The sequence below is a fragment of the Hirundo rustica genome, chromosome 9 (genome assembly GCF_015227805.2).
Source record: "Hirundo rustica isolate bHirRus1 chromosome 9, bHirRus1.pri.v3, whole genome shotgun sequence".
Classification (NCBI taxonomy): domain Eukaryota; kingdom Metazoa; phylum Chordata; class Aves; order Passeriformes; family Hirundinidae; genus Hirundo; species Hirundo rustica.
Window position 1 is genome coordinate 22,255,793 of NC_053458.1, and position 243,793 is coordinate 22,499,585.

The following is a 243,793-nucleotide window of genomic DNA, read 5'->3' on the forward strand; positions in this document are numbered from 1 at the left end:
TTGTTTTCAATTTTGCTTTGTTGTTGGCATTGCAATGTAAATATGCACCCTATTTTTCTCTGCATACTCCTCATTATATTAATTTTAAAGTCTTCTCTATGCAGTATCTTCTTCCCAGCACCAGAGCATACAGGAATATATTGTCTCTATTCTGACTTTGGCAACAAAAACATTCTTAGTGGTTTAACTATACAAGAGCAGAAATTGTGATGGCGGGCAACAACATCTGAAATTCATTAGCAAACATCTGAGATGACTTCCTAAGTGGGCCACAATGGAGTGTGGGATTAGCAAATGATCAGCAGGGGTGGCAGAGGGGAAGAATTCCCATGTATGATAAAGGCAAAGAAAAAAATGCACATTTTTTCATACAAATCTTTTCTTCACCCTGATACTTGTTTCTTCCATGGAAGCCTCCTTTCCCCCTTACTTAATATGAGAATTAAGAAATCCAGGATCCCTTTAGCAACAACCTATTGCTCCATCTCACTCAGCTATAAATTTCAACAGTTTCAGTACCATGATACGTGCTTCCAGGAAACTCTTCCTTCCTTTTTCTTTAATTCTCGCTTAATTCACCCACTCAGCACTAACCTGTGGCATCCTATTTGAAATCCAAAGATGAATTCATGATTACTACATGGTGGCTGCCAGAAGCAGAAACCAGAAGGGTGCTCTGTAAGAAAGGAAACTGATATTATGTTATGGTTTTATGCCATGTTTTTTCTAAATCATGCTCTTTAGACTGCAACATTTTTCAATAGCTGTTATGTTACCATAGCAACTACAAGCCCTTGCTGTGGCTAACTGTGCGAGGGTCTGTACAGAACAGAAATGGTCCTCGTTGTTAATTAAAAAAAAGTTCTAAGAGAGGCACACAGAAGCTTGGGAGAAAAAATACAGATTTTTGATACACAAGGTAGTATGTCATATCACTATATGAGCAGCCCCAAAACTAATCGATTTATTGTAGATATCACAGTGAAGGAGAAGTTTAATGAAGGATGGAGCCTAATGCTCAAAAATTTTGTGTTATGCCTGTTAAAATTCATCAACAGTTGAAGGTTTCTACAATTCTGCAAAACTTTGTATCACTATGACCAAAAAAATAAAGATCAAAGAATTATTCTACCATACATTCTATAATTTGTACATTAGACATTACATTGACTTTAGGTGTTGAAGTGAGGAGTGTTATTTTTGTACTAGAGCACTTGTCATTGCTTTCCTGAATTTAAATTTGAGTATAAAATATCTGTCATTAAATTTTTAAACATGTTTATATTATTAAATTTCAAAACAAAGCAAGAACTGAATTAACTGCTAAAAAAAAAAAAAAGCATTAATTCAATCTGTCAGTTCAGAATTGTCAAATGCATCACTCTAATCAGCAGTGGTTTTGCCATTTTCCTGTTTGTCTTTAATAGCTTCTTTGAATAATGCCCAACTATATTTTTGTTTTGTTTTATTTTATTTTCTAGGAGAGACAAACTCATCTTTCATCTTGAATTTATGGGTGCAAATCAAACAAATCTGATTGCTCAGGCACGACATAGGCAGAGAGGGGTTTTCAGCATCCCACTGCTGAATTCAGCAAATGAAAATATGTTGCATGTCTCAAACTGAATTATTATTCTTATATATGTTTCTGTATTTCCTGGGCCAATTCTACTGCTATGTAGAGAGTAATCACACATCCATTTTTCTGAAGGCTGTATTAGAATAATCACATCCACTTCCTATGAAAATCAATGCTATTTTTAGTATCTGTGTTCTTGAAGGTAAATGAGATTTGCATTGGAGATAAGATCTGTTTTCCAACAAATTTCTTGAGATGCTCTCATCCCTAAAGAAGCTGTTTTAATTTTTTTTGTTTGTTTGAAGATTGGTTTAATTTTTTTTTTTTTTTTTTTTTTTTTTTTGGTTTAAAGATTAGGGGAGCTAATCACTTCCTGCTAACAGGTAGGTAATTTTTATTTACAAAGTCATTGGTTACACACAGAATGTATTGGGATTTTATGTTGTTGAGTTGGGTGGAGTTTTTTCCAAATATACACAATTCGAGAATTGAAAACACAAAGTTTTATCTGGATTCTGACTGTTGTCATATTTGAGCAACTGTTCAGATGTGCCAGTCAGGCTTTTGGAGGAAAACTGGCCACGTTCTCCCACAGTTGTCATGTATCTGTCACACTGACACCAGCTAGAAAAATCAAATTGGAACCAATTCTGTTATGAGCTGTGAACATGCTTTGCAGCAGTGTCATTTGCATCAGAATGGCTGCTATTGTTTTCAAATGTCAATATTAATTTTAAGTGGAATGAGAAAGGCAAAGCAGTCTTTTCTTGAGAGTTAGCCCAGCCATGAGTGCAGTGAGGTAAACACAGATGGAGACACAAAGCTCAGATGGGATTTAGATCCTTCAAGGTCTTCCATGTACCATCCACCAAGACGCTGTGAGTAGATACAGCTCCTACAAACTGCCTTACACTCTTTCAAAACATTGGCTAGCCAAAAGGCATAAATAGACTTCTATGATGAAGAATTACAATCCAGGAACATTTCTGTAGTCGCTAATTTAATTTTTAAAGTACAAGGCAAGTACAGTGTGCTGGCTTGAAGGCAAAACCAGCAAGAGACTCCAAGTCAGAAAAAACAATTTAATAGGAGAGAAAAAAAAAGGTAAAATAAAATAAAATAAAACACATGCAATAGTACAAAAGATCACTGACAGAGTCAGAATACAACCTGACACCATGGTGGTGGCAGTCCAGATGAAGTGGTCTTGTTGAAGCAGTGATCCCATAGAAAGGTCGGGTAGCTCTTGTTCTCTAGGAATCCAGTGGGTAAGGCTGCCTGTGCTGTCCCAAATCCCAGATTATATCCAGGTGGGAATGCTTGGCTCCTCCCCCTGGGCGGAGCATCTCACAATGGGCTGATATCATTCTATGAGTCTTGCAATGGGTCCTTGATTGCCCATTAAACAGAGACAGCTCCTGGAGGGAGTTACCTATGAGTCATGCAGCAGGGCACTGATGGGCCATTAACAGAAGATAGTCTGGAGGCAGGGGACAAGGGAAACACTGCTCAACCTGGTTTCAACATCTCATGTAGATGGTGATAGAATACATATTTTGGGCACATCTTACATGGTAACCTAGGACATACAGCTAAAATTCTTTCTGATGCTGGTCCTTTCAAATGCTCATCCTCCCAATCTATGTGTTTAGAAAACATAAATTTGTAAGCTATTCATTCTTCCAGCACTTAAGGAAGAGATTTTTCTCCTGATAAGAAAAAGGACATGTTTTTTAAAAAATCAAATGGATAACTTGACACACAGGAAAGAGATAAAAAGTAATTCTCTCAAACCAGAGGATACACTGAATCATTTAAGAATTCTGCAGCAAAATTTGCTTCTTGGCAAACTGCTTAGGCATATTTCTATGACAGTGATTTGTCTGTATTCTTTCCACTGGCGTTCCAAGATACGGATGGTATATTTCTATCAGGTTTTAGTGTCTGGTTGTTGTGCTTCTTTATCATCACAATATAGACATACTAAGAAGTGTGAAATACTTGTGTGTACCATTTTCCTTCCATTTCTTAAATTCAACAGCTTTTCACTACAAGATATTCTAATAATATGTTCTCACACCTATTTTTTTTTTATGCCTTGTATTCTAAACATTATTTACCCATCCTGTTTAAAGTCCTACACTGCAGCAAAGCACCGAGGTTCCCTAACACATGACTCTGAATAATAGAGGTGTATGTATATTATTTATATGCAATATCTGGTTGTATTTGACCAAGAGAAATTGCTTTCATGATCTCATTTGAAACTTGGAACTGCCTGAAGATTGACTAACGGTGGAACTTGAAAGTTATGGAAGTAGGCTGCGCATGGTGAGAGGAGAAAATGAAGTTAGGTGGACTTAAAGAATTGAGTCATGTGAACAAAATGAGAATGAAAAACATTTAACAGCATATTGAGTGGACATAAACATGAAACAACTGAAAAGGATATTGACACAATTGAATATTTTAATAATATGTTCTAGTTGTGTGAATAAATCAAAAAAGAAATTAGCTCAATTACAATTAGTTACAGAAAACCCTGCAAGATTCGACTATCACCTAAATCTGCAGATCACGAAGAGATGATGATAAAACAATTACTGCATAAATGACAAAGTTTAATTTTGTTCACAGTTATTAAAAAAGAGGAAATGAACAACATAATGAAAACACTAAGGGGTTTAGTCATCTTACTAAACTAAAACATGAACTAAATCCAAACAACCATAAGATCAAGTCAGAATAGCTAAAGCCGTGGTTTGCATGGAGGGAAGTGGGTGTGAAGATGAAAGAGTGAGAAGATGGATCTGCATGTCATCTGCACAACAGCAATTGTAAAAAGACAGATTCCCTGGTTTATGAAAAGGGCTTAGACAGCACAAAATCAAGGAGTCAGAGAGGAAAAGATTTAAAGGAAGGACACCTGCCGCTTTCAGAAGGCTAATACCACCTGTTGTGGGATTTTGCTTGGATGGAGTAAAGACTTTGGCAAAGGTTTTTTCAATTATGGTTAAGGCATGAAGCATACTGGAGAAGAACTAGGACGAAATGGATGTGTTGTTCTTGTCTTTTCTAAAAGGAACAAGCACTTCTGGGTATCTTTGTGCACAAAAACCTAATCATTCTCACTGTATGTCTCTCAGGTTCCCTAATCCCACAGCATTATATTGGAAGTTTGAGAGTCCAAGACTGATTTTTATCCAATCACATGATTTTGGAGTTCATTTATGATGAAAACCAAAGTCTGACTCTGATCTTGGCATTATTCCCAATGGGATCTGTGTATAGATGTGACAAAGTATACTCAAAGACTTTTACTGCAAATTTTAATTTCTAATACCATTCATGTGCTCATTTGCAGGTCTAGACCTATAATGCTTAGTTAGCTTGAACAGCTGTGTTTTTATGGTTGGAATAGGTTTGAATGAAATTTTAAAATCTTGTGTGTACTTATTGTATGTCCAATTAATCTTCACTCTGCAAAATTGAGGTTTTCCCTTCTTTTCTTGCTGCATCGCAGTTCTTATGCTTGCTTTGGACTGCTATCCTGGCTCACACTTTGAGTTAACAAGGCTTTGGTACTGCCTCATAATCCCTAACATGTTTAAACAGCTGTTTATAGCTGCTGGTGTACCTAAGCTCTTGTTTTAATTCGTGAGGTTGCTTGTTAAACCTGAGTATGACACAAGGTTTCTGGCGATAAAGTGGGATTTTTGCTATATCTGATGGATGATATATGAATGCCAACACCTGAAGCATCTCAGACTTCAAAATAAATGACAAGTACAGAGGTACGGGGTTTAAATCTCATAGCAACACAGCAGAATAATTTTATCTCAAACTGCGAGAAAACATCTAAAGGAACATAATCTGACTGAGATTGCCACCATGTAACAAGATATTTTGTGATAAATTTTGAAGAAGGCATATTTAAAAATCCAGTTCTGGATTTATAAAATCCACATGAACTGACTTATTCCAAAGGGGCCAACAGAAGTTTTGTAACTCCTCATTTAATTCATCAGATTGCTCTGCAGATGGCGGTAAAATTTATTTTCTATTTAAAGAGCGTCTCGCCTCATCATAATCAAGGAAATATAGTTTCCAACTTAACCAAAAACTTGGCAAAGTTCTGCACTGGCACCAAGTAATCCCATACAAAAAGCCTGTCTCCCATCTTACTTGTTTTGCCGTGCCAGAAATATTTTTAAAAGACCACAAATTAGACCTTTCATATTCTACTGTAAAATACTCACACTCACTTTAAACACACTCACGCTCTCAAGATCCCAGCAATTGGCTCAGCCTGGCTTGCACCACATGAAATAGGTGTTTCCCTTCCCCACAAACTGGTCTGTGGAAAGCCAGAGCATCTCCAGGCTGTCAGGACTGGGGCAGAGAAACACAGCTGGATAATTGCCTGCTCACACCTTCTGGTGTGCATGGGAAACGTCCTGAGAGGAAACCAAGGTCTTCCAGAGCAAATCCACACAACTTCCCCATACAGCTGTTGAGTCATTTTTCCATGAAGGAGAGAAAGAAAAAGGCTTTCCCAGGAGACTGGAAAATCAGAGCTATCAGTATAGGTGTCAGAGAATCCGAGGCAAAGGATGGGAAGGGGAGGAAGACTACAGTTAGCTCCAAGATGAGCATAGAGCCACTAGGAAAAAGCATCCCATTTCCAATAGCAAGTGACGGTGGACAGCAAACCTGAAACATTTCCATGGAGCACTGGGGCAGGAATAGGCTGCAGACAGGATAAAATCTGCATAAATGGCATTATCAGAAAGGTAAGTTCTGTATCTTACTGCACTTCCATACTAATACTCAGCTGCCTTTTCCTGGAAATTCCTCTGGAGAAAGTGGCCACAAGGAGTTCTGCAGGTGACACTCAGGCTTGGAGAGTTTGCTTCTTAGCTGTGTTATCAGTGCCAAGTGGTTTGAAAAAGTGTACTTTTCCTTACTTGCACTTACAAGCTATTCCTGTGACTCTGAATCCAGGACATTTATCATTCAAATACTTGAGTAAAGCTGCAGCTCTACTTGTCATCACTTGGAGTGAGCTACCACCACTCTTATTTGTGCAGCTCTCACTCTGCAAAACAGTTTCACAGTAAAAGTTAATGACAACTTCACATGCCTTCTTGAGATTGAAAATTAGGTAGCTGAGCTAAGAATCAAGATCTTGGAAGACTCTGTAGTATTTCTGGTGACTCTCCAAAAGAATAGTTAACTGTGTTAATTCATCTGCTCAGCAGTTCAGCTACGAATTTCCCTAATCAGGTGGTTCTTGGCTTTAAATGGATAAAAACTTCCTCATTAAATAATAGAAAAGATCCCAGAAATAATTTGTCAAGTTATTCAGAAAATACAGCTATAGATAAGATAAATATTTCCTCACCTCCAAATTTGTTTCAAAGGTATATTTACAACATAGACAGCAGGAAAATCTTTATCATATAAAGTTTTCTAGCTCCAAACCTGCTGCTTGGAGTGAAACTCGAGATAGAATCAAGGCAGATCTCTGGGGAGGTAATGATAGGAGTAGATACTGATCTGCTGGGAGCATGAATATGCATAGCTCAGTAAGGGCAAATGACAATGGCCTATTGTATGCCACTAAAACAGGTGTATATGTTCTTTCCTCAAAAGAAAACTGAATTCACAAAAAAAAAAAAAAAAAAAAAAAAAAAAAAAAAAAAAAAAACTAAGTATTTACAGCCCTTTATTAAAATATGTTTCATCTTGAACTTTAGCATTGAGTGTATTTAGATTTGAGGAATCTTGTCAGGTTCCATTACTGCAATATGGTAGCTTCTCCTATATTAATGACTGGGGGATAGTTACAAACAGAACATAAATATACATTTTAAATTACATTTACTAAGCTTTATCATGTAAGAGGAAGGAGGGAAGGAAGCTGAGGTTAACACCACAGATCATAAGCTACTCTGAAATTTAATTGCTAAATAGTTTTATGACACAGAAAATGTTTACTTGACTTGAACGCAGAGTAATTATTTGCCAGTACCTGGCACTTATTGGCATGACTTCTCTTACTCAGTTGCTAAACAAAATGCAAAATGATAACCCTTAAGACAAAACCAGGATTACAGATGAAACTACTCTTTTGTTCAAAGTCTGTATAATTTTAATTCTACTTGGTTTAAAACTTGTGAGATATAGATGCTGATGCCTGAGGCAGCAAAGAATCACAAACCTTGCTGTAAAGGTACTGCTGCAATGCACCAGCCAGGCTTCAGTGAGACTGTTTATCATCAAATATACATGAATGACCAGGACCCCTACTTGACTAGACATAACAATTTAACTTTGCCTCTTCCACTGCAGTGACATGATCATAAACATATTATCAAGTCCTGCGGTGTGATCAACAACAGAGGTAAAATTAAGAGTTGACAAGTTTTAGCAGGTAGCTGAGACTCATATATTTTCTGACTAATTTTAATTTCCAAAAATCTTCCAGGAAACTCTTTTTTAAAGACCCCAGAAACCATTCTTATTTTTCTCTTCTATTCTTGCAGTTAGTACCCATGTTCTGAAAAATACAATTCAGTTGTGGTTTCTTTCAGGACAATTTGCCTTTCCTTTTTTTTTTTTTTTTAAACACAGAAAATAATTCCAGGAAACAGGTTGCCTATATTTTTATTCACAACTTGAATGACAGCAAGCCTTGCTGCGGCAAGGTAAGTGAACAGGATGCTGGATTGCATCAACAAGGGCAGCACCAGCAGAGATAAAGAAGGCATGATCCCACTCTACTCTGTGCTTGCCAGGCCACAGCTGGCATGCTGTGTTCATCTTTCTTCCCCACTATAAAAATAGATGGGGATAGGCTGGGCAGGGTCCTGAGAAGGAGACAACAAAGATGATCCAAAGACTAGGAAGCTTCCCATAAGGAAAGGCTGAGATGCCAGTGTTTATTCAGCCTTGGAAAGGTTTAGGAGAGACCATTTCCGGTATTTAAAGGACTACAAGACTTGCCTACAAGAAGTTGGAGACTCCCTTTTTACAAGGAGTCACATGGAAAAGAGGAGGGGTAATAAGTACAAGTCACTCCTGGGTCAATTCCTATTGGACACAAAGGAATATTTTTCACAATGAGAGCAATCAGCCATTGGAATAACCTCCCCAGGGATGTAGCAGATTCCCTAACAAAGATTTTGGCTGGGTCATCTTGTCTTGGTTTTTGCCAAAAATGTCTGGACCAGACAACACTTCAGGTCCCTTCCAGCTGTGTCTTCCATGGTTCTATGATAATAAATTACCAAGAAGCCATGGCAGGTAATGCACCTGTTCCTTGAGAGTTAACTCCCTCAGCTTTGTGAAGCATAATGTACCAATGAATGTGTCCTTTCCCTTTGGGTGCAATTATATTTCAAAAGCCTGGAGTTGCTGGTATGGCTTCTCTTTGGTGGAAAGTTTCTCTGTCTTCCATAGATTACACTCATATTTTTCTGGAACAGCATACTGTGATTGGCAAGCGCTGACGTGAGGATTTACTTGTGCTGTGTCAGGTTCAAAGCTTAGTGCTCCATTTGATATGGCTTAACCATCAGAGCACTGTATTGAAACATGAACACCAACCCTCTAAACCAAGCTTTAGTCCAAAGATTAAGCATCATTCATTCTACACAGCAAAAACTTGGAAACAGACGTTTCTGATCACTAATTCTTCTCCTGGGAGTTCACAGTTAAGCCCATGCTAATAGAGTAGGAGCAATGGTGGTATATCAATCATTTCCATGAGATTTATTTAAGGTCTTAAATCTATTCAGTGCCACTGTAAACTGTCTTTTTTTTTTCAGGTTTAAAAAAAAAAAGGCCGAATCAGAAGACAGTCATCTGTAGCATGGGGAAAATAAAGGAAAAGGCCAAGGAGAAGGCTTACTGCCAAATGTTGGGAGCATTTCACCAAAAACATTATTAAGACCTAAAACTCAACAGAAAAGTGAAAGATGAACAACTATATTCCTGGATCATTCAAGTTAAAATGAATATTTACTTTAACAAATAAACTGTGGTTGCTGAGAAATAGGATCTTTAAATGTAATCACAGTTGCCTCTCCGTTAGTTTGTTTGGGCTTCTTAACTGTGATTCTTCATGTAAATGTTCCCTATCCTTGAGACTTCTATTTGCATCATTGTATAAACTCCCCTGGCATATTTAAAGAAGTAATTTTTAAATTTGAAAATACCTTGTGTGAACTACAGTTAACAGAGTGTTTGTGAGTTGGACCATAAATAGAGTTTAATGAATGCTTATGCCATTTAAATTTAATATTTTCAGGAGTTTCAAAACAAAATTTTTTCATAAGGAAAAATAATTACTATTGTGTTATAAAGTACAGGTACTTAAGTACTAAAGCAGATCAAAAGGTTATGAAATCAACCATTATAAAAAGGTAGTGATAACTACAGGCAGCTAGGAGAGAATATTGGAATGAAAAGGTGATAATCCAGTTTTAAAAGCTTGGAACAAAAACTGAGAATTGCTATTAATGAATAAAACAGAATTGAGGGAAAGGGGGAAGGGATAGCCATAAAAATCACATTAAATGAGTTTGTCATTTCCTCTAGTGAGTGATGGGGACTCAGACAAAAAATGTTAGGCTTGATCTGTCTTGCTATACTTTTTCTTCTGAAAAACAAAAACAGAAATCCTGCTGACAGATTCAGGGCACGTTTTGCAGCACTTAAAAGTGGTGATTGCTCTACTAATATTCCTTCCCATTTTGTTCTATTTAGCTATGACTTCTATGACCTCTGTCTGCACCTTCCAAAAAAGGATTCCAGGACACCTAACACAGAAAAAGAGTCCTAACCAAACCCTTTATATACAGTTATTAAATAGCAGAACCACTGAAACTACCTCAAGATTACTTTTCTTGTTTTTTATACATTGTTGTGCTGTATCAGTTTGCTCCTTCTTACTTCTTTTTCCTAAATTAACTGTTCCTATCTATCACTTGTTCGTTTTATGCTTCCTTCACTTCTAAAATCTGGCATGATACCTCAATCATTCACTTTGACATCAGTAGTCCACAGTGGAAAGCTGCCAGCAATACTCTTATTATTTTGAGGTTTTCACTTCTTATATCCGAAATTAAATATTTTGGGCTTCTTCATTAATTTGAAACATTTGATACAAGGGAAGTCTACCAACACCTTCATGATACTTTTCTTTCTCTAACCAGAGGCCTGAAAGTCCCTTCTCCCCCATGCCCCAAAACAGAAATCTTATCTTCGTTTCTATGAAACGATTTTGAAAAAAAACCCCTTTAATTTTTCCACCTTTATTTGCCAGATGTTGACTGCTTCAAAACTTTCAGTATTACTTTAATGACAAAATTGTCTCAGTTCACATTTCCCCCAAAAGACAGAACTCAAATATGGCCATACCAAATTGAATGAATCATAGATGAAAATGAAGTTACTATTTTATCCTTTTTATGTTTAGGTTTTCCCAGTTGTTAGTAGTTATGGAAAATATTATACTGATGCCAGACCTCATGATCTGCCGTGAGTATTTATTTGTAATTCTCAAGCTCTGTGCAGCAAAAAGAAAGAGCACATGTTGTAGCTCATGTGCACATCAGGAGTTCTGTAAGCTGAGTCAGGTTTGTGCAGAATCATCTCTCAAGGAGCTTGAATGGAACAGGAATGAAGGCTGACAGAACACTGCTGTCCATGGCACAACAAACAGCATTAGTGAACAGCAACATTTCAGCCACAGGAGGAGGTACAATCTGTTTACAGTAGCAACTCAAAAACACTCAGATAATGTGGTTATACTTTATAAAACCCACTCAGTTCCAAATAATACAGTAGGGCATACCATATTTAATATTGCATTTCAATTAATTATATTCGTATTTTCCTGCTGCATACAATTATGAACTTCAGAGCCTTAGTGCAGATACCTTAGAATTCTGTATATTCTATAACAACAGGCCTCAGACCCTAACATACATGATGTGTCAAAACCAGTATGATTCATTCTTTTAGCCTGTGTTGTAGAAATACTTTTCCTACCTGTTCTACAACATCTAACAACATCATGAAGAAATTAGGGTTTTGTCCCCCACCCAAACTGAGCAAAAATACAGAAATAAAACTTGACAGCCCTCAATGGATGCATTTTCAAGTTTGAGTTTGTCTTAAACAAGAGACAGCTCTCCAAGGTGCTGTGCAGTATAAAACCAGCTCCTTACATGTACCTGCGTGCTTGAAAAAACTTTACTAAGATATTGTGGCTTTGTGTACAATACAAAGGAGGTGTATTTTAAGAGTATTTTTTCTAGAAATGTCAGACAATAGTTTGATGTAGTCTTTTTAATTTAAAATAATGCCTTCTACACAAAAGTAGATAAATATGTCAGATTCACAGTAGGAGGGTTTTTCTCCAAGTTTTCCTTCTGCTAAACTATCTTTTTAAAGTCTTTCTTCTGCCTGGAGCTGGATGTGGCTGGGAAAAGAAAAAAAAATAAATGGAACAAGAACAAAAAAAAATTGTTTATTGGGTTTTAGTGTTGTACCACAAAAAAAAAAAAAAAAAAAAAAAAAAAAAAAAAAAAAAAAAAAAAAAAAAGGTAAAGCTATATTTTAAAATTCCAGTTCATCATATACAAACATCTTCAGAATTTGATCCATTGTTTTACCATCTATTTCCTCCTGGCACTTCCATAAGTCAAAGCCCGACTAAAGGTTTCAGATTAAGTTTATATGACAGGCATGATCTTTGTGATGTTACAACATGATCCAAAAATAGAAAGTTAGATCTAAGGTTTTGGAATTTCCCCCATTGTGTCTGTTTGGACTGTTTGTCTTCTGCTGTCCCAGTCATTATCTTTTCCTTACTGAGATTTCTCTCTCTCCTCTGATTCCTTAGAAATTTCATAGCTGCTGGTTAGATTATGAACATGCTATTACCATGTGACGTGTTCAGCCTTTAAAATAAATAATTTACTGTGAAAGTTCAAAACTGTTAGAATGATGAATTTGAATGTTTATCACTGAATTCTTCAGGCCTAAAACTATTGTCAAACTCTAAAACAAACAAATATAATAAAATTACCCCTCTTTTCAAGGTCTCAGAAGGTGGATGGTAGGGGTTTTCTGGCTCTTTGCTTAGTGCTGTGTAGCCTGTCTGGGGGTGCTGTTTCCAAAACAGTATTTTCAGCTTTTAACTGACAGCCAGCCACATTTGAAATTAGCAGCAGATAAGCACTGTGCCATTCCCACTCATGTTTCTGTGGGAAGGAACATCAGCTAAAGCTGGGGGCCAAGACATGCACAGAGAAGAGAAGGAGCTCAGACAGGGCAAGAGAAGTTCCCCAAATCCCAGAGCACTGAAGTGGCACCAAAGCAACAAGCTTGCTGTTGCAAGAGAGCCTGAGGAACTGCTCTGCACAGTAGAGGACATGGAATGAAAGAAAAAATGGTGCTTAAGTGGTTGTTTTCTGTCTTAGCCAGCCAGCAAAAGCACTACAAGAAAACATAAACCCAGCTTTAACTGAGTTACTAATCTGAAGGAAACTGCAAAAAAATGCAGAAGCTCCTGGTTCCTCCAACCACCCCACAATGCAAAGGTGAGTTTTCAGAGGCAGGCCTGGGCTTGGGGAGCTCACACCTTCTACCACAGCCTGACTGAGCCTCCATGGCCTGCCTGAGATGTTTCTAGTAGTTTTATCATTGTTCATCTATTATCAAGTTAACCAGGACCAACCCTCCCCCAAAACCATTTTTAAGTGTCATGTAGATGTGGTTTTCCTAGCCTCTAGCATTTAGATTTGAGAGAAAGATAGCAGCAATGCCTTAGAAACTAAGACAGGGACCAGGCTTTTTACCTCAAGCTTTTTTCTTAAAATCAAATCATGGCTCAAGGGAAAGAGCCTTTCTGCTAACTGTATTTTGACGCTGGTTGAGAGTGTGGTTAAATCTAATAAGTTTAGTAATTTAATTTGGTGTCAGGTCTGGCTCTAAGCCTTAGAAACTAGTAGGTAACTAAGATCTAGTGGCGTTTCTGTAATGGAGGGAGATAAAAGCTGGACAGATCTCCAGTTTTCTCAACCACAAAAACTATGTTCTGTTGTCCAGAAAAAAAAAATGGTTTGTGTTGAATTAATGAAAACTGCTTGGATAGCTGCAAATCCTGTAGAAATCATCAAGCAGAAAGATACTGAAGACAACACAGAATAAGGAACTGTGCTAAAGATGCTAGTGTTGTAATAAAAAAATTACTGTGCTTTCAGCACTTCAATCTTTCCATTCAGAATAGCAAAACTGATTGTTCTGTGCATTTTCATTTATGCTTCCCAGGAAAGCTTTTGGGTAGGCTTGAAGGTTAAAATAATTTGATAGAGTTCAAAATATCTTCTTCTGAAATGAAGAAAGCAACCATTGCCTCCAACTGTAAACGCTCTATTACTTCTATGGTATTTAGGACACTCAAAGAAAAGAGCCCATAGAAAGGGGCCAGGGATTTTTAATGTCAGCACAAGGGAATGTCATAGTTTGTTTCCTTTCAGTTAAAATTAAAACAAAACAAAACAACAACAACAACAACAACCAAACAGCAAGCATTCATTGCTCTAATAACACCTTATTTAGAAAAAGGGAAAATCACTCCACAGCTTCCCTGAAGTTATGTGAATATTACACAAGAATCTAAAGTAAACCAGCATTAATAGCAGAATTAAGGTAATGTTAAATAGAAACCAGTGTGTTCCTAAACCCTGTTTATTTCAACAAGGTTCAGTAAGGACTTGTTCTATGCTTTAAATAAGCAGACAGAAAAATCCGGGTATGCAGCTAAGCCTGTGCATGAAGAGTTTTCAGGCCAGAGAATATAAAATCCTGCATGTAACTTCAAATGTCACTTTTCCTCAAATTAAAATTATGTTGATAAATACAAAAAGCTTTCAACAGAATTCTGATCACTCTATAGCAGTGAACAGGAAACTGTAATTCCCTAAACAAAGATTACTGCTGCTCTTTCCTAACTAGAGTAGACTCTCAAAATTTTGCTCTAATTCTTGCCACAATTGTCTTTCACAGAAATTGAACATGTTACTAAAATCTCTCAGGCAATAGTATAGAACTGTTTATGATAGTTAATGTTTTCTTCTCTTTTTCCTCATCTTCTACTACCAGCTAGTGACTCATAGTGTTGTTTCTTCTGACCCTATACATGCCCTTTAGTATTTTTACAAACTCAATATCAAAGTCTTTCTTCAGGAAAAAAAAGAAGGATGAATTTGGATCTTCAGACTGCTGAAGGAACAACAGAGTAACAAGGCAGCAAGCATTGTCAAAACATATTTAATGACAGAATTCTTCAGAAAACTTTTCAAGATCAAAAAAGAAAAAAAATTACTTGATGTTACAGTTCCCTGTGGGACTTGATCTTTGTTTTAAATTGGGAAATATTGTTCCTGAAGAAACCATGTATTGATTTGTTAAATCCCTGTTTTAAGAGTAGCTTTTTAAAATTGAAATGTAAATGGCATCTTTTCTTTGTGACTTAAAGAAGTCTTCAGAAAAAAAAAATCTTCTAAGAGACTGCAAGCATCAAAGCATGACTTATTTGTAAAATATTTAGTTAAGAAACATTGGACACGTTAGTAGGAATTAGTGCTTTTTGCCAAGACTAGGTGCAGAGCCATACTAAACTACACAAACCGATGTATCTGCATTTCTGAAAGGTACACCAAGGCAACTGCATCAGACTGTCTTGTAGTAAAAAGAAAAATACTAGGAAAGCCAAAGAGCTGCGGAAAGCAAATAAAATCTTCATTATAGATAGTATAGATCAAAAGCAGGCATGCAGCTAGACCTTTTTATAGTTTTTGTACTAAAAGGAAGTAATTTTAAGCCAAAAATAGTTCTTTGTTGAAGCAGAACAGTTTGATTTGGTACTTGTATGAAGATCAGAACCTATTTTTATAACTACGCCTCCCCAAGGCCCAAAAATCTATTGTTTAGATAGTGAGTTTTGTTCCACTGTTGTTAATTATCACAAACTCTTCCCATATTTCTTCACAGCTCTGGATTTAAGTATAAGAGTGTGTGCTGTGTCCATGGTGTGCTCCCTTCTCTCCTCAGTATGAATAATCAAGGTCCTCTCTGCACGTTAACTTTCTGTATTTATACCTTCTGCAGGAAAGACTAAGGCTTGTGTTTGGTTTGTAGTTGTCTCACCCTCTAGTGGCAGAGAGGCTCTAGTTCTCAGGGATGAAGAAATGGGAGAAATGGAGTTTTTTTCTTCTGGTCAACTGTGCTGCGCTGCCTATTTACAGCAGGCTGATAAAGAACTGAAATTGGTTTATTTGTTTTTAAAGTCTCAGATCATTGTGGCGTTATTTTAAATTAATACGTGCTCATCACCTCTAAGGGAGCAATGCACAATACATTGACCTACAGGCACTGAAATAATTAAAAAGGTGCTAATAAAGGGTAGTTGTATGCTCAGATGTACTCCTTCAGTTATGTGAAATGACTGCTATAAAAGCCTTCCTGTGCCACCACAATTAGTAGCAGTATAATGCTGCTGCCTGAAGACTAACGGGGATAGAACCTCTATTTTCCTCTAAATTCAAATTCCCTATTAAATCTGAATTTAAAAGCAGAAGACAGACACCAGATTATTTTTGTTCCCAGAAAGACTTAAAATCACAATGCACAGCTTTTATAAAAAAATATGCTGACCAGATATTAGCTGACAAATTAGTAGATTTCCTATCCTGTGCTGGGGAAAAAGAAACAAACAAACGAACAAAAAAAGAGATAAAAAGAGTACTGAGTAATGTTGTCTTTTGCTGAAAATTATCTGCTACTTTACAAGATTAGATCCTTGGAAACAGAATTAATTCAAACCTGGATCATTTAAGTTTTGTTATTGCTATTGCTACAGTTGGACCAAAACAGAATAGAGAAAAACATATGAGGCATTGCCAGCACTTACTCAGAGATAGCCCGAAAGTGAATGGAGAACTCTGGAGATACTAATCTAATCAGTTGTAAGGAAAAGACTTTGGCCATATTTTAGAGGAGGATGTAGAAAGTATAAAACCACGGGCAGCTTAGCAGCAGCTTAGCTGCGAGTGTGCCAGCACATTTGTTAAAACAATTTTACCATTCTTAAAAAGCTTTTAAAGGCATAATTCTAACTTGCAAATACGTTGTTGCTAATAATCAGGTAAAGTTCTAATGTCAGCTGTAGCTGTGATTGTTTAATTAACAAGTACAGATTATGATGCATCATCCTAACTGCCTACATTCTCCACTATGATATTTCTTTTGCTCTGGTCTCCTGCAATTCAGCCAATCTTTACCCAGTTGGATTTATTTTTCACATGGCAATACAAGACAGATGCTTCTGAAAATTAGGCTACAGAAAGCTGCAGTATTTTTGCTACATCCAAAAATCCTACTAGCATTAAAAATGAGAATTCCTCCTAATAGAGCACAGAAAATTTTGCATCTACCTATATTTACAGGACTCTGAAACACTCATAAGAGCACAAAATGCCCTTATGGTTGCTCCAAACACCAGCATTGTCAAGCAATTGCATAGGAATGCAAGCAACAGTAGATTTGCTATATCCAAAAAGCCCAAATTATAGAATTATGATGAAGATAAGTCTAACAATCCAAGCAAAATCCCATGCCAACACTACTGTTTTAATGCTAGGCATGAAGTAGCATTTTTCCAAGGATACTGGCCCACCATGTTTGCTCAGCCATGTTGTAGATACAGTGATCAACAGTGTCCCCAGAAAGACTTGGAGAGGGAGCAACCCTTCAGAGAGAATAACTGCCAGTGACAAGGTGCAATGTTTAGGCTCCAGAGTGAATCTGTCTTCTTTGGTTATAAAACCCGAGTTTAACCTATTACCATGGAGCTGGCTGCAGTCATTGCTGGAAAAATCTTGAAATTGTGTAGTGCCATTGTCTCACCATCTGAGATAGGGTGCAAATACTGCCTTGGGTACAGCAAGCTCACTTAACCTACTGCCCCACGTGCTCAGCGCTTTCTCAATTTTCTTATGTACTTTAAAAGTGTCTAATAAAAATGTTTTACTTAATGTTCCCTCATATATAGGTCTCAAAGCATGGATAATGGGGAACAGATGATGTGAGCACATACAAGCAAGCTCATTTTGTATATATACAAAATAGTTTTCAGAAAAGAGATTGAATTCTTGTGAGAAGGATTGGTTTAATTACGCCACAGACTTTGATCCTGTTCACAATTCCAGTGTGAAACTGGGCAAAACTTCACTGAAATGGTACAATTACAGACAGAAATAAAATAAGAAAAGGTGTTTCAGGGATCAGGGCTGCAGTAGAACATCTCTGAGCAAAGAAGGTGCTATTAGACAGGGTGCACAGGTCATACCTGTGTACCAGCCTACCAGCCTTATTTACTGCAAAGTCTACGTAATGCATATTCTGGTCACATAAACAAGTCCCTTAGAAAACAAGAGTGCAAGATTATTTCACAAGGAACAGAACATATAATAGTGTAATAATAATGTGTTGCATTTGTCACCATAAGAAGCATTTTTAAGGAATTTTGACTTGCTTTTTCCCGTACTTTACCCTGGATTTCATTTTCACTAGTAGGACTATATTAATGATAATAAATGCATTGCAGCAGTAGCACAGCAATGCCCACATCCCCCAGCCACTGCTCCTTGCTGTTAAGGGCATCAGACAAACACCAGGTTAATGACTGCTGCACTCCCTTCGACAGGCTGCTGAACTTGAGGGTAGCTACAAATGGCCTGGATGAATTCTGATCACATGCTGCGTGTGTGTAACGGCAAATTCTCACCTATGATCCTATTTGCCTTCCAAACAAGGTGCACTGCAAAATCAGAGCGCATGAATGAGGATCACAGAGGCTGCAGTTTGGAGCCTACAGGTCTGCTCATCTTGAAAGTTTCTCAAGTGTAAAAACTTCCTAGCTGAAGATAGGTACGTGCCAGGTCACAGTGAGTCGATGTTCACCACTGAAGAATTCACACACTGAACAACACTGTCTTTTAAGGAGCTGAGCCATGAACCTTTCAGTTCATCGCATGCTGTTGTTTGCATTTAAATACACAGCATATAGCGCTTCCCTCTGTGGAACGCACAGACATTCAGCCCGCTACTGCTATTCCCCGTTTTGAACTTTAATAAAAGGGGATCAAAGTTCAGCCTGGATTCAGGACAGACTTAAGTCTGTAGAGGACTCAAACCACACGTTCTGAATTCCATCTGTGCACACCACAGTGCAAGCAGAACTTTACAGAAGGATGCTGTATACACCCATAGCAGTATGCTGCCTTCTGGCACGGGTAACCAGTCAATTATCCACACGGAGCTCCTCAGGAGGGAGAAGAACAGCTTTCTGGAGGCTGTGCAAAGAACACCAGAACACCAAAACTTCTCTGAACAGGAGTGCCATCAGCACTGCAGGTGAAGCCGCAGCCTAGGACAGTCGCTATTAGCCAGGGAGGGGCCGGCGGCCCGGGCCGTGGCGCACGGCAGCAGCAGCAGCAGGACCGGCCTGTGTTCCAGCAGCGCCTCCGCGCCCCGCGCCGAGGCAGGGAGCGCGGCCGCAGCCGGCGTTTCTGCCCCGGACAGCTGATATCCTGCCCAGCCGGCCGTGCGGGAGAGCCTGCCGGCGGGATGGAGCCGGGTGTCACACAGCGCGGCCGGGGAGGCATCGGTGGAGAATGCAGGCGGCTAGAACGATGCACCATAATCTGTACTTGTTAATTAGACAGCACAGCTAAAGGGGAAATTAGAGCTTTACCTGGTTATCAGCAACAACGTGTTTATAAGTAAGAATTCACCTGTGAGCAAGGAAATCAGGATTGAAAAAAAAAAACCTAGAAATGCTGAGTTTGAAACAGTGTTTTTTTTCTACAGCTTTTTAAAAGCTGGTTCTTGTTCATCCTCTTCATTTTTCAAACACAAACTAAAAACCCTTGTGCTTCGTATTTATACACTGGCAGGAAACCCCAAAATATGGGCATGCTTTATTGCTATCTCTGCCTCTCATATAGCTACTTTAAAGTTGTGCTGAATATTAAGTATCGTAATTTGGAGGCACAGAAGAAATAACATCTGTTGTAACCTGAAATACCAAAAGTAGGCCTTTTCATTCCATGCCAGTCAGGAAACTAACAACATATGTGCAGAATGCATTTCATATATGGCAGTGACATATTTGCAAAACAGTCGAATTATAGGTTCTTCCTTTGATCGTTTGTATTCTTGAAGATTAATCCGACTGCTTCCATTCCTTCTAATGCTAATTCCTAAGCAAATATAAGCAATTAACCATAAACAAGGCAAAACTCAGAAGTTGTAGGGATATTTCACTGGTATTCTACTAACATAGCTGAAAATCTTTTAAATCTTTAAGAAAGAAATGGCGTTGGTATAAATTATACATTAAACTCTGATTTCATACCTCTAGTTAAGTCCAGTACTGCAAATAATCCCATTTAAATTCATTTCAGTGGTATCACACAGGACAAGGATATCGAAGACAAGCATAAATGTTTTCATTACCAGGATCATAGCATATGGATGCAAGTCAGAATTAGAAAGAAGAGCTTAAATTAGTCAGGGCTGTGCTGCCCACTCGCGTTACGGTGAGTTGCATGGGATGTGTGCACGAAGGCCAGGCCGGACAGGCTTTGAACAGCCCGGCCCAGTGGAAGGTGTCCCTGCCCATGGCTGGGCGAGAGCAAGGGGATTTCAAGCCCCTTCCAATCCAGACTATTCCAAGATTCAAAAAGGAGTCTCTGACCAAATCATGAGGTATTCCTTTCTTACCAAAAGCCACCTGAGGGCCGGTGGGCAGCCTGGGATAGAGGCAGGGCGTTCAGAATTCCCCCTGGGAGCAGGCCGGGCGGCAGGCCGAGCCCAGCAGGCCTGGAGGCTGAGGGTGTGTGTCCTCAGGCCAGCAGGGCTCCTGGCACACACACCCTGAAGCCAAGCATTAATAAAAGGGATGAAAGTTGCTTGAGAAGAGCAGCTGGGTGTGCTCATCCCCAGGACTCATACCCAGTGCAGGATCTCATCCCTAGCACAGGCAGTGCTGATTAAGCTGCCAGAGAATCCTGCATGGACTGACTTCACACGGGCAGAAATGGGACAGAGGAGGCGCAGGTGCTCAAAAGCACTGAAGGAAAAAAAAAAGAGTAAAATAATTTGGAGGGTTCAAAAGATTCAGCTTACTCGAAGTAAGAGATTTTTGTAACAAAGTGTTATTTAATTTAATGGCAAAGTTCTTCAGAGAAGTTCGAGAGAAAGGCCTTTGGAAACTAGTTTATTGGAGGGCCTAACCCCAAAAAATGGGTATCCTTGTTACATTTCTTGGGAAATAAAGAAAGAAAGCCCACACATTTTAAAACTCTTGGTTCTGTAAAATTGTTTCTTTACTGATGCTATTCATTTTTCCAAAGACCAGAAAGTACAATAGGCTATTATAAAACTGAGGGGTTTTTTCAGCAGATCCAAATAAAGAAATCAAGAGAATTTAATCAAAAAGCTATAGATTTCACCAGAATTCAGCAGTCCATGTTGGAAATGTGATTAATTTAGACAGTATGAATAGGTTCAAGAACACAAATATGCTTTTAAGCTCACCAGTTTTAATTATTGGTATTGTAATACGAGGGGATAAAAAAATCTCAGAATCTGGATATTATTTAAAAATGTCTGAGCACTACAAGTCATATAGTCTTTGGTAAGTCTAATGGTACTATTTCAGAGGTAAACTGTGACTTGAAGAGGGTCTCAATTTTGAGCCACACACATCAACAGAAGTTGTTAAAATTAATGTTTTGAACCACTGACTACTATGTAGTTGCTGTCATGTTAGCGCTCTGTTACAGGTTAAAAAGAGAAGAAATGTATTCATTCCAGTAATTTTAAGATTACTGTATGTGCAGAACAATTCTGGACAGATAAACCATTTCTAATATATCACAATGAACTAACTTCTTAATTTATTCTAGCCAGATTTAAAAAAAAAAAATCCCATATCCATCCAAGGGTTTGATTATTAAGAAATGTTTTGACAAAATGGGGTAGGTAATTAATTCAGCTAATGTAGTTACAGCTTGTCTATGTAACTTTATATATTCTATATAACTTCAAGAAACAAGGCATCCTCAAATTATAAAGCAGAAAGAAAGCAATAATATCAGTCTGTAAGACTGATAGAGCCTCAAAGCCACAGCATTTTATAGCAAACAGGCGAGCAGGGACATAAAACGCACACAATCCCATTCATGTACTTTTCAGTGGCCATTTAACTTTCTTTTCTTAACCCACTCTTTCTTATAAGTTAAAAAATATTCTGCTGGACAGCCAGAAAAGAAAATGAGAGGCATTGTCTAACACGTGTGGCTGCAGCCTGAGCAGTAACAGTGCAAGTTTCTTGGCACATAAAAATACTCACATCCAAGGTGCCAGGTTGGTTACTTTCTAAACTACTGATATCACATGCCCGGCTCCTTGTGATGGGATATATATTTGTTTGGAAAAGGTAATTATCATCTAGGAACTAAACAGAAATCACAAGCCTGCATCTCTCTCTATCTAAGACAGAGTAGTAATCAGTGCTTCCAGCTTTCCTGAGACTGCATTTGATTTTACTGATTTTAGGACATTGGGCAACTTTTTTTTTTTTTTTTTTTTTTTTGCTAGCTAATAATTTCTGAAAAAAATTCTTGTTACATGTTGTTCTCTATTGCATCTCAGTTCTGGGATTAAGGTGCATGTAGCAAAGCGAGCTCTGTGGAAGGTCATTTACTCTGTGGAAGGTCCAAATTCCTCGAAGAAAATGGTGAAATAAGAATTTGTAGGATGTTAAATAAAAAAACTATGACATCTCTCCCGGTGACTGCTTGTATTGCAACTTGATAATCATTTCTTAGTTTGTTCTTTCCCTTATTATTTACTTGCTACAGGCAGCATTCTCAAAGATTCAAAATGCTATGTATCCGTTCTGCCTCAAAAATCCATTCTGAAGTGTGCAACTGAGATGCAAAAGGGAAGCATATACAACTTTTATTATCTTGCAGTTAAATAATTAACAGTATTTTTATTCTCTGTTAAAGCGTAATTTGAAAAGCGAGCAAACTGGAAAATAACACTGGTTTTTGTTCAGCTAGACATGACCTTCAGTCAAGCCCTCTGTTCCTAGCAGTAGCAAATACCAGAAATTTCAAAGGATGCTTTTTTTGCAATCTCATTTCCAAAAACAGAGACATTCCTGAGACAGAAAAGAGTACAGGTAAAAAACCCTATCATTTCTAATATTAATCATATTAGTCAAAATTAGAATTGTCTGTATTTTATATCATTTGTTGTGATAAAATCGATCTGCGGAAGGGAACACCTTACAGTAACATGCAAGCCAGGAATTCAGTGATTGCCATGGATTTGTTTTTCTACATATTGCAAGAAAAGCTGGCAAAATACACTTAGATGCATCAAGCACTACAATTGGATTTTTTTTTTTTTGTCCAAAGCCGTGAAAAGAAAAAAAATAGACCATACAAATGTACAAACTTCTGACATAAAACCTACTCCAGAAAAATATTTTATGGTAAAGGAGCATCAGAACAAAAATTATGACAACTGCCTTTGCTAGAACGTGGAAGCACGGAGAGTTGCTTCCTGTAGGTTTGAATGACTTAAATAAATATGAAAGTACTGGTTATCTGAAGGCAAGACAAGGATATGTGCATAGGTATGTGTCGAGATAAGTTTGCGTCAAGTGAGAAGCGCAAAGGAATTGTTCAACATTGCAGAATAACTGAATAAAGTCTCTGACACTGTAGTAGCTTCTGGAAATTCCAATAGTATAATTTGTGTCCTGCATTTGGCTGAAGGAGGAAGAAATATTTTGAAGTCAATTTAATGCATGTGCCAGGTGCTTGGATTAGCAGCTCTGAAGGATGAAGTCCAAAGCACAGAGCAGCATTGCTGTCCCATATATTCTGTCACATTCTGAAGGTTATGCTTTCTTTAGAGACAAGAGTGTAATTTAATCTCCACGTTCAATCAGCTCCTGGCTCAAAGCCCACAGAATCGGAGAGAGAATATTTCACCAATTGCGGTGGGCTGCGATGTCATCCTTCTGTCACTTGACCCGGTCCTGCGAGCCAGTTCTCTGGTGAATAATTCTGAGGGAGATGTTCTAGGACTGCGCAATTTGACTTCTTTTTCAAAACCAGAACAGCAAAGAAGTGCTGTGTCTAGACATGGTTATGTATCCACTAGAAAGACCCCCAAAATATTTCTCACTCATGACATGCCGAAAACCTACCTTTGTCCTGCATTCTCTCACGCCTTGTCTGAAAGGCTTCCTTTTCTTCATTCTCAGATAATGCTGCCTTTCAACATGTTTGCTTTCTTAATGCAGGAGACAGTTCTGTATCTTTGAAAAGATTTGGATTGTCTGATGCCACCTGACGGGTCAGTCAGAGCACTGTGCGCGGGACTGCCTCCAAACAAAGCTAAGTGTTGTTAAGAAAAACAAAACCTTAATGTCTCTAATCAGACACAGAGGAATAAAATTGTCCTGGTTTTATTTTAGATTTTGCCAATATTTCACCAGGATTATTTAATTAATTTATTTCTCTAATTTAAATGAAGCAAAAAATGCAGCACATGGACAAGACAAGAAATATCTCTGTTAAGTATTCAATCAGGAGGAGAAGAAATCCAACTTATTGAAGAATGCAGTGATTTACAAAAGAAAAATTATAGTGCATAGGTTTTTTCCTTGGTCCTAAGCATCACCAAGTTCTTTACTGATTGGAATAATTAATGGTGGTAATATTTTCCTAAGGACAATGGGAGGAAACCACATTGTGGCTGTGACACAAATAATTGCTTTCCTACATTTACTTACTTTCTGCAGTAATAAATACACATAAGGCTCAGCTTAAGAATTTCACAATATACTTAAATTTCTGATCAAGCTGATTTGAATTAAGTCCGCCACGCTAACTTTTTCAATAGAACTTTACAACATACTATAAAAGTGTTGTTTAAACAATCCTTCCCATAATTACCACCAATAAATGATACCTTTTTATTGCCATTAGAACACTCTTAGTTACCGGTTTCCAGAGATTGCTGCAGTAACGTGTACATAACTTCGTGCTATGCTCTTAATAGTTGTATGGTTTTCTTTTTAGAATTCTGAAACTGGAAAGGTTTAAGAAAACATGCAAAATGCTGAGGATACACGTAAGTGAAATATTTAATGTCCATCATTCATAAAAGTTACATTGTTTACATAGGGTTCATTAGTATATAATAAAAATGTCATCTTAATGAAAGATTTTCTGGCAAGTCTTTATATGTTAATTTGTTTAACATATGCTTTGGCTATACAGCTAAGTAGGAATATATTTTAAAAAATCTTTCTGCAAATAGTTGCTTAACAGTTACAAAACCTCATTACTAAGAATTGGTTATTGTTACGCTTGCTTGTTTTCTTGTAAAAATCATCTGTGATTTAGACTGGGAATCTTAGGACCAACTTTATGTAGCAAACTTGCTCATTGCATAGTGACCATGTAAACAGCTCAGGGACCCACAAATTATATCCTTGTACTTTAAAGTCACTGTGTAAAGTACACACTGTACTGCTGATGTTTTCTTATGTTGATGAAGGATTTGGGGATTGTTTCATTGTTGATGCTGATGGGAATTTCTTTTTAACACAAGTCAGTTTTATACAAGAAGCTAGAAATTTAAAAAAATTAACACCAAAGGAAATAATTTCACACTGTGCAATAGTATTGCTACCTCATTCTTTTAGATTTTAGAAATATATATATAGCATATTGGAACTGCACTGTACTGATCCTTTTCAAAAGAAAAGTTTAAATTAGTTGGAACAATTAGCTATGTGTTTACATAGAGTTAACTATGTTTGCAACAAATAAAATGTTTATTAATGAAAGGTATTATACAAGAAACATCAAAGAGAAATTCATCATACAGAAATGTACACTATATGTGACAGATGGAAAAGTGCATGCAGAGTTGTCTCATTTAAAAATATTAATTCGGAAACAATAGTACTAAAGTTACTGGGTTTTGATTCCTATGATTTTGGATGAGTGAAAATTTCGCCTTGAATTTACAAAAATCCATTTAACAGATATGACTAGTACACATTAGCAAGCAAGTGGAATGAATGCACTCAGATTTTATTTTACAGGTACTTGTGCTTGACAAATGTGATTTTTTTTTTTTAAGAAAAGGTTTCTTTGAATATGGGCTGGGTAGATTGCTGCCAGGTTGCTCTGGTTTTATACATAGATTCTCTAAATTTGTTTTTGATACCACACAATTTGTTGAAGCCTTCAGTTCTGTTAATTAGACACCATAAAATAACATATGTTTTGTTAACATTCAGGAAATGACATCGAGTCTTTTCTTTTTATTTTTTGGCTCAATAGATTTTAAAATGTATGATTATCATAACCTAATATTGTCTTTGTCTTCACTGCAGTGGATTTCCGATCAAACTTTTCCCCTTCTTTTAATACTTTAGGGAATTTTCAAACGTCGGGATGTTTGGCTGTAATGCCCCATGATTTGTTCTCCCTGAAAGAAATCATAGTGACAATTTATTAAACTACAGAGCAACCTGGCTTTTTGGGGTCTGCAATTCTATTTTGTGCTCAATATACCTAGCATTAAATCTTGATTCATTTCATCATACTATTTAGGTTATACTTGTCATGCAATTACTTTAGCTCCTAGTTTTCTGGCTCTTTTAGACGGCTAAGACAGGGTTTCAGTATCAAATCAGTGGGGCATTACTTTGCATGTTCAAAAAAGGAGGTTAAAAGGCTAAAATCTAAATTGCACCAGCAGTAGTATATACATTGAATATGAAGAAATTGAAAACCTAAGAAGGAACTGTACTTTAAAATATTTAAAAGGCCGTGTTTCTGTGTTTAATACCAATTGCTCATAGGTACCACAAAAGCAAAGAGACACACGGGTACACGTCGACCTTAAATTTTTAAAAAGAAACAAAAAACCCCCACCCAAACAAAAAACAACAACAAAAAATAAACTGATGGGAAATAAAACTCCTTAGATTCAAAATTGTTTATTCACACAAATTTAATAGGATATATCACAATTGTTTGGTCCATAAATATTTAGGGGAAATAGTTTCTATACAATGCATTTATCAATAAACAAAGAAACATGGACAATTTTGCTAGACCACTTACTGTACTATAAACACGAAGCTCAATATATAAGATTATTGGATTTATCAACTATATCTGAAAGAGTGCACAACTGCTTTCTATGACATGTTTGTCCCCTCTAACAGGATACACCATAAAAAGAGTTTCAGAAATAAGAGGTAAAACAGTACAAAACTAGTGAGGTGTCAAAAGGACTTAAAACAGTTAATTTAACAAACAACACATATATCCTGATTTTTCACAAACTTACTTCCAAGGTATATCATAAGGCACATAGTAGAACTGAGTTTTAATTAGTCTACTTAATAAAGTAGATCTCTAGTACCATATATTGTTCTGTCAAAGAACAAAATTTATAAGTATCAATATTTTTACCTGTAAAAGTGTATTAATAAAGATCTCAGCCTTACCAAGGTCTTTTGGTCTGGTTAGTGGTAAATGCCCATAAGGTAATAGAAATAGGAAAAGTCAAGATTCAATATCCGTAGAAGATGATAACCATACTTGCTAAATATATAATGGCAAACACACCTTTCTTCTATTACAGTGTTAACATCTCTTCCATCATCTTTTTTAAAAATAAGCTACTTTTCTGTGCTAATTTTCTAAAAACCCTGAGCAAAAATTACAATAATGCACTTTAATGTGGGCAGTGAACTGTCAATATGTAACCACACATTTATACAGCCAAAAAGGACACCTTTAAAATATATTAAATAGCCACTTTGACCACCAAAAAGAGATTTGATGGTTTCTAAAAAGTGGGGTATATGTGCAAAGTTATTCTTAACAATCCACTAAAAGCAAGACATAGATCTTGACTGGTTTTTGTTTGTTTTTGTTTCTGAGACTCTCCACAATCTAATTGGTGTTCAACTACAATAAAAGGATACAAATGAACATTCACCACTGCCCAGACCATTCAGACTTTTAGCTTAAATAAAACTAAAAAAAGAAAGATCACTATTGTAAACTAAGAAATGTATTCATATCAGCATCCACAAGGCTTCTGAGTTTATCAGCTTTGAAATTATTCACTGCCAATTTGTGGTTTTGTATGATTTTGCTAACTTTTCTTTTATACAAAGTTTGAAAAGTTAAAGTATATGTTAGAGGTATTAATGAACTAAAGATTTTAAGTTCTTGTGTTAAACAAAGTGTCTGATACAATCTCAGGAAACATCTAAAGAAAATTCAAATAGGAATTAATAAATTGTACTGAAATCTTTTTCCTTAAACATCTTAATAAATTATATTTTGCTTATTTCCATTTTCCCTGAAAGAAAAAAAAAAAAAAAGAAAAAGGAAAAAAAAAAGGATTTATCAAAAGATAATTTGAATAGTATACATGCATACACCTTCTTGAAAATTATTTTTGTGCTCACTAAAGTAACTGGGCAACCTCCTGTTTGCTTTGAACGTACAGCATAGAAGCCATGTAGCCAGCTGCAATTTTTATCTTTTTTAATTCCAAAAATTCAGAGCTGCTTGACGGAGAAAAATTAAAATCCCTCCCTAGGCAAAGTCTCAGATCGGTAGGACTCTCCACTTTCATTGTTACTCTGCTGTTGTTACTTTAATGACATCCTTACAGGAGTGAGCTCACTCTGGAGGGCTTTTTCTAGATCTTGCCTCCTTAATAGGGGGCACAAATTTGGAGACCAACAGCCTGGTCCTGCCATCCTCACCCACACGTGCTCTCATCACTGGGTCTCTCTCCAAGTCCTCCATCCAGGCATGGCTTTCAGTGGTGGCCAAGGACATCCCAGCTGGGTGCAGAACTGGCAGAGGAGTGTTTAGCTATCCCAGTGAGACTCCCCAGGGCTCAGGGAGGAGCAGGCTTGCGACTACTGCATTAGGAAAGAGCACTGGTGCTTCCAATCTGACTGTTTCCATGATTAATTTGATTAATTTTGTATTTATTTTTCAACATTTAAAAAAATAAATAGAACAAAATTTTTGGATGCATTATGAAATTTAATTTGGGGTTCTTAAATGCTGTAAGTGAACATACAATCCTGAAGCAGCATTCTTTTGCCTATAATTAAAATGGTTTTTATCTGGTTATCAGGGAGGAATAGAATCCTCTTTTTTTGGAGGGGTAGGGTGTAACAATCAATTTTTTTCAAGGTTCTGGAAATAAGTAACATACAATTTTAAGAGGCACTTATTAGAATGATTGATCACCTTCTCTTCAGTCATTTGATAAAATTAAAGAATTTGAGTACAATTTCCAACAATAAATGTTCATTTATTATAGCAACATATTACTTCAAACTCATTTGCCAGGTGGCTGCAGATGCTACACATCAAGCTGTTTATTTTCCCAAATATTTTGTGGGTTTGTTTGTTTGTTTTTTAAAATGCTTGAAAATAATAATAATTAATAATAATAATAATAATTAATAATAATATAATAATGAAGAGTAAGTATTAAAAAAAGAAAATGAACTGTTAGAAAAGGTTCGTTAAGGTAGTTTGTGAGGGGCTCCCGGATTCGTGGCTGTCCAAGTTAGAGGTCACTGATGTCACTACAGTGATAGTGGGATTGGTCAGGTCTGTTAAAGTGGTCGCAGTGCCGGGTGGAGTGAGTGCGCCGCTGTCTGCTGAGGGCGGTGCCGGGAGCGAGGTGCCGTCAGCTTTATCGACACCCCCATTCTCCTGCCGCAAAAGGTTCCTTCTGAATTTGGCTCTTGCGTTTTGAAACCAAACCTGCAAACCAATCCCAACGGATTTCTTTACCGATGCTTGTTTTGCTTTGCTTATTTTTGTCTTTGTTCTTGCTTTTTAAATTCATTTGTGATGTTTGATTTTGTGTGGCACATCACCTAAGCCATTCCACAGCTTTTCTTGCTACTGGTGGTACTGACCCTCTGTGTACAGGCCCAGTGCTACACGTGCTTACAGCCCTCAGAGAGCAACCTCGAGAAAAATCTGCTCGCTCACTTACCCAAAGAAAGCAACTCTTGATGGCCATGTAGTGTTTCTTGGGTTGGGGAGCTTTGGGGTCAAGACACATAAAGATTGAGGCAAAGGGTGAGTGAGCAGATTTTTGCCAAGGCTGAAAGCTTGCCTTGATTAGTTGAAAAGGCTGAAGAGGAAGGAGGGGTAATTACAGCATCCCTGTCTTACAGACTGTTGATATGGGTCATCTAGTCTTTCTGTTCTGTAAGGTTCACTGGCAGTGTTTGAGGTGACATGTAACACAGACAAGGAATTGCCGCTAATAGATTCTCCTTCTACCTCACTCGCTGCCCTTCTTTGGCACTCTGCATGTAATACACACCTCGTTTTAACTTCACTGAGCTATCACAGACCATATAGGGATTTTTAACATCATTTGCTAGGCTGTCCTTCACAGGGAAGTGCCTTTTGACTATGCAGGTTCTTAAGGAAAACAGTAGTCTAACAAGCATTGAGAGGGGGAGCTAGCTGGTCCTGGAGGATCATTTTGGTCAAAGCTTGCTTGAAATGCATCGGGGATCTGCTTACTGAGGGGCCACATTAACTCCTTCAGGGGAGCCTGAAGGATTCACCCATAAAATCAGTAGATTTGCCACCTCTATCCTTAGTGCAGTCACCACAGACAGACCACCAACCCCAGGATCCCTATTGAGTGGGTGAACTCCGAAGACATTTTCCTCAGAGGATGCAGATAATCATAAATCACAGTTTGGTGTTTAGCTGCCTTAGGGCAGTAAGGCACATATTGGGCACTTCTGCCACGTAATACCGTACCCCTCTGCACGCCCACTAGGGACACACCCAGCAAAAATATTTCTATGTATATTGCTATAGTTACACATAAGGGAAAGGCTGTTGACTAACAGGGCAAAATTCTGTCAAGCCTGTGATGTGGCTTCTTACCTGCAGAACTCTCTTGGTCAGGCCTGTTTTCTGGGCAAGCTGCTTGAGGTCCTTGGCATCTGGATTGTGGTTGATAGCAAAGTAGGACTTCATGGTACGAAGCTGGTGGTGTTTAAAGGAGGTACGCATGCGCTTTGTTTTCTGGGATGGGGGATAAGGCTGCTGGTCTCTGTCCAGGTGATCTGCCTCATTCTCATTACAACCTGTTGAATAAACAAAGTGGAATGAGGAGTTAATGGCCATGCATCACGTAAGATAAATGCATCAAGGCAAAAATCCTGAGTAACAGGAAGGAAGGAAGAAAGGAAGGAAGGAAGGAACTAAGATGGTACAAGGATAAGTACAGATATGAAAATTAACGAGACCAAAAGAGATCCAGAATATTATCATTTCCTATCCTTGTAACATGCTATGTGCCCCAGGCCTGTACCTACTAAGGGCAGACTTGGAAAGTTTTCTCTCCTTTGGCATTTATTTCAAACAAGTCTTTCCCCTGTGGTGATGGTTTTGCTTTGGGCGCTCAAAGAGTCATTTGAAATCTCATTCAGATTTTGAAATCTTACTCATTGAAACATTCTTAGCTTGAGAGAAGAGTAAAGGTCAAACCACATTTTGAATGTTCCTGAGCTTTTCCCCCAAATCACAAGCACCTATAAAGAGATGTACAGCAGGAAAGTTTGTTATGACAGTTCATCAAGAAAGCTGAGTTTTTTGCAGATAAAATAAATGCTTTTGAACTCCGCCTGGGAGTTTATATGAACTGCTCGAAGCCCTTCATCTGTAAAACCTATCCAGGAAGCAGTTGCATCAAGACCTGATCCAGTCTCCCAGGTCAAATCAGCAGTAGATCTTAGCACTGGTTTAGGACATTTCTACAGACAAGCAGCTAGGGCCTGAAAACTTGAAGAGTTTCTCTGCTTTCCCTGATTTGGTATTTTCAAAGTGTCTATGAAAGATAAGTTTGTTTCAGATAAGTTTGTTTCGGATTACACTTTTAGGGGTGTGAATTGTACACAAGAGTTGTAACTCTTTGAGGATGGTGACACCATTACTTCATATTGGAGAAAGAAATTACAGTATTAGCAAAAAAATAAAGTAAGAAATGCATCTGTGCTTTTCTTTTCAGCTTAAACAAAAGGGTTAGCAATGTCTAGGATCTCATTTTATAAAGATGGTTCAGTCACACAGGAAGAGATTAATGGTGTCATCATAGCAGGAAATATTAATTAAAGAAGAGCTAATTAAAAATACTTCAGAATGTCTGTAAATTAGACTGAGTTTCACTAGTTGCTCTTTTTGATTTTTGAACTGCTTTCCAATAGTCACTGGATTATTTACAAGGCCTAGCTGATTCCCATTCCTAAATGAGAGAGAGAAAGAAGAAAAAGAGGGAAAGCACAAAATACAGAGAGACTGATGTCGACAGTGCTGAAAACAGAGGCAAAGCAACTTGAAACCACAAGAAAAAAAGCTTCTTGAAGGTGTTTTCTCTTTTGAATTATAAAACAAGTCAACATGAACAGATGCTGATAAGACAAGTCTTTGACAGAAAATCAGGTGAATATTTAATTATAGCTAGCTTTGCTCCTAGTCTTGGTAAGAGGTGTATATCTGTACTTTCAAACAAAATAAGCTGACACTTCTGAAAAGACCAGGAGTTGAAAGTTGCCTTAAAAACAATTTCAGACCAGATTTGGATTGTATTTACTATTTGTTTTCACAAGCAATCACACTGCCTTCAGTCAAACTGCGTGGGCTGTAACTTATGAGCTGACATAAATCAGAGCACCATAATTCAGTCCTCAGGTTTTACTTCAGAGTTGCAAGCTGCTTGATTGTGTTGTTTTCCTTGGGCCGCTCAGGCTTACAGCAGCAGCACAAACTTCCTCAGGCTCCTCTGTCCTGCTTACTGCCTTTGTTTCTGTGCTCTATTCTTTTTTTCTTCTTTTTCTTTGTCAGTGGTCTACTTTATTTTGGTTTTTATTTTCAAGAGAAAATGAGGAGAGGGCTCCAAGTATCTTCAGACAATCCTGGTTTATACAATGACTACAGCTCTCTCTCTGTTTTACACAGTGTTCTGTGGTTTGACCACATCATAGAGCAGAGTCTAACACTATCTCTTGGAGAACTAAGGGAAAGCACAAAGTCAGACAAGACACTGCTCATTTCTTTGCAGCGGGATTGGAGGGTTGTTTAATTTTTGCTTTCAAAAGAGCTAGAACAGTTTGCTTCTTATTGCCAAGAATTCTTCAAGTAAACTTTTCATAGTTTTTCACACACACACACACACGCAGAGATAATAAAATAAAGTAAACAGCTCTTTGAGGAACAGATGTGTAAGATATTTTCCTAGGGAAATCTTCTTCATTGTCTCATTTCTATATCCTCTAAACTGTAAGTCAACAGAGTTTCCCTCAAAATACATGTTAATTATATTATATAAGATGTAATATAGAGAAAGCCTTGAATGTTTTAAGTACTTTTGAATAGTTTCTTCCAATTTTCACATTAATTCCAGACAGCCCGCAAGTATGAATGTCTTCTACCTCATAACATTTTGAGTTATTTATTGTTGTGTTTCCACTATACAGCTGAGGAGCTGCGAAAAAGAAATTAAACTAACAAACAAAATACAGAACAGAAAAGCTGTTGTAGATTCTGCAGCAGAGTCCGATTTTCCATTCTGGACCAGGGCTCAGCTCCCCTGAAACATAACGTGCACGCAAATCTAAGCCAGGGCCTGCTGGATGGCTGTGAAAACGCACATGCTCATGCTCAGCTGGGAGAAGCTCTTGGCTCTATCGGAGTTTCGTTTCTAAAGCTCGGGGTTGTTTTCCATAATGGCTCGGCACACGGTAGGGGCACCGCGGCTGGGACTGCTCGGGAAGGCGCTCGGTTTACCGTGGAGTCACAGCCGCCGTGCGCCCAGACCCGAAGTGCTGGGAGAGCCCCGGCCGCGAGTGAGGAGCTGCGGGCGCGGCTGCGGAGCGCGGCGGTGCCCGGCTCGGTGCGCTCTGGCGCAGGGGCGATGTGCGGGGCAGGGCCGGGGCTCCGCGGGGCGACAGGGCCGCACACCCGCCACACTGCCCCGACACCGCCCGCCAGCCGCGGCCGGGAGCTGCGGGGCCCCGCTGCTCCCTCGGAAGGCGGCAGCCGTGCATCCGACATTTAATTTCTGCCGACTGCTTGCCCTTTGTAAATGATTACGTGCAAAAGCAGTTACTGAGTCACGGGGCAGAGAACGAAAACTGTGTGTAGGGAAGTGGCTGCCAATTAGTTAGAGTCTTTTTTTCTCTCTCTCTCAAGAGGCGATTTCATCGCAACTCGTTTCGTAGCTGTTTCAGATTCGTTTTCCTCCCCCTGGATCTGGAGCGCAGTGGGTCAATGGGCTGGAGCCGTTTGCACCGGATGCACGGTTTGGCTGCAAACTTTCTCCAGACCATGTGTCAGCCCTGGACATAGCTAGATAATGCTTATAAAAAAAAATTAAATCACGGCCCTAACAGAAGAGATTTCTCAGCCATCTAGCCCGAGTCTAAAGCATCAGAGTGTTTGTTGACTTGTTTTAGATTGTTATTTTTTTTCTCTCAGTTTCCCGGAGGATTCTGTGAGTTCTCAATGCAGTGAGCTGTATTTTCATAATGGGTGGTGCTTTTTAATCTGATTTGGAGCCAGTGGTACATCTTATTTGGCCCGTTGTTGTAAATAAGGGGAGTTTTAAGAATAGCGCACAAAAATTATGTCAGCGTTCGCAAATAATGTCTCTCCTGAGCCCTGATCTGAAGTTTAAGGGGAGCTTTATCATATCCACAACTCTTCATCCTATAACTTCTGATTCTAATTTTAACGCTAAATTGTCCCTAGAATTATTTCCCTTTAGGAATCTGGGGATTAGGGTGATGCTGTGTGGACCAGGGATAGAAACCAGAGCAGAGCGCGGGCGCACGGGAAATCTACCATTGGAAGCTGGGGCTGAATGAATCCTGGCTGCGCTACAGGTTCCCTATTCTTTAGCAGCCTTCAGGATTGATTGGAAGCCGCTCCGTAGCCAGGAATTCCAATGTCATCTTCAATTAACAAGGAACAATTAGCGCAGTGATTACCCTGGCTCCAAGGTCTACGCATCAGAGGAGATGAAATCGCCTTGCACAGCTCCCTGGTTCCCAGCTAAAGCCCGTTTCACGAGCGGCCCCAGAGGAGGTGCCAGGGGAGGGGTGGGGAGGGCAGGGGGGCGGTGGAAGATTCCTTACGGATCTCAGTGGCAGCGGGTTGAACTTGGTGCAGGGGAGAGAGCCCCGGGCCGAGAGCCGTGCACTGTTACCGACCCGCGATTGTTGGAAGGGGAGGCCCTGACCCCTCTCCCGGCTCCCCGGCAGGGCCAGCGGTCCGCAGCGCTGGGGCCGGAGCCCCTGGCTCCCTGCCCCAGCCGGCACTGCTCCACGCTACACGGGGAAGCACCCTCCTGCTTCCCACAGCTTTCTTTTCCCTGTTACCTTCCATGGGAAGCTTTAGTTTCGTTCAAACAATTTTGGAGTAGGGAGTTCGCTAATTCCTATTTCCCCTTACTGCTTTCGTCTTTCATCTAATGAAACTCTGCCTCAACTGCTTGGTGATACTTGAAACTCCTTAACTTCTGGCCGCTAGCACTCTTTATACACAGTTTGGGTACTCAAGTGATTGGATTTAGAGAGGATATTTAATATAGGACATCACTTGTTCCTTTCCTACTGTTGAGAGAACAGAAATCATTCTCCTTAATTATATTTGTTTGGGTTTAGTTACAGGGAACAACATTTATTCGTTGACCTCTTGTACAGTTTGAGCATTTATGTGTCAGTAGAACAGAGTTATTCAGCCTGAAGAATTAATCACCACGAATTTAATATATAAATCGAGTTATATGCATACTACATTGGCATTGTAGGAACCATATACTATAACTTTTATACTATTTTTTCTGATTCCTTTGGTTAATCCTAACTTGAGGTTTAAGTGGTGAAATACTTTTAGCTAATCAAATATAAATAATGATAACTGTATCTCTGAGATTCTGACAGAGAAAGAGCTATGTGGTTTTGGGGTTTGGTTGGTTTGGGGTCTTTTTTGGTTGTTTGTTTTGGGTTTTTTTTTTGTTTTTTTGTTTTTTTGGGGTTTTTTTTCTTTCTTTCTTTCTCTCTTTTTGTCTTTACCCTGGGAAGTGGCTACGTTTGGGTGTTTGACATTAATAGGCAAAGACAGCTTTTGAGGAGGGCTGCTGTTAGCTTTCCTGAAAACGCTCCAACCCTCAGAGGGCTGTTTGTTTGATTTTCCAATGGTTAAGCAAGATTTGGCCTGGCTGAGTTACTCACGCACTGCCTGGCTGAGGGGAAGCCCGAGAACGCTCTGTTCGGGGGAGCGGGAGGCAGACTCGGCGTGTGTTTCCCACCTGAGTTGTAGCTGACGATGTCCACTCCCAAGGCAGGGCTCTTTCGCTTCCTGGGCCTCCCCTTCTGGACCGTGCCGGTGCCGTTGAAGTAAGGCAGGGCCAGCCCTCCGCTCTTGGCAGCCAGCTCGGTGTAGCTCAGCTGAGGGGGGTATTCTCCTTGCAAAAGGGACTCGAAGTGGGCCCTGCAGTAAACCAGGTTGTCCTTCATGCCAAAGTGATCACCCGTGGTCAGAGTCTTGTTGCAGGTGGTGCAGGTGAAGCAGCTCAGGTGATAAACCGATTCCCTGGCTCTCATGACCATTTCAGAGGCTGAGATCCCAAGGTGGCAGCGGGCACATCTCTGCACGGAGAACCTTCTGAAGGAAACAGAAAAGTGGGCATCAACTAGAACGGCAAAGGCCGAGCTCTCCCAGGCGCCTCCCGCCTTCCCTCCCGGCCACGTGAGGGAGCCTGTCCCCGACAGGGTCGCGTCCCCCGGCCCAGGACGGCCCGTGACACCGGCTGTGGCCCCTGGCCCGCCTGAGGTCGGGACAGCCTCAGGGAGCCGGCCCTGAGATCCCAGGGGGAGCGCCTCGCACTCCCCGCAGGGCTGACCTATTCTCCCAGGACTTTGGCGAAGGCCCTGCCGCTGCCCGTGAGCGCGGGGCCAGGCGGGCCGGAGCGCGGGGAACCGGTCCCTGCTCTCCTGGCGTTCCTGTCAAGACGAGAAGAGCCGCGGGGCGCTGGCCAGCGGGACAGCCGTAACACACGGACAAGCGGGGCCGGGCGGGGCGGCGGGTTCCGGCCCTCGGGAAAACCGGCAAACTGCGGGCAGAGGGGGATTTCGGTCGGGTCTTTATTCGGTCGGGTCTTTACGGAGGGAAACCGCCGAGCAGCGGGAGAGCCTTCGCCTGTTTGTGCACCGCCACACATGCTCAGTCAGCGCGTCCCCTGACGGGCCCGTTCAGTTTTCAAACGTGCGAATCTTTTCTGAGGGGACTAAGGATTAAGGAATCGCTGACTGCGAAAAGCTACCTTTGAAAGCCCGTGTGGAGAAAAGAGCGTTTCTGTTCGCAGTGCCTTTTGAGGGGATGTGTTTTGAACCCATGAGGACTGATTGCTGTACCTGTAGTAATCCTCCTTGCAGTAAATACTGCCGTCCTTGGCAAAGCAGGTGAGTTCTGACTCCAAAGCCAGTTTACATTCACAGCACTTAAGACACCTGAGGTGCCATTGTTTGTCAACAGCCAGCAGGTAATATCTGTCTGAGATCTTCCCTCCACAACCAGCACACAAAGCAGGCTTCTCGGGGCTCATGGGGGGCATGTTCTGCAAAACAACCACACCACAAGGGATGAGACAGGGAGAGAAAGACAGGCAGGCAGGCCGGGCTGGGGACGGGTCCTGCGCGGGGCCTGGGGCTCGTACAAAGGCACGGCTCTGCGGGACCAAACTCCTGGCTCCCGGCGGGAAGTTTAAGGGGGAACCGGGACCATCCCCGCTGGTAAAGTGTTCACCGTGATTCACAGTAAACCTCTCCTAACGATCTCATGTCATTTCAATACGTGAAAGCAACGGATTAGGCCGCAATAAGAAAAGCACAGCCCGTTCTTTTCTGAGGTTCTGAACTCAAAGCCTGAGACTTCCCCGTTCTTTTAGAGTTTTAATTTTAAAGCAGTTCACGGGAACAGCATTTTAAAGTAGAAAAATACCGGTTTGCTGTTCCTACAGTTTATGGCAAAGGGTTCAGCTTGCACTCATTCTCTGGCAAATTTTCACCCGTATTTAAACGAGCCGCAACCGCGTCTCTAAAGAAAGATAGGCCTTTTAAAACAGGAGTAAGAGAAAGGAGACAGGTGGATGGTGTAAAGCGCAGCGAGTATGAACGCTCACCAGGCCGGCCAGGGACGTGGGCAGAAAGGTGGCACGGGCTGGTTGCAGCTCAAACCAGCATCTTTTTGTCAGTAAACTTCTGCGAGTTCCCATTGATCTGCTCCCCACGAGGAGTGCCGCTCGGGACAAAGGGAGACGGAGGGACGGTGGAGACAAAAGCTCGGCTGTGAAACTTGGGGCAGCTTTTGCTGATAAAGTAACAAGGGAAAAAAATCCCAAACATCTTGTTCTAAAGTGGCAACTGTTTTAAAGTGGCAACTCCACATTCATTTTTCAATCTGAAATTGTGTTCCTCGCCCGCCCCCTTTCCTTTCTAGCAATTGAAAGGTAAGTTAAACTTACAGTGAAAATCCTCATATAACAAAGCACAAAGAGTTTATCTAAGAGAGAGGGTAAAGGACCCTGTCGCCCAAAGCCTTAAATCAGTTTTCCAGGCCGTTACTTTGTGTGCAGAGCCTCGTGCCTGATCGGCGGAAGCCCTACAAGTTGGAGAAAGGGAGATCTCGCTTTGCACAAAGCCCAGCGTGACACTCGATTTCTCCGCCATCCCTTAGTACATGTCTGAAGACTTTGGTCCTTTTGAATAAAGAAAGAGGAGATGTTGCTTTCTAAGCAAAGTAGTCGGCTGACATAACACTCAGGGAGAGGGGTGCCTCTGTATCAATCACACACTTCGGACCAAAGACAGTTACGAAAAGTAAACAGCGGTTTGAGGCTTAATTTAGGAGGTGCCAGAAGCGCAGAATAAAAGTAAAGCACACCTCGGGAGCTCCAGCCTGCAGCCCTGCTCGCAGGGACAGAGTGGCCGCAGGCAGCCGAGCAGGGGCAAAAGGCTGCTCCGCCGCAAGGGCTGAAACCCCGCCGCTGATGGGATTTAGAGCAGTTTCCCCGTTACTCCGGACAGCACACGCAGCGACATGGATTAGACAAATGTATAACCGAGTCTGGCCAGCACAGCACCCAGAGTTACGGATGGGTTTACGGGGAGCCTCGGGAAGGGTTCTACAAGCAAGGGGTGACAGGGAAGGGACAGAAGGAAGCAGCGTCCTTCTCTTCCCCAAAGTCAAGGTCTGTCCCGAAGCGGGTCCATGCTTGCAGGGATTCCCTTGCAAAGAGCGCCAGCTCCTTTCTTACCGTATCTCGGCCGTTCATCTGTCCCCCTTTGGCCAGGCGGGACTCGGTCTTGGATCGCCTCTCCATCTCCTCCATGATTCCTTGGATGTGGCCTCCGGAGATCCCGTGGAAAAGCATGGCTGGGGGACGGAAAGGACAAGTATTTTCTTCTGCTCTGCACCCCACTATTTCCATATACAGACCCCAGAGTCTTTAGATCATCCAAAATGTTTACACCGAAGCGCACAGCGCAGGAAGGGAGGTTGCAATAGGAGCTTCTCTTTGCGCAAGCACTGAGGGCTTCCTGAAGATGTGCAGAAAACAAACAAGGGGGAGAAAATGTAATAATAATTAGTTTAAAAAATAAAATAATAAAAGCGAGCTAAAGGATCTGTTACTGTTCTGGAGAGCTGGGGTTTCTGACTGGAGAGAGTTGGACCTGGGGCAGTAGAATCAGTCGGGAAAGGATATAGTTTTGAATACAAAGAAAGCAAAAAGAAGTGCTATTTTCAGCAGTCCCTGGTTGCTTTAAAGTTCCCAGTGCCTGTAGGTTGGATTTGGGACTGCTGCTTTCCGGAGCTCTGTCCAATTTGTTAAGAGACTAAAGCCAGCCCATTTTTGATAATTTAGTAGGAGGAGTTCTCTCCCTTGAGCTGCCACTGATTTTTATTCAGACAACAAAGACCTGTCATACTCCTCTCAACCCCTAGTGATGGGCAAGCAGCGACAAACACTACGGTCGGGGCTGTGGGTGGGGTGGGATTTATTACCTCCCCCAAACACGGAGTCCCGGGAGTTGTCGGCGACGGCGCCTGGCGAGGAGCAGGGTGGCCCGGGGCCCCGCTCCCCCGGGCCGCGCCGCGGGAATCTCCGTTCAGCGGCCTCTCGGGCTGGCCCCGCCGTGCCTGGCTCCGCCGCGGGAATGGGACAAGGAAGAGGAGCGCCGGTGCGGGGCAGCCGAGGCGGAACGGAGCGGCCGGAGCACTCCCCTTGTCCCGGGCCCGCGGAGGGGTGCCGAGACGAAGGGAGCCGCGGAGGCAGGGGCGGCCCGGGCACTTGGAGCGCTTCCCGGGACGCCGCCCGCCCTGCTGCCCCGCGGAGCCCCCGCCCGTACCCGCAGCAGGATGCGGCCCCTCCGCGGGGCCAACCCCGGCCGGCCGGGGACGCCCTGGCTGGACTCTCTCCGCTAGATCGCTCCCCGGCCGCGGACTGCGAGCGATCATTGTGTGCGGGGGACCGGGCGATGCATTCCTTCCCGGCTAATCTCTCTTGTCTGTTCTCCCTCCCCTCCTTTCCCCGTTTTCCTACTTACTTTTCACACCACTCTTCCTTGCCTTTCCCTGAAACAGCTGCCGGCTGTTTCCTGACACCTCGATCCCTACTGAAGGATCTTCCTGGCGGCAGTCCTGAGCTCCCTGCTCCCTGGGGGACACTCCACTCCAAACCCTAGCGCGACTAGCGAAAGAAGTATCCCAGCCCCCACTTCCTCTCCAAAGCATCCCAGAGACATCCTCAGGGGCTCCTCGAGTCACCTCTTCCATGTAACCCAAGATTCAGGCAGCCAGTTTCCTCCCCTCTCTTTCCCCCTAAGTAGCTAAAATTAATGTTATTTGCAGATTGAATGTTGTTACATTCCTGCGAGTGCCAGAATACAGCTCATAAAACACAATTTCACACAAAGATGAAGTCAATCAAGTGAAATAAGCCGGGATTTTTTTTTTTTTCTCTCTGTTGGCACACTAGACCCTGGACAGCAGGGCTGCTATTTACTGTAAGTAATGTAATTAGCCCTTTTGGATGGAAATCAATGTGTTGTATATATGTGTGTGTTTTAAGAAGGGAGTAATAGCTATAAAACCAACGAGATTCAAAAAGGGTTGAGGGAATCTCCCTTTAAAAAGGGCAGATCCCTCCAGAAGCCGTAGTCTTCTGCAGAGCACTCCCGGACGGGGAAAAAACCCCAAAAAATCTGTATGTGGGGAAGAAGGAGGAAAAGATAGGCTTTTCTTGGAGAAAACAAGTCAATTAGCACAATAAGACATCAGGGAAAATAAACAAGGTGATTTAATCCGGGACACGGGAGCTGTTCACTCGGGATCCCCAATTCTCCTCCACCCACTCCTTCCCTTCGCCGCTCCGCGACGCCCCGGCTGCTCGGGGAGAAGGACAGGGGCGCTTCCCTCTCGCCCCCAGCCCCGCGGGGCTGCGGGGCCCGGGCCTGTCCGGTTGCGGGGCCAGCGGCTTTGTCGAGCGGCCCAGGAGGAGAAAAGGGAAGGGAAAATAAGGGAAGAGAGGCGCGGCGGCGCTGCGGGCGGGGGCGAACCCCTGTGCGGGAGGAATCGCCCTGCGCCCGGCAGGTACCGCCGGAGTGCGCCGGCCTGCCCAGGGGAATCGCAGCGGTGGCTGTAGACAGAGGTGCAAAAACCTCCTTTAGAGACGAGTTCATTTTTAATCGTTGCAATATAGTCTTTGGACTCTACAGGCACGTTCAGGGTTTGTTCCGGGTGTTTTCCCTTCGAAGGAAATTTCTCTGTAGCTCCCTCCAGTTATGTTGTCGGGGTAACTCACCCTGCTTCTGTTTCGTGTTGCGTGTGCTCTCCTGGAAATGGTCTGCATTTCCCGTGGCGCTCGGGTTGCCAGATACCCTGGCGTGTGCCAGGCAGGACCCTCTCCGAGCCCCGCCCGCCCGGGCAGACCCCGCGGACCCCGCTCGGAAGCGCCGCCGCCGTCCCGCTGTGACCGTGTCCCTGCCGGGCTGAGGAGCGTCAAACTCATCGTGCCCGCCGGGAGCGGGGAGAGGAGGGGTCTGCGGGAAGCCCCCGGCTGTCGCTGGGCCCAGTTCCCTCGGGAGACAAAGCGGGGATCCTGTGCCCCCCGAGCAGGTTTTGCCTCCTCCTCGGGTGCCCGGGGTGCGGGCACCCGCTTATGTCGCGTTTGCTGTCTCGGGTTCACAGAAACGCTCTGCAGGTGCGGCGTCAAAGCATCGGTCCAAGGCAGAGACACGGAAAATATTGCTTGCTAAATTCCCGTCTCCACCTTAGCTCGACGGCGCCGTTAGGAGTAATTGGGCAGACTCATAACAAAACTCAGAAATGACTGAGCCTCCTCCGGTTGGACACACTTAATTAATTAGAGGGTCCTTTCTTTCTGCTCCATCAGGTACGGTTAAGGATACGCTACGAGCTACTGCTGCTCCAGTAAAGGAGGCCAGGGGTTTCCAAGGCGTTTTCTGATTAACATTCTAATGCTGGCAGACCACTTCTTACCTAAAGGGACACTAAAAGTTTGTTGCTAGCATCAAACGTGACTTCTCCGTTTCCAAAAGGCCTGTAGGAGATCAAGGTAAATCTATTTCAATGTTCCTGAGATCTCATTCCTCGCTGTGAACTGGAGCTCCGCTGCTCTAAGGCAGGCTGGTAGCGAGAGGTTGCCATTATAGCACGAGGGATTCCGTACAGTTTTGCTGGCTTGCTCGGGGGGTGGGGGAGAGAAAAGCTCACAAAGAACACGACAGGGAACCTAAAATCCAGATCTACGAGCCTGTCCCTCATGAATCCATCGGCATTAGCACTTTGCCTGTGAACGGCAGTTTCTCATCGCAGGGCGCTTTTATCTCCTTTTGCCGCAGCATTTGGGGAAGAATATCTGATGTGCAATATTCAGACTATTTTAGTAACCTGACAGGCGCTCTCCGTCTTCTCCTTTCTGTAAAGCTCTACACGAACTCCCCAAGCTAATGGGGGGCTGGGGGGGGGGAGGAGAATGCGGGATACATCGCTGTGGAGATTTCCACAGGCGCGGCGCTGCCTGCCCACGCAGGGCTGGAGAGCTCCCGCGGACATCCCGCTGGCCGGGCTGCAGCCCCTGCCCGCAGCTCCGCGGGCGCGGCCTGGAGCCTCTTCCACCTTCGCGATTAGCGTGTGCCCGGGGAAGATTTCAGCGTGCGGTCACCGGGATCCGCTCCGCCACCGAGCCCGCGTCCTCCCTGGCCACGGGCTACGGGCTAAAGCCTATCACAGCGTGAACGATCTGGTGCTTAGTTCGGAGGATTTAGGACAAGGTCTCTATGCAAATTAATAATTGACCAACAGTAATTAGGAGAAAGGGGAGGGTGTTCAGGCGGGGGGTGGGGGTGGGGAGGAGGAGGTGTTCTTTGAGGAGAAATGGTTTGGATTTCGCCTGCCGCATTTGAGGCCGTGGCGTGTCCGGCTGCAGGCATAGGGCACTGCCCGGGCCAGCCGCCTCCCGCCCCGCGGGGCACCAGAGCTTCACACCCTCTCCGTCAGCACCTGAACTTTTCAAGACACTTCCAGTTTAATCATTTCCAGAAATTTAAAGCGCGTGGTAATAACAGCAACAGGATTACGATCCTGTTGCCTGCGAGTCGGGTGGTTAAAGCCAGGTCTATTTTTAAATCCTAACGCTATTTTCTGCACTACGAGCTTGTGGTGGAGTACAGTGCTATTAATGATCAGCCTCATCTCTTTGTAAAGTCCGCGGGCGCTGCAACCAATCTAGACACAAAGAAGGGAAATCTGAATAGAATTACATGTCTTGGTGGTGGCACCAAATGTAACTAATATTGTTTTCAGTATTCAAATAAGTTGTGGTTTATTTTGTCTCATTTTTTAATTTTTTTTTTTTTCTTTTTCAAGCTAGACATTATTTAAAATTCTGCTTCGGAGTCAGATACAACATATTTTACCGTCACCATCTTTCTCCTCCCCTGAGTCCTCTCGAGTGTACCGTAAAGCAACTTTCGGATCGCTGTGTTAGGGACGTGTCAAAGCCGGTGCATCGCGGCCAGACTCGGGCACCAGCCCCTCTCCTCCCCTGCCAGGCTGCGCGGGGGCTGGCGGTGCGAAGGACACAAGCGCAAGGTGTCTTTAACCGTAAGCGGCATCGGATGAAAACCCCCAAACCTTCAATTGTGCTGGTACCTCCCGGTACTCTGAAAACATGTCAATTAAGGCACGTATTCATTTGCTCAGAGAGATGATATTTCAATAAGAAGCAACTAGGTGCTTTGCATAGTAATCCCAAACACATATCGCCATAGCCAAGCGCTGTGACTGACCACAAACAAGTGGTCACACAGCCAGAAGAAAGCAGGAGAAGCAGATTATTGTCTAACATGAAACTGTTCGCCGCCCAGGACCTCAGCACTGTCAGCTCCATAGTTGTCTGGTATTAACTGTAATCGTATTTGCACTCTGCTTGTAATTAAGCCATTGGAAATGATCATATTTTGCTGCTTTTGAAAGGGATTCCCTTACAGACTGGATTATAGACAGGTGAAAGGAGCCATTCCAAAAAAAAAAAAAAAGAAAAAAGAAAAAAAAAAAGGAAAAGAAAAGAAAAAAAAAAAGGGGGGGGGGGCTTTTTTTTTTTTTTTTTTTTTTTTTTTTTTTTTTTTTTAATTGAACTGGAAGACTGAGCCTTCCCAAGCTGAGCAATTTTTCTAGATTAAAACATAGATGCATGCAATGTTATTTGCGAATACACCTGGGGAAAGTACCGTTCTGTGTTGTTAAAAAAAATAATCCCAACCAAACAATCAACACCACGACGCCAAAGAAACACCCTACAAATTACATCCGTCAGGTCCAAATAGCTGCATTGCTAGCACAGACTCATGCAGGAGCTTACCTTGAGACCTTAGAAGCTTCTTCCAAAATTGTGCCCTCTTTAATGAGTGATGAGGGATGGGTTTTGAATGGAGAAGAGACGCAATGATCTAGCCAGTAGATGGAGGTTGTTCCTTGCTCCTAGCAGAGGATCCCTATGTTAATTAAAATAAACAAGCTGCTTGGTGGAAAGATTTTTTTTCTCCCTTCTCTCCCTCTCTCTTCCCGCCCTCTGCATAGCCTCTGACACAGAACTGACGTGAATTTCTAACCTCTGACCTTTCGCCAATATACACTGATACCTGCCTTTTATTTTCTGTTTGTTTCGAAATATTTCCGAAAACAAAATAAATAAATAAAGAAGACCGAATGGGGAAAAAAAAAAAAAAAAAAAAAAAAAAAAAAAAAAAAAAAAAAAAAAAAATCCCACCTCTCGATTTTGGCTGGTTTGCTGGATTTTCTTGATTAGCTGTCTCAGCTCCTCAGTAATCAGGTGAGGTGTTAATGGGGAGCTGGTTGTAAATAAAACTAATAAAGCAAAGAACATATTAGGAAATTAAAAAAAGGCGAGGACTGAGAGCCTGTTAAAAATATTGTAGAGAGCTGAGCGTTTCCCCATCACGTCGTTTTTTTCGTTCTGTGCTTATTCACAGCTGAGCAGCAAACCCCGGGTTGTTGCCATCTCTCCGCATTTTTTTTTTTTTTTTTTCAAATCGCAATGAACCAGCCATGAGCTGCATCAACCCTTCCCACTTTCATAAAAAGCCTCTCAGATGGAGTCTCTAAACAGCAAACTTCAGCCTGATCTGATGTGATATGATATATGGATTCATGGAGCAACCTCGCTTTGCCAAACACGATGAAACTGTGAGTTGTCATGCAATACTACGCAGTCAAACCTGGGATAATTGTAAAAGTGAACCCAATTTAACCCATTAGAATAAAATCAGATGCCAAGATGAATCGGAATCATTCCTTCTTAGGTGACAGTACTGATGACAATTGATCCACCGGCTCAAAACAATAGAAGAATATAGGGTCGGGAGTCATTTCTCGTACTCCCTCCCAGGGGGAAGCGGGGAGCCGTCGGGGAGGCAGGAGCCGGAGCGGCTCTCACAGAAAGGAGCTCACTGCGAGGACCCTGTGGCCAGGGAGCTGTTTCGCTTTGGTTTTGTTTGCCCGTTCCTCTTAACTCCTGCAACAGTTTCTGTCCTTCTCCCCTGAGCCATGTGACCCTCAGGTCTACGTGGCCAGCTTGGTAATCTATCTTGAAAGAAAAAAAAAAAAGAAAGAAAAAAAAAAAAAAAAAAAAAAAAAAAAAAAAAAAAAAGAAGCAAGGGATGCTAATGATCTTCCTTGGAGTTTGTCAGCGGAGAGGAGGAAGCAGGGCGGGCTCGGCTCCCCACGGGGGTGCGCACCGGCGGGTGGGGGTCCGGCCGTGCGCTCTGGGCAGAGCGACGGGTCCCGATCTGCTCCGGCTCTGGCGGCGGGCCGGCAGCCCGGCAGCAGCCGGGGAGCAGCGCGGTGGCACCGGGAGCCTCTCTCCCCGCCCCGGCCCCGCGCCCGCCCTCCCGCGGGCAGGGCTGGGGAGCGCCGGGAGCCCGGGGCGCCGCGCCCGTGGTCCCCGTGAACGCGGGCGGGCAGCCAAGGGCACATCCCACCCAACAGCAGCGGCTCACCTGGAGAAACCGGCCAGGGACGTGTGGGTCGGGGGTGTGTGTGCGCGTGTTTGTGTGGGTACTTCTGGTGCAGAACCTAAAAGCCGAGCATGCCTCTGCAGGAGGAGCGGATTTAGGGTAGGGGTCACGAGCTCTCATCACGCAGGGCTTGCTGTGCCACCTCCGGGGCAGCTGCAAACGCGTCTTGCTCCCATGGTTCGGATGGCGAGAGCTTTTAGAATAAGGGTTCGTTAAATCCGCTGGCGTCCGGGAAGTTTAAAGGCATCCCCAGCAAAAGCGGGAGAGGCTCCGGGGCAGGGGGAGCTGAATCCTTCTATTCGCGCATGCCGGGAAGCGGCTGAGCGCGCAGGGATAGAGCGGCCTTCATGGGACTTGATGTCTTCTTAACCTTCCTGAGAGAGCAGCCGCCATCTGCACCAAGGTACAACAATAAGAATTATTAGTATCATAATCACCACTGTTCTTATCGTTGCGACTTTGAGGGAGAAGCCCAGCCTCGGCTCCGACTTCGGCCCGCTGAACGCCCCAGCCACGGACTCTGCCCCGTTCCTCCTTTTACTATCTAAATCGGCTAAAATACCTCTTTTTCCCAGTTACCAGCGCTCTGATGGGAGCAGGAGGCAGAGGAATATGCAAGGCTCATAATAAGCCACCTGCTGCGTAGCGCCTAACCCATGTTATGCTTTATTTCATTACTGCCGCCGCGGCAGCAGCACCGGCCCGTGCGTTACAAATTCCCCACCCAACACGGACAGCCGGGACAGGACCCCGGCACGCTGCGGGGGTCAGCGACAGGCACCGATGCTCGGCTGCTGCGCACGGAACGCGGACCCACGGGCGGCACCTCGGCACGGGCCCGGGTTCCGCCCGCTGCTGCGGGGGCACAGCCCGCTCCGTCCGGTCAGAGCTGTCCCTCCCCGCAATGACCCCCTCTCCGCCTATTTGCATGCCCACGCGAAGCTGTATAAACAGCAGTAACAGCCTCGTACATTAAATCAGTATTTGTTAGCACAGCCATTCCGAGTCATTTCAGATATTAGGACTCAGTCTGTTAAGTGTGCTTCAATCTACTGACTTGCCAGACGAGATGTTCATGTGGACCCAGTTGCTAAAATCATGAAAACAGACTTTAGCTCTAAACTGTGCTACTCTCCCATCTGACGGATGTTAACACACAAATGAAATCCATTTGGATGTTTTTTGTTACCAGAAGGCTGCGCTGACGCTCAAATGATCTAAATCTTAGCATCTGGAAGCCTGTACAAGCATCTTTTTTGGAATTGGTTTCAAGACATTTCGTTCAACCCAAGTTGAGGAAGGATCAAAATGGGACACCAGGAAACTGACAATAGCTTCCCGTCTAAATGAAACTGGCTGTTTCATTTAAAAACACCAAAAAGAAAAACAAAACAAAACAAACAAACAAACCCCATAAGCCTTTCCATTTACTACAATCTCTCCGGGTATCCCCAAACCCGCCCAGCCAAGGTCCATCATGGAGCTTCTGCGAGGCACCGGGATGTCCCGAAGGCCACCCCCGCCTCGAGTCCCCTCGCTGGCAGAGCGCTCCGCAGGGACAGCACACCGGCTTCATCTCAGGAATACTTTTTGGGCCGGGGACTCATTTAGTGTTTTCTAGGCGCAGCAATTCATCGACACTATGATAGAACATGTTGTGTGAGTGCCATTCAGCCTTAATGAAGATCTGTGGGAGAAGTCGTGCGAGACAATAAATACGGCGGTCCGGATGTCGGTGACTTTAGCAGGAAATAAAGGAGGGCTCCGTGTTAATGAAACAAAGATGTGGGAGCTCCTGGCAAAAGCCTCGAATGTACAGGAGTGCTCAGTGCCTCCTGGATGCTCATGAATATCTGTGATGTGCGTTACACTTCATATTATGTTTGCAAACAGAATTCTTTTGTCTTTCTAAGGTTTTTACAAACTTGGATGCCAAACAGACCGATGTTCAATCAAATACAAAGAATTTAAATTATTCAGGGACCCAAGCGATTTTGTGGAGCCTTTCTTTCTCCCATCCCCCACCTCAGTGTTGGGGATTTAATCCGGCAGCAAGTGTGGCAGGGAGCCGCTTCGGCCCTGCCCCAAGGCGGCGGGATCCTCTCTCGGGGCCGGGGGCGCGGAGACCCGCGGCGGAACCGCGCAGCCCGGCCCGGCCCGGCGGCGGCTTCTCCGCCTCCCCTCGGGAGGGCTCCGGCCGGGCCCCGCGAGGATGCCCAGGCATGGCCGAGCTCGCTGTGCAGAGGCGTCGGAGCATTCCCCGGAGCGGTCGAAGGGCTTATCCCAAAGGGCGGATTTTCTCGGGAGGCGGCAGGAGCGCTCGGCCACCCCGGGCATCCGCCTGTGCCGGTGAGGAGCTACAGCCGGCCCCGGCCGAGCTGACAGCACACGCACAGAACACAGCACACAGCAAGACACTCCACAGAGCACAGCAACACACTCCACAGCACACAGAAACACACACACAGCACACAGAAACACACACACAGCCCACAGCGCACACACACAGAACACAGCACACAGCAAGACACTCCACAGAGCACAGCAACACACTCCACAGCACACAGAAACACACACAGAGCACACAGAAACACACACACAGCCCACAGCGCACACACACAGAACACAGCACACAGCAGGACACTCTACAGAGCACAGAAACACACTCCACAGCACACAGAAACACACACACAGCACAGAGCACACACACCAGAGCACACAGAACACAGAAACACACACAGAGCACACAGAGCACAGAAACACACACACAGCACACACAGCACACACAGCACACAGAGCATACAGAACACACACAGAGCACACAGAACACCATAGCACACCATAGCACACCATAGCACACAGCAACACACACCAAAGCCGTACCCAGCACACAGCAATACACAAGCAAACATCACACTACAGCACTCAACACCCAGCACAGCACCACACGTCACAACACCCCGACACTGTTCGTCCCTGCCACCCTCACCCTCTCAAACAGTGCAAACTCCTGAGTATCAACGATTTTTGGCCATCACGTTGCTTGCAAAAGTAACGTTGGATACACCCGTGGGATTTACAGATCGCATATGCTCCCTTTCTTAGTTTCTTTTAAAGGGAAAGCAATAGTATTATGGGATTGTAGCCCGTTACTTGTAGCACAAAAAGAAGTGAAAGGGATTCAATGATACGCTGTTCAAAACACACATTTGCATATGGTTCAGTTTGTGGTTTATGACAATTAAACCACATTCATTGAGAGCCAGGATCAGGTACAGCGAATGCCAGTATTCCAGCAGTGGAAGCCACAAAGAGATGATGGACTTCAGTTTTGCAGCTGCTCTCACAGAATGAAAAAGCTAACCGTCATTAAGAAAAATGTGAAAAAAAAGAAAAAATAAGAAAAAAAAAAAAGAAGAAAAAAAGAAGAAAAAAAGAAGAAAAAAAGAAGAAAAAAGAAGAAAAAATAATTGAAACGCTTCTTTTTGGACTTATCTTTCACATTAACTTCCTCATATGGACACTGCAGAAGAAATAAAACAAGTCCTTATTGCATTACTTGGTAATCAGTATGGAAAAGCCCAACCCTGCTTATGGTTAACAAGAATTGTTAATGATATATAAATCATTTGATCTATCATGCCCTCCAGTCTTAAAGGAAAATAATGGCAACCCCAAGCAAATGGTCCTAATTAGTGTCCAAGAAACCACTTCCTAAATGTATCCTTCCAACTCATTCCAGTTTGACTGTCCAGAACAATCTTTTGTTCTTAAATCCCTTTATTTTGTGTGTAACTGCAAAAATGCTCTGCGTACTGGCACTCCAAAAATAGTTCATTTCAGGGTAAAGACCAGCACTGAGGGCAGGAGGAAGGACGAGATGATCCTACTCTCTTGCCGTTGCCTGTAAATTGGTCCCAATCATTTGAAATAATATTTCCCTGAAGCCTTGCCTCCTGACAAGTCTCCTTAGAGAAGTACCAAAGGGGAATTGGGAAAAAAATCGATTCATTGCTGCCACTCGGACTGCAACACAAACTTCGAAAAGCCAAACCAAGACCGGATCCAGGACCAAACTGTGCATATTCGAGTTGCCTGTCACATACTTTCACCCCCTCTTTCCACTGTTTCCAAGTGTGACCTGCAGGTTAAATGCACCGTGGTAAAGCAGGCGCACCCTGGAGGAGGAACAGAGCTCGGCCACTGGGTTATTGTGGCCTTGATCTTGTCTACACTGAAAGCAGCACAACTCACTTTTTGCTCCCTCAGGAGGCCTCTTTCTCGGATGTACAAAATACAAACTGCTATTTCTCACTAGCTGGAGTACCAGATCCTGTTGCTTCATGAATATAATCCACTCTTCCACCGAGTCCAGCATCTTCTGCCACTTTCCTATCCCATAACTTCTCTACCACAAAACATCCTTCCTACAGTTTGAAACACAGTGCTGAAAAGCAGAACTACATTGGACACAAAATGCATCTTGGTCCCTCAGTCTGAGCACCTTGTTGTTGGTTGGATGTGCTGGTCTGGTGTGTTTTTTTTTTTTTTTTTTTTTTTCTTTTTTTTTTTTTTCCCTCTTTCTTTTTTTTTTTCTTTTTTTTTTTTTTTTTTTTTTTTCTTCTTTTTTTTTCCTTGTTGTTTGTTTGGGGTTTGATTTTTTTTTTTTTTTTTTTAAATAAAAGTTGGAAGGAAACAGACTTCTGGCATGGGTTCTCTTCCTAAACGTGACGGACTTGCCAAGGGAAATAGAACTTCTATAAAACGACACTCAATGACATAGTTACTGTGTAGAGCTCTTTATGCTATTTCCAGGAGATAACGCTAATGGGAAATGCTGCAATATTTTAACCAAGAAAAACTGTCAACGACCTTTCCTGGACTTAAAACGTCCTTGACTCATTTAAAGTTATGGTAAAACACATAAGATGGGTTGCCAATTCTTACTACCTCAGCATAAATAACTTTACTAAGTCGAGGAGACAACATAGAAGCTGATGCCGAGAGGTTTCTTACTCACGTGTCTGCACTCAGAGCCACAGCAGTTACCCCTCTGCAAGCGGGCAACTTCGGAGAGCACCACAGCCTCAGCAACTGCATCCACTGCGCTCTGCTGGCCAGCCTGAAAGCAAAAGCAACCAAGCTCAGCTCTCTGGAGCCTTCTGCTCTTTCAGGTTTCATATTGCAAGCGAGTTTGATATGGTTCTCTTGTAATTGCTTAAACGAAACACGCTTGCTTGGTGATTCGTAATTAAATGCGTTTATAAAGAAATTACATAGCCTGGTATTCACAAAGACTTGGCAAATCGGTGGATGGGGACAGGTTACAGAAGCGATTGCGGCGGCTCCAAGGTAACGTTTGAGCGCAGCCACGGCCTCGCCGTTCTCCCCCCGTCCCCTCGCGGGAGGGGACACCTGGCAGTGCCCCGGTGAGACCGAGCCGTCGGTGCGGCGGGACGGGGACGGCCCGGGGGCAGCGGGGCCGCGGGGCGGCCACAGCAGCGCTCCTTTCGCCGGGGACCACAGGACATTAACACCCCTTTCACTCGGGACCTTGTCCCCTCGCTAACACTATTTCCTCTCCTCTTTCCAAATTTCAGCTCCTCGAGTTTTAATTGCTAAACATTTCAGGCAGTTACCAAAAAGTATTTGACGTATTTTATTGCTTTTCAGAGCTCCTTGATCAAAAGCAATGTTTATCCCTCCAACCTCCGCCCTCTAAGGTGCCCTGCGGTGGCCAGCCCGGGGCCACCGAGCCACTGCTGCGCGCAGGAGAGCAGCGAAGGCGCCGGGGAGCGAGAGATGGCACCGGGGACCGGACCGGAGTCACTTAGCACATCTGCAAGCTGCTGCCGGGCGATTATCAGGTCATTTCTTCCGTAACGCAAACCATGCGCTCCCGTATCACACCAAACCGCTAATTGCGAATGATGCTTTTCGCGTCGGAGGTGAGCGGCTGCCCCGGGCCGGGGCTCGAGGAAGTGCCCCGGGCACAGTTCGCGGGTCGGCCCCTTCTTCGAGCCTCGCCGGCGGCTCCCGCGGAGGCCTGGAAGTGCCGCGGGGGTTATCTGCGCCTGAGCAAACGCGGGGTCGGTGTGGATATCCCCGCCTGGGCATACACAGGCTCGGTGGGGATGTCCCCGCCTGGGCACACGCGGGGTCGGTGGCAGCAGCCCGTGGCTGTCCCGCCGGCTCCATCCCCAGCCGCGCCTCCCGCCCGCCCCGCTGCCGCTGCCGAGGGAAGCGGCGCGCCGGGGCGAGAGTGACGGAGCCCCAGCCCAGGCCCGTCTGTGGCTTCTCTGCGAAGAGCCGGTGGTCTTGCTTAGGTGTGCTGGATGCATTTTATAGATGGGGGTATCTAACGTAGCTGTGCTCCCCGGAAACGCCAAATGCCACACATCTCGAGCCACTGCTAGCAAGGACTCCCTAGTCGGGGTATGCCTGAAATCAGTGTAAATATAATTCGTGCTTTGGTATATTTCGGTATCACTTTAATCTGTACAGTTACACAGCTTCTCTTTTCCCATACCTGCCTCCTCAATTTATTTCTTCTGTGAGTCCAATGTCAGTTTTCAGCACAATCTCAGGCTGCACATGCTGTTTCTCAGGAGATACACTCTCACCTTCCCGATCTCCTTCTCAGGTCTTCTCCATCCTTATTCCCAACCATAATGCTTGTGATGAAGCATTTCCTTGTCCTGGGTTTCTCAGTCTCAACACCGTGAGTTTCACCACAGCCAAGAATCTCCAAAAGCCCAGAGCCGGAACTGAGATGCCTTGGCTGCTCAGATGCCTTGGTGAGATTGAAGCCTTGTTGCTGGACTTTTTGTCACCAAACTTTTTGTTCAGCCTTTTCTAGTTACCTACATGGGTTCTGACTTTTTTGTGAAGTTGTGGACTCAAGGTGACCCATCTCCCTTTCTGGTTCCTGTTGCCCGTTCCGATGTAGTGATTACCTCCTCACTCCTTTATGGGGTTTTTTTTTTTTTTTTTTTGCCTTCCCAGACATGATGGTTCTCAGGGAACACAGCTGCTCCTCAGATGTCCCTTTATTCCTCCTCCATGCTGAGTGTCAGTTTGTTGCCTTGGTTGAAGTCTACCCTCTGTTCTCTCCCACTAAAGTTCAACCCTTTCTGGTTCTGTGTGTAATTCAGATACTTTTCTCTCCCACAAACTCTAAGGCCAGCAAGATGTGCAGCCAGACCAGAGAAAAGGCTTCTTTCACTGATTCCAGACCCAGACAACCTAGGAAGACCCAAGAAAAGTCCAGAAGAAGATTTGCAAATAAAATCATGCTTTCCCCTGAATCTGAGCATCTCTACTGGAATAATCAGAGAATGTAGCTGCACGTATTCAGCAGGTACAGCAGGATATATGGATATTTGCAGGGCATGGCTTATTACAGTTTATGACTTGGCCAAATTGGGATACATTTTCACATATTTGCCAAAAGTCTCATTGCCAAGACACAGAGCTCCTAGCACAATATCTCCCTGTCAAGTGCACTGCTGCTCCAGGGTAGGGGACACAAGTGGTGCTTCAAGTCTTTAGAACTACCAACGTGAACATAACAAATGATTTATTTTTTCACAGTCTTCTATAAACTTATATGTACGTGTATATGTATATATAAAGGCTATATCTTTCTTGGCTAAATTTTTTGCAAAGCATTTACCCTAAAGCAAAGGGAAGTCTGGAAAATAGGAGCTTAATTTATTGAATTATACCAGTTCTAAGGCATTGAAAACAATGCAACTTTACAGATAGTGAGATACTGACTACTAATTTATGAGAAGTATGTTATTCAGCAGCAGTGAATAGATCTAAATAATTCTCCTTATGATTGAGTGGCTGCATCAAATTGGTTTCAAGCATTTAATTTTATTTATAAATTCTTGTAGTGTTCTGTGTGGTGCCTTGAAGGATCAAAAAATGTGTACAACATTGTGCCCAGCCTTGAAGTTTATTTTCTTTCCTAGCGCTGTCTTTGCTTGTTTGATGCTTTCATCATCAGTCTAGTTCATAATTTATATAAATTATGAACCTTCCACCTGATGTCACATTCCATGAATTTGTGTCCTTAAAACTAGGCTCTAGAAAAATAATCAAGCAAATCAGCATTTAATCCAGTAGTGTAATCTTAATTCACCTGACACGAACATCTTAATTTATAAATGACTGTGCACGTTCCCTTTAAGCACCCAGTGATCTCACTGATGTAAATCCTGCAGTGGAAGATGTGACCCAACTCTCCAAAGCTGCAGCACCACAGGAGTCTCCTGGAACTCCTGTACCTGACTTCAGCACACACATCTAGTTCTCAACAGCCACAGAGCTTTCAACTAACTGAAAATCTATATCTTATATACCATTTTATTGGGATTTATTTGGAAAAATGGTATTCAGGATAAGTATTGCAGCTGAGTTTGCATGATGAAGAGAAGATTGAGAAGGCATCTGGTAGAGGGGGTGTTGATGGAGTGCTGAATCACAACTGCTTATTTTGTCCTTACAGACTGAGTTGGTGTTTTATTCTGTTTAGCAGTTCTGACCACAACAACAAATAATGATTTAAGAAAATCTGTATATGCTAAAATGTCACAAGCTGAAGATACATTGGTTTTCCAGCTGAGTAGCCTATTTTATAGATGTGTGAGTTATATATTTCAGTTAAGTGAACGCAGTAAAATCAAATCTGCTTTTGCAGATGTCAGTCCCAGTTCCATAATCTTGGTAGGATTCAACTTCAGTAGCAGTTTGATAAATTCTCATTTTCCAATGAAAAAAATATTATAAAAATGAGGAGACAGTTTTCTTCATTTATTCCAAACCATCAAACGCTTACTTTATGAAATAGTTCAAAAGAATCAGCAGGTAAGGCATGTAGTCCTTATTTGTCCACAGGAGTCTGGAGGTGTGAGCAAATCGCTTATTTTCAGAGAATAACTGCTGATCATGCTCTGGATATAGAGAGCAGGCTCTGACTGACTGGTGTTGACTTCAGCTGTTGCATTCAGAAGGGCCCAAACGTGTGAAGGCAGAATATTCTGTCACAGGCTTTGACTGCAACTTTATAAAATTCATGTGGTGGAGAGCACTTTGATAACAAGGATTTTAAATCAGTTTCAGTGGTGAAGTCCAGAAAGGAGTGTTGTGATAAGAATCTGAACTCTTCATTTCAGTGCAATGATGATGCTGGAATCTATTCTCTTGTAGCCATATATTCCATTAGGTTTATGTTGCTGCACATACTGAGATAGTGTTTAGGGCACAGAAAAGGGGCCCATACAAAACATCACATAGCCCCTGCATGAAGAATATAGGAGAGTACACTTTCTGTTGCAGTCTACTGAGTCTTCCAAGATGATGGGAATTTTTAAGAATATTGTGTGGAATTAAGTCTTTAAAAAGCTGAGCTTCCTTAGATCTGCAGCAGAACATGCCACCTTTGCAGCACATTTTGGGAGCAAAGGGAATGACTGTTGCCTGTCAAGAAGAGCATCCTCTGCAGAATCTCTGGTAGGGCACGTTCTTGGGAACACATCTTGCTTTGCCACTTGGTGCCTCCATCCACAGCTCAGAGAACCGGCATTTTTAAGAACAGTGAGCGGTTCCAGAACTGGTGTAGTAAATTCTTTGAACTGACAGCCTGGGATGCTGCGATTTCTCAATGCCTGTGGCAGGGGTTACTCAGGCACAAGGTGTGCAGTGTTTTGCTGTGACTAGTGCATGTTTATGAGCTTTCCATACATGTGACTTCTGTGCCAAAGCACTACACATTTTTACCTACTTTTCTCATGGTTCAATTGCTTTCCCCTTGTTTGGCAGCTCGTCCGAGGCAGCCGTCCCTAAATAAGGACATGTTGACATGTTGCACATCATTCAGCCCTCTTCTCTGGATGTTAGGAGAGTTTCAACCCTGAGTAATAGGAGCTCTTCCTACAGCTTTGCAATTTACTTGGTAGAGTATGTTCCTTTCTAGTGGCTGGCTGTAATTTCCTTCTGTATTTTTTCCTGTGTTCTGTGGAACATAAATCAGTATTTTTTCAAATCACAATTATGGACAGAAAGGCATCTGTGACAGACATTTTGAGAACATGCAATGTATCTTATTGATCATCTTTTAATAGACTACATTTTTGTATGGACTAACCTTTCTTTGAAGAGAATTAGAAATTTTTGTGGAATGCTTTTTAGTGAACCTTCTCACATTCTCAGCTGTCTTCGCTAGATAATATAGTCAGCTGTGAGCTTAGCAATGACTGGTATTTTTAAACCCAGAAAGGAAAACAGTCTTTCAATTTCTATGTGCTGATATATTAAAAAGCACATTGTAACACTAAATGGAGCATATACTACTACATGGTGTAGTGCCATTGTGATATCTGAGCATAGTGACAACAAAGTAATTAACGAGCATGCAGATAATATACAACTTAGCTTTGTTTAAGATTATCTCTGCTACTATCTGACTCTGGTTTCTCTCTTGGTGCTCCCCTCATCACCACTGCATTCTTAGCCAGAGGAAAAACAGGTAGCAACCCAGTTATAAGAACCTGATGCCTGCTAATGCTGCCTTACCCTATCATGATGTAAGGTAATCTTAGCAAAAATGAGAATTAGGTAATTAGGTCTTGAATATAATCTCAGGCCCTCTGACTATATCAATATAAATCCTCTACACAGATCCTCATGAATGATAAGAATGTTCAGTGCCTACAGAGCACTTTGAGGTCAAGGAAACTGGGGAAGGGGAGCAGTCTGAAATGCTCAGGGGTCTGAGGGATTGTTGTAGTGTCTAATTCTCCTTAGCAGTAACAACAACTGATTTTTACAGTGAGCTAGCAAGGAAAGGAAAGAGCATAGTGGGGAGACTGCCATTACATATGTGATTACTCACTGCTGTGCTTTTTCCCTTGACTTATTTTTTCTTGTGTTTTGTAAACTTAGCTCCTTTTCTCATTTATATTAATGTACATTTATGGTACTTAACTGTTGAAAGGAAACTACAGTTTTAAGATCAAAGAGTAGCTGGTGTTTCAGAAGCACTTGTTCAACAGTTGGTGATTGCAGTAATTTGCTGTTATGTATTGCACATGCAATCACCAACATACGAAATTATAGTATCAATATTAGTTAATTGAAATGCTGGATATGGTAGCATTTAATGGGAAAGGGCTGATTTCCTTTAGCCTCTGTTTCCATCTATGATTCATTGCTTTTTCTCTAGCACATATGGAGGGAGTCCATCGCTAGAACTAGCACTGGCATTTCAAGGACTTGGCAATTTTGTTTGTACAAGGCATATAGGAATGTAAAGGGTTCCACTTGGGAAGAGAGCCTCTTTCCTCTGCAAGTTGGATGACTATGGAAGATTGGGGGATTATTCTGTGTGTGAATATATGGGATATACGTGCATCTTCCTCCTGAACCTAAAGAAGGTGATATAAAGGTATGTTTGGCAGCTAGAAGGAGTAGGAGTAATTGCCTGGTTCCTGAAGGCATCAGTAAACCTTCATGCCCTGAACAGCTTCACCTGGGCACCCTCCCATACCCTGCCCCCGAGCCCCAGGGCTCTGTTTAAACTCAGCCCAGGGGGTCCCTCTGTGTCATAGCTCTGTGTACCTCTGCTGTTATCCTAAAGGAACCATGTCAAGATTTCTATTACTAAGGCTGTTTGTGATTACTGGGCTTGTTTATAATTGTATTTGGAAGAGTAGAATATGTGGGTTGGTGGGTTTCTTTCAGGAGAGAAGTTTGTGGGAGTAAAGTACTGAAAAACTATTTCATTTTCATAAATAACCAGTGAACTGAGTTGCTTCCTCCTGCAGTAGGTGTAATGGCAGCCTACACTGCCCCATAGCTGCATGCATTTTGCCTTTAAGCAAAAGAAACTGGTAAACCCAGATAAAAATACCAAGCATGAGGAGTTTCATCTCAGCAAAAAGCCAAAACTTTTTCTCAGCTGCTGCCTCCAGTGGTAAGTTTTGATGGAGTTAATTTTTTTCAACACTGTAGGTAACTTTCTGCATTGAACATGTGGGTATCCTCAGTGGCTGCAGGGAATTAGCTCTCTTAATTTGGTTTCACTTCCTCACAAGACTGCCTTTCCCTTGCAGTAGCTCTGATGCAGTTATTCAAGCTGTTTATCTCTGATGACATTGGAAAAGAAGAAAAATATCTTGCATGGTGTTTGAACCAGGCTGATTGTTATGTATGAGCTGCTGCTTACTGTGGCTGGCACAGGTCTGAATTGAGGTCTGAGGGAGTTGTGCCTCACACCTAGGAGGTATGGAATGCTGTTTGTGTCAGCAGTGGGACACAGCTTCTGGTCCCCGTTTAGGGCTGCTTTTACTTTTGAGTAATTCTTCCCCTAAAGTTTCTGCACTTTAAAATAATGTGTAATTAAGAATGGTTGCCTTGAGATAATGATCAGGTATTTGCTGATGACATGGTGATGACGAAGTTGCCGATGGTCATGCTGTTTTTAAGCATCTCATTTTAGTGGGGATGTCAGTTTTGAAGCCTTAGGAACCAGGAAAATAAGCACAGAGCCTTTTCTGTTGCTCTCTTCTGTGGAATATGGGGCTCTTTGTAATATTTGTTAAGGCTTATGCTCAGCAGAGCGCCCAGTGGGAAGGCACAGCTGCAGACTGGAGGGCTGGAAGGCTCCAGGCTGGAAGGTTGTGGGGTGAGAGGCAGTTACATGGGGACAGCAGTGAGCAGGAAGCTGATTGGATGATGGGACATGTGGACAGCAGTGAGCAGGAAGCTGATTGGATGATGGGATGTGTGGACAGCACATGAGCAGGAGGATAATTGGATGATGGGACATGTGGATGGCATGTGAGAAGGAAGCTGATTGGAAGACAGGACATGTGGACAGCAGCCCCCGCAGCTGAGCCAGCCAATGGGTGCCCTCCTTCTGTTAAGTTTTGGTTATGGCCGGTGGAGATTAAAGATATAAAATGAGGAGTGATTTTTCTAACAAAGTGATCTTCTTCGGAGGCATAAAGGGGGGTGTGTGTCCTTGTTCCTCATTGCTACATTCTTCACCCAGCCCTGTGCCAAACACATCCAAAAGCTGTATGTGCACTGCAGGCTGCTGAGTTCAATTTCTTCAGAATGCTTGTTTATGACTTAGCAGAGCACTGTAAACAATCATCCTCATGTCATCTAAATGGATCAGTATTAACATTAACTTTTATTATTGCTTGTGCGTGGGAATAGTCTAATAAAGCAAAGAACTGCTCTTATACTTTTTTTTTTATTATTATTTTTAATTTTAGTTTCATCAAACTGTAAGGAGAAACTTGAAGGTCTTTTTGTACTGTATACTCTTCAGAGACCTAGAGTCACTGTTGGGATGAAGAGCTTTATTTGTGTCTAGGGAGTCCTTTTATTCTTTCTGTGGCAGCTCTGTTAACGATTTCTCAGTTGCTCCTATACATAACGTGTGAGTCTAGGATCTGGCAAATGTGTCTTCCGTGAATTCTACCCATGTGTGGCAAGAGCTTTACAGAGCAGCTAAATAAATAGATAAAACTCGCAGTTTGGACAGTCAGGTGTCCTTTCTTTCTAACCTATTCTGGATCCTTGTCTCTGGAGAGCTCTGCTCTGTTTCCTCGTTTTGTGCAGGATGATAAGCCACCTGCCTGATTGGATCAGTAAAATTCGCTTAGCTCTTGCTCAGAGGGATCAATATTTGCCAGTAGAGTATGGATTTCATGAGGATGCTGCCAGCTTGATACAGAAGAGTTTTTTCCTTGAGGTAATGCTCCAGGGTAGTGTGCATCACGAGCTCTCTTGCTGTGTATATGAAGAAGCCCAAGCCAACTAGTTTTGTACAGGAATACTATTGTATAACAGCAAAATAGGAAAGAAATCTTTAACTACAAAATTAATATTGTTGTTTTCCTGAGAAGCACAAGTCCTACCTTCCCCATTGCCTGTCTCTGTTGGTTTAAGAGAGCTCAGGCTCTAGGGTAAGGTTTGATTTTGATTCATTATTAAGAGGCACTACTGCCTTTGTAACTAATCCATAGTCTTTGTTTTTTCTTTCAGTATTAGAGAACAGAAAAAAAAAAAAAAATCAATCAATTAACTAGAAATTAGTTTCTTTCTTTCTTATGCTGCAGAAAGAACCCCAAACTAATACCCAAACCCATCAGAGTTAGGAAGATAACAGCTCTCTACTTGTTTTCTTAGCCAACCAAAAGCACCCACTAACCAGTGTGACTTCTGTAAAATTCCCCATATAGGGCCCAGTTTCAGCTCCTCCAAGACCTCACTCTCATTGCCTTTAATGGAGTGAGTGCAGCCTGGTGTGAGGAAGGACGAGGCCAGGCACAGCACTGTGCCAAGGCACTGAGGGTTTAAAAGGGTTCATGTGTCAACTTTGAATGTCCCTCCTGTTTTCTGAGCTCTGCCTCTTCAGCTGTGTGACAGTGCCACCTTTGTATGACAGAGTTGCTGAAGAATCAGGTTTAGAAGAGCCCCTTGATTTTTCATGTCCAGTCTACTGTGTAGTAGCTAAGCACTATTGTACGGTTATGTTGCTTATAGCATGAGCAATGTTACTTATTTCTTTCGCTATAGAGAATGTGCTTTAAAAATGCCCCATGAGCATTTAAAAAGCAATAGCCCAATTCATATTTGATTACAGTCCAAGAGATAGCACGCCAATGCTGAGTTTGTAGTAACTGTGACTCTGCATATTGCTTAAATATGCAAGATTTGGACTCATAGAAATCTTAGTTATGCAAGTGTTTGTGTCCCTTTTGTAAGTGCTAAGCAACCAACTTGTAAGTGGGAAGTTTGGTGCTCTCTGCTTTGTGTGTTGCTAACTAAAGATACTTGGTTTTTTAAAAAAAAGTTCTCATTTCCACCATGCAATGTGTTACTGCATTACACTGCTCAGAATGATGGAGAAAACAATTCCCAGTAGAGAAAAACATCTGATGTGCATGCAGTGCAGGAGACTGAGTACCTGAGCTTACTGACCCTGTGTCCCATGGGGGCTGCAGCACTCCCCACAGCCAAGTATAGCAGAGATGAGACACACTTCACATCTTAAGAGATTTTGGCAGTGAATTAAGTAAAGGCTTAATGGAACACTTGTGAAATCAGCTCCCTTAAGTCTTGAAGTGTGTGAGTATTTTGAGAGCTGGAAGCTCTTTGTTCCCTTGCTCTTGTCTAAACCACAGGTCAGCCTCAGCGTGGAGTTCAGCCTTGCTGTTTGGTGGGATGGGGCCTGTGGGGGAGAGCAAGGAGCATCAGACTGCCCCAGAGATGGAAGAGAGAGGATACAGCAGTGTGTCACCAGCCTGCTGGGAACTGAGGAGGGCAGGGGCTTGGCAGGCTCTGGTGTAACAAGATGGGAGCATAATTTTAAGATATATAATATTTTCTCTGTCACAAAAGCAAACCCTTAATTTCAGATCTAATATTCATACTGGGTTGGTTGAAGACTTTGTGCAATTGCTTCAATATCATGATTTCTCATAGAGTGCATCCACAAAGGGAGAGACCAAGGACTACACAGCTCAGTCTTGGGGCAGGCTTGCCAATAATTCTCTTATACTTTTGAAATTATTACTATTACCCATGGCAGATTGATATGTTACCAAAAAAGAAGTATTTGCATGTACTTTTGAACTGCAGCTGCCTCTGCCATGAAATATGATTGTTTAAGCGCCAAAAGCACAATAGAATAATTAAAATAGAACTGATCTCAGTTCAACTTGGACTGCATGAGAAGCTGAAAAAAAACCCCAAAAAACACCCAACTGACTGGTTTTTAGCGGGGCTGGACTCATGCTTTATAGATGGGGAAAAAGGTTGGTTGTGTTAAAATATGTGAACAAGGACAAGAGATGCTTGGTTTTGGTTTGGTTTGTTTGTTGTGTATGCCAGTGATTCAGCTGGAAGGGGCCAACCTTCCTAAGCAATCTTCTCTTTCCAAGTAAAGGGAATTGTCAGCTAGATGGAGGTACTTGGAACAACGCAGTCGAAGTCCTCCTTCACAGAGATTTGGGATGGAGTCAGTCATCAAAGTTTTTGACTGGATTTTAAATTCATATCAGAAAGATATATTTAAAAATATGACAAGCTTTGAGAATCTAAAGGGCCCAAACCAAATGAGCTTATAAAAAGTTAAAAGAAGCAGGGATTCTCCTATATGAACCTATATGGTAATGCTTTCAAACTTCCTAGACTTCCTTCAAAACTCAGCTGTGTACTTCACTCTTTCTCAGTTCCAGGAAACAAACTTGGATGAGGCTAGAGTTTCCTTAGGACTGGGATTTAGCATACTTCGGTGTAGATTAACACTGGCAATTACATATGGTAAATTGAACCATAAAGAAAGTGTTATTGCTCTCTGATGAAATAATTTCAAAATCCATTCTTGGTTTTAAAGTTTTTAGAGTTGGCAGCAAAACTGCTTCATGGGATGGAAACATAATTGCAGTCTTTGAGCTACATTTTTTCTGAGTTAGAAGTACAAATACAGGTTTTCTAGCAGACTGACAACTGGCAAAGCAAAGGGTTCGATCTTCCTGGCCATCTCTAGACTTAGTATATAAGGACTGTATTAACTAAGATGATTTTGAGCAGGACCTCGTGGTCAGATGTTTTAAAGCATCAGGGTGACTGGTTATATTTAATATGCATATTGTTCCCCTTGAGTATCATGTGCAGAGTTGCTCCCTGTTTAGGCACCTACACTGTAGGTGCCCATACCCGACCTGCCAGCTGCTCTCTTTGTAGTCAAGTGACTGTATTCTTCTGAAGTACAAATAATGTCACTGAAACATCTGTCCTCCAGTCAAGTTATTTATACTTTTGAGGTGCTTTTTTCTCCCCCATGGATGATAGACTGATTCTCTCCCATTTTAGGTGTGGGTTTTCTGAGTTCTTCACTTCAGGGAGATGTGATTCCACCCATCTTGTCCTTCCTATTGTGTGCCAAGTATGCTGACAGCCTGCTAATTTCAGTGTGCTGGACGTTTCAAAATATACTTTTTTTGCTACTGTAATTATAGCTTAACATGAAAACGAATGCATTTAGTCCCCTGTGTTACTGGGGAACTGTTTTGACAGCAATGCTTCATCTGGACATTGAACCTTGAGATGAGCTTGAAAATGATCTTAAAATAAGCAAGATATATTTAGCCAATGACATTTTCTGCCTATAAGGTTCCCTGGTTATTGGGTGTTCATTGGCCTAACTTCTTAATTTTTATTTTTATTTTTTTTTTTTTTTTAATGCATTGGAAGTGTCTAGAACATAGGTAAAAAGCAGGGGCACATGAGCCAGATGGAAGAGCTCAGGAATGCCACGCCATCCATAAAGTGTGGGACTGGGAGCGAACTGTGGGAGAAGCACAGTAATGAACATTCAAGGCTTGTATCATGATGCAAGAAGGAAAAAAATAGGGTAGGAAGGGAAGACTCATAATGGAAAAAGCAATATACTAACCTGCCAAAGCTAGCTAAAAAGGAGTGATTTTACAATGGCAAATATAACTGCCACAGCGAAGCAGATTTCCCACTCTGTGGGAGGTTTCCATGCTGTGGTGAGACACTCTGAACTGCATGGAATTGCAGTTTGGATACTGTGTGTGGAGTGGTTCCTCTAGGTTGTGTTGGAGGGACTGAGATGATCTGGATGAGAGATGTACTGATGTAAATGTATACTGATTCCTGGGAGTCATAAACCAGCTTGTGAGCACATGACTAGGACTTCAGAATGCCTTGACAGTAATGAGAGAGACAAACTGTGATTCAGCTCTAATTTATGCCAGCTTCACTGGCATTAGCAAGTCAGCTGATAGCAGTGGAATTAGTCCTGATTTTTTGTGATATAAAATCAGAACTAAGAATAGTTTGTGTTCTTGGAACTTGGGCTTCCACTCTCCATCAATTTGTATCACAAAGACTACATTATTCAGGCACAAGTTGTTTCATATTTAATATCATATTACATATGTCCCTTGATGAACAAAGGACTGTAATGTAATTGGGTTCAACCATCAGGTTAAACCCTCAAGAGAACAGAGTTCAAGCTGTTAATAAATTACTGCAGAATCCTGACATAAAATTGAAGGTTGGGAATTCCATCTGTTGTTTTAATAGAGAGAGAGAGAGAGAATGATTACTTAAATATTTTAGAAAGGCTTGGCTGAGTAACCAGAGAGATAAGGTAGGATAGTATTTACAAGTCTGAGCTACTGACTCACTGTGAAAGCATTATAAGACAAACAACAGGAAGCTACTGAAAAACCTTAAGTTTTTCTTTTCTCAGTCTTTCAAACTTCCCTAACAATTCTCCATCCTGGAGTAACATATAGCATTAAAAAATTATGAAGCTGACATGGCCTTTAGCTCCATTTCTGGAGGCATTACTGCTGTACATTGCAAAGTCTAACCTTGATTTAAATGCCTCGAGTCTGAAACATCTTGCTCTGAAGCAGTTTTATTGTGTGGTGATGGAATGTAGGAAATAAATGACTGGCTGCTTTGAAGCTGAGTGGTAGGAGCTGGCTAGAGAAGAGAGCAAGCAGGACTTATGGTATAAGACAAAAGAAAATACTATTAATTAGAGGACATGCAATTTGGGCATTTTTCTTATTCTCAGAAGGAACTAAAGATGAAATCTGTGCTCAGTCAGCTTTGAAAGAGTATAGAAATGCAATACAGAAACTGGAGATGCTGCACATAGAGTTGTAGATTGGCTGAGGGCTCAGAGGCAGCTGATTATCCTTTCCCCCAGCCTTTCCTTTGCAGAGGCTGTCACTGAAGTGTTCAGAGCACTCTGCTGGGGTGGTGGGGAATGCTGGCCCCCTTTGCTCCCATTAAGCTTTTTGTTTTGGTGACAGTAGCGGCTGCTCAGCAGCGTGGCCTGGACACTGAAGGAACAGTGGCTGTGCGGGGCACAACACCTTTGTGGCCATAGGCAGAGCGCGACTGCTGGGCTGAGGCTCGGGCAGGCAGCCGTGGGCACTGCCCAGCCAGCCTTGGAGTGCCAGCTCCATTAGGACACATAACCTCTCTTCTTGAGAGGGAGGGTGTCAGGATTTCTTTCAATTAAAACCAAACTCACTCTTCTGTGTCAGAACGTATAACGTTTTTGCATAACAGAAGGTTTCTTTATTGAAGTATATTCAAAGAATTAACATTGAGAGGTTTAAAAATACATCACATTGAATTTTTTTAAAACCATCACATTTTTGTAACTAGGTCATCTATCCATTAATTCATATCCATTATTGCTCAGAGATATTAATATAGATATTTTTTTCATGGCATTAATCTCCTGCAATATGAATCTTCTTGTTTCTAAAACAAAACCCATTAAGCATTTGCCAGTTCATAAAAGAATACAATAATCTGATCGCCTGATTAGATGTTATTTAATTTGATAATGGCACACCAGTGGCTAGGGGGAAACTTAAATAAACATGGAAGCATTGCTCTATTAAATAACAATTAAATTATCCTCTTGATCTATCCTTAAACAGATATCCCACTTCCTTAGCAGCATTTTTAGGAACAGATTAATGAAATCTGTGGAATAACTTGCATATGCAAATTTTAAATGCAATTACTTTTTGTAGTCACAGCAGATATAGGTGACAACACAACTGCCTTCGAGTTTTTGCCAAAATGTGGAGCTATCCTATTGCACTGCTAAGTTAATGCCGACATCTTCAGCTCCTCACGTCCAGAGGGAATGAACAAGAATGGCAGGACAGAGGCAGCATTGGGGAGGACTGCTCCATGTGCAAACTGCCCATGCCTTGGCTGGTCACACTGGGAGCACAGAGCCTTCCTCCCTCCTGTGCATGTGGAGGTGCTGATATGCCCTGACACCGCCTCTGAGTCCCAGAAGGCTGAAAAATCGAACAAAAAGCTGAAAAACCTGCTGTTAGTCCTGCCTATGCACTGGTTTAGGAAGAGGAAGGCTGGGAAGGAGGTGGGAAATGGAGCATGGGGAGCTGGCACAGATGTCACATAGGATCTCAAGGAGAAGGATTGCAGCTTGCTTTTTGGTGCTGGAGAAGTGATCCTAAAACAGGAGCTCTGAGAGGTGTCAGGGCAATTTTTGGTTACTGCAGTAACTTGCAGTCCTCGCAGAGATGTTGCTGCTGTAGAAGTGTGAGCTGGGATTGGTGTTTGTCACCATGGGTGGTGCCATTCCTGTGACAAAGGTGTTGGGGAGTCTTTTCCCATAGCCCCAGGGTTTCTCCAGAGAGCAGAGCCTGTGTGTCCATGTGCAGTGCCCAGAGCTGCAGTGTGTGCATCCTGTGATACCTCTGCAACAAATTGGATTTGCTTCAGTGGAGTTGCTCCAATTTATGCCTGAACAGAATTAGGCCTTCTACATGGTTTGGATTCAAATTATTGCTTGTCACAGCCGCCAAAGTCATCTGATGTTAATTCATTGGAGTACTGTGGATTGTCTGTGCTCTCATCTTGTCTCTTAGTGTCAGAGAAACATCCCCAACTGAAATGTATCCAGGGCTCATGCACAGCAGCTCCTCTCTTTTTCCTGCAACTCAGAAAGTAAAAATTTTTTGTAGTACCTAATGACCAGAAACTAGCTTGTAAGTCAGGTATAAACTACAAGAATGTTAAAATAATTATGTACCAAATAAATAGCTTATAAATGTTCCTTGTGGAGATTTTGCATGAAACCAGTTACCAGGAATTACTGGGTTTTAGGGAGGTGGAAAACATTGGTGTATACATTTAATATTTTCTATTGATTAAGTACAGCCTCTCTGTAAATATCTCTTCTTACCTTGCTTACTGCTATGCTTCTACTTTTTGCACACTACTGTGGGGCTGCTCTTGCTCCTTGGTACTTCTTGATTTTTTTTTTTCCCCTCCAATCTCTTGTGGGTGACTAGAAGCCTTGGGAAGTGATGGTAGAATGTGATTTGTTTTACAAGTCTGGAGGAGCTCTCTGTAGAGGACAAGATGGGACCTGGAACAGGGTCTTAGTTTTAGGATTACAGAGACCGTGTTTAACCCCTGAAAACATATGTGGATCTCATTCAATATGAGAAAAATGTGAGACAATGATTTATTTTTGCATACTTTAAATAATTTTTCTAAAAAGGGAAGAATACCTAAACTGGAAGGGTTGTTTTGATGCTTTTTTAAATATCAATTGGTTTAATATACAATAGTGATATACTTATTTACAGTTTTAAGCTTATGTTTTGAGAAGTTTTAAAATTCAAGCAAATTTTTGTATGTAAGCTTTTTCAGACGTTGCTTCTGTTTACATTATCATTCACATGCCCCCTGGCATGCTTTAAGGGACAGTGGCTTGAATCCCATAATAGTAAAATAATTTTAAATGGCAAAAGACATGTCAAAAATGTCTGTTTTATTTCATAGTGGAATTGTTAGTTTGATTTACACAGCAATTAAAAAAAGTATTTATTAGAATATATTGCCAGCTAATGGAGAAAAGGTTAAGTTTTTGTATTACCTTAGTAAAAATATGTTTTTCAGATCAAAAAAAATTAGTGTATGTTTCTCAGGCAGGGCTAAGAGAATGGTATTTTGGATGGCTTTCTTGTGCTCTTTTTGCCCTCCACTTCAGCAATAGGGTCTTGTGGTTTGAGCAGGTAACTCAAATATATTAAAAATCTAACCTGGGCTACTGATAAATCACACGGCCTTTGGCAAGAAATTCAAAAAAAAAAAGAAAAGAAAACTTGTCTCTGAAAATTATCTGTGTGCCAGGAGTTGGAACTTTGTGAAGGATGATCAGCTTTTTGTGAAGAACACTCAGGTTCTTCTGCATAGTATTCTGCAAAGATGCCTTGTGTTTAGCAACCAGCTCACAAATTTCAGGGTGTGAGAATTTGGAAGTGATGCTCCAAAAATGCTACTTTGAACTTTGCCATTACATGAGATATGGAGAAAAATGCCAGTGGGACCATCCACAGGATGAATCTCTTTTATCTACTGTCTTCAAATTTCTTTTAAGGATGTTGTCTAGGAGACCCTGTATGTCTAAAGAAGGTACAAGTGAACAGGATCCTGTGTTTTGGGAGTTAACGCTTGTTTACAGCTTGTCTTAATCCTCATCCCATTGACTTTGTGAACCATTCTGTCAGAGCTCTTTAAGATTTCCCAGAGTAGTTAGTTCTGGAGAATTAACTGGCTCTGGTTTGCTTTAGACTGAGGTAATGCTGCTGTGCTTGGAGGTGTTTGCTTTCTTGAATTCTCACTGAAGTTCACACAGAAGCATTGGCACTGTTGGAAAAGGTGAATCAAGCAGCTGAGCTCCGTTTTTGCATATCTCTGTTTATTTTCTCCAGTAAACCCTGAACATTAAAGGACTGTAGTAATTACTTGAAATAATTGAGTGTTTCAGGATTTGGACTACTTTGGCTGGTGGAATTCAGGAGTTGTGGCTGGAGTTGAATTGGACCCTCAGCCCACGTATGATCAAAGCTAAGGTACCTTTTGCTGCTGCAAAATAACCAAAACAACTCAGCCTTAGGTGATCTTCTCTCAGTGAAAGAAGTGCATTCAAAAGCACTCACACCTCTGTTTCTGGGCCTTCTGGAAGTGCTGAGCAATTACCTGTCTGTGTAGGCAAGCAAGGGCCTTGAGAAACCAAATGCCTCATGCCTATCTGTACTTATATTGTCCATCTGTCCATGAAAATAACGTGGTATTCTCAAATATATAAAAGCTTGACAAAATCTGTTCAGCAGGCCTGGAACCAACGGGTTCTTAAGGTGGGGGTTTTTTTGAAGCATCTAAACTAACATTAAGTCATCACGTGGGGGAAGGCTGTCTCTCAGGAGATGAGAGAGAACAGGGAGCTGTACGTTCTTTGTGAATGTTAAAGGGCTGCGGTGGTTCTGGGCTGCAGAAGTCAATACGGTTCAGGCAGCAGTATTCGTTTCAAAGGTGATGTTCCCATACCATCTGGGATTAATACATGCTACAGAACGATTCATAAAACTGCACGGAAATGATGTATGTTTATCCAATACCTTTGGCACTCAGCACTATTCATGAAAGTGTAAATGTTCTGTTCCCTTTGAAATAGGGACTTGACAGTGTATAGAGTTCCCTGCTTCTTGTTAGCATCTCATCTAAGCTAGGAGTGGACAGGGAACATTTTACTTTCTCCTGTGTCTCAGGGGAAGGGCAGACCAGTCTACTTCCCCATTATCCTGCCTACCAGTGGTCCTAGCTATAAAGTTATAAATGGTAATTTTTCTGCTAAAACTGCGCTTGGATGAGTTAAAGATCGACTATGTAAAAGAGTTTGGTATTTACTATAGAAAAATGTAAAACACCAGCACTAAAATTCTCCTTGGACTGCACTTAAGCCCTTTAAAACTACCACAAATGAAACAATCAACCCCCCAAAAACCCCCAACATTTTAAGGCAAAACAAGCCCTGGGCAAAACTAAGTAGAGCCTCAGCATTCATTATACATTACAGGATGCTTATTCCTATAGCTGCAGGTGATCTAGGTACTCCATAGCAACAACCTTGAAGCATTTTTAAAAAAATATTGTATCATTAAAAAGTAATAGTTGCAGGGAGCCTTCAAATGCAATTTTAATACTCGACAGACTATTAGAATTTTGAAAACTGAACTTTATTTTTATAGTCACTCTCATGACAAAGATTTTTAGCAGAAAACTTTTACTCTAAAAAACCCATAAAATAATACTCCCCAAGTGAAGGAGTGAGGGTTCTTACGATGGTTTTTCATGCAAACTCAATCCCAGAAGGAGCAGCTACACTGTACCACTGGCAGCTTTGAGCAGTAGGGCTGGGCGGAAATGGCTGTACAGCCTGTTGGTGCACTCAGACCCTGATTAGAAAATTAAATGAGAACCTAAAAATTGTCTGAATTAAGGATTTGTGTGGAAAGTCCTATTAAAATGAGCAACTCAGCCACAGAGTATTTCTGAATGATCTCATTTTACAAGTCAAATTGAAAATCCCACTTTACAGGACCACTTATGTTTACCATGCAAGTTAAATGGCATTGAGTGCCCTTTGTCAACAGCCTCAGTAAACAGAAGTGGGAGATTAATCTAACACTTGCATTCAAGACCCAGGGATCCAAAGTCACACGCAGCCTGACATGACAGTTTTCTGGTACCTGGTGACAATCCGGAAACAGCCCTTGGGGTAGCTCTGTGATCCTGAGCTGTTTGGTCAGTCATCTGGGAGGCAGGAAACCGACTGCAACATTTCTGCAGCGGAACAAAAAGAAATGGGGGAACTTCAAAACCTCTCATGAAATAGTTATTTTCTGCCTTGCTATGTTATCCACTGAACTTGTCTTTCATTTGGAAAGTATGGATTGCTCTGCTGCTGGGGACTGAACTGAACCTGGCATGGGTCCACGGTATCCACCCTGGTAGCTGGGACTAGGGCTCTTCTTTGTGCATTAGTCCAGAGTCAGGAGGCTGATGCAGACACTCGGCACATGTAATTGGGTGTGTGCAGAACACCAAAGCTGTGGTCAGCTTGGTGCATTAGCACATTTTGGTTTTAGGTGAAGGGATGCCAAGTCAAGTGAGTGTACCTCAGCGCCAGAAATAGGATCCTGGTGCTGGGCTGTAAGATGGCCTCACGTAGCACTTACGTTAGTGAGGGGGAGAAAAGTTTTTCTCCCCAAAAGTTAGATGTTAGGGAAGCAACTGTTGGAACTGTATTGTTCTGAAAGCACTGGGAGTGCAAAACCTCCGTGGTAGTGGCCCTGGTCATGGGGGTTACCTCTGGCTCAGGTGGGTGAGGAAAACTCATCTGGTTTCTGCGATGGAGGAAATGGGGCCACCTTCCTTTTAGACTTAACTTCTGCTCTGTTCACTTCAATACATTTCTGTTCTGGCATTAGTGTTCTGGGCAGCCGGGTAGGGACTTGAGCACAGATTTTAAGTGTATTGAATGTGTACAGAACAGAGCAGCTGCAGCGAGTAACGCCAGAGCCCAGGCCACCAAACAGTGACCCAGAGCATCTGCTCGGTGCCTCCCCTGAGCACCAGTGCTGTGCTGTAGCAGCTCTCAGTTACCAGGAACAAATGGCCCTGTTCATTGACCGACGGGCTGATGCTTTCAGAAAGCCATGTGTGGCCTGGGGGACTGCAGTGACCCGGTTCATGTCTGAAAGCGAATGTTTGTGCCAGTACCTGATCCCGCTCCTTAGCGTGCTCCTGTTTGCTTGCAAGCAGATGCTCTCCCTGTCCTTGCACTTCCTGCTTGGGAAACTAATTCACTGTCTGTGTTGTGAAAGCAAAGGTCTGAGAGCACTGAAATGAGAATGAAGGCTGTAGCATCTCCTCAAAGTAAGCAGGGCAAATGGACTCTTAAACCCTAAAATAACTGGTTTAGTAGAACACAAAATAAACTGCTCCTGAAACAGAAGTTCAACTGTTGCATCAGGAAATTATCATTTGCGTGTTTTCTAAAGAAATCTCCATCTATTGGGCCATTTCTCTTGAGCCTGCACTTCTCAGTAGCTGAGTTACTGTCCCTTCTAGCTCCTCTGGAAAACTCTCCCTCACCTCAGAGGTGGAATTGCTGGGGTGGCCACTGGCCAGACATGATCCCTCTCTTCCTCTTCTGCCAGCTCTGGAAATTGCCTCACCATCTGTGGGGCTTGTTCAGAGCACTGAATTGGCAGAAAACTACCTCAGGGAGCTTTTTAAAGGTTCTTCCAGATGAGGATGTTCATTTACTACTAGGAAAGGTGTGGTCTCCCTGTCCCCTGGCACTGGGTTTTCTGACCAGGATGTGGGTTCCAGCGCAAGCTGGATGGGCAATGGAGAACATACAAGGGCTCATCAAAAATCACCCTTTCTCCAAATCCCACACCACTACAGGACTACTTACTGAAGCAGCCCATAAGGATGGTGGACTGTAATATATGCATTGGTGTAATGAAAATCCTTGAGAATGAAAGATGAAATCCTGGCATCATTAAGAACAGTGGAAAAATGTGCTGAATGCCATTAACGTTTTTCACCATAAAAAGTAGGAGTGTCCATTAACCCATCAGGCTGCTCATACCGTTATGACTTAAGAGCAATTTGCTGGTGCAGGTTTTTATTTTGCTTTCTGGTAACTTAGAAAAATATCACACTCTATATACTAGGTTGATGCTCCCCCCTTAGCAAATGTTACAATCTGTTTTCCCTCTCCCGTAACAAAAAGAGATGCTTTTTCAGCCAGGCACACTTTAAAACTGGAAGATCAAGCCTTAAAGAGAAACATTAAGAGCGTGTTGTTATCAAATAACACAGAAGTCTTAATCTCTGAATTAATCATTGTAAACATTAATGTTCTTGCAAACCACTTCTTTTCTGAAAGTCAGAAGAGAGCTTGTCCCTTGTTTTCCCATTAGACCATGGGATAAGACATGCTTACCCCTGTGAAGTTTAGGTTTGCCTATTTTGCAGCTTGAGGCCATGTAGAAAATGTGGTCATTCTGGGTTTTTTTTGAGTTTAAAATCTAAAGCTGCAGTCTTCCTGCTGGATGGGCTGGAGTGCTACAGAACCAAAGGCACTCTAGTTTCAGCTTCATGGAGCCTGTGGTGACAATGCAAATGCAAAAACCTTTTTCAGGATTTGAAATGTAGATTATATTGGTATTATATAGGACATTGGAGACATAAGAGTCATTTGGCACTGACTTCATACTGGCATATTTATATTCACGTTTTTCTATTTATGATCGTTTAGGAATAGGATCAGGAAATGGATATTGAAGCATTACTTGCCAAAAGCAAAGATGACTGAAACAGATGACATGATCTTTAGAGTAATTTTGTACAACTGGGGAAAGAGAGGAGTAAAGGAGAAAACCAGTTTACATGTCAGTTCTGTGAATTCAAAATAGAAAGGCCAGAAACTACAGTAAGAAATTATCTGAAACAATCAGCAGCATTGCTTTATTGTGAGAAATGATGATGATAAACTTGGCTACAAAGACAGTGAGAAATTTTCTGGTGTAAAGGATCACAGTCCAGAGTCACCAGGTTCACGGGACTGAGATCAGAACTGGAACTGGATGCCAGCAGAATCAGACACTTTGGCTCCACAGAAGAAAACTGGGCAAGAATAAAGATTTTTTCATCCAAATGCCATGGCTCCAGTCCTTGCCTCTGAGAAAAACATGCAGAAAGGCTTGGTTATTATTTTCCCTGAAGATGTCTTGTACAACTTGATAAAGCACAATAAATTGCACATACTTATTAGGGTGTTTAGAATAAGGCAAAGCTCTAGGCTAAAGATAGGAGCATGGGGTTTGGAGTGACCTTTTCAGCTGCTGTTTTCTGCCCTGACCCAAGAAGATGCACTGTCATTATCCTTTCATAATTCACGTCTCTGAAAAGAAACCTTATTTCCTCTTTAAATCTCCATGAAGACTACTTTTTTTAGCCCAGTTCCTTGACCTGTTGCTATTGTAACTTAAGCTGAAAACTTTTGGTTGCAGCAGCTTCAAGGAGAGTTGGGAAATTGGATCAGCTGCCCTCCCAGACTTCATTTTCCTAAGCTAGAAAGGTAACTTGCTTCATTCTACCAGAAATCTCACCTGACATGAGAATCTCGTTTCCTCTGTTCTATGTTGGTTTTACCAGTTTTTACCAGCTTCTGTTCTTACTTCTAAAATGACATTGGAGCTGGTTATCCTGTGGCTACTTCTGAAGTCCTTTCCCTACAGTCTTCCTCACTTACAAGTTCCAGATAGTTTTAGCAATTTTTGTTTAAGAAAATTCCAGGATTCTAGTGTTAATACTCTGGATGACTTCGGGAAATTTTTTCACTTAGTTTCCCTTCCTTAAAATTTGTTCTTATGAAATAAAAATCATAGTTAGAGACCGACATTTGTTTCATTTTCCATTTAACAAAACTTAAGCAAATTATGATAGCTTAATTCAAATTTATTTTGCACATTCATCTCTCTTATAGTGTGATTTCTAAAAGTCTAATATAACCTTGCTTGTTAGTTTGATAATTATTTCATAAAGAAATCTGCCAGCTGCCATGTTCAGCAACAAGTTTTTCCCATCATTAGTAGAAAACACTGGTTTATGTGAGCAAAATTAAAGATTGCTCATTATAGAATTCTTGTTAGTGTTCAGCTTCCTAATATGAGTGGGTTTCAGTAGTAGGTTATTGAAGTGTTCTTAGCAGAACCTCTTCTCATGCTTCTTCCACATTTTGGAAAGCTTGATATCTTTAACTGTGCTGGCCTTGCTTATCCCATTGTAGTTTTATTACATCACTGAAAAATAATTCTACATCCCCAAAAAAGTTTCTTACACACCTTTTGTTTCTTAATGTTAGCTGCAGGTACCTGTACTGGGATTAGGGTGAGGTTCCCTTGGTTTTGAATGCCTGTATAATGCCTTCAGTCAAACATCGCAAGTTTCTCTTCATTTTTCTGTTCAAATTTCTTGTATTACACGAGACAATAAGGGCAGGCATCCATTTTCAACTACATTGAAGTTTTACACATAAATTTGGTTATTTAATGTCTATTGAGCAGTTAAAGCAGATTGCCACAGGTCCAGGACTTTATATGCTCATGTGTATGTGCATTGGCACGCTGAGTGCAGAGGTTACACGTGTGCAGGAGCTTAGCTCTGTGAGTGAAGTGGTTACATCAGGCCTCCAGCCTGCTATCATCTGAGGTGCCCTTAAAACAAGTAAATATTTATGGGATAATTAACTATTTTACAATGACTATTTTACTGCCTTTTTTTAAAAAGCCCAGTAAACAACTAGGAGATTGCAGAAGCATGGTTTGTTCCCTAAGATATGTTGAACTGGAAAAAACTGTTTTTAAGAAATAAGCAACTGACCAAGATAGTGTTTGATCTGAAATACTGGGGCAGCAATGTCATTGCTGTGGTCTAAGGTTGCAAGTGTCTTGCTCAGTGCTTTGCAATAAGTTATTTAATCTTCCAGTTTTTAGTTCTCTGCCCAGGAGATAGAGAATCACATTTACTTTTCTCATAATGGTAGCTTGTTGGGATTAATTTCTGCAGGCTGCTGAATTTGGCAGATGAGGATCCTCATAAATCAGACAATCTAGATGTGAATTGCAATCTGGACTCCTCCTCTGGGACCCCTTTGGAAGGCAAGTACATTGAGACGTTTTGTCTTGGATTATTGTACAGCAAAACTGCTAGAGAAATACTAGCCAGTTTAACTGTTTTAGCTTTTCCAATATGTTCTGTCTCTCATAGAGCCTATTATTCCTGACAAAATGATCAGAAAGTTGTGTTTTGAAGTATGGACTGCTTGTTCCTCACCACAGTGGTTCGGGACTCGTCCTGGTTTGCTCATGTGTTCGTGTGCCCAGAGACCAGCTGCAGTTTCAAAGTGGATTTGCTGTGCAGCAGTAGAAATCTCTTGGAAAATAGGTAATCTGATGTATTAGTTTATATCAAACCATGAGCGTCACTGAGACACACAAAGCAGCCACACGCAGACAAGAGGTTTCGCAGAGCAGAGGTTCCTCCGATCTGGCTCAAAAGCTGAATCCAGGTGGAGAGAGCCTCTTTGTTTTATTTCTTACTTTTTATACATTTGTGGGTCTAGCAGAAGATTGGCTTTTAGAGTTTTCACCTCTCAAGCCAACTGGCCAGACCAGCCGTCAGTTACAATTGTTTTCAGGTTAGAAATATGCAAACAAAGGACAGAGAACGAAAAACAAAGGATTTGTTTATGTTACATCTGTGAGAAAAAGGTAGAACTGCTTTTAATATTGTACAATAACTAAAAAGATCTGACTCCATTTATGAAAATCAAAAGGCTATAAAAAACTCAGAAAAACCAGGGTAACACATGAGGACTATTACTCATGGTGTTCCTGGTCTTCACCATTGTGGCTGTCAGCCTGATATCCCTTCTAATTAGCTTTGTAGACAGGGTTTAAAGCCTCAGGCATGTATATGGAGAAAGATGCAGCACCCCAAGGCTGCCTGGCAAAGGTAGCCTTCTTTTGTCAATAGGAACAAAAAGAGAAGGCGGGATTGAGATTTTTTTTTTTTTTTTTAATTTTGTTGTGGGGTATGTGTTGTTTTTTGTTGCTGTTGTTTTCTGTTTTTGAGGGGGAGGGAGAGGCAGAAGGGCAGTGGTGTAGCCTTTGCCCGTGTTTGATTTGGACTAAGAAAGCACTACAAACCTGTAATGTACCTCTATGTCCTAAACTGCAACAGCAAACTGAGATAGCGCTAAAGCTGACCCTGGGGACTGCTCATGTGGGACTCTGTCACCTAGGTCCATGTCTTAGAAACGCTTTTAGTACGTGTGATTAATGTAGCCCATCTCTTGATGATCTGAGCCACTGGATATTTTTTTTGTCAAGTTTTACTAACCTCAAATTTTGAGGTTAGTAAAATTTTAAATTTGCCAGTCGTCACCAAAGCACATGAAATGCTTTGAAAGAGAGAAAAATATATGCCAGATAATAAAGGTAAGATGTTAAATATGCAGCTATCTAGGTAATTGAGAATACTGGAAATATTCCTGAAAATACTTATGCATATAGTTAACCTTAAGCATACTCATAATTCTACTAACTTCAGTGGGACTATATATATTTCTAAAATAAACCACCTGTGTGTTTGAGAAGACAAAGCCATTAAGCTTCTCTGCATGCAGAATTTGATCCTGTGACTAAGTCTTTGTGTATCATGCTGTAAATTTACCCTGAAGCTTGCCATAAAGTCAGTGCCTTTAAAAAGTATATTTGAAGAGCTCCAGTAGAGTCTCAAGGCAGTTATAATAGTGTGTATTTGATTTACAGCATGCCATTGAATTAGAAGGTTATTTGAAAGAGGATTTATGTTAAAATAATGTAGACAGTGATTTAGAGCATGGATCGTGGCCTTAAGCATGGGCGAAAGAGAAGAGTTTATTGCAGCAAACAGCTCATTGCCTTCTGCGGAAAAAACACTGAAGTAGAAAATTTGGAGATTGTCATCTTGGCTGAGTATATCTGTTAACTAAAAATACCGGTCAACACATGGCTTTTCAAAGTACAGAGGACTTTCAACAACATTTTGTGTAACCAGCACTGGATAGAATTATCAATGAGCTGGAACAGTGATTTGGAAAGGAGAACCGTGGAATCAATAAACCAGCTGGGACAACGAATCCAAGAAATACACATTTCTTGGAAAATGACAAAGCATTTTGGCAATAAGTGCTACAAAAGAAAGTCGATCTGAGAATTTTGCCAAATTCCTCAGCAATACTGAGATGGCTCCCGAATAGACACATGTCTTGACCTGATTAGTAAACATTTGGGTTTTGTACAAAAATCTAGAAATAAAATCTTAAAATAATAATTTCAAATATTTTTTATAACTCTCTCGATTGCTCTCTGTATTGTTTTCTGAATTTCTTAATGTAAGCTTAAAATGCAAGGCCAAAATATCAGCTGGCATAAATTACCTGACTTTTATGAAGATGGGTTGGTATGAATGATAGGGGGCTTAATCTGTCTCCTTCAACATGTCTGTTCTCTATCTTTAATTACAGCCCGTTACTTTGGATTTAAGTGGATTTTCAGACACATGAGGATGCTCTGAAAAATGAAAACTCTTTTTCAACAAAATGCTGAACTTTATACACATTTGTAAAACGAAAACTGTGAGAACCCCCTCATCTGAACTTGCACTGGGAGACGGGCAAAGGGCACAGTGACTCATTTGGTAACCAAACCATGTGAGCGAGCACAGAACGCTTCCTGCTGCTGCACGAAGGAGCGCACAGCTGTGCCGGAAGGTGCCACGGGCGGAAACGGCAGCACTTGTACAACCTTTTGGTTTGGATTGCTCTCTGTAATTCTGATACATACAGCTGATTAGGGGATTGCCAAGCTTATCAGTTGAACTCTCAGCTTCTGGTATTGGTGTTTTTTCAACGCTAACCCTTCGAAAACAAACCAGTAATGATCCTGTATGGGCTGCAGTTCCCTGCTGAGAGAATCCGGTCAGGCCGCTTCACCCATGAAAAAGATCATATTCATTCTTACAGCCTGAAGTCCCTGGGTAAAACTTTCCTGGATTCACAGGGAGAGGTAGCATTGCCTTCTGTACCAGCAGCCTCATGGGTGAAGTTACTCCCCAGGACTGTAAGGATACAGCAGATAAAAACTGATATGGGACAAATGCCGAGGACAGAAAGGTCTATGCAGTGAAACGATGCATGAAATATTAAGAGGGCAATGTTTGGCAGCTTCATTAAGCGGCCAGGGAAAGCATTCTGCACACCAAGAAAGGATGAAGGCAACTGTGTCTTGGAAACTTGACAAAGAGATCTTTGTGTTCTCCCCTCTTGTTTGGTTTAACATCGTCACACTCCTCTCTCTTCCCGGAAAATGCTCTCAGCCACAGCAGAGGACCCTGTGTTTCTGTTTGGGTGGATGTGCAGGTTTCCCTCCATCCCCTACCTCTGACACACTGAATCAGAATCCTGCTGGATCCACATGGATTCACACAAACTATGGGAGTGGACAGAGGGAGCTCTCCTGCTCTTGTTTCAGGCAGGCTGTATATTCAGCCAAACATTTCAAGATTAATTATTCTCAAATTTGAGTTTATATACAAGCTAGTGAATGAAAGGTTTTGAAAACTTGGACTTTTTTTTTTTTTTTTTAGTGGGAAAACACAACTTTATCCCAGTGCTCAAGGGATGGTGCCTCAGTCCAGCATGGAGAGAATTGATGGCAAGAACACAGAGGATGGAGCTCATAAATAAGTGGCAGCAGAGCTGCTCAGAGTGCTGGAAATTGAAGAAAATTGACTCCCCACAAAAAAACTTGAAAACATAATATGGAAGAAAAAAGTAGTCCAAAAAATTATTTTGATGCTATTTGGGAAAATAGAATAGACAAGTTTGAACTGAATGTAGCCAATCACAACTCCTTTTTTGGACATGAAAATTTGAAAATTTCAAAAACATTTAGTAATATAAACTCCTTACCCCGAATATTAAGAAAATGTTATTTGAAACAGAATGCTAATTAACATTCTCAATGTACTTTATTAACATTATAGACAGAAAAAAATTACAAATTGTAACTCATACACAGATGAATAGGCAGTAAAATCTAAAGATATAATGACAGAAAAAAATTGTTATATGTAAATTTTTAATGTTTAATGTAAATTAATGATAATGCACTGAAGATATTTTTCTACTTCTGTTGAAGCAGAAGTAGGATACAGCATTGCTGCTGCTTGTCACAAAAAAGCATCTTCCTTTATTTGGAAACAAGAAAGTGCAACTTCTTTTGTCAGAGGGCTTTAAGAAACTTTCCACCACTAGTATTCATCCTTTAGGCTCCTTTGTCTCTTTCTCCGGCACCTGTCAGTTAGCTCCTTTATGGTTCTGCAGAGGTAAATCCCCCGTGCTAGAAGGAGAAAACAGCAAAGGAAGCAAGGTAGCACAGTGATCTTGCAGGTCACAGGTCACCCAGTGTTTCTTCCAGGTGTTTAGGATCCTATTTGCTTTGCAATCCAGCTGCAGGACAGATGTTTTCAATATAGCTTCTTCTAAAGCTCTGAGAAGATTGTAGATTTGAATTTTATGCTTTCACAAAAAGTATTCTCTGTTGGCAGACATTTTCTTGGGCTGGTTTTAGAAATGCTTTCTCTTAGATGCATAACTGGGCACAGTCACCAGGAAACAGGGATCCCTTGCTTGTCCCTAGTTAATGCAGCTGGGTTTAGTGCTGGTTTTAAAGTGCAGGATGAGTTTGGCAAAGGAGTAGCTATAGAAGCAGAACTGCCATACCTCAGTAATTTTTTTGAGTGATACAGATCTCCTGTAGCTGGATACAGCAGTTGGACTGGAGAGATGGATGCTGTTTGTTGCTTGCATTAAAGGTCGTTTGTGCTGATCCTTCTATTGCAGGGAGTGAAAGCCTGCAAGTGTTTGGTTTCAGAAGTGAAGTGAGGTTGCTCTCTTTATTTCTAAATGAGTCCAAAACAAAACAGGTAAGACAAATATCTTTACCAGCAGTGGATGACTGTTCCTCTGCCATACGTGTGATGAAAGCAGATTTACGTCATGGGTAATGCCCTGATTTGTTGAAAATACTGGTTGACTTCCTCAGCAGGCCAGAAATCATCTTACAATAAAACACAGTATGTTATTACTTCTCTGGGTTACTGCTGTTACAAGTTGTTGACTACATGATGAGAAATTTAAATTTTTCAGTTATAACATTTAACAAAGGCAGTGTCATGAAAACAGCAGAGGCAATTGCAAGAATTTGGGTGAGCGGATGGGCACTGCAGTTAGACTATTTCAAGAATCCTTTATTGTATCCATCATAAAAACAACCTCTCTGACATGAGAAGATTGATAACACACTCTGTACTGTACATGATTTTCATTCAGTCTGTAGATTACAAAAGTGGAAATAAGTTGCATCACATCAGAATCACCATATATCATGTCTCCATGCTAAACCAGAAGCCTTTTAAGGAGGTCCTTCAGCTCAAAACAAGTTTTATTTTCTTAACTATTGCCTGGAAATACCCTATAGTTATACTGTGGAAAGAAGTTCTTTCTTCTCTCATCTTTTATTTAAGTGTATGGAATGCTTCATTATACCTAATTGTCATCCCAACTTTATGCATTGAAGAAAAAAACTACTTTTGCAAGATTCTGACTGTGTTTTGTAACACATTAGAGGAACTCTCATATGGATTACATCTCCTGAGTCTGCTGGTGCCTGACATATGTTCTGTGAAAAAGAAAAAATGACGTATTGTTCTGTAAAACTATTCCCCATGTCTCCCCACTTGCCAAGTTTACTATACATTATGTGAGGGAAAAAAATATTTCAGGAGTATTTCAGGAAAAGTGGAATAAACAGTTACAGTTGATTGTGACAGCAATGAATATATTTGTAAGTGTAAATGCTGGTATCAGGAGTATTCTTTAAGCTCTCTTTATGCTTTCACTTGGCATATTTCAGATTTTCTGGTTTGTGCCCTGTAGAAAAGGCCCAGCCCTATTTATATATATAAATTGAGTGTTATTAAGCAATACTAGGTGTGATGAGCAAGCCATGAATGACAGATAACAAAGCTATTAGAAATGCACATCAATGATAATTGCCATAAAAACCTGTATACAGAATACCACATTTAACAGTTGGCATTAAAGAAACTTAGGAGATAATAGAGCCAAGGAACATGTCCTTGAACTAATTTATAGAGTGCAATTACATTTGAATGTGTAAAAGGCCCTTGAATGAGGAATTTTAGCTTTGTTTTCTCTGAAGATTGCATGAGAAATAATAACTAAAAAAATTTCCTTGGAAATGAAGATTTTAAGACTATTGTATTTCAATATAGCCCATCAGATCTCATGTGCTATTTCTGATGCTGTTTGGATAGAAACATGCAGAGATTAATTACTTCAAGAAGTGGAGGTGATAAGGATGTAGTGAGCTCCTTCTTTAGGGTCAAATTCAGGACTTAAGGTGATGCCCTCCTGCTTGGTGTCTCGAGGTCTTAGGCTCAGTCCCATCATGTCCATCCACATTGTCTGGCTGACTGGAGCTCACCACAGCTCTGAGCTGCACTTTCCACACACACTGTAGTGTGCATGATGAGATTTCTCTTTGATATCACATGTGTTTGCAGGGATATTTGGAGTCTAAACATGTAGCGGGCATGAAGATGAATTTTGGTTTAGTCCTGTTTTGAGTGCTTCTTCATCACAGGCCCTGGCATTCACAGAGAATTTCAAATGCCCTGTACACTAGAACCGTGACAGACCATGCACAACCAATCCAGGAGGTTTTTGAAGCATACTGAGGACATTTTGTTATAGCAGGTGATGACTGAACTGATTGCTGGATCCATTACACACAAAGAAGGAAGAACTGGTTGAAAGGGTGAAGGTCAAGGACGGCCTTGGCTGCAATGACCGTGAGACTTGGCAAATCCCCATGTAAGACAGACTTGGAGGAATAAGGGCCCAGGAGGGGGAGTCAGTCTTCAAGGACAACCTTCTTAGGACATAAGAATTGCAACACATGGAAAGTGAAGCAAGAGTGACAGAGTAGAGCAAGAGGACATGCATGGGTGGAGAGTGGATCCCTGACCCAGCTCAGATGCACATGGGGAGCACGCTGAAGGAGGAAGCAGAGATGGCAGCCCAGAAGGTATTCAGACACACTTCTTGAGCATGCAGAGGAAGAACTGCAAAATCCAAAGCTCAAACTGAGTTGAAATTAGCAAATGATGTAAAGGCTATAAAGGGGCTTCTTGTGCTTATAGGCCTGGAAAGAGTGGCCGGTGTCAGCTTGGGACCAGTGACCGTGCAGCAAGTCTGTTGTGACGAGGCAGGTTCAAGGTCAAGCCAGGAAATCGAGCCAGCAGGTCAGGATCAGGGAGGTAGAGACTGGGCACTGACACAGCTGCAGCACAGCTGCAGTGTCGCTCAGGCAGAGGCCAAGTGCAAGAGCCTCAGCTTGAAAGCAGCTCCCAAGGGATGGAGAGGCAGGCAGGCCTTTGCTGAGGTTGTCTCTAGTTTTATTCCCAACAAATAGCTCAGATCAGCAAAAAGGCTGACATTGAACTCAGTCAAATAAACTCCTGAACCAACTAAAATCCTGGCAGGGGGAGTTGAATCAGGGCCCTTATGCACTACAGGCTGGGGATATGCTGTGCAGAAATCAGTATTACAGAACAAAACCTGGGGGACCTGGTGGACAAGGAGCTGACTGCGAGTCAGCAACATGTTCTTGTAGCAAAAGGAGGCTGACAGCACTCCAAGCTCCGCGAGCAAACGGCCAGGCAGCCCCTGGAGGGGAGGCATTAGTCCCTCTGCTTGTTTACTCTGCCCCATTTTGGGCTCCCCATCACAAGAAAATAAAGCACTAACGCAGGGCCAGTGGCGAGCTGCCAAGATATTGTGTGGCTGGAGTTTCTGAGAGAGGGAGGAGCAGCCGAGAGAGCTGTGCTTGTTCAGCCCTAAGGAGAGGTGGCTTCAGGGATAACCCCCCTGGTGTACGCAGGTTCTGAGGGGGGTGAGGAGAAGATGGAGCCCAACTTTTCCCAGAGGTGGACAGAGGCAGCAAAGATGTGTTGAAAGATGAGAAATTTTGACTTGATGCAGCCATTCTGACTTTTGCTGAAAGACTGGCTTAACGCTGGAGCGAGCAGGATGCCCAGGGAGGCTGCAGTGTCCTCCAGCCTTGGAGGTGCTCCGAACCAGCCTGCAAGAGGCCCCAAGCACCCGCTCTGAGCAGGAACCAGAGGGGAGGGGAACATCCCACAAGTGGGATTTCACATGGCAGCAAGGTGCTTTGGTGTGGTGTTAAAATGCAAGTCTAAGGACAGAGGTTTGTACTTAGCAACACTTCTGATTCTCAGGAACACGTACACATTATTCTGCTCCAACATCTGTTAATAATAGAGTATGAAGCAATACGGATTTCTAATGGAACTGTTGAGAAGAGCAACAGATGGAAAATTCTGTGCAAAATAAGTCATATCAATATGATTTAATTTTTGTGTTTGCCTGGGACCCTGACAACAAAATGGCCTGATTCTGTGGCAGAAGTACAGCAACATTTGGGAACTTCTTCGAGCCCTGTTCCCTCCACCAGCGCTGAGGAGCAAAGCCCTGAAATAAAACAGTGAGGTGGCTCCACAGGCTCGCTGCTGTCATCTTTCTGAACTCTCTCAGGCACAACCTCTCAAATGCCAAACAGTATGGTGTTCCTGCCACTCTTCTGCTCCTAAACTGAATCTACAGGTCCAGTGGTTAGGGTAGGGACTAACTCCAGGAAATAAAGCTGTCAGCTGCGTTAACACAGTAGGGCTGTACAGCCCCAAGGACAGCCCACTGGCCTTGCTTTTCTGCAGACCTCACTTCCTTCATCTGATCTCATTTTACCTAGCTATTAAACCTAAGAATTTCTTCAATAAGCATGCTAATAAATTTGGAAGTTTATTGCATTATTTAGTTACTGGGAATGCACTCCCATCTGTTGTGCTTAGAACCTTCCCATCCGCTTTGTGTCTTTGGTATCTGATACAGTGATGAGGCAAAAATGGCAAATGCATATAGGGACCTTAACCCATCTTCCTGAAGTATATGTAGCTATTTAGCACAATGGCAACTGGGTCTGTTGTCCTTCTACCTCTGAATGAAGAAACCTGCAGAAGATGTATTTGATATTTCAATGATTTACCTGCGACCCAGTTGCATAACAAAGTGCTAAAACAAACAGCAGTGTAGGAAGTCTTCCTTAAGTACCTGCCATACACCTACATTAGGATTCATACACCACACAGGGATATAGTTTTTCCTTTCTAGAAAACAAACAAACAAACAAACCTAATTAATTTTGTTAGAAGGAATTTACTTCTTCCTAAAAGGAAAGGTTGGCATTGCTGAATTACCTTTTGGAATTAATTATGAGCAAAGCACCCTCAACAAAACATGAGGACAAATGACTGGCCAAAGAACATGGCGCTGGGGGCTCCCCATTATGTCAGCCACAACATTAGAAAAGGGTTAGGGATATTCTGCAGGACCATTTGATGAAGGAAACCATACAGTGATTTTTAATCTTTTAATGCATGTAAATATAAAAATACACTTCCTCTGTTGGCTATTAGTAAATTACATACTGTCTGTAGAGCTGGGAGACTGGATTTTTTGTAACTAATTTTCATATAAAACATCTGTCAGCATATACTCTTTTATATGTATGCTGCTGCATGAATAGGGTCTTAATCCAAGGCAAGTAAATAGCTGGAAACTGTTCTTTTTCATATTTAGGATTCCTTGATTTACTGCTTGAAATTTTTTGGTACACACGGCAGACAGTTTCTAAAGCAGCCTAGAGACTTTTAACACATCTTCATTTTAATGAAGTTCAGTGCCTAATTTTATGTACATTTGGCCTTACTACAATAAGTCCACATTCAGAAGATTACAGGAGTATGAAATTTTTATGTCTGATAACAAAAGTCAGTTTCATACTGCTTTGAATAGAACTTTTAAAAAAAGTTCCATTGTAGTTTTAATGAGTACCAGATTCATCAGGTATCCTGCAACCTGCAGCATTTAAAATATACATTTGAGAAGTATGAGGAGTATATTCTTGCCTAAAGAGAAGAACCAAATTTATTCAGCAAGAAAGAGTTCAATCTGGTGAGAAACTTTTACTTGCAAATGACTTGAATGAGTGATTTCCTTCCCCTGAATCCATGCATATTGAAAGATGCTGCCTGACCCTGCTGCTTCACTAAAAAACTCGTCCTTAAGCAAACTGTCTGCTGGGCTGAAGAAATCTCCACAATAATCACTAAGTGTGGGAAAGAATTGGGTATATTCCCTTAATATATTACCATCAATATTTCTTGAAACTTTCTTAGAGTTTTTTTTTTTTTTTTTTTTTTTTTTTTTTTTTTTTTTTTTTTTTTTTTTTTTTCCCCCTGTCTTTTGTTTCTTTGACGTTCCTAACAGGGAGGCTGGCTGCAAGGTGTCTGACTCGCATCTAAACTGGAACTGGGCAAAGACCACCCCTTGTTTTCAAACACTCCTATGAATAATTAGCATCCACTGCAAAGCACTTGATATTTGCTGGCTGAAGGCTGGATTTGGGAAGCAGACCTGAAAGGTGGCTTATTCTTTATAATACTGTTAGATTCTGCCAGCTGTCATGTCTGAATAAATTAGAAATCCACCCAAATTTTCTAAATTGTCTAAGAATTGAAGTTAATATGCATAGAAATATTACTTATATTTAATTTATATATTAATTTGCATCTAAACAGCTGATAAAGCATCCAGACTGCATAGGTAAAGCAAATGTCTGGTTAAACTTTACAAAGGTCTGTAAATATTTACTAAATGCATACTTCACATCTTCTGTAGATTATGATGCAAATCTATCTAACAAACAAAAGGTATTATGGATCAGGCTGCAAAGATTTGTAAATACTACCAGTAAAGCAAATGCTGAGCTAACAGAGCCATATCATAAAAAATTAAGTTTTTGAGTGTCTTATCTCTCAAAGCTTTATAGTTTGAAGTTATGTTCATAAAAGTCCCCCCTGTCTCCTTCGTTAAACTTGTAATTAAAGCTGACCTGGTTATGAAGCCCTGCTATCTCACTCGTGTTGGGAGGACACATTGATTAGAAAGCTAGAGAATCCTCATTTCCATCCAAGTGATGATCTCTGCCCAGGAGCCCACTGTTCAGATAATGAGTGTGTTTACCTGGGTGTGTGAGTTTGGGCAGATCAGCCTTTGCACGTAGCCTGGCTGCAAGGACAATGACAGCTGCTGGAATGCAGCACCCCTGAACCTTAAGGACAACGTAGCACAAGCATCAGATGAAAGTCCTTACCCAGCCATGGCAAGTGTCACTTTGGGTCATGTCCACCTTAAATCATCATCTGTTCTTACGCAGGAAAACTTAGAGCCCTCTACAGTGCATTTTTGAATAAATAACATAGAAAGGTTTAAAAGGATGTTTGTATGATCATGCAAGGAGTCAATAAAAATGTGGAATACTTATAGAAATATATATTCTATATATATGTATGTAGTTAATAAACTCAACTTGAAAGAGGGTATCTTTAAAGAAACTGCATGATGAAATCACATTATGTAGGTATGTGGTGGTTTTTTTAAGTACAGTATCTTCTCTTTAAGTATTGTCTTATGACAGTATTATGGCTAAGAATTTTGATGGGGAAATTGATGTTTGTGAATTTGGTAGTTTGGAAAACTTTGCATAGGGGAGATGACATAGTCACTTATTTCCAGCTTGGTATGTGTGTGTGTAAGATTGAAACACGGTGATAAAAAACCCCAAACATCCAACCCCATTAAAATGGGACTGAGAGCAAACTCTCATTGTAAAAGATGCTTTTCAAGTCTGTGAGGTGTGACAAGATGATTATGTTGTTAGGAGATGTACTGATAGCTGCTGAGATAACATAAACCTACTGTAACTTATTTGAAGGAACAAGGAGTAAAAGAGACCCAAGCACACTCAGGGGTGATTGAAGAAATAATTATTGGTACACGATATAAACTGCAGATCATATCAAAGTATTCTAAAAAATATTTATTATGGCCATAGAGTGGGAAACGTCATCGTTTTTGATTTTGCCATTTTTGACAAACCCATTGGTGTTCCCAGGGGAGAACATCTCTTTCAGCAAGCTCTGCTAACAATGTTCTGAAGGAAATCCCTTTATGGGTTTCAGCAACACTTAAGAGGAATATCACTTTATTAGTAGCATGCTTTACTATTAAATGAATTGTACCTGGCTAGTGAGGAACCGTGATACTCCAGATTCCTTAACTGACAATATGTATGTATGCTCTAGCTTATGGTGATGATGAGGGTTTTCTACCTCTAAAAGCCTTGCTGGAGTTATTTGGGGTGGGAGACTCAGAGCTGGATTCAGTCAGTGGTCTCTAAACCCTGTCATTTCATAGGGTGGCATTTGTGTGGAGGGTAAATTCTGTTTCCTGTGCTCCCTGTGAATCTACCTGCACAAAGCATGGACTCTTGCAGTTTGCATTAGTAGGATTCAAATTCCCCCATGCTAAATACTGAACAGAATAATTTTTTTTCTTAAGAGGTTTTGTGCTTTTTGCCTTCCCTCTGACCCTTTTATGCCTTTCATGCTAAAAGAAAATCACTACATGTGTGAATGCAGCGGTATCAACCTAAAAAAAGTAATTGGCTTCTTGTGGAACTTCTCTTCCTTGTTCCATCGTTTCCAAGTGACATGATGTGTGGCCATTTTTTGTCTGTTTCTCATATCCCTTTTGGAGATCTTTACCCTGCTTTGCACCACTTTTATAGACCCAAACCCACATGGTTTTGATTTGGCACAGAATGGCAGATTGCTAACAGAAAGGATGTGATTCTTGTTTTGGCATATTGCTTGTTTTTCATCTACATCTCCTGTTGTGTCCATATTGAGCTTGGTTGTAAACTAGAAACTATGCTCTGTGGTTTTTTCAGCTGATAACAGCTCTCAGGAGGTTTGGGACTCTCATGAGGTTTAGTAAGATCAAGTGCAAGGTGTTGCTGGAGTGAGTCCAGAAGAGGCCATCCAGTTGATCAGAGGGATGGAGCACCTCTCGTATGAGCAAAGGCTGAGAGAATTGAGTTTGTCCAGCCTGGAGAAGGCTTTGGGGTGACCTCACTGCAGCCTTCTAGCACCTGAAAGGAGCCTACAAAAAACATGGACAGGGACATTTTACAAGAGCAGGTAGTGACAGGGCAAGGGGTAATGGCTTCAAAATGAAAGGCAGTAGGTTTAGATTACATATTATGAATAAATCACTTGCTCTGAGGGTGGGGAGGCACTGGCATAGGTTGTGCAGAGAAGCTGTGGATGCCCCATCCCTGCATGTGTTCAAGGCCAGGCTGGATGGAGCTTTGAGCAAGCTGGTCTAGGGGAAGGTGTCCCTGTCCAAGGCAGGGACTTGGAACTAGATGATCTTTAAGGTTCCTTCAAACGCAGGCCATTCCATGATCCTTGAGATGGAGTTGCCCTGATGGCACTTCCGTTCTACTCTTATCTGATTCAGATGAAATAGACTTTCAGATATTTTTTTCATTTGGCCTCTTAATCCAAAGCATCAATAAATCTGGGAGAAAATTAAAGCTTGTAAATCCAATTCAATTTATATAAGACCTCTTTTACTTCCAGTATGTAAAAGCTGAATTATGTAAGTACCTGTATCAGTTTTAAAGCTCCTTTCCAGTGGTAAAAGGTAAAAAGATGACTCATGAATATTCACCACTGGTAAACTACAATGGAAGATTGAGTAGGAATCTTCATCTCTAAGCTACCTGTTTTTCAGTTGCTCCTATCTACAAAACAAATGTTCATCTCCCCCACCTCCAGCAAATCCTCTTATATCAGTTCCTATGCTAATCTTTTGCAGATAATTTGGATCGAGGTCAGCCATTTTCACGTTATGGAAAACATAAAGAAAAAGGCTTTGTGTCTTCTGGATTACATGTAGAACAGCTGATTCTGAAAAGTCCAAGTATCAGTTGCTTCATGGCTCTAATTTGGAATGGAAAACCAAAGAGTAAAGAAACTACACTCACATCTTCAGAATAAAATAATCAATTTTCAGCATATCTAGAGATTTTACTTTCGGTTTTTCCTTCTTCATTGACTTTCTTCCAAGGAAAAGCTGAAACCAAGGCAGTAGCAAGAGGTGATTTTGAACACCAAGACCTGTCCTAAAATGTCATCTTTCATTAAAAGCTGCTGTGGTTGCAAAACAGTCTTGAAAACATGAACTAAGTGTAACCTGGGCAGAGATGTCTGTTTAAGCTTTCATGGAGTCTGAGATAATAGCTCTGAGAGATGTGAGCCTCATCTCAACAGGGTGTTCTCTCACATGCCTTCTATTTTAAACTTGAACTTTCTCTACTCTTCCTGCTCTTCCAGGCAGGCAAGGTTTAGTCTCTGCATGCAGTCAATTTACTCCAGTGACAAGGCATGTATTTACTTTAGGAAAGAAACCCTACCTATTTTTTCTCCAATTACGATAAAATGAAATCAAAGGGACCCAGTGGTCCTATCTGCCAAGACAGATCCTAGTCCAAGAGTGGCTGGAATTGCATGGTAGATCAGCTTGACAGGCCGCCAGACTGCTCTTCTGTCTGCAAAAGTGGCAAGCATCAGCAGCTGAAGGGGAGAGAGAAATAAACGTGCACTAGACTTATAAAATATTTATTGTAATTCAAAATACAGATTTACTGAAATCCTAGTGGGTTGGGGGGGGGGGTTGGTTTGGGTCTTTTTTTCTTTCTTGTACACATCAAATAGAAATTTTCCACAAGTAAAATGTCTCAGTGTTTGGATAATCATCCAATCCATATTCAGTCTTGTTAAAAGTATTGGCCATTTTTTGCAGAAGAGACTTTCAAATTCTGTGTGCTTTACAATAGGTCTGGGGGGAGGGCAGAAGGGAGGGCAGGCAGAAAGACAGAGGTCCAGACACAACAGTGGTTGTGCCTTATATCTCGCCCCGTGTGCTTCTTCTCCTGTACCCAGCTTTACCAGGTGCTGCTGCTCCAGCCCTTTTTGTTCTGTAACATCCCTGGGCGCTGGATGCCTTGCTTTTTCCCATCCCCTTGCTAGAATAGACATGGCTGTTGCTCCCTTCTCTCCTGGCTCTTTAGTTCAGACTGATCCCACCAGAGAAGTTCACTTTAACAGTGGGTGAATTAACACTGCCTGCTGTGAGGGCCTCTCATGGTGTACAAAAAATCACATTTAACGTTTTTTGTTTCTAAAAACCCTCTGAGCTACATGAAGTGCGTGGTTATATGTTAAGAATATAAAGCCCCAAGCAATTTCATTTATTTCAGCGGGAGTTGCAAATACTGGCTGCTAAAACATAGCCAAAAATTACCACAGAATGAGGACTGGGAAAGTAAGTACTTGAAACCCAAGAAAATCCCCAAGCTAAGGTTACTGCTGCAACATGCAGTTCTTTTTGCTGCACATCTATATGGTTTATTATTAGTTAATCTATGCCCTGTGTGGTGTGTAGGATGTGCAATGAAGCCAAAGCAATATTAGTTTGGAGAAGTTAATATTTGTAATTTCCTGACTTTTGAATATTTGAATTTTCAGCCCCAGTACTGCACTAACGCTGCTTTATGTGTTTAATATATAATTGGCTTGAAATTTTTTTTTCATCTTTTCAACAGTTGATACGATGATTAGTTTCTGGAGGAAGAGTGAAAAGAATGACGTTTTTTCTTTGGCCCAGTACCACAGAATCTATTTTATGCACTTTTTCATTGCAGTGTTACTATGTTGGTGAGGGAAACTTGGTGTAGGTGGGAATTTGGCTGCTCAGTGCCTCTCAGATGAATGAGACTTGGAAGCCTCTCAAGGACGGCGTTATTTTTATTTCATTCCCAAACTCGAGGGAAGCACTCGAAGATTGAAAGCTTTTCATGTGTGTTTACAGGACGGTGGGTTTGCTCCAGCCGTCCCCCGCTGCACCTCCTCTTCAGCAGCTTGGGATAGTGCTTGTTTAGGACTCGATAAAAACAAAAACTAAGCAGATTACCGCAGGTTAAATTAACATTTATGACCTTTCGTACGAAAAGCTCCGCTTTCCTGCTGTGCATAAAGAACGTAAAAGGGCTGCTACGATGTGCCAGTGCACACACCAGCCGGACGGATCCTCCGAGCCGCTTTAGAAGCGGGTGAAGGTGCCCGCGAGGTGACACATGACGGTCCCTAGGCGCTGCCCAGCCCCAGCTGCGGGGCCTCGGGCAGGGCTGCAGCGCCCCGCGCACCTGCCGCGGAGGGCACGGGCCGCCCGCCCGCCCCCGCCGGCCTCAGGTGACACCAGCCCCGGCGGCTCCCCGGGCCGCCGCGGAGCTTCCTGGTTCCCAGAAGGTGCCGGAGCGGCTGCAACAGGAACTGAGAGACGGGGGAGGAGGCGGTGCCGCCGCTCCGCCGCAGTCGCGGCCCGAGCCGGGGGAGCGGAGCCGAGCAGCCATGGGCCGCCGCCCGGCGCGGCGCTGAGCCGCCCCCGCCGCCCAGCGCTCCGCGGCCGGCGCTGCCCCTTCGCCCCTGCCGGGCGGGGCGCTTGTCGCTGGGGGCGCCGGGGCCGCCGCCGGGGGCCCGCGATGTGACCATGGACAGCAGGTTCAAGTGAGTGCTGCGAGCGCGGGGCCGCGGCGGGGCTGTCGGGCGCGCCGGGCCGGGCCGAGCCGGGCCGAGCCCCCGCGGCGGACGGGCGGCGAGCAGGCCCCGCGGCGGGCCCCGGTCCGCCGGGCCCGGCGTGCGGCGGGCGGGGACGGGAGGAGGGGGAGCCCACCCGGCGGGAGCGTGCGAGGGGCCGGGCGCGTCCGCCGCGGCCGCTGAGTGACAGCGGGAAGGGCGGGCGGGAGGCGGCGGGGCCGGAGCCGGGGCGAGGCGGGACCCGCGGGCGGGGGGAGCGGCGGCGCCCCCCGACCCGGCCCGCGGCGGCGGGGAGGGGGAGAAGGAGGGGGAGGCGGCCGCCTCTCGGCCCCGCGGCGGCCCCGGTATCGCCCGTCCGCAGCGGCGCGGGGGACGCGCTCGGCAGCCGCCGGCCCGGCCGGGCAGAGGCCCCGGCGCCGGTGGGGCCGTGCCCGGCGAACGGGGCCCGCGCCGGGGTGGCAGCGCGGTCCCGAGGCCGCCGGGCCCGGCAGAGCTGCCCGCGGTGCCCCTGCCCGCCGCGGGCCGAGGCTATTACAGGCATCCCTTTAGGAGACCACAGAATTGTCAGTGTTGGGAGGGAGCTCTGCAGATCATCTCCTCCGCTCGCCTTGCCGAGGTAGGGTCACGTAGGGCAGGTGACACAGGAACGCTTCCAGGTGGGTCTGGAACGTCTCCAGGGGAAGACTCTACGACCTTCTTTGAGCAGCCTGTTCAGTGCTCTGCCGCCCTCCGTGTAAAGACGTTATTCCTCGTGTTCAGGTGAAACTTGTGTTTTAGCTTACGGCCATGGTGGTTGTAGACCACCCTTCGGCCATTACGGCATGGCAGGTGCAGAAGAGGTTTTTTGGGTGCTTGGGAGCGCTGCTGTCCGGGCTGCCCTCCGGCAGCGGCCTCCTGCTCTGGTGACATTGAAAGTGACAAGATGTTACACACGGGTTTCGGCAATTGACAAACAGCTCTGTGCCCATACGTGTTGAATGAGCAGGCTGGCGCCGCAGAGCTGGCAGGGAAACGAGAGACGAGAGACGGCCTCGCAATTCTCAGATTAGTTTGACACATTTTTGACACTTCTAAGTGTAGTGGGATGTGAAGAGTAAACTTAGAAGCGATTTTCTGCAGAAGCAGTTTTAGAGTACTACAGTGAAAGACAGAAGGCAGTATTACTTCAAAGAGCTTTTTTTCATGAGTGTAATTCAGCTAGGAGTTAGAAGCAGTCATTTGTTGATTATAACATGAACTGATTCACATTAAAACCCCAACCTGAGAGGATAAACCCAAGGCCTAAGGTAGGGCAATGTCATTTCTTTTAAATGAAGGATTTTTGTGGTTCAGTTTTCTAGATGACTCAACCAAGCACAGCCTTATCAGTTTCATTCTGAACCTGCTCACCAGCTAGAGGAACAATGGACAGTTCAAGACCAGAGTAAATCTCCAATGTCCTGGATTTTAGGCTGTTGTAACTCAGACCAGAGTTTCATCTGCTCTACCCAGAATCAGTAACTACAGGATTTCCCCAACAAAATGCTTTAAAATGCAAGAAAAGAGTGCGATATGGGCAGGTTATGTCTTCATAATCTGAATTAGACTGTAATTGCGTATCTCAATTGATGATGGTGCCGAGGTCAGTGAAAGCATGTACTGAATCAATTAATTTGTGACAGCTGAGTTTTTCCTAGCTCAGCCTTTGGATTTCATTCAAAACTTTATTTAAAGAAACAACAGTGTGTTAATTTGCTGTATGCTTTATGTGAAGCATTCTGGAAACCTGGAACCAAGTCTCGGTTGTTTTTTTTTCTTTTTTTTCTTTCTTTCTTATGCCTAAATCTCCAGCTGACTTCAGTGGGAGTGTTACTTAAGACAGGAGTTCTAGCGTGAGCCTTTTATGTGGGCTAAATAGATAATTGATATGGGTGCGGTTATGCCGCTTGTTTTTAATATAAATAGCAGTGCGCTTGGTAGGCAGAGAAGGGTGGATGGTATGGTAATGGCATTTAGACCAGTTTCAATGAATATGCAGTTCGGGATTAGGTTGAGTGTTAATTGCTGTTGGCACACGCGGTTTGTTATTATCATCAGGTGGAAGAGGCGCCGGCCGGCACACGCGGCTGCCCTTGATGGCTCCCGCAGGTGGGGAGGCTCTGTCATCCCGGCCAGCGCGGGCCTGTGGCCGCGCCGAGTTAGCGCGCTTCTGGTGGCTCCGCAGTGAATCATGCCTGAGCTTCACCCTGGAAAGGCCCAGCTGGCCATCAATATCTGGTGAAAGAGGAAGCCAAACGATTCTCGGCCTTGGGGTGGTAATCAGATGCATTTAAAGGATAGAGTGGCTAAACACAGGGAATTCAAATGGAAGTCTAATGATGGGCTGTTCCTATTTAGTAGAAGCAAGACGTAGCTTTAGAAAAGGCTGTCTGCGACTCCATTAATGTTGCAGATTGATTGATAAGGAGCACAGTAGCTCTTTTTTTCTCAGCTGTCAGGTGGGCTGTGGTGGAGTGACTTAAAAGCTATTTGATGTACAAGGCAGTGACGATATCACGTAAATAAATCGCACAGTTTAGCTTGTTTATCTGTCTCATTCTTTTATTAAGGCTGTATAGGGAAATGTGACTTTTTGGTTCTTCCTTAGCACTAATATGAGTACTAATTTTGTTTTAATGATATTTTAATACTATTTGTTATTGTATAAAAAGAATGGCAAGGATATAACAGTAGAAATAACGTCTGAAATAATGTATATGGTAATTGCTTGTGTTTGTTTCTTCTAGGGAAAATCCAGAACGAACCTTTGATTTGGTACTGAAAGTAAAATGCCAAGCTTCAGAAAATGAAGGTAATATGCTGTGCCTGTGATATTTATATGGAGAAGTGAGAGCTGGGAAAAAATACTTGGCATCCCAATTTAGCGTTATTTTATACTTTGGATAACTTTTGGACTGAGATTGTGTTAGAATGTGCCTATGATTTTTTTATTGTTTTTTAAAATCTATTGCTTTGTAGTTGTGGGGTTCTGTTATGCTTTCATTTTAGCTGTTGTAAAAATATTTTTGTTCTGCATGATATATTTGCAAAACTTGGACTTGAAATGTATTTTCTACTCTTAAAATATTGATTTTGTGTAAGATTTAATTTTAGAAGAACAGTTGACTTTTGTCTATCTGGGGATTGTTAATTTTGATCAGTGTGATAGAAAGTAAGTTATTTTCCAAAAAACAGTAGGAAGAGACTTTCTTTGTAGCTCATGTTTGGTAGCTGCTTTGGTTTGCTGCACCATACAAACAGCAACGAGAGCTGCCTTGAGCTCGTATCAGCCATCATTTTCGCATCTCTGTAAACATGAGGTTAAAGAGATGTAGTAGTGCAAGAATTGTCTAGGAGAGGCTTTTTTTCCTCTTGGGTAGAAAGAAGATGGGCTTTCCAGGACTGGAATTAATGTGACCTCTTGGAAGTCCACTGGGGGAACTCAGTTCATGTTCTCATCCGAGGGTGTTTGCCTTACAAAAGCAAAGGGAGAGGAGGAGTCTTGTCGGGCTTGTATTGTAGTCATGTTAGTCTGTGACAGCTGTGTCTTAATCGCAACTGTAAAAACAATAAACTACATCTTAAAATAGACTATATTTCTTCCCCTACTGTGCTAATGGATACTGTTTCTAGAGTTTACTACTTTAACAAGTAAGAGGCCTGTAGAAGTTTATAGCCCCAAACTATTCCATTATATTTTTTTATATTTCAGACAGCATTTCTGTTAGTGTTAGTCTCAGGAACATGCCTGGTGTGCTTGGAAACAAACCCTGCCTGGTGTGCTTGGAAAAAAAAACCATTTCTGTCGAAGCTAAACAATTGTAGTTCTTCAGGTCTTTTATTGATTTTTGTGACCAGCCAGCATCCTTCAGTTTATCGCCTGCTTTTTTGATTTGCTCTTGGTATTGTCATAGTTTGGCGAATCAGGTGGACTTTCCTAACTCTGATCATTGTTGTGGCTTGTATCACATGGCACTCTGCCTCCTTTTCTTTCCCGTTTTGCCTTAGTGAATTTCATAGATGATATCTGGGAACCCTTAGCTTAGCTGCTTGACTTTGGATCTCTTCCTCCTTGCATTGTGCTTTTAGTCTCTGCCTCCACCCAGTATCCCTTCCTGGGGGTCTGTTTACATCTTGGTTTAGGCCCAGCTTCAGGCTGCAAATTTTATTCCCTTTCTTCCTTTCTCTTCCGAGATCTAGACTGTTGGTAATCCTTTCAGGTTTTCATCTTGAAATCTTGAAAAATGTGGGCTTTCTTCTTCTGTCATCAGAACATGGATCTACATCCTCTTAGTTCTTTTTATCTCCTGCTTGACTTCTCATTTTTGTTGTGCATCTTTCTGCCACTGCTGCCATAAGAAACCACTGCTGCCATTGCGTGCAGCTCTGTGAATGACTGCCTACACCTGAATTTTGGTCATAGGTACTTCCCTTGCCTCTCTTGGTTGGTAATTTTGCTGTTTATCTCTTGTCCTCTGGGGAGAGGAGCATCTTTAAGAAATCTGTGTCTCTCCTTGCACTGTGACACGAGTCAATGTGGAGACTGTGTTTGTGACTATATTGTGGTTGCATTCTCTGCTATTCCCCTTTTTATCACCATCACTTCTAAGCTGTGTGGGCTCAGTTGCTCTTGGTTCATGGCCTGGCCAAAGACAGGAAGGAGGTTTGATACCAGTAATTTTTTGGAGTCTGCAGTGTGTAACTGGTGAGGGGCTTAGGAGTCTTTAGCTGGCCTGGAGCTTGTGCTGATTCTTGTACGCATCCACAGATCAGGACAGAAGTACAGTCCCCTTTGTCCTATCTAACAGTGCTGGCTGAATATTCCAGTAACCATCCTGTTGTACTTGGTGACCCATCTGGGATTTGCTTTAATGTCTTTCATATCATATCTAATTCAGATAACAAACCCTCACTCCAGTGAGGGCTTGACATCATATTTACATATGGTATTAGGAACACAGTGATGTATCAAATTAATATATCTGAATGTTAAAGTTATCTAAAGGAAATTCACAAGGGACAAAAGTGTATTGTCTTCACTGCCACTTTAGAAATGGAGCACAGGGCTTGTCATGCAAAACAGGGAGCTTTCAAGGTTGGTTTATTATAAGGCCTAACAAATTTGACAGTTACCCTGTATTGTAGGTCTTGTCTTTAAATAGATTTTCATGCTAGGATAATCTTTTGAATATATCATACTTGAAAACGTGATCCATTCACCTGGTTCTTTGCTTATGCCTCTTTCTTTCTTGTGAAAGAGATTTGTGTTTAAATAGGAGCTTTCTCCCTCGCATCCCATCTGCTCCTTGTACTTGATCCTGAAGCTATGTCAGGACTGAATTTGTGACATCACTGTCACCAGTGTTGCCGTGGAAATATCACAGCCACAAAATTATGATCTCCCTGCATGAGTGAGCAGCAGGAGAAGCCGACTTAGGAGAGAGGAAGACCTTAATGTGACCTGTGTATCTCTAAGCTTTTTTTCTTTTCAAGCTTTGCTGTAGTCTGCCTTCTCCTGCATTTTAATTTCCCTGTGCCAATATGTAACTTTTCTAACAAATCAAAATGCGGAGCTCTTACTAAGATGTTTTTCTGAGTATGCTAAATGCCTGCAACAATGTGACCTGATGAAGAATTTTTATATTAAAATTGTTTAACACTCTTGGAAAAGTATTTTTTTCATAACTTGTTAATTACCGCATAGCTCTCAAGGAATATCAGATGTTACATTGTCCTGGGACTGTTCCATCTGTACATACATGAAATGCAGCAGTATATAATTTCTTATATGTGTTAAGAAACTTGTTCTTCAATTATTCCACTAATTATTTTCAACATAGATGTTTACATTAAGTAGAAACCGAAGAGATTTCATGTAGATTAATGTGAATTTACCACTTCATGTTTGGTAGGTAGCTCTTGAATTGCTTACCGGCTCTGTTGTGCTAGCATGTATTTATTTATAGCTGGATTGAAATTTTGTTTCCTGCTGGATAAGTGATTTTTGGATATTTTGTAATTTGAGAGTAGCTTATGTACTTAAATATTTGTTACTCTGTTGTAAACCACAGGAGTGCACAGTAGCATTGCTCGAACAGTGATCTTCCAACCTTTTCCTCAGACAGGAGAGAAAAAAAGGATACTCTCTACTTAAATATTCTTATAATTCCTTTAACAGTTTAGGATATTTTGCTTACTGTATTTTCAGAGTAAATCTCCAAAGAAGAGACAAACCCTTAAGACCAACACAAGATTGTAGCTCAGGATCATAACTTTGAGTCCTTTGCAGTGCTGAGGGTAGTAAACATCAATTAGCAACCAGTTGATGTGACAGCTTTCGCTTACGAAAATTCATAACCTGTTTCTCGCAAAACTTTGAGATGAATTAGCTTCTGTTCAGCAGAGTTTGCTAAGTGACTGGGACATAAGTGTTAAGCTATTCTAGCAGCCTGGTATTTGTTAATTGTGAATTTGGCCTGCAGTGTGAATAGCACCTTACAGAAAAAAGTTTTACATTGCCTTCCAGCCAGCTGCATAGTTTTGTAATTCTTTTCCGTGTTATTCTTTAATGAACAGCAAACATGAAATAGCAAAAATGTGTGTTCAATTTAATATCAGCAGCAGGCCTTCTGTATTAAATATTCACTTACAGATCCAGAGGGCAACTTGATAACAGATATTATCAAAACTGCTATGTTATTTTAAGGACTAGAATTACTCTTTAGCTTTAGGGTGAAAAGTTTTTTGCGCTTTGGGCTGAATCATCCTTACTGGGTATCAGGAATAAAGCAGTGGTGCAGTTATCCTAAGCGCACAGTCTTACATAAGGCTATTGCTCAACAGCTGCACCTACATCAGCTTTACTCTTCTCCTGGCACACTTTTGTCCCTTGAAAATTACACTGCAGCTGGCCCTGAAAGGTGGGCTGGAGCCTAGGAACTGTCTGCTGCAGTTTCTTTTTTGCCGTCCAGATCATTCTATCATGAAAAGTAAATTGAATTTCTGGAAGGTCGATGTTTCTGAACTTTTCCACAGGACATGTCCAAATTAATAATACCTATATTCTATAGACTATAATCTTTGTGAGGATTGTATCTATGAGTACACAAGCATATACGGGTTGTGCATACAGACCTCTAAGTCTGAACTGTGGATTTGTGTTAAATGGGCAGAGATGAAGTCAGCAATTCAACTCAGTCAATAGATTTTTATATCCTGTGCATTGGTTCTATTAAAACTGGGTTGCAGATGCAAGAGGCAGTGCAGATACAGCAGTCAGCAGTAGAAATGCAACGTGCAACAGCTTCTGTGAACATGAACTCTTCAGCATTTCTGTCCAGTTTCCCAAGAAGATGACTCAGATTGGTTTCAGTGTGGTTAAGAGAGTGCTGTTTGCTACACCTTCATTTTCTTTGATTATAGTACATAAAAAAAGCAACAAAAAGACTCCTTGGAGGCTGCAGGTAAATCCAGAAAAGTCAACCACTGAATCGTGGTTTGGGTGTAGAGCAGTCCTGACTGTTAAAGGTTTACTTGAAAACCCTTTTAAAGTACCAGTTCATTTACTGTCCAATCAAAGAATAATTGTTGGAACAACCTTGAAATTTGGTTGCTTTGTCTCTTTCTTTTTTAATTGCTAGGAAGTCTTAAATAGCTCTAGGGCTAGATAATGTGATTTTCAGAGAAGATGTTAAATAGGTTGTGTTGAATTGCATGAATAACTCCTGTAGTTTCTTGCCTCTACCAGAATGATAATAAACCTTAGAGTTGTGTGATCTCCAAATTATTTTTCTTTAAAGGGTCTTATATTCATTAAATTTTCAAGAAAAACCCACAAATCCAGTTTAACTGTGTGTTGGTAGAGTTAAATACTGTATGCATTAAGTCCAGAAATTAGTTTGGAAATGCAAAATTCTTTGTATGAGGTCTGATTGCTCTCTGTTAAGGTACTAACAAAATTTGTAAATCCAGAAAGGTCCCAATTCCAAAACCAAGTTTAATGCTGTTGGCAGTTTTGTCCAAGGGTAAGCTGTCTTGCTTTGGTAAGGTTTTGATTTAGGGTCTTCCAGAGCTGCCCCCAGGATTGTGGACAGACCGAGCACCACTTTTTCTTGTTCTGTTTTTTCTTCACTCTAGAGGGTTGTTTGTTAACCGCATACTCTGAGCCAATGGGTGTAACGTGCTGATCAAGATAACATCTTTCCTCTGCTCTACATTTCTTGTACAGCATCTCTTGAACCCGTAGAAAAAGAGAATTCTATCAGTGTAATACATGAAGAAGTCTGGAGGATTTTTTTTAAGAGCAGTTAAAACTTTTGATGCAGTGTTTAAATACTGCTAACCTTTTCCCCTGTTGGTTTTAGCTGGAAGGGTACTAAATAAGTACTGGCCCACAGAAAGCTTTCTCTACCTTTTTAAAGCATGCTCTGCTCTTCAGGTGACTGTGGAGAGCAACTATATGTTGCTATGAACTAGATAAACTTTCTTACTTTTCTCTCATTTACACGTATATTTTTAGTCTCAAATGCTGTATCAACATATTAGAATTTGTTTTACACCAATAAAAAGTTAAAGGTGCTTTTTCAATTGGTAAAATGTTATTTGAGAGCATTGGATATCTGCTTATAGTCTTAGCTTAGATGCAGCTTTTGTATATCAAAAAAATAAAACTTTCTTTTTATATTCTTCAGGAGTTTCATTGAGCTTAACATCCGCTCCCCTGCCCCCCTGCCCCAACTCATTAACTCACATGTTGTTATTTAGGTTAGTGCTACTTCCCTGTAGTGGTTTCTTGCTTTTCGGTTGAAATTGTGAAGCTAAACAGGACATTTTATCTAGCCTGTTTTTTTTATGGGATTGATTGATTAGGAGAAGTAAATGTCACAGTCTTTTGTTGAGGGTTGTGTAAATGCTTTGAAGACAAAAGCAGGAGCTCTATGAAGAGCAGGTAGAGCATCACGTTTGACCATCAGACAAAACCAAGGAATACAAGCCAGAGTTTGGGTGAAGTTCTCTTGTGCACGAGCACCAAGCATAGCTGTAAATCCTTCATAAATTATAGTCTTTAAACCCTCCACTTGTAGCTAAATAAGTAATTTCATTGTGTTCAAATTTCTGGCATTTAATTGGAAAGCCCCTGAGGGTATGAACAATGTCTTCTGTGTGTTTGGACTGTCACTAGTGAGTGTGGGTGTTGGAAAATTATGAACAACAAAACCAATTAAGACAAGAATGATTTTACATCTAAGATAAAGATTGTCATTTTGATGCTTTTTACCTTTTCCTTCTGTTCTCCAGAGACTGAGAAATGCAGTATAGTCTCTCCAGCTTTCAGCTTCTCCACAGATGCAAAAATGTGGAGGAAAGTGTTGCTACTTTTCAGTGTCTCATTTCCTTCAGGTCTTTTTTTTTTTTTTTTCTACCAACCTCCAGAGATTCTTGGATGTATGTGTAATTTGGAGGTGGGTGCAGATATGTGTGTGTAGGAGGGGAGGGGGTGAGAGCTGCTGAAGAAATAGGTCAAGGAAGCCCTTTCTCCTATCTTGCCTGCATTCTTTACCAGGGTGAAGAGACCCCAGTGGGGAGGGCCGACCCTGCTCCCCAAAGCCAGAGGACAGTCCTGGGAGGAGTGGCAGGCTCTGCTCTACTGCAGAGATTCCAGCTGCAGCAATGTGGGGGCAGGCACTGTGCTATCAGTGCTGGTGGAGATGAATTATCCCCCTGCAGCCACTCGCCCGGCTGTGTCAGTTTTTCGTGTAATGCCATATGCCACTTTCAGCCGTGTGATCGGGTTTTGGGCAGTGAAATTAAAAGGGAATGACTTGATTAGTTAAGGAATACAAACACTAAGCTGGTATAAAAAGGATTTTGTATAAAATTGAGTAGAACTAACAAACTAGTATTGGTATGACTAAATATAAGTTGAGAAAAGCAATGTGTGTAATGTAATCAATCAGTATGAAAGTTGACGTTCTTGTGCTTTTTTAAATTTAATTTTAGTTTCGTTTTAGTACTTCACTATTTGAGATGGCTGCCTGGGGGGTAGTTTGTGGGCTTTTAAATTGCTTGCATTCAGAAGTGTTAAGAGTTTGCATATTTTCCTAAGCTAATGTCAGCATGCTTCAGCCCTCCCACATACTGAACAGCCAGCCCATCGTGCCCAGAGTTTTATCTGTCTTCAATGGGATATTTTATGCTTCTTGCTCTCTTCATATAGTGTAATGACTTTTTTTTTTTTTTTTTTTTAATGTACAGAGGATTTAAAATCTGCTGAAAAAACTCTGAAAACTGGTTAAACTTCCAAGGTTTAAAATAGCTGTAAGACACTTCTCTGTCTACCACTAATTTGAAGAGGCTGAAGTGTAGAGTTTCCTGTCTGGTTAACAAAAATAGTTTCTGTAATTCTTTTTCCTTTGCCACTGATGATATTATCTGGAGAATGGCAGATAGATGTAGATGCACATGCTCATTGTCTAACTGTTGAAATAGATCCTTCTGTTTATAAATAAAATAAAACATGATCAGAGCTACAAAGGGAAGAGTTACATAAATGTTCGTGAAGGGCTTAAAAAACCCTGAAGCCAAGTAAAGTGCTATTTTTACTCCCTAAAGTAACATAGGAAGAGCAATTTGAGCACAGCATTGCTTTGCAACTAATATATTAAGAAGCTGTATTTTTTGTGGCAGGCTGAAATGTGATAACTCCAAGATCCTGGTAAAGACACGATATTTACAGGCAAATATTTAGAATGGAAGATTCTATGTGACTAACAGAGTAATAAAATGCTGAAAACGTTAACTTCTGATATTCGCCTTTAATATTTTTCCATGTATTTTTGAGAATTGTAGGTTTATGCATAGAACTGAGTAATTTGGGTGAACAAACACTTTCTATTTTGTGAATCTGGTTTAGGAAAAAAAATTAAAACTTAGTACTGAACTCTATAGGGAAAAAAAAGAAGAGAAAAAGCAGAAGTTTTAAAAAAAAAAGGCTTGAACAAGATTTTGGGTGTGGTATCTGCGCTTCCTGCACTAGGAAAGCCAAGGCAGCAGTTTACAGTCATACTGTGTTCCTTTGCAAAATTCTCAGTCCTTGTTTGGAAGGTTTTGTCCAAGTGTTAAATCCTCAATTAGAAACAAGGTTTGAACAACGCCCTTAGATTATGTTTCCTGAATCTGGTTTCTTTACACATTTGAATGCGTATTCAGATGTAGATTAAAACCTAGCTAAAATTAAAAACTTGTGTGTGAAAAGAGCATATTGGTTAGGGTTTCTTTGGGAAATATTTTTAAAACTTTCTTAGTTAATGGCAAGTTTGATCATCATAGCAGCATAGTCGTCATAACCAAGGTATTTTGCCATAAGTGGTTTAACACTGCATTGTTCCTTAAACTCAGAATGATAGAATGACACAAATACTTCCCATTCATCTGACTTTAGATGCTGTTCAATATCAAGGGTTTTATTTGTTGTGCCACTTGAACCTGTGTTAGAACACATATGAATATCATTGTGTTGTCACTGGATGGGGTGAAATTTTTGCTTTTGGGAGGAGGTGGTTCTTTTGCTGTGTCAAAGGACTAGTTAAACACAAAAATCTGCTGTCTTATTATTTAAATACTGCATGCTAAATATTGAATTTAACTGTTTTGAGATAGTTGCACTTGACACAGAGAAGCCATGCTGGTAATGATTATAGGCATGGCATTATTTCCCTCAGAAGTTACAAAGAAAACCTTAATATTATAAGGCAGCTCTTTCCAGGAATGAAATTGAGTTATTAAGGAACTGTGATTCTTATATCCTCAGGTTAAGATGCAGTACAAAAATAAGTAAGAGTGGTTTTGCTACATTGAATGCGTTTGTGTTCTGTTTAAATACAAAATAAGAAAAAATGGCACCATAAAGGTAAAAGACAAGGGTTGTGTGATGATTGCCAACTTACCTAGAAATCTGTAAGACTGTCATGAGTTTGAAATAATGGAGTGAAACCACTGTGCCTTTAGAGTGTCAAGAGGGAAACCGTTACTGTAACTTAGTCTTGCTGGCAGACGCTGATTCTTTATGCATCCTGTTGCCATCTTCTGGAGGTTCTAAGCTGTGTTTGCTGTCTGTGTTTCACTTCAAATAGCTGGCACTGCTAAAAGCATGTGAGGGAAGCATCCTTCCTGATTCTGGTGACACCTGGCAGGCTGGCTCCGTGGGCACGCTCGCCATCCAGCTGCTGGGGCTGCCTCTGGAGCTGGCAGGAAAAGTTCATTATGCAGGATGGATGGGGGGAACTGGTGGGATTTTCCTGCTACTCAATGTAGCATTGGCTGTTGATTCACGTCTTAGTGTTAATTTCAAGTATTTCAGGTTTGTTAAAGTAAACATATTGTCGGATCAGGAAGCTAAACACAACTAGGTATGCCCTTACTCTGTCCTACTGTCTTCCTGTTGGCTTTGTGTTGGAATCTGTTTGGGTTTTGTTAAACTCTTGTCCTGTTTTTCAAGAAATGGGTTTGACAACTGTGATTTTTCCCAGTTTCCTGTTCACAACAAAATTTAGCTCCTAAGAAAAAACCCAAATATTTAAAGTTAGATCCCTGTCACCTGTGGGCTCTTTGAAGCATTGTAGATTTGGAGATAGGTTAAATTTTTGTTTTGTGTGAACAAAATTCTGGATAAAGACCACAATTGTATTAGATTGGTATCATGCAGTAATTCATAGAACTGAAAATAGTTAACAGTATTGTGACACAGCAGAGGAAATTTGACAGATTTTGTGTCCAGGAAAGGCTTTTGCTGGTATTCATCTTCTAGGTAACTTTTCCCTCTAAGAACACTGCCAAATTAACAAGAACTTTAGTTTCTAGTAGCAGATAACTTTTGCTGTCATGTCTGAGGAGGCTGTGATGTCACTGGTTCTGTGCCAGGACAGGTAAAGCTTCTTGACACCAAAACTGCATTAGGTGAGGCTCTGAGCATTCAGTTTCATTTTCAATTAGGCATTTTTAATTGGTGCATCTGAGTAAACCCATTTTAGTTTCTGGGAATGAGCATGTTGCATGCAATGTTAAGTGTGTGTTTCCATCTGCTTTAGCTTGGGTTTGTAGCCCTCTAGCACCTTACTAGTTCTAGTCCAAAAATGCTTTTACAAGTGACAGACAAGGAAAAAAAAAAAAGTCGGAACTAGCATATGTAATTAGTAAGTAAGGAATTTATAAAGAACTTTTTTTTTTCTTGTTTTGATATAATAAGCTCTATTATACAAAGATTGATTTGAAAGATACATTCTTCTGCATTCTGGTTGTGATGTTAAAAATCAATACTATGATACTGCTTGACCAAAAAAAAGAGTCATCATCTCAAGCTTAAGTGCCCAAGTTGGAAACATTTTTCGCTGGCAATTAAAACATTAATAAACTGAAGCCTGTCTTAAACTGTGTGGCAGCTAGTGATGGCGACTCTATTCTTTTATAAAGAAACAATTTTGTGTGATGTTACTGGACACTGACAGACACAGCAGACTGTCATTGAGCATACTTGTCAGGTCTTGCAGACTTTGGAGGGAATTTGCATTGTGTTTTCAACAGTGAACAAAGCAGAAATCACCTCTGCTCCTCGTATTGGGGAAAGTGATGAAGGACAGTGCAAACCAGATCAAACAATAATAAAAATAAACTAAACTGCCAGAATTTTCAGTGGAAGTGAAGTAGGATGAAGTTTGGAAATAAAAAGGTAGTGAACTGTGTTGGCTATGGTCAGCAGAGCTCTTGTAGCCAGTAAATCCATGAGGAGGGGCAGGGTCCCAAGTACTTGCACTTTAAGTGCTGGGGAGCATCAGCTTGGTCCGCTCACATGTGATCTGCTTTGTGAAGTTTAAATAGATGAAAAAGATCTGAAACTGCAGCGTGCATTGAAGCTCTAAAAAGAAAAAAATACTTTATTTCCAGTCTGAAATTACTTCAATTCAATCTGTTGGTTTGCCTGACTATCCTGACATGGGATTGCATGTCTCAGTTTTGAAACACTGATTTTCTCTGCATTTCCCAGAAAACTTCTTGGTAACAACATTTGCTCTAAGACAACCCATCTGTGTGGCTTCTCCTATCTGGGTGTTTGTTGGTGATGCTTTTCTATGGCTGCTGAACTTTCATAAGCTGGAAAACACTCTGTGTTAGTCTATGTGAAGATAAGGATACCTTGTTATGAGAAGTTCTCTGCAAAAGGAGAGTACCCAGTAGAAATTTTAGCTTTCTGGTGAACAGTGGCTGTACTTATACGCTCTCCCAACTTTTAAAATATTCAACAACCCATCTAAAAGGAGAGAGAAGTAGAATATAAAAACTGGAATGTGTATTCAATCACTTCATAAGTAAGATGTGGTCTAGGATTGCAGAATTACATATGCATTCACCAGTTAACATCATCATTAATGACTTTAGTAAAAGAGTAATTGATTCATCTTAGGACAGTTGCAGAGATGCTCATTACAGTTGTACTGTAGCATGGATTTAGAGGCAATTTGTGTAAAGTAAATATATACCCTTAGTAGATGCAGTTCTGGATTTCTGCTGAGAACATAACTGGGCTCTGTATGGAGCCAAATCAGAATTTCTTACATTTTGTCCTAGGAACATAATGGGATTTTATGATCTGATAAAAGAGCATTGTTTGTTTTGTGTCTCACTATGTACACTTGTCCTTTTATCTTAATATAACAGGGAAACTTGATACGAGCATGTACTGCTGGGCACTGCTGCTGCTGGAGTTGTGCTTAGGTATATTTGAACACCAGAAATTATTCATCTAAGCATGATCAGTATGTTTTAATTGTCAGCACATCTTGAAATATTTCAGGGAGCAAGACAAAAAGTCTTGCTAGGACAGAAAGTGTCAGAACAGCATAAACAATATTTGCAAACAATGGGATGTTTTGAAGCGCTTTGTACACAGAGATCAAAGTGGGTTTGTTCTTTTCTTTCTTTGCTTTGTTTTAAGAACTATAGTTAGTTAAAGTTGCTTTAGGTATGTAGAATAGAACGGTATATATTACTTAGCATAGCAGTTAGTATAGCAGCTTTGTGCTTGTGCATTGAACACAAGGCAAATCATGGAACAGATACAGAGTGCTTAGTCTGAGGTAAATGTTGAAAATTAAGTGTTACAGAAACTGAGAAAGTGCCTTTCTATTAATCAGTATTCCAGAGCCTCATTTTTTTTCTTTATAAGTCATAGCAGTATGTATTCAATTCATATATTTAATAGGAATGTTAGAAGTCATGTCACAATTGTAAACAAAAAAAATTATAGTGTATGTTATCTTAAATTAATATTCTTTTCAGAGAGCAATACTGATCCATTATAAGAAAATAGTATGTTTTAGAAACCAAGGAAACAAAATTTGAAATATATATCAGTTGTTCTAAAGTTTAATTACTATGTCATGGTCATACGTGGTTCATCAATATTTATGGAGGCTTTTGTTTAACTTCACAGGGTATTACCTAGATGTACTAGAGTATTGCAAATATGCAGGGTTAGGCAGTGACAGATTTTATTCCATATCTACTTTGGACACCAGTGGCCAAGAGAGATGAATTTGAAATCAATGTTTTCAACTTCATTAGGTTCTTCTTAAGAAAGTGTTTATTACAGAGCTGCATTGGAAAGCCGTGTTTTCTTGAGATCTGCTAATTGATTCCTCTAATCTGAAATTCTTAAGACATTCTAATACAGTTTTTGGTTGCTGTCAGATGAAATATGTGAGCAGTGAACCAAAAATTCTCTTTCATATGGAGCTGTGTTAGAAGTTGTGGGCACTGATAGAATGCACAGTTGTGGGGATAAAACCTGCTTTATGTACAATGAACTGCAACCCTCCCCTGTAGAAATATCTGTGCTTAGAAAACTGATCACGTACCCCAAAGATAAGGTAGTACAAAACAGTGTTGTACAGGATACCAGCCAAGTCTGGTCTTGAATAATGCTAAGTCAACAAAGAAAAGCACTTGATAAACAATAGATGAAATATCTTCCTAACTTGTGGCTAGATAGCTCAGTATTATTAATAGGATACAAAAATCTTTCTTTCAGCTCTGGAATATGTTTACAGAGCTAGCTCTGATATTTTCTTCCTTCTTCTTTTGAGTGTCCTGTTATTGTCTTTGCTTCCTCCCTTGCATGTGTGAGATTTATGTTTTCATTTGACTTAGCAGTGCTAAGGGAAACAGATGAAAATACCCCCAACGTTGTAAGGGCCAGACATAATCCTTAAACCTTGTTGGATTTTGCTTTGTTCAGCCAAACTGGGAAAAAAAAAAAATGGTTGCACAAAGGTAAAACACATCCTTTGCGTTAGGAGGAAGTGCAAGCACCAGCCACCATGAAGGGCAGTATGTCAAAAGCCCGGATCATGTTGCTGAAAGCTTGGGTGATGCTTTACCGTGGGCCACATCAAGGAGCTTTACTGTAACAAGTGGCAAATTCTATAGAAAACCACAGGTCTTTGAATAGCATTTTGCAGGAAGTAGGTGCTTCAAGCTGGAAGTGAATGACTAATACTGAGCACAGTGCATTTCTTGGTAGTAGTTCTTTGGTGCTAATGGGAAGTGTTGCTGTCCTCTGTTCTATAACCTGTCTTTCCGCAGGCAGGAGGGAGAAAGCAGAAGCTCTCTCAATTACTGCTGCCCAACTGTTGGTTGAATTGAAGTAAAAGTGAGCGGATAAGCACTCCCGAAACTGCCCCAAAGAAGATGACATATACATGCTGGAATTCAAAATATAATTGCATTATAGAGAAATTACATAATTTTCCAAAGTGCTAGCTGTTCTTGTGCCTGGAGTAAATATTCTTTTGAAAAGTTTTATGATGTCAGAAAATGACCTATGTTTGTTTGTTCATTAGTGATTTAATCACCTATGTATTTGGCTGTAGTTAAAGCACTTGTATGAGCTCCCTTCAAGCAGGAGCCAGAGGGGGACAAAGTCTGTGGTTAAACAACAATTTCACCTCAAATGATCTGAATTTGGTGGATAGGGCAGTGGAGAAGATTTCCAGTATAACCCAGAAAATATATTTAAGCAATAGAAAACCTTAAAAAAAAAAAAAAAAGGGGGGGGGGGAGAAAAAAGGAATGCCTATTCATAAGGTATTGTATTATGAAATATGGGGGGACTGTGGTTTTGACCTCTGTGAAGTACTGTAATATCTACGCTTGAAAAGATTAAATAAGACCCTGTTGTTCTTGTGCCAGAGCAACACTTTAGCTGCAAATCTATGTGAAAGTTATAGCTTCCTGATGATGTGTAACTTCAAAGACAAAATTGTTTTAGGCTTTATTCAACTAGGAAATTTACCAAAAGCTTCACTTAAACATTGCAAATATTTCCTGATGCGACAACACGTTTGCAAGATGTTATTTTAAGACACTCCTAATCCAGGAAAATCAATGAATTAATGGCTTGAAAGCTACGTGCCATTTTGCACATTGCTTATCAAACATAATCTTAGTCACTTGTCAGTCTTCAAGGAGCAGCAGTTGTGAGAATGGCACCCACTCTGCTTTCTGTATTTGCTGTTGGCCGCAGTGCGAGGCAGAGGTGTGATTTGGCACCTCCTTGTTTTGATCCCCTCTGCAGCCGTAGAAGCTGAGAGCACTCATGACACCTCCTAGGACAGGCCCAGTGTTGCTTTGCTTCTCTAAACTTGTCCTGCCTGAGAGAGCTGGCCAAGCAGAGCTGGCAGGTGTCTGTGCCGGTCGCTGGGTGCAGGGCTCCCTGGAGAGCAGCGTGGAAACACGGAAACAAAATCCAGGGCCCAAGGACGGATTTCAGGGAGGGAGCAGATTACCACTGCGCTTCTGTGTTGCATCACTTCTCATGTCTGTTTTTAGAGGGGAGGGTCTTGTTGAACTCTGTTCTCAGAGTTCAAGGTACCGCACAGATGTGTTACATTTAAGATAAGAGACTTCATTTGATTTCTTTCTTTTTACTCAGTAAAAGCAATATGCAGAGAGTAGTGAAGTCGTCTGTGAGTCTGCTTCAGTTCAGGCTGAACATTCTGCCGCATTTGTAATGAGCTTTTAGCATTTCAGGGCATGTGATAATTGTTTTTTTTAATAGCAGATTGGTATTGCTTTCTGTGGAAGCACATTTGAAAACAGATCAATATTTTAAAGAACTATTAAAAGGAATGAATCTGCTGTGAAAGTTATGAATGGATGAATCTGTTCCGAGCTTCCTTTTTGTTGCCAAAGCCTTCCTGTATGTTTAGCAAAGACATAACAGACACTAAAGTTTATGCTTTGGGGTTTTTGGTTTTTTTTTTAAAATAAACAAACTGAGAAACTATTCCAAAAACAAAACAAAGGAATGATGTATTCACTTACCCTTTATTACAACCTTTTTTTGGGGAAAAAAAGGAACAGTTTGTAATCAGAGTTCTCTTAAGTAGTTTACAAATGTTACTAGAGGATTATAATCAGTAACCTTCGTCTTAAACTTAGCTGCTGGACTTTATGGTGCTTGAAATGAGTTGTATGTTGTACAACGGCTTAAAATCTTGCTTTTTGTAAGATCTATAACTCCCACCTTTTGAAGGAGTTTTAGTAACTGAATAATTGAGATTAAAATGACTTGTGTCCAAAAGTGATGGTAGACAAGTAATTTCTTGTGTATCTCTTGGTGCTACGAGGGGGTTTAGATGTACATTTGTGTGTAGTTTACTTTTCTTCATTAGCTGCTTCTAGAATAGTGTGTATTGCCTAATTGTTAGGTGTTAATTTCACTATATGCTTGGATGTCAGGGATGAGAAACTGTTTAAGTGTAAGAGCAAGATGGTAAACAAGAGCACACAGATGAAGACAAAGGTAAACCAAGTCATCTCTGCAGAGTGATTCTTAAATATGTGTTGTGTGTGTTTGGTTTATAACTGTCTGTAAAATTTTTCTTGGCACATCAGAAATGAGATTTCAGTATATCAGTAGCTTAATGAAGTAGCCCCTTATCACAGTGCAGTTTGTTTCCTGTTTTTCTGTCTTTTTGTTTTTGGGTTTAATTTTGGGTGCAAGTATATATGTAGGAGGAATTGTGACTGAGCTGTTTGTTAAGTAGACACTCTATAATTTGAAGAACAACAGAAATGTATTCTTAAATTAGACTTTTCTATTAAAAATGTATATTGGAGAAGTTTTGTGCAAAAGAGAGATCTTGCTTCTCATCATCTGGACAAGTAAAGATTCTGGGATTTTATTCACTGCAGATGAGTTACCTATGCGTTTCTTGATGTTTAATGCATACATGATCTCCAGGTGAGGGCATGTTCTCTTTCACATAGCTGGTAAAACACTGGTTAATAAAACCAGCTGAAGTTAACCACAGCAGGTGTTGCAATTCAGTGCTTTGGTGTTACTGGCCAGCATGACCTGAAGCTGACTGAAATATCCAGGAAATGTCTTCTGAGAGATGCTTAACTCTTCTTTCCAGATCTAAGAGCTTAAAATAGGTCTGATGTTGCTGCAAGGAGCTCAGCATGCAGTCTGTGGAAATAAGGCTGCCTGCTTGGAACAAAACACCTGAACCCTCAGTCTAAAATATGCACTGTGTGAAACTTCTTTCCTGCTTATATCCCAAATGAAACCATTACCCATTTTTCGTGATCTCCAAAAGCATCAGACCTCCCTTTGGGACGTGTGAAAATGTTCTGTCCTTCCTCATTGTGACTGAAAGGGGATCAGTCTGCCTACGGAAGGGCCTGGAGAGCTGCCCCTATCACCTGCTCCTTCCTTTTGTGTCCCTAGTGAGACTTCATTCTTGTATTTATAACTGAAAGAAAAAATGGAAAATGTGTCAGAATGCAGATTCTAGCCTTCAAGGCAGAGAGGAACATCTGGGAGGAGGTTTTGCAGGAGTTCATTCCTCTGCCTGTGTGCAGCAGCTGGTGGTGCTGGGCCTAGGCACAGGATGCTGTGTGTCACTGCCCAAAAACCACTTTGATGGATATCACCATCATTTCTTCTGCGTGGGTACCCATGGTCACCCAGGGTTTGGAAGCTGGTGGAAACAGGCATTTTCTCTGAGAGTGAAATGTGGGCATATCTTGTGCAAGCACACTGGAGTTTGAGTTCTCTTTGTACCCTTGGCCTTGGCAGTGACCTTGAGCAGTCCTCCAGTTTGTGAGCAGGTTCCTTCTCTTTGTTTTAAATATGCTACTGTTGATTCCCTTGGATTATAGTTTTTTGTATTACAAGAAATAGGGATTATTTATTTCCTTTTCTTCACTAGTGCCATGTTTTACCCCCCCCATCAGCTGTGTCTCACCTGAACGTGTATTTTATTGAACCTGGCCATGAGTGGATGCTTTTCCATACTTAGGTTATATTCTTTAATATTCTTCTCTCAATCTTTTTTGCGTTTCGAGGAGGGGATGGTCCAAGATGATGTTGTGCTATGGATTTCTACAGAAGCTACAGGGGGAATTTTGAAGTGTTCTGATTTTTAAGCTTCCGACGTTAATATTTTTTTCCTGCCAGTAACCTGATGTAGAGCTAAAATTAATAGCCATGAGAAAATCAATTTCAATTATCATGTTCTTGAGTTAATGCTCTGTATTTGTTACTTCTCATGCATTTTGTCTTTCCGAAATCAGTTTATATATATCCTCTCTGACAGGCCCATATAGGTGTGAAAACGTGCATCTTGTTGAATCACTCTCAGTCAATAGCTGACTTGCATAAGCAAGTTCTTTGGTACCATGAACGGGATTATAGTATTAGATCCTCTGTTGTTTTTCTTCTGTGGCAGCTGTGGTGTTTTGAGGGGCTGACTTAGGTTCTGGTGTATCACTAGTCAGCTTCAGAGAGTGCTGACTCGCCCCAAGAAGACCTTGTGTGCGAAGAAGGCAGATGGCAGTGGGACCTGGAGCAGGAGTGTATCTGATCAGTGGTGCAGAAGGCAATGCTCTCCAATTTAAGTACAGTAAATGCTTGTATTGCTATTTTTCATTATCACTTCTGGAGATTAGTGTTAATTTCATGGGGTTTATACATGGTGTCTCCAAATAGAAGTAGTTCAGTACAAACCTGAGGGTGTTTGTGCTCTGGTGGCAGTGCTGCAGGTGTTTCAGGCAGTGACTCCAGTGTGCAATACATCTCTCCTTGGGAAGCAGGCCAGGCAGTCTTCAGAAAGATCACAGAGCCTAAAACATCAGAAGTTGACTTAAGTACTTCTATAGCTAAAGAGATTAATATCCAGCAGTCTCTAGGTTTGACAGCTATCCTGTGTGGGCTTTTTTTTTTTTTTTTTTTTTTTTTTTTTTTTTTTTTTTTTAAGGGCATTACAAGGAGCAGTAAAAGATTTCCTAAGCATGACTGGCCTGCGTGGCAGAGGAGATGGTGGTGTGTGCCTGATGTCTGATACTTCTGAAGACAGACAAGATTCTTATCTCCTGATTTCTGCTTCCTTTGCAAATCCAACCTTGTTTGCCTGTTGAGAGAACTGAGATAGTTGTTAGGCCCTTCCTGGATTGCTGCATTTGTGTCCAGACTCCCAAATCCTGTTGCTTTCTGCATGCTGCTGCCATGACCAGGCACTGTGGGGTGTTGGTAAAGGATAAACGTTGTTGTTTGGTTTCTCCTGTTATGACAAGGATGATTTCACACTTTTCTTGTTTGGAGCACAAAACATACTTTAAAAAAAACAAACAGCCCCCCCCACCCCAAAACCTAGCACACCCCCTCATGTTCCCCCAATCAATCAACCTATGCCAGACAGCAATTTGTTTGCCTCTTAGTTTGAGACACTCTGGCTCTCTTTTCAAAACAGATTGGGGAAATTGATGAGAGAGATGCATTTCCTTAGCTGTGCCTTATTCTGCTAGCAAAACCCAGGGAGTGTGTATTTTCCAAGTAGTACACACTCCAAAGAGGCTGTAAGAATTCCAAGAAGATGCAAACATCAGTTTTCTGAAATGATAAATTCTTTTCAGAGTTTCAAAGTATATCATATGCTTATTCAAATGTTAAAATTTTGCTTAGAACTAGTTTTTTTTGCCTAGCCTACTTTTTTTTGTTTGTTTTGTTTTGTTTTCCCCTCGAGATGAAAGAATAGATTTTTATTAATGTTAGTCCACTTCAGTGAACTTCAGTACATTATTCATGCTACAGCAATGCAGGTGTTGCAAAGAAACAAAATACAAGTTACGGCAATTCTGTTTGTTTGTTTTTTCCTGGTAAATCCAATGCTTTGTTTACACTCTAACTTTATAGATATCCTGTCCTGCCCACAGTTTTCCTTACAGGTCTTGTTTCATACAGCATGGCATAAAATACTTCTGTTGCCGTACTTCTTTTATTTTATTTGCTGAAGATAACTGGGACAGTGGGCAGTAGTGATGCTAAGCTTTCAAGTAGTTCTGGAGTACAATTCTTTTTGTATGTCTTGAGTTCGCTTTAGTGTATCCATAGTGAGTATAAAGTTAGGCTCTGCAAAATATCCAGAATGCTGGGTGCTTGAGTATAATTTAATAATCTGTGTATTATTTTAAAGACACACATAAGCAATAGCTGCTTGCTTATAAAATGCATTTACTGACCCATGAGTTAATTGATCCCTATGACTATTTAAACCTCAGGGCTTTAAAAGTTTTTCTCTTATCTTTATGTTAAACAATGGAAAGTTTTACCGTATGTTCAAATAACGTCTTCATCAGGTTCACAACAGGATACCATAGTTAATTTTCAGTTGAGTGCTTTACAGGATTTTCTTTTTGCTGGCTGGTTGGGTGAAAGTCTAGACACTGAGAGACGAGGCGTTAGAGGGGCCTCACAATATCGTTATTGTGAATGGTAAGTAGGAGCAGCTTCCTCTGATGTACGGACTCCGTGCCCAAACCAGTGGTACAAAGGCATAGCTTTTGTTCGGGGGGATAGGGGCTAATCCGAATGCTGCACACTGTGAAAAACCTTTTATGGAAGGGGGAAAAACTTGCCTTGAAGGTGAGAGGTCAGCAGTTTAACCTCTGACTACAAAACAAGAGACCAGCGAAGAATGGGACGAACAAGGGGGAAAAATACTTCAAGTACTCCATTCTTTGTTTATCAAAAATGGGTCAAGCAAATGAGTGTCAGGAATGGTTACAGGAGTTCTGATGGGCTGCAAAAAAGTCTGAAGATGTGCTCTGGCTTAGTTGTGCATTGCTACAGAGTTCGGAGCTTGCATAGCTCTCTCTTAAATGCTTGATAAAGAGATCCCCAAAACAAAATCAAATCCTTCAGCAGTCCTGAAAAGCACTGGCACTGCTCTCTTCCTCCTCAGCCTGTATCAGGTCTGTTTGTTATTACATGTTTTTATTCTAATTTTCCTTTGTGTAGAATAACATCATTTAGTATTTGGCCTTCTAACTCTTTGCACTGTTTCTGGGCTGTTTTTTGAAATTTGTGAAGAAGCAGCACAGTAATTGCATGCTCACATGTGTTCAGCAGGCAGTGAGATGGGTCTGTTTTAGCTAAAGCCATGGATCTTTGGGTGGTCAGCACTATTGTCCAACAGCAGGGGAGAGCTGTTTCCAGTCTTTGTGCAAAGGGAATATGGAAGCTTTCCCCTCTGATCTCGTTTTGGTATTATCAGTGCTGGGAATTTAGTCACAATCCAATTAGAAATTATGGAAGTTATGTTAACTAATTGTTAAGCCCCCCATATTCTCAGGTCTGCCCTTAGACTAATGGGTTGTGCAACTCTTGGCTCAGGCTGGGAGAAGATACCAGCAGTGATTAATACACTTGGTGCACTAAAGCTCCCTGCTTGGCATACCACCATTCCTTGTGCTTCACTACATCCAGCCCATGAGAAGCCCTGCTCACCTCCCTCCTGCCCTCTCCCAGCATGCAGAAAAGCAGAGAAGACATAATGCCTTGCTTGTGCACCTCTGGAAGTTTTATACTTCACTGGACATAGATGTATTGTGTATATGAGGTAAATTCCTCTTCCTGCTTCACACAAAGGGATTAAAGCTAGGCTTTGTTGTTAACCCTCTTCACATGTCACATCTTCAAACATTTGCTTATGACCTAGACAGCTTTAGGCCGCTTGCATTCAGAGAAGTGATCAGGAACCAGCAGTGTTCCTCAGCAAGTCAGGGGCTCTCAGCACTCAGGGAAATAGATTTTGGTGCAGGCTTGATTTTATTTGTGCTTGCCGATAGCACAGCATACATTGTGCATCCTCTGACTCTTGGCCGAGTTTAATCTTTTGTTTCTCAGTTTCACAAGCATCCATCTTTCTTCTTTTTAAATATTTTAGGGGTAAATTCATCAGGAAGGTGACGCTAAGTATAATTCCATGATCTGACACATCTTCAAATGACTTCATTTGAAGAAGAAAGACTTCATTTTTCTTGCATTCCTTAGGAACTCTATTGAGTTCACTGATTTTAAAATGCAGCATTTTAGCGGAGACCTTGTTAAACATGCAGAGTTGTTTAGTTCATTTTCATAAATGAAAGACTTAGGATTGTGGCTGTTGCTGAAATTACCTGAGCAGGTGATTTCCATAGCTATTAAGTGAAAGTAAAATGAGGAACCTTTATAGTCTTTTTGCCTTGCTCCTAATGGGTTAGCTTTGTCACTTTATTATGAATTGCGATCTTTTTGGCTATTCAAATTTGATAGGATCAAATGGTGTTCTCAAGCTAAATGACTGACATTTTTGCCCTTGGCAAAGCACCAGAAGTTAAAATATTGATGTGTTTTAGAGTAGGCACCTTTCGTTACATTCTGTCAAAGTTTGGAAAATAAGACATGGACTTTTTGTCCCCCATAATTATTTTTCCTGCAATCTTGAAAAGGAATCTGAAGCTCTTCTTTAATGGCCCTTTAAGATCATTGAGTCCAGCCCTCAACCCAGCATTGCCAACTCCACCACTAAACCATGTTCCAAAGCACATCTACACGTTTTTTAAATACCTTTCAGGGATGGTGACCTCTTCACTTCACTGGGCAGCCTGTTCCAGTGCTTGACAACTTTTTCTATGAATAATTTTTCCCTAATAGCCAATCTAAACCTCCCCTGGTACAACTTGAGGCCATTTCTCTTTGTCCTATCTCTTGTCACCTGGGAGGAGAGACCAACCCCTTACTTGCTACACCCTCCTGTCAGGCAGTTCTAGAGATCTGTAAGGTCCCCTCTGAGCCTGAGCGTCCTCTTCTCCTGGCTAAATACCCCCAGCTGCCTCAGCTGCTCCTGATCAGACCTGTGCTCCAGACCCTTCTCCAGCTCCTTTGCTTCTCTGGCCACTCTCCAGACACACTTCTTTCCTGAAGTGAGTGGCCCTCAACCAAACACAGAGTTCAAGGTGCTGCCTCACCAGTGCCAAGTACAGGAGGACGATCCCTGCCCTGCTCCTGCTGGCCACGCTATTCCTGATCCAAGCCAGGGTGCCCTTGGCCTTCTTGGCCACCTGTGTACTGCTGGCTCTTGTTCAGCCACTGTCAACCAGCGCCCCCAATTCCATCGGGCAGCTTTCCGGGCACTCTGCCCTCAGCCTGTAGCGTTGCGTGGGGTTACTGTGGCCAAAGTGCAGCACCTGATTGCTCTGATTGAACCCCATACTGTTGGCCTCAGCCCATCAGCACAGCCTGCCCGGATCCCTCTGCAGAGCCCTCCTGCCCTCCAGCAGATGAGCACTCCTGCCCAAGACTCCTGCCCAACTAAGTTTCATCTTCAAACCTATTGAGGGTGGACATGATCCCCTCATCCAAACCATTGATAAATACATTAAACAGAATTTGCCCTGAAGAAAGGAAATACACTTTACAGTTTTAGGCAGAATGTTATTCTATGGAATTTGCCTAATCTTCTGTGGATTGAGAGGAATGAAAAATTTGAGCAATAATAATTAATTTGGGATAGCTTGTTAAAATTAAGATGTGATATTTGCACATCTATGACTCTTGAAATCTATTTTTAGTATTTTCAGAAATTAGTGGATTTTCCCTGCTCTGGAAAGTTCAGGGATTTTGTTTATCAGAGTGATGGAAGACTCAAGATAAGAGAGTAGTTATCTGAGGCATGCTTGAGGGAGAATGTATGTCTTCGTACTTGAAAAGTGCAGCAATGTTTTCGCATCCCATGGGGTTTTTTTTACTAATTATAATAACAGTGAATTAAAAAGATGTTATAAGGAGATACCTTATTTTATGCAGACATAATTTATAAGGGCATTCTATCCCATTGATTATGAAATTTTCAGCATGAGGGATTATGATTAGTCTTTATTAATAAAAAAATGGAATTTGTTGTCTTAAAGCAAAGCAACTTCTGATTTCTCTAGCTGCATATTGAATTGTTTTTGATAAGGAGTATATGTGTATGGGTAGTGGTTGGTTTTTGCTGCAGCATAGTGTATTTTAATGCAGGAACTGGCTTGTCTGAAAACATTTTAATGTTTCCTCCAAAAATTCTTTTGCCTCCCTAATGAAGCTTGGTTGACAGCTGTGATTAAGTCTTAGTGTTCTTGGCCTTTTTTGTTTTCCTGTTAAATAACTATATGAGACCATGGTACTGTTTTCTTAGGCTCATCCAGTTACGACTCTAATTTCTTTAGATAAGAAATTATTTTTCTTTCAGCATTGATTCCAGCTACACACTGTGCCACTCTAGGTTCTTACATACAGTTATAGAACTCAGCTGTGCTCCAGGAGGTCTTCCATTTTCAGAAGCAAAGCAAAGAATAAAGAGAAAGCTCCATGAAGTAACCAAGTTGTTATCAAACTATACAGATCCATTGAGCTCTCCTCTTAAGCCTTCCAGTGGTGAACCTGCAGCCATGGCAGCAGCACTGTCTTACTGGTGGAGATGGAGAAGGTGCAGGAGGACAGAACATGGGTGTGAAATGAACAGAAGTGATTAGTGATGTGGGGCTTGTAGGAAATCTGAGGTTTGTTTAATCAGCTGTGTCAAGGAAGAAGCTGAAGTACACAGAGAATGGAAGCCAGAATAATACAGCCCTTCCAATAGCATCAAGCCTTTCCATGCAAGCGCTGAACATGGAGAATTTGGGCAGTGAGAGAAGAGCAGTGGTTGAGAGGGGAACTTTTAATGAAAATTTTCATACAGATTAATGTAACAGAGTGCATAATGTTACATGTAGTGCCGTATATTTTAGCTCCTTGTGTATTTTGTGTGTAGATAGCTGTTATTGTGCAGGTTTGTAGGCGCATTTGGAAATATTAGCACCAGATTTATTTGGTAAACCAATATTTTCGGATGAGATGTAACTTTAATTTATGCTGTTGTTGATTAATTAGTGTTTCCTTGTTCTTTCACGTCAATAATATAATTTTCCACCCTGCAAATTTTTTTGACTGTTGTATGGTGCATACACAAGCATTACTCACGCTTTCCCTGGTCTCATCTCACTTTCTGCTGTAATGCTTTAAGGAAAAATGAAGACCTTCATTATTTAAGAGGCAGAACTGTTCAGTTCAAACATATGGATGGCCCATCATTCTGCAATGCTCTCTTCCTGTAGTTTTTGTCTTCCCATCTGCAACCACCCCACTGCTCTTCCAAGTGTGTACAGGGCTGTTTTCTTTCTCCTTTCTACTCTGCGTGGTGGGAAGCACTCCCTGGGCTACTGCTTTGCCTCTGTGAGGGGGTGATGGACCAGCTGGGGCCTGCCATGCCTGGCTGGTGTCTCCTGTCTCTCCAACCCGCACAGCAGCCGGCCTGGGTTGGGCTCCCACCCACCAGCGGAGCCGTGTTACCTCGCAGGGTGCCTTTGTTGAAGTAACTGCTTCTGACAAAAAAGTTTTTGTACTTTTCAAACAGTTAGGTTGAGTGCAGACTGCTGAAATGGGAGAAGGCAGCTTCTGACCTTGCCTTCTGGAAAGGCTCAATTTACAAAGGATGTGTTGAGTTCTGACCCCTCATGGGCCATGTGAGTGCAGCGTGTTGGTTTGAACTTTAGCTTTTTCTGTTAGAGTGAAATATATTGTCTGCTATTATCATACTGTTAAATTAATTTTCACTATTTTGTGCATGATTTATTTGAGATTTTACTGGACAAAGCAGGCATCGGGCATTGAGGTTTTGTAAGATAAAAGAGCATTGCACTTAAACCACATCACCTTACTTCGTAATGGAATGTAAATTAATGTCATGCATCTACATCACCCTTCTACTTCTCTATTCTGAATCAATAGTATTCTGTTTATTCACAGAATTATGTGATTCCAAGAACCGTCCTGCAGAGTTTCTTAGTTGTTGAATGTGCTTTGGGATTAGGAAGTCAGAATCCAGATCTTATGCCTCAAGGGCTGCAGGACACAAGACCATTCTGGTACAGCCTCTTTATGTATTTCAGGTTGCTGTTTACATCTCTGACCCCTCTCCAACATGTAATTGGAAATTTTGACCTGGGTGACTAAACACCTGTGAGAAAACCCTTTGTCTTGCCTTTACTTGTTTTATGTGTGTTTGTGTGGCTTGTGCTTTAAAATAACTAAAGTTGGCCCCCAGGGAAATGTCCCCTTTTTAATGCCCTTTCTTCTGAATCCAAAAAAAAAAAAAAAAAAAATCAAATTTTCAAAGACCTCATGGTGTTAGGGAACCTGAAATAACTGACTTGAGGTCACGCAACAGATAACTGGTGGGACTGAAAAAACAGTGTGCTTCTTCTAATTCCCAGTGCACTCTGCTGCTGGCTGGGTCTGTGTTCAACTTCTGCTGAAGCAGAGAGTGACCAATAACGTTAATGCAGCTCAACAACAACAAATTTCCTTCCCTCTCTATCCACTTTGTGACTCTTCAGAGTTTTGAAACAGATGGAAAGAAGGGTGCAGAGAGTTGGCAGCTAAGTCAGAGTTTATTTTACTAAAAGATCAATATATTTTTCAGTTAGAAGATGCCAAAGAAATAGATTGCGTTAACCTTTTGCCATGTGCGGTGTTCCCTTTTAAAAGGCTTAGTAAGAGAAAAGTGCCCAATTTGGGAACATCCCTGGGCGGGGTGTGAAATGCAACCTCTTTTGCAGTTCTGGGAGGTCCTTGGTGCGCATCAGAATGACCAGCGTTCCCTGGGAAGTCAGGTGCCAAAACCGCGGTGCCTCTGCCTGAGCCCCCGGGTCTCAGCATGCATTGTGTGTGGTTGCTGCCTTAGAAATGTCTGGTAGACCCTTTCCTGATGTTTTGTTTGTTTTCTGTGGAAGAAATCCAAGGTTTGGTGATTCTGTGAGGGTGGCTTGGTAAGTGACTGGTATATCTTTATTAGCTGCAAAAACTAATCCTAGAGGGGACTCGTAGCATAAATGCAAATGTAAAGGTTGTTTGCTGTAGCCTTTTTTCTTAGCGTGGCTCTTGGATACTAAAGCATGATTACTTCATGACAGGGGAGATCTCAGCTGTTGGTGTAACACTGATCTTTTCTGTAAGCAACCTCTTAACCTGCTCTTTGTGTTTTGTTCTTATCAAAAGTTTAGTGTTGACTTTTAAGGATTGGTATGGGAAAAACGTCAAAACACTGATTTTCAGCTGCAACCTGCCTGCCATAGACATATCAGGGCTCAATGCACGTGGGCCAGCCTCTAAAATATTTTGTTGCTGATTCTTGCTCACATGAAGGGCCCTTGGGACAGATGACCCCTCACCGTTGATGGTTCGATTACAGCGATCACCCACAGCTTCTGAAGAGTGCGAAGAAAAGAAATTGCTTTCTTTGTCAAGGTGTTTTCATTTCAATTCTCACCCATTAGCCCTGTTTGGTTAAGTTTTGAATTACTCCATCAGGTGACTGATGAGTTTTATTTTTCCCCCTAATGATATTAAAATAGATTTGGGGTAAGATGGAAAAGAAAGGCAAAAGAAGATTTGTGCTTATTGATCAGTGCTCCTTCATCTTTGTTCTGGCTTAATGTGTCATGAACAACAAAGATTGAAGTGAACACTGAATCAGAATATTCTAGAAAATACATATTTTAAAAGAAGTCTGTGATCTGTTTACATATATAGCAAACTGTATGTATGCTATGGCTAGCCATCATGGTTGTTAGAATTCTGGAGCTTTGTGTAACTAAGGTTTGTGATTGTTTTAATTTACGTATATAAAATTATGAAATGTTGGTTTATATAATTATAGCTTTTGAAGTTGGAAATGTTTCAGCTGTAGTGCTGGAGATGTTCAGAGGAGTAGAAATCTTCCAGGCTGGGTCCTGGTTTCCAGTGCTGTTCTACTTCCATACTTTCCTACCACAGTCAGTACGCAAAACATGAAAGGTTTGAATTTCATGTAGAAAATGCTATAAATTGGAGAATCAAAAAAGGATAAAGAATTTGGAAATATGCATTTCAAACATAGTTTCTCACACATGAGCAGAGTATCATTGTACAATTCCTAGTCTTGTTTCACAGCATAATCATAGCGATGGGATGAACATATGATACAGTAGTATCTGTATTAATTAAAATGTCATAAATAATCTAGAATAAAACAATAAAAAGAGAATCTAACTCCTTCTCCCTGTAGCTGTCCTTGATTGTAAAGACAGTGTCAGTGGGATTGCTCTTCCAACATCTTATGTATTCCACTATTGCTCTGGCCTTTAGGTAATTTGTCCCTGTAAGTTGAGTAATAGGTAGTTACTTACCTGTTAATTATTGAGTAATCACATTTTATTGTTTGTGCTAGTCAGTATTTAAGGCAAAGGGCATAATTTAGTGGGAAGTTGTGCTGTCAAGTACCAACAGTTGGGCTGTGCCCAGGATGTGGTCCTCACCAGTGGAAAGTGGAAGGAATGTTGCTGCACTGTTCAGACAAGAAGTGATGTAAATAGACAGTAATGATATCGCTTTTGGCCAAGAGGGAGTGCAACACTCCCCTGCAACACTCATTTTTTCTTGAAGTAGCTAAAGACTGGACTAACTTCTGCTTAGCAAAAAAAAAAAAAACTTGCAGAAGAATTAAGATTTTGGGTTAATTTTTTTATTGCTTTAATATATTTTTAAGGTGCATTAACTCTAATGTAAGATTTATTTTTGTATTATTTTTGGAAAACGCCTGTCAAAAATGGCTTGGATATCACTCCGTGTTTTCTGCAATCAATCAGTTTGCTTTACAGGGTCACATATATTCCTGGTTTCATGCCCAAGCTGATACCAAATTTGTATTTCTTGGAGTAAAGCAGGAGGCAGTAACTCGTTTATCTGTAATGTACTGAGATGTAGTTTTTGTCATGTGCCAAAAACTTTTTGATTTTTCTATATGCAGTGTGTGTGGGTTCCATAAAGCAAGTATAGCAGTGTAGTCTGTGAGATAAAATGATTGTTTCTGATCAGACATCACTGACATGGGAGAGCAAGTGATGGTCCATCCCCAGTGTACTTGGCAGGGCAGGAATTTTGCTTCTTCTGATCTTACTTAGTACATATTGCTTGGTAATAATATACACAAACTTTTCTAGATCTTTCTTAAAATCAATATTGGATATTTCCTAATATAGGAAAATTTAATGTGGCCCACAATATTTTTTTAGAACTTTAAGTCCCATATCTTCATTTAAAATGAAGAAACCCCTGCACAATGTCTGTTTGCAAGGGAGTGTGGCAAGTTACTTTTTCATTCTTACGAGGAGGGTGTAAAACTTCTGTTTGGTTGCAAAGGTGAATGCTCTTAGTATTCCTCTTTTCGTTTATTGTTCATTTCAGTAGATCACAGCACAGCCTGTCTCCTTTAAATTTCTTTGAACAAGAGACCTAGGGATAGCCAAAGTATTTTGTTTCGTAAACAAAAAGCATTAGCAATGACTGGAGGCAGATGTGGTGCCCACTTGCTTCTTCTGCTGCCTTAGTTCTTAGATCCTTGTTCTCATGATTCACTCGTGATTGCAACTTTGAAGTAGGAAAATTAAGAATAACACAGCTTCGAAAGGCATACAGTTGCCATCCTTTACAAGGTCATTCTAAAGACTTACCGAGTAAAAGAAACCCCTGCTTATCTTGTGAAGAGACCAAATGAAGGATGAACATACTCAGTTTATCTGTGTACTATCTGTGCAATGAACTCTCACCCTGATTAAGGTTTTAGCCTGAAGCATGGCTAATAGCATTGCAACCAAAAGGACCCTTTCTTTCTGTCTGTAGTAAGCTGAAATGACTTACTGCTCTGTCCTTCAGTGGGACAAATTCCTAGCAAAAAGGGATTGACCTGCAGCTCTGAAAGAGATGTCAAGTTGTGGCTAGAACTTTTAACCATCTCCCTGCCTGTAAAAGGGGAAGAAGTATGCATTTCCTATTTCAAGTGCCTTACAGACAGGGAAATCTGAAAGACTGGAGGAAGTTTCAGGTCCAAAACCTGACAAAGTCTTGCTTCTCTACAGTGTACTTGGCGGAGCCTTGCATGGAATTAGTTGGGAGGTCAGTATTTGCACAGTGATCTCACATTTCTTAAAACCTTGAGGAACCTTTGTCACATAAATTTAAAAATAGAAATATTTGAAAATAATTCTGTGATGAACTGTACAATCAGCGAATCTCATGTATGGCTTTGCAGTGTGACATAGCTGCATCAGGTTCTCACACTTGAGACTGGCAGGAGAGCTGTTCATGCCTCGGTGGGGCAGCAATGACCAACACCTAAAAGCTGTGGAGTTGCTGTGACGTGATGCTGTGAGGGGCTGACTGAGCTGGACCCACTGACTTCAAATGCAAGTGGTTTTTATGGGGAGTAGAGAAGATCATGGGGTGTATGTGGTTTTTGTTAAGGGCTGAGTGACTCTTAGAGAGTCACCTTTGTGTACCTTTCGCAATCACCAAGAGTGTACCATTTTCCCCTCTGTGTATTAGAAACAAAGTTCAGGGTTTCCACAAACATGATGTGAGCACTGGTATCCTGAAATCATTTGCTAAGTGTTGTGTGTTTATAGGAAGATGTAATTAAATTCTGAGCCAGTTGATAAGTCCATGAGTAATTTGTGCTACTTGTGACTGGAAGCCTTTTTCAAGCATACATCCTGCAGAAATTACTTCAATTGCAGGTGTTATTACTACAGTTAAAAACAGTTCCTTAGGAAAACATTCCTCATGGAAGGAAGATGTTTTTGTCTTGCCAGTAAGGTCTTTGTAATCATGTTTCTGAACTTGACACAGAAATCACATTTCTGATTGGCAAATGTGCAATCCCAAAGACATACAGATTACAGCTGAGGTGACTGTAACTGAGGCTGTAAACTTACTTTCCATTTTCTATTTCCCAAAGGTCAGTATGTAGGGTGTGTTTGTTGACTCTGTTGTCATTTAGTTCACACTTTACTTTCCATGAGAAAAGTTGGAAGGAAAGATGTCAAAAGTCTCACACTGCAAATATCACCTTTGATGCCAGTGTGAGATGGGTGCCTTCAATGCCTGAATAATTTTTCAAAACGGGGCATAAGCTTTACAATCAGTTGAAGACAAGTCAGAGACCACTGGTGTGGGTGAGGGAGAAGGGACAGGAGACACTGGGTGGCTGTGCTGTGGCCATGCTGTGGCTGATTTTGAAAGGCAAGTCCCACCTAGAGACCCTGAAGAATCTCAGTATTCATATATGGCAGGAAAACCTGGCAAATATAATTACTGGAACTTCTTAACATTTTTCTGTAACTGATATTGTCAATGACATAAATTTTGTCTTGTTCTTTTGCTGTTTGCTGAAGTAGGAATTGTTTGAAATTGCGGAGGCAATTAAGGAAGGCACGCTTGTGAGTAAAGTGTGAGTAAAAGAGTTGAAGTTGCTGGATTGTTAAGATTTGATATAGTTCTATAAGTATGTTTTGCTGTGTGATTTGTATAAAATTGTACTTAGAGGTATTTTTTGTAGTGGCACCTTTATTTGCATATTATCTTTAATCTGATAGGTTTTAGGTGCCTGAGAAGTTAGTGACTGTTCCTTAGTTTCAGTTTTTTAAAATCAAATTTCTTCAATGTATTTTGTTCTTGTTTTTTCTTTTGATTACTGATGCTTGGAAAATACTGTAACTCCCTTCTTCTTCCCTTTTCCACGGCATCCTGCTCTTCTTCCTCCTGCTGCTGGCTGGTGCTCCACTGATCCTTCAAACCATGCCAGATCTTCTGGCAGCAGGGCCTCCCATTCTACTCCATTTTTGGCACTTCATGTATGAAACTGTTAACAGGCAGATTTTTGTATGATATACAGAAGTCTTCTTTTGCAAGAAGTTATTTTTTTCATTTGAATGCTGTTTTTTTAATCAGATGATTTCATTTATAAAAACCCTTGGCTTGCGCATTTCGGTTCATCTCTTATTTTGTTTCTGAAACACTGTTGTAGTGATTTGGTTGAGTATTAAATACTATATCAATACGAAAACATCATAAGAAGTACTGTTGACAGTTTCTGGAAAATTATTTTAAATATGTAAGAGACCTTTGTTTTTTAAACAATAGCATTGTCATAAACTTAGAGAACGAATTTTTTATTGCTAAAAAATACTTAGTCTAATGAAATCCATTCTGCTTATTGCTTAAATGTGTTTTTATAAAGCTGTTCCCTGAGATAATGATAGATAATTTCAGATTTATTAATTACATTCTCATGTTCACGTAAGGACAAAAATGTGGTACTTCTTTTTTCCAGACAAGAAGGAAGAATAGTCTGCAATAAACTTTGCTTTGCTACCTTCCTTTTCCTCATTACATTTCTTTCCTATCCCCTTAACTCCTGGCCCCAGTCTCTTCTTTCTCCTTTGCAGTGACAGCTTTTTTCCAATGAAAATCTGTACAGCATCAGAGAAAATATAACTGGTGGAATACTAAGCAGTTATCTAGTCCATTCCTCTGTCCCAAGCATGACCAACTCTGCTTGGCAGTCTTTTTGTCTGTTCTGCTCAGTTCAACCAACAGGGATGAAGATTCCTCCTCTCTCCAGAATATTGGACTACTTAATTAATCTGTTTCATTTTACCTTAGCTGTGTGTCTGAAATTTCTCTGTTGCTATCCAAGAGAATTACCTGAGATGTTCTTTTTCAGCATATGTTTGTAATTTCTGTTCCATGACCAAATTGCTAGTTACCTTATCTGACGGTATTTTTGTGTAGCATTTATAATCTGCAAGTTTGACAATTATGAAGAGTATTTTTAGACAGTATTTAACTTGTCAGTTTTTGGGAAAGTTACAACTCAGAAAGCTTTCTCTTTTTTTCATAGTTTAGAATGTACTGCTTCTCTGATCTGCTCTGTCATGAGAAATAGTACCTTTGTATTTTAGATTTGTTACAGAAGTTAGATGGTGTTAGAGGTTGTTTTCCTGAAAATAGGGATGGCATGCTTTATGACCTTACTTCTACAGGAAGAGATTTTTGGAGAGAAATTGCCTTGCAGATCTGCATATGTTTTCCTCTTGTCTTAGTGGGTGAGTGTCACACTTGCCTGCCTTTGTCTTCTAGAGCAGCTCTAGATTATGTCTTGAATACTATCTTTTTGAGCATTGCATGTGACTCGCTTTTCTCTTTGTAATTATACTGCACTCTTTTGGTACCTCAGCAAACCTTTCCAGGATTGTCTCTCATTTGGCTCGTACCAAGGGAGATGTCCTTTCCAATGCTGTAGGATATTTAGCAAAGGAATTTTCAAGTGTTTCTGGCAGGTGCTGAGATTTATGTCCTGGATGTGGGAGGCATAGGAAAAATTGCTGTTTGTATGTGGAAGTATCCATTTACACATGCAACAGTGTATGCATTTATACATGTACCACACAAACTGTTTAATGTGTGCACTTGGCAATTTCCTCTTGCTACTGCTACATTTACTTAGAATTTATGTAACGGTGTAAACCGTTTGTCCTGAAAAGTGTATTAGAAAAAGTGAATGAGGAGAAATTCAGTAGTTCCTCAGCTGACTACAACAGGTAATTCTGAGTGGTTCTCATCCTCTCACCCATAAAATCAGCATAAAATTGACCTAACATTCCCAGATCAGACAGGGTATCTGGAAAGTAATCCTCAGGGAGAAGAAAAGTCAAGCTTTGTAAACCTGAAGATAGAGTGCATAAAGTTGCAGAATTGGATTATACTTTCTCTTTTTATTTCTAAATCAGTACCCTTTTGTTTCTTCCTTTGCAGCCCTTTTGAGAAGTTGCCCCAAAGATGTATCAGATGCTTCTGGAGCCTAGCTCCAAAAGTAGAAACCAACATAATCTTTTGAAAAAAAAACCAATCCCAGACTTGGATAATTATCATAAAATCCTGAGGCTTTTTATAGGTGTTAGGGTTTGGTTTCAGAGAGTAAAGGCATAAAAAGAATATAGTAACTTTTCTTTTTGAAGCACAAGTCACATCAGATTTTCTTACTTAATAAATGTATGGCAAGTACCTATTAAAATAACCAGTTAATAGCCAGTAATAACAGCTGCAAAACCCAGCTCAAAGCAGTTGGACAAGTCTTGGAGGCATGTAATTTTTGCTGAGTGTAGCATTGAATGTTTTTCTTGGATTGAGTTAGGAATATTTTTTTTTTTTTTAATGTTGGCTCTTTTTTGTTTTCAAGGAGGAGTATTAAAAGCATTGTTCTTCCTGTTTAGATCACATGAATTTAATTATCCTCCCATGATATAGGTATCCTTTCATGATCTGAAAGTACATGTTGTTATACGTATATAGTTGCGTGAACTGGACTTTACTTTAGATTTGTTTTTACCATTTCAAGTGAGACTGGCGTAGTAGGAGAGAGGAGTAGGGGAGAAGGAGACTGGAGCAGAGGAGAAGTGAAGATGGCAAGTTGAGCATGTCACTAAATTAAAGTTTTAGGGTTTTTTTCTCTGTTAGTTGGGATATCAGGGCACCAAAAGAATTTATTGGCGCTGTTGATCTTGTTGCCAATAGATAAAAGGTGGCCCTGTGGAATGCTGTTAGCTCTGTTGGCACCTCATTGATGTGTAAATTTTACCCATGTTTTGACCCCAAACACAAAGTTTAGCTTAATTCTGAGACTGTTCTTCGCTCATGACTGTGACCTTTTAAAATAACGCTTGGATATTTTCCTATTGTGATCTGCTTCCTATTTTGAAGCCTGGCAGTTATATTTGCACTAAGGACAGTGAAGGAAAGAAATTACGTTTCTGTCCAATTTCAGGAACCCCAGCGATTTTGTTACTGTGTTGCTAAAGCATTTACTATACTAAATGTTTCTCATGTAACTGTACTTCACATCTGCCAAAGTCATCTGCCTGGCTTCTTTGCTGGGAAGGGAGGATGTTGCCAAGCTCCTGGCTGGCGATGCTCCAGCAGCCCGGCCTCACCGCAGAGCGGTCCCCTCACCTCCTCACAGGCCATAGCGCTGGGGTTTTGCAATAGAAGCAGCTATAAATGGTGCTGCGAGACTTGGGAAGTTGTGAACAAGAAATGGGTAATAAGAAATGGAACTAGAGGCAGCTGGTAACCAGCTTGTATTGCACGAGCTTTAGCAAATGCTTGATGCTGGAGTGCTGCCGCATGAAGCGGTCCTGCTTTCTTCTCACCACAACTCCCTATTCCCCAGTTTTTCTTCCTTTTTTTCTGGTGCAAACCCAATGGTTTTGGGGAACTGATCTAGTTAACGCTGACCTGAAAAGTTTCAGACAGTTGGTTTGATCTCGGTCAGTTTCCTCATCTGGCTCCATGTAGCTGTGACAGTCTGCACCAGCAGGAGACAGACAGGGCTACAGCTTCACCAACAAGTACCTGGTAGTGAGAGTGCAGAGGGATTGCTCTTTCGAAGAGAAATTTATGCTTGAAATGTTTGTGGACATATGGCATTAGATTTACAAGCTCCGTTCAAGTATTTTTTGGACTCCACAAGTTTTCAGTGCTTTTTAGCACGAAATTTATGGATTACTTAACATTGAGTATTTGATATATTAGCGTACTTGCTCCTCCTTGGGTTTATCAGGGATCACTGTTGATATGTAATTGCTTTCTTTTTCATGACACTAATTTGGAATAAAAACAAGAGCTCTCTTAAAGGATAGTCAAAACTCCTCTTGTACCTGGTCATTATAGAGATTTGTTTGCAATTTAAATACGCTCAAAACAGATCAAGGCAAAAAGGTCTCTGTTCTAAGTATGTAGAATTAATTTGTAATTTTGCTCTCGTATTCCTGTAAACATAGCATCTTATCTCTGTTTTGTATCTGCCTTCAAAAGCTCTTGCTCCCCATAGTAATGGAGGAAGATTCCTCATGCAGAATACACACATTTTATTAAATAATAGCTGCAGAATCTTTCCCGGATGTTCTTAGGAGAAAAACCAAGCTTGTCCAACAGGTAGAGTCAAATGCCTCAATTTTTATTGAAAATCTCAGATTTCAGTTGGATACAAATTAGATCTAAATTGCATTGCGTTGATTGACAAGTTGAATTTTGTAACATGTTTGAAATGTATCTTCTACTGTTGGTTTAAGATCTGGCCTGGAGTGAAGGAAGAATGCTGACGAGCTCTCCATGGCTGGGCCAGCAGCAAATGTACATGTGTGACAGCTCCGTGCTGAGTGGTAGGATTGAAGATCAGCCACTGGGAATGACGGCACCAGCAATGGCATTTCCCTTCTCATTGAATTTCCAGTTTGTACCAGCAAACATATGTGGGACCCGAAGAAGAGTAGAAACCTCCGTACTTTGCCAAAAATGGAGAACCCTGTGGTTCTGATGTCAAACCTAGCAACGAGAAGGAAGTTTGAGTTATCACGCAGTGCTGGTGTTAGAGCCTGAAGTGGAAATCTGAATAGTTTCCCAGACGTTGGCTTATTGGAAGACAGGAGTCCAGCAGCCCCTGAGGCAGACAAGAGGTGGCATTTCCCATCAGGCAGTGTCTCCTGGTACTTACTGTTGTGTTTCTCCTTCGTTTTCCTGCCCTCGGGCACTGCGAGCTGCTGCTGGCCGTGTGGTCAGTGGTGGGAGGATCTGCCTGACCATGGCTAGGGCATGAGCAGAAATGAGAGAGCTCTGCCTCTGGTCCAGGCTTTGGCACTGCCCTGGGTCTCCCTTGCAGAGATATGGATAACTTCACTTTCAGTAGATGAACTAACACTGCTGCTGATCTGTTCTTTAGAAGCCTGTGAGGCTTCGCAGGTGTTTGTGGCCGGGTAACAGTAGCACCTCAGGAAGGATTTGTATCAAAGGCGATTAACAACTCTGGGGGGGCAGGATGAAGATCCTAATTTGTGTTTTTGTTGAAAGGTTATGGCTCCCATTGTTGTGATAGAGGCTTTCAAAACAATATTAAGTGGAGACTAATATGTAGCCTAAATAACATTGATTATTTTTATAATTAGCAGTTTATTTGAGGTTAATGAAAACTTCGAGGTATTATTGAAATGCTGATTTTAAATGGCTCTGAACAGAAAATACTGAAGCATGATAGCTCTTTTAAATTCTTCCTTGAGAATGCTGCTTATGTTGGTATTATCCTTAAAATCACAAAATATATTTTCCTCTACTTTTATAAAGGCCTTTATTTCTCCTTAAAATTTTCTGTTCTTTTTCTCTGGAATTAAAAGGGGTTTTCTATCTCTTTATCTCTTGAATTAAAAAGTGAAAATTAAATGTAGTTAAAGAATGAAGTATTCCAGGAATAAAGAATTGAATATGAAGAGTTTGATACATTATAACCTGCTGCCATATGTAAAGCAATAAACATACGGTTTCATAAATATGAAATACGTCTTTTTAATAATCCAGTATCTTCCTTAGTTTTTAGGTATATTTTTGCACTTGCCTCAAATCTTGATGCTAAGCTGACCCTCTCTTTAATATTAATGTACTCTGACTGTAATACTCTGTTCCTTTGCCTCTGATTAATGCTGTCTGTCAATTATTTACAGATCCAGTGGTACTGTGGAAGTTCCCGGAGGACTTTGGAGACCAGGTTGGAAACATGAAATTGAACTCTTTTTTTAATGTTAGAATAATAATAAAAAAATCTCTTCTATTCAGCTGTGGAGAGGCAGATGCTAATGATAGCAGGGTGGAAGTCTTCACCCAACTGGTGGCTTGGTGATTAGATTGCCTCTGTGACAGGAATATGCAATAGCAGTTGTAGAGCACGGATTGTCGTGCTAATTCTCTATATCACCTTATTTTTGATGTAGAGTATCTGATCAGGTGGTCCTGTTGGACTTGTTGGGTTTTTACCTGTTTTGGAATGGAAAATGTGGGAAAAATTATCACTAAAACTTTGCTAAACATTGATGTTATTAAAAAGCACCAGAAGAAAAAATTTGTAGAGCTATCCATGTATGTCCTCTTAATGTCAGAACGTGTGCATTCCGTTCCTTTAATCCTTTTCAATGCAAGATTTTAGATAGTTATTTAATAATATTTTAGAGATACCCTAGTTATTTGCTTGGGGAAAAAAAAAAAAATCCTCAGACCCTTATAAGAGACTGATCTAAAGTTACTGATTCTGAAAGTGTGAAAGTCCTATATTCTATCTATAATTAATCCTCAAAGGAAAATTTATACATACAGAACTGATGGATTATTTCACTGTTTGTAGTGACAGCGAGCTGTTAATTAGTGTGTTGGGTTTTTTACCCCATGACTATTTTATGAAAGTTATTAATATTAAACTTTAATGAAATTAATCAATTTTATTATTTTAGCAACTTCTACAAGAGTTTCTTGGATGGAAATATTTTTATTTTCATAAAACAAAATACAAAAAGCAGCTAAATAGAATAAATATCTCTCAATGGCTTCTTTGCCTCTTGTTTTTGTACTAATATTGAGGCAAACATATTCACTGCTAATATCACTGCAGTGGATTATCTGGAGGTGTTGTTGTACAGTAGATGTTGATAAATTGTTGATTTTTTTAAAAAAATCAATAATACAAGATTCTATAAAGACAGCTATAAGGTGATTCATGATGAAAGGAATAAATATACAAACAGAAAGTAGGATGTCTGGTTAGGGAATAGCATCAGTCAGAAATGTTCAGCCTTGTAAAACAGTGACAAATGAGCAAAGTGTGCTGTTACATGTTCTCAGCTAGGCATTCAGCAAGTTTTGATAATTATCCTGGCTGCAGAATGATCATCTTCATTGTAATTTAAATTCTTTTTTTCTAGTTTGTTTTGTTCTTTTTCCCCAAGAAAGACTTAATCTTAAAAAAAAAAAAAAAAAAAAGGAGAGAGAGAAATTATGTATGAAGAAAAATGGGAGCTTATTCAGCAAGTCGAAGGTTATTCAAAGAACAGCTGGTGTAGAAAAATGATTAGAAGATGAAGCCCACTAAAGACTGGAGGGGAATCATACAAAGATGCAATAGACATACCTAATCTATAAACACCAGAGGCCTCAGGCAGCGCTCTGCCTTTGGGCTCTGAAAAACCTGTGCCTGCACATTGTGTCAGCTGTGCAGGGAATCTGGTGTGTCAGGTAAATTGCTTGTGTTCCTGGAAAACAGGATATTTTAATCCTTCTCCTTGCAAGGGAAATTTTCCTATTAGAACCATTGGATTTAAACAGAATATATAGCAGCTTCTAAAGCAAACCCCTGAGCCAAGTCATGAAGTGAAATCAGCAGAAGCCTTCTCTGCACGTGTGTGTGCATGTTGAACTCGGTAGGTTTGGATTGGAGACCTGAGTATCCACCAGATTTAATTTCTTTAAAACCCAAAAACTCACTAAAGCTATCAGGGCTAATTTCCATGAAAGTTTGTGGAAGAGTGTTTTAAAAAAAAAAAAAAAAAATTAAAAGAAAAGAAGAATATTCTCTGTCCTGGGTTTCAGTCATTTCTATTTTAAATGTAAAATGTGTGAGTTAGTTTTTGGATGTATCCCAAAGAATCATCTTTCCTAAAATTGAAGGGCTGTCTGTTTGCACAGAGATGTGATAACAGTGGGCAAAATATTTTCCTCTCTTCCTGAATTTTTCTACAGTTTATCATGTCACCTTTTTGTTGCTTTCATAATGCAAAGAAAACTTGTCTAAGCCATTCTGACATTTTTCTCCTCTTTCTCACATTTGTCCTTCAAGTATGTCTGAACTTCCCAGTGCTTACTTATCTCTAATCTTCTGTTTTTCTTCTTCCCTGCCATTTTCTTTGATGCTGGTCAACATTCTTTTGGTGTACTTTTTTTCTTAAATATTGACTTTCCAAATTCATGTTTTGCAAAACATCCCATCTGTTGTGGATGGGATGTAGAAACTGCAGTTGATCAGGAGGAAGACAAGACCAGGGATTTGTCATAATCACTCGCAGTCTGTCAGAAGTAAAGGAAATACTAAGGCACGGTTTTGGTACCACAAAAGAATCTGCAGGATTCATTGTTGATTTCCTTATCTGCAAAGACTGCAGGGAAACCACTTATTTTCTCTCTGGTAATTCCTCAGATGCCAGAATAAGAAGGAAAAGAGAACAACATAGAATGGGGAGGGAAAAAAAGTAATGCTTTCAGGCAGGAAATGAAAGATACTTCTGTTTGCCAGGAGTGTTTCAGAAAGTGTTTATTGATTACTTGTTGGTTTTGGTGTTCGTTTTGTTTGTTTGGTTTACATTTTATTTTACTTTTTGAGGTGGGAGTAATTCCATTTTTAGTAACACTCAAAACTATCAATGAAAAAATGAGCTCATGCTGGTTAGAATTCAAAGTACAGAGACATACTACCATTTCAAAGAAAGTATTTATTAAAAAGTGCCTCAAGAGCCAGAAGAACTAATTTGTTTGAGACATCATAGGGTTACAAGTTTTTGTTGTACTGGCATTATAAAAATGAGTTTGACAATATTGAAAAAGTTGTGAATAATCTCAGCAGTGCAGAAAAAATGTGAAGATTTCTAATTTGAGCATATATATCTCTTCTGTGATTATCCTCACATGCTCAGATTTGGATGAAGAATGAGTTCTAGCCATTTAATGGGCTATTTATTTTCTTAAAAGTGTATTTTGAATGTATATTCCTAGAGGCATTGTCTTGTAGTATGTTCAAATATTCCCTTTTATGCAAAAAATCTCATGATACAAGATATGTATGTTTTTAACCTTGAAATTGCTATTTTGTTTGTTCAGACTGGTTAAACTAGCGTTTAATTTCAGTGTTACAAGCCCATTTTTAAATGGAAGTCTTTAGAAAAATAATAAGGCTGTGATATCTGGAAGAAAAATTCCATTTGTTTTTTAGAAGAAAGGATTTTTGAGGGCTTTAGGAAAGCAACCCAAATGAAAACAACACATTGGCTTCCAAAGTGAAGTACTTGCTGACTGTTGAAGAAGAAAACAGATATCTGCAGAAGTTAAAGTCGCCCGGCAGAGCCGCAATCTCCTGGCGCTGGCTTGTCTCCTTGTGGCAGTGCAGTCAGTAGCAAAACCCTGTTGATGTCACATGTGTCCACATGTCTCAGCTATGGCTCTGATCATGTCTGTTCAGCAAATAAAAACACTGGCACTCCCACCAACTTCACTGGGTTGAAACATTCCTGATAAGAGTGGTGTTAGCACAAGGAAGGAGGAGGGCACGGCGCTGATAAGCACCAGCAGCAGGTAGTGCCTGTGCGAGAAGCGGTGCTGCTTTCTGTGTTATCTTAACCTTTGAGGCGTGTGAGGTCCAACATTTCTTATTCATTTAGTAATTACAGGTATGTTGGGTATTATTTTTAGCTGTGTAAGAACTCAGTAACTTTTTAATCTGATGGCCTATTGACCCAAAGTGATTTCTACCTGTAGTATGCAGTGTCCATTGAAAGTTCTCATTCTCTGCCCCTCTAATCACATAATATTTTCTAGCTTCAGCCTTCACCTTCACTGCTGGTGAGAAACATCTCACCAGGAAAATGACATAAATAGCTAATATCAGGAGATGGTCTTACCAGGAGCCACTTTAGTAATAAATATAACAAGGTGTTATTAACTGAAAATGTGGGTTAAGAAGGAATTCAGACTCTGCATTAGACTGTTGGTTGTGTTGCAGATTTCCTATCTCCTGTTGCTTTCTAAGACAAGCAGTCTAAATCTGCTTTCCCACGTCAGGCTTTTCCCAGACCCTGCAGATGAGTAATGACTAAGGGATATGGCATCCCATGTGAGGAATCTCTGCTGTTTTCTCTGAAGTTAGGATAATGCTCTTTGTTATTTCATATTTTACATAACATCTGGGCTTTAGTTTCACTGTATCACACTATGGAGAAGCTCAATTGTGAGCTTTGTGTCCTATAGTGACTCAAATGAAAGTCTGATACTATACATGTAAATCTACCTGGTCCATGTGAAAACATTTGTATGTATAAAGATATATAGGTGCATATGCAGCTGTTTAAAGGATAAATCCTCAGAAGTACCAATGTGTTGGTCTTCCTGCAGCAAAGCACCAGTCACACACTTGGCTTTCAGTGTATGTTTAAGACTGGCTTACATGAGCATCTGATTGGAGACAAAAGACTCAGTTTCTTTCAGGATGGAATATTTAATTGCATGGATCATGGCAGCAAATACATAAATGAGGTTACCATGAAAAAGATTATATTCTTGTTTTAAATATTTAAATAATAGCGCAAGTTGGTTTGGTTTTTTGTTTGTTTTTTTTTTTAATAGTCTCAAAAAGCAAGCTAAAATCTGTTCTCTTGGTCAAACTAATGTGTGGAAGCCAGCAGTGAGATTTTGTGTTCCTCTGTGCTCTCTTAAGAGAGCAGCAGGAATCCAGGAGCAACGAGGCTGTTTACACTCCCTCTAAGGCTGCAGGCGTGCTGTTAGGGGATGCATCTCACCAGCTTTCTGCATGAGATGGCTTTGTTCTTGTATTCTGATGAGGCATTAAATGCATGTTTCAAATGTTTCTGCTAACTAGATAGGTGCTTGCTTTGTGGGATTGTTTTTATCAGGAAATCTTAAAAAGGATTTGGGGACTTTGTTGTTTGTGTATTAATAAGTATGATTAATATTTGGGTGCATTGATATGAGAAAGGAGGAATCAATCTAATGAGATTAATAACTTTCTGTAGTGTTTTTGTCTAAATGTTGCACATTATATTTAGTTAAGGGTATTTTGGAACTTGAGTCTTTGTGGAAAGCAATTATTCCTGCTGAGATGATGGCAATGTGGGAATTTTGTACAATGCAAGGGAACTTTATCTGGTTAAGATGAAGTGATTTTCTGACACTTTGTGTTCGGAAGACATACTGTTTTTATTGAAAAATATTGTGTGTGTAAGGCAGCAATGCTTTTTGTCTATGCAAATCCCAGCTGATGGATGATTATCAGGAAAGCATTCAGAGGTGTATTTATAGTTGCTAACTGCACTGTGTGAACAGAAAAGATCTGTTCAGTCCTGATAAATATTCTGTGGAACAACTGCCCATGTAGACGTGCTGGGAACACCCAGAATCACTGAGACCCTTAAATCATTCAAGATGTGAATATCCCAAGATGCTTTCTCAACCTTTTCTTTTAATTCATCCCAAAAGAGGCAGAATAAATCTTTGAGACTTTCATTTTTAAAATTTTTAAAATTATAAAAGGATATTATAAAATTATAAAAATACCAAAAACTTGGTACTTCCTTGAAATTTTGAGGACAGGTGGCAACATGAAGTATACTTGTTCTCAGAATTGTGGGATTTTTGTTTTATAGAGCTTTTAAGTTAAAATTTTTGAATTTGATCAGCATATGGTACTGGCTAACCTCATCTCTACCAGCTCTTTTGTTATCTTGTTACCGTTACTGGTCTTAATGGCAGTTGTAAGCCATAGTTCTGGATGCAGGGGTTAGTCCACCCTGGGGAGGAGAGAGAGGACCAGCAGTGTGGATTATGGAAATATGAATTGATCTAAAAAGCAGCTCTCTTGTAACAGAATGGGACTCAAAGAAAGACTGGGGAGAAGCTGGTGAAAAGACGATGGAATATGATGTGAAAATGATCATTTGAATGCTTTTCTTTTCATTCCCAGCTGCTGTGTTCTGGTGAAAAGGCACACATTTGTATATCTTAAGGCTGGGTGAAAAAGGGCCAGATGAATGGAATTACTTGTTAGATATGTTTTCATTTTGAGTCAAATGAATTATGTGCATTTTAATAGACTGTCTGGTACATTAGCCATTTTTTAAAACCATACAGCTGTGATATTGGGGGGCTACATTTTTTAGAAGTAGTTTTTTTCTCTGTTTGCTCAAATAAATACAGAATTAATATTTGACTGTCTGTCAGCTATTCTGTATCAGCCTATTGAAAATAACTGTTACTGATTTGGTTTATTTCAAAGCCAAATCAGATTCCAGCCTACAGTGATGTGTGGAACCGAAGAAGAAAAACTTTAACTGATGGCTGAAGTAGCGATGACAATCATTTGGAACATCTTCCAGGAAGGCTGCCAAATTGTCATGCGTGATGTCGTTGTTGATTGACCTCAGCTGCCCTCAGAATATTCCCTAATGTCAAATGTCCCCTAATTCCTTATTCTGAGATACCTTGTACTTTCTCATCTCCTTCCTTGATATCCTCCTTCCATTTCAGTCTTCAATGTGTTGCCTCTGTTTTACTTTCAGCATTGTTTTTGTGTCTCAGGCTTGTTCTGCTGCACTTTTAGGGATGGATATCCTATCCTTTCTGTATGAATGTAAGTACTGAATGTAACATTCCTCAACCCTGTGTTTGGTTCTTGACTCTTTTCCATGATACTTTTCTGCAGAACTGGGAGAGCATTTGAGGTACATTGGTTCACTGTTACTGCTACAGGTATTTGAAGTGTCACTTCAAATAATTTACTGATATTTTGTTAAATAAAATACTCTTTTACATATTCCTGTGTTAGGAAATGGTTTGGGATCAAAGTGCATAATCCACATGCGATGAAATCAAGGAACCAGGCAAAGAACAAGATTTGATGGGACTAAAATCAGGAACAGCAAGAACGAGGGTGATTAGTGGACTGCAGCTAGGGATCCAGACTACCTGGTTTGGGGTCTTGGACTAGGAATAAGGGAAGGTGAAGAAGTTCCAGGCACATTATCAGGAAGGGAAATATGTTAATCCATCAGAATATAACTATTTCTGGTAAAGTTTTCAAGGCATTTTGAACTACCTGGCTGGTACACTCTACTTGCTTCACCTCTAAGCAGAGGTGTTGAGTTTCTGGCTTTTGTGTGTCTGTCTCTGTGTGCAGTCATTAATAAATGTATACTTGGAAATGAAAGATCCACATAGGAGAAATCATCTGTCTCTGAGGGTACAGTGCAAATCTTATGTCTGCCCTTAATACTTCATGAGGCACTAATGCAATGATTAAAGAAAATCTACTGGGCCAGTGAACACTCAGTGCACCCATTCTTGAATTTTAAACTAAATTTTGGAAGAGGGAAGACTTCTGTCAATTGACAGAGAAATCCTACTGCAGGAACAGCATTTCTGCTAATTTTTCAGTAAGTGTCATGAATGCTAGATTTAGATTTATGGGTGTCTTCCCTGAACATGGGCAGTTTCATTCTTCCGATCAAAGTGAAGGAGCTGAAAATCTTCTTGGCTGTAGCTGCTTGTGCTGACTGGCTTGCTGATGAAAGCTGCCTCCCTCTTGTCTTAGCTGTTCAGAGTTGGCTTATGCTGTACCAGAGGTCAAAGCTGCGCTGATTGAGTGGTGAGGTGGCTGACTGATGCTCACATGCAGCAACACTAACCTGCAATTGTTGCAGAGTTATTGCTGGAAATAAAGGTGCCAGAGCTTTGAGCAGGGAGCCAGAAGGTGTGGACAGGTTCAGCCACAGGTAAAGTGCATGTACATTGCATATCTTCCTGGGAAAAAGACACCCAGTTGTATGTCTACTGCACTTTATTTTTTGGGATAATCATTTGTCTGCATTGGGTAATGCTAGGTGCAAGTTAACACTTCAAATTTATGCTTGTTTGCTTCTTCCCTTTCTCTCTTTGGTCCTTCATCTGGAGTTGTTTCATCTTCCTTCCGTTTTTCAACACACTTGATAATATCTCACTGTAGTATTGAAGAACTCCTACTGCAAGCAATTCTTACTAAGCTGAATTATGATGAAGCTTAGAATGTAACCTCTGCTGAGTGTCAAAAAAGAAATAAGTGTTTCCTTTATAAAAATATCACAAATAATTTTATTTAAGGGATTATAATACTAGCAGGTTCCTTAGAAGCTGATTTCCTTTCTCAGTTCCTTTTCTTTTCTTTAGATTCTTGTAGCCCAAGAAACTCGGCCCCCACGTCATTGGTTTCAGTACCCTGTACAGGGTGATGCGGTTCTCTGACTTCCCCTGCTGCTGACCCAGCCGTGGGAGCCAGCTTTGTCCCACAGGGGACACATTTAGGCATGGATGAGCCCAGACAAGGGTTTGGCTTTTGGACTGCCTCACCTCGTTTATCTGCATAAATCACTCTCTACTACAGATGCTTTCTCTCAGCGTGGCACTCAAGTTGTTCCCTAATTTGCATGATGCTCAGTTTTCTGACTACTGAGTTTCTGAATTGCTAGTGAAATCAGGATATCTTCATGGCCTATGCTGTGCAGTCATTGTATGAAATAACCAGTGGGAAGTTGTGATTCTGGAAGAGCATCACGTGCTGTTACTAGACAGTTTCACTGCCCAGCCTGAGCAGGAGCAGTATGCAGAGCTGGTGCTGACCTCTCCCTGTACACCAGCACTGGGTATTTACTGGGCGGGCCAGTTGTTCACTAAAAGCTTTGTAGACAAGGAATTTGCTTTTTCCTTGCTATTTCCAGACACTCTCTGTTTCTGGACTTAAGTAGCTAATGCAGTACTTAGTGAGGGTAAAAAAAATTTGGACTATATTTGGAACAAAATATGCTTGGAATTAAAATCAATTTGAAATCTATCAAGTTGCATCTGGAGTAGTTTGTCATGCTTGAAATGTTATGATTTTTTCAGTATATTTCATTTTCATGTAAATGCAGATATTCATTATCTGTAATGTTCTTTTATAGTTAATTTTTCTTTTATAAATAGCCTTTCTTGGTGGCTGAGAAGGAAATCTTGCAAATAGGAGCCTTTTGACCAGAGTCAAAACTCTCTGCTCATGATATTCTTTGATACTGTTTTGCAGACATTTCTGAGACTGCAATCTTCACTTTAAAGCAATATATTGAATAGGTAGAGTGGAGTTTATTGCAAATAGGCTCAGTTCTGTCCCTTGCTATCAGAATATTAAAAGGTGGAATGAAAAAAATAACCAGTAAAACAAATAATTAGGAACCAGTTTTTCAATCTGTGATTTCTTTTACAGTAATTATTTTTTTCACCAGTGGAGAAAGAGCATCTGAACAGGATGTGCAGGAGGTTCTCAGCACTGCTGCCAGAGTTGCATCTTAACTGCTGTTGTAAGCAGGGGGAGAGCTGAAGAGGTCTTGACTGAAACAAGTATTGCTGCCCCCTTAGCTGTGCAGGATGACTCAGGGATTTTAACCTGACCTTCAGATTTACGTATTTTGATTTAGAAAATGATGTCTCCTTTAATTCTAGTGAAGAGAACTTCTCTGTTGAGTTCCCAGATAGTATTAGAGACATGGAAAGTATTTATTTATAAAAAGCCACTTTTACCTTGCTGCATAGTGATAGAAAGTTGTGTGTCACACACTGGTGTGGTGCCCTTTTTTTCCTTTTATTTTTTTGGCTACAAAATTTAATTAATTTTCTTAAATGTAGAAAATACTCTACCACCTTAAAAGTTAAATATTGCTCACATAGTAATCTCAAGAGTGGAGATGGAAGGGCATGTTTCCTGTTTTTCCCAACTCTGATATTGTCTAGGGAATGATGATCTCCCTGACATGAGTCAGGGAACAGAGGGAAAACTATTTTTTGCTGGGTGGAATACTAATATTACATGCATGCTAGAGATGTGTGGTGAAGTAATATTTATCTTGTTTTTGTTTGCCTTGCCAGTAGTAGAGGCAGATGGTAACATTTCAATCTAAACTTATTCTAAGGGGAACTTTCTTTGGGAGGAAGAGCGTTGTCAGTTTTTATGTTTTTATCATGAGTTCCAGGAAATTTGAAGGGTGTTTTCTTTGAGCAGGAAAATTAACCTGTGCTCATGTTGGTTTTATTCTGCTGTTTGTAACTGAGCTTGTTATTTTAATTGATTCCCTGTATGCTATGCTGGACACAACTATCTAAAATAGGCTTTATTTTTGTCTGATTATATGATGAGATTCAGGAGCAATTAGGCAAATAGAGACTCCAAGAATTTATAATTTAGTAAAATCTCTGAATTTTAAAACTTGCTCTGTGGTTGTTTAGAAAGTCTTATTCCTCAGTTTTGTAGGACAGTGAGATTAATCACGCAGGATTAGTTTTCCTTCTTGTGAGGTGCCTTTGAAAGCTGCAGTGAAAGCAGTAAAAAGTGTGCTGCCTGGGACACCTTCCTTAGTCTGCTCTGCAGGGCAAGGGCATCCTGTAGCATAGAGCACCACTCCCTGGTCCTCCACTGTTCTGGTCCTTAGAGGTTTTTTCCATTTCATTTTGTATATTTAACGTGCTGTTGGTTCTAAGTGATGCTGCAGCAATCACCTCCAGGTTGAGTCACAGGTACAGCTGACCTTCAGGCCTCTGCGGCCGCCTCTGCAAGAGTTACTTGTTGATGTGACTTTGCTTCTCTAAGGTCTCAGCCTCATGCCGTTACCTTGTTGTCTAAAGTCTTCCTGTCCTGCTGCCTTTTCTGTCTGTGCCCTTACCTATGCCCTTGTTGCTGTGTAGAGCACAAAGCCACCAGACTGAGCTGCTAAAAATCTTCAGCTGCTTGTCTGGCATCTTTTCCTGAGGCATGTAACTTGGTGGTGGCCGGGTGGAGGAGATAGGAAGCAGGAACAAGAGAAATTAAATCTCACTGAAATTCTGTAAGTGATCTCATCCTCCTTTGCAGGTATTCAGCTCTATATTCATTTTAGACAATGAATGTTTCTCTGAATAAGCTTTTAAAAGATGCAAACACCTTTTAGAGAGCAAGTATTCTATAAGGCTCTGTGCTTAAGCATTAGGAGCACCCTGATTCCTCTGAATGTCAGTCACTGGGCTGTAGGGCCTTGCCAGTTGTGGTTTACACGTTAGCCAACTAAATGAGGATCAAAAATTGTTCTCAGCAGTGGAGTGGAATTTGTTCTGTGCGTAAAAACAATCTGTGGTTGTAGAAATGTACACGTAGCTCAGTTTAGTGGAATTTTAATCTTGCTTGAATCCATTAGTGACAACTTCTGCTACGTGGTCCAGAACCTCCTTCCTCTTTGCATGTTTGTCAGGGATGTATGAAGTGTTATATGGCAGCTCTATTGGGATAGAAAGAGCTGTCAAATAAAGCAGCACTATCTGCAAGTTAGTCTGGAAAGTGTTAGCTGAAAAGAGCAGGTTTGTTTTTAGGGAGCTGCGATTCCACAGATTTTCTATGTTGTGTGAATAGAAGTGTTCCAGCAGGTGGAGCTTAGAAGGCACATCCACGGCTCTGTGTTTGGCCACCCACTTGGCACTGAGACTCCCACGTCACACAGGTGTGTTACACCCATCCTGTGGTGTCACGCTGCAAATGAAATGGTGCGATGTGCACAGGACTTTGGTGGGACTGCACGGTGGATATGACTAGCAAGCCAATTAGTAATTGCTGTTAGGTATTAATGTTTATGTAAAACAGTTTCAGGGAATTCTTCATAATTTGTCTTTAGACCCAGAGGCAAATCTGAAATATCTGGAGGCGAAACTGCCAGAAGTTGTCTCCTGACTGTGTTTCTTTCCTGAGTACAAGGTTCTCAGGACCTGTTTGTCCCACAAAGCTGGCATGTTTGAATTCAGAAGCATTTTCTACCACTGTTTACATTGTTTTATAAAATGCTGATGCACAGAATTAGCTGAGTGGGTACCAAAACAAGCAAGGAATGCTAAATAATTCTTACCTTTCAGGCTTCTGTAATGTCTTCCTATTGTAGAGCCAGTGAGCATGAGCAGGCCAGGCTGGAGTTGGACAGTGCAACTGATGAGAGAGAATTAATAAAGCATTGCACTGTGAGCTTGTGAGAGTGCGGGGTTCTGCTGCTGTGCTGTAGATATAAGGGAAATATTTTTGTAAATACCATTTCTGTCTTTGCTTAAGCTTTTTTTTTCCAAGGGAAGCAGCATGTCACAGTTCACATGATACTAATTTTGTGATTTTCTTCTTTCTCTTTGAGTTTGCATGAGGAACGAGATAATTATCCTTTAACTTAGCAATTAAACGCAATTTTGTATGCACCTATAGAGGTTTAGTCAGTGTTTAAAAGCAAATAGATAATCCTTTACTTGTGTGGGTTTTAATTTTTTTCTTTTACATCATTATCGTTTTCCCCCTGTATACACCTTGTTTATGACACAAGGACCATTTCTGAAAGCACTAATACTGTGAGAGCCAGAGGAGGAAATAATCATGGGACACATGAATCAAACCATTTTGCTTTCTGAAGACCTGTCTTCAGAAATAAATACATAATTTTATCAAGTAGTGAATGTAAAAGACAGCAAATAAGGTTATTTTTTTTTTCTGAGTTGACTCAGGAGGAAGTCCAGGCTGGTGAGGGGACCTTGAAAATGAAGACCTGCTCGGAGGCAGAGCTCCAGTTTTATCCAATAGAGATCGCTGCAACTACCAGCTGTAATTGTGCACAAATATGTACACAAATGTGAATGTCTGTATAATATCGTCTCCATTTTAAATTCATCTAGGAGCATCTTGGGGGCATCTTGTTTTCTTCCATTTTAAAAATCTGAATGGCACCTGTAATTAAGGGAGAAAACTGAGCCCTGGAAGCCAGGTAGGACTTCCATCTATTGATCTGTGTAAACCCGGTTTACACTGTCAGGGGAGAAGCAGTCAACTGCTGAGCTGCTTTGTCACTGACATAAGCTGAGAGAGGATTTTTTTTGTGTGTGTGTGTGTGTCTATACTGTTTATACACCAGTCTATAGACCTGCTGGCTGGTTGAATTTTAAAGAGTGCGGAGGTTTAAAGACTTGTCCCCCGAGGGATGCTCCTGCCAGTTGGGAAGCGAGCGTGGCTGCTCCGCAGAAGTTGCGCGCACGTGTCTGGCTGGGGAGCGCCGGGCTGCGCTGGGGGAGCCCTGGCCTGTCGCTCGGCCCGGGCAACGCTGCAAAACACACCCGTAATTTTCAGGTTGTTTAGTCAAAATATTGAGCTAATACCTTTGATTTTTTTGTTTTTGTTTTCTTTTCCTCACGCGATAATTTATTCCGAGAGAATACAATGGGGAACATAAATGAATACATTTCCTTACCCAGTTCTGAGTCAGTGCTAAGCTCACCAGGCAGCAATTAAAATCCTTGTTAGTGAAGAGAAAAAACACTTCCTATAGTGTGAGAATAGGTGCAGATTTAGAAAAAGAATAAAATACTATTTCTTTGGAACAGGAAAAACAAGCTTTATTAGCCTGAAGTGAGAGACTATTTGGAAATGTTTAGGAAATTTCTGAAGCTTTCATTAGCCTGTTCTGTTTGCTCTGTTTTGTTAGAGTTTATTATTTTCACTAATAGCACTGTGTGTGCTTGTTCCTGACTGCAGAAATCCAATGCTTACCTGCCCTGTTTATATTTTGCTTCTCACTCTTCTGCAGTGGGCACTCAGAGCAGGCAGAATGGTGCTTAAGCAGTTCCTTTTGAAGAGTATTCTACGTACTGCTGTTCTTAATGGAGTTAATGACCTTTCCCAACACACATCTGAGGCTTTCATGCACTGTGCTAGCAAAGTGAAAGTTCTAAAGATTTATTGAAATCTCTTCTATGACTTGGAAATTCTAAAAACACTGACTTCCTGATTTTGTATCACATAAAGATTTACTGAGGAACGTCATATACCCTTAAAATGTTGCAGCTAAAATACACATTGTAGTCACGGGCATCTTTTTCTGAGCTGCTCCTCTCTTGCCGATTAACTTGCGTGGACTCTTCATACTTTGCACTATCCCCTGAGCCCGGTGAATGTTTGAAGTAAATAGTTATTGTAGTGTGTAGGAATTTAAATACACGATTTCCCCTAATGAGAGGTGATCGTCTAACATGCAGTAAACAGGGTGTTCAGGCTGTGGAGTGCTAACACCTTAAATCAGCTTTTTAAACTCTCATGTGCAGCCCTGGAAATTTGTAATCTGTGTGCTCTCTTCTGAGAACAAACCTTGTGGGCTGGCTCTTGTATACAAAAATACAGGTCTGTAGGGCTGCTACAAAAAAGGAATTCTGCAGCTTTGACCAACTTGCACTGATGTCAACTGTCTCTTCTTGCTGAAGCATTTCACAAGGGGTTTGTTTTCCCAGTTGGGAGCAAGGAAATAAAACCTATTTTCTAGGATCTTGTGAAGTCATTGTTTAATATTTGCTGCTAAATGATCTGGTAATTCACTTTTTTTGTTGTTGTTTTGTTTTGTTTCAAAGAAAAATGTTGACTAGTTTGAGAGCATTTTTATATTTTAATTAACACATTTTATTTGCCACTAAACAGCTTCTTAAATAAAATTCTGCAGGAAAGAGAGACATTATCCTTTCATACTGTAGTATGACTGTAGATCTGGTGGATTTTGCCTCCCCCCACCCGTCCTTTCTTTTATTGATAGCAAAAGCTTGCTTGTGAAATCCAAAGGGTTAATCATATAAATTTCTGCTTTGGACCAGTAGACGATTTCCATCATTTTCAGCATTTGACTATGGAACATGTATAGAGTTGTTATACCCCTCTGTAATTCATTCTGCTGCCAACTTCATTCCCTTTTCTCTGCCTGCATTTTAATTGAAACAACGTTTGTATTTTTGAGCCAGGATCTGTCAGAAGTCCCTGTGGCTAGTCTGTGGTACAAGTAGCAGCAGACGTGGCTTACCCATATGGTGTGGTGCTTCTTGTAAAATCCATATGGCCTTGTTGAAGGGAATCCCAGCGGGGATGTGAAGGGTGTTAATACCCTTCAGGCCAGGCCTTTCCCTCCTGGGGCTTCTATGGCATTGTCTTTGCAATCTGCCAAAGCACAAACCTAATTCCTTTTTAATAATCAATTATTTCAGTCCAGGAACGTGTGTTGTATTTTTTGTAATCATATATTCCTTGAACTTACTATTTGTTATGAGCTTTTTGGCCATTTTTTTAAAAAAACAAACATTTCAGAAGGCTTTTCAAAAAAACCCTAACTTCATTTCTTTTGCTTGTATTTTCAGGAAGTGCTGAACAGCGTTCCAAAGTTCTGCTTTCCTTTTGACGTTGAACGGTATGTGCTAAAGTTATTATTTATCTAAAAATATTTCATAGAAAATTATTATTAACATAATTACTGGCAAGGATTTAAAGAAAAGGCAAATATAATGTACTCCCTAAACTTCCACCTGCAGATGAGAAAATGTGCCCTTTGTTCAAGGATGAAGTCACTAGTAGGAAACTATCACAGCAAAATATAATCCTTACAGAATTTTAGGAATATCTCTGTCCAGGTAGAGCTACATTCCAGCTCCCAGCTTTGTCCATTGTAATTGTGAGCACCATCTGTGTTAGTATAAGGATATAACACTGTTTCCTTCAAGCAGCAAGCTTCATTAAAAATGTTACGGTGCAGCAGGATGTAAAAACTCACTGAGCAGTACAGAAAATGTGTTGTTTGAGTTCAAAGAAATTAAGACTTTAATTACATGGAAGTAGTTGAATATGCAATTGATTTTTCTCAGAGAAGAATCAAGACCATTATTTATAATTAATTAGTCCTTGCCTTTCTGGTATCAGTTATAGCTTGGCTTCCGTGTAATGCTGCCAGTAATTTAAAGTGTTCATATAAAATGTTTTTATTAGTGAAAATATTTATTTGGGCTTGTCAAAATGGTTAATGGTAATTTCTTTAATAGATTGGACTCACTCGGTTTGGAAAACCTGTATTGTTGGAATTGGCAAAAATTGAATTAAAATCTTGATTTGCGTAATTAACAAAAGATACACACAGGTAATGTTCAGGTTGAGCCAGTTTCAGAACAACATGGGCATGTTGTAGATGGTGAGTTGGAGGTGAGAAGCATCTGTCAGATGCAAGAAGCTGCTGTTGGTACTGGAAAAACTGGTGTGTGTAGAGAAGAAAGAAGAGAGTCTTTGCAGCAAAACACACTGGCAAAATAAAGACCTTTATAAACACAACTTCCCTGAAGTAAACTAGACTTATTTAGTCTTTTATAGCTGAATCTAATTAAGTTGTTTGGGTTATGAACTGGTTAAACTCACTGTCCTTTAAGCTGTTTTAATGACTTAACTAATACGGTTGTCAGTGTTGGCTTTAAATCATTAAAGTCTTTAATGTGCTTAAGATATGTACAGAATTCTGTTTAAAATTGATAATGAAGATAAATAATGGAAATAAAATTTGAGGATAACAGAAAAAGGTGAGGTTCTGTTGCTGCCATCCAGTGGCAAGAAGATAATCAGTGGCAGCAAATAATTATTTTCAAATAAGTTGTCTTCCCTGAACTGTTTCTCTTGAACCACTCAGAAGACACTTAGCTGCTTGTATGAAGAGGATGATCGCAATAAACTGTAGGAATGCTTGAATTTATAACTTAGCTAAGTATGTATTTTAGCTGATTGTCTAAAGGGGTAAAAAACAAGGAAAAAGAGGACAAAAAGGAAAAAGTTCAAGGAAGTTTGTTGTTTGTTTAACATCCCCCAGAGATGCTTTTTGAGTGTTGGCCTCATGCTTGACTGTAAAGCAGTGTTCTTAAAGGTGCAAAATCTCTACAAACTTCATAAAACTTGTCAGCTGGACAGGAGTGGCAGTTCCTGAAAGCTGGGATTGGGCTGAGAGGAATGAAGCTGATCCGTCTGGCTTGCAGAATGCTCAGGCAGTGCCGTGGGGTCCTTAGAGTGGGTGTTGCACTTGCAGCTCCCTGCGGAGCCGGGAGCTGAGTTCTGGGGGATTTGAGGGAGAACCAAAGGGAACATGGGATCATGGGAATGGAACAGCTCGAGGAGGGGCAGATCTGTTATGGATAAAAAGACAGATATGCTGGAAGCTCATTCAGGAAAGTGGGGACGGCTACTGGCAAGTTATACTGGATGCATGATATGTTTGCCATTTTCTACTCAGCTCAAGTGTTTTGTATAGTGTGGATGCACCTCACCAATTGTTTTAAACAAAACCAGTTGTCTTCTGCTTTCTCAGTTTAATTATTTTTATTTTGAAATTTGGAATGATAAATAAAAAGATTAAGAAAAACACTGCTGAAGTTCCTTTTTATAGGGTGTTTTTCCACTGGACATTTAAGATGTTAAAATCATTTTAGTGTTTGTCTAGCCATATATGTGCTTTCCCTTGTCTGATGGATATATATATATATGTGTCAATATAGTTTTCCTCTAGTATACAGGATCATGATAGATGGTACATCTAATACTCCCAAGTATTTTACAGGCAGTTTCAATGACAATTTCTGAACGGAAACGTTTGAACAGAAATAGAAAATATCTATTTTATTAATTGGGCACATTGTACTGCAGAGAGCATGGCTTCTCAACCTGTAATATATGTATATTTATATACAAATATACATATGTATATTTATGTATATAAAATACGTCAAGCATTGTCTGAGCCTATCAAGAGCTAGAAATTACTAGTGCAAAAGTAGCAACTTCCACTGATTCTGCTGATCAACATACTTTAAAAATGTAACTGTTCTGTAGATTGCCTCTGGGTTTCTACTACACAGCAGAATTATAGATAATGGAATGTCAATTCTGTTATCTAGCTAAACAAAACTCAATAAAGTAGGAAATCTGTGCTCTTCAAATTACAGAGAAAGGAAAGTTAAAGCACAGTTAAAGCACCAGTAGTAAGATCATTGTCACCAGTTTTCTTTCAAGTCGCCTGTATTAATTACTTAAGGAATTGAAAAAGGAATGAGAACATGTATTTGATTTTCTTTTATCCGCTATCCTGCAAGGATCATAGAGATCCAGATTTAGTTCTCACTATTTGATGCTGCTTGCGTCATCTCACCAGGCATACTTTATGCAGATGTTATAAATAACTCTATACTACTCACTCTAATTATCAAAAGTACATACTGTGAATGGTAATTTAAAATCTAGAGGTAACTCCCATTAAATTGAAACTGAAAGTCAAGCCAAAAGAGGCACAATGGTGTAAAAAAAATTCTTTGACCCTGACTTAAACTTTGAGTTTTATATATATATTTTTATTGAAAACAAACACAGAATTTTGTTACTTCTAGTTATGGCTTACATTTGATTTTAAAGGGATTTAAAAATTAATTACATCATAGAAGTTCTTGAGCATTTGTTCTGAGTACCTATGTCTCTTTTTGTGAATAAATTATTTTATATTTAATAATGGCACAATTGTATAACATTCCAACAGAGTTTGTATATATTTAAAAATAAAGACCCTTTTATTTGGTACTCAGTTTGTTTCTTTTCGTATGGTCTAGGAGGATTTAACATTTGAGGACAGAGATTTTAATTTGCTTTTAATGTTTGCTAAAGTAATATTAATGCTTCAGACAAAACCATTTTGTCCTTCCTTGTTGCTTGAATGCTCTGTGCGAATCCTGTGTGGTTTGCTTCACTTTTCTTTCTCCAGCAATCTTTTATATTTTCCCTCTCAACCCAGAACTGGTGTGTAACTTTGCAGGGTCCATACCTCAATTTCCACATTCATCAGTTGCGTAGCTGGCTGATGGCTAGTGAGGATGCAGCTTCTCTTGTTCCTTTTGGAGCCATTTCAGGTTCAGCCTGAAGCTCTGCTACGTCACTGCTTGACCCCTCATTTTTATCTGTGCTTTGAGTCTGCCATTTCTCTCCACCATAAGTACTTCCCTTGCTCCTTTCATTCTTCAGTCTTTTCCCTTTCAGGATGCATTTCTCCTGCTGAATGTGAAATGCACAAGCCTCTTTTAGATAACTCTTTTGGGAACTGCCTGTAGGATCAACATGGAGACGGTGATGTGGACCTCATTAATTCCCCCATGGTGCTCACCCAGTCACTGGGAAGTGTTGTATTTTGGAGAATAATCAATGGTGCTGCTGCTGTAGAGGATTTCTCCTTAGCAGCAGAATGTCACTCAAATATGGGAATTACCATGCCAGTTACTTAACTCATAATCTTTTAGAGTGGATGAGTAACGGTAGCAGGAATGACATCACTGCCACTCTCCTGTTCCTGGCTAATGCTGTTTCTGTTGATAGTTGTGTTAAAGGTCTGCAGAAACACAGCTATGATCAAGCAAAGCGTAAAACAATGCTTCAAAATCGTTGGATTTGCAGATCTTGTGAAAGGCGGTTATAACACACCTTACGCAAAAATTTTGCCTTTGGAGTAAATAGTTGAGAATGAAAAGTAAATAATCAAGAAAGTATTTCAGGCTGCATGGGTGAAGATAAATAAACTGTAGCATTTCCTGTACCCTTCAGGCACTGCGGTCAGTTTGCAAGGGGGTGTTGCAAACTCAGAAGCATAGCAGCAGCCACTCACAACCGAGTTCTTTGCATCTTGTGTCTCACTGCGTTATGGCACATGTTTGTGTAATAGTGAGTGTGTGTGTGAGAAAGTGTAAGGACAGGCTGCAGTGTGTGCTGTGAAGAGTGTAACTGTTCATTTCAAACAGGGGTTGTTTGGTTTCTGTGTGTGTGCACAAGTGCACCTGTCTGAGAGGAAGCCTGGGAATGCCACGGGAGCTGCCATGTGCTCCTGTAGACCCTTGGCTAGGTGTGATGGTCAGGGCCCTGAGACAGAGCTTCCAGACAGGCTTCTGTTCCGACTTAAGTACTCCCAGTGAGACTCCACTCAGTAGCTGTGGTTTCTTTTAGTGGTTCTGTTGTTTTGAAAACATAACCCCATTAATAAGCTAACTGTGCTTTTTATTTGTGGGGATTTTCATATTTGGTGGTGGCATTGCCCATTTTCATATCTTCTGCAGTTTTTTGGTTGGTTGGTTGGTTGGTTTTTTTTCCCTGAATTGTAAAGGGTTGGGTTTTAGGGATGCAAAGCTCAAATCAAATAGCTTGGTTGGAACAGAGGACATCTCCACACAGGGAAACTGAGCTATGGACTTGTGGATCCTGGAGTAGGGCTGGAAGTGAGGAAAACAGTCCCTGAAGCTTAGATTAGGAGATAGCAATTAGCTGAAGGAGAATGCCCAACCTAGTGTTACTGTTTCCCTAGGCTGTCCATCAGCTTGTACCACTACCTTAACATCTGGTTTTCAAATTCCTGCTTGAAGCAGTTTTTATTCTGTTCTTTGATTTGGGGGAAATTAGGATGACTGACTGATGGGTTTGGTTTTCTCTGTAAGTTTGGGAGTTGTAATACATGTGAAACTTTCTGGTTTAAGTAGCAGCCACCAAAGCTTCAGCCAGACCTGTGTATATTAGTTGTGCTGGTCAAGGACATGTACATGATATTTTATAAGTAACAATGACAGTATGACTTATTTTTAAAAGAAAACAGAAATCTCTATTCCCATGTATAAGGTCTTAAATTTTTTGAAACTCTTCAAAAATTTATAAAATTTGAAGAAAAACATAATTTTGAACATTTGCTCTATCCTAAACAAAAGAACTTGGAAGAAGAGCGGTTTTTATGGAGAGCAAAGAATAAATTTAGGAATTAGATATGCTGTCTTTTGTTTGAAGGAGAGATTCAGTTCCTGCCTTGATCAACTCTCTCCAGGCTCCCTTAAAAAGAGGCCTGAGCAATGGCTGTAGTATAAACGAAAATCTTTAAAATTACTCTTTACCTACTCCATGGGTACTAAAGAGCCTTTTCTGCATTGTGTAGGTGCATAGAAAATTTTAAAACCTATTTTTATTTCTATAGTGAACTATAATAACCTTGAAAGAGCCCATTGTAGTCTGCAGGGTTAATAAGTATTTACACACATTCTTCATTATTAGTGATTTATTATTGTTGAACTAACATTGAAAGTAAGCATGCAGGGCAAGAGTTGAAAGTAAGACAAAAGCAAGGCGGAGGAATGAGTGAGGAGAATGTCAGCACTGGTTGGGAACGATTTGTGCCTGTTCTCTCCCCTTGCAAGTGAGCAGATCATGCTCTCTTCAAACAGCCGACTAGACCAGCATTCTGCAGAAAGGTTTTGCAGCTGGACTACTTTATCTTGTGCTCCAGTAAAAAGTCTGGATAACATTTTGTTGAGGGAAGTCTGGTATGTAACAATTTCATTTTATCTGTGCTGATCTTTGTGCTAAGAAAAATTTGAGAGGCATCAATGCTGTGGGCCAGGTAGCAGGGCCAGGAGCTGCTGCCTGTTTCTGGTGGGGAGACTTGATTTCTGAAAAACCCAAATGTGCTGCAGTGAAACGGAGAGGCACAAACCCTAAGTCACTTGGCCAGTGTTTGTCTGCATGATGGAATGTGCTATATAAGTGTTAAAACTGTAGTCCTAGCACTTGTGGAATGTTTTATGTGTCTGGTTTATAGACTGTGGTCATCTATCGATTGAAATCCCCAATTATCCTTTGTTTTTTGTGGTGAGGCTTACATATAGTCAGTTTTAATTCTACTGAAGAGGAGTAGAAAAACTGGCATTCTTGCTGCTCCCACATCTTTAGTGGACCTCTTAAATTAGAAACCCAGAATTAATTCAGTATTTTAAACTGAACAGAAAATGTCGTCCCGATGTATGGTTGGTCACTGGCTTCTGTTAGCTGTTCTTTTGAAGCAAACGGGACCTAATGCAAACTTTTCGGTTCTTGTGGAAATTCAGTTTTAGCCTTGGAGTGTTTCTCATATTAAAAATCTGGGACTTGCTGCTAATATCTCTTCCTAAATATTGTGGGAAGCGGTTTTCAAGCTGGGCCACTCTTACACTGCCAAACATGGAGCTGCCTCTCTTAAAGAAGCAAAGGGAAGATTGTGATTTGGAGGTGGTGAGATAGCGTTGGAAATGCTTCTCACTGAACTCATAACTTGGCTGGGCTATTTTTAATAGAAAATATCTGAATTTAAATCTAATTTTTCAAGTGGCCCTGTGTATAGGCATTTTGCCTGACACAGATGCACACGGTACATTAAAAACAATTGACAAGTAAGGTGTGGTTATGGATGGTTCTGTGCCAAGTGCAGTGTGCAGCATCCCAACTACCCAGAACCTGAGCAAGGAGGGACTGAGCGCAAGCCATTAAGTATTTGCAGTGTTTAAAGAGAGGACTAGATTGTTCCAGGCTGTTGAAGGCAACTGAAGAGAGTGCTTGTTTTAATGATTTGAGTTTAATTACCCGATGAAAAAAAAATCCATTAATTATGGGTGATTTTATTGGACTAACTGTGTCTTCTAATGCTGTATGCTCAGTACAAGCTTTTAGTTCATCCTAGTGACTTTATGTTCATGAGAGGCTAAACCAAACTGAAAAGAGTGGGAGACTCTACAGGCTGGGTAGCAGTGCAACTTAGCTAATCTTTAAACCTTTGTCATGCATGTGTTAAACAGTATAAAATCCCTGTGTCCTATGTAGCTTCTCTTGCCCTTTGATCAACTGCTACTTTCTTTTTCCCTAGGGGGAAGATTTTCTATATTTTATTTTGCTGGAGATTTAAAAAAACCCAAAACACACCAGCAAAGCCCACCAAAAACCACAACAACCCCCCAGCCACATGTTACAAGGGATAAATTTTAAAAAAGTATTTGTGCTCTCTGACTGGTAGACTGAGGTCTGTGATGATTTTCAGCTTCTCTGGGAATGAATTTTCAGCATGGTCATCTAAGATTGAACCAGAAATGGCAGGTGTTAATCATTACTAGCAGGTTCTTAGGTAATCTGCTGTAGAAGATCATGTAAGAATTGGAAAAGAACAGCAGACAATAGGATTGTATTGAGGATGAGCATGAAAACACTTGAGACCAATGTCTTAAATGCTCATGTTTTATGTGTTTTAATTGTTTTATGCTCTGTATCTGGTTTTTCAGGGTGTCCCAAAACCAAGTAGGACAGCATTTCACCTTTGTGCTCACCGACATTGAAAGTAAGCAAAGGTTTGGATTCTGCCGTTTGACGTCGGGAGGCAAGATCTGCCTCTGTATTCTAAGGTAAGGTGGTACAATAAAAATTGAGTCAGTGACTGAATATAAAAAATACAAGATAAAACTTATATTTTACAAATTCCCTGCTAATGTGTTTAACTAGGCTTTCAGTGTATTGCTTTTCTAATGGCAGCATTACCATTGCTTTCACATAAAAAGCAGCCCCAAGCCCCATATGATGGTATTCTTCTGTGAAGCTAAATAATTTTATTTAAATAACGTGAAATCTCTGGTTAAAAACAGAGAAAAATACATAGCAGCCTTAGAGGCTTGGACTGTTATGTGGATATTTTTACTTTCTAATCAGATCTTTGACAAGCACTTTGTCAATTCAACAATAAATGCATTGTTCTGTATTCCTGTCCTTGGAAAGGAGATTTTTGGCTATCTCTTCTAAGTTCTTTGCCCAGAATATATCTAGTATAAGAAACACCAGATCCAGAGAATTCACAAGGTGAGAGCATGCTGTTCTGTTGCAGAAGAGATACTGATGTTATGGAGAGTGACCCCAAAGAAATACTTTGCTTCTTCCACTGTTTTTTCTTTCTTTTGTCTTAAGATAATTGATTTGGTAACAAAAAACCCCAATTGTTTAGCTGTCCTAAAACCATTTTAATTAAATTTTAGGCAGAGTGATCCCATTTAAAGACAAATTTGCAACTTCAATTAAGAGCCTAGCAGCCTGCAAGCCCCATAGAGGAGATGGGAATATCCAGTTCAGCAGCAAACAGGAAGAACAAAATTGGATTTAAATTGCTTTTAAAGTGAGAATCTCCAAACAAAAGAGAGGAGGAGTCAAATGCGTTGGCAGCAAAGGGGAAAGAGAGAATTTTGGAGAATTTTGATGAGGAGAATATGGAGAAGAGCAGGTTTTCAAGTATTTGGACAACTTGGAAACCAGGTAGTTGTGGAGGGTGTAGTTAGGATAGACCATGTGAGTTAGGGGTAAAAACTGAACATCAGCTTGTAAAAGGATTATCAGTAAATGAACACTGAGAAAAAAAACCCCCAGCCAATATAGAGACTTGTAGAGTAGTACTTAAAATTATTAGGAAGAGCTCATCAAGATTTTAATGAGCTTTTAAACAGATGCCAACCAAATTTTGAGAGCCAATACGCTGGATGCTTTTTGGCAAGTAATTTAAAAAGAAATGTTTGCTCCAAATATTGCAAAGAAAAAGAAAGTACTAATATATAATGAAAGTAGCAAAAGGGAAATATTTTATTCTGGAAATTAATTTACTTTCTGGGATCTTTGAAATATGTCTTTAGTAATACTTCAGAGGGATTTAAGTCTTAGGGTTTTGGAATGTATAATATTTAACCCTTTTCTCTATGATACCTTTTTTTATGACTCGTTAAAGCCCAGAACGAGAACGCATATATATGCTTTTAGCTCTTTTCTCTGAGTTAATATTTTCTTCCCTCATCAAGCTAGAAACAAAATTTTTTGCGTTCTTTGTGTGGTTGTAACAACATTTAATCAGTTATGCACTCTCAGGTACGTTTAACTGTATGGAGTGCTGCAAAGCAAAGGATGTAAATTTTCAGCTGGTGTAAACTGGGTTTTTCTTTTAACTTTTCCCCATGGACATGCATGAGCTAGAGATTAGTCAATGGTCTGTTACTTGGTAGAAATCAGTAGGAAAATGAAAATACCAAGCTGTAATTTTTCACTGAACCGTATCCAAAGCATTGCCTTTCTTTCTTTTATTGTGACACTTTCAAATTTACAATGAACAGCTGAATGCGTAAACAGCACTAGCTTCATAGCACTGTACTCGTAGCTGGCTAGTCTGCTTATCTCCAGAATATGTGTGTGTGTTGTGTTGTGTTTAGCTCAGATGGAAAGAATGCACCACTATTTGCATCTGATGTGTTCTAGTAGCCAGTCTGTCTTTTGCTCGGAATTCCAAAATTCATTAGAGGTGGCCAAATGAAAGAAGACTCACGAAGCAGTTTTCTTTGGGCATTTTATTTCTCTCCTTTTCACATGCTTATTGTTCTTAAATTAACTAAATTAAATTGAAAAAACACCATAAAACAAATGAATGCTGTTTTTATATATAAAGAGTGTGTATGCATGTTCAACCTCACTTTTTTCCATATATCAAAACGATATAAAATTATTCTTGCTGTGTGTCTATACATGATGGCTGATGTGTGAGCAATTCAGATTACTTGTTCATCACAGGTTGGTGCCCAGTAGCCATGGACTTTTATATAATGAAACACAGAGGTGCAGCTGTACAGAAATGCCGTGTCTAGCTGCCTTCTCCATGTGCACATGGATGTACCCCTTTGGACAGGAGGAGTATAATAAGATTACTGACTGAGGCTTTTAAAAAGGCAATTAGAGATAGTCAAATACAGAAAACTTAGTCTAATTGTCATAAATAACTGAAATGTAACTAAATCTCTAAAGTTGAGCAGGAACAAGCCAGTCAAGGTGATTGGAAGGAAATATTGTAGAAATTTGGGTAGGCTGCTGAGTGGGGAACAGGACACAGCTTTTCCCTTGTGCATGTCTTTTGTGGGTAGTACCAAACCATGTGTTAACCTATGCCAGGTCTTCTCAAGAGATAGAATTTCAACTGCTGAATGGGATTCTTAACTTAAGGCTGAAGTACAGGCTACTTGTCCTCAGGTTTTACACCAGCAACTCAAAGCTGCATCTGAGATTAAAGTCTTGTGGTTTATGGGACTTTGCTCTATAATTCATTCTCCATCTCAAACACTAATTAAAGGATAAATATCCTGCTTTAAACTGGGTAGTTGGAAACAGAAAATATATTTGTACATTCAAAATTGCTCTATAAGTTTTATGGAGTTTTTTTTGCGTTTTATATACGCACGTATGTGAATTGTGTAGACAGAATTGTTTTTCAAATCAGAATGTATTCTTCAAATACTCTCTATGTTTATAAAGTGAAATAAAAATTTCTCAAGGTAGCTTTCTCAGGTGTTTTTGTTTGAAGAGCTTAATTGTGATATTGTGTTGTCTAGAATAAATGTGCAGAGCTTGACCGCAGTTGCCAAATTCAAAGTGCTAAACCATAGTAAGATGAGAAAATAACTCTTGGATTTTTATTCAGAAGTGCTGTGTAATTCCTTTGCAAGTTTTATTTAATTTAGTTCTTTTCATTAAGCTGCATGGCTGCTTTGTGAAGCTCTCTCAGGTGGGAATCCTGCTGTGTCTCCTCCTCCCTCTCCGCAAACTCTTGAGCTAATGCAGCTCTGTAAGACAAGGGATACACAATAGGCATATTATAAAATACCTTGTTGAGCTCATATCCTATACTGGATCTTTTCTCCTAGTTTTACTTTTCCTATTTTTGGGTAATAGTGCTGCTAGTTGAGGTTTGACGTGGCACAGTAGAAACTTGAATGTCTGCTTTTGAATACTAGTAGACTTAATTCTTCTGGGTTTTGTTTCTAAGTATCACTGCTGCTTGCAGTGGAAATATTACTTTCTGCATTTACAAGAAATTGATTTTGAATTACCTGAATGATTTTAGTACAGAGTGTAAATAATTTGAAACTCTTGATGGACTCTGAGGTTGACCTTAGGTATGCAGAGGAACACAAAATGCATCATTAAAATGCTCAGTCTTAGATTTCATTAATTTTATGACTGTAAAATTGTCACCTATGTTTCCAAATGAAATGCTTTAATAAGGAAGACAGGTTTATGTGGTGAGGCTTTGTAGTTCTTCAGTTCAGACCACGCTTGAAACTTTTTCACTCTTCCTTTAGGCAAATCCCTTAGAAGCAGAATGTTTCAATTTTACACATTTTGTGTCAATTTTCCAGACAGAAAAGTAGCCCCTAGACATTAGACATTTAGCTACGGAAAGGCAGTTTCCTTAGTTTTATTTGATTACTAGAAGTTAGATTCCTGCTGATAGTTCAGGACTGTTAGTGGTTACCTGACTATTTGACAGAAAACATTTCCTCTCCTTTGTTTAACCTTTGACTCATGAATGTAAAAGTTTTATCAGAGCTGTAGTAGAAGCACTGGCGAGGTGGAAGTCTACTTATGGCAACAAGGGTTGTGCGTGACTTTTATTCAAAGTCTGAGCTCCTGCCTTGTGGCTCATTTGGATTAAGAGAAAATGCTAAGTATGTTTTTAATTAACCATGAAGGATCTTGGTCTCTTGCTTTTCTGACAGACAGGGGCTGTACTTTAAAAAAAAAAGACCCCTGTATTCTCCATCAGGGAATATATATTTATTAATATTGTCCATGTTTTTATGTTTATCATGATTATGGAAGAAATATTTAAAGAAGTTGGGGTATGTTTTTGGATGTTGTCCTATGCTTGTCTTACATGTTTGTTTTTCTAACAGTTATTGTTTTTAACTTGAGGACTGCAAGGACAGCGGCTACATTTAAAGAAAAATAAATAAAAAAACAGTAGTGGTTGCATAGTTTAAGAACTGAAATCAATTTAGACTTCCAAATACATTAAAATTTAACATTAAAGCCCAGATTTTCCTCTATTTTCTCTACTGTGAAGGGGCTTTATTGATAATCTTTAGACATTTTCTTAAGACTGCTAATTAATTATGAAATGTACTGACTGCTCATAAATAATTCTGTTAATATAAATATGGTGGTGAGATTTGTCTGATAATGGACTTTAATTTTGATTTTATCTGTTGTTGAAGTACATATTAGTGTGTACCTTAACACATTAAGGTACACATTAGTGTGTAAGGTACATATTAATGTACATATTAGTGTGCCAGTTCTGAGTTAGGAGGAGTAATATATTCCAGGTCCCCTCTGTTAAATTCAGCCACTTCAAAACTATGTGTTTCAGATAATGCATTTCTGTATTGACTTGAAAAAAACCCAGTTACCCAACTAATAGATGCTGATGGACATTTGGGTGCTGGATGAATTTTCTGTACTGTGCTAGCAAAGATCAAATAATTTTGCAAGATCTGTTAACAGGACAAGCTAAGACGAGCCTTTGACCCATAATGCCTCTGGACTTTAGCTGTCGTACAAACAAATGCCAAACAAGCCAAGGAGGCCAAGTGCTGGGTACTGTCCTTGTGTCACGACAGCCCCATGCAGAATTCCTGGTATGGGGAATTCTGCAGGCTCGGGCGGAGTGCCTGGAAGGCAGGCTGCCTGATGGAAAAGGACGCTGGTTGACAGTGGCTGAACAAGAGCCAGCAGTGCACAGGTGGCCAAGAAGGCCAAGGGCACCCTGGCTTGGATCAGGAATAGGTGGCCAGCAGGAGCAGGGCAGGGATCGTCCTCCTGTACTTGGCACTGGTGAGGCAGCACCTTGAACTCTGTTTGGCTGTGGGCCACTCACTTCAGGAAATTTGTTGAAATGTTGGACAAAGCCCAGAGAAGGATAACAGAGCTGGGGAAGGGTCTGGAGCACAGGTCTGATCAGGAGCAGCTGAGACAGCTGGGGGTGTTTATCCTGGAGAAAAGGATGGTGACCTTACAGCTCTTTACAACCACCTGAAAAGAGGGTGAAGTAAGTCGGGCTCTCTCCTGGTTAATAAGTCATGGGACAAGAGGAAATGGCCTCAAGTTGCACCACTGGAGGTTTAAGATATTAGGAAAAACTTCTTCATGGAAAGGGTTATTCAGTACTGGAACAGGCTTCCTGGGGAGGTGGTGGATTCACTGTCTCTGGAGGGATTTAAAAGACAGGTAGATGTGGTGTTTGGGACATGGTTTGGTGGTAGATTTGGCAATGCTGAGTTGATGGTTGTACTCAGTGGTCTTTTCCAGCCTACAGGATTCTGTGATTTCTTATACAATGTCCAAGATGATATTCTGGATAAAGATGTAAAGCCTATATCATCCAGTGTTTACCTACAAATAAATCTGTTCACTAGAGTAGTCCAAATCAGTTAATAGGATTATTAACAAACATGCTTCCAAAATTATCCTATGATAAAAGAGAACTAAAGTGTTTCTTGACAGCCTTGAGGATTTAACAAATTGCAAAGAGCTTGTACTTGGTCTTTGAGCTGAGAATCTCAAAAACCACCTGATGGTGTCTTTATTATGAGCAAACACAACAGTGTTTACTTTTCAATGCAGAGATACATTTTATATGCACACATTCAAATGCACACTTTATTGTTTGTGAAAAAAACAGGTATAATGATTATTTATTATGCTGAATTAATTACAATTACCAAATGCATAAAAGAAAGAGATAAAAGAAACTTTTTTTTTTTGCTTTCTAGTAGATCTTTGTAATATTTTGTTGAAGAACATTTTAATTAGAAATATTGACAGAAGCTTTTGCAATTAGGCCATACTATTAAAGAACTGAAGATTATGTAGAAAAGAAGCAGAGGATAGGTTCTGGCAGCCTTTGGTTCATACCGTATAATGTAATGGAGTACTTGTTTAGATTTCCTTAATTTTTCAGGTTTAAGAGGCACATTGAAATTATATTAACCTTGTGTCTGTGGTTAGGCTTAAAGCAATTCTTTTACCATTCTTTCAGCTCATTAAGGAAACTGACTTTCATAAACTATGGTCAAGTAGGATGTTTTTCTTAGTGGTTTTGTTACACAAAGACATGGAAGTGTATCATCAACCTGATGTTGTTAAGGGAAGAAATTTCTATGCCAGTGCTTTGGTCAGCATGCCTTGCTGTATGAAATAAAAATTTCCCTTGGCTTTCTGTTAGGGTTCATTAATTTCAAATAATTAATTTGACCTTTTAAAATGCTTAAAAATTGCATTTAATTTTTCTTTTTTTCAGTAATAGGGGAGCTAAGATCATGCATATAGAAAAGAAGTATAGTTAACATTTTATTGAAACAGGAGAATTTAGTTTCTATAGAAGGCTGTTCCTAAATGTTCATTATCAAAAATATATGATCAGATGAGATTTTGGAGTATTCTACAGCAAAATGTGCTGGGGTTGTATGTACTGTTAACACAGAGGTCATAGCAAGAGACTGGAAAGCCGTTAGGTAGTCTTACCCATTTGTGTGTGCAGTGTTATAAAAATTCTTTGTGATTTATACCTAGCTTGTACCTTGACTTTGACAAAATGCTAGGACATTGTAACAGTCCCTACTGTAATTCTGGGTTGTGAAGCTGTTCCACAGCTCTGACATTTGCAGAAACTCTGAACAATGCAGCGAACAACCATTTCTGTTTGCCTCTCTGTGCCGTGCTTCAGTGATGTGTAAAACCAGGTTAGCACGATTTAAGAAGATAATAGGAGTCCTAGGTGAAAGAATGCTCAAAGATCAGATGTTTTAGGTGCTGATATGGTGGGTGTTTTACAAGGGCATGGAATGTTCACACCTGTAAGAAGTGAGTAGCCTTTCAAAGGTGTGGTAAAGTAAATTTTATAATTATATTAAGAATATATTGAAAAGCAGATGTGATAACCTCACACCTTAACCACTGTCAGCAATACCAAGCACTAAAAATGTCTGTGAGCATTAGGAGACTGATATTTTGATTAATAGCCAGCACAATATATGTTAAAGTGTGATGATGACATTAGTATGATGGATTTAAAGGAAATAATGAAATCATTGCCTTTGTATCTTTGGCTTGGCAAGAGTAAATTCACAGTGGATTTTTGTGGGGTTTATTTGTTTGGTTTTCTGGGAGGTGTTTGATTGTTGTTGTTTTTTTTCTTTTTTTTTTTTTTTTTTTTTAGGAGGCAGTATTTAGGCATTTATAAAGACACTAAAGACTGCTAGAAAATGCATTAGCTATAACTGTTTGGATTTCTGCTGTGCTTTTTCTTTACCCTAAGGATCAGGATCAGTTTCTAAAGCCTTGCCAGCTGCATACTGAGAACATAGGTGTTACAAAGAAAACATAACCCTTCACTGGACTCACTGCACAAAGCACTACTTGGCTTCTCTACCAGCCAGGGTTTCCCCCTGACAGCTTTCCTTTTCCTATCAGGGAAAACATTTTGGTTCTGCACACTGGGTTTTTGCAGTTGCAGTTAACATATTTCCTGGAATATATAAATCTGAAATTTAAGGTCTGTCCACAGCGTGCACTAAAGCCTTTAAGAAATATACATCTGTGGATTTACACTGCATTGAAGAATGAAGTCTGTAGTAGTGTTATATATGGGTATGAAATGTTCTGTAAACCTCTCAGGCACTATTTCCTTTCTAGCTCCCACTTCTAATCTCAAACAACTAGTATTAACTATAATATTACCTATTCAATAATGTTTGTGATAAAATTCTAGCAGACATGAGAAGGTGTGTAACTTGTAAATAAGACATTATTTATATTGATATTATTTAGTTTATCAGATTTAATATCTTAAATAGTCATGGTGGAAAGTTCTGTAGCGTGTGGTCCCTGATGATATCACTGTTAAAGGTATCTTCTTTAGAAGATGGCAAATTGGAACTTATACCACTGTGTTTGAGTTTATTTTCTTACACTCTTCAGTTAAGTCTTAATTGTCTTGGATTGTTTAACTCAGATTATTGTGCTCAGGGACTGCAGACTTGTGTTAAAAGTCTCTTAAGTATAGATGTATTAATGTGTTTGTGTTTGCAACATTGGTGAATGTTTTTTTATTTTTTGGAAGTTAATTTTATCTAGAGAAAGGACTTTATGGGGGGACCAATATTCTTACATATAATGTGACATCTCTACTATTGCAAAACATTGCACCACTGGTCAAATAGTGGTTACCTGGTCTGCCCAAAGTTGTTTTTCACGCACCAGGGAAGCAGCAGGTCTGTCAGTCTACCGGGTATAGGAAGATGTAGAATTTCAAAATTGCAAATAACTACTGAAATCTGTAATGGTAGTGGGAATGAGATTAGGAAATGCTTCAAATGTTTTTTGGTGCCTTGAAAATACTAAGAAGTCTTAAGTATTGTGAGTTAATCTGCACTTAATGGAACTTCATGCAGGTGTCCAGCATAAAGACACCATCTATCTATACTGTCTGTCAGTGATGTGCCATTAAATTTCTGGGGAAAAGTTTGACATGCTTTTTATTTATATGCAGAGATGTTATAAAAATATGCAAGTCAGATGAATCATGGTATTTTATGAGCACTGGAAAAATACATGGATATTTTATTAAACGCTGTTTTCCTCCTGTTTTAGTTACCTACCATGGTTTGAGGTATACTACAAGCTCCTAAATACCCTGGCAGATTATTTGGCTAAAGAACAGGTAATTTTACATATTCTAGTTCTTTGTGTAAAATACTTTCCTTGAAATATATGTCACCATTTCAAATAATGTAAAGGGATTCTATGCTGTTTAAAAGTTTAAGGTTTTGTAGGATTTAGAAGCAAGTTTTATTCCTCTTATTGAAATTAAAAAAATCTGAACTTACAGCTTTCACAGTCACTTGAATCCCACATTATTCTAAAAAAGCTGCTGAAAATATACCTTTATAAGGTGTCAGTCTCAGCATAAACAGGTCTTGTGTGAAGTGTGAGCCGTGTCACATCACTGGAGAGCTGCATGACGTATTGATTGTAAACTGTAGCTCTCTGGAACTATCTGAATATCAGCTGCAAACACGTCTGTTCAGAGCTGTATAAAATATGATGTACTGTTTCACCCTTCATATTAACTAAAAACTGCCTCTCGTAATTCTGACATCTCAAGTAGCAAGACAAAAATTACTTGCAGCATTTGGTGAAGAATCATGATAGTTTAGTTTGCATATTCATGAGCAATTAGAGGTATTCCAAGATTACACAGCAAAGGAGCTACTGGCATCTGTCTTTACTGAGAACATTAAAGCTATACCTTTCTGCTTTATATTAGTGTATTAGATTTCAATTAAAAAAAAAAAAAAGCATCAATATTTAGCCATATGCTGTATACTGGAAAAGCTGACCTTTCAAAAATACATGAAATATAGAGTAATAATTATGTATTATAATAAATAGACTATAGAGAATGATGACATTTTTTGTAAAAAGATAAATAGGAAAGTTTGGTTTTAGCTGTGTGATTCAGTGAAGTGGAATATATAAGTCTTACAGATGCTATAATTAGACCTTGGTCCGGGTCCCTGTTTCACTGTAGTAGAAAAAACTGTTATTAAGGTTGTACTTGAGAGAAGGGGATAGGGATTGTCTCAATCACCAGTGCTTGGCATTGCTGTTATTACTTCAAACAATTTAGGTAGCAGGGCTTGTTGTTTTACTTGCTGAGGCACTGCTTTGGTGGGTCAGAGAGCTGTAGCATGCGTGGAAGCAGTTTGTTCCATGCCTGGAGCTGTACCTGTTGCTGAGGAGGCTGTGGGAGGATGCTGCTCCCTCCTGGCCCAGGCCCTGTTCATCTGGCCAAGAGCTAGACCCAAAGCCTTTCTTACTACTATGAGCTCCAGTAGCAGCCTCTTCTTACAGGGAGAGGCAGAAGCTTTCTGTAAACTCAAAACAATTCGTTTAAATGCTGTCCCTGGCTTGCCACTGATACTTTTGGTTTTACTCTGGCAGCATAAAGAATTTAATCTCCATGAACAAAACCCCTAAACTGAAGGAAAACCCCAAACCAGCAAAAGCTCCAATCACTTCTCTTTCCTAAGTAAATGTCCCTTCTAGACACCAAAGTGACAGATCCCAGTTAAACCAGGTAGCTGCAAGTACATTTTAGTAAACCTTAACTGTTTTATGTGTTTTGATGAAATATATTTAATAAAAATCTAAATAAATATATATGATGGCTAACAGTTTTAGGAAGATGATGTCCAGAATATACAGACCAGCTAGACAAGGTATCCCAGTTTTCAGTTGCAGATGATGGGAGTCCCTTAAGGATTGGGTGGGGAAACATGTAAGAGATTGGCTTAACTTGCAGATACAATCATTTTATGAGATAAAAAGCTGGCCTGAATGTTACACTTAATATTTAAATACTTCACTATGAATTATGATTGTTTTGGTTATTAAATATTTATATCTCTTTGTCAATATGTAGTTTGATGTACAGTAAATGGTAATTGGTTTTTATATGATAATTAATTACCTTTAAAATGTATTCCCTATAGGAAAATGACTCAAATGATTTGTTGAAATCGTTGTACAGCCATCCAGTGCCAAAGGCGAATGCTTTAGTCAGTTTAAGTGTGGTAAGTATTTTTTCTGTTTTATTCCTACAGACTATGAAATAATAGATAAAGTTGAAAGAAAAAGAAGCCTCAACCCTTTGAAAGAGTAAATTTGTATTGCTTCCCATCCTTAACTGGCTTGGGCAACATATTTTTTTTTCCTCTGTGCAGGGTAGAGTCTGTCTCTGTCTCACGTTGTTTTCTAAAAGTTGTAGTCATAAAGAAGCAGAAATTTGAATTCTGCTCTATGGATGAGAAAGTAAACTGCAGTGGGATCTGACAGTGCTAGAACTACTTTTTTTGTGCTTCCAGCTGTTTCATGTAGACAATTTTGGTTTCTCCTGCTGTGCATCAGGAGACACTAACTCAGTTTTATTGCCTCTTATGTCTGAGTAGGTACAGTTTCAGGATTGGTCAAAAGTCTGTGAAAGCTGGCTGCTTTCCCGTCTTTCTTCCCCTTTTTCCTAGTTTTGCTTAATCATACAAAAATGCTGTAGGAAGAAGAGTAGAAGTACACTCTGTTATATGAGACTTTCAGCACATCTCAGTGAAATAACATGTCCAGGCCTCCTTTGCTTTTGTGCTCCGGTTTTTTGTGATGTGGGATGGGATGGTGATAGTGGGGCAGGATGGCGTTGCTGCAGAAACATCAAAAAGTGGGTATGTCATTGTTAGGGTTTCTGAAGTTTTAACCAGAATTAGCTTGTGGATGCATGTTTAAACACATTTGTAGAGCTTGTGGGAAATACAAAGCCAGCGCAGAGCCTCTGCTGAGCCATTGTGCATGTTCAGAGCATCTGTACAGTTACTGCACTTGCACAGTGTGCAAATAGCTGTCTTGATTGAACCATGACATGTTGCAGGACACGGTGACTTTGTGAAGTGATTTTGTAAAGGCTTTGCTTACACACACACTGAAATATCATTAGATTATTTATTTTCACCTTATTTGTGTGGTTTCTTGTGATTTTTAGCTCACATAATTTAGAAATAAGCCCTGTACTTCAATTAAAGTAAGCACAGATTCTAGAAAAGCATCTGGCCCTATTATGAGGGCAGGAAAAATGGAGCTTACCACTTCTGTTGCAGCAGTTACTGATCCTTGCTGCTTAACAGAATGCTACCTTTATTTTATTTTAATTTTTCATAATTCAGATTCCTTGTTTTTTTCACTAGGCTGTAGAAACCTAATATTTTCCCACTTTGTACGGTGCTAATTAACTGTATTTGAAAGTCCTTCCAGTCTTGTGTGTTATTTTTCACCAGAACAATGAACTGGATTTGAGGCTGCTGTTGGAATTGTTTCTGTTTATACGTTTTTTTCTCTGTTGTCAGTGTAATGTTTCTCCTAGCACCTTTGCCAAAAATAGTTCTGTATCTCAAATAATATTTTGCTATCATTAATTATAGTATTACAATCAATTATAATTTGGCAACTCTAAAATGCTTTATAAAATATCTTTCAAAACTCCTGTGGTTCAAAGGGACATAGAGAAATTTTAAATCTATTTTCTCTTGTATTTTTCACAAAGTTCATCATGTCTGTAACTTGCCCACCTCAAAATGAATGTTGTGGGGAATGTGGACATGGCTGTCTTGGTGAATACAGCTGGCTACACTGGAATGACAGACTGCTTGCTATAAAGTCAATACTTGTTGGTTTGATTTCAGTGTTGTCTGATTTTGGAATTGTTTTTTCTCAATTATGACTTGTTCCCAGTTATATCAAAGGGTTTTGTAATCTTTCTTGCTGAACAGTGGTTATCAAAATGTAAACCTCTTGCCAAATGCTTGGCTCCAGGGACAGTCGAGCAAATATTGTGGGTTGAGATAGAGCAGAGCAGGGAGGAATGGGTCAGCTGGAATCCCAATGCTTCTTGGATCTAAAGGCATCTCTGTTTTTGTAATTCCGCGGGGAGCAGGGAAATATTTATTGCCGGTTTCAGTTCTAGTCTTTTGTGCTGACGCTTCTTCCTTGATCCTCAGATATTGTAGAAAAGCCAGACTGGAACCACCAGTAGTAATAGACTTAAAAAGAAATTACAGTCTAAAAAATAATTGTAGAAATGACATCCTGAGGTGGCTTTTCCTTGTGTCAGGATCAGTCTGGTTCAAATTTCATTCACTCAGATATGCTGCAGGGTAAAGGCTCATGAATTCTGCAGCAGGATTTGGATGGCAGACCACAGTGGTCCTTAGGATTGTGTGTGCATAACTTGCATAAATTACATGCAATATCTGGATTCATGGTGTTTCCTAGCAATCTTTGTTTAGGAGACATCAAAATGCCTTTGTCCAGTTAGGGACCAAGTTCTACTCTCACCTGTTGGTCCCAGTTACAAACACTCTGCAGCTGAAATTTGAGGTGGTCATTTGTTTATGAAACCTGAGCTTAAAAATAATTTAGATCACTTTTTTGTTTTTATTTATTTTTTTTAATGATGTCGTTATTGGGAAGTCTAGCTAAGTCTGAATTCAAATGGGGGAGGAGTAAAAGGAATGAAACTTATTCAGCCAATATTACAAGCAGTAGAGTCAGCTTTGGCCTTTCTTGTTGGAAAACTCAGAAGTCAACTGTTCAATCTTTCTCCCATCTTGCATAAGAACCAAGAGATGATTTTTGCAAGTGAGCAAGTTTTGAAAAAACAGCCTTGTCTTGTATCGGTGAGTTTAAAAGGCACTGACTATCTAAAAACTATCATAATTAAAGAAATAATCACCTGCTATAGGACATCTCTGTTGATTTGAGGCTCATTTATACCTGTCCTTTCGGGAATTCTGCTGCTGTCTTTGGCCTAAAAGACCCGTCTAATATTAACGTACCTTTTCTGTTTAAATCCAGCTTCAGAGCTAAGTGTGTGTGCATCATAATCCTTTTGTAAAAACTGCTACGAAAATCAAACCCTTGAACCAATGAGCAAAACTTGTAATTTCCAGTGTCCTTTTTAGAGAAAACTTTATACAGGACAACAACTATTAATTTAGTATCTCTTCCAAGGTCATTCATTTTCCTAAGGGAGTTCACAAAGATGTACAAGGACTCCATACCACAGTATTTTTGCTACTTTATGACTATTAATGACTGCAGTATTGGCTTTTGCTTCTCATAGTTCTGACTTCCTTTTCTGTTTAATGAGTGAAATATTATTACTTTGTTAATTAGAAATAATTACCTCTAAGTTAATAACTGCATTACTCAGAAATCTTTTGATAAATATTCCGTGATCTTATTACATATAGGGAATAATTTTCTGTTCTCAATATACTTCTGAAGAATGCAGGCATTCTATCTGAATCTAATCTGAATATTTTCCTCTCCTTGAGTGGAGAAAAAAATATTTTTTTCTCTGTGTTGATGTGGAACAATACCTGTGATATTTATTGTGCAAGTGGTATGATGTTTATGGGATGCCTTTTTTAAGCCAGTTTTTTCCTTAAATTTTAACTATTGCCAAATGACCTAATTTGCGGGGAAAAATTTCTATTAAATGTATCAAGCTGGTTTAATAAGTCTCCTACACAGACTTAATAGTATTAATTTTTTTTTCTTGAGTGCAAGATGCATTTAAGTCTTACAGACTTTGTTTTGGTATATCTTTTTCAAGTTTGACTTGAGAACAAGCTATGTCTTTGTGTTGCTAATTATAATTGTAAAAACGTACTGTAAAAAAAAAAGAGAAAAAAAATCAAAATTCTATGAAAAACAAATAAAAACAAAAAAACCCCCAATAATTATCTTATTTGCTTAACATGCGCTAATATTTTTTTGTCCTTCAAAATTTAGACTAACAATTGCTGAGCTAAATCCATGTCTGATAACTAATAAGAGCATTGGATTAATGAGAGTTAATTTACATTACATCTGGTTTTAGTTTAATCCATTTTATATTTATATCCTAGATGGCCTCAAACTAAGATGCATAAAATTGTTAATGTATTTCATAAATGATTACAGAATCTCAGGCTTCAGATCTTGCATTTCTGTTGCCACATTTTTGTTTCAAAGATGTTTGGAAAGAAAATTTATATCAAGTAATAATATTTCTATTCAAAATTTTTTTCTTGTGTGAATGGTTTTTGTTTTCCATTCTAAATTTACATTTTGTCCTGTAGCATTTTTTTTTGTTGCAATTTTTAATTCAATGTCTAATTTAATCAATGCTACTCTCAAGCTCATGACAACATTTAAAGCTGGCTTAATTTCAATGTTATTTCAAAACTGCAGCCCAGCGTTTCATTCCCTTGGTTTTGTGCTGTGCAGAACCAGAGCTTGTCATTTCATGTCGTGATCTGCTTAATTCTTTGTCTAGCAGCAGTAAGAATGTTATTAGAAAAATGGCTATTTGCTGAAACACAGATGGGGTTGGAAATCCGAAATGCTGGGTTCTTACGAAAAGAATTTTTTTTTCCTGTGTGCATAAATTATCAATTATTTTTTCCCATTGATTAGCACTCGTATTTCATTACTCCTGATATAACTGGATTGCCAACCATCCCTGAAAGTGTAAGTATTTGATTTCTTATTTAACCTCATTCTGGGCTAGGCTGAAATTTTGCTTTTATCAAGAAGAGATTTTTTTTTTTTCCCAAGACCATTTTTAGAAATGATTGATGTCTGTTATTGCAACCTTTAACTTACTGTTGCATTCATTAACTCATTTCAAAGCATTAACAGGGCATTTCTGACCACTGCTATATCCACCCTTTACTCGTAGTTACTTGGCTTCTTTGCATTTACTAGGTTTACTTATATAAAATATATTCTGCTCCTCATGTTTTATTTGAATACTTGTCCTTTGAACACTGCATTGCTCAGCTGCAAATTCAGCCATCAAGATATGCAGTCATTTTTTGTGCAAGAAGGCATTGTTTCAGGCTTTTTGAAAACATGCTGTACCTGCCTACACTTGGATGCTAACCAAGCACCAGGAAAAGGGGTTGGGGGCCTTTTTTTTTTTTTTTTAAATTTCCTTTATGAAGACTTGCGTTCTGTATATGCTAAATCCTGGAGGGTGCTGTGAGTAGACGGCAAACGAGAAATCTCAGATCACGTTCTCTGTGATGTTTTTAGCTAGATTGCATCTCAGTAAAGAGCTTTGTTGGATCCTTTTTTCCCCCTGCAGCCTCTAAATCTGGAATTGTCCATGGCTGTACAGGTGTGTGTTTTTACGCTTTCAGAGACCTCCTTTAGAAGTTAAGCTGTGGGGGCTCCCAAAACCACGCAGTGCCCCAGAGCTCATTCCTGGTGGGTGATGGTGTTGGGGCAGAGGGAGCATCGTGGGATGCAGGGTGTGATGGGCCAGGGAAGGACACAGAGCTGGGAAACACCAGTGGAGAGGAGCAGGAAGGTGCTGGGAGCAGAGAGGAGGCTTGAGGGACATCTGTGCTGCTGGGAAGGACTCTGAGGAGATGGTGTGGACCATGCTGCAGCTCAAGAAACCACGGGAAGTTACGGGATGGAGGGATAAAAGAGAGGACACTTGTTGCTAGGGCTCATTGGGTAGGACAGGGCTTAGTTTTTAAATGTATATTTTCATTTGTTTCACCTAATGTTTTGAATGCCTGTATTTTTAAGGAATCTCTTAACTTTTTATTTGGTGTTCTAATAAAATACAGTTTTGGAGGCTAGAAGGTATGTTATGGGCTGAAATTGAAGAAAATATGGGAAAGCATCTAGCTGGGCATGGAGCTGATAAAGGATCTTGCAATGATGCCAATGTAGTATTTTTCTGGTTCGAGAAAGGTAAAATAATTTTAAGGTGCCTTTCTGTAATTATTTTTTACTCCACTAATTAAGGTCTCATCCTCTCAGTATGAATCAAAATAGTAAGGCACTAACGGAGAGTTAGAACATGTAAGCAGTGAAGAGATGAGGTAATTACAGTAAATTAGGAAGAAAATTTGAATTTTTTTACTTTTTGTTGTAAGGTTTGCATATTTCAGGGGCAGTAACTTTTCAACTGTAACAAAGAAATAACTGTGACTGTCTCCCCAAGATAAATTGGTCTGTACAAGATTGTGAACTGTTTTTTAACACAGCTTTTTCAACACAGAATCAACACACCATTATCAACTGCAGTGTTAGAGGGTGTCCAAGGTAAATTGGACTGAGATTCCCATGGTGCATCAGCCTCTGACAACTCCTTAAAAGTAACATTTGAAAGACCAGAGGTTTTTTACTAAAACTGAATGCTTGTAGCCCTAAATCTCTGGTTTTTATCCCTTCCAAAACTCTATGCAGTGTCAACCAAGAATAACTCTAATACTCCATGTCTTGAAATTAATAATGGGTTTATGAATATGCATGAAAATGGATTGACCATTGGATATTTGTTTGTCCTTTCAAATTCGTTTGTTTGTTTGTTTAATATTGCAATATATCCAAAAAAGAAGTCACCCCACTCTGAAGCTTTTCCTACCCATCTTGCCTTGGCTGTTTTTTCAGGGCTGGGTGGCCTTGCTGCTGTGTGTTGGCCACAGCCAGAATAGAACATTAGTATAAAATTCCAGTGTTGATGTCTGTCCTTCTGCTGGGTCCTATCCTTGATAGACCTCCTACATGAACATTCAGTGACAGTGCTGTCCCTGAGAGGAGATGAATAGCAGTTCTGGTTGCAGATATGATGATGAATGTGTGAAATTGAATATTTTGCATATTGGCTGTATTAGTATGTTTTCATACATGTTCTCCAGTGTTTACAGAAATTTGCTGTTTTCCCAGGCAATTTTGCTGGTAGCTGTTTTAGCTTATTCAGAACAGCAGAAATAACTGTTACATTCATCTGGAACACAGAGATCCCCCCACCCTTTTTCTCTTTCCCTCCCACTTTTCTGATGTCTGAACTATTAATGGGAGGTGCTGGTGACTTTGCCTCTGATTAAACCCCACGGTGGGTGAAAAGGGTGGCTGCAGGAAGAAGCCAGTACCTTTCACCAGTTCTGCAGGATGTTTGATGTCCTGGCACACACCGCTCAAGCAAAAGCTTGGTGTTGTTCAACAAGCTGTTTTCCTGTACTTGGAATGGAATAAAATGTGTTGACTTTGGGAGAGCCTGCCAAAGTAGCAGTTTTATTACTGTAGCTGTGACAGAACAGTGATCACCGTGGTGAAAGTTCTGTTCCTGGGTTGGAAGCAGTGGTCACCTTAAAAGCATATGAGGATATTGATACCCAATCTCTTTTTTTTTTTTTCTTTTTAAATTTGAAAATACAAAAGGGCAAATCTGAGTCACAAGCGTAATGAAATGAGCAAAATATTAATAACTTACACCACAGTTAACTTTTCATTTGCTTTAAAGCCTAATTCATTATTTTTAAAGTGCACAAATTTGGTGCAAAGGGACTTCTTTAATAGTTTGGTGTTGGGTTTTTTTTCCCCACCTACTAATTAGACAAAAAAGTTCACAAATAATATATATCAAATGTTCCACTTAACCATATAGCAACAGTAGTAGCTAACTATTTTTTTATTTAAACAGAGAAACCTCACTGAATATTTTGTTGCTGTGGATGTGAACAACATGCTGCAACTTTATGCCAGTATGTTGCATGAGAGACGAATCATTATTACCTCCAGCAAACTAAGCACTGTAAGTACTTCACACATCTCCTTTTAAGTAGGATATATCGAACATTTCACAAAATGACCTGCAGACCTTTGTGGTTTTAGATATGTTCCATGTGTACTTATAAGACAATATCTACATACTCTTCTAATATATGGTTTTAGTCTGGCTCTTGAAGTACAAAAGTCTGATTTATGTAAGTCCTACTCAGATACATTAAGTCAGGTTAATTATTTTTCTTATCTGGAGATGAGAGTTCTTTAACTCTCCCGAGTTCATTTCTGTGCCTTCTAACCTAAAAAGAATTCTTAAGGGCTATTATAAGATCTTTATTATTCACTTGTGGCTTATTCCATTGGAGCTACTTGAAAGAAATCAAGGATCCCTAATAATAGCTGCTCTCCTAACCTGGTAATAGGTAGATTCATCTTTGTTAGAGTGGTTTGGGAGTGCACACTGTAATATCTCTGATTTGGAACAGCTCTTCAGACTGTCAATAACGTACAACTCCAAATAGCAGTTTTTTAATTAAAGGTTTTAAGCTACTGCCCACATTAAAATGTTTCTTTTCCTTCCTTATCCCTGCTTAGGCTTCTTAATAAAAGAATGTTGCATTTCATTTGGAAAGCATACCTAAATATTCAGATGCCATTTTATTTTACTCTTTGCAGAACCTTACAGATTTTTAAAATCCCCTATATTTTGAAAATACTCGCAAGTAAGTTTTGCATCAGTATAAGACTGTCACTTTATAACCAAGTTTCAATCACAGTATAATTCTTACGCAGAATCTTTAGCCTATTAAGCACCGTTACCTAAATTTTTCTGAGGAATAAAACGTTTTGTTTAATATGCTGTCTGTGGTGGAAAATCAATTCTGTATTTCTGAGCACTGCTAATTGCACTACCAAATAAATGAACGCATGGGTAAGGTTGGATATAGTACTAAAAAATTACTGTTTTCAAAGACTTGCATGTGCTGTAAGGAGTGAGAATTCTTTGATTATAAATAGTGGATAAAAAAGTCCTTACAATTTGTTGGGTTTTTTTTTTGAGTCAAAAGTAAATTGAAGACAAAGAAGGTTCAGAATTGCCGTAAAAGGCTGACAGGTTTTACAATTCTAGGTGCAGTAGCAACTATTTAATTACTGTATTATTTTTTTAAACAGCGTGGTGTTGGGTCCCTGGATCAGTGACCAGCGCTGCCGTCAGGGCAGTGCACAAAGGCAGCACTTTCCCAGTGCTCTGCAGGATGTGGAGCTAAGTCAGTCCTGGGAGCTGGACTGAAGCAAACGTGGGGTCACAGGCCACGTGAACAACTAAAAACCAGCAAAATAAATACTAAATGAATTTATAAAATCTTCACATTACTAATCTATGATAGATTTTTTAACCACCAAAGATGTTACTTTTTCTTAGGAAATTTCCATTTTTATTACAGGGGGCTTTTTTTCCCCTTTTCCATGCTCCCCTCCCCTTCCTGAAATGGATGGGGAAAGAATTGTGCATTACAACATAGTAATAAGACCTGAGTGGGCAAATAGATTTTGAAGGGATAGCCCTTTCAAAGAACCTGTATTAGCAGAAGCTCACATGATGTAGCAAAACTCTGGAATCAGAATTTTTCTTCACTTTGCCAGTCTGAAACACAGCTTGCTATATTTGAAGAGGGAAACAAAAAAAGGGGGAAAAAATACACCATTAGAAAAACTCAGCTCCAATGATGTCCCAGTCAGCCCTGTTTTACTGCTCCAGAAGAGAGGAGATAGGAATTGTGATGGCAGCTCTGAGCCTGTGGAAGATTCATTCTGCAGGTGAGCACGTGTCTGTCTGCTTGACACGATTTAGAATTGTGCTCTCAGCCTACATTTGGTTCTGCTTAGGACTTGTTTTTGTTAGGCTGAACATCTCAGCTGGTCTCTATTGCTGTGATGTGACAAGAGAAGAGGAAGTACCAGAATTAGACTGTGCTGATCTAGACCACCTTATTTAAATGATCTGATTTCTCTTTGGAAGTCATTACACAACAGATAGAATATTCTGGTTGTGAGAAACTTCCACTTTGTTTAGACTTTGGTTGTTTATTCCTAACCTTTTAATGAATTAATAGCCGTCCTGCTGGTGTCTTCACTTGAAAAGAATTTATGTCACTTTCCAGACTTTTGTAGTGGTGTTTTGATTTCCTGGAGAGTGTCCCCAAGCTGTGAATGTAAATAGTAGCTTGCAGGTCAAATCCAAAAGGAGAGAGCATATCAGCTTCACGTTTTTTCAGTCTACTAGCATTACTTAAGCCATAGCTAAACAAAATTCCTTCCGCATCATGTTGGATCCACTTTTGATACAGGATTGGTTAATTTGCACTTGCACTAGTGAGTTCTGATAAAACAGAAAAGTGTACCTGGCATCTTAAGAGCTTCAGTTCACAGAAGTGCTGCCTGCTTATCTCTTTCATGAGCAGAACAGGGGTGATGCATGGCTTGCTTCTTTAGAGAGCAATATAGTTAAAAAAGTTAATGAAACACTTTCCAGTATTGCCTATAAGAATTTAATTGAATTGCCAAGAATGATTAAATGTGTTTTTGGCAAAAGATATTTCTTCTCTAACATGGGGATTGCTTGATGTAATACAGTCAGCAAATGGAGTGTATTTGGGCATCAACTTTTGCAAGGTTTGTGCTGTTTTACTGTTGCATACAAACACAGCAGACTGGTTCTTTCTGTTGCAAAGTACCTATTTTAATATTCCTAAATTACAGCTTGATACTAGAAGAGATTACTTGTTCAAAAATAGTGCAATGAAGCGTAACTTTCTGTTAAGGGAGTTGTGTCTTATCTTTGGGGTTAAACTGAATATCAAGTGTTTATGTCAGTTCATGAAGACTCGGTTGTGATGTCGCCTTCAAGGTATCAGCTCTGTTTTGGTTCACTATCTCAGGGCAGTGACTGATAACAAAAAGCATAATTCAAGGCCTTGCTCACTTTCTCCTTGCCCTTCTTGAGGAGGCCAAGAATGGAAAACTGCACTTACTTATGTTCAGGAATTCTTTGTCTACCCTTTCTGCCCTATTAATTACATCTTGTCATTATATTCAAGTGTAAAGGATCAGTCCTAGTATGGAAAAAAGAGGGCAAAAAATTATTCCATATTTTAAAGGGTTTAGTGTTGGGGAAAAAAAGAAAGTTACCTATTTTAAGTTGCTCACTAGAGTTTTTAAATTAAAAACAAAACAAAAAACAAATCAAAACAGAAAAAATATCCATGCTTCAGCTTATATTTTATTTCAGCCAGACAGGCTTTGTTTTGTGTGCATCTTCAGATTTTTGCAGTTGTTGTCTTTTATTTGCATCTTTCTTTGAATTGATTTTCTGTGGGTTTATCCCCTTTAAAAATTCCTTCAGTGTTGATATTTATCTGCTAGTCCTTCCAATTACTACCAAGATACAAGTGGAAACTTCCCACCCCTCCATTTTGTTGTAGCTTCTGGTCAGTATTTGCCCGAACTGTTGATTCTTTTATTAGCTTGACTTTCCAACCACTTTAATAATGTGATTATCACCAACCTCACAGCTTGCTTCAGGCTTAGTGTTAGAGCGAGATGGATTCAGCTGGCCTGAGGATTATGCTCTCTGTTTGTAGCAAAAATTACCATTTCTGGCTTTTGAACAATAAACTATGAAAGAGAAACAAATTATGTGGCTTTGGATTAAGCGAAAGGATGAATGAAACAAAGGTGTTGATCTATTCACAGAGGTGGCTGTTAGTCATTCCACTTCAGCAGCAAAAGGAAGACCTTTCCTAAACATCAGGCTGTATGTTCTCTCACAGTACTGTTTCCTCACAGACCACTGCATCTGCATGTATTCTTATTAGCTGCATGGAGCTGTATGAGTTTTAGTACAAATAATTTTTTAGTTCAGTCTTTCTATAAATTATTGAAGTGCTGGGATTGGCTTTTCCAGGAAGGCTGAGCTACAGCATTGACTTTATGCATGCTGGAGGCAGGCCCTAGATGTTTTGGCCCCAAGTGCACCTGCTGTGGTAGTCTACCAGAACATCATACTGCGCTCTCATGTATTCAAAGCAAAGGAATAAATCATGATTTTACAACAGTGCATCAGTTGACTTATTGCTGTTTTGTGACCGGAGGTAGGAAGGATTGCTGTTTAAAGCCATGTCATCGGTTCTCAAGTCACTCAAGCATGTAAGCTTGTCATATGGCTCTGTAATTGTACCTCTGCAGTCTCTCCCTAACTAGTCAGCTGGGGCTGTGCGCTCCGTCTCCAGCGCCCGGCTGGCCAGTGTCTGACAGGGGCTTTCTCATCAGCCTGTCAGTAATATGCTAACTAGATTGGATCTTCTGTGGCTGGCACTGGCAGGTGGAAGGAATGCTACACTTTAAAGCAAATGTCTAAACGTTACCTCCACTTTGACCAGTATTTGTTTCGGGTAATACAAGCCTGACGTGTCTCAGAGCACGGTGCTTAAAAGTTTATGCTTGGCGCTGGCTCTGGGTTTCTTTGGTAGCCCTACAAAAACAGATGTAAATACCTCTAAAAAATACAGATTTATTTGTTTTGGTAGTGGAGGAGCACTGAATACATTTTTGGCATCACTTTTACTACTATTGCTTCCATGCAAAGAGAGCTTTCTACAGTGGCCCCCAGTTGCCCTCAGTGAATTGGACGGAGTTGTGGCTTTATTCTCTTTGTCCTGTTAATCTTGTTCAGCTCTTGTCACACTATCCATAGTTGCTCAGGAAAAAGTCTTACAGATATAAAATTTAATTCATATCTCAAATTTATGTGACCTGGAAGTCACAGGGCCAAATTTAGTTCTTAAAAGTCAAGAAATGGATGGGAATTTTTCATTAACTTTCAATGCAAAACAGGTATTCTGCTGATACGCACTGTGCTCCCAGAAGCATATTTAGAATTAGTTTTGGAATATAGCCTCAATTGGGCCATTTGGTCTGCAAGTAAATGACAAGTGGCATTTAATATTTTTTTATAGTTCCTCTGTAGGCAGCATAAGTTAAACTGGGCAGGCGTGTAAACTGTTGTAGGTGCAGTTAAGTTCCCACTGGGACACCTGTAGGGAGCACATTTCCACCAATGAGTCTACGGGATGTCTATAACGAATAAAGTGGGATTAGAATATACAATCAGATCTGGAAAGCTGTCTCAGTCTTGAAGTTTAGAATAGTTTTCCCATTGCCACAGCATAACATTAGGAGAAATAATTGCTGAAAGAATTTGTAAAAAGAAATTGAAATGCGTGGTTAAAAAAACCTTTTAATGAGAGTAGGAGGGAAAATGCCAGTAAATAGTTGGAAATTGCTATTACCTACAATCTATGTAAAACATGAAGAACTCCATTAATGGATTTTATATTAAAAAAAAAAAAAAACAAACCAAACCTCAAAAATCTACACTGTAGAAAGAAAAGGCATATCTTTCCTGCCAGACAGATCTACAAATTAGCCTCAGAATTTAATTTTTCACTTAGTAACACTTGCAGGAAAAAGAAAGCTCCAAGGCTGAGTCAATCTGGAGAAAAGCTGTTTCTTTTTTGTATGACTTTTGGCAATTCAGTAGAAACTGAGGGAACTAAATGCTGTGTAGAGTCAGTGCAGGCTCTGCTGTGGGACTCTGAGAAGCCTTTAGGAGCTGAGTCTTTTGTGGCTGGGCTGAAGGGGAACTGAAAGGGGGAGAGTCCCTGTTCTGCTGAGCAGAACTGTCTCACCCTCTACAAAAAGTACCACTGAAGTAATTTGGTGGTTGTGTGAAGCAAAAGAAGTAAGGAGGAGTTGCTGAAGGGTGAATGAGTGTAATACCAGCCCTCCTTCTGGTGTGCTTGAATGGCAAGATTTCCCCTTTTCATACTTGCTGCTGCTTTATCACTCTTTTTTCCTCAATTCACCCATGACAAGATGAGCTATAGCTTCACTAGTGGTTATCTCTACTCTTGCTACAGTAAGTTGTCTTAAGTAAGCCATTCACAAGGAAGCTTTTCCCTGCTGCTTCTTAATTAGCATATGGCAGAAGAACATGCCATGGAGTTCCTTTGGAGGAGGAAATGTTAATAGAAGTGATTTTCCTGGAAGCGCTCCTTTCAGAGGTGAGAAACATTTGCAGAACCCTCTCATTTTATGGGTGGGTAGCTCTTCCTCCATGGAAATGGGTCATAAAATAAAGGAAGAAGGAAAGGAGGCATCAAGGAGATGGTCTGGAAATGGGACACGAAGATGTATATATTTGTGGTGTTCTGTGTTTTTGTGAGTGAGGAAGAGATAAAGAAATTAGGGAATAAATGAATGTCAAGATGGGAATAAACAAATCAAGAACATACAGAGATGAAATGAAGAAATATGAGGAAACTGCAATTTTTGAACAGATGATATAAAGAAGCATAGTTAGTTTATTATAGGATAAATGAGTATCGTAAGAGTCGCGTTATTAACCCAATCTGTAATGTGTTAGGGATAAAATCTGATGATTAACTTCCATTTTCAATCTATGAAAAATACAGAAAACCTTTGTGGTATGAAAATATTGAGTAACTGAATGAAGTTACATGGTTTTTTCTCTGCACCCACACCTACTTTGTTATATGGATACCTCTGATTATGTCTATAAACGCCCGTGGGTCCCTGGTGTAGGCACAGTATGTCAATGGTATTCCTTGCTGAGCACTCACCTGTCGACTACCACTTCAATTCTATTTTCTGCTCAGCTTCCGTTATTGGGAAACATGTCACTCCTGGAGCCATAGGCAAGGAACAAGCCGTGTCTGCAGTCTTCTCTTTTCTCTTCCAAACTAATGCACAAGAATGATGCCATAATGCTGCTTTGTGAATCAAGAACTGCAAGAAAAGACTGAAATTGATTGTATATGAAGTGCTGTCAAAATCATGAATAACACTCATCTCTTCCCTTTCCTTCCCCCAGAAAGAATGATAAAAGGAAGTGAATAATCCTGAAAAAAAAAACCCCAAAAAATAACCGCAATTCCAGGAGAAAATAAGTTTGGGTTTTGGTTTTTTTTTTTTTTAATATAAGTCTTTTCTTTTACATCTTTAATTTTTAAAAGGGAAAAAGTTAAAATTTTCATGTGTGAACTGGAAATATATTTCCCTTTCTCTCTCATTTCTGTGAGAGAGAAGAGCTGGGTTTTCATCTTGCCAACAGGAGGAAAATGCATTATGGCTCATTTAAGGTCCTCCTCTTTTTCTTCCTAAAGATTATGGGGATGGCAGATGGAAAACTATTAGCCAGGAGCTAAATTAAAGAACTGTGTAGAAGTGGCCTTGCATATCATGCCTTGGACAGTATATTCTGTTCTCTTTTGTTGCTATTTTTTTTTTTTTTTTTTTCCTCATTGATTTCTCACCAGTGCCGGCAGAATGAGCTAAGTTTGTCATTTAGTCTGACTGTTTAATCTTTAGAGCTTGGAATAGATTTATGCTGCCTTGTAAACTGGTAAAAGCAAGAGCTCCCTTCCCACTTTTACTCCCCAGCAGTCTTCCTCCTGCCCTGCCCCGCATTCAAGAAGGAGACGGAGAGGTAGGTCTCCATAAATGTTAAGCATCAGTTACGGGTTTGGGGCCTGATCTCGTTCTCAGTCAAACAGGATTTAGAGGCATTTGCCCCTCTAAAATAAAGTTGGTTGTCTTATGAGTTGTAATAATGTAGAGGAGAGGCTGCCTTTCCTCTGTGCAACTGTTCCCCATTCAGGAAGCAGACAGTGTTTCTCAGCAATTCTTGTGAACTGGGGGTATTGGGGAAGGAGCCACAAGGGTTGGTCCAGGCTGATGGTGACTGCTGTAATTGTGGTAAAACAGTGACCCATCCCCTGCAGTTTATTGCTATAGGTATTAATGAGTAGATGAGATAACAAAACTCAACAGAATCTTGAGCATCTTTCAACATATGTGTGGTCAAGGCAGTGGGAGGGAAGCAGTTCTTTGGCCCATTGGGACTGTGAGGGAGGAGGGAGAGAGCACACCAGTACCCATTTCTGGACATGGTGTTGACAGAGATTGACAGTGTTTGACGATTTTTCAGGAAATGCTTTTATCACAGTAGTTCTTTAGTTGCTTGCAGTAGATTTTGAAAGGTTGTATAGAATCACAGGTTAATTTTACTTTAGCATTTGTTTAACTTCTGTTGCTGTTCTTGGCTTTCTGACAAGATTCTGCTAATCAGTTTTTGTCTTTCTAGTTTGTGTGTTGCAATGTGTGCAAATCTTGCTCTTCCTCTCTTTTTACCTTTGATTGTAGAAAAGGCTTTGAAGAAAGAATTTTATATAGATAGATACTGCCAGGTACCTTTTGTGCAGGATACAGGTATTTTCATGTTACTCATTGAAATTATGTGAATAATAGGTATCAAATAAGCACTTTCCGTGAGTCTGCAGAAAATGTTTCAGCTGAAGTAGTGTGGATCCAGACATGTTGCAGTGTTTTAGCAAGACCTAAAATGAGGAAGAGGAAAAAAGATCAGTGGGAAAAGGGACCAGTTCCTTTGCAGGAAGGTTCATTGGTAGAAGTGAGCACTGTGGTAGCAGATACACATGTCAGAATTGTGTATCTGTGTGAGGGAGGGGACGAGCTGCACTCCTTGTGTTCCCAGGAGCAGGTAAATCTCCTTTGATCAAGTCTTGAACTAAAACTTCTCCTGGCTGTTCGTGTTCATCACTGCATAGATTTTGAACAACAGCCTTCCCAACTTATTGCCATAAGGTAGAAACTCACTCATCATTTTCTAGAATTTGGGCATTGTTTCAGTCTTGTTGAGATTTGGTAGTAATCAATTTTCTGTCACGTAATAAACTCTGTAATGTGCTCTCCTACTACTTGGAGAGTCTGTATTTTCACGAGGCATGCAGTTTCAGGATTTTTTTTTTTTTTTTCAGGAGCAAAGATAAAAATTAATTTACCAGAATCACTGGAGTACTCTGGAGAAAACACCATTTACTTTCCTTGCAGGATCTGAAAACTGACACGTTGATTCTGGCTGCAGCATGTTATCAGGAGAGATCAGAAACAGACTGAAACTTTCAGTTGTACTCAGTGTTATTAGTAAACTGATTACTGGTAGATTAAGATATAGAGCTTCTTATGCCCAGTACAAATGTTAGAGATTTCAAATTAGGTGTGTTTGTTAAAGGGTCGAACAATAAAATTTTGCTTTTAACTAATTCAAGTCATTTGACTCATGCTGTTCATGTAGTTTAAACCCACATCATTTAAACCAATTTTAGAAAGATAATTAGATTTATTTTGAAAATAAGTTGTTTAACTAAAAGATGTTCTTTGAAATGGAGAAAAACAGTCTAAAAATCAAAATTGATGGGAGCAAAAATATTAGTTTTGTTCAGTGTTGGCAAATGAGTTTCAGCTGACAAAAACATTACTTAAAAACTATGTGCCCATATTTTAATGGATAGAAACACAGCTCTAGTAGATCTTTTGTAGTGCAGTAAACTGCAGGAGGATGCCTCTACATCATTTGTTGTTTCAAACCAAGTAATAAATGATGAGAAAACTAGGTTCTGCGACACTCATCTGCTGTAATTTAAGATTTTCACTGAACTGCAGAGTTGTGCAATGATATATCTGTGTGTTTACATAAACATACAGCAAATTTTACTGGACAGAGGCTTTTGCCTTTAATGTAAAACCTACCTGTAAAAAGAATCACAGTTGATGTTTATATCCAGTTGTAAGAGGTAAAATAGGTAGGGTCGTACACAGTCTTGAGGACAACTTCAAGATCATTTGGGAGATAATTTAGGAGATAATTTAGGAGAATGTGTGCCTGTTTTGATTTTTATGACCTGTGATGTAGATCAAGGTAGTTCTTAATAATTCCTTTTGGAATAGATAGCAGTCAATTGGCAGACTCCAGAGAGATGCCTTTGTGCCTGAATAGCGTAAAGAGTTGCTTTCTGCTAAGATATCCCCACTTGGTCAAGCCACAGACTCTCATTTCTCTGCCTGGGAGCTTGGGCTGGCTGCTCTTGTTTGAGGATCTTCTCCTGCAGCCTTTGGCAGGTGCCTGCCGGGCTTAGCTCCTATGCGCAGACACTGTTGGATGCCCCCAAATCCAGTGTCACCTTTGCAGGGTTCTGATGGAAATGCTGGAGTTCTCCCTGGTGCCTGGCTCTTCAGATCTCTTAAACTGCCTGGTTCCTTAAGACGTGCAGCATTATTCCAGGGTCCACAGTAGCTCCCGTTCTGTGCCATGGAGTGGATGTGTCAGTTAAAGAAGAAGGTTATTCAAATACCTAATGCATTTGAGAATTGCAGTCACCATTGAAACAGTAGAAAAAGCAAAAAATAGATTTTTTTACAGCAAGTGTGCAAATTTTAATATGAAACCCATAATTACCTTATCAGTATTTGCTTAAAGGCAGAATAATAAAATGTGACACAATTTGAAGAGCAGCATAATCCCATAGTTGCTTGTGTTGCAGGCTGTATACAACAGGAAACTATAAAACATATTCATGGCATACTAAAATGTTTAGAAACCTACTGCAGCAGCATAGAGGGAAATGTTTAAACAAGATTTTATATTAAGATGTTATTAAACAGAAAAGCAAGAAACAGTACAACAGAAACTTGATGTGTAAGTAATCAAATCTTTACATTTCCTGCTAGAAAAAAAAAAAAAAAAAAAAGGTAGATTAAAAAATTAATGAGATGCTAGTGTGAGTGCCACACTAAAATACAGATTATAAAATGAGTTAATAAAACTTCAGATGTTTTTAAGGGATTGCACACTTCCTCTGTTAAAGTGAGAATTAAAATATAACAAACATGCATAAGATAGGGAAATTTCTTCATGCAAATAGTATAGTCATCTTAATTTATAATTTAAGAATGCCTGTTAAGAGGAGGAGGTGACTATACATCAGAGGATATCCTGTATAACTGTATGCTCAGCTTTATTTCAGCCTCTGATTGAAATACATGAAATGCAAATTTTTATATAGGTTGCTGTATTTTGAAATTTATATACTGTGTGCAAAAGTATGTGGACATAATAATTAGTAATACCGTATCCATTCTAAGAGAAAGAGCAAAAAACAATGCTGAGCAGGACTGTGCTCTCAGTGGTGTTAGTTGAACTACACAGAGATAATATGGAAATAAACCTCATAAATCCCACTGTGTAGAAGAGGGAGAGGGTACTCATTTATTTCTTCCCCCAAATCAATTCTTAGTAACCACCCAATAGTTATTAAAATATCCATTATTATAAGTCTGAAATGAGAGTAGTTGGTAGAGGTGTGGTGTAAAGCTAAGAAAGGAGATGTTAATCTGTAAGGAAGAGTTTAAATAGGGAATTATGATATCCTTGGCTTTCTGCTTTGTAGCTGTCAGGCTCGGGCAACTCGCTGGTCAATAGTGACATTCTGTGTGTCAGTGAGCAGAGTCTCCTGATACCTTAACCTGCAGTTCACACATTACTGAAGCTCCAGCTGTCGAACATTCAAGTCCCTTGGTACCACTGCAGCTTCCAGACTCTCCTGACTGGCTCATGTTTCATTCTTTGGCAATTTGCCCTAATGATATCCCTCAGGAGCTTTCAGACCCTCTTCTTTTCCATATTTAATCGTGTTATATTAATCTGAGTGCTGAGCAAACTAGGCTGCACAAATTGTAATTGTCTGTGATTTCTGCTGCAATGGTCTTATAACGGCTTTTTTTTTTTTTTTTTTCATTTTTAGTGTAAAGATAGGTGTACAAAATTGTCGTGTAATTTTTCATTTACAAGTCTAAATGTCCAAGACAGCCAGGGTGTGAACAGTTTAGCTCCTGATCTGTGCCACAAAGAGAATTGTTTTTTCTCCGTGTAAAATCCATAATGTTTTAGCACTCGCTGTATGGGCAGGATTTACATTTTATTTTTTTGCTCTTCATTTTGTTACTGTGCAAGTTCATGTCTAATAAACAGTTCTATTATCAAGTTAAACTCAGGTAGTAATTTTGTTGTGACATAAAGCATTAGCACAGCCTCGTCTTTTCCCATCAGCTTAGTAACTTCCATGTGGACATTCTTTTAAATTTTTTTTTCCCTTTTTTTGTGAGGTTTGTAGTGCTACATGGGATGGATATAGGCTACCTTGTTTTGAACAGTCTTGATTTTTTCTCATTCTGTTGTAACTCTGTGCCTGCATAATAAAATAACAGAATTTAAGAGACTTCCTGAGAGCAAAGATAGATCAGATTTGAATTCTTTACGTATTGCACGATTATTTTGTTCACTTGTGCAATGAACTTGGCTCCATATCTAATGAATTCCATAGTCATTTGTTTGTTTTGGGGGTAAAGTGGTGGTTGTGGTGTTTTTTTGTTTGTTTTATAAAACCAGAGATGTCCATTTTGAGTGGTAAACAGTTTGTAGCACCTCCTTTCTTCATCAAGGAGTCCTTCATTTTCCAAGATCCATGTGCCATGCTTAGAAGTCTCTGCTTTGGGAAGGAAGTTTTGGAAAATTGTAATTAAGTTGCTTTTCTGTTACAGGGAATATTTGCTTCAGATTTTTTTAAGACAGTTTGGAAATCAAGATGGTGACACAAACAGGAACAGTTAATCCTGCTTCTGAAGAGGGTAGTGCTGTTCTGTGGTTTCATGCAGCTTCAGATCAATTCCAGTTAAAAATAGGAGAAATGAGGACCAGAAAGCTCCCTCGAGTCTTTCCCACTCAGTGGAGCCAAGTGAAACTGGGGGTGCACTTCAGTCCTGTGTGTTCATGGCAGTACTCATGTTTGACCATAATTGCATCAAGTAATTCATGATTATTTCCCTTTTTCCAAGGGAATAGCTGAGCAGGGAGGGCTAACTTGACTTGTTAGCCTGACTTCTTGCAGATGTTATGCTTGTATACATTCATCAGACTTCTTTGTGAATGTGTTTTGGCAGTTTGTAGTAATTTACAAAATTATATAATAGGTGGTTTGGGGAGGTTAAGATTCTTACATGTCTAAAGTTAATTTAAGATTTTCTTTTTATTCATGTTTTTTTTTGTTGCCAATTCTGTGTGTGTATTTTTATTTTTAGTTAACTGCTTGTGTTCATGCGTCAGCTGCATTGTTATATCCAATGTATTGGCAACATATTTACATCCCAGTGCTTCCTCCACATCTTCTGGACTACTGCTGGTAAGACAGCTAACCTGTTATCCCCATTTCTGAGATTCTTACCTGTCTTAGAATTCTGAATAACTGATGAACACCCTAACTCTTTATTGTGACTGAACATACAGGATCCAGTTTAAGAAAGCACTTTGGCCAATGCTTAAATGGTGACTTGAATAGGGATATTCCAGCATGCCTTGATGTGGTGTTTGAATTGGTATCTTGAATTACAGTGCTATTTACTATTAATGCAGCATTTAGAATCCTGTTTGTAAGAACTGTTTCTATTTTATTGGTAAGAGAATTCATTCAATAATTTAAATGCAAATGTGTTACAGTTTACTTTTATTTGGCTTTTATTTTAAGTTGAAATACATTATACTTGTAGAAGCATTCAAAAAAACCCTGATCATTTTTTCCAGAATCAGATGTTAGTATTCATCAGTGATTTAGTGTTTGTATTTTAAGTCAGCCAGGCTCAGGATTCTAGCCAGTGCCTTCCCCAAAGAGCTTAAAAACTCCTTTTGGGACTCCAGAATTTTTTATAATAAGAATTCTGCTTCTCCTGATGTGTTTCTGTTCACATGACAGACTTTGTGGTTTTGGCATATTTTTAAGTTGAACAAGAATCGCTTTTTGATTCACTTCTGATCCTTCAAGGGGATGATGTTTCCACATGCCTGTGTTTCACAATTTCAGGCTAAGACTACTTGCTTTTATTCAGAGTAGTGGCAGAGATAACAAATGAGAGTTTCCATTTTCTGTTTAAGCAGGAATATCCATCCCTGGAGGTTTTCACTTTGCCTCGACCCTCTGGGTCTCTTATGGAAAATGAACCATTTCAAGCTCTTCTAGAGATTGGAAATTATTATTATTATTACATATAAAAAAATGAGACCCAGCCAGATGTTACCAAGCTAAGTCTGTGTTTTCTTCATAGAAATAAATTATTCTTATATGTTTGCTGGGCTTTATGTTGTTGGTTTTGGTTTGGGTTTTTTCCCCCTCTCAAATCTATGGATGTATTGCTGTTCTACTGAACTTCATCCAGTCTACTGAACTTTTGTTTTCAAGCTAATTCTGAATATGTTTCCTTAACTGTCTTTAATAGTTTTTCCTGAAGTTCACAATATTTGTCCATGGTATATATTTTTCTGTGGTAGTTATTACAATTCCTGTGTATGATATTTGTTGTTTTAAAAAAGAAAACAAATGTTCCTCTCTGACTCCTCCCTTTACTTGCAAGTATAGCTAAGCCTTTTATCATTAATGATAGTTTTCTTTTGAAGAAACTCTGTCCTAATTGTTTCTCCTCCTGCTCTTGATGAAATGTACCAAGGTGGGCTAGAACTTAGCTGTGTTTTAGTTTTTGTATTACTTGAGCTTATGGCCAGAACCTTTGTAATTTTCAGATCATCCGTAAATGCTGTTCTCAGAAGGCAGATCAACACCTTTATTCGAGCTGTACTCTGTACAATGCATCCTGAATACGAGAAGATTTTTTTATTTCCCCTTCTAAGTCCAGATAATGTTTCCAGAAATAACAATGTTGGATGCTGTACACAGCTCCATGTGATGATGATAATAGTTGGGATTCTAGGTCACTGTGGCGTGACCTGAGAAATTTTTTCACTCGTTAAAAAGAAGCATGGAGTTTCTTAAACTTTTAAAATTAATTTATATCTCTTTTTCTTTTTCACATTAGTACAATAAAGTGGAGAAAAAAGTTGCCCTGTTTTAGATATGTTCAAAAGGAAACTTAAAGTTCATGAAAAGAAATGCACAACTGATGGATTTATCACAGTAACTGTAATTCAGACCTTTTGACTCAGATTTTTGTGCTTTTACATTCCTCTTTCTGATCATCTGAATGGTTCTTTTGTGAGATGGGTTGGAAAAGTGTAATAAAACCACATAAATTACTTAGCTTTCCTCATGTTCTGGTGTACTAACAGTAAATAAATGTTCTCCTCATAGGTATATAATATATCAAGTTAAAAAACCTTGATGAATTCTTAAGGTCAAAGTTTGTAGTAGGCCTGGCCAAGTTTGCAGTCCAATAGGATCGAGCCAATTTAAAATAAATATAAGAATTTAAAAGTTATTTTGTATACTTCTATTTTTATGTCATTTTGATAAGCAAAGTTATTTTTATAAAAGTGGTGTTCAAATACATGAAGGGGGGAATATCAATTGGATATCAATTGGATAATTTCCTCAATCTGTGGTAGTAAGGCTTTTTTTTAACAAAGATAAAATACTTATGAATCTATTAATTTAAAGATGGGCCTGATTCTTTAACTTATTTTATTTTATTTTATTTTTTTTTTTGGTACATTAATCATATAGCATATTCTGAGAGAAATGCACTTTTTTTTTTTTTTAATTAGTTGGATTAAGAATCTTCATAATATCATAAAGATAAAGGATACAATTCCATGGGGGTTAGAATTTGATGAATTACAAAAAGTGCCGAGCTGGTATATTTTGTAGGCATGAAAAAAGAAAAAAAAAACCTTTGAGCAAAACAGAACTATATTAAAATTATTTCAATTCTTCCACTTGCCTTTTTGATGAAAAAAATCTGTTCATTTCTATCCTGCTGCCATATTTACAGGCTGGATTTAGACCTAATGTAACGGCCAGTGCTGGAGTAGCCCAGAGCAGAGGGTCATTTTGGACTGCACAGCCTCAGGACTGGCCAGGCTGTGAGTGCCAAGCTCCAGTGTGTGAGCAGAGCATCTGCTCATCGGCTTCAGGAGGGGTTTTTACCCCCATGCAGCTTATCTCCACCTTGAATGCCATTATGGGAGCTCCAGTGTCAGAAGTGGAGTGGCCATCCAAAAAAAGGAGGCATAATAAATTTCATTTCCTAAAAGAATGCAAAATATAGGCTGAGAAAGCCTATACTGTGGCTGCAGAAAAAAAAAAAAACAAAAACAAAAACAAAAAAACAAACAAAAAAACCCCCAGCACAGTTAATGAAAATTGATTTTTATATTATGTTATAAAAAATTGATTTCTACATTTAAGCAAGTAAAAGGAGACTTGCACTCAGTGGAGTGAGTGGCTGGCTTTCAAGAAAGCTCTTACAAAAATTGTTTGAACATTGATAATTATATTTGAATAAAATGAATTTTTGCCATGGAGAAAGCTAATTTCATGAGATTTCTGTGCAATATCTTGACACACTACATCACCAATATTAGAATATTTGCCAGTTTTGTCTGTGGATGATACAGCATCTTTTGTACTGGTGCTCTGTTGCAAATATAATGGAGTCAGAAAATTCAAATTACAATTGCAATAGATCTTTATGAGATTTGGTCTCTTCTGAATTAGGGTATATATTCACGCCTCTTTTCATGAGAATGGGATGATTATTTTCCAGTTAACTTGGATGTTTTGCATCACATAGTAATTATTTTGGGCAGTGATACAACAGATTGATATTTTTGGTGGTAACGTGCATAAGCAAGAGAAAAACTTTATAGCAGTTCCCAGTAGTATTGTAGTAAGCAATTTCAGGTGCATATTACAGTCCTCAGCTGTTAGGACTTCAAAATACAGCAGTAATAAAATTCACTTTTTGCTAAAAACAATTAAATTGACTTGCCATACCTGCAGTTTTTTATTTCATCCATTTGCAAGTTGTGCTTTGTACATTTATTGTGTTAACTTCAAAATTGAGTGGATGTAGCTGTTACTTTGTTTAGAGGAAAGAGCTACATGCATTCCTTTTTAATGACAGATTTATTAATGGAGAAAATCACCAGCCATCTTAAGTCAGCAAAGGCGTGGTGAAGCTACTGGAACAGTGTTGATGTACGAGAAAACAAGTGTGCATAAAATCCATCCGTGACATAGGGCTTGCTTTCACTGTAGCTTTGCCTGTAACACTGAGATATCCTGATATGAGGAACCTGAGCGTCTGTTTTGTTGCATATTCTGCAGCAGAATTCTCAGTTATGTGTCAGCCATAATCATTCTTACTGGCTTGGGTAAATACATTACATAGTAAAAAGCATTCTTAAAATTATAGAGTGGTTTAAAGCTGTTTAAATCCTCTCTGAATATATATGTGTGTCTGCTCTGGAGTGACATTCCATGTTTAGATCTTCATGTAATTTGTGTTTAGTTCACAAAGACATAAAGATTAGCCTGGATGAAGTCATCAGGAAGTGCTAAAATTTGTCAGTATGGGGATAAGAAAAAGATGTATGGAAAAATCGAGGCCTCTTTTCCCTTTTTGGAAGCCCCATTGCCTAGAAAGCTTAAGCCATGACAGTGTGCAATTTCAGCAAACCTATATTTTGATATCATAAACACCATGAAATCTTGTTTGGGCCTCAGTCAGGCTGGATTTTTAGTGTGGTGGGGTTTTTGTTTTTTGTTGGTTTTTTTTTTTTTTTTTTTTTTTTTTTTTTTTTTTTTTTTTTTTCTCATTGATCCTCTCCTCTGGGACATGGTTAATGAGAGCAATTGGCTAATCCATAGGGTGTACAGATTTTTCTAAAATGGGCTGTAGTCATAGGCAGGTGAGAATTGCTTTTTCTGGTCTCAGAGGCAGGACCAAATGGATAAAACCATGTGAACTGATGCAGTGAAACTTTACCCCATCCTTGGGAAGTCAATCACCGGTCAGTCAGTGCCACTGACTCAGATCGGTGATCAAATTATTGCCATGAGAGAAATTACTGTGTAGTAATTACTGTGTGAGTTGTTTACCTTTGTATGTCATCTTGCCTTCCATTATTTTTCAGAGATTATTTTTATTTAGCTTCCCCCCCCCCCCGTGGTCCATTAGTGATTAATTTCCCATTGAGTTGCCTAAATTAGCCTGTCAATTGCTCCCTTCTCTGGAGTGAATATTGTCAGTAATCTGACAGTATCCAAAAGTCTGATGGTGTGATGGTGATTGTTGGAAGTTTTTTCCTTCAGTGCTGGACACTGAGTATATTCTTTGTCAGATGTTGCCAGAAAAGAAGATTGTAGGAAATGAGGATAAATTAGCCTAATTCAGTTTCTTGTTTGCATACTGCAGGAGGTCTTACTGCAGGGGCTTTGTGTGGATATTTGTTCTAGTTGGAGAATACATTTCCTTGTCTTATGGAAATTGGAAAGGAGAAGTTTATTATCTTGAGTTAAACAAGATAATGTACAGTTTCCAAAGGCTTTCCAAGGAAGGATTTCAGAACCAAAACTGGTGGTAATGGTGTTTGTGTTGCATTATGGTGATGGTAACTGGGACCATGTCCTCCAGCTGGTGGTTTAGAACAAGACCACTTTGAGAACATCTGCTGGGTTAGTGCACGGTGGTTGCTTACTGGAACCAGGTCTGGATGAAAAGCTGTGGGACCTCCTTGCTCATGCCTCATAACTTGCAGCAGCATCCTTCATTTTGTGGTCATCTTTACTTCAGGGTAAAGCAAACTTTTCCTTGTCTAGTAAACATTCCTGTAGCAACTGTGTTCACTGAGTGCTGTCTTAAACAGTGACTGTCTACTAGGATCTTATGTGGAAAGATTTAAAATACTCCAGTAGTGTTGTGCTTAAAACTTGATGTTTTCCACTCTTTTTCTTCAGTGCACCAATGCCTTATCTGATTGGCGTCCACTTAAGCCTGATAGAGGTAAGTTTACTGTACACTTCAGTGTACTGGGAAGCATGAGGTATGTGTGCCATAAAGAAATTTAATGGAAATGCTTCAGAAAAAAATCCCTGTATTTTAGTATGCAGAATTACAAAGTTTAAGCTTCATATGCGTTACTAAATGTCTCTCTGAAATCTTGCTTTTGAAGTGTTTTATGAAGACATGCAGCTCTACATCATGATTTGTTTCTCTGTCTAATTAATAGCTCAGTGGTAGCTATTTTCCTGCATTTTAGTACTTTAGCAACAGGTTTTCCCAATAATGAGGAAAAAATCATTTTTCAGGAACAGGTAAAATTTATTTTGGAGTCACCATCACTCAGGTTTTCGCATTATTGTGATTTTCCAGATAATTTACGTTCCTGTCCCTCTGAAAACTTCCAATCTACCCTCCATCCCATAACATTTCTAACTGTTAATTTAGAAATTAGTATTTTTTTTGCCAGAAAACAAGAGGTGGCTTTTACAGACTTGAATATAAAGCAGCACAATAGAACTCACCTGACTGGTACATAATAGCTGGGTATGAAACAGTTTTGCCTTTTTCCATAACCATTTGATTATGCTGTGAAGCCTACATGTGCCATCTGATTATCATGCAGAGTAGATAATTGATTTGGGAACATTATTTGATTTGCACTTCTGCTAAAGCGGTTTCTAAGGATCAATTCACATCTGCTAAGCTGATGGGGTTGGTTCTTCCCTGAGCCTCCAGCACTTTTGTTTTTCCAAAAAAAGACCGCCTGTATCATCTGCACTTCTCAACTCCAGGCACAGGCTCCCAAATCGGGTTCATATGACCTGCATGCATCAGTCATAACATCTTGATTAAGATGTTTTTTTCTTATTCAATAAGGAAATAATGGAACTGAAAGATTAGCCCTGAAAAAAGAAGTCACTCAGTTCCTTCAAGAATTATTTCCTGCACTGCATTGTTATGTATTATTGTAGGTCCATATAGAAAAGAGTTCTATCCCTTTTTCCTGAAAGGAACAAATTGTTTAATTCTTAGCTGCTAGCCCAGTACACTGATGAAAAAGCATTTTATCCATTCTTCTATGGTAATAGTAGGCATCATGTGCTTGGTACTTACATAAATCTGCAAATAATTGTATTTTTTCTGGTTTTCATCTGATTATGTGGTTTAAATCCTATCTGATTTTCACAAATATGAGAGAATGACATGTTGTTACATTTCATTCATGCATACATACGTACATGTGAAAGATATGTATATAGTTCCAATATATTTATCCAATATATTCAGCTGTGTTCTGTGTAAATCTTGGTTTTCAGAAATTCTTTTCAGAGATTATTAATATTACCTTAGTGTTGAAGAGTAAGAAGTGTTTTTAAAAGCTACTCTAAATGCTATATCTAATTCACAAATCCTACATCTAAAGCTCCAACTGTTTTTTGCCATTACTGTCCTTGATATAAAATCATCTTTTGTAATTTAGCAAGTTATAATAAAAATGTACTTCAGGAGGACACCATAGTAAATTGTTTTTCCATTTTTTTTTTTTTTTTTTTTCTTCTTAACAGAGAGTTAAAAATAGATCACTGGAGGATGTGGTTTTACTAAATGTTGACACAAACACTCTAGAAACTCCTTTTAATGACCTGAACAACCTACCTGGTGAAGTGGTGAGTCTTACATTTCATTCTTTCTTTCTTATATAGGTGCTTGAATTACTCGTAGTTATTTTTGCCTCGTTTTGCTAACTGCTATAAAAGGAATAAGGGGGTGAAAAGCATCTAGTGCAGACCCCTATATTTGAGATTTTTGCCTTTTTGACAGCTGAGGAGACGTTGAGTGGAACATCATATTCCTTATTGTAAAAGTAGGATCATAATTATAAAGCTAGCTGCATTCATTAGGCAGAGCTGCTTTAAACGGAAGAGTCTCTTCATCTCATCTTAATCATTATATTACAAAGTAGGCATTTCTGTCTGCCTAGTGGCATGTCTTGCAAAAGAATGAGAGAGTTTTTGAAGGCAAAAAGAAGAAGGGGGCCAATTATCGGCTGCTGCTTCCCTGCCACCTGCCAGCGCTTTCCTTTTAATTAATGATCTGATGGCACTGGTCAATATAATAAGAAATGCTTGTACAGTTGGGGTCAGAAAATTCAGGCTTTGATCTTCTTCAACTTTGTGAAACATTTATTTATTTTCTCTAAATTATTTCAGTTTTATTTTAATCTCTTCTATCCTGCTGAGGGCTGCGTGAACGAAAACCTATACTGTTTGTCATTTGCTTTGGCAGAGCAAAGACTGCTTACTTAGAATTCTATTTGTAAATTAAACTGCAAACCCAGTTTGTCATAAAAGACATCTGATCCTTTTGAAATGACGAAAGATGTCTTTTGTCTGTAAAGGATGATAAATTAAGTGCCAGTTCTTTCTGGACTTTGATCTTGCTGAGGGTGCCCCCCCTGCTTCTTTTTTTTTTTTTTTTTTTTTTTTTTTTTTTTTTTGCCTATCGGGGAACATATTCTGTATATCATTTTAAATAGTCACAAAATTCACTTACCTCGTTTTCCCAATAGAGCTCTAAAAGAATAAAATTGTGAAACCACTGTTTTTATTATTCAATTAAAGATGCACAAGCTATCACAATTAGTTGTCTAGACAAAGAATTTTATATCAAAATAAGAAATCAAAGAGTTACATTTTCTGAAATTGTAAATTATAAAAACTCCTGTCGTAATCTAAGTAAGATCCTTTTGTGACATACTGTGTCTTTTGTAATAACAAAATTTGGTTGGTAATTTGTATATATTTAGTACAATAGGAGTCAATCTCTTGATGATAATATTCATGATAGTGCCCTTTGATGTTAATGAAGTTAAAATCTGAGCTTTTTATAGACCATCTGGTTGGTCTTTGGACTCAGTATCAACTATACTTCAGAAATGCAAAAGACTGTAAAAAAAATGTTCTGTGGTTTACATTAGATTATGTATTATTACATTGCTATGTTTTGTGATTTACATAGGCATGGTTACATGCACAAATATATATACAATAACTTTGACTGTACTCTGTCATTAAGAGTGTAACAAGTTAAGTAAAAAAAGTGTCATTTCCTGGTAGGTGACTTTAACCCGACTTGCATTGACTAAATAGAGTTGATGTTACAATGTCATGAAGGTGTGTATGCCAAATAGCTGGATGTGAGAATTAAGCATCATATTCCAGGAGATGCTGGAGTTACATCTGGAGGTCCTTCAAACAGCCAAAATGGATCTTTGTGCAATAAGAGACGCTTGTCATGTTTTACAGGTGCATATCAAAATGATCTCCAAGTAAGCAGGCTAGCTTGAAGGAAATAGGGATACAGATCTTCCTTCTTCTAGAAGTGTATTTTCTCCCAGAATATATGCATGTTATTACTGCAAATATTAATGTGGGTTATCCAAGTGCACAGACTACAAACTAGACTTAGAATATTTTTCCATATCTAATATAGAACAAAAAAGAACAGCTGTGTTCTATGCAAAATATACTTGCAGAATTTGAGGATTTTATACTTTTAATTTGAATCATCCCATCTCTTCACTTCACTCTGCAAGGCACTTTAATTAAACATTTTGATGGAATGCATATACAATTATAGTTGGAAAACCTGGAAACAGAAGGCACAGGACTGTGTTTGGTTCACAAGGTGACAAAATGCTTGTCCTCCTTTTGTGTTCATGAGGGGCAGTGCAGCTGCTGATATCTTGGGGAAAAGTATGAGACAGGAGTGTAGAGTCAAAATGTAAGGTAGTCTTAAAGCATTAAAGGGAATGTCAAAGATACATGTGTGAAGGATTTTAACTTGTGTAGAGAAACCTCATAAGCATACATACAAAAGCAGTAAAACTTCCGATGAAAAAATTAGTACCTCTGAAAGGCATTAAAATAGAATGAAGAACTGAAAATATAAAAGAAGTTGTAGTCTTACTGTCCCTTTCAACAATTGATTCCAGGTTGGTTAACAGCCTAACAAAAGAAATGCAGTATTTTCCAAGTTTTCTAAAACTGTTTCTTGTGTCCAGAGGGAACAGAGTCATTACTTTCTTGATCAATAAGCCTGATGATGTCCTCACAGCATAGGTATTTAATGGTTTAACCATGTATATATGCTCTGATTGTGATTTTTTTTTCCTGATAAATTTAAGATTGAAAGAAACATTCTATGGCATTGTCTAATAAACTATATAATAAATTAACTGAGATTTAAAGGCATTTTTAAATCATTCACTTAAGCATTTAAATTATAGTTACAGGCTAGATGACTTTCCATGCATGTGAAGTCTATTATTCTGTCAGACTGACCAGTGGTCTTGACTGTTCAAAGGTCAGTGGTCACAGTTGTCCTGAATTACCAGTCCTTTTTTCATGAGGACCCTCTGCTGTGTTGCATGCTGTAATCTTCTTAATGGCTTCATTCCAATATTCACACATAATATTTTAGATTTATTGACTGTTAGAAATACTACCATGCCAGTAGCAGTTCCGCTACTCCTAAGGTATTTAAAATTGGAAGAATAAATCAGGGCAGGACTTTCAGGAATCCTTTGTTTTCTTGGAAGGGGGAAAACCCCTCTTTTTTTGCTCTTCTGACAGGAAAGCTTGTTTTTAAATTTCATCATTTCACTGTGAATTTGTCTATTATTTTTTAATTAAAAAAAAAAAAAAAAAAGTAGGGATCTACTTCTCTGAGAGTAAATTTCCTAATATAATAATACTGAGATCTCCACTTTAATAATTTAAGGCATTAAAAAAAATTCGTGACCACAGAATGAAATTTATAAATTTTGGGCCTGACCCTGCAATACCTGCTTGCACTTAACTCTGACATAAAGATTTCTCCTTTGCTCAGATGTGAGCGCTTTCCCAAACAGCTTGCAGAATTGACAGCATCACTTTTAGCGACCGAGTTTTAATGACTTGAAATCATAGACTGAGCAGAATTTTTATAAATATGATCTTCAGAAAACAACATTTTATAGTCTTTTATCTTCTTCTGTGGTTGGTAAATATTGTCAACTGCAAAAGCTATAGAGCTGTTGAAAGATGTGTAGTGTTTGTACTGCCTGGTACCGGCACACTGTGATTTAGTACAGAATCAAACTTGGGGTTTAGAGCTTTAGTTTTGAGATTCCTAAAGTCAGAGGATTTTAACACCATAAATTTGGCATATGAACATTACTGTTCTAAAAGTAGCATTTGAGAAGTAGGCTGTAATTCATGTAGAAAATTGGTAACTTTATGCAGTGATAACTGGCAATGCAAATTACTTCCTAAAATATGATGATTAATGATATTATAAAGAAATTAAGATCAATGTATAACAGTGCAATTAAAAAGATTGTTTGCAAAATATAAGTGGCATAATTTATAATGTTTTTTTCCATCAGAAAATAGCCAAAAATGTTACTAATATATTTAGAAACTCAGAGTGGTCAGCAGTGTTTGCAGTGTTATGAGGCAACTGTTTATTGTGAGTAAGTTCTTAGAGCTGAGATTCTGTTGAACCTTGATACAGTTTTAGAAGCTAGAATATGAGATTGAAAAGTAAAACTAGTTTTGAAAACATTTGCATTTAAGTAGTTGTTTTTGTCTAAATGTCTAAAAATGTGATTAAATGCTGGAGGTCTCCCTGAGATGCCTAAATCCTCTGTGTGTAGATAATAATCAAATAATAATCAGATAATAATCAAATGCATATAAGTCCTTTACTAAAAACAGTGATTTAAATACCAGACTATAGTTTGTTTTGAGGTTTTTGGTTTGTTCCTTTTCTCGTGATCTTCTCTTACTTTCTTGTTTTTGAGAGTGAGCTTCTACTTACTTTTATAGTGGTATCATCTGACAGAGAACATCAAAAAGTAGTTTAAAACATAACAAATGTTGCTAATACCAGAAAAATATCTGGTAATATTTTTTTTCAGAGATCTAATAGTCATTCAAAACTCCAGTGTGTGGTTCTACATTTCTCAGACAACAAACATATACCAACATAATTCTTCTATATGTGCTTAAATTTATGTGTGCTTTTGAGTTTTTGCAGGAACAAAGGCTTTGATTAATAGTTATGTGATCTTATTAACTTATTTTTTAATTCTATGTGATTCTTCTATTCCCATGGATAGTGAAGAGGTATTAGTCATGTTTTCTGTCTATCAGATATTTAGATTTTAGGAGTTCTAGAAAGGACATGTGGTAATCATTTAAATAAATGATACTTTTTATTTCAATGACCAACACAGTATTTTTCTACATTTTAGATACACTTAATTGCATTTCAGTCTCATCTGTATCTTTGAAAACCTGTTTTATTGAGTTCAACCTTCCTGAAGTTCCGATTGCTTTTCATGGGCAGTGTTTAGCAGTCCAATGAAGTCACCTTCCTATGAGAAGCTGTTGCTAGGAGAAGATAAAAACAGTTTGCTCCTAGTGTAAATTAATAATACCATTTCTGCAGCAGATCACTGGTGTCTTTCAGAAATAAATGTTAACAGCATTCTAACCCCTGCAGTTTGTTCCTTGCAGTTCTTGATTTTTAAATTTTGTAAAAGGCTATTTCTGGAAAAGAGATACACACACACAAAAAAAAAAGTTTCGCATTCTTAATTATAGTTAGGTAGATGGATTAAAATAAATATGAGGAAAAGATTTTGATACAGATGCTGATTGCTATTTTTTCAGCTTGGTGTCAGAATCGTGTAATTTTATAATAATTTTAAGTGCTATTAATGATGTCACCCAAAGGGGTCTCACATTTCCTCGGTTTGAGGTGCATGGATCTAAGCAATCACAATCCTGCTTTGTACCAGGTCCTTCCAAGGAGTTCAGTGCACCCTGTCTCTTACCTGTGCCCGCTCTCCTGGCTGTAATAATTACATTATCACTCTGTCTGTGATTCCAGTGTGGAACTGGGAGAATTTGACATCAACCTACCCAAGCGTGGCTGGGCTGGGCCCCGAGTAAGCGCTGTCCTCTGCTTGCGTGTTCACCGGCCTCAGCTTGGAGGAGGCCACGGCAGGTCCCAGGGCGTGTGAGGTGTGCTGCGGCCAGGGTCCTGCTTGGGACAGCACTCACAGCTGTGCCTCACGTGATCTCTGCGGGCTTCTTGAGAGCACCCTGCTCCTTCTGCAGAATAATTGGATGGAGCCTTCTCTTGCCTTTTTGAGAGCCTCTTCTTGCCTTTAGGCATTGGCCCCTGAGAGAAGCAGGGGTTGGAGAAGCTTTCTTTGAACCCCAGCATTGCCTTTCTGAGGATCAAACTCCCTCCAGGACAGCACACAAAAACGTCTGGAGCACCCACCCCCAAACCGCCAGCCCATTGGAGGTTCTTAATACTGCTGAGCTAATGACACACCAATATGGCAGCAGCGCAGGAGATTTTTTTGTTTTCTATTGTTCTTTTTAACACATCTTTTGCCTAAAGCATCCTGTTAATCTAATTTACAACAGGGTGCTTAGGGCCTGCCAGAACTGAGAAAATTAGAAAATACCCTTTTTCATTCATGTTCTCCATTTGGTCATGTAATCCCTCTGCTCTGCATTACCTTTACCCCCTCTCTTCTCTTAAAATGTCCTATCATCTGCCAAAATTTTCCCAAAATCTTAAAGTATAATTTAGACCCCCTCTCTTCTCTTAAAATGTCCTATCATCTGCCAAAATTTCCCCAAAATCTTGAAGTATAATTTAGAGGAATGTAGATTTAAAAGAATGTGGAGTCTTTTCTACCTTTTCCCTCCCTTACATTTAGAAGATGCTTTGCCTGTCTTGACAGACCAAATTTTAAGGTTGACAGTTCTTGCTGACTTCATGTTATTGCTTTTATTTTAGTCAAACGGTGCTACTGTCTATGGGCAGATCTTCCTTGTATGCATTTATTTTCCCCAAAATGAAATCTTATTTTTTACAACTATAAAATAATCGTACAATACAGAACAAAAGAGAAAAAATCAAATCACAAAACCAAGACATGCATTTATTTTTCCAACCTTGAACTTCTTAGCCGGTTTTTGTACTCGGACTTGTATTTTTTTTTTTTTCCTTTTGAGGTATAAGGCAAGAACATAAATGAGCCTTGGTGTGTGCTTTCCATGGGCTAAATGAATCAGGCTCTAAACTTTTATCTAGATCTGTGGAGCTTGGATATAAATTGAAAAGATCACAGCTATGGGGAAAAGACCTATACTGTAAAGGCCTTTCTGCATAGATTATGAACATCATAACTCAATAATTTTTTTTTCCAAACTATAGTTATAATTGGACCCAATGGGGGTCTCTGTCTTTGATCAGATCACTGTAACTGTGACTTTACACTGGAAAATGTCACTACTGTGAAGGTTTATCACCTGTAGAGCTGGTCTTTTCTCTGATGCCATGTTCAGTTCTCATTAGCATTATTCAAAGTTTAGTTGTTAATTAGGTTGACACTTCAATTACAATCATCATCTACAAGAGCAGTCAGGACTGCTTGCATAAAGAAACAAAAAGATACTCATTCTTGCATATATTTCCAAAAGAATGAAAGCTGTTTTGGTGATAAATTTGTATTTCTAATATTCCATTTAAATAGTAACTCAGAATGTTACTTCATTTAGGGACTTAAAGAATGCTCTGTTGGGTATGTTACAATACAAAGGGATGGAGAAATGTGTATTCTATGTAAATACAGTTGACTTATTTTCCAGGTGTCCCTCATGATGAAAATTTGGGGAGTATAGACTATATGTGCATACAATTCCACATATCTTGTAGTAATTCCAGAGCTATGTGATTTTCCTCCAAAGTACGTCCAAGTAACAGTTATTTAAATTAAAATTTCCCGCCTTTTTTACTTCTTCTTTAATTCTGTCTTACATGTGGGTGTTATTTGCCAAGTGAAAAAAAGACAAACCTCCTCAAAAAAGTCAACTACTATAATCGGAATGATCTTTTTTTTTTTTTTTTTTTTCTTCTAAACTATAGGCACTTCCTAATTGCTGTCTTTGTTTTCTTCCCTTTCATATGTTTTATTTTCAAGGACAATTCTGGAGGCAGTGTAGTACTGAATTTACAAAAACTTTTCTCAGCTATTTGACTGTGGTAGCAGGTACTCCCATGGTGCATGAGAAATGATGTAAGATAGGAATTTGACCTAAAATAAGAGTTACTCCTTGGCACTGAATAGTTAGTGACCATTAAGAGTCCTTAAAAATAAACCTTCATAGCTTAAATAAAACATTTCCAACTGTCTGCATTCAAGTAAGCAAATACATGTTATGCTGGAAAAAAAAATCAGCAATGAAGTGACTCGTGTATTTTACTGTAAAATAATTAAGCTTATTTATGTCAAGAGGCCTTGGGAAAAAAAGCAGCGTAAACCAATCTGAATTAGCACTCTACCATCATCCCCTGCCTCCATTTCAATTAACGGACCAGCAGGTGCTCCTTGCAGTTAAAAAGATAAGCTATCAAGGAGGAGGATGAATTTTTGTCTGACCTGTAGACACTATGGTTTGCCTGCTGATTGGGTTCATACCTCGCTGTACCAATTTCTGAGGTGTTAATTTAACTGTTCCACTCTGTCACGCAGGTCTCGGCCTTGAAAAATAAACTGAAAAAGCAGTCGACAGCTACGGGCGATGGAGTGGCCAAGGCCTTCCTTCGGGCACAGGCAGCACTCTTTGGATCCTACAGAGATGCACTGAGATACAAACCAGTAAGATGGCTTTCCTATTGCTTTTTTCCCTGAATTTGTAAGAGCGTGGTCTCATTCTTTCAAGAAAAACTTGTAATGTTTTATCCCAGTCTGGAATAGTCTGTTTTAAATCTTACTCTGTGCTAAGGAATTGGAAGATACCACCATCTCTTGGCAGTGAATTGTACTGAAAAATACTAATCCAAAATCAGCTATTTTCTTATTTGTATCAGTTTTATTCTTTGTTTAGTATAAAACTGGATTTTATTACTGAAGCTGGGCACACACAGGTCACCTGGTTTGATGTGGTGAAGAACTGAAGGCACTGTGCCTTTCAGACTCCATAGTTTTTCCAGAGGTTTTGCTCTGTTGGAGGGCAGAAGCTTCTTTCCTAGTTAGAAGCCAGATATGAGTCAAACATGCTCCTCTCCCATTATACACTTACCTTGATTACTCTTGGAAGGCAGGAGAAATGAAAACCCATTTCATCTCATCAGAAGCTCAGAATTTGTATTTTTCACATTTTGCTGATATTCAGTTGATTAATGTTTTATGGGCTTTCATAATTTCTAAATAACGAGGATGGTGCATATTGAGCCTGTTGGAGATAAAGTAATTTATCAGAAAAAAACTTAAGACATTAATTTCATCCATCAGTCCAGATTATTTTTCTTGCAAACTACTGGTAGTAGTTGGTTTGATTAAATGCACTGAGATGACATTGGATGAATTGAATGCCGAGGATACGATGTTTGGTTGTCTGACGGATTCAGATAAACTCACATTTAATAGGAGAAAATCATCCTCACTTGAGGAGCCAAGTAGTAAAGCTGTTAGGTGTGCAACATGGGTGGATATTTGTTTGGGGGTGAGAAGAGCTCTCTAAGGAGCTATGGTATTCCTTAATGGAAATGGATAAGATAGTTATTAATTCTAGATGAGGGCTTTACTGGAGGGAACTTTAAAATACAGTTTGGCCCTTGGGCCTTGCATCTCCCCGAGTGGTTCTCTTCCAGGTGGTATTCTGTGCTGTGAGCATTTTGCACACCTGCTCCCTGTGCCACTGAGAGCCGCTGTTACAGGAGGGACGGTAACCCATGCAGGCATGAAGGGGTGTACAGGTTCAGTTCACGTGATTGTGTTTAGCAGTTCTCTTACGGTATGGAATTCCCATTTGCATTCCATATTGAAAGGCCTGCCCTGGTTTTAGAAATCGCTGGATTTCAACTCACTGCTTGTTTCAATAAAACAAATCATTTCAACAAAACAGATAGTTGTCCTTCATTCTATAGTGACATCACCTGAATCTAATTTGCTCCTTACTCTAAAGGTGAGGACACTAGTCCATGCCAACTCATGGCAGCTTGCAGTAAGAGCTGTTAAGTGAGAAATGTCTTTTGGACACTTAGGGTATGCAGAAGCAGAAGGATGTCAGTCTGCTTGTTGTCCTTAGCTCTGTTCTGACCAGAAATAAGCTTCTGCCAGTCCTTTGTTTTGGTAGCTGTGGAACTGAGTGTGCAAGTTCTTTAGCATCCTGGTTAGCATCTCTTTTGAAACGCGCTCTCCTTTTAACTGATTCCCATTTTATTTCAGTTCAGCTGTTGGCATATCTGGGATCTCTACGTTTGCCCTGTATTGGAAACAGTGCACTATGCATCATTTCAACTGGCAAACATTTGTCAAAATGACCTTTGAAGTCTTTCTTTCTGCATTGTTTTCTTTTGCAGATTTATCTTTTTTTTTTTTTGCTCCACTGATTGCATATAAGAGGAGATATTTATGAAACCATTGTGGCTTGATTTTTGATTTTTTTTTTAAGACACGCTATTTCAGAATATCTTAGCAGGCAGAAGTCTGCTGGCAAATACCAGCATGTCTTGGATTGATATCAAGTTGTCCAAAGACAAAGCATATTTAAAAATAAATCAAGCCCCCTTGTAACTGTTATTTTGGGCTGTGTTCACATAATCTTAACTAATTCAGTATTTCACAGAATTTTTGTTTTAAAAGAAAAATCGAATTTGCTCTGGATTAGTAGAAATTAAGAGGATTTTCACATGATTATTTAGCTCATTCTTCATTTACCTTTTCATTTGTGAATTGGACATTTGGCTGTATTAGGAATAATACAGCCAAATATATGTCAAGAGTCTCAAAGCTTGATAACTGCTATTGCAAAGAAAATACTTCCCTTTGTTTTGGAGTCTGTGGTGCCAGGTCTAGTAAGGTAATTTAAAGCACAGCCACAGGCTTAATTTACATTCTTTCAGGAACTCAAGTAGTATTTGTGTAGAAAATTTCTTGGGGTAATACTTAAATGAAAGTATTTTCCATATAGATTTGAAATATTTCTGCTATAAATAAACTTACGTTTTCAAAATCAGGAACTGAGGTGTTTTGGTGTGCAGTTCTGAGGATCACAAACCTCCTGATGAAAAATAAAATACTGTATTTGGACAGTTATCAATTCCTTGAAAGTTGAAAAAGCACGTCTAAGTGAACTATTTTCCTTGCCACAGTGTGTCCTGTATGATTTCAACTTGAAACATGAAACAACTGTCATTAATATTCACTTTGAGTAAAGAACAGCTTTAATAATGTCTGTACTCATCCAACACTTCTCTCCACTCCAAACGCTGTTCATCACACTGAACACTCGTTCTGTGCAACTGTTTGTTTGCAGCACAGGACAGATTCTCCCCACTATAGCAATATGTCTTGGACAAACGTCTAGCAATTATTGAAAAAAAATGATTGGTGAAAGGCAAAATGGGAATCTTCAGGGGTCTTGCAGAGAGTTCGTGGGCCTCCAAAGGACCATATGGAAAATCTGACTACTCCAGTACAGACAGGAAATGTGACATGTAATAGAGAAAGTTTATAATAATGTTTTGTGCATATTAAATGATAATGAAATGCTTAGTCCCATAAAAGAAAAGAAGAAATAGCTGTGTTTTTTTCTGATTTAATAATTACTAAATTAATCTGTCAAATTGATAGAACTGTTAAGAGTACTTTTTAATATGCTACACTGTACATTAGCAAATATTGTGTAATAAGAGTGGATCCATAGAGTAAAGCAGCCCATCTCTAGTGCTGAGGACCTGACATTCACACAGCGTGCATTTCTGCCTTCATTGTGGTTCTGATTCTAGTCCGGTGCTGAATGCTGAATATCCATGACGAGCTGGAACTCTGCTTTAGTTTAGTCCAGAAGGAATCCACCTCACACATGGTATGTGGGGGTAATTGAAAAAATTGCATCAGTGTCATTTGATAAATGACCTAAAAATAATCCAGAAAAAAGTATTATCAGTGGCATGGTGAATTACAATGGTTTTGTATAAGGTCTCCTTCACACAGTGAACTGCAATCCATTTTGAGACATTGTTTAATTTGGATGCTCACAACTTGGCCTTGAACCTTGTGTTGCTCCTAATTTCTTTGGGTAGTCCAGCATTTGGGGATTTCTCCTGGATGATAATGCATGTGCCATGTTTCAGAATTGAAGGCATAGGTGGGACAGACACAAATATGGCAGTTGTGAAGTTTGCGTTTGTGTCGTTTTGTTATCGGGGTATGTGTGACGTGTTTTTCCCAACAATTTTACTTAACACATTCTTCCTGCATGTACATGGGCAGATGAAGGCAAGGAATAGTACATGTTTTTCATAAATCATATGCAATATGGCCAGTTAATAAAATAGTATGTGACATAAAGAATTCTTAAAAAGGCAGTCTGTGTCTGGAGAGGGAGTGGTAGATAAGAGAATGAAGAAGGAGTTGAAAAATATTGAATATAAAAATATTTAACATGATAGAGATTTAATTCCCCTCTTTTGGGGATAAAGTCCTTGAAGCTCTGGATGTTAAAAGAAATAAACCCAGAATAGCTTTGTTTCAATTTGTGATGGTTGTAACATCACTCATCAGAAATAAAAAGCAAAGGCTGCTGGCTTGCTCTGGAGTGCTCAGCAGTAGGAGTTCAGGGGAGGCAGGATAACCTTCATGGTGAAGATGGCACAACCTGTCAGACCTCTCTTTAATCAATGGTAGCTGGATGCTTTGGGCCAGTATTGACAAGGAGTGACATCAGCTGTCCAACAGTTGTTGTATTCAATGTACAACAAATCAGAGAAATACAATTAAATTAAATAAAATTTATATGGGAAAAGTGAGATTCAGAATGCATCTGAATTATTTGAGAATGCCCAGATAATAAATTATTATAACTGAGTTTCATAATGACAGATATCTCTTGAAATGGGCGTTGACTTGTTTACCTTTCCCCAAGAGTTAGGTGTAAAAAGTACAGAGCATACACAAACAGTAATGAAATGGCAGAACATAGTTGGTGTTCAGATCCAGAACCACCCTGTGTAATACCTGTTATGACTTTTTATTTGCGTTTGTATTTATTTATTTGTGTCAAGGACTCTTACTGGTCCTTTTTTGAATATAGATACTGTGTTAAAAGGAGTTGGTTTTAGGTATAATTTGACTGTAAGAAATATCAGCATATCTTAGTCTTTTTGGGTTTTTTTGGCAGATTGCAAGAAATTTACACACTGTGGAAAAATTTCTTTGTAAATGGTACCTTCCTGAGAAGAACCACAGCACATGCTCAGTTACCCTTGGCATTTATCTCTGAATGTCATGAGACAGACATGTCAGAGATTTTTTTAAAAAGGAATTTTAATATCAGAATGAAATTATACTAATTGTTGCAATAGAACTAATAGTTGGTATGAGTCGTGCTTGAGTGAGGCAATGTTTTCTGCAATAAAAAAGTATTTTTACTTCTTGTTCAAGTTAAATATCACTAGATTTAGAAAGCACAAACACAACTCCTAATCTAAAGGTTTTCATTCCTTTTAAAATGATCACACTGGTTTAGCTGAGTTTTCATATTCCATTGAGGTCTGTACAAATAGCTTGCTTAAAATGTGAATGTAGCTTAGAGTAAGGAATTCCTGCTGTGTGTGGCAAGCTATGAAAGAGGAAGAAAATTCTATAGCAACTGTTGTTAGAAGGATAGTTATCATGTTTGGGCATAGATTGTTTGGTGTGAGTATTAGCTGTCTACTTTTCAGTACAGAGTCCCCACTGGGTTTAGATCGAACTTGTTTTGAAAGTACATTGTAGATCAATACAACAGGGGCCAGTTGATGGTCGAGCAGTTAAATATCAGTGCAGCATTCCTCCAAAACTCAGTTTCTAAAGGTAGTCAGCTGTATTTGCAGAAACAGGAGTGTTACAAGCTTTATGTATGAAAACATTGGGAGCTAGTTTTGTTTACAGTGATTCAATAATTTACTTGTTAAATAGCACTTCAGAAGGCTTTGTGTTTGCAGTAATAATCTTGAAGATTTGTAAAAGTTTTATTTGGAAAACAATTTTGTTGGTGAGAACCTTGAACAAGTAAAAGGGCTAGGAGTTAATGGTGTTATTTAATGCAATTTCATTAAAGTTACCACACATACCCTGAGAAAGCTTCCATGTGGAATTTCTGCAAGTTTCAACAGATTTCCTCATTTTCATGTGCTGAACAGGTAGGAGCTTTAAACCTACTCAAATTTTTAAATCACTCTCGCAGTCGGCAGGTTGAAATAACATGGATGACCTTTCAATGTGAACTCCTTATAGAATTAAATGAATTTTCAGCAAAGAAATAGCTTTGGTTATTTGGTGTCTGAACTGTACTGATAAGGGAACAGATGCATGAGTACATGTATTCTTACTCGGTATCTGAAACATCCAGTGATTAAAGGAAAGTATTTGGGAAAATATTACAGCCATGCACTAAAAATGAGTGTTGAACTATTATTTCCTGGCGTTCTCTTAAAAGGCTTCACCACGAGAACTGCCATCAGGAAAACTGGCTGGCTGCTCTCTCTTCCCTGGCTGGTGTGAAAGGGCAGAGCAAGCATGCCTGATTTCTCTCCTGTAGGGAGATAACCTCTCCTTTTTCGTCTGTCCCAAGAGAACTGGGAGACTGGCACAGGGAAGCATAACTTAGTTTTTATTTTATTAAATAGGTTATTTTGAAAATATTTTCTCTCTTTATTCCTAAATTTAATGTTTCCTAGTATGTGATGAGCATCATCTATTCAGAGCTGCACTCCTGCAAAGCTTCTGTATTTCCAGAAGTGCCTTCTTTGTGTAAGAACAATAAATAAATAAATAAATATTATATGTGTGTGTACATATCTAAGTATTTATAGGGAGTTCTTTTAATTTGCTGCCTTGAAATTTTTTGGAAGAGCAGCAGAACTGAGAAGAGAGTCTGCCCTCAGGAGCACTATGTCTTATTACCACCATGTCTCACTGGAGACGGTTCCATTTGTTTTGATGCACTTTGATTTGCTAAGTAGCTTGGGGTCATCTTCTTAAGACAAGAGTCTTTAGGAGCTCAAGAATAGCTAATGCAAAGTGGGTCAGGAAGGCAATGCTATTTAAAGTACCACAATCATTTCAGGCTGTTTGGCAGATCCGGCATGTCCTGCATGTGCACCATGTTCGCCAGTTATTTTGGGATGAATCGGGGGAATAAGGGTGCTTCTGGAGATTTGACGGACACAGTGCTGTGTATTGTACTGAGCTGGCTTTGTGTCTCAGAGCACTCCAGATACTCTGGGACAGGGCAAGGTTTCTGCTTCCAGTTTTTCCAGTGAGAGAACTTTTATAAAATCAGAGCTTCCATTAAGAATTAAGGATGCAAGACTTGTTGTTGAACCTAAATACTTTGCTGAGTCGGAAAGAAAAGAAAGACTAGGAAAGAGGGAAATTTTTGAAAGTATAAGAATAGATTTTAAAATTACATCATAGTGGTTTTACTGCAACGTTCCCTTAGGTCACACTTGCACCATTAAAAAGCGAAGTGTAAGGTGTAAGGAGCAGTTGAAAATGATTTATAGCTGCTCCAGCAAATGCAGCTAAGCTTCCTGAAGGAAGTGCTTGGTGACGCTCTGGAAACACCTCCCTGTAGTCAGCTGGAACGGTGGGCAAATGCAGAAGTGCCATGTGCCATTGGAGTTAACCAGGGAGAGGAGCACAAAGCTGGGGTGATCGTGGCCATTAATAAATTTGTCTTTAAAGTGGCTGCAGCTGTTGTGAAGATCAGAAGCAGCTGCCTTTGACCTTTCTTCTTTTGAGTGGCTGAGGTATCTTTTATTCTGTTGTGGGGCTGCACTGGAGATGTAGCTTCTGGGTAGTAAAGTTTCGAATGGTAGATTTGGGTGGGGCATTTTGTGGCATTCCAAGTTTTGTGTCTTTGAGACCTTTGGTTATTGTTGCTAACCTGGTAATAATTTTAGTTTTGTAAACTTGGGTGAGAGGCTGTTTGGGTTTATGGTGAAATCTGATTGTGTACCTTGATTACCACACAAGCTTCATAATGTTTCTATTGTCCAGTTATGCCAAACAGCTTCAAGTATTTATCAAAAAGTCTAAAAAAGAATAACAAAATTGGAGAAATGCTCCTCAGGAATATCCTTGAGTGTTCTGTGCACACTCAATACAGCAAATTTTAAATGATATTAGGGAATAACAGATGAATTATATGATTATTTGTAAATATTCTCATTAACATCTCTTTCTTTCAATGAGTGTTGTTTTCAGGAACAGTTTTTTTCAACAGGCTCTGACTTTTCAATGAATACTTCTTTCATCATCCAAGGGTTCTGGTATCTATAGGCTGTGCACTTTACTCATGTGGGAAAAGACATTTTATTGTATTAAGTGTTAATGTTCAAACCCTTTTTGTAACTTTGTTTCAGTTTGTAGCATTTGTTTTGCGTAAAATTAAAATAGATGTGTGTTTCAGTCATTTCTGGTTAGATTGATAATATATTTATCAATCTTCTCATGTCTTGGTAGAATAAATGAAAAATTAATTTGGTGCAGACACATATTTTTGGACTGAATTGCAATATATATGTATGCTCACCCTCCTAATTTCTTCTCTTTCAATTTTTTAGGGAGAGCCTATAACTTTCTGTGAGAACAGTTTTGTGAAGCATCGTTCCAGTTCAACTAAGCAGTTCCTGGAAACAGCTGTTAATCTTCAACTGTTTAAACAGGTATGAGAGAGTACATGATCCATATTTGATGATTTTCTGTTACAATGTATCTGTATTTAAATACATTTTCCTTTCTGTCAGCCTATGAAAGTCTGGGATGAAATCTAAATACAAGTACTTTGGGTACAGTCATCCCAGATTTATTGTATTTTTATATCTGCAGTTATAATTCGAAGGAGTGGTGGTGAAACTGAACAAAAAAATAACCCCAGGGTGCAGAGCCAGTGCAGCATCTCTTCAGAGCCAGTCAGCAGCCCAACTAAACAAGAAAAATCAGGGATCTCTCAGCTTGGTGGTTGAACATCATTTTCAGCTCTCTTGGCTCATGCCCAAAGAGCCTAAACAGCAGAGTGCTTAACTTAAATTGGACTTCACTGGTGTTTATTTAGGAACTGGATTCATCCTGCAACTGCAGTTTTCTTTGCTAGGCTTTTTGAAGTATACACACAGAGAATGTCACAAATCTGAGCTATAGGGGTGGTCTGAACAGTATGGTAGCTGATCTCTTAATGCAGAATTTGAATTAATAGAGGACAAATTTTTGAATGTCTGGCACAGCTCGATTATGTTTAATTACAGTCTTTGAAATGGATTTTGTTCTTTGATTTTATTCTGTAACTCTTCTCCCTTTTCATCAGTTGACCCCATTGCATGAAAAGGGTGTTAAACCTACCACTAGATTTTTATGAAAATCAAGGAAAATGCAAACGAAATCAGAGATTCATGAAAATACATATTTACCTGCAAGTGTCTGGAATGATTGATACACAGGAGTTCATGTTTAAATAATCAGGGGGACTTCTTTGAAGATATACAAGCAAGATAGATTAGGGAAATCCATTATATGTAGAACCTTCTAATTTTTAAAAAAACATTTGGTGTTAATCAGAGGTTAGTGTCTAAAGATTTGTGCAAGAATGGTATTTTATAGAAGTCCCATGAAAATAAGGTCACAAAATTGGGCTCCTTTAATTTTACTGTGGTTATATAAAATAAGCAATAAGAAATCTGAAACCTTTTGAAGTATGATCGATTGGATTGAAATGGGAAGAAGGTAACAGATTGAAGTGTGGTTTGCATTTTGCATATCTCTGTGCGATAAAGTAGTGTGAATTTTTTCTTAATAAAAAGTTGCTTACAAGCAATGTTTCTAAATTGTCACACTGGTAGTACTGAAACAATACCTTCAGCTGCCATGAATAGGCTGGCTCTGTACTTACCCATTACATTTTAATGTGTTCAATTAAACAGAATCAGTTTACAATTTGTTTATAGCTTGTTTTAATTTTATTTCAATTGGAGGAAATAATAGAGGATTAGGAAATAGTAACAGTTTTGATGATGTGTGTGGTTTAATGGTAGTAGTAGGTTTTTTTCATTCCTCTGGTTCTTGTTGCAAAGGTTACTCCTACTTAGTCAGTTAATCCTCAGCCCAGCTGCATCTTCTCCAGTTTTTCCCATTGACAAGTGAGCTGTTTTCAAAGTTGTTTGTATTCAAAGAGGCCAAACTGTATTTTATTCTGCTCTGAAAGCCTTTTAAGCAGAATGTAGTTCTTAGGGGCAGCCTTAAACCTAGACCAAACAGAAAATTAGTGCTTTAAATGCACCCTTTTTGCCATAATTGACAAGTGAGCTTTATTTGTGCTGTTCTGTGAAATCTCTCCTCTGTCCCTTTAATTAGGGTAGCATGGAAGGTAACTAACCTTTGTATCAAGCTGCAAACATAAGTAATTAATAATTGCATCTCATGTGTCAGATAGTTCTCATGAGCATCTAGGGAAAATATGAATTCATTCTTAGAGCTAGCCTGAAACCTAATGCCAGACTGTCTCCTTAAATAGTGTACTTGAATCAGCAAGGTGATCCTAGCATGTTGGAAGGTGTTATTTAGAAAAATAAGTAATGAATGCAGGAATCATAAGCCTTTGAAAATTGTTAGTAATTCAGATTTCATTTACCATCTTTATGCGCTGAGCTCTCTACTTGTGAAATATGAGATTTTATTTTGTGGAAGTCACATTTATGATGTTTTGTTTGCTTCTAAAAACCTTTTGGTTTTAAAAATTGATAAAATTACTTTGATGTTCTGAAGTGGATGTAGTCTCTATTTTGGTTTTAGAACTCCAAATCAGTTGAGGATAATGTCTTTAGTCACCTTAAAATCAATGGTAACACTGGCATTGCTAGTTTTTCATTGAAAGAGGTAGTCACCCATGGGCTCTTTGGATCTCAAAGTGAATACTTTTCTTGGAAGAGCAGGCCCAGATTTTTCAGTCTGTGGGTTTGAAGAGTGTGGGTTTGAAAAATAGAAAGAGAAAATCTATAAATCTTAGGTGTAATTCCACATTCTATTATTTTCATGTAGCAGTTTAAGTGCAACCATTAGCAGTAAATTACTCAAAACTAATGGCTACTACTACCACCACTAGTAACACTTATCATTTCTTTTGAATAATGTCTCCAGTATCTGTTTGCTAACAGTTCTCTTTGTCAGTATTTACATTAAATACTCAGTTGGTGGGACCCTCTCAAATTCAGTCAGTGTGTCATCCTTCTGTTGATAGGATTTTACCAGATGATGAGTATGTCCATAAATCTTACGCTAGTTTATGGTATGGAATGAATTCATAACTTTCCCCAAAGAGATAATGTGTTACAGTTCAAAGGAAGGGATGGGAGTGGAGGTTGTTGTTTTTGGGGAGTTTTTTTCACAGCAGTAGCTAGAGGTGCTCTTATCTCTTTTTCTTACTGTGAAATAATCCAGTGATCCCACAGTGGTCTGACCATGAACCAGCCTATCTGGGAAAAGGCCAACTTGGAGTAAAATGGAAAAATAAGAAAGAATTTAGACAAGGAAGAGAGAAATATCTTCATGCTTACCTTATACTTGCTTCTGGAATTTTTGTACTCTGAGAAAGTTGTTTTTCATGTCACTTGTCTATTTGGCAAGCATCAGATTGTCACTGACACTTTGGATAGTCAGTCCTAAAATGATACAGCCAAATAATTAATTCTGGTTCATTCCTATGTACTGTTTAGTACCAGTGAATAACTCATAATTCTTGCTAGAAGATGAACTGTGTGTAATTGAGAAATTGCTTTCTCACTTTATCTGTCAGACTTGAGTTAGCCTTTTCAAAACAAAAAGGGAGGGGTTATTTCTTGAAGGAATTTCATTCTATAGGAATGTGCTTGTTCTACTTCCTTGAAGCCTGATAATTCTTGAAAAGAATGTATTCATCCCGTCTGAGTGGTTTAATCATTAATTTTCTAATTTTGACTTTTCTGACACATTTGGATTGTTTCAGTCTTTGTATATGCACTTACCTGTAGCTGCGAATTCATGTGGTCATGCAGCTGTGACCACTGCATAAGGACAGTTGTTGCAATATACATCTGTTGATGCACCTAAATAAGGGTTAGTGCTTGAACAGACCCACGATTTCACAACAGGGCATTAGGGAATGGCTTAGTGACCTTTATATGGTTATGGTAACAAGTCCAGAGTTACTGTTAACTAAGGAAATAAATTCTTTTCTTGCCATTAGAAAAATACAGAAAATATAAAGAATTTTCTTGATCTATACTCTATATTCCTGCTGCTCATAGTTACACCTGCTCTTGTGAAGACCATCTGAGAGCAGTGTATTATCCTTAAGACATGTATGGTCATGAACATACAGATTCCATTATAGTGGACACATTTAAAACTCTAACTCTGTAAAGCAATAGCAGAGACAGAAAAATGTGTGTGACCCTTTTTTTTTCACCTGCAGTTTATTGATGGTCGGCTATCAAAATTAAATGCAGGAAGAGGATTCTCTGATATTTTTGAGGAAGAAATCACAGCAGGAGGCTTTTGTGGAGGTACAGAATTAATTTGGGAGTACTCATTGACACTTCTTTGGGAACTGTTTGGTATGATGTCCTCATGATGTCCTGTAAGTTTTAGAAGTCATTGATCTTGTTACTGTTCTACTGTTTCCCTTCATTCTTGGAAAGGTTTTAGTGTGTAACAGATCACTGCTGGGACACAGACTATTATGTGTCTAGTTACACCAGTGTATTAAATGAAGATGTGCTTGTTTAATCCTGTAAAATAATACTTAGATTTCAGTATAGGATGAAATATCACTGTAGTGTTTACATTTTTAATTGCATTTTATATAATATGCTGCATTCTGTGTAAACTGTATTTTCAAAATCATTTTGACATTTGTGCTGCTTAACTTCTAGGTAATTATGTTTTCCATAAATACTTCATTTTCTTTTCGCATCTACTTATTTCTGCAGTGTAGAAATCAGTGATGTCCTGAATGTTAAGAGAAATCTGCTTTCTCCAACAAATGTGTTATTCTAAAAAAAGGGATTTTTTTTTTTTTTTTTATATATATATGATCTGAGAAGGGACATGGAAACAAAAATGTTATTCCTCATGTTGTTTTCCTCAGTTGTGTTCACTGAAAATTGTTACAACACTTTTCACATCAGCTAACCCATATGGAAGAGTGCATCCTGAATCCATAGCTGATTTTTACAGGATTATGAAGTGGTTTCCTGTTAAACGTTTAGGACAGGTGTATTGTTATTTCAGGTACTGTCCTGTTTTAAACCCAGCACCATACAGCTGCTCACTTTACTGCAGCCAAAACCAGCCAAGGTGTAAGAGGTGGCATTAAAAGATGGGATCCAAATATGCATGACAGCAGAAATGTTATTTCATTGTCGATCTTGAAGGTTGTGTAGAAGCTTCCTCAGTAGAAGTAGGTTATGTGATTTGAGCAAATCCACTGAGGTGGAGATGGCAGCTTTGGATGGGCTTCCTTTGCAAGACTGTCCTTGAATGGGATGCATTTAGGAGACAATTTGGCCCCCACAGAGAAACTATCAAGTGCTGCAGAGCCATCTGCACCTCCTAAAAAACTTTTCTATACTCAAAGTGCATAATTTCTTTTGTTCAGGATTTTCACTGCCTTCTTCTGCCTTCTGTGTTTTGTGCTAGGATCTAGCACGTAATTTGAAGTTTTGTTTCTTATTTAAATTGTGGTTAGTTATACAGAGATTTATTTCTTCCCTGCCTTTTTAGGACAGGTTTTGCTGTTCTGTAAAGAAATTTGATACTTTGAGCATCCGTCATTCAGATAGGTGATGTCAGTATTCGGAGCTCGTTTGCTGCCTGCAGGTAGGGGTCAGGGGGCTGCAATAAAACTGCAGTAGAAGTTAGATAAAGCTTGTTTGTTGGCTGTGCTCCCTGTCTCACTCACCTGGCTCTGCTCAGGAGGGACTGCTCAGCTCTCTGGCGCTGCTGGGCTGGCTTGCTCTGCCTCTGTGCTTTTCAAGTCAGACAAGCTGATAGTGCCAGGCTGTGGACAAATTGCTTAGGGCACATACTCAGTATTTACATAACTGCTGTCTCATTATTGTTATGAAGTGCAGGGCTAACAATATGTGTGCAATTGAAGGTGACATTTTGTGATGCTAATGGGGTAGAACTATGATCTTTTTGCAGACTTAACTCCCGTCAACTTTAGCAGGAAGCCCAAGGTTTGGAAGAAACAGGTGAAACCCAGATTTCAGAAAAGTCACAGAAAGTTAGTGTGAGCTCCAAGCTGTTAAAAGGACAGGTGAACACATTCTTAGTGTAGACAGTATAATTTAAAACCTACCGAATCAAAATCAGATGGAAAGTGCTTCTTTAAGTAAACTCTTTTTAAATTTGAATTTGTCCACATATGCAAGTTTAACTAAACTGGAAAAGAAAATGAAACTGAAATTTGAAGAATAAAACATAAATTTCTTTTCTTTTTTTTTTCTTTTTAAAGAGAGCCCTGTTTTCACTTGTGCCATCATCCCTGAGAATGTGGCTGTCTCAAAATTGCTTGTAAAAATTGAGTGGAATGGGAGAAAGTACCTGATATAAATCTAAAGAGTTCATGTTTCTTCACCTCATTTTGAAAATTGGGAATACCTTTTCCAATGATCCAGTAGGTTCTCAGAAATGTTCTAGGAATGTATTTTGGCTTTCATTAGCCAGTGGAATAATTCTAGCCGGGCCTTAATTAATGGATTATTGTAACACTTGAGGAGTTTTGCTAGCTCCTGTTGAAAGTCTGTAACGTTATATCAGTATGGTCCTTTCAACGTGGTCACGCTCTGTTTGAAACTGGAGCATTCTTGTCAAAGTGAATGTCCTGTATGGGGTCAGCAGCAGCTCACCGTACTGGAGTATTTGAGTGACTGATGGACTCTCAAACTTTCTCAGGGATCATGGACCTAATCTTTACTGTTCAGCTGAAGCACCTTTGGGAAGTAGTATTGACTTCTTCATCAAGTAGGATTTAACGTGCTCCTTTGTGGCCGGTTTAGTCCTCGGTGGTCCTACTGAAGTCAGTAGCTCTCACTTGCCTTTAGAGGTTTTTCTTTTTGAAAGAGAGTAGATGCAGTTAATAATTTAAAAGGATTTTCTTCTGAACAGGAATACACAGTTGTGACATAACCCTTAGACTTTTCTCTTGTTCTTTTTTCCTTGGTATGGTACCTTCTGGAGTCCATGTCATTGTTGTGTTTCAGTTTACCCAGAGGGATCATTATGCTTGAATGCAATTAATAAATTATTCTTTCCTTTGAGTTAGTGTTTTTATTTTTATACTTTCTAGAAGTGTGTTACCTTATCATTTTAATTTCTCTTTGTATCTCGATTAGAGTTAAAACTTTGTGTGGTGAAAACTTAAGCTTTTACAAAGGAAACAGAAAACAAGCAATAAGAGATTTCTGGGTTTCTTTCTTAGTGTACACATAGCTTTATCTTCACGTTCCTTGTCTATCTGGAAAGAATTAATTGAATAAGTAATCCTCTAAGTACATTTTTTATTCCGATAATGAAAAGGGTTGCAGTGTTTAAAATGTTGACTGTGTGTTTGATTGTATTAATTTGATATTTCTCTTTCAGGAAATTCAAGATCTTATCAGCAGTGGGTGCACACAGTGAAGGTATAAACTTGGTTAAATAATTATACTGGCCACGCTGTCCCTTAGGTCTCCATCCTTTTCCTTATTTCTGTGTAATGGTAAAAGTTTGTTCATTTGTGAGAAATATGTAAGTACATTCTGTAAGAAATACCAAGTCTATAGTATATGCAAAAATTTTTAGAGTTTTTTTCTTGAAGAATTAAAAAAAAAAATCCCATACACAAAACAAATGCCAAATTGCATAAGGTTTTTATGTCTGTGTAGTCAAAGATTTCACTGCTTTCTGTATCATGTTACATTCCATAACTCTGAATTAGGTGTGACAATTTGATATGAAGCTTATCACTTTTAGTAAATAGCAGTTTTGTTAATATGGATTTGTACAATTTGGCTAGCAGAAGACCCTTGGTATAATCTTGTTATTCGGCAGCATTAGTAAAATATATTTTAGATTAAGAGAATTCTTTTGTGATTAAATGAGATAATTCTTCCTGTCAGGTCAAAGTATTTTTTAGTTGCATAATAAATATGATAGGAACACATGAAAAACAGCCTAACTTCTGAATTGATTTTGAAATGGTAACAGTGAATGGAGACTGAAAATCCATCATTCTGTTGGAGTGCCTCGATAAATGTGTCAGCTGTGGAATGACGTACTGTAACCCTTGTGTAGCTGCAGACAGCAGGTTGGGGAGGAAACACAGCTGTGCTTGCTCTTACCCATTTCAAAGGAAGGTTGCTACTTCTTCACAGCATACTGTTTATTTTTCCTTGCTGTTGTCTTAAGGTTTGCCTTGTGTTAAAATGTTACTAAAATACTTTTTTTTTTTTTTTTTTTTTGTATTTCAGAAAGGCAGTGCACTGATCAACACAGCAATGACCAAAGCCACTCCGGCAGTGAAAACAGCATATAAATTTGTAAGATCATCTATTTCAAATAAATAATACATAAAAATATTGCAATTTCCCACTACCTCTCGTTCTTCCTGAACGCTGAAAAACCTAAGCATTTTCTAAATAAGTTACAAAAAAGTACTTCAGCCTGTAGAAAGTGTTTGGTTTCCTTTGTTTTTTCATGTAGCACTAGGATTTAGAGTTGATTCAGAGTCTTCTAGATAGTACATAAAAATAGACTTTATCAAAGCATCAGGGTGCTCATTTTCTTTCAGGCTAATACACACAAGAACCTTATTTGAATATCATTTAGGTATTTGATACACAGCTGTAATTTCACTTCGGCAGTAAGTGCTGCACTATTGAGATCTGCTAAAGCATCAGTAATGTGTGCAGCAAATCATCTGCTCCTTTTTAAAAATGATAGTGGAACGCTCATGTTTAACTGGGCTTAATGCTTATACTTCCCATCTTAAAAGATCTTATTTTTCAACGACTGTCTACCCCATGAAACATGTGAGATTATTCTGTATCATGCAGTACGGTAAAACAGCAATAGAAAAAAATGAACTGAGAAGTATTTTAAAGTTGCTTTTATAATACATGGGAAAAGATTTTTGGCTTCCTTTTTACTTTTCCAAATGTTTCACTAGCAGGATGCATTATAAATAGTCCTGAATAAATCAGTAAATCAGTCTATGCTAGAGTATTTTAAGTAAAGTTTTCAAACGGAATTTTTAATTTTACGTCACTTGAGAAACACAGCAGTCATAGAGAGAAACAGGTAAATAAATTAAATATACTTCATATTCATGGACTCATTTATAATTAAAAAAAAAATGGTTCCTCTGCAAATTATTATTCTTCTTTTGCACTATCTTAGTTCAGCCTTCAATTTTGATAATTATGCCCCTGATAGTAAAGGTTCCTCAAAGTGAACTCTTGTATATGCCAGGAAACTGCAGCGAACTTCTGAGGATCTTTATGTATATGGTGTCCATATTTCTACCCCATTTAATTTCTTACATTGTTGTCCTTTATGGAGCCTCCTGCCAGAGAACTGAAATATGCATTTCTTAATTGCCACATAACTGATTGGGTGCTTTGAGTAATGTCACTGGTACCATCCCTCAGAGTTAGAACAAAGCACTCAAAAATTCATCCAAGTGCTGTGAGCAGGATCTGGAAAGTTTAAAGTGGCTTTCAGGTTAGCATCTGGTACATGGCACCCCACCGTGCTGTTACTGAGCTTATGGATGTATGATTTAAGCATCAAAAAGACTATGACCTCTTGATTCAGGAAAATGATTTTTTTCTGTATTACCATGTACAAAAAATCACAGAAAAATAGGTGGTTTTCAGGTATTTATGCCCTTGAATGTATTTTAAAATTCTTATTTTCATGACACCTTGAAAACTTTTGTACTTTTTCCCATATTTGTGTAGGAAAGACAACTTTTTTTCTGTTAGGGTTTTTGGTATTATGCCCTCATCTTTTATTTTGTTTCCTTCTCCCCCCTTCATTCTCTCTCATTTTTTTAGCCTAACAACGTGATATTTCATATTGATAATTCCTTTCTGTATTGAAGAATATTCTTGGCTGTTTTTTGTGCAACAATGATTCTTGTCTGCTTCTTTTAGGGCATACAGAATTCTCCTCTAAATAGCAGCACTGTGCTGTTCAGCAACACTGGGCAAAATCTCCATCTGCATATGAAATCAATTCATTTCTCTTAAGGTTGATGTTGCCCTGCAAGTTGCCAGACTGGAACACTGTAGCAGTCATCTTAAAAATCTTAACATTTTTTCAACATGCTTTATTGCTAAAATACTCTTTCAATTCTAAAGGAGCATTTCAAATAATGGAGTGATGTATATCACCATTCTTAGCCTGTTCCTAGTAATAATGGAGAATTTTTGAGTATGTTTTCATAGCACTGGCATGGAGGTGCTGAAAAAAAAATCCTTAAATTTGTGGAGAAAGCATGAATATAAAAAATACAGTGGCGGTGCGTATTTGAAATTCGTGATATCGGTTATTGCCCTTCTCTATATCACCAGGTGTTTAAAAAAAGGGCAAGATAAGTATGGCACATAAGGCATGTTCTGTGACTCCAGCCAGTGTCTTGCAGAGAAATTTAAGTCCTTTTATTTCTCCAGGCAAAAAGCCAGGCAAGGCAAGGAATAAAGGAAGTGAAGAGTAAGTTAAAACACAAGGTATGTAGTACACTTTATTTACCTTTTTACACTGCTTCCTGTATCAGTTTGAAGCTTATACTTTACAAACCACATGAGATTTGTGTTTTTAATGACTTTTGAAATATGCTTAGCCCTTTGTTCAACAATACATTTTTCATAACGAGCCCTCTGGCAAGTATCTGTCATTCTATGCATCCACTGAATAATCTCTTTATTGTTTGCATATTTTATCATAGAACAACAGAGGTCTTCAAAGATACATTAAGAGGATGTATGTTTTCATAAAATTGATTGCTTTGATATCACAATCAAAGCCTTTGCTTCAAGCTGAGAATTTGAGAAGGGAGAGTCTTGCAGTACAGTGTATTTCAGGAGGTGCAGTTGTCCAGTTTTAGTTTCATGAGATACATGAACAATAGCAGTGTTTCAAGATGAATGAATAGTTTCATTTTGCAAAAATAACTCACAAACTATCAGAAAAGATTATTTAGGCATTTTTCAGCTGCTTTTCCCATTTGGAATTTTGCTTCCTTGTAAGATTTTTCTGTCCAGAGAAGAAACCATTTTTTGGATACCTATTATGCTATTTTAAGAAAAATTTCAAAAACATTTGAACAATGCAACTTTTAAATGACCATGTTGGTAATCCAGCATTTTGAAAAGCTAAATGTGATTTTCTTACTACAGATGGTATTTTCATGACAGTAGTAGATTGTGGCAAGATCATTTCGAATGCATTCTGCATGCATAATATGGAGGGTATGTTTGCAGATAATGATTATAAATAAAGGCATTTAAATCTGTTTTGTTGCATAGGAGAATGAGGAAGAGTATGGAACTTGCAGTGCTGGTGCAGTACAGACTGTTCCTGTCTACACATCGCATTATGACAAAAGAACCAGCTCAGAAAAACGAAGACTGGCACAGGTAAGACAAGACACCTGAAACTTCTGTTTGTGTTCACATAAATATAGGGAAATTTTTTTGCTGCTTACAGTAGTGTGTTTGTGAATCTGTTTGCGAGATGATTTTCCTGTCTGTGTTTGGATAGTGGATTAAAAGGCTGTGTTTATAGAAATACTGCTACACTGCTTGTATGGAGAAAAAAATGCTATTTGTGTTTCATCCCTGTTGAGAGGTGAACAAACAGATCTGTAAGTATGGATCAGAGATTTAATTCTTAAATGCTGGTTTTGAGAAAGGCTTCTCAAAAAATACATTCTGGTCTATTGATAAACCTGTATTAAGCTGTCTCTTTTAAGGCATATGAATTTTGTGTTTCTAATAAATTGTTTTGGCAGTCATATGGACTTTAACCTTGCTTGGATAGTTATGATTTATTATTTTGTTTATAAGTCAGCTAGTTAATGCAGTGCCAATGTCTTGGCTTTTGTTCTCTAATCCTTTCTAGTCTCTAGATTTGAAGTAACAGGTGTAGTGCCTCAAGTTTGGCAAGTTTTTTAATGGTTTTGGGTTTATTTTGACTTTTTTTTTTCAAAAATATCAACAAAGTTTTTCTAACTTTTTTTAATTGACAATATTTACCTGCATACGTACATATTTTTAATGTATGGCTATTTATTTTTGCATTGTATTATTATTGCATGTTTTTAATATATGTGGATTTTTAATGCCTAACATGAGAGTTAAATATACAAATTTGGTGCAACTGATCTAGGTACAGCAATAATGAAAATTTGAGTTGCCTATTTAATCAATTTGATTTTGAATTAGTTTTTATCAGTATTAAATACAAAGTTTCTGAAATACATCATGGAACTGATGCAGATGATTGCTAAATGATGGTGAAATTGTACATTAGTATTAAGTCATTATTTTTAGTAGGATTATAAATAATACAAAGAGTTTCTGCTTCACTGATATGATAGTGCTGCCTATTGTTATGTACAGGAGTTAGGGATACAAAGGAATATAATTCACCTTGGTAAAATTAAAGATTTCTTTTGAAGGCACGTCCTCAGACAGAACAGTTGAACTTTGCTGTGTTTTTGTGTTTGTGCAGCAGTACCATGCTGAATCCTGTAATCATTGCTGTTTCTACCAGGTGTCCTATAGCTTTGCAAACACGGCAGGAGTGCTGATGTGAGCCTGGCTTTGTTTCCATGCATCCACACGCACACACGTGTCAGTGGATGTGTTTGCACACAGACATAGATACATGTGTTTATGTGGGGTGTATTTACCAACAAAGCTGGGAACTGAGAGCCTCGCAGTTTTGCCCTGCTCCAAGCCAAAGGTGTCTTCTCCCCAGCTCTTGCCCAGTTGTCACGTGAACCCGGTGGGCAGGGAGGAGCACATGGGGATTGCCCTCCAAGAACTCCTTCACCTCTCACTCTTGCCATTCTCTTTTTCCTCCTCTTCCAAAGCAAACAAACCAAAGGACCTCTGAAAAATAAGTCTGCTGTTGCTACTCTTGTTTTTTATTTTTGGTCTTGGTATTTGAATAAGATAACATAAGTTCTTTATTAATAAATGGTGATTTTAAAGTTTACATCCGAATAAAAATACATATTTGTAGTCACAATGCGTGTATGAGAGAGACCATGTTTGATCTAATACTGAATCTGCTGTTTAAAAGAAGTGAAATTCAGAATGTTGTTATTGTCGGGTTTAATCCTTTTTCTGGTAGTCTTTATCCTGCAAATGGGACTCTTCACCCAGATTTCTAAAATTATCTTCACCAGTAGCTATATCAGTGTAAGGTTAGTGCTCATGTGGAGTTCAGGCAATTTGATACATATTTAAAGTAAGGACCAGATACTGATTAACTTGTTATATTGGTGTAGTGAAATACCCACGCCAAACCTAGATAAACAATGAACGAGAGAACGCGATTGCTTTTAATGGTCCTGCTCCCAAATTAGAGGCACCTCTGCACTTTATCACTATCTCTTCTGTACTGAAACATTTAGAAAATTGGAAACACAAAGAATTTGGTGTCATATTTTATGTCATATTTGAAGTATGCATTGAGCTTTTTCTCCTCCACTTCTTGGAAACAGTTAAATACTAAGAGTTACCTGATATGCTGTAAAACATACTTTGAAAAGTTATGTAAGATATGAAAGTTTGCTTTACTGAGAAAGATAATTTTAAAAAAATCATTCATAACAGGATTTGGGGGTCTGAGAGGACATTCCCTTTACAATAGGAAGTGAATCTGCTTTTACCCCAACAAACAGGCGTTTGTATATGGGTCTGCTAATTAGTACGGTTATTTCCTGTTTTGTTGATGAGGCTTTAATAAATGTCAAGGGGTGCAGCCATGAGGATCTCCCAATTAGGCTTTGCGTTTGTAAAACCCAACCCCTTCGCTTTTGTGTGAGGATGACAGTTCCAACTGCAGCCTCAGCCTAACAGGGCTCAAGGGAAAGGATACTTCTCTGGTTTTATTGAAAACACAGCCAGTTTGGCCCAGGGAGAATACCAGCACTGGTCACAGTGCAGAGCCATTTTTAACAATGAATATTTACTAAGCTTTATCACTGCTGTCATAGCGGCTTTATTGTATTTTTTCTTCTCCAGATTGGCAATTGACTTAAGAAAAATCAGCTGAAAAAAAAAAAAAAAATAGCATCTAAAATAGCTGTCAATACCTAACCAGAGGATAAATAATTAAACACATTATTGCAAACGGAAGCGCTCAGCTTGCCCTCCTATAATTTTCATTTTGAGAGTGTTTCCTGAAGGAAGGAGCTGAGGGGTGCACTGGTAGGTGCCCGTGTGCGCCCCGTTAATGCGTGCCCGAGTTGAGCCGTTCCCTCTCTGCAGCGTTCAGCTGAGCTTGCTGCTGCTCAGGCTCGCTCTTCTGGGCTCTTCAGACATGTGCGAGCTTAGCTGTATTGCAAGTCAACATTAACAGATGGATTGCCCTAAGCAAGGGAAAACCACAACAACAAAATCTAGTGAAAGTGGAGGATTGAAGCTTTTTATTGTTAAGCCTTATTAAAACCTTGGCATGTGCGCTGCTGTTAACTGTTTCATGCCTAGAGCTAATAATATGTCTCGGGTACGTTTCATCTCTTACATTAATTAGGACTGTAGAAGATACAAGAAATAACCAGCTAAATTTTTTGAAATAAAAATTAATGCAAGCATCAGATTGCTTAGGCTCTGTTTGCAGTATCTTGTGAGTGATACCGCTGAGTTCCATTAACTATTGATGAGCAAGGTGCAGCAGGACATGTTTTAGACTAAGGAGCATTCGGTTTTTTGCATAATCTGATTTAATTCTGTGCCATTTTATGCTCCCAGGTAATGCAGATTTTTGGGTACACAGGGACCTAAATGCAGTAGGAGCTCTTTAAAATTGTTCCAAATTAATATATAATTAAAAAGAGAGTGTGTTTATTATGATCCTGGTTAGAATGCCAGGAAGATCTGTTTGATTTCATGAATATGATCTTTATAGTTTTACTGTTATATGAGGTGTTAGGATAGTTTATTGAAAATGGACCATGTAGGATATCAACAGTCATAATCCATTTCATGGCAAATAAAACACTCTAGAAGATTAGCAGAATACCAAATAAGAACTACCAGTTCCCTTTGCAGTTAGTGAGTTAGCAATGCCCCTTTATCTCTCAGAAAATCTGTTCTACCTGTACCTTTAGGCACCTACTACTTTCCATCTGTAATGGAAATAGGCACGTGGATTTACCAATCACTGTGTCTTAACACTGCTTTAAATGTTCCTGTGTTGAAGATACCAAGTGAACTGCTGGCCATGACTTTGCAGAATCCAAATACAGCGTCTAATAACGTTTTAAAAACACTTTTAGTAAAAATCAAGCTAGACTAAACTTTTTTCTTGGTGTTTTCGAACAGAAGAGAGGTTATCTTTTTTTTTTTCTTTCTTTGTTTTTTTTTTTTTTTTTTTTAATCATATTGCAAATGTAGCTTTTTCACTTTTATTGAAGTATGTCCTAGAGACTATACAATATACAATTCAGCTTGCACTAGGTGTGCTTGGCATCTGTTCAACAAAGACAGCAAGTGTCAGGCAGGAAGATGTGTTCAGAATAACCTTACCTTCAGGAGTGCCCCATTTTTCAATATCCCTACAATGGCCAGTAAAATAAATGACATAATCATTAGCTACAAAGGGCTTCTAGTAACTGATTACCCTCCTAACCTGAAAAAGGTGGTGAGAGTGGGCTATTCTGGAGACTTTTTTTTTCCCAGGAAAATAAGAGAGGAGAATGTGATAATGCAGTGCTGAATATACGTAGTCTGTATAAGATGACTGAATATCTTTTAGAAAAAATATCCACAGTCAGCCCCACAATGATTTCAGAAACGTAAATCTGATTAAACACATTTGTATTTGTATTCAGACAATGGGCTTGAGATCACATCTATGCCTACCAAGCACATATAACACTGGTTCTGTTGCTGGAGGTTTCTCCTACCCTCAATGACTGAAATATTATAAATTGAAAGATATCATAAACAGTATGAGCTAGTTTTTAACGTAAATCATGTTTTGCTTGTGTAAAATACAATTTTGAAGTAACCATTGGTTGATCAGTAAATTTTGTTTCTTTAGCTAATGTGGTGTAATATGAAAATATTGTAGATATCATTAGCTTCCTTTAATTTGGAGAAAAATCTTTTGTCGTGTTGTGTCAAATAAGATCTCTTCATTCTACAAAACAGTCAGATTTCCTTTTAATTAAAAATGAAAAACCTAGGCAGCCAAAATTCAAATTGCAGATTACGAGAGTGCCCTCTCGTGGCTCCGGTTCCTTTCCAAAGTGGCAGAGCACACGGGGATCCTCTGCCTGTGCAAGCCTTGCCTGGCACAACGAAGATCTCTTACAAATCAAGGGGTACTTCCTTTATTTGTGTTAAGTGAAGTTGTCCCTGGATTTTGTACAAATTAAGCATTTAGATGCTTTTGTGTATCACGCATTATCCTATTTTCAGGAACAGGGAATGGAAGCTCCCAAGTAGAGGTGTAATTACAAGACTGCTGAAACCCTGCTTCCCACTAAACAGTGACAGTGACTGTCCTCAGCAGATTTGGGCTGCTTGTTCTGCACCCATAAACCAGTGTCACCTGTGGCTGTTGGTCTTGGAGTTTTGCCGTAAAAATCACTTGAGAAACCTCTTCACTAATTACTATGATTGCAGTTTAATTAAAAAAAAAAAAAAAATAGATGGGGTAATGGTCAGGAATTTGCTCTGGAATTTTTTTGTTACCCTGTGGAATGCTTGGGTTTTCAGGGCAATGTCATCAGCATATCTCCCTCTGATTTATCTTACTGAAAGAAAAAATTATGCAAGCAAAAAGTTTGCCGATGCTTTTCCTGGCTATTGTAGCCTCTCCCTTGAAGTCTTTTAATGAATAGAAATGCAGCTTTTCAGAGGGTCTTTCTTCTGCAAACAAATGAGCCATACTGGTGGCATGTCTAGCACTATTTCCTTTTTCTGAAGGATCTCAGAGAAAAATGCTGTCTTGCAAAGTATCTTCAAACTGGGTGAACCTTTCTGTCCTCAGTATTTAATTGGAATAACCAGATTAATTTTTTTATCAGGAGAATTTATTGACATCTTAATGCAGCAGTGGTATCTTTTACTTTCTTTTACCATGTATCTTCTTTCTTCCACAAGTCATAGCTTTGCTCCACTAAATCAAGGAGTCAGCGGAGCCATCCGACAACACTTGGAACCTGTGTCCTGACTTCATGTTGCTTTTGCCTTCTGGCTTGAAGGTTTGAAGAGCACCACTTTACATCTAAAACTTCAGCTCTAGTGCTCTATGTTCCCTAACATTTTCTTCCTCTCTATATTCCTGTACTTAAAAAAAAAGTTCAGTTAAAGAAAAAAGTTTGTTTGGAGGCAAAAGGAGGGAGAAATAGAAGAAAAGGGAAAATCCTCTCCTGCAGGGATCTCTGAATCATATCTCTGAATGTGAGAGTCCAGAATCAGCCTGTCTAATTTTAGATACTTCTGAAATGCTGAAGTTAGCAGCAGTGCTGCCTTAGGCCCTTTCTGCAGTAAGTGGAGAGAGGGGCATGACTGAAGGGCAGCTCAACCCACCTAGAGTCTCAATTGCATCCTGATGATTCCTCTGTCTTGCTGCTAATTGTCTAATTTGGGTCCTGAAATAGCTGAAATTAGTAACATCCAACTCCAATTGCCAGCCAAATTCCACAGCACCTTGCAGAGAAAGACCTTATTTATTGAGCAGAAGACTCCTACTGGTGTCAAACAATGGGAGGGACTCCTCCCTGGTAATTCTTCTGTTTGGAATCCCTAGACAGTGTAGAAACGTGCTTGGAGTCAGTGTTTCTAAGGCACAATCTTTTTTTCCTTGCAAATGTGATTAGTCTGTTTTCAAGCTTCATACGGAGCTTCCCTCAAATAGGATCTGCCATCGGTTTGATGGACAGGGTTCAGTGCTGCTGGAGTCTGGAGGTGTAGGATGTTTGTGTTTGCGATCATTTTACATTGTACATTTTAACTTGGATGGTTTTGGTAAGTTTTCCTCTGAAAAAATCACACATGACCAGCAAACAGTGCTCTCAGCAGTGATTGTACCATGAGAGAGTTCTGCTGATGTAAGGGTATGATGCACATTTTACCCAAAAGATCAGTTTAACCAGTGGTCTCTCTTTCATCTGCTTAGGAATTGTGTCAAATAGATAGCACATTTTAGCCAAATAAACTGGACTTACAGCTGTCCTGGTTCATTAATGTCCCACACTGTGCACCTGTGTTAAGAGACTTTCAGGTCTCTTAACTTTCTTGTTACTTCAAATCCATGTTCCCTTTTCTGCTTTTGTTCACATAAACATTTTTGTGGCTTTGGACACTGATTAGTTTTCTTTCCGACACACATTCTCCCTTCTATTCCTGCTCTTCTGTTCGCTGTGACTCCCTCATTCTATCATTTTTCTTCTGTCTCATCGTTGGGTGTACATTAGGACATTAATAACCATCTGAAAAGGGAGCATAAGTGATATCTTTTTCCATTTTTGCAACTGCACATTCTGCCTGGTGAATCTGATTCTTAAAATCATGCACAAAAAAATGAGCTGCTGGCTTTAGTTGTTGCAAATGGCACTGCAAATCTCCACGTCCTATTTTAAAAGACTAACACTTGTGCTTGTTGCCAATTAAAGTGGAGCCAGGCTGCCTTCTGATGGTGCACTCCTTGCAGCTCGAATGGTGTGTGGCACGGTGCCACGGTGCATCATCAGCTGAAAACGGGAGGTTTTGCTAAGAATAGCCTGGGTGCCATTGAGAAAAGCGGGGTCTGGCTGTTGGGAGGTGGTGCCTCACTCTGGGCAATGTGGGGCCTCAAGCTGATTCGGGGGGGCTCAGGCTTCCTGAGGAAAAAAGGGGCTGCCATTCCTCAGGGAAAGTGGAAGGTTGCTTGTTGTTTTGGAGAAAAACGTAACTATTTTTGAAAAAATACTTGCAGAAGCATGATTAGTTGTTAAAAATGAAAAGCAGTGTTACACTATTCTCAAATAAGACCTGTGTTCAAGAGTCTAGCATGCATAAATGGTAGAGAGCTGAGAGCTTGTTCTTTTTTCACCACAGCAATTCAGAACAAAAGTAATTGCATGTGTTATCCTTGACTAAGTATCTCAACAAATTTATCATTCATAGTTATAATAAATCCTACCTCAGCATAGGTATTAGGGTTTCCTATAACTTTACAATAGTCACTGGAGATCTCTGTGGCATTAAAGTGTACTTAGCATTTCAAAGCACTGTGCCCATACACCTATTTCTTGTAGTATCTACTTAATTTATATCCACGACAGTTTTCTGATATCAGAGCATTCTTGATTAGAATCCATACTTCTTTTCTGTCTCTGCTTTCCTCCTTCTTTCATCAGTCTCAGCTCTCAGGGAGCATAATGAGGAGTACCTTCCTGTGAGCCATGGCTTTAGGTCACATTGTTTAACCAGAAAGGAACGTGACAAGTTGTGCTTTACTGGAAGGTCTGATTGAGAGATCTCTTGCTTCCCTACTGGATGAAGCCATAATTATGTATGTGATTTGTTTGTAGAGGAAGATGGGTAAAATAAAATACTGAATCATAAATAAGAGTGGGCTTGTATTTATTTTGCTTGCTCACACTGAATAAATAATTTCTGAATTTTTAAGAAAAAGGAGACAGTACTTCATAGATTTAAGCCATGGTATATATTTTTCTTTTTTTGAAACTTTATATGTGTTGATGTATTGAGTAGCCAGTAAACGTGAAATTAGATGCGTGCTGCCATTTATCAAAAGATTATTTGTTTTTCACTTTGAGTGTAATTAATAGCAGCAGCCTTGTTAAACTTCCTGCCTTAGTATCAATCAATAAGAACTCATTACCAAAAGCTGGATGTCTGAAAGGTCTAGCATTATATAAAAAGCTGACATTTCAAAGATTGACTTTCACGCCCAATCAAGAATATAAGCAACTTACATTTAAGTCTTTTAGCATTCATGTATTTTGGCATTTTTATTCCAAAGCAGTACATTTTGTGAGGCTACCAGCAAGCAGAAGAGAACAGTTTAAGGACTGTTTCTCCCTTTATTTGGTTCCGCTGTGTTTATACTGTCAGTTTCTTTTCCTCATTTCAGTGAACAGCATTGGTTCAGGTCTGTATAGGCTGCAGACTACTTGCACTAGGAGATGTTGAAGCAGGGCAGCAACTGGAGAGGATGGATATGGTGAATACAGAAAGGATATATAGGCTCACACCAGATTGTGGAGAGCATGAGCTTGTGTTTAAACGTACTCAGCTCTTACATTCCAAGAAAAATGAGAGATGCCATGTGCAGGGAGATGAGAGAAATTTGAAACAGCAAAAATTGAATCCCTGTTCTTGTTGTGATATAAAGTAAATACATTAAGAAATAGATTTAATAGCTAAGCAGAACTGTTTGGAAGAAGCAGAACAACTAGGTACTTTAAAGGAGTTTGTTCCTTTATTTTATAGAAAAAAACATGACAGCAGTCTATTAAGACTTTATAAAGTTCTGGTGCAGCAAGAAAGGACTACTTCCATATCATTTCTTGTGGTAATAAATTTAAATGGTCTGGTTGTTATTAGAATGCTAATCAGGAAGGAAGCAGAAGTCTGTCCTTTTTTCATAAAGGGGTATAAAAAAGGTTACACACTTCAAAATGCAGAAAAGACAGAAATTAAAAGCTTAAATAACTGCAAACAGCAGGATACGTCAGTAATGGAAAGACTTCTTAAATGACTCTGACAGCTTTTGCAGGTGCACATACTCTGTCACTTTGCCTAGTGGAGCATTGAAAAAGTTTTATGGCTCTCCTTTTGAAATTTATTAAGGGTTTCTTTCTTTCTTTTTCTTTCTTTGCAAAGTAGTCTGGACGTACCCCTCCCTTGCAGTCGTTTTTATTACAGCTCCTAAAGGAAAGTCACCTATTCAAAAACATGTGTTGCTTGTTGTCTCCCTGGTTAGCTCACAGAGCTGTAAATGCTGGAGAAGGTTGTTATTTACAGCCAGATATTTTCATTCCCTTCCCTTCCCCGATATCTTTTTCTTTGTATGTAAATCCCATTTTATTTGGTTTAGTTGTTGAAAGTCTCCCTGTGTAATTTTTTAATCTACCCCTAATCATTTAAATTGGTAACAAAAAAGTAACAGAAATGTTTTTTCAAAGAGTTTGGCCATCAGGAGCTAGGAGTTCTTGTTTTAGGTTTATCAACTTGGCTGTTACATTCCTTTATATGATTTTTCGTGCTTTCACTATCACACTTGCATATTACTGTTCATAGATGTTCTGAGGGGCCACTCTAATGGCTGTGGTGTTTGCTGATTCTTAATTTTATTCAGCTCCTGCTTCTCAAAGACACAACTTTCTCCTTTTTTTCCCCTTTTTTCTTGAAGCTTGATATCTGTCCTCTTTGAAATATTATTTATTATTTCAACAAATCAGCAAGTGTTATCTTGTAGAATTTTATTCCATTGACAGAGTTAATTCCTCTACAGATGAACAAGTGTCAGTTTCCATTTTGTTTTCTGCAACTTCACAACATTTTAAAGAACTTTCTTCCCTGCAAAATCTCATATTTATGTTAGTAGGAATAAATTTTGATGCAAATTCAAAGAAAATGAGAGAGGCAGACAAGATTTTGCCTCCTAGGAGCCAGTTCCTGGTTAGAGCTTGAATTACAATGTCATGTCAGAATTTTCTTGGGGAAATGGTTAATTTCCAGTGTTACTGAAACAAAGTGTTTTAATTTTGCCAGTGAAGATAAATACTTAAAGCTGCAACTTTTAAACCAAAAGCAGCGGCTGTGGTTGTGACAGGGATCACTGAGATAACCAATCACCAGTATCAGTTGACAGAGTGGGTCCCTTCCCTTTAGTTACAGGCAGGATTGCAACAGTGACGGGAACAACACAAAACTCACAAAATATGAAATAGTTAGAAGTGGTTAGTTTCTCTGTATTCCATCCTGTACTTTTTGCTCAAAATGAACCTTAGTTAGGGTTGTTTAATGGGTTGTAATACTGTAATAATTTTCTCATTTTCCGTCAACTATTACTTGGTTTAACACATTAAGAACCATATGTTTCCTCTTTGAGGGCAAGAAGCTGTGGAAAGTGTTATCAAAACTTGCTGCTTTAATTAAATTCTCTCTTGTTGAACAAGAAAAAAATCTCAGTCTCTAAAGAATGAATACTGAGGTGTTCCTGTAAACAATGGGGTGGTGGGGAGTTACAGAGAGCGTCCTGGTATTTATAGAACACTGACAACATCTGTAATAGGTAACATACTGAAATCCTCACAGTACGAGATTTTCAAGCTCCTTGTAGTCTGAAATTAAGGCCATATTTCTTCCCCATCAGGGGCTTGTTGCAGGTTTAGGCATTTGGTGAGCTGCATGTTGAGATGTGGGCAGTAGCACTTCTTATTTGCATGTGATTTTCCTCAAATTTAGCTAACGCTGTTTTCCCTCTGTACAAATTCCATCCATATGTCTTTAAATTATTGGTAGCTATCCAGTGCATATATCTCTTCAGTGCATTGATTGCTAGTATAGTTAAACTTATACAAAAAGGTTTTGATACAAAACAAGTATAAGAGGTATATATTCCTGAAGACAGTCATTTGCGAAGTACAAGAGACTGAAATTCATGGTTTAAACTTTCTGGTCAGGATAGAGACTTTTTTCTGATTATTGTGGAATTCTTTAGCCTATTTTTGTTTGCTGAATGTGATATAATAGGTGAGTATTCTGTACAGAAATGTGTGAATTTACAGCACACTAGCTCCTCCATGTAAAATCCTCTTGAGGTGCTCTGAGTGTGCACTGAGTTGGAATTAATTGTAATCCACAGTAAATTATCCTGCACAAAGGCGTTCTTAGTGCAAGGTTTCTGATCTGGATATTATTTACTCTGCAGTCCTGTACAGCACCATAACATAAACATAGCTGTGTAGAGATTCTCCCAACTTCCTTTGTATTTGCTACTTCAAAAATCAGTTTTCCTTCATGCTCAAGAGACCACATGAACCAAAGCTTGGTTTCTACCAGAAAGTAGTGAACCACAGTGCTTTTTGTGATGTGCTTTCAAGAAAGGGTAGCTGCTAGACTTAAGTGATGCTTTTCCTCCAGTTTCCAGCCTTCTGCTAATCAATGCTTTGCATAAATAATAAGGCACTCCAGGCTTTGCATAAATAAGGAGACCCTCCATAGGCCATGAAGAGAAATGGTTCTTTTTAATTGGTGATGCTTGAGGACTTGGAACAATCTTTACAAGACTTGATCAATATGTGGTTTTCCTCATCAAGTGCTCAGAAGCCCTAATGAGTAAAGTGGCAGCTGGTCTCCAGATAAGTAATGCTGAAATAGAAAAAATAAACAAAATTATAATGTTAATTGTCCTTCCTCCAGACTCGTTTCAACCAGCGCCTTAGTAACCAGAATTTTGCCTTGGATGAAGATGACGATGATGAAATTGAGAGAACAAGCAAGTAAGAAGTCTGTTTGGATGTGTTATATATGTTTAGGAGAGAAAGTAACAAGTGTTATTCAGCAAAGTGGAGTTCAAGTGACACATTTCTCTCCTGTCCAGGCTGCTACCTCAATTCTTGATCTAGATGATGTCAAATAGTTTAGGATTTAAATCTGCTTTAAAAAGAAGGACAGGCTATTATATCTTTCCATTATTTATAGTGTCCAGAAGAGCTTGACATAATCCTCAGTCTTCACAGCCTCCAGATAAAAAGACTACATACACAAAGAAACAGCAAAATATTCATCAGCATGGTGGGCAGTGACCTCAGCTAATCTATTCTTTAAGGCTTGTGTTGTGGCCATGACAATGGGACGTTTTTTGAAGGATCTGAAAGACAAGACCTTGGAAATTTTCTATCAAGGTCTTTCTATATGGGAACTAAAGGAAAACTTTTAAGTTGAGGCTTAAGCTATATTGAGGCACGTTCTGAAGTCAGGAGTTGATTTTTGATAATGAACATCTGGATATAAACCAGAAAGGACATTAAAAGCAAAATCAAGCAGCTTAAGCTGTGGTATAGTAGGGAAGAGGGAGCTAGTGAAGTGTTAAAAGGATATAATGAAAACAGTGAGCCATGGAAAACAGCCTTTGTAGCAGTGTTGATAGAGGTAGAAAAAGACCATGGTAGGATGGGGGTCTGAGGTGAGGATATTGCAATGACCAAGAGAGGAAATAAGAGACAAAAGCACCAGTTCTCCTTGCAGATAGGCAGTATATGAGGAAATCTGCCCATATGATGGAGGAGGAGTTGCAGGAGGGGAGTCTTGCCACTGGAACAAAGTGTTTGGCTGGGCCAGGAGGCAGCTAATGGTAACTGCGTCTCAATCGACACTGTATATCTGTGTTCAGGAAAATTCTTGAGTAGAAAGATATTCCAGGTTTATGTTCCCATTCAAAGGTCTCAAAATGCATTCTCTTATGCCCTTTCAGAAGTGGCTATAATAAAATGGCTTTTATGTTCCTATCTGATGGAAGAGTTTTGTTTTCAGGTTATCATCAGAAGACAGTGAAGAAGCTTCTGCTTACTTTTATGATAGTGATGGTTCTGGTGAAACTGGAATAACTCAGCATCAAGGAGAAATGGACTTGCTTGGAGAGATTCTGGACACGCTGAGCACACACAGTTCAGATCAAGGAAAACTCTCAGGAGCAAAGAGCCTGGATTTCTTTAGATCAATGGATGACATTGATTACAAGACTGCGGTTAGTCTTCTGCTTTCATTTGAAAACCGACCCAAGTCCATTTACAGTGGAATCCCGCACTTGTGGAATGAACAACATGCAGCTCAGACTCTGCAGCACACTCCTTAGAATTGCTGATGTGTCTTCCTAGGGCTATATCACAGTACACTCATGCTGGCCACTGCATGATGGTTTTTCACCAGCCAAGAAATTGTCCAGGTTACTAAGTCATCTTGGAACAGTACTTTTCCCTTAAAGCAGTAACTGCATAGAGAGCTGTGAACAGTATAATAATTTAACTTAATCAAATAGTTTAGTATTGTATTTATATATATATATATATATATTATTTTTTGCTGTTAAATCTGATATGCCTTGAGCTGGTTTAGGATTTTTTAATGCAAATTAGAAGTCATTTTCATTTTCACCTTGTAGACTTAGACTAGTCATAGTGATATAATGATGTTTCCTTTTTGATTTAAGTCATGGGATCCAGGTGGTAATTGCACCTGAAACACTGCTAGAATATTACTCCAGAGTTTTCTAAGAGGTCTCCTTGTTCTTATTTTAGGTAGAGTGGCACTGGTCCTTTAGTGTAAACACACTGCTTGCCTACAGTTTTAAAACCCTCACCAAGTCACTGCTGTGGTATTAGCCAAAAAAGCTGAGTGTTTCTGAATTCCAGCACATATCAGCTGTCCAACACTTACTTTTGCTGAAAGGGATCCTGTAGTAGATGATTTATTACTGGAGCAGCGAATACTGATGCAAATATTTATAAAGCTTGTAAAATTTTATATTATGAGTGTCACATAGGGGTTAGATTAATAAAATGCCCAGTTCTGTTTGACCAAAAACCTTTAATATTGAAAGTTGGTATAATGAAGCAAAGAGGAAATGCCATCTGGTTTTAGTTTTCGTCCCCCTCCCTCTCATATTATGGGTACAAACTAGAAAAGTATGTCTTTGTTCACTGTCAAAACTGCTTATGCAAAGCCTGAATGGACAGAGGAGACAGAAATCCTTCCACTTTGTGCTACCAGAGGCAGTCCTTTAGGCTGAGAGACAGTGTTCTGTGAGCAGATGTAAGAGCACTTGGCCTTGCATTGTGTCTGGGATAGTTGTTTTGTAACACTGAGCCCCAAGGGGAATCCATGATTTAGGAACGTACGAAATCCCTTCCAGTACTTGTGTTTCAAAGATACCAGCGTAGAGATGTTTCTTGTGACATTAACTATGAACACACGTTTTTTCTTTCAGAACAAGTCAAATGCACCTAGTGAGAGCAACCTTACGCTGCTCTGCAGCAGTGCTAATGACCAGGCAGAGTGGAACCTCGGCCAGGATGACAGTGTCCTCCATGGGAAGCAGCTCCCCCCGTCGCCAAGGAAGCAAATTTCTTCTGGTGGCCAGAGAGAATCTCTCTCGAGGATGGAAGAAGAGAAGAGTGGCAACTTTACTACTGACAAGATGGACACCACTAGGTTGACATGCCTATCTCCAGAACGACCAAATGCCCAGTTTACTTCCCTAGAAAGTTTCAAAGCAGGCTTTTCTTCCTGTCAGTATGGAAAGCCTAAGGAAACACTAAGCAATACCTCAGAAGATCAGCTCCCAGCAGGTCTCGCTCAACAGCCATCCATTCTGGTCCCTTGGGAGAAAGGTGGGAAGGAAGGAGATGAAACTCCAGAAGAAGGTGGACTTCTTCAAGAAGTGGTGTCATTATGTAAACTGAATTCTGCTTTTCACTATGGTTTAAATATTTCAAAGGATAGCTTATCCAGCAGTAGCAGTGGAAATAAAACATAAAAAGTATGAGAAGAGAATCTTGACTCCCATCAGATGTTAAAGGGAGGCTACTCAGGACTCCATGTAACTCCATATAACATGATAACCAAAAAATGGAAAGGAATAAGAGCTCTTCTGTTAAAAAAATAATTCTCTTCCGTTGAGTATGTATTTTCTGCCATTGGACATCCGCTTCTGCGTTTACTCAGTTTGTTTGTTATAGTTAGGTCCACAAAATGGAATTAAATATATGAATGCTCTCTCAAATCAGGTACTAGTTAGTCTCTGTTAAAAATACAGGAAGTGTATGGTGCTTCCTAGTGTTTGCTTCCTCTAAGCAGCAAGGGTGTCGTCTAAAGGTAGCCGGGTTTTGAAGGTACTATGTTAATTCCATTAGCATGAAATGAACCAAGCAGTCTGATTTGTCTGAAATGTACAAATGTTAATATTTGTAATGAATAATAATTGCCTTAATCTTTTGAGAAGGGGTTTAACTGTCTTAGAAGATGAATGCAAATCTACAAAACAGCAATAATGATTTTCCATGGCAGGAATTTGCTTCAGCAAAGGTGGGGGGAGGTAAGGAGACTTTTTTTAGATTAAGGAATTTCTTGTGACTACAACTTGGAACTTACTCTAAACTAATACTGTGGCTCTGTCTTCCAGACTTCAAAAAGGTAGCACATGGTTTTCTCTCTTCTATAAAGTACATGAAGTGCTGAATTATGTGACATTTATTGACTTCTGTTTACAACTAAGACACTTTAAAGACACAGTTTCCCTAGGTAGACTAATTCACCTAAAAATTCTCAGAAAGGAAAGTGTAAGTGGAATTGATAGATTTCTATTTTTTTTTTTTTTTATTTTCTGCAGTTTAATAGTTGGAAAACTAATTTGTGCCTAATTTGTAGCACTAGAAAGCTAAATTTAGAGATTGAGATTGAGACTGCATATATCCAACTCTCATTTTAGCCAAGTTGAACAACCAAAAACTTCTTTCTAAATTCAGTGAAGGAGAATAAGTGGTCCTGATGTATAATGTATTTAGAACTAGCATTTGTCATCCTTCTGGCAGTGTTCCTGACGAATATTTGGGTATTTAAAGTCTGAACATTTTTAGTGCTCTGTGGAGCAGCTCTTTCATTTTTGAAATTTTCTTCATCTTTTCATTTTCCACCTCACCATTTATACCTTGTCTCCACAATAGCTCAGGACAGAAAAGACAATTAATCAGTTTCAGCAGATTGGAGTTGTCAGCTTTGAGGGTTATTTGTACTAAAGTTGGTAGAAATAGGACATGGGTATAGGATGAAACCTGCCTGAGAAGAATGTTCTGGTCTTCTAAGTCATGAAACCTTTTTTCTTTCCCTCTTTGGCATGAATGATTTCTGTTAATCTCAGCCTAGGCCTGAGTGAATGCATTCCTGGGGCTGGTATTTGGATCTGATTGTGCTTAAGTACCTTAATAGTAGTTTGTAGCACAGTTTCATATCAGTTGCCTCACTGAGATTTATTAATTCATTTTCCTTCTAGCTGACACAAATGGAAAGGGTTTTTTTGGCTGCTTTCTTACAAGGCAGCTGACCTAAGGGAATTGCTCCATGGAATGGCTGAGGCACTGTTTGGAACCTCAGCAGAGAGGCTCAGTTGAGTGCGACCTGGGGTTTGTTACTGCAAAGTTTCATCTTGTTCCAGAATGAGAAGGGCTGGGCCAGTACTGAGGAACCTCCAGAATTAATTTTTTTTAATCAGTGCAACAAAGATAAAAGGTTGTAAAAGTGCAAATCTTGCAGAAATATCTGTGTCTGATCAAGCATGAACATTTTGGAGGGCATCTGCATTGCTGGAGAATCTCAGTGTTCCAGAGCTGGCAGTTGTACATCCAGAGGTCTGTACTCCAAGCTATTTGTTTATCCTTTGGTTTCCTCTTGTGCATCAACATGATACGTTGTGAACTTTTTTAATAACAAAAAATATTACTTGGAAAAATATTTTGCACTATTAGTAATCAAAAGTACCATAAAAATAATGGAAATCTTCACTCTCAGCTTTCCAAGTGTGTCAGGCTGGGTGGCTCATGTGCTGTTCAGATGACAAAGCTCCAGAGCAACCTGATGATTCCTTGTTTAAAGCTGGCTTTAATGAATTGAGGGCATTGTTCTCCCTTGCTGGTACTGAACATTGCCCAAGCATCGTGCTGCAACTGTGTCTAAGAGAAGACAGGCAATACACAGGTTTTTGTTTTGTAGCACTTCCTACTCCTCATTCATCTCCTTGCATTTTGTGATGAGAATTTCAAGGTACACCTTTTCCTCTGCAACTCACATGATGTTTCTATCCATGGTTCAATCTAAGTTGCTTTGTTTTCTTCATCTATTAAAGATAGTAAACAGTATCAATGTTTTAAGGAGGAAGAGAGAAAAATTCCAGAAATTATGGCCATCATTAGTTTCAAAACCATCGAACACCTAAGTCCAGGAATGCTGCCAGAAAATGGTTTTCAAAAATGACTGTTTAGTACAGGCATAAATCTTACTGGCTTTACATGTGGGTTAGACACTGAAAAAATTATCACGCAGGTTGTCCCATTCTCAGCTTTGTGGAATAAATAAGGAAGCCATGTGAGATTGCCAGTATTCTTGAGTTTTTATAAGGGTAATAAAATTGAAAGTTTGATAGTGGAATCTTTCAAAATTGAGGCACTGTAGTAATGATTCACAGAGTGAAAATGCAGGCTGAAAAGAAGTAAACAGATTAAAAAAAAAGATGGTACATTCAGTTTAGAATTATTACAGTCAAAATGTTTCTCTGCTTATGCTGCATTGTTTCCTTACTATTTACAAAGCCCATAGTTTGTTTACAATTATTAAATAGTATGTCTTTTTTGATTTTGAACCTTGTATGGGTTCAGAAATAATTTAGTCTTATATATATGTTGATTTTAACTGTAGGTACATTTTTTTACTCTGTAATATATGGAATCTTCTCCACTTACTATCACTGATCTTTTAAAAAGGCTAATATTTGTGCCTTATTTGAATAGAATTGCCAGTTACCAAATAGATAAGAGTCCAAACTGATATTTCTGGTTCACCACTCTTGTTCTCTGTCCTTGTGATAATATAAAACTGTTTATTGGCTACATATGCAGTATTTTTAGTACCACATTTGGTTCTATATTAAGATAAATTTTCCAGGTCCAGTACTTAGCAAGTTTTATACTTGTATGCTTTTTATTTGTGGAAATCCTTCTAGTGTCTTTGAAAATCATCAACACTGATCACCAGCTACTGGTGAGAACTGAATTCTGCTCAGTCAGAGCTCCTGTGGTCTTCTTCAGAGGCATTTCTTTTCTTCAGGATCTCAAAAATATTCCCATTTCTCCTGTTTAAGGGGGGTACCAGGTTATTTGATTAAGCTTTGTGGTCCGTTACTTACATATAGGAAGAAATTTCTGATGCAGAAAGTCAAACCAGGTCTTGAAATAAATATTTTTGAGTTTATTTTGCATAGATGTCTGCCTAAAATGAGCTGTATCTCTCATCTGGTTTGGAAGGAAAAAGTAGGGGCTGTGGAAGGACAAAGGGATTTCTGGGTTGTTCCAGTGCAGTGTGGTGAAGCAGAGCCTGGAAGTCCACAGGAGAGGTAACTTTGAAGAAATACAGATTTCAGTTCTAGCTCAGTTACAGTAGTTCTAGCTCAGTCATGTAGGCAGAAGTAATATTGCCTGTGGAGTTAACTCCCTGTGGGATTTGCAGAATGGATAATACGTTGTCCCAGTCAAAGCCTTCCCATTCACGTGTATAGAGATGTAATGAGGAAAACTGCAGCTATCAGGGGAGGACTGTGGATGCAGAGGTGATCCCTACCCACCCTCTATGCATGCAGAGGGCAGTCTGTGTAGAATAGGCAGTGGTTTGCTCTTCCATCTCACATATTTGGGTATCATGTAGTTCTGAAAAATAGACTTGTTCTGAAGAAAAAATGTAGTTGTAGAAGTTTTCATAGAAGTTGTCGACTGAACCCTTCCTTGTCATTTAGCATTTCAGTGGTGCTGCTGCTGTTGGGGTGGGATCATCAGAAACTCTCAACACTGGCTGAAGTCCCCTCTCAGGCATTGTAACACAGACTTCAGGCAGAGTTTTAGACAAATGCTGGGTGCTTCTGAAAATCCCACCCAATCTATTAGAAGAGTGTTTTAGACCTTAAAATTCTGTTTTAGATGTCTTTTCAGGTTTTAGGATGAGCTAGTTTACAATCTTGTGTTCTTGTAACCAATGTAAAGTCTAGGCAAAAGAACAGTTAAACCAGGTGTTTAAAACAGGTTCTCCTTATCCACCTACAGTCAATGATGCTCAGTTCTACAGAACAATTTTTCGTTGGTGCAGCTGTCTAATAGAATTGCTAGGGGTATCTAAAATACTTTCTCTATGCATGTAAGTAATCAAACATTTCATGCAACAATCAAGTGCCAGCGTGAGGCCCTTTTGCAAATGCCTCCTGTGTAATCCTGACTGTACCCTGTCCTGCAGAAAGAGCCCCTAACCATGGACCTCCCTGACTCCTCAGGGAGAGCTCAAGAGGAGCTTGATTTCCAAGGAGTTAGCATCTTCTCCCTTGGCACCAGCCTCTAGTCCGGGTTCTGTGAGACTCTAGCCAGTGTATTCCCAACAGCCTGAAATTTCAGGCTAAACAAATGTGGCTAGTAAACAGCTTCCTTATTGCAAAGCTCAGGATGGTGAAGGCTGTCTGTTCCCATGGTATTGCAGTAAATCTTTGAAGAATGAATGTAGAAATAATTGCACCAGCAAAACGAGTATGAATGGTGATGTGAATTGTCTTCAGTAACTTCTTTGCTGCTATTAGGTGTGTCTGCCTCTGCCAGTTTACTTGTTAGCAGAATCTGAGCTGACCAGAACGTGTCCTCACCTTCACCCCAGGTGCATGGACCACAGCTGGCCTAGAATTCATGTTCCTTGGGGTGTTGAAAATAAAGGAATGGAAAGGGATGATGTGGTTTGTTAGTGCAAAACCTTCCTTGATCCATTTTGCAATATCTGTTCCACCGTTTCAGTCATTGGATGGTTGAAAGTACGTGTCAGGTCTCTCTGAGAGCTGCTTCGCTTACTCTTGTAGAGTTTCTGGTGAGTCCACAGCCACCTCAGTCTAGAGGGCCATCCACAGCCCATGTAGGCGGCAGGGCCATTGCCATCCTCTGCTGGGTTGGAGTATGCAGCAGGTAACACAGTTGGGAGTTACTGCAAGGTGTACTGTAGTAAAGAGTACTCAATTAAATTGTACTTAGGTCAATACTAACAACACCTGTATTTAGAATCTAGTAACAGTATTCGCATTTGGAAAATAAGTTAAGTACATTGACATTTATTATGATTCTGTGTGAATTAGCATTCTTTCTGTTAAAAATAAGGGAGCAACTTGCTTGGGAGGGGGAAATGTGTTGACTTTCAAATCTTCAGTGAATTTTGTGCAATATTTCTCCTTGTTTCAAAGTAGTTTAGTAGTGCACATCTGCTTTCAAGCAGATCCATGAAATTGTATTTTTCAGAAATGTGTAAAATTACATGTAGCTTTGAAATATGATTGTATGATAAAAACATGAAGAAATATATTCTAATGAGGAAAATGTATATTTCTAGTGACTGGGAGTGATTATGGATGTCACATTCTGTAGAAATAATAAGGCCTAAGCCAATATTCACATACCAGTAGTTCCAGATAACTCTTAAAGGTAAAACCTTAAGTTGAAGTAAGGTAAACTATTAGAATTTAAGATGTTTCGTTTCTGCTTTGATCACCTGTTTATCCTGGGTAAAGAGCTGAGGTGGTAAGCACTGCTTTTCAGGACCAGCAATGAGGTGAGAGTTCATGGCAATGACCAGAAGAATTTAGTTTGTGACATCCCTAATTATCATAAGTCATTACTTAAAACATCTGCTAATGTTGCCAGTATCTTTTAAGGTTTTGTAAATTAATTTCTTTGTATATTGATGTACATTTTATTTCAATCCTTGATTTTTCCTTGAGACCTTATTTAAATTAATATACTTGAATGAGGCAATAAAGCACTGTGGAAGAGCTAATCTTGGTAGCTTGCACACAAGCACATCACGTCTGTTAATTCATGATTTTTGAGTAGGAAGAGCAATTTAAAATGCTTAAATGTTTGGCAAACTGTCAGTTTGTGTTTGTTAATTTTGAATCTGTGTCAGATATGATGAGAAATGCCTCGACATGGAACAAAGCAACATCATGGTTCTTGATGCATCTCATTTATTTTTTTTCCGTAACATTTTTTTGGTGACCCTCGAAAACCATTCCCAGTAATGCCCCTTATTGTGAGCCTTTAATATTAAAAAGAGAGATATGAAGTACCGGACACATTGAGATTTTATTGATAATTTTGAGATTAAAAAAACACACCGAACAACCAGCCTTACAGTTTTAAAAATGTGGTTAGTTACTGACCTTTTAACAAAACTAGAGCCAAATTTACTCCATGCTTTTGCACCTTCTGGACTACTGTTCAAAGTCATCTTGAGAACTGTAATTCTGACCTTAGACTACTGTTAGTAGTGCACTGTCTAGATGTATTAAGTGAGCCGTGATGTGTGGTGTGGTTTGTTTTTTTCTTTTTCCTTCCAAAATTTGTGGCATCAGTAGAATTTTCGGTGAATTCCACATTACCATAAAGTGCCCAACACTGTACTATAAAATAAAGATTAACAATATCAAAATTCCTCGGGTGATGCAGGTTCTTGTTTGATGGGTTGATCTGAGCAGCATTTTCATGCTTATCAGGCATAAAGATTAAAATGATTCTGTATTATTTTGGAAGTTTTTTTCCATTGAATGAATTTTCCTTTTCTCAAATGTAGAGAAAGCAGACTCTGTTTTCTTGAATGCAATAATGAATTGATTAGTGCAAATGATAAATGTTGATGTCCTTTGAAATGCCAGTGCTATTTTGGAACTTTTAAAAACCTTAGCTAATCATTCCTTTTTGTTAAACCACTTTTCTTGGGCTCTAGATCTTCAAATTACTGCCAAAAAAGTAGGTATATTATCTTTTTCATAGGTATATGTTAAGGAGAAACAAGCAAGAAGGTACAGTAATAACTGATGGGTTCTGTGGTTTGAACCTTTCACATTAGGTGCTAAAAAAAGTAATAATTGTGATCTCACCAAGTATTTTTGTACTGTTCAGCCAAGTATTGTCAGCGAGCTCTTGAGGA

At 39.5% G+C, this 243,793-nt stretch overlaps 2 protein-coding genes across 8 annotated transcripts; one reads left to right on the forward strand and one right to left on the reverse strand.

Annotated features, from left to right (window-relative positions):
* Positions 1-24,875: 24,875 nt before the first annotated feature.
* On the reverse strand, positions 24,876-45,274 carry LHX9 (LIM homeobox 9). Of its 4 annotated transcripts, none has more exons than XM_040072722.2 (7): positions 45,206-45,274; positions 44,798-44,930; positions 39,170-39,288; positions 37,269-37,471; positions 36,164-36,519; positions 30,739-30,941; positions 24,876-29,583 (listed from the first exon to the last, which is right to left on the reverse strand). In XM_040072722.2, exons 3-7 carry the CDS (start codon positions 39,284-39,286, stop codon positions 29,326-29,328), a joined length of 1,137 nt encoding a protein of 378 aa, XP_039928656.1. In that variant the 5' UTR covers positions 39,287-39,288; positions 44,798-44,930; positions 45,206-45,274; the 3' UTR covers positions 24,876-29,325. The 4 variants fall into 4 exon arrangements, with proteins under 4 accessions (XP_039928656.1, XP_058277705.1, XP_039928658.1 ...); XM_058421722.1 differs by lacking the exons at positions 44,798-44,930; positions 45,206-45,274 and adding exons at positions 39,384-39,452; positions 40,461-40,689; XM_040072724.2 differs by lacking the exons at positions 44,798-44,930; positions 45,206-45,274 and having other exon boundaries at positions 24,876-26,251; positions 39,170-39,686.
* Positions 45,275-92,124: 46,850 nt separating this feature from the next.
* Positions 92,125-243,297, forward strand: DENND1B (DENN domain containing 1B). 4 transcript variants are annotated; one of them, XM_040072614.2, is made up of 23 exons: positions 92,125-92,207; positions 95,003-95,067; positions 132,078-132,121; positions 147,397-147,446; positions 155,155-155,274; positions 164,375-164,444; positions 166,279-166,359; positions 168,943-169,002; positions 170,789-170,842; positions 173,817-173,927; positions 186,974-187,074; positions 192,637-192,682; positions 194,248-194,349; positions 202,287-202,412; positions 210,371-210,472; positions 214,249-214,339; positions 217,422-217,462; positions 218,291-218,359; positions 220,496-220,552; positions 221,351-221,461; positions 233,447-233,526; positions 234,560-234,773; positions 236,013-243,297. In XM_040072614.2, the coding sequence occupies exons 1-23, from the start codon at positions 92,191-92,193 to the stop codon at positions 236,559-236,561; spliced, it is 2,361 nt and encodes a 786-aa protein (XP_039928548.1). In that variant the 5' UTR covers positions 92,125-92,190; the 3' UTR covers positions 236,562-243,297. The 4 variants fall into 4 exon arrangements, with proteins under 4 accessions (XP_039928548.1, XP_039928550.1, XP_039928547.1 ...); XM_040072613.2 differs by lacking the exon at positions 92,125-92,207 and adding an exon at positions 94,353-94,493; XM_040072616.2 differs by lacking the exon at positions 168,943-169,002.
* Positions 243,298-243,793: the final 496 nt, after the last annotated feature.

Bases quoted from the DNA above. Each gene is read 5' to 3' on its own strand.
- LHX9 (XM_058421722.1), bottom strand. From the start codon at position 40,689: ATGGAAGAGGTGACTCGAGGAGCCCCTGAGGATGTCTCTGGGATGCTT. The intron at 39,453-40,460 runs GTAAGTAGGAAA...GCACATCTTCAG, and splicing joins AAGGAAGAGTGGTGTGAAAA to GAAGCCCTCAGTGCTTGCGC. The intron at 36,520-37,268 runs GTACAGCAATCA...TGTTTCCTTCAG, and splicing joins TGCAAGGAGGATTACTACAG to AAGGTTCTCCGTGCAGAGAT.
- DENND1B (XM_040072613.2), top strand. From the start codon at position 94,447: ATGCCTGAGCTTCACCCTGGAAAGGCCCAGCTGGCCATCAATATCTG. The intron at 173,928-186,973 runs GTAAGTACTTCA...TTTTATTTTTAG, and splicing joins CCTCCAGCAAACTAAGCACT to TTAACTGCTTGTGTTCATGC. The intron at 218,360-220,495 runs GTAAGATCATCT...TTATTTCTCCAG, and splicing joins TGAAAACAGCATATAAATTT to GCAAAAAGCCAGGCAAGGCA.